Consider the following 288,358-nt stretch of genomic DNA (forward strand, 5'->3'; position numbering starts at 1 on the left):
CCACGTCCCATAGATATATTTATTAAAAAACCAAAACACAGATGATGCATGGAGTAAACTGTTCTGGTCTCATGATGGTTACAAAACAAATTCTACACAGGCACTGGGAAAATGCAATGGAACATTTCAAAGGTTATTAAAGGTAATAGTTTTGGCAGAGTTAATCTTGAAGTTGTTTTGGGCTCCATCCAATCTGGTGATGTCACACAGCTTCTGGTGGAGAAATAGGCATTCTTGCTCAAGATCATGATGGAATCAGATGTATTGTCTCTAGCTCCTGAAAGAATTAAGAAATTATATTTAACTAATCCATGCAAATTATACCTATTATGCAATAAACAGCCTTTAGCTATGCAAAACAAATGTGTCTCCTTATTAACATGCTGTACCACTGATAGAAAAGACAGGTCCTTAGACTCAGCATAGAAAGGAGGATTGGTGGCAGCACTATGCCTAACCACCTCGACCATAATATAATATGGTGATCAATGGGGTGCATTGTCATTGAAACATGTCAACGTAACAAGGGTGGAAAGAATCCATTTAGCCCAGACAAAAAAATTCTGAAGACAAGTGAGTTTACTACTTCAAATATGTTAGTGAAGATGTGGACAGTCAGTCAGCTTGTAAACAGTTGGAACTTGTAAACAGTTAGTCATAATCATGGGAACAGCAACAGTATGAAAGCAGCAGAAGTACACCCTCACCTCAGAACTATCAACAGGCACAAAGAAAATCATGTAGGTTAGTGTAATAATTTAGGAAACCCAACTAGAAAGGATCACCATTTATTGGTGAACATCAAAATAGAGACACCACTGATGGCTAGCCTCAGCCTGGGACAGACTGTTCTGGGTCTGCTTTATTATATTTCACTAATCAACTTGTTCAAGGATGCTATTACAAATCTCTGGCACAAACAGGACCTGAACTTAGGTGTCCTGGCTCAGAGCTAGGGACACTACCACTGTGCCACAAGAGCTCAGGGTCTGCTTTGTTTTCTTTTCTTTATATCTAGAAGAGTTATTACATGCAACCAAACGGCACAGTGCTTTTCCCACCATTAAATCACTGTGGCATTTTTGCCAACTACAGTACCCCAACAGTCACCCATATAGTCAATTAGGTATTTACAAGCAAATACCTTCTTCATTCCTGAAGAAGGGCTTATGCCCGAAATGTCAATTCTCCTGTTCCTTTGATGCTGCCTGACCTGCTGCGCTTTTCCAGCAACACATTTTTAAGCTCTGATCTCCAGCATCTGCATTCCTCACTTTCTCCTATTTACATGCAAAGCCTATTAAGGGAAATGTAAACCATCAGAAGTTAGGGAGGGATGGGGAGAATGGGAAGGAGTGCAGTCTGCTCATTAATGGAATTTGAAGATTTATTGGAAGAATATTTTACAATATTGGCATAAAACAGAACTTAAAAGCTTGGAAACACAAATATTACCGCAGCATTGTGGCATTACAAAAGCTTTCCATCTTTAAGACAACAGAATTATTTAACTCAAGACTACAAGCTAGAAGACTATTGCATAATCTGTCATATGCGAAGAAGGCAGAGTCTGAAGGGTAAATGTCAGCATGGTGGAGAAACAAAGCTGAATAGGCTCAGGCAATACCGAGCAATGACAAAATCATGTTATATCTTTAAAATTACAAGTCACTTCCAGAGAGTGCGAAGGAAGAAGACACAATTTCAAAGCAGCAAAAAGCCAAATACTAACTCATACAAAGAGACTGGCACCAATGGAAAGAGAATCCAGATTGGATGATGTACCTTCATTAGAAAAGATACATGAGGCAATCCTGGGGAAATCAATGATGTAGATGATTCAAGTTTCACAGGCCTGTTTATGGCAAAGGATATCCAACTAAGTTTAAGATTTATACAGGTGCAAGCATTGCTATCCTTTCAGACTAAATACCATGGATAAAGATAGAAAAGTTAAAATCAATTAAGATTCAGATTTGCATGAACAAAATGACAAAGAGATATATACTACATTATGAAAGCCAAACTAATATGCATACATTCAGGACATAGGCAAGAAAAATAAATTACCCTGGCCTGAAAAATCAAGGATACAATAAAAAGAAAACACCTCTTTAAAACAAAAACTAATTGCCAGGTTGAGAAATTCAGGATATTGCAACAAAGAAATTACTCGTTTTAACAATGTGGCTTACTTCCATGATGTACTTTCACAAGATTAAAGGCATTCCAGGATGATATACTGAATCAATTAACTGATTTAGCAGGAAGCATTCTCTGTAAATGGAATTCAGGAAATTAAAGGTCCTCTGGATACATTAATGGCCTACCTACAAGATTAAACAGGAATGATATCTCCCATATGGAACAACCATGAAATTTTTTTTTAATTAATAGGATGAGGCCCATCCCTAATTGCCCAGAATGTAGTTAAGAGTCAACCACATTGCTGTGGGCTTGGAGTCACATGTAAGCAGAACAGCTAAGGATGGCAGTTACCTTTCTGAAGGACAACAGTGAACCAGATGGGTTGTTCTGAAATAATCAATTCATGGTCATCATGAGACTCTTAATTCCACATTTTTATTGAATTCAAATTCTACCACTTCCCATGACAGATTTGAACATGGGCCTTTGAATCAATAGTCCAGCGATAATGCCAATAGGCCATTACCTCCTCAAGGTGATTCTCGGTTCACAGTGCAAATGAGGTCAAGATCAGAATCAAGATTAACAGCTCTCAAGTAAAACCCTAGTCATCTTCTATGTTAGAAGCATTTATATTCTGGAAGAAATGTGAAACCTCTAGACCACCTTTATTTGTGAAGTCAAACAGTTGGGGGGGCATTTGGGTACTGGTAAATGTAAAGTAGTTATATAGATGAATGCATAAATATTAAGTGGAAACAACTTTTGGGGGAGGTTTTTTATAGGTTAATGTTTCTGAAAGAGTTAATGCTGAAGTTAGTTTGGGCTCCACCCATTCTGAAGATGTCACATGGAGGATTAGCTAATGTTGTGTGAGACCAACCTGGGAGTATATATCATCATTGGCTTCTGATAGTCTTAAGTCATTATGTATAACTAATCAATGTGACTTGTACCTATTACTGTCATGCAATAAAGTGCCTCCTGTTCAGTAAGACTCTTATTTATCTTCCACATTGGTCATCTTATATTACTGATATTAGACAGGCCCTTAGACTCAGCATACAAAGGATGAATGATGACAGCACAATACATTAAACACCCAGAAACCAACTCAGCAAATACCAGCACATTATAGATATTATAATTATGAGGAAAGACCAAATATACTAATACTCTTTTCTAGCAAAGAAAACACAGAGAGGGGATCTAACGCATGTCTTTAAAATCACAAAGCGATTCAATACAGTGGGGGGAGGAGTGAGTGGGATAGGAGGTTGTGTACCAAAATCAGGGACCATTAATTGTAATAGTCTGTAATAAATCCAATTGGGATTTCAGGAGAAACCTTTCTATTTGAATGATGGTGAGACTGGGATTCATTACCATAGGAGTGTTTAGAATCAATGTATTTCAGGAAATAATTTGGTAAAACCCTTACAGAGAATGGAATTTGCCCCCTCCCCCCCCAGGTTGAGATGAAGAGGGTGGGAGGAGGTTCATGTGGTTCACACCAGAATGAACTAGTTGGGCCAAATGGCTTGTTTATATTTTGTAAACACAATGTAATTATGAGGAGGAAGCGTATGGTGATAACTATGTTTCAGAGTTCCTGAGATTCCTCAGGATGTGACCTTGAAGTGATGCCAAGCTTCCTGCGTCCAGTGTTAATCCAGCCAGAGTTTGTGAGTCCATGGGAAAGCATATAACTTGCATGAGGCAGATGAATACTTACCTCATATGGGGGCATGAAAGTTATGGGAAAGGGGGCAGGTTCATTTAACCCCTATCAGGCTTTTCTTTGCCTCCATGTAAATATTATTTGTAAAATTTGAGAATATTTTTGGAGGTGTACATCTAATTCTTGATTCACTCAAGTTACCTGATCTCGAATGACTCACCACTGCAAAAAGTGCTTTCCTTAATGAACAATATGGGAGCAATGCAATAATTTATTTCCAAGTTAGCATGGTGAGTGGTTTGGAAGGAAACCCGCAGGTCGATGGTGGTCATCCCATGAATCTACCATCCTTTGTCCTTTTAGATGGTTGTGGCCATGGGTTTGGGAAGTGCTGTCCAAGAAGCCATTCTATCAATGTGTGGCAATTACATCAAATATAATAAATATTTGAAAAGTAAGAAACACCTCATGTTTATTGAGTTGCAACTGGTAATTTTTGAAATCTTACAAAACCTTGGGAAGACCTTCAGTATTTTTCATATTGAAAAGGTTTCTTGGTAGCAATTCTTATGAATTAAGTCGAGAAGAATATGAAAGCTAGCACTATTAGACACATAATGAAATATAAAAGAATTTTTTTTAGCTTTGCACAGGTCTCTTATTTATCCCTAATTTATTTATGTCTCCACTACAATTGTCTGCTTTGGTTGATAAATCCTTGAATCCACCTCTTTTATCCCCCAAGTTCTTGGGATGGTCTTCCTGGTTAGAATTAAGGGCCATGACATAGAATGACTTGTCATAACCTTCCTTATCAAATGGGCATCCATTTATGGAGAAAAGAATGGCAAATTTCATGATAGCTTTCTGACTTCCCTTTGTACTTTAGATTAGATTCCCTACAATGTGGAAACAGGCCCTTCGGCCCAACCAGTCCACACTGACCCTTCAAAGGGCAACCCACCCAGACCCATCTCCCCTTGACAAATGCACCTAACACTATGGGCAATTTAGCATGGCCAATTCACCTGGCTTGCATATCTTTGGATTGTGGGAGGAAACCCACACAGACACAGGGAGAATGTACAAACTCCACACAGTCACCCAAGGCTGGGATCGAACCTGGGACCCTGGTGCTGTGAGGCAGCCGTGTTAACCACTGAGCCACGATGCTGCCCAGTGTTGTACCCTTTGAGAAACATTTACATTCCAGGTTTCCACACAAATAATTCTGAGCGCAAGGCCATGTCCATTTAATATAAGCAGATGCCCAGGACAAATTAATATCATTTACACAGAAAAGGTAAATTTCAAATGGAATGCTTTCCACTTATTGAAAGCAAGTGAATAATGAAAGTGCACTGCTAATGTAGAGAAACACAGAGAAACATCGTAAATGTCAAGACAGAGAGTTCCACAAATTGAGAGCCTCTAAACGTGAAATTAAAAACAACAATGAAAGAACTGTCTTAATAGTTCTTACATGGATCAGTGAAAGAAAAGAGGGATTCACAAATTACTCAGACCAATAGTTAGCAGTGTAGCTTTTTTTAAGAGTGCAAAATTAAGATCTCATGATCAAAGGATACTTGTGATCAATTCTAAAATAGTCGTAGGCTTTCAAAAGCATTCATTTCTCCCAGTTGGGACAAAATTAATTGTAAGATCATTTAATCTTGGACAGAAGACAGTTCTGTGCCTTTAATCAGTTACTTAGAACTCAAGCTATTTGCCATTAATGACATCTGTCTTAGTAGTTCAAATTGTATTTTATTTCAAAATCATCTTTTATATAATATTCACGGCTGGATGTAGCAATGGGTCATTAGACAGTAGTTGATTATTCAGTTGGTTCATAGTAGAACTCCAGTTTGAATTTTATCTGAATGTGACAGCTGGCAAACGTAGCTGTATCACTAAGGTTTAGCAGAACTACTTTGATTGTATAATTCTTAATATACGCATAATTTTTTTTTTTAAAATCCATTTTTTTTAATGTAAAGCCAAGATCAGTTTTAAAGTGTTAGTTCTTAAGAAATCGTGACTGTCAAAATCAAGAGCGTGGGAGGACTAATAGCTAAGAAAAACAGCATTAGCATCTTTATCTTAACATGGTAAGGATTCTTATTGGATCCTAATCCTGCAGATTGGATTAGTGAAACAAGGTGACACTATTAGAAGGAAGCTGTTGTTTTTAAACATATCTTTTTCCTAATCAGCATTTTCAGAGATGCTCTGACTTGAACCCAGGCCTCCTAGCTCAGAGGTTGGGACACTAACACTGGACCACAAGAACCATTAGAGCTTTGACTGCTTATCAGATATATTTCACCTGACAGATGTGCACCAACCCATTAATCATATTCTTATTCTTCAAAGCAGGATGTGCAGGTCAAAGGAAGTGATATATGCAGCAATACGTTCTTTGGGGGATGCCATGAGAGATACGGAGGGAGGCCGCCACCTTATCCAAGAGCAAGTCAAATCTAGGAAATTAAGAGAAATGTAGGAAAACTGAACTGTTCCATAAAGTCAGGGTAGGGTTTTGAAGGGTAAAGTTTCTGAGAGGAAAGAAATTAAAGCAGACAAGATGACAGCAGAGGGAATTCCAGAAGGAGTAAAAAGGATAAAATGAAAATAGAGAGGAAGAAAAACTTGAACATAAAAGAAATGCACATGGATACAGAGCAACAATTAAAATGAGCACATGAATGGACCAAAGAAAACACAATCTTAATAGGCCTGACTACAGATCAATTCTTAGGATATAAATGTCCTGAGAGCAATTGTGAAATAGAGAGTACAAAACACAGAGGAGTGTAGAATCTAATTCAGAATTCCCATGGTGGGAATGAGCTGAGGCAGCTATGGTGGTAATGATATGGAACACTGACAAACTACTCTCCAAGTTTGAATACTGGTGTGGTGAATGAGTGAAGTCTAGAAGCTATTTGAAGAGAACATTTTATAGGCAGCATTAATGGAGACCTTTCCATAGGAATATAGATCACTGGGAAAAGGTAGGAAATATTAATTAAGGCAAACACTATCGCACAGTTTGTTTTGGTAGTTGTTTCTGTTTGACTTCTGCCTATTGTTACCAATTAGTTCAGATATGGACTTTAACTATAAGAAGAATCTAATGACAGCCAAAAAAAAGCTTCAAATTAAAAGCACAGTAATGGTTTTCCCACAAAAGTTGAACAATAATATCTAAATGGCATGATTTCAGGAAAACTGTGAAATATAATTCAGTGGTTGGATGGATTCCTGGTATCTGTGCGTGGGAAACCACATGAAATGTATCAAGTATTCACTTCAATAGAGCTCAAAATATGACCAATCCTAGAATGTGCACCAAAGTTTTTTATCTAGTGACTAGCTGAGCATAAGCTAGATATATAAAACTATCAAGTGATTTGTATCTTATTCAATTGAACTTTGAAAGTTTGGACTGATATAAAAACATTGCAATAGGGAATTGGAGCAGGACTAAGTTGTGCTTTTTCTGAGACCATGGCTCCCTCATTCTGGACTCTCTAGCCAGGACAAGGAAGTGTTCCACAACTACATTTGCAGCTGTACCAAATTGTGTAACTTTCAATGCAATCACTTTTCATTCTTCTGGCTGAGGGGCGATCTTATAGAGGTTTATAAAATCATGAGGGGCATGGATAGGGTAAACAGACAAGATATTTTTCCTGGGGCGGGGGAGTCCAGAACTAGAAGGCAGAGGTTTAGGGTGAGAGGGTAAAGATTGAAAAGTGGGACCTAAAGGGCAACATTTTCATGCAGAGGTGGTGCATGTAAGGAATGAGCTGCCAGAGGAAGTGGTAGAAACTGGTACAATTACAATATTAAAAAGGCATCTGGATGGGTATATGAATAGGAAGGGTTTAGAAGGGTATGCGCCATGTGCTGGCAAATAGGACTAGATTAATTTAGGATATCTGTTCGGCATGCACGAGTTGGACTGAAGGGTCTGTTTCTGTCCTGTATATCTCTATGACTCTTGGAAGTCTATATAGGTTCATTCTATTCAGTTCTCTTTAATGCATATTATGTTTATTTTAATTAATCTTCTCATCATCTGTTGTCTATATTAAGGCAGTAAATATTAAGAGAAGTTTCAGAAGTTCATCTCAAATCCGAAGCAAAAGTTTTGATGATACCACTTTTAGCTCCTGAATTCTGCCTACTTCACTGCCATAACTCTCTATCATTATGATGCAGATGATGCAAAGACATCCATCTGAACTAATTGCTTTGAGCTGATCATGTTGTTCTCTATTGGGAGGACCAACACAGCTAAATAGATTACTATCAAGAAATCAAAAGATTCATCATTTCCTTTTGGATTGAAGTGGTGAAAGTCAAAGGGAATTCCCTGAAATAAACAAAAAGATTTTTTTTTAGAAAAAGCAACACCCATCTGAAGATGGTAAATGCTACGTTGGAAATGAACATAATTCTTTATCCTTGGCTCGTGAAACTATGTATAATTCTTTAGCTCCAGGGATAAGAGATTAAGTAATTAGTAGAGTGGAGGTTGAAATGTTAAAAACTCAGCTTAAAGCAAAAATGGAATGAGTGCTGGAAGACAAATGTGATGACTCAATGAATGCAGGCAAAATAGCCAGGTGTTGAGTATCCCCAAAACGATGCAGAAGGGGGAAATTTAGGTTTATGTAGTTTACACAAAATTTATGAGCATCTTGCAGAGTCACTTTATCTTGGTCTTTTAATTTAGATTTCAGAATGACAGTAGGACCTGTGCTGTAGGAAACACTCTTGTCTCAAACCTAAAAGTTGAGGGTTCAAGCCGCAGAGGGACTTGTAAACATTCAGGTTACTACTTTAGTGCAGGACAGTCAGAGTGCTGCAGTGCCATCTTTTGGATACAAATTTAAACTGTGGCCCTGCCTGCATGCTCAGGCAGATGTTTGGGGCTGAATTTTACAAGGGGTATCAGGAACCTTATGTTGGGGTAAAATGTGGGTTCCAGGCAACCATGGGGCAGGCAACTCTGAAACCTCAACATTACAATCTGTAGAGGTGGTCACTGATGCTTCTGAGAAGTCAGTAAAAAATATTTTTTCCGTGGATAACCCAAAGCACCATAAGTTTCCAGGGAGGACTTCTCTTTAATTCACTTTACACAGGACCAAAGCCTCGAGTGAACTAGATTCATCAAGGAGATGCTAACAAAACTCTGGTGCCTCTTTCACAAGGACCTTCCTTTGACTCCACTGCAAGGCCTGACATCACTGCCAGTGGCCATTGCAGTCACAATCGCATCCTCACCCTTCCCCACCCTGGGAGTAAGTGATCTACCCAACATTACCCAGTATACCATCCACTATTCTTCCACAAAGTGACACTGCGGAGAGGTGATTCCATTATTCTCTAAGCAGGAATGAGTAAGATGAGAAGCTTGTGGATTTGTTGGGATGGTGGGATTCCCCATAGCGCAGGGGGTTCATCAACTGCACGCATATAGTTCTGCAGGTATCCTCCATGTCAAAGGGAGGGGTACAGGAATGCAAGGGCTACCATTCCATTGATGTGGATGGTGTGCCACCACACACAGACTGTTTTATAAGTGACTCTACAATCCCAAAAGCAGCCACTGCTTCCCTCCTTAGGCAGTCTGCCATTCCTGCTATCTTCAGAAACATGTGAAAATCTCCAGCCATAGCTGATGACAGCACTCCCCTCACCACCACACCCAGACACAAGTGTGTACCATGACAACCATGTAACATCACAAACAGCGTGGAACAGAATATCAGCATTAAGCTATGGTTCTGACATATGGATCACTCAAAATGAGCCCTACAACATTCTCTGTAGCCCTTCTCCAAGTTCTTGATGGTCTACTGTAGACATCTGCTGTAACTACTGATAAATCATTCTGTCAACATTGAAAACTTACAGTACAGAATACTAAACACTGCTGAGGCCACACCTGGAGTTTTGTGTGGTTCTGGTCTCTTTGACTAAGAATACCAAGCCTGGGGCCAGTAAAGGCTTTTTGGACTGGATCCGCAAATAATTGTCATATGAGGTGGTACTCACTGGAGCTTAGAAGAATGTGAGGTAATCTGAACAGAATATATAAAACTCTTAATGGGCTTACAGGGTCAGTGCTGAGAAAATTTCCCCTGTAGCTGGGGAGCATAGAATACAGGGTCACTGGTCTCAGGATAAGAGATCAGCCACTTCCAGCTGAGATAAGGAGACTGTTTTCAGCTAAAGGGTGTGCAAATCTTTGTAGAATTCATTAGCCCAGAAATCTGTAGGTGCTCAATTATTCAAAGCAGAGACCGATAGATTTTATGGGCACTAAGGGAGTCAAGGGATATAGAGAGGAAGGAGTTGAGGCACAAGATCAGCGATAATCTAACTGAATAGTTGAGGAAGTTCAAATAACTGAATGACCTAATCCTGTGCCCTTTTTTTAATCTTATCCTCCAAAACATTGCAATCATGAGGTGCAGCCATTGTCATTAGGCATTCAGAGGCCATTTTAGAAGAAGGAGGAGGAGGAGACAGAGAAGAGATATCCAGGACTGCTTTGATCCAGAGAATTTCTTGTGTAGCTAATTACACCCCACTTCCCATAGAACATCACTGCTTTACCACTAAAGCTCCCTGATTCCCCACTACTGTCCCCCAGACCATAGTATTCCCTATCACAATAACATCTTGGCCAAGATCCTGCAAAAACAGCCATCAAAGAAAGAGTTCCTTAAAATCGTCATCCAGCAACTCATCAGATTTTACAAACAAACCTGAACAATTCACCTTCATGCATTCTTTTCGACCCTGTCTTCTTTCTGCCTTCATGTGTCCTTGTGCTCCTGCACAGTGCAGCCCCAGTGCTTGCAGCAAGGCAGATGAAAAGCTGCATATTTTCATAGGAGGGAGACTGCAGGTGGTCTTGCAACACAACAGCAGCTCTGGGGTCTGATGATCTGGAGTCAGGTGGCACTACCTCAATAGGGTAGCAGCAGTCCAGGCTGAGAGGCTAATAATCACCAGTTAGGACGCTGACTGAGTGGCAGGGGTGGGTGTGCAAATGCTGTCATCCCCAGAAAATGGCATCATTGACGGTCTCCCAGCTGCATCTCAGCAATCCTACCAATCTATTTGAGAACGACTATATGGGACTGTGGTGAGAGTCAGCAAGCACCTTTGAACATTGAGAGCCACAGTTTATGGTGACAGTGGTCAGAGCCTGCACTGATCTCATGATCACAGACTGAGCTTCCATGGAGACATTGGGTGGCTTCTATCTGTGCCACAATGGAAGCTGAGACAATACCCACCAGACACTGTATCACAGCTTGTACTTTCATGAAGTTGCCTACCAGTTCAGCATTGGAAGGAATGGGCTCCAAACTCTGCATGATACCTTGAGTCAGATTGGCACCATACTCTTTCATACTCCTTAGCAGTTACCTGGCAAGCCAGTCAAGGCAGCAAGTAGCTCAGTATGTATCCTCATCGACGTTCTCTTGTAGGCAGCCCTCATCCGATCCTCCTATAAAAGAGCTTGTGCCAACTTGCTATCTGATGAAGCAAAGAGCCTACACACTTCAGCACAAATTTATTGGTGCATTGCAATATGTGTAGTCGTGGCTGAGTTGTTAAAGTAATTCATTAGAAATCCAGTAGGGTCACCCCCACGTAGGTTTGAATCTTGCCGAATATAGTCCACATTTCAGTCATTTAGGCAGGTCATAGTCTAGTGGTATTACCACTGGCCTATCAATCCAGAGACCCAGAAACTGTTCTTGAGCATTCAGGTTCAAATCTCACCATGGCAGGTTGTGGTATTCAATAAAAATATGGAATTAAGGGTCTAATGATGACATTAACCCATTGTCGATTGTCAGAAATACCCATCTAGTTCACTAATATCTTTTAGGGAAGGAAACTGCCATCCTTACTTGGTCCAGCCTACATTTGACTCCAGACTCACAAAAATGTAGTTGACACTTGATTGCCCTTTGGGCAAATAGAGATGGGTAGCAAATATTAGCCTAGTCAGTGATATACCCATCCCATGAATGAATAAAAGGAATCTCTTGTTGAAGAGCTTGGTCTCGGTGACTGCAGAAAGTGGGTTCAGCATGGACTTGTGATGATGGCAAGTGGGTTCAGTGTGGAATCGTGATGCTGGCGGAGGTGAGTTTGTGTCCAGTATAAGACTCAATAGCATTGGCAGGGAGGTGAGGTGGGCAACAGCTGATTCGAGTTTGAGCCAGTTTGCATTGTATCTGCATGGTGAGGTCCAGTGAGGACTCATCATGGCAAGGGTATTGGTGGTGGAGAGATGGCGCTGAGGGGTGCTGACTTTCATTCCAGCTGCAGTGCAGTGAAGGGGACTCATTCCTGGCCACCAAGCCCATAGCCCCTGATGGTGTTCTTAACAAGTAGGACTGTAAAGTTGAACACTTTTTTCTTTTTTTTTGCCTTTATAATCTATGTTTTGGTCTTTTTTTGTGTTTTAAGATGATGCCTGATAGTGAAGATACTACACAATACTTTTCACTGTATTTTGTATCAAAATACACGTGACAATAAATAAATCGAATCAAATCAAATCATAGCTGAATAGCTGGAAATATGGAGAGACAAGAGATGGGTATAAGGTTGTGAGGAAATGTGAAGGTGATGGGGAATAATTTGGGTGGCAAATCTGAGTCCTGAGTACTATTGTCATTATTAATGATGGGAATGTGGTTTATATGAGTTGGGTGGCATGATGGTTATGAAGTGCCATTCAGGATGCAATAACTGATCTTGAGCATCCACACAAAGTCACTGAACTTCTTATGACACTGCTGCCAAGTGTTTGGAGTTTAGTTGGCCTGACTGATGCTTAACTGTCCTCCAAAATGGCTGAGCAAACCATTTAGTTATATTAAAACACAACAGAAATCCATATTCAGAAAAACAGGCTACCCAGCATCAACCTTGGCATGAGATATGATGGAAGCACACTTGATTATGATAATAATGATGAATAGTCAGCTTTGATTTCAAAAAAATGAAACCTATTGAGTGACTTTAATTTTTTCTGAGGAGATACAGAGAAAGACAATGGTAATGCAATAGATTCAATTTATCAATTCTTTCAATAAGCTGACTGATAATAGACTAATGAATAAGGTCAATCAGTCAGGGTGCAACTGGCAAAATGAATTGCTAAAGAGAGGAAACAGGCAGTGGACATGAATGTAATTAGTCACATGGCAGAATGTGGCAAGGGGTGTGCCACAAGGTTCACATGCTGGGACCAATGCTGTTTACAATTTACATTAATGATTTGGACTTTGGAATCAAAAATATAACTCTTAAATTTGTAGATGATACCAAACTAGCATGAGAAATTGTTAATAATGAGGAGGACAAACTTGGTGAATGGGCAAAAAATTGACATATTAAGTTCAACATAATAAATACCAGTTACAATGCTGTGGATCTTGAGCCACCTTTAGGCCATATCAGGAAAGGATGGCAGATTTCCTTTCCTGAAAGACCATAAGACCATAAGACTATAAGACATAGGAGCAGAAATCAGGCCATTCGACCCATTGAGTCTGGCTGATAGGTTTCTCAACCCCATTTTCTCGCTTTCTCCCCATAACCTTTGAGCCCTTTAACAAGAACTTTCTATCTCTGTTTTAAATATACTCAATGGCCTGTCCTCCATAGTCTTCTGTGACAATGAAGTCCACAGGTTCACCACTCTTTGGCTAAAGAAGTTTCTCTTTATGTATGTTTTAAATGGTCTTCCCTTTACTCTTAGGCTGTGCTCTTGGGTCCTCATGTCCTGTCAATGGAAACATCTCCCAATGTCCACTTTGTCCAGGCTGTTCAGTATTGTGTAAGTTTCATTCAGAAACCTCCTCATACTTCTAAACTCTGTTGAGTATACTCCCAGAGTCCTCAAACGTTGTTCATATGTTAAACCTTTCATTCCTGGGATCATTCTCATCAAACACCTCTGCAATCATTCCAGGGCCAATATGTTCTTACTGAAATATGGGAACCAAAATTGCACACAATACTCTAAATGTGGTCTGACTAGAGCCTTATAAAGCCTCAGAAGTACATTCCTGCTTTTATATTCTATTCTTCTCAAGATGAATGACAACATTGTATTTACCTTCATAACTACTGACTCATCCTGCTAGTTTACCATAAGAGAAACCTGGAATAGGACTCCCGAATCCTTTGTAATTCAGATTTCCAAACTTTCTCCCAGTTAGAAACAGTCCAAGCCTCTATTTTTTCTATCAAAGTGCATGATCTCACACTTTCCCACACTGTATTTCATCTGCTACTTCTTTGCCCACTCTCCTTACCTGTCTAAATCTTTCTGCAACTTCCCTTCCTCCTATATACTACCTGCCCCTCCACCTATCTTTGTATTATCTGCAAATTTAACAAGAAGGTCCTCTGTTCCTTCATCGAGATCATTAAGATATAAAGTGAAACCAGATGGATTTTTAATGACAATCAACAATGGCTACATAGTCGCCACTAGATCAACTTTTGATTCCAGATTTTTACTAAATTCAAATCTCACCACCTGCCATTGTGGGATTTCTACCCATGTTCCCAAGGACATTAGTTTTGGGTTCTGGACTACTTGCCCAGTAACGTTACCTCGATGTTACTTCAGTACATAATCTATATCCCCCGTAACTTGAGCAGATAATCCAGGTTGACTCTTCAGTGCTGACTCTCCGGTTTTCTTTGTCAAGTGACAAACTAAATTGCAGTCCAAAGTATTCTCTAAGGTGCATGTAAAACTCATATGGTACTATTTTGAAGAAGAGTGGGAGATTCTGCCAGAGTTCTGGATAGTATTTATTTCTTAAATAGCATCACTAAAAGATCTGAAAGCAAACTTCTGCAGATGCTGGAATCTGTACTGAAAATATCCGATGTTAGATATCACATTTGGTCAGACACCATCCGTGGAGACAGAACAAACTAATGTTTTGAGTCTAGATGACTCTCGAAACATTAGCTTGCTCTTTCTCCATAAATGTTGTCTGACCCACTGTGATCTCCAGTATTGATTGCTGTCATCACTAAAATATATTTCCTGATCGTTATCACGGTACTGCTTATTAGAGCTATCTGTGTGTAAATTGGCTGCCAGGTTATCAGCATTATAACAATGACTGCACTTCACTGTGAATCACTTTGGAACAATCCTGAGATCATGAAAGGCACAAATGCAAAGCTTCCTTTAGGCAAAAAATGTAATCCTATCAGAGACCAGAATTGGATTTGAAATTCCTTGTAAACACTTGCAAAAAACACTTGGTGATTTGACTTGTAATTTGTGCAAACTCTTTCAGTTAATTCAAAATCTTTCCAAACAATGACTCATTAGATGAGTTTTTTGGGGGCATGCATAAACAGACAATGCATATGTAATTAACTAGATGACTGCCTGTTTCTCTTGTGGTGAGCCAGCCTATCTCTACATGATAGTCCATTTATTAGTTATAACATGTGGAATTTCCAATACACGAAAGTAAATGATTTTTAAAAGTCATTGTTCTTGGCACATTGGAAAGGTTGTTTAATGCTGAACATAAAGAAACAATGACTGTATCAAAATTATATCTAAGGTCTCTATAATTTATAAACTGAGTCCAAGAGGAATTTGGATTTTGTAGACCATATTTAATGATACTCTGAAGGAAGTCGATGTTCCATAAATAGTTCAATCCCTAATAAAGGATCTGACACCATGTGCCTGTGCAACAGGCAAAGAATCTTTGTTTAGTTCATAAGTGTGAACCTGAGATTCCGTCTCCACCTTACTCCTACACTGTTAAATGAAGCTGAACCTTAGCTGTTGCTTAGGTACTTCCAGACTCAGCATTAAATTCAACAATTCAGGTTATAATCTGTATTCCCTTTACTTTTGGATGGCAGCCACTTTTGTTAAGTCTACCCTAAGACTTGAGATGCATCTTTTGTTTCTTTATGTGCTCTATTACCATCTCCATTTGCCTTGTTCCGTCAGTCCTTTTGACATTTAATCTTTCCTGCCTTCCACCAGTACACATTTACCCCTTTGATGTTTTTCCTCCCCTCTCCTTTTGCATGCCTGGCATAAAACGTGTAACATTTCTAATTTTTCCGAGACCTAATGACAAATCATGCTCATGAAACATTAACTCTCTCGTGCTCTCCACAGATGCTGCCAGACATGCTGAGCTTTACCAGACATTGTTTTAATTTCAGATTTCCAGAATCTGCATACTTGGCTCCCACAGTCAAAAATTCTTATTCAGCAACAACATTAAGGAATACATAACCAATGCAGACAGTTGGATTTAAATCAAAGGTTAGTATTGATTTAGCTCATTGAGAAGAAGACTCAAGGGGCTGAATGGCCTTTACTTGCCCAAAGTAACTAGTAGCCTGTAATGTAATAACAAATATTAGATTTTCTTTAAATGTTAGGAAGAGTGTTAGAATTGCAGATTAATTCATGTGTGCTTTCAGCTCTCACTGTGTATTGTTAACCTCATTCCCATATCTTCAAACTCAATTTATTCTCAATCATGATAGATAGGGCAAATGTGAGCTGTTGTTATAGATCTGAACATCATTCATAAATAAGCCATTTAAACTTTAATGCTGGGCATTTTGTATGGATTGGAAGTGTTAAAAAAAGCCTTATTGTGAGCTTATACATATATAAGTGTTTTATATATTATATATAGTTACATTTACATTAGGTTTATCTTCTACTTTTCTGAATCTTCTTTTCTACCTACTTATCATGCCTTATGTGAGTGAAATTAGATTCACCAATGTACAATTGGAGCCAAGACACTTGAATTGACACAATTGTTTTAATTCAGATCAATTTGGCATGAGAATATGCCTACTCAATCATCAATCCCTTTAATTGCTGAACATTCTTCCAACACTATCTAATGTCTTATAGCAGTGTCTAAGCATGGTTAAACTTCTTGATGGTGAATTGGATTTTGTCCTTGATCATTGCGGCTGTACAGGATATTAGTTAGGCCACTTCTGGAATACTGCGTGCAATTCTGGCCTCCCTGGTACAGGAAGGATGTTGTGAAACTTGAAATGATTCAGAAAAGATTTACAAGGATGTTGCCAGGGTTGGAGGGTTAGGGAGAGACTGAATAGAGTGGGGCTATCTTCTCTGGAATATCAGAGGCCGAGGGGTGACGTTATAGCGATTTATAAAGTCATGAGGGACATGGATAGGGTAAATAGACAAGGTCTTTTCCCCAGGGCAGGGAGTCCAAAACTAAAAGTCATAGGTTTAAGATGAGGGGAAAGATTTCAAAGGAACCTAAGGGGCAACCTTTTCTTGTAGTGGGTGGTGCATGCATGGAATGAGTTGTGACAGGAAGTGGAGGCTGGTACAATTACAACATTTAAAAGGCATCTGGATAGATGTATGATTAAGAAGGGGTTCGAGGGATTTGGGCCAAATGCAGGCATATGGGACTAGATTTATTTAGGATAACTGGTTGGCTTGGATGAGTTGGACTGAAAGGTCTGTTTCCGTGCTGTACATCTCGATGACTCTCTGACTCTAATCTAATGATTTAGTCGATTTGCCTTGAGTCTTGCAAATTGATTTCCATAAGTCAGACAGTGGACAGGTCAAACTGTTAATGTTTCATATACCCATTAAAGATTTTATTATGGAGAACTCCAAAAATTGTATAAATTGCAATTGCAATTTATAATTTTTGTGAGATAATCTCTCACAATAGCTGAGAATGTTATAGTTCAAAGCTATCATTTATCCACACTTCCATTAAGTCCAATAAATTGCACTGAGACACATGTAATTGTATGCAATGTTCCCTCTTACACTGCGTCTGTGTGCCTGTAAGCCAACAGGGAAGTCTTCTCTACACATCAGAATGATGGAATCTAGATACATCTTATAATAACCTCGACCTTCATATTCATAACAAATTGTGAGGTTTTGTCTGGACAACCACAAATCAGAGGAGTTCATTGATCACTCATTTTGCAAAGATAAGAGAAAAGGAGCTGACTGACACCCAGTTCCAGTAGATGCTAGCTGAGGGCAACTGCCCATCATGGAATGTCAAGATCATGATGCACCATTTGGCTTTCACTGTGGTGGCAAACAGCAGCCTGCATTATGTTTTGTTGAATCAGCATGTGTTGTTCATTTGACTTTCCAAAATGCATGTAAATCAGTAGGCTGAACCCTAGGATTTCTTTGGCTATTTTAGATTAGATTCCCTTCAGCCCAACAAGTCCACACTGACCCTCCGAAGAGTAACCCACCCAGACCCTCTGACTAATGCACCTAACACTATGAGCAATTTAGCTTGGCCAATTCACCTGACCTGCACATCTTTTTTGGATTGTGGGAGGAAACCAGAACACGAGGAGGAAACCTACGCAGACACGGGGAGAATGTGCAAACTCCACACAGACAGTTGCCTGAGGCTGGAATTGAACCTGGGTCCCTGGCACTGTGAGGCAGCAGTGCTAACCACTGAGCCACCATGCCGCCCATTCTTAGCTTATCGTTCCAAAAACACTTCATATGCAATCCTATCCCTGTCTTCCCAAGTGCCATTCCCAGAACGGCTTACCACACAACAGATATCCACTGAAAGATTGGCATTCAATGTGTCTGCACCATCTTTGAAAGGCCACAAGGCACCCAGATAAGCATTGATAATCTGGTGCTGCTGTGCACTGGCAGCATATTGGCACAATGGCCACAATGGCCACAAAGGCACACTGCCCAGGAACATTCCCTCGAACATACAACCCTCTTCTCTCATGCTGTTTCACAACCATGCCACACCGTTTACTAGTCCTTAGCTACTTCCCATCCAACTGCCCACTCTAGGACAAGCTACTCAGGCCCCAAGGCCCACCTGCACCATCATTGTCCATGAGGGGACCATCACATACAGGGAAGCAATTAGGCAATTCCAAACATGAGCTTTTATTTGCAGCTAGCAAAAGGGAACGCAAAGGAAACAAAAGCTGGCTGCTGTTTGCTTCCATAATCCAAGCCAAATGGTGCATCATGAGCTTGACATTCCATGATGAGCAGCTGCCCTCAGCTACTGGAACTGGGTGTCAGTCAGTTCCTTTTCACTTATCTTTGCACAATGAGTGATCAATGAACTTCTCTGACTTGCTGTACAGGCAAAACTTCAGCATTCTTTATGAATGTGAAGCTAGAGGATATTGTAAGATTTATTTAGATTCCATCCTATTGGGTTGAGTATGGTAGAGAAAACTGCCTGTTTTTCTAACAAGGAGAGGCTCCTGCCTTAAACAGGCTATAGGTAATTGCATGAAGGCATTCTGGTACAAATTACATTGGTATTGATAGACATTCTTACTGAGACTATGAAAGAGACTCCAATATTAGGCCTTGTTCCTTTGAATCCTAAGCTGTCTTCCTGTCCAAGTCAATGTGTTATCATCATAATGAGTTGTGCTTAATGCATTTTCATTATTAACTACTTCAGATTCTTTATATAACATTAACAACCATGTAGACTAGCAGCCTACACAAGATAATTAATATAGGTCATAACATGGTTCATTTACGCATGCTAGAAGTGACATACATTTATACGCAAAGACCCATTCTCTGCAAACAAGAAGAATTAGTTTAAGTAGTTAAATAGTGACTGGAACCCTTCTTGTGTGGTAGCAGTAGAGACCTATAGGGATTAATTCCCCTGGAAAGAAGCTGCTAAAAGTGATGAAGAGGTCAGAGAGAAAAATATAAAGAGAAGCAGCTTGGACTCTAATGTTTTTGCAACAACAATGCCTCAGTCAATCAGTCAATTTACTAACCAATCAACAGCCTTTTCTCCTGTAGTATAAATTTATCTGCCCATTTGAAATTTGATATTCTTGCATTTTTCCTGATGAACAAAGGATGAAAAACTTTGGTTACATTCTCTCCTTCCAGCAATAATCAAGTTTTGTACACTCACCTCTACTAATATTGGGGAGACTGTATTCAGCTGTCCAGGTCCTAAGATTTCATAATAAGTTTGGTCACCAGCATTAGCATTCCCTTATATAGTTCGATGTGAAACTTTGTCTGATTACACTCTTGTGAAGTGCCTTTTATGACTGAAGGTGCTATATAAATGAAAGATGTTAGATTAGATCCTCTACAGTGTGGAAACAGGCCCTACGGCCCAACAAGTCCACACTGACCCTCCGAAGAGCAACCCACCCAGACACATTTCCCTCTGACTAATGCACCGAACATTATGGGGAATTTAACATGGGCAATCTACCTGATCTGCACATCTTTGTGATTATTTACCTTCAATAATCTTATTCCAGTTTTTCATGGAAAGCCCCAATGAAATAAATAGCCGAGGAGAAATCTGTAACTTCCCACTTATTGATAAGTAATCTTTCAGTTATTTCTCTTGGGTTTGGCAGAAGGGAAGGGATAACTCTCTGTTGTTCACAGTATCCAGAATAAAACTTTCTCCCATTTCTATCTAGCAGCTCGGTATGGTAAGCACAACCATGAATTAATAAATGATGTGGAGTCCAACATTCCTCTTATTTGCTGCAGGTCAGAGATGGTGCAGGTATTAAATATTCAAATAGAATATAACTGGTTTCATATTCAATCTTAGCCATTGAGCTGGCCCATGGACTAACTTGTAATTCTTGCCTATAATTGATGGCTTTCTTGGAATACTTGGTGATTAGCTGTATGGAAATGTTCTTTTGAACAAGGTAGTAAAAAAATGTAATCAATTGTTTTTGAATCATGTTTTGTTTAGTTTTTCTTTGTCCATGAGTTTATGCAGTAATTGGCCAAGTTGCTTCCCTTTATTTATTTCTCTGACCTCTTCACAACTTTTATCAGCTTCTTTATTGAAGGAATTAACTCCTATAGGTCCTTACAGCTACCACACAACAAGGGTCCCAGTTGCTCTTTAACTACTGCACTAGGTATTGTTACAAGTCTGCCTTCATTTCCTTCCAGGCAACCTGTGCTGCTGAACTATGGGAGAGAAGTTAAGAACAATGACATGCATTTAGCCAGCATTCCTAGGCACTACTGTGCAGGAGCAATTCAGATTCAACTTGTTGAAGACAGAGTTCCTGATTTCCATTGCCTTTTCTGCTTTTGGCATCACTCCTGAGCAGCAAAGTTCTCTCTGAAATGTGTAGGTGTATGGCCATACAGCAGTCTGCAATGTAGCATGTAGAGAATAACTAGTCCAATATAAAATAAAAGTTTTTTTAAAGATGGCTGCATGTACAACTGCATTGCAATCCTAAAGGGACGAAGCAATGGAACAAGCCTGGTTGTTAAAAAGGTAACATTGCTGAACAGCCTGATTCTAATTTAAAGTTATGTTCTTTTATTCTGGATTCTTCCAGCGGAGGAAATAGATTGTCTGTCTAATCTATCAATTTCCTCTTTCATGTTAAAAACCTCAATTAGCTGACATCTTAAATATAGGAACATGTGAACATGGGAACAGGAGTTGGCTATTTGGACCCTCAAGCCTAACCCACCATTCAATGAGATCATGACTGATCTGTGGCCTAACTCCATACAACTGCCTTTGGCTCATATTCCTTAATACCTTTCTTTAACAAAAAAAATCTATCTCAGATTTAAAATTAACAGCAGATCCAGTATCCTTTGCCATTTGTGGAAGAGAGTTCGTAACACTTACCACCCTTTGTGTTTAGAAGTGCTTCCTCATATCCACCCCAAATAGTCTGGCACTCATTTTCAAACTATGGCCCCAATTCTAGAATACCTGATCAATGGAAATAGTTTGTTTTTATTGACCCTGTCTTCCTGTAAATATCTTGAATTCTGCGATTAGATCACCCCATGACTTGCTAAATTCTAGAGAAAACAGGCTTAAATTGTATAATCTCTTCTCATAACTTAATCCCTGAAGTCCAGGTTCCATCATTGAAAACCAACGTTGTACTGCCTTCAAGATCTTCTGAAAGTGTGGTGCTCACATCTGCTTAAATGTGTTGACTTGATGTAGTGGCTGTTATTTTGAACTGACACCATGGATTGATCTATTTCCATGGGTACAGTACTATGCTGTTCTACCCGCATGGATTCTGTTTTCCATGTGACTTGGATGCAGGATTCAGTTGTGCACTGTAAAGGCTGCTCATTTAGACAAGACTGTCCCTCCTCTGTGTTGGCTGCACCTCTGTCCCTCTGCTAGGATTGACTACTGTCTGACTCTGGTGTTCCATTAAACGGTAAATATATGAATATTTACATTCTATGACACAGAATACAACTTTCCAGAATAGAATTTCCCTCCTGTCTTCTCAGAGTCTCAATAGCATGTGACTGCTGATGTCAGAGATACATCATCATTTCATTGACATATGCACTCATTATCCAGTAGTACAACCATGACGCTGTTCTGGTGGTGCAGTAGTAATGTTCCTATCTGTAGGCCAGATAAGCTTAGACTCACTTGTTCCTGTGATATGTTGTAATTGCCTGAAAAGGTTGACTAAAAATATTTACTATGATTGTTAAAGGTTTTGAGGTGATTGAGTTGGAATTAATTTATATTTTGTCCTTTTTTCCTTTTTCATAATGCAATTTTAGTTCTTCCTTCTTTCTTTTCTTTGTTAATAAATTAAGATAGAATAGCTTGGGACTATTTACAACATGGAAACATGCCAATCAGCCCAACAGATCCACAGTGGATATTTGATACTGGATAGATTGTTACAGGCATGTCTTGCCTTATATCAGCTAATTCCTGGATATCTGTCTTTGACTAACTGTCTGAAATCTCTTCATTACCTGGTGGTAATGAAGAAGCACCAGAGGCACCCCACTGATCTCTGCTGCTTGTGAAAACTCTGTGGGTAAATACCAGTGAGGTGAACAGTGAGTATTGCTCCCTTGTCACTGACCACAGAAGCTCCTGGAGAGAAAGGGTGCAACTCAAAACAGAGCCATTTTGGAAAGATTGGAAGCAAGTGTTTTTTTTAATGGAAAGGATACGCTCTAATGAAGTTAATTTATTTGCTCTGATAAAGACAGAACCAACATTGGGATGCATTATATGACTTGTCATGTTTCTAATAAGTCAGAAGGTGTTGAAAGAACTAGTTAGTGTTAAATGTTGAAGAAGTAAAGTTTTTAAGAGAAAGAGATAAACAAAGTATTTCTATTGCAGCTTTTATGACTATACATAATCTCAATGTACTTTACTGCCTCTAAAATACTTTTAAGGGACAGCTGCTGTTGTAATATAGGAAACATAGCAACCAATCTACACAGTGCTTTAACAACCAGATAATCAGTTTTTAGCAATTTTTTTTGGAGGAATAATCGTTGAGCAGGGAAAAATTCCCCGTTGTTCCTTTGAAATAAATAATGTCTGTGGGATTTTTTTTACCTGATGAGAGAAAAAGAAATTCTGAAAATCAGCACACCACAAGCCGTACTATATTCTGGGAATGTCAGCCAAGATTAAGTTCAATTCTCTGGTGTGGTAGCTGAACCCACAATCCTCTGACTCAAAAAGCATGAGTGTAACCAACCCAGCCACAGTTGACATGTACTGCCCTGGATGTTAAACTGCTGAAGTGAAGTCTTTCTTCTCATTCACTGGGCCATACATTGCACAGCACTGTTAGCTTATTCATCTCAATTTTAAGCCTTGTGTGATCTGAAAGTTGAATAGAATCCAAAATCAATAATTTCCATTAAATAGTGTACAGCATCAGTGGAACTGATCAATATGAATGGCAATCCTAATCTTTCCTCTGAATGGTTTGGCAAGTAGGTTTTTACTCCAACAGCTGCAGCATGTGTAGAATGAATGTGATTGCTATGACCAGCACTTGTAAATATGCAGGTAGTTTAAAGAAAAGCTGCTTGTTATTTCCATCCTTCGGAACTGAGCTCAAAAATATCTTAATGCATTTGTTTCAAGCCTAATTTGTTAATGGATTATTGATATTGATATTAGACCACCACTGTGTCCCTAAACTCCGCAACATGGCTGCAGCTTACACTTAAATGAAAAAGGAACATTGAAAGCTAATATGAAACCTGCTTTTTAGGATTTCAAATGGGACATCCCATTGTCAACCATGGAAACGTGCTTTTCCTTATCCAGAAATCAAGAAGTCATGGCCTGCTCCTTACTGGGTTAGCCATGTCAGCCATGGTTCAGTTTGAGTTGCACTCAGTCATTATCCTCTAACAGAAGAAATTCCTCTTCATCTCCGTTTGATATGGGCCACACTTATTTTGACATTATGCCCTCTGATTCTAGACTTTCCCACAAAGAAAAACAACCTTTCAACATCTACCCTGTCAAGTCCCCTAATAATCTTGTAATTTTGCTTCTCATTCTTCTAAGTTCCAGGGAGTACAGATACAAGTTATATGACGACCTCGCCATATCTGAAATCAACCAAATGAACTTCCTTTGAACTAGCTGGGGAAGTTTTGGTATTTCTACCCTGACTCACTGGATGGGAAATCCATGAGATCACGTGGAATGCTGACTTTGATATCCCATAACTATACAATGAATTCCATTTGAAAGGAAACAGCTTTAATTGTCGAGCCTTCCTTCCACATTTCACTGGAAAGTCAGTCTGGTGTATGTTCTCAAAGTGTCTGGATCCAAGTTTGAACCCACAACCTTTCTGAATTGAAGATGATATTACAACTCATTGAACTACAGCCAATACCTACTCATATTTTCCTGGTCAGATGAAAATGATGAGAGCTGCAGATGTGACTGGCACCGTCTTGGACAATGAGACTAGTCAGGCAACATGGATGATCTTGTAAGTGCCAATGAAAGCAGAATATTCTCTGATTGAAATGCTGCAGTGGGAACTGGCATTTGAATTAATCAGGCATCCATGTTTCCCTGTTAATTTTGCCCTTCCAGCATCCTTAGGAAATAAAGGCACAAATCACTTTGCAAAGTAGCATTTGGTTACCTCTATCTCTAAATACATCAAGGTGAGCACAGAGACCTTTGAGTGGATCTAACCTCCTATATCTTCTGCTCTTTAACTCCCACATGCCTTTCTCATTATTGAATCTGAGTCAAAAACAATAAGGCAAAAGCTGTAGAATTTGTTTGAATAATAAATCAGAACAAAGGTAATGAAATGCATTTAAACAGGAGATTGAATTCACTTGCACTGCAGATTCCATCTCTGGTAATACATTGAATGTTTAAAGTTTGCCATCCACAACTAGACCATCAATAAAAGGTAGCCATGAAAAAAAATCCATTAGGGTACTCAAGAGAAACCTCTTTACCCAGAAAGTGGTGAGAATATGGAGTTCAATTTGACAGGGCGTGGTTGAGGTGAGGAGTGATCTTTGTTGCAAGGGGAATGGAAACTAAAGTTGCAAACCCCTGCTACAATTGTGCAGGTTACTGGTGTAACAGCACCTGGCATTTTGGGTGCTAGTTAGGCAAGATTGTAAATGATGGTCCCTTTAAGAATGAGCCAAGACATGCTTCAGAGATAGAAAACATTAGATGCTCATTGGACCAAATATTTTAGTGCTTGCTAATGGGGTTCTTGTAGCGCAGTGGTTTTGATCCTATCTCTGGCCCAGGAATCCTGGGTTCAAGTCCTGTCTACTCCAGAGGCTTATCGTGATGTCTTTGGACACGTTGATTAGAATATATCTAATGTTTGTTGATTGTTCCTTTATTTAGTAACATGGATGATGTTGTGGTAGTCAAAAAAATCTCCTGAAATGTGTAATAGAATTTCTGAAAAGGAGAAAAAAAGGGGTGGTTTTCATGTGGGCAGGTGGAGGCAAGTACACATTATCTTCCTCCTACTTCCAATTCCTCCTCTACAAACTCCATGCTATTTTGATTTTGTCCCTTTCTCTTTCCATATCCATCTGCTATTTTTTGTTGCTGATGTACTACTCCTAGTAGGCAGTGCCTGTTATTCGTTAATTGTTTAACTAGTTAAATGGGTATTTTGATGGTGGTTATCAACAATGAAAATAAAGAACCTGTTTTCCACAGTATGGGGAGTTGATAAGGAGTGGGAGAAAGCAGACTGAAATTTATGTTGAACTATGAAATGCAAATGAACATAGAGTCATAAAGTCATACAGCACAGAAACAGAGCCTTTGGTCCAATCAGTCCATGTCGACCATAATCCCAAGCTTAACTAGTCCCATCTGCCTGCACTTAGCCAAATCCTTCCAAACGTTTCTTATTCATGTTCTTGTCTAAATGTCTTTTAAACATTGTAACTACACTCACATCCACCACTTCCTCTGGAAGTTCATTCCGCACACGAACCACTCTCGGTGTAAAAACAATTCGTATGGAAGGTAGAATGACTCCTGATTTGTTAAATTGATATTAAGCATGACAATTTAGTTTTGGTCACCTTAATTCATAAGGGATATGGCTGCGTTGGAAACATTTCAGAGAAAGTTGACTCTTGAGATGAAAGATGGAGTTTCGAAGAATGAGAGGTGATCTTTCTGAAATATTCTCAGTTGATTTGAGAGAGTAGAAGCTGAGAAAATGTTCACCATTTGGGGGAATCTAGAAATAGATGGTACACATTTAAAACAATATTGTGATCTGTTAGTGCCTTTGATGGTGCTGAAGTGTAATTCAGATGTTAATCCTTAGCCACTTCTCTTCTGTGTTGTTGATACTTTTCATCAGTTAGTGCCACAAACAAGTCAGAAGTGAAATCACTGTCAGGATAGAAAACCCACAGGGAATGTGCAGAGAGAGTTTGCCTTGACCATATGTTGCAAAACATGAACAACGATAACCAGGAATAGACCCATTGATCCTTCCAGCCTGTCCCCATGCAATATAGTGATATCCTGTAAATCACAATAAATACACTGTCCATCCCACCCAGAAGGATGGGACTTCCTGGGAACAATAGTTAAAAACTATTAACAATTTAGCAGGGGGGAAAATCTGGATAATTTCTCTCTAACCCATTTGAGCCCCCTTAAAACTAGCCCATCAGACCATTCGAGCCATGAATTCTTCCCTGTACCTTCTCTTTTGTAGGAGGTGATATCTGCCATTGGCCAAGAACAGTTCCAGATCTTGCCAGGAGGAATTCAGTTAATAGGTGCTCACTACTGTGGCCATCTATTGCAGCTTCTGTACAAAATGATATAGCTAATTCCAGAGGTCGACCTTTTGATACCCAACCTGGATTTAGCCTCTGAAAGCGTATGTGTGTTTCTCCTTGTTCTTTTTCTCCCATTTTAATTGGAGTAGATCAGCAACTTGAGATCTCTCAGTCTTTATTCCAATTCATCACACAAAACACTTCCAGGCTTTGCTGAGCACCCAAAGGAAAATGCATCTCTTCAAAATATATTGCTTTCAATATATAATACAATTATCCTTGAAATCCTTGCAATCACAATTATCTTGATTTTAATTTGCTTCAAGTACCACCATAAAACACATTCACCAACTCTAATGCCTGTGAGTTGGACAGGGCGATTTTACTCACTAATACAGTAGTTAATACTCAGATTACATAGTTTAAAACCAGTTGAAGCCCATATAAAAATTAATGATAAGACACTGGTATCATTTGAAATCACCAAAAGCAAATAATAAACAGATCAAAATACTCATGTAATCAAACTAAATATTAGAGGCTTGAACATCTTACATATTTTCTGTCACATAAAGTACATTTAGAGCTGGGAAATCAATCACTTGATAGAGCTCTCTGAGAATACTCATATTTTTGTTGAGTTAGTGTCATCAAAGGAATGGGGGGGTGGGATGGGTGGACAGATGTAATGCACCAGCTCAAGGCATTCAATGCCTGCGTTGCACTCAGAAGACCATAAGCTTGTCCCAAAAGCTGCCTGACACTTGAACCAGCCTCTCTCGCTTGAGTGAGTAATGTCTTAGCTAGGCTGCAAGATAGATGCCACATGTAAGCAAGACATTCCATATGGAGGGAGGGGGAAGGGAATTGAGAATGATCATTATTCAACCGCCTCTGCTTGATTCATCTGCCCTGCCAAACAGCTGAGGAATATAAAGCTGAAAAGAAAGCCATAAGGCACACTACTACCATCTTCTCAATGAAAAAGGCTAGTTACTAGTGAGGGGCTATGCACAGAAGAAAGAAAAATATCTGCAATTATATTATGCCTGTCATGGCTTCAAAACATATCAAAGCATTTTACAAGGAAGTAATTTTGAAATATACTCAATACTGAAATGTGATCGCCAATCTCTCACAGCAAGGTCCAGCATTTTTAAAAATTTGATACAATCCTTAATTCTCTTATTTTGCAATGGATAATGCATCCTTCTGAAAGAATCATTATAACTGGGATAAATCTTTACTGAGATTTATCAAATATCTCCTTAAATGTCTTCCACTTGTCTGCTGTGGCTTAGTGAGTATAGCACTCTCATCTCTGATTCAGGACATTTAGGTCCCACAAAAGTAAAGTACTGTAGATGCTGGAGATCTGAAATAAAAATGTAATGTAATAATGTTTAGATAATCTGCTTTTTTGATATTGTTTCAGAGATGCGTACTGGCCAAGACACTGTGTAAGACTCTCCTGTGCTTTTTCAGTGGCATTAGATGATTTGCAGCCACATTATGGTATGCTCAGGGCCTTGGTTTAATATCCCATCTGAGAGACAACACCTCCAACAGTGCAATACTCCATCAGTGCCGCCCTCCTTTCAGACTGGATTGATTGCGCTAAAAACTCTGGAGTAAACATTTGAATTCAAGTTCTGAAGAGACTCATGTTGGACAAATCTTTAACTTGATTTCTCTCTCCACAGATATTGCCAGACCTGCTGAGATTATCTAGTATTTTCTGTTTTTTATTTCAGATCTCCAGCATCTACAGTACTTTACTTTTGTGGGACCTAAATGTCCTGAATCAGAGATGAGAGTGCGATACTCACTAAGCCACAGCTGACAAGTGGAAGACATTTCGGGAGATATTTGATAAATCTCAGTAAAGATTTATCCAGTTATAATGATTCTTTCAGAAGGATGCATTATCCATTGCAAAATAAGAGAATTAAGGATTGTATCAAATTTTTTAAAATGTTGGACAATTCTGCAAACTTTAGTGGTAAGTCAGAAATTTGGACAGATTTTGAAGGACCTACAAATTTCATGAGACAGGGGTAAGAAATTGGAGAATGAAAGATAACTAGCTGGAAATATAAAAACAGTTAGTAAAAGTTTCTGCATGTATTAAAATAAGAAAAATGTATCTAAAGCTAGTGTTGGTCCTCTACAAAGAGTTTGATAATAGAAAGCCTGGAAATGGCAGAGTCATTGAACAAACTTGTAATTTCCATTGCTACTCTCTGCCTTCTATGACTAAGCCAGTTCTGCATCCATCTAATCAGCTCACCGCAGATCCCATGTGATTTCACCTTCTGCATCAATCTGTTATGAGGGACCTTGTCAAAGGCCTTGATAAAGTCCATATTTACAACATTCATCACCCTGCCCTCATCAATCATCTTTGTAACTTCCTCAAAGCACTTGATCAAGTTTGTGAGACACAATCTTCCTCACACAAAGCCATGCTGCCTATTGTTAATAAGTCTCATTTTTTCCAAATATGAATAATACCTGTCCTCAAGTATGTTCTCTAATAATTTCCCTCCTACTGACATATGGCTCACCTGCCTGGATTACCCCTGTTGCCCTTGTTAAAGAAAGCAACAATATTGGCTATTCTCTAGTTCTCCGGAACCTTTCCTGTGGCAAAAGAGGTTACAAAGAATTTCCTCCTGTGCTCCCCTTGGTATTCTGGGATAGAATTCAATGAATTCCTGGAGTATATATCAGCTGTCTATCTGAAGTTGTATGTTGAGGAGCCAGCAAAGGATCAGGGTATGTTAGAATTGGGTTGCATAATAAGAAAGGGCTAAGTGATGGTCTTGCTATAAAAGGATCTTTGGGAATAGCAACCTTAATATGATGAATTTTATCTGAATGTTTAATGCAACATTGTTCATTCTGAAATTACTGGTCTTAAATCTGACCAAGTGTAACTATAAGGATAAGTTTGCATGAACGAATTGGAAAATATATCGAACAATTTGACAGCAGTTAGGCAATGGCCTCACCTACACATGACTCCAGACCACAGCAATGTAATTGATTCTCAACTGCCCTCTGAAATGGTTGACCAAGCCACTCAGTTGTATCAATCACTCTGAAATGTCAACAAAGAAATATTGACTGTCAATGTCCATTGATGTGCAGGTTAGGTGAATTAGCCATGCTAAATTGTCTATAGTGTTCAGGGATGTGTAGATTAGGTGCATTAGTCAGGGGTAAATGTAGAGTAATAGGGTAGGGGAATGAATCTGGGTGGGTTACTCTTTGAAGGGTCAGTGTGGACTTGTTGGACTGAAGGGCCTGTTTCCACATTGTAGGGATTCTATGAAATGAAACTAGGTAGACCACCTGGCATTGACCTAGGCACTGGAAAAGACAACAGGAGAATCAGCCTTGTCAACCCTGCAAAGCCCTCCTTACTAACATCTGGGAGTTTGGGCCAAAATTGGGAGAGCTATCTCACAAACTAATCAAGCAACACCCTGACAGAGTCCTACTCATGGAATCACACCTTACAGACAATGTCCCAGCCACTCCTACCACCAGCCCTGGATATTCCCTGTACCACCAGCAAGACAGACCCAGCAGAGATGGCGGCTCAGTGCTAGATAGTCAAGAGGGAGTTGCCCTGGGAGTCCTCAACATTGACTCTGGACCTCCTGAAGTCTCAATACTTCAGGTTAAATATGGGCATGGAAACCTCTTGCTGATTATCATCTCCCATCCTCCCTTGGCTGATGAATCAGCACTCCTCCATATTGAGCAACACTTGGAGTAAGCAGTGAGGGTAGAAAGGGCACAAAATGTACTCTGAGTAGGGGATTTCAATGTCTACCACTGAGAGTGGCTCAGCAGCAGCACTACTGATTGAGCGAGTTGCATTTGTCCATGACAGTAGGAATGACTACTGCACAGTCCTTGTAGTAACTCAGCCCCTGACTCCCTTAAAGTCTGTCCATGATCTACAAGGCACAGCTCCAACAACACTCAGCTTGACACCATCCAGCAGCTCATCAGCACCACATATGTAAGCATCCACTCTCCAATAGTGGTATATACTAGCTACAAGATGACTGCAGAAGTTCACCAAAGATCCTTAGACAGCACCTTCCAAACCTACAACTATTTCCGTTCAGAAACCAGCAGGTATATAGGAACACTACCATCTATAAGTTCCCCTCCAAACCACGCATCATCTTGACTTGGAAATTTATCGCCATTGCTTTGCTGTCACTGGGACAAATGCCTGGAATTGCATCCCGACGGGTATTGTGGGTTAACCTAACAGCACATGGTCTGCAGTAGTTCAAGAAGACTGTTCACCACAAACCTCTCAAGGGCAACTAGGGACAGGCAATAAATGTTGGCTGCCAGCAACTCCATCATCCTATAAGTGAATTTAAAAGAAGGCTGTTCTTAAAGAAATAGTGCAAGGTCTACAACAGAAATACATTTTTCCAAGGCAAGAACACACAAAGGAAATGTGAATAACAAAATGTGAACTTTGTGAGGATGTTACTTGTAGCCTAGACAGAGGAGAACTATTAGATATAGTGTTTTTGGATTTTCAAAAGGATTTTGTTAAGGCTCCACATAGGAGTATAGGAAATAAATTTAAAGAGCGTGGGATTGGGAGAGATTATCACTATAAATTGAGAGTTAGTGAAAAGAAGAAAGCAGAGACTAAAAACAAATGAAATTCTCTGACTGGCCTGCTGACACAGCAGGGATTAGTGCTAAACCCACAACTATTCACAGTTTATAGTTTTGAATTTGGGGCTCAATTGCAATGTTTTCAAATTTGTTCATGACATAAAACTGGGTGGAAACACAAGTTGTGAGCTGGGTACAAGAAGGCTTCAGGGGACTTGGACAGGCTATGTGAATGCAAAAGAACATGGCAAATGGAATATGATGCAAGTGGTTTGAAATTATTCACTTTGGTAGAAAAAAATGTAGAAAAGTAGAATATGTTTTAAATCATGAGCAGTTCAGATCTACAGGTATATTAAAGGATCTGGACATCCTTATCTATTCACTAAGAGCTGGCATACAAACAATTGGGAAGGCAAATGGTGCATTGGCATTCATTTCAAGGGGGTTCAAATATAGAAGTAAAGATGTCTTGCTGCAGTTGTACAGAGCCTTGGTGAGACTTCACCTGGAATATTGTACAATTTTGGTCTCTTCATCTAAGGAAGGATATATTTACCATGGAAGAAATGCAATGAAGATTTACCGGATTAATCCCTGGGACCAAAAGAGTGTTTTGTGAAGAGAGCTTGAGGAAACTATACCTGTATTCTCTGGAGTTTCAAAGAATGGGAGGTGATCTCTTTGAAACTTAAAAAATTCTTAACAGTGCATGACAGAGTGGATAGAGATAGGATGTTTCTCCTAGTTGGTCATTCTACAACCGAGGGTTGTGATCTGAGGATAAGTGGTGGGATATTTCATACTGAGATGAAGAGGAATTTCTTCACTCAGAGGGCAGTGAATGTTTGGAATTCTCCTATCCTGAGGGTTGTGAAATCTCAATCATTGAACTGGGTCAAGATAGAAATCAAAATATTTACTTCTCAATTAAGATCACTTAAAAGTTATTTGGTTATTTATGTCCATATGAGATTAGAGTGATTAAATTGCTTGTCATGTTTTGACATTACAATAGCAACTATTTTAAAAGATGTTTGTAGAATGCTTTGAGATATCCTATGTTTGAGGAAAAAATGCAATGTATGCAAATCTCTTTATTATAATTATTGAGAAGCACTTTTTTCTGGTGATCAGCACAACTCTTCTGATATACTTATTACAGGTATTGATGAAAAATAAATCTACAATACATAGATTGTATTAAAATTCCAAAGTACATCTCCCAATGCCAGTATCATTGCCTGCTACAGATGCTGTGGATTAGTGTCAACCCTGAGGTCACATGGTGCTGGTGTTAGGTAGACATGGCACATTGACCTAAAACAAAATGGAGGAAGGTGCCATTAACTGAGGACTGTTACGCAGCATGCTCATATACCCAGTTGTCTGACTGTACCAATTGCAAATACAAGGCACAATAGCCATGATGTGGAGATGCTGGTGTTGGACTGAGGTAGACAAAGTCAGAAGTCACATGACACCAGGTTACAGTGCAACAGGTTTATTTGAAATCACAAGCTTTCAGAGTGCTGCTTCTTCATCGGGTGACGTGCAAAGACATAGTAGGGGAAGGCAAGGCATACATGCTGTGGGCATGTAGATAGGCACCAGATGAATGAACGCTGAGAGGTCATTCCTGTCAGACAGTCTGGTGCACACCCTGTGCAGTTTGCTGTGTGGTACCTGCACCCAATGCAGCCATACACTGCCAGTTGCCAGTGTGTCCACTTAGAGCAGCTGGGTGAGGTGCCAGTGCATTGGAAGATGCCAGGATGAAAGCAATGACCAATGGAAAGGTACTTATGGCTAATGCAGGATGTAGTGCCCTACTCTGTAGTTTGTCCACAGGTAAGGCGAAGGTCTTTTGCAGCAAGCAGTGATTGGAATCTGTGAAAAATCTGATCAGGTTTCCATGGCAAGTTTCCTAATGGCTAATTTGGATGGTGAGTTTGGTGAGATCACAATTCATATCCTGTCGGGATGTTAACAAGTAACAATGAGTGTCAATTGGCAACTCACTGCTGACTAGCGCCAATCTTGTCACATGCTTCAAAAAAGCGAATAAGATGTGACAAGATGATTTAGACCTTGAGATCTGCCTCACCTGATTCCACCATTCATCCTGCCATAGCCCATGCTGCTCAGAACCTGGTAAGAAGATTCCATTCTTGTTTTTATTGGTATTCATGGTACAGTTACCACTTGTGACCAGAGACATTTACTGTGATTTTGTACTTTTAAAGGTCTGTAATGTTGGACTTTTTATTTCTTTTTCCTAAGAATTTGTACTCAAGAATCTGTACCTTTGTACCTAAGATTCTGCCTTAAGTGGTGACTTGTAAACTTTTCACTGTACTCATGTGAGTACATGTGACAATAAAGCTATTTCACTCAAACACTGGATGGGGTAAGATTGCACTGTCAGGAATGAGGCTCACTAGCCAGGCAGTTAAACAATTTTGTTTGAAAGTACAATGACAGATTGGGATCTGGTATTCTGCACAGCGCACTGAGGACAAAGGCTCGAGGTTTCCAGCCCTGTTTCCGACACTGGAAATGGCTTGGCAAAGGTATCAGTCATTATCTGGTTTGTTGTTCCAATTAAGAGGGCTATCCTGTTGTTGCCACAAACTGAACAGTGTTTACAGATCTGTCGTTTCTCGAACCCAGTTTAGACTTTAACACCCAGGGGATCACAGTTACAGAGGAGGGAAATCTAACAACAAAGGAATAGGAGGCATCCAGTTATCCTATTGAGACTCTTTTACCATCCAATTATTCATGACAGACCTATGACCAAATTCATTGTGGCTGCCTTTCCCCATTACATTTGGAATACAAAATCTATCCATTTTAGATTTAAAGTTAAGTATAGATCTAAAATCAAGTTCCATTTGCAAAGAGAATTTCTAACTTCTAACATTTGTATGCATAAGTGTATCCAAGTTTAACTCCTTAAAGCTTTGTCTCCAAACCCCGAGTCTTGGGCTCCTCAACCAGCAATGAGTTTCTTGAATATCTGACTGTTAGCTGTTTAATGCAGGGAAATTGCTTGCATCGAGGTTGATGATATTTCATACATTGAAAGGCAAAGATATTGTTCAATGAACCAAACCCAGTGCCAATTCTAAGTGAAACACAAGCTTGATGACCATATCTTCAGTTGTCAATGTTCAAAACTTTGGAATTCCTTTACTAAGCTTCTCCACCTATTTCCTTAAGATGTTCCTTAAAACTGACCTCTTTGATGATGAAGGCATTTTACAAATGCAGACGATTGTCATTGTCAAATTCTTCTTTGATATATCAAGTGGGGTTGTAACCTCTGTTCGAATCACAGACAAACTCCTTTGATTTGAAGACATGAAGCATCTGTATGCTAATGTTAATTCACAGGAATTCTCAGGATTATATAATATGTAATTTAGTCTTGGTCTTTGCCCTTTACAATTATACACCCTAGGGCATATATTTGATTGGAGTTTGGGTTGTATGGTGGAATTAGCTTCAGTGTGTGCTCACATTACGTGCATTTCTCTGCTAAGTTTCATTACATACTGAGTGTCAGCTGTGGCTCAGTAAGTAGCACTCCTGCCTCTCAGTTTGAGCGTTTTCAGTTATTTGGGGAGATTAAAAATCTAGGTCATGCAAGAATTGAAGGAGAACAGAAATCCCTGAGGTCTGTTAGATTGGAGGAGGTTATGGAGAAGGAAGTGATTTACAAATCTTCAGCAGGGGGATGGGAACTGAAATTGTAGTTCGAGTAGACAGGAGATTGAGAGTAGTGAGGTCAGAAATAAGGTTTCAAGGTCGCAAGTGGGCACCGCCTGCCAAAAGTTGGTTTGAAGTGTGTCTACTTCAACGGCAGGAGCATTTGGAATAAGATGGCTGAACTTGCAGCATGGGTTGGTACCTGGAATTTCGATGTTTGGCCATTTCGGAGACATAGGTCGAGTAGGGACAGGAATGATCGTTGCAGGTTCTGGGATTTAAATGATTCTGCAAGAACAGGCAAAATGGTAAAAGAGGAGGTGTTATGGCATTGTTAGTCAAGGACAATATTAGAGTGGCAGAAAGGACGTTTGAGGACTCGCCTACTGAGATAGTAAGGGCTGAGGTTAGAAACAGGAAAGAGAGGTCACCCTGTTGGGAGTTTTTTTGCATGCCTCCAAATTGTTCCAGAGATGTAGAGGATTGCATAGCAAAGATGATTCTGGAGAGGAAAGGATAGCAAAGATGATTCTCGATAGGAGCAAGAGTAACAATGTAGTTGTTATGGGGGCTTTAACTTTCCAAATATTGACTGGGAATACACTAGTTCAAGCACTTTAGATGGGTCAGTTTTTGTCCAATGTGTGCAGGAGAGTTTCCTGACACAAAATGTAGACAAACCAACAAAGTGCAAGGCCATATTGGATTTGGTACTAGGTAATGAATCCGGCCGGGTGTTAGGTTTGGAGGTAGGTGAGCACTTTGGTGTTAGTGACCACAATTCAGTTATGTTTACTGTAGCGATGCAAAGGGATAGGTATATACCGCAGGGCAAAAGCTACGGCTGGGGGAAAAGCAATTATGATGCGATTAGGCAAGATTTAGAATGCATAGGATAGGGAAGGAAACTGCAGGGGATGGGCACAATTGAAATGTGGAGTTTATTCAAGGAACAGCTACAGCGTGTCCTTGATAAGTATGTACCAGTCATGCAGGGAGGAAGTTGTTGAGAGCGGGAACCGTATTTTACTTAGGAAGTTGAATCTTTTGTCAAGAGGAAGAAGAAGGCTCAGTTAGGGCAATTGAGTTACAAATTAGCCAAGAAAGACCTAAAGAGAGAGCTAAGAAGAGCCAGGAGGGGTCATGAGAAGTCATTGGCGGATAGAATCAAGGAAAACTCTAAGGCTTTCTCTAGGTACATCAGGAATAAAAGAATGACTAGAGTAAGGTTAGGGCCAATCAAGGATTGTAGTGGAAAGCTGTGCATGGAGTCAGAGGAGATAGGGGAAATGCTAAATTAATATTTTTCATCAATATTCACACTAGAAAATGACAATGTTGTCGAGGAGAATACTGATGTACAGACTATTAGACAAGATAGGATGGAGGTTCACTGATGTACAGACTATTAGACAAGATAGGATGGAGGTTCACAAGGAGGAGGTGTTACAACTCTGGAATGTGTGAAAATAGATAAGTTCCCTGGGCCTGATGGGATTCATCCTAGGATTCTCTGGAAAGCCAGGGAGGAGATTGCCAAGCCTTTGGCTTTGATCTTTATGCCATCATTGTCTACAGAAATAGTGTCAGAAGACTGGAGGATAGCAAATGTGGTTCCCTTGTTCAAGCAGGGAAGTAGCATCAACTCTGGCAATTATAGATCCGTATACCTTACTTTGGTTGTGGGTAAAGTGTTGGAAAAGGTTGTAAGAAATAGGAGTTATAATTACCTCGAAAGGAATAAGTTGATTAGGGATAGTCAACACGGTTTTGTGAAGGGTATGTCGTGTCTCACAAACCTTATTGAGTTCTTTGAGAAGGTGACCAAACTGTCGATGAGGGTAAAGCGGTTGATGTGGTGTATATGGATTTCAGTATGTTGTTTGATAAGGTTCCCCACAGTAGATTATTGCGCAAAATAAGAAGGCATGGGGTTGAGAGTAATTTTAGAGGTTTGGATCAGAAATTGGCTAGCTGAAAGAAGACAGAGGGTGATGGTTGTTGGGAAATGTTCATCGTGGAGTTCAGTTACTACTGGTGTACCGCAGGGATCTGTTTTGAGTCCACTGCTGTTTGTCATTTTTATAAATGACCTGGATGAGGGCACAGAAGGATGGATTAGTAAATTTGTGGATGACACTAAGGTCGGTAGAGTTGTGGACAGTGCCAAACGATGTTGTAAGTTACAGAGGGACATAGACAAGCTGCAGAACTGGACTGAGAGGTGGCAAATGGAGTTTAATGTGGATACGTGTGAGGTGATACACTTTGGAAAGAGTAACAGGAATGCAGAGTACTGGGCTAATGGTAAGATTCTTGGTAGTGTAGACGAGCAGAGAGATCTCGATGTCCATGTACATAGATCCCTGAAAGTTGCCACCCAGGTTGATAGGGTTATTAAGAAGGCATGCGGTGTCTTAGTTTTTATTAGTAGAGGGATGGAGTTTCAGAACCATGAGGTCATGCTGAAGCTGTACAAAACTCTGGTGTGGCCACACTTGGAGTATTGTGCATAGTTCTGGTCACTGCATTATTGGAAGGATGTGGAAGCTTTGGAAAGGGTTGAGAGGAGATTTAACAGGATATTGCCTGGTATGGAAGGAAGGTCTTTTGAAGAAAGGCTGATGGACTTGAGGCTGTTTTCACTAGAGAGAAGAAGGTTGAGAGGTGACTTAATTGAGACATATAAGATAATCAGAGGGCTAGATAGAGTGGACAATGAGAGCCTTTTTCCTCGGACAGTGATGGGTAGCATAAGGGTGCATGGTTTTAATTGAGGAGTGATAGATATAGGGCATATATCAGAGGTAGTTTCTTTACCCAAAGAGTAGTAGGGGTGTGGAACACACTGTCTGCAACAATAGTAGACTCTCCAACTTTAAGGCATTTAAATGGTCATTGGATAGACATATAGACAAAATGGAATAGTGTAGGATAGATGGGCTTTGGATTGGTTTCACAGGTCGGCGCAACAAAGAGGGCTGAAGTGCCTGTACTGATGTTCTCTGTTCTAAACTAGGAAATGATTTTTAAATTGAGGTATTGCTAGACCAGGAGTCAGTGTAAGTCAGTGAACACTGGGAAAATAGGTGAAGGTAACTCAGTGCCAGTTGGGTTGTGGGTAGAAAACTTTGGATGAGCTCAACAGAAAGGGAAAGTGGGAATGCAATATAACTGCATTCTTCATGTAAACTGCAATATTACCCACAGTTAATTCCACATTGATATCTTGCAGAATGCATTAAAAGTGATACATTCTCCCTTAGTCCCCTTGGCACCTTTCCCCACTGCTTTTTTGGACAGGAGCAACACACTGTAATTTTCAGATCACAATCATGTCTATTTCCAGAGTCAAAGGTCAAGACGTTGGTTCTTAAACCCCATCATTTCAGTAAATGACCTTAAATTTGAAGCCATTCACCATAGTCAGCAGCCAGGCTTATGGACCAAGACTAAGATTCCTTATAACTCAATCAACTTCTCTGTTTATTCACACACTTTCCATGCCTTTGTGTTTGTCTAAATCCATTATTTAGAATGGTGGAAAGGTTATAGCCTGGAAAGAAGCCTTTCAGCCCTACAAGGTCATGCTAGCATTTTTCATGCGAAAACAAGTTGCAGTTTCCATTGAAATGATAAACATTATTAGAGGTTTTGAGGAGGACCTGGATGGTAGGAGAAAGTGAGCGCTGCAGATGCTGATGTTCAGAGTCAAAAAATGTGGTGCTGGAAAAGCACAGCAGGTCAGGCATCATCTGAGGAGCAGGAGAATCAAGGTTTCGGGCATAAGCCTTTCAGCCCTTCCTGATGAAGAGCTTATGCCCAAAATGTCAACTGTCCTGCTTCTCAGATGCTGCCTGACCTGCTGTGTTTGTCCAGCACCACACTATCATTTCAATCAAATCTGTAACTTTTTTTTAGCATGCAGTAAATCTTCTTGTTCGAATCTGGATGGTTGGTCTTACTTCTCTAAGATCGCAAAATGTTCTGCCCATGTATCCATATGACATCATCAAAAGGGGTGCTACTTATGGCATGTCTCAGCATTAATCCTTTCAGACCGGTTTGCAAAAATTAATGTATAAAAAACTGCAACAAATGCACAGATTATTTTAGGCAGTTAGGTTTCAGTGTTGCAATTCTGCCTGCCCCACATTCCTACCCCTTTCCTACAGCCCTGCAAATAGTTTTCACTCTCTAATGAAAGATCATTGACCTGAAACATTAACTTTGTTTCTCTCTCCACAGCTGCTGCCAGCCCTTTTGAGCATTTCCAGCATTTTCTGGCTTTATTGAACCTAATTGTTTTGCTGAAATCAGCATCAATGAAACCCACTTACTGCAGGCGAGACATATGGCCAATCTCCACAAGTGAATGTGTTAGCAGGCTGACGCAAGGAGGAAAACATAAGCACATGCAGAAAATCCTTACAGTGAGCAGCTGTCAACCAAAGGGCTAAACCTCTGCAGAACCAGAACATAGTGGCACTGTTGGATGTGCAACTAAATCAAGTAATAGGTTTGCTGTCACAATCCTCTTTATGCGCAGGGATCCATGGGACCTGCTTAGCCTAGTGTGGTGGCAGAAGACCACCTTCTTATCTAACTAGAAAAGTTAGAAGAGGCTCTTGAACTGAACAAGAAGAAGCTTATTGCATGCTAGAACAAGTTACAGATTTCATTGAAATGATAGACACTGTTAGAGAGATTACGAGTAGGACCTGGATGGTAGGTCTCACTCCAAGATTGCAAACTGTTCTGCCCATGTGTCCATATGACATCATAGGGGGTGCTGTTTATGGCATGCCTCAGCATAAACCCTTTCAGACCTGTTTGCAACAAACAATTTATAAAACAAAACTGCAATAAATGCACAGGTTATTTCAAGTAGTTAGATTTCAGTGGTGCAATTATAAGCATTGCATCACAAAGTAATAGAACTTTGGGTTATAATGCAGCAGTAATAGAATGGGAGAGGTGATGGCTTAGTTGGGTTATTGCTGAACTATTAATCCAGAGACCCATGCAATGCTTTATGGACCCAAGTTCAAATCCTGTCATGGTAGAATGTAAGTTCAATATAACTCTGGATCTAATAGTGACCATGAATTTGTTGTTGATTGTCAGGAAAATAAAACTCATCTGACTCACTAATGTCCTTTAGAGAAGAAAACTACTGCCATCCTTACCAACTCTGGCCTACATGTCACTTTGGACCCACAGCAATATGGTTGACTCTTAACTGCCCTCTGGACAATTAGGGATGGGCAATAAGTGCTTGTCTAGCTACTAACACTCTCAACCTGTGAATGAATTTTTAAAATGCTTAGATTGAATAATTTTGGTACAAATATTGACAGAGCATATGAAGAGAAACAAATTATTGATTTAAGATAATTGAGAAAAGAACCGAAGTACATTTTTTTCTCATAGCAAGTTGTGATCTAGAATGCACTGGTTGAAAGGGCAAGGGAAGCAGATTCAATAGTACTTTTCAAAAAGGAATTGGATAAATACCTGAAATAGAACTTTTTTATAGGAAAGAGAAGAATGCATTATTGAATAAGAGCCAGCACTGACAAAAAATGGGCTGATTGGCCTCCTTCCTCCTAAGATTCTATGGGCTAAAAATTCATCTGTGCCATTAATTGGAACAGGAGTTGTAATTCAAGATCAGCTGTGTCCACTAGCTGCTGCTGGCTTGCTATACTCACACCAGTGGATCAAAGAGCATGGGTACTGGCAATGTTTCAGATAGCTTCCAGCCTTTAATGCAGTATGCCCTTCTTAAAAGGAAGTTGCACTGAAACACTCAATTCTAAATGGTTAAAGCAAAAGTAGTCAACATCAAGAAAAAACATGCACCAGTCCAGGAACAGGACTCGATGCACTTGTAATGGAGTGAAATCGAAGAAAAGAAGCCAAGATCCTAAGGGAACAGGCAAATCCACTGAAGGCAGTGAGAGTAGCTGACCAGGGAAGTCAATGTCTAGAGGCTGGCTCTAATGAGCTGGCAGTCGGCAGAAAAAGTTCAACAATTTTTAATGCACAAAGTCAGTGAATGCATCTTCACATGATATTTCCTACCTACCATTACATTCAACTTTGTCACCGCTCAAAGCATCACACTGTCTCCACTCATTCAGCAGCACCCTTTAGCGTTCTCTAACATCCAGATGCTCCACCTCTACTGATGCTACTAGTCAAACACACCCATAGGTTTGGCTTCTGTGGTTTGTGACCAAATATGGCTGACTCCACAAAGATCCAGCTATTCACCTTGAGCAGGCACATCACTCAAATGCAGTTTCACACAGTCACTCACATTCAGCCCTCTCTCCTTGCTACAGAAGGGCATCCATTAAAAGAGGTAGCGTCAGAGGACCAGCAGGGTGTTTGGAATTTGAAGTGGGAGCACCACAACTCCATTCATTCGGCCCAATGGAGAAAATTATGCTCGGGCTTATGGGCCACCCCTAGCATTTGCTGTTACCTAGAACATTAAGGCCCTGAGATCTTGTTATGTGCAAATTGGCTGTCTCATTTCCTGCATTAAAACAGTGAGCACTCTTCAAAGAGTATGTCAATGGTTGCAAAGCAATTCTGCAAAGTACAGGGGACAACCTAAATCAGTGAAAAGTTCCAGAGATTTGCAAGTTCTACCTTTCTTTGCTGTGGTGGTCAAAATGAGCTAAAATAAGAACACTATAGAAAGTAGACAACAGATGTTATACAGTCATAAAGTCATACAGCATGGAAACAGATTGTTCAGTCCAACTCATCCATGCCAACCAGGGTTCCCAAACTAAACCAGTCCCATTTACCTGCATTTGTCCATATCTCTCTAAATGTTTCCTATTCATGTACCTATCCAAATGTCTTTTAAATGTTGTATCTCCACCTGCATCTACCACCTCCTGTATTTACAAATCCTGACTGAACTGAATCTGAACATTTAGGATAGAAAACCTAATGAATCAGTTCATGTGATATCTAAGTTTGTAAGCATGTTCTCATTGTTCTCTTGAGGACACTGCTCCTCTCCATATTTGTGTGGTTTACTTATTACAACGCTATAGGTTTCTTTAATTTTTTTTGCTTTACATCATCTATTAGCAACAAAAGTATTCAGCATCTATTATAGTGAACCTTTGCCCTAAGGGTTGTAGACTAGACAGGGAATGTATCTTGTGACTCTATTCATTAAGGCACATCAGTGATCAATTCTGAAATCCCTGGTATTAAAATTTTAGCATATTATAGATTGCAAACAGCAAACAGGTTTATTATTCTCTTGGGTTAAATAAAAAACACAAAGAGCTTGACATTGTCTTGGTAAGTGTTATGACACAAGGTAAACCCCTCTGCTAATTTAAACTTAACACACAGAAAAGCTCACCTTGCGCCCTAATCTGTTAAATTTCAAGAGGCAAAGAACTATCTCAGAGGTCACTATTTGAAGTAAAAATTAACAATTTTATTCTTTAAAACCAAAAGAGAACATTCGGCAACTATTTACAACTCCTTTCTCTTAAAACTGTCTTGTACATCCCACTCTACAATACTAGTCTGATTTTAAAAGCTGATTAAGATTTACCAAAAAAAAACACATTTCAAAACCAGTCAGCTTTGTCGATTCTCCTTTGTAAATTTTCCTCTGCAGGTTTTTCTCTATCATCTTTTCAGTATTCTGCTTCACAGGCCTTTTATATGAACAGGGACCTTTCTGTTCATATAAAACTGATTGGCTGGATTTGAATTTGCTTTGTGTCATTGCAACTCAGTTGCACTATTGGTTTCACAGTCAAATGTTACATTTTAAATTCTTTCAGCACATTTGGTGCCTCTCTAAGTCCATGCCAACTTCCTGTCTCTCTTAAAGGTACAGTACACACCTACACCTTCATAACAATGTTGAAAGGCCAGTACCAAACTCAAGAGTTCTTTTTCGCGATCATGGAGTATTTGCTCTGGTGGATGCTGAGTTTCTTTGAAAAGTAACTAACTGACAGTTCAATCCCATCATCATTTTTCCGTAGCAGTACAGCTCCAACCCCTATGTCACTAGCATTGAGGGCAACTTTGAAAGATTTTGAAAAGTTTGGTGTAGCTAAAACTGGTGTGGTGGTTAATATTGCTCTCAATGGTCGAATCACTCCTGGCATTGTTCTGTCCACCAAAATTTTGTGTTCTTCTTCAGCAGTTTGGCTAATGGTGCCACTACACTGCTGAAGTTTGGAACAAGCTTCCAAAGAATCCGCTTAGTCCCAAAAATTGAAGCACCCCTTTCTTCAAGGTTGGTTGTGGAATCTCCTCGATGGCCTTCGTCTTTGCGTTCTGTGGGGTCAACCGATATTATGGCCCAAGAATGTCACCTCTGCTTTCACAAATTCAGTTTTATTTAAGTTTCTGACCAGTTTTGCTTCTCGTAATTGTTTAAAACTCTGCCAACTGTATCATGTGAGCTTTCCAGGACTGACTGAAGTTTTCTACATCATCCAAATAGACTGCACAGTTTGTTAACCCATCCACAACTCTGTTCATGAGTCTTTGGAATGTGGTGGGTGCATTCTTCATTCCCAAAAACATCACTTTGAATTGATATAGCCCATTTGGGTTACGAATGCAGAAATTTCTTTCACCATCTCTGATAAAGGTACCTGTCAGTAACCATGCGGTAAGTCCAACTTGCTGATGTGACTGGCTTGTCCAAATTTCTCAATACAGTCCTCCAATCTCAGTATTGGATATGAGTCTGATTTTGTAACGTTGTTGGCCTTCCGATAATCCACGCAAAATCATTGAGTCACGTCCGGTTTGGGAATTATGACAATCTGTGACCTCCACTCGCTCTGGCTCAATTCGATGATATCCTTGTTGAGTATGGCCTCCACCTCCTTCTGGATCTGTCTGGCTTTTAAAGGATTAAGTCTATAGGGGTGTTATTTTATTGGAACAGCGTTGCCTATGTCTACTTCATGTACAATAGCATTAGTCCTCCCCATCTGATTCAGACATGTGTCCTCAGACTGTAGTAACAAATCTTTCAACTGCATTCTATGCTTCTGAGACAGATAGTTTACTAACTTATCCCACTCCTGAAGGACTTCTTCATTTTTTAACATATTTTGAGGCACATCAAAATCCACAACATCTGAATTTGATTCCTCACTCTGCAGGGCAGTAACTAATACCAGTTTCTCCAGTTCTTTCTCTCTAGTATAATACGGTTTCAACATATTCACCTGACATACCCGATACAGTATTTTCTATCTGGCATCTTCACTAGATAGTTCACCTGACTCAACTTTTTCTCAATTTGATAGGGACACATAACCTGGCTTTGAAGGGATCTCCTATAACACATCATCCCCTTTGGATCTGGGTCTCAAGAGTTTTATCTGTCACCTGCTTCATTCTATACTGTGCCCTCTTTAAGTGCTGTTTAGCTTACTTACCTACTCTATTTAATCTCTCCCTCACTTCCGATACATAATCTAAAGTGTGAGATCTCCAGCTTTGGATCTGTCAATTTCTCTTTAATTAATATCAAAGGGACTCTCACGTCATGCCTGAATATTAATGAACTGAGTAGATTCATTTGGGACATCTCTAATAGCAAACAATACAAATGGGATACCTTTATCCCAATCATTCAGGTAATCCTGACAGTATGCTCTCAATTTGGTCTTCAAGATCTGATGCCAAATTTCTAAAGTTCCCTGGGATTCAGGATGATATGCATTTGATTTAAAGTGCTGTATATCTAAGCTGTCCATAGCCTCCTTAATCAGCCTAGCAGTAAAATTAGACCCTTGGTCTGACTGAGTCTCTCTTGGTAGCCCATACTGTGTGAAGAAAGCTCCTAACTTCTCTACCACTCTTTTTGCCTTGATACTCCATAATGGAATTGCCTCCAGAAATCTGGTAGACACATCCATTATGGTTAACAAGTACTGATTCCCATTTTTAGTTCTCGGGAGGGGACCGACACAATCAATTATAACCCGTGTGAAAGATTCTTCAAATTGGCAACAAAGTTGCTGGTTTTATTACTGCCTGTGGCTTACCTACCAATTGGCACATGGATCGAAGGGTCTGTTTCCATGCTGTATATCTCTATGACTCTGTGTATGACATGTACAGCAAACATTAAGCACATCCAGGCCAATAAGAATATTTTTGTACTTCGCCTGAGTCTTTCATATCCCCGGGTGACCTCCTACAGATAGTTCATGTGCTACCCTTACACTTCCTGTCTGTATGCAACCAGCAACATAATCTGGTGCATTTCAGTCCAGTTCTCCGCTGCACTAACCTGCCATCATCTCCATTTCTGTCTTAGGATTCTATCTTTCACATAATAGCCCTCAGGAATATTCTCTGCATTCTTTTCGGAGTACGCATCCATATCTTTTATCATCTTGCCTTTCTGTTGCAAGTCCCTTCGCTTTTCAAGACTAAACACTTCTGTCTGACCCTCTGTCTGTGCAGGTCTTTCCTGCACCATTACATCAAACAAGGTATCTGCTAACTGAACCTCAACTCCTTCATCTTTCTCTTTGTTTTTTGTTTTGTGCTGTGACTTATGATAGTGGGATCTGGTTCCCACACAGACTGGGAAAATACCAGGATATTTCTGTTCTAACTCCTCAGTTTCTTGGTCTTTCTTGGGATTTTCCACAACAAGGAGTGTCACTCCCACCCTGGATCATGCTAAACCATTCCCGAGAACAAACTGGATTCCTGGAACTGACACACTGTCAATCACTCCCAATGTTACTTTCCTGTTCTTGAGTTGGCACTCCAACCTGATCTTACATAGGGAAATGCTAAATTTCTGTCCATCTATCCCACAAATTACCACACTCTTGACTAATAGATCAGAAAGAGTGCAAATTCGCTCACCACTTACTATTGGAGACTGGTTAGGTACTGTATCTCTCAAAATTATAACTTCTTGTTCTTCTCCCCCTGTTCTTTTTGAGTAAATTCTCAGTAAATTTTACCCACAGAGGCAAGTTCTTTATAGAGATCAGGTATTAACTCCATATCCAGCCCCTGCCAAGGCTGCGCAGCCTCCTGCATCTCCTTGGCTCTTCCTGGGATTTCCTTTACTACTTTCACTAATGCCACTGGCTTAGCTTCTTCTCTCTCATCTTTTCCCATAGTGCCTTTCTTTCATGACCAGCACTGTGACTTTACGTGTCCCACCTTCTGGCAGTTAAACACCTTTTCCCAGTGCTCTTTTGAAACCACCAGCACCATAATTTTCTGTGTCCCACTCCATTACAGTGAAAACTGAGGCCTTTCACCTCCTTTCCACCCTCTTGGGCTTCTTTAACCTGGTAAACTCTTACCAGAGTTCTCTACTCTTTGTTTTGTAGTGTAGGATCTCCCCTTCTCCCAACACAGCTCCTTAAAAGTGGGGTTGCAGGTAGGTAGGATAGTGAAGAAGGCGTTTGGTATGCTTTCATTTATTGGTCAGAGTATTGAGCACATGGGTTGGGAGGTCATGTTGCGGCTGTACAGGACATTGGTTAGGTCACTTTGGAATATTGCATGCAATTCTGGTCTCTTTCCTATCGGAATGATGTTGTGAAACTTGAAAGGGTTCAGAAAAGGTTTATAAGGATGTTCCAGGGTTGGAGGTTTTGAGCCATAGGGAGAGGTTGAACTGGCTGGGGCTGTTTTCCTTGGAGCATCGGAGGTTGAGGGGTGACCTTATAGAGGTTTACAAAATTATGACGGACATGGATAGGGTAAATAGACAAAGTCTTTTTCCTGGGGTTGGGGAGTCCAGAACCAGAAGGCATAGGTTTAGACTGAGAGAGGAAAGATATAAAAGAGACCTAAGTGGCAACTTTTTCACGCAGAGGGTGGTTGTATATGGAATGAGCTGCCAGAGGAAGTGGTGGAAGCTGGTACAATTGCAACATTTAAGAGGCATTTGGATGGGTATGGGAATAGGAAGGGTTTGGAGGGACATGGGCGGGGTGCTGGCAGGTGGGACTAGATTGGGTTGGGATATGTGGTCGGCATGGACGGGTTGGACCAAAGGGTCTGTTCCGTGCTCTATGACTCTACGACTCTAACTTCTATCCCTCACAGGATGAAATTCTGGCTGGAAGCTTGTCTTATGTACCAACATGTATTCATCTGCTAATTCTGCTGCCCTTCTCACTTCCCAAACTTTCCGTTCATCCACGTGAATTCTTCCCATCTCTGGATGTGAAATTTTAAACTCCTCCAGCAGAATAATCTCTCATAGAGCCTCATAGGTCTTGTCTATCTTTAAGGCCTGCACCCATCGACCAAAGTGACTAAGTTTAATTCTTTCGAACTCAACATAAATCTGACTTGGTTCCTTCTATATGTTTCTGAACCATTGTCTATATGCTTCTGGTACCAATTCATAAGCTCTTAAAGTAGCCTGTTTAACCTCTTCATAATCTTTTGACCTGTCAACTGACAGCACGGCAACTACCTCACTGGCTCTGCCTACCAGTTTAGTCTGGACTAGCATTACCCATAAATCCTCGGATCACTCCATCCATCTAGCCAATTTTTCAAATGAAATAAAGAAGGCTTCGACATCTTTCTCATCAAAACGTAGCAGAGTTTTGACATAATGGTATATCACTACCTTCTCTTTTAATCTCCATCCTGTTAACTTGACTTTGCTGACTGAGTCGCAACTTCTCAAGTTCAAATCCTCTCTCTTTTTGCCCAGCTAAGGACCTTCTCTCTCTTTCTGTTTCCACTATCTCTCTCTCTCTCTCTCTCTCTTTCTTCTCTCTCTCTTTGCTTAGCTAAGAACCTTCTCTCTCTTTTTCCCCTCTCTGGCTTCTCTCTCTCTCGTTCTCTTTTTCTTCTCTCTTTTTCTCTCTTTCTTCTCTCTCTTTATTTATTTTCTAACTCCGTTTTTCTCAGTTTTAATTTATGTATTTCTAACTCCACTGCACTTGTCTGTTTCTCTGACACCCTTAAGCATTTGAATAATTTCTTTATAATTTCAGCTTTGTTTTTGTCCTTAGTTTAACGCAAATCTAAATTATTTGCTAATTCTAAACGTATGGCCTTTTTCTTTCCTTCTAAACTTTCTTGCCAAATTTGAGAATCATCTTCAAATCCCAGAACCTCTTTAGCAATTTTAAGAACCACTTCTCTCACTTTTAATTTGGCCAACCACAAGTCACTGGAAGTAAACAAATTGTCTCACCTACATTTTATTTAGAGATCTAGGACATTAACCTGTACCCCAAATCTATTCAAACCTGTCCAAATCTCAGACTGGATCTGTCTAATCCTGTTCAAATTGCAGGCGAGCTCCCAAACTGTTCTGACACGGAGTAAACCACTCTGCTAATTTTAACCTGATACACAGAAAAGCTCACCTCGCACCATAATCTGTTAAATTTCAAGAGACAAAGAACTATGCCAGAGGTCACTATTTAAAGTAAAAATTAACAATTTTATTCTTTAAAGCCAAAAGAGAACATTCGGCAACTATTTACAACTCATTTCTCTTAAGCCCATCTTTTACCTCCCACTCTCCAAACTGGTCTGATAAAAACCCCGATTAAGATTTACCAAAAAAAAAATCATGTTTCAAAACCAGTCAGCTTTGTCGATTCTCCTTTGTAGATTTTCGTCTGTAGGTTTTTCTCTTTCATCTTTTCTTCAGTATTCTGCTTCACAGGTCTTTCATATAAACAGGGACCTTTCAGAGAGTTCTTCAGCTCACAGTCTATTCTTGTTGGTGTTCTTGGCAGTTCTCCTCCTAACTGTTCAAAATGTCTGGTTTTATATCCCAAAACATCGGATCATTTCATTGGTCTGATGTTGTCAAAATATTAAATTCAAATTTGATTGGATTTTGGTATCTGGAGCATAATTTAAACTGATTGGCCGAATTTGAATTTGTTTTTGTATCACAGCATTTTGTCTGCACCATTGGTATCACAGTCAAATGTTACATTTTAACTTCTTTCAGCACACTCGGTGCCTCTCTAAGTCTGTGTCAGCTTCTGGTCTCTCTTAAAGATACAGTACACACCTTCACCTTCATAACGTAAGCAGTCATACAACATCAGCTGTACAGCATTAGCAGGTCTTCTGATTTTCTCTTCATTCCTTATTAAGATATTTATTTATTTCTTATTTGGATCATTTCGATATTTATTTCTTATTTGGATCATTTGGAAATATATAACAGAGATATGTTTTTCCCCATATCCCTCTGAATGCAGCCAATTGTATTGCAAATTCTTACCTATATCGTTGACCTATTGAACAACATGGCATTTCCATTACCCATAGCTTTCGCATGTATCCTTGACGCAAGATGAAATTAACTTACATTTCTGTATTACCTTCCATGTCCTTAGGATGTACCAAAGCACTTTACAGATGATTAGGTATTTGCAAAGTATGGAAATTATTCTGCTCCCACTGTAAGTTCGGAATGAATTCCAAAATAGTTGGGTTGAGCTCGGATCAGATTTTAACATTTTTAAACATCAGAAACCCAACTCCCACCAACCTTGAGGCACTTGCAATGGGGAAGGGAATACAATAGCCAACCTGCTACCAGGAGGTGAGCTGTCACTATTAGTAACTTAATGGGTTTGGCAGCCTCGGATTTAACCTGTTTTACTGGTTTCACACTGACTGGCTGGGTTTCCCAAGCTGCAGGGAGATACCTTTCCAAGATAGCTTTGTGGAACTTTGTGCCTCACCCTGCTGCCTGCAGGCTCTTCAAATATCATCGCATCTTTACAAAAAGATCCAGAATTGGATAGAATCTTCATCAGGCCAAAGATTGGATATATTCCTCCTTGGGTTCTGTTAGCTCTGGGAGAGAACTCTTGTGAAGTCACAATCTGGATCCATTTGAATCTGTGACCTGTCCCAGAGTCCTTTTACACAACAGGGGAAAAAAAACACATCCATCAGATGACTTCTGGGTGTGGCAGCTGACAATACTAAAATGTAATGGAATTAAAACTCAACAACATACAGGAAAATCCTGCTTCATTATTTCCCATCTAAACCAAGACCCCATCCTGCCAACATAATCCACACTCTTTAGTATCTAGGTCATGGTCATTGTAATAATATGGGGAGGATGGCAGCTCATTTATACACACAGCAGTATTTCACAAACAGCAATTTTTATTTTATTATTTCGTGGGATATAGATATTGCTGTCAAGGTCAACATTTATTGCCCATCCCTAACTGCCCTGGAGAAGGTGGTGGTGAGCTGCCTGGACAAACGAGTGACCTCAAGAAAAGGGACGATTAGTACAGGACTAATCTGTTATATCTGAATGCATACAGTTTAAGGAATAAGGTAAATGAGCTTGTGGCGCAGATCAAAATTGGCAGGAATGACTTGGCTACAAAAGTATCAGGACTGGGAGCTGGATATTCAAGGGTGTACAACTTTTCAAAAAGACAGGCGGGTGGGCAAAGGGGATAGGGTTGCATTCTTAGTAAGAAATGAAATTAAATCAATAAATAGAAATGAACTAGGATCAGATGCTATAGAAACTGTGTGGGCAGAACTAAGGAACCACAAAGGTAAGAAAAAACCGTAGTTGGAGTTATGTACAGGCCTCCAAACAGTCGCCAGGAGCTGGGGCGCAAGATATGGGGCGGCACGGTGGCTCAGTGGTTAGCACTGCTACCTCACAGCACCAAGGACCCGGGTTCGATTCCAGCTTCGGGCGACTGTCTGTGTGGAGTTTGCACAGTCTCCCCTGGTGCTCCGGTTTCTTCCCGCAGTCACAAAGATGTGCAGGTTAGGTGAATTGGCCATAATTGACCATAGTGTTAGGTGCATTAGTTAGGGGGAATGGGTCTGGGTGGGTCACTCTTTGAAGGGTCAATGTGGACTTGTTGGGCCGAAGGGCCTGTTTCCATATTGTAGGGAATCTAATCATACTCCAGGAGATAGAAAAGATGTGTAGGAAAAGCATAGTTACATTGATCATGGGGGATTTCAATATGCAGGTAGACTGGGAAAATCGGGTTGCAAGAAAAGGAATTTGTGGAATGTCTGTGAGATGGCTTGTTGGAGCAGCTTGTGGTGGAGCCTGCTAGGAAACAGGCAATACTGAATGTAATGTTGTGCAATGAGGCAGACTTAATAAGGGAGCTTAAGGTGAAGGAACCCTCAGGAGGCAGTGATCGTAATATGATTGAATTTACTCTGCAATTTGAGAGGGAGGAGATAGGATCAGAGATAACAGCATTGCAGCTGAACAAAGGCAACTACAGAGGCATGATAGAGGAGTTGTGTAGAATTGACTGGGAGAAGAGCCTAGCAGGAAAGACAGTGGAACAGTAATGGCAAGAGTTTCTGAGAGTAATTCAGGATACACAGCAGAGATTCGTCCTGAGGAAAAAGAAGCATGCTACAGGGAGGATGAGACAATCATGGCTAATCAAGGAAGTCAGAGAAAACACAAAAGCAAAAGAGAAAGCATATAATGTGGCGAAGGGCAGTGGGAAACCAAAGGATTGGGAAACTTACAAAGACCAATAGAGGGCAACAATAAAAAAAAGAAGGGAGAAGATTAAATGTGAGGGTAAGCTAGCCAGTAATATAAAGAAAGATTTTAAGTGTTTATTTAGATATATAAAGAGCAATGGAGAGGCAAAAGTGGACATTGAGCCACTGGAAAATGACACTGGAGAGATACGAGTAGGGAATAAGGAAATGGCTGAGGAACTGAATAATGACTTCATGTCAGTCTTCAGGTTGGAAGACATGAATAATATCCCAAACATGCAAGAGAGTGAGGGGGCAGAGCTGAGTATCACCAAGGTCAAGGTGCTAGAATAGCTGAAGGGGGATAAATCACCTGGACCACATGGACTACACACCAGAGTTCTGAGGGAGACAGCACAGCCTTAGGATAAAGGGAAAACCCTTTAAAAGGGTGATGAGGAGAAACTTCTTCAGCCAGAGAGTGATGAATCTATGGAATTCATTGCCACAGAAGGTATTGAGTATATTTAAGAGTGAGATACACCAGTTCTTGAGTATCAAGGGGATCAAGGATTATGGGGAGAAAGCAGGAAAATGGAATTGAGAAACATGTAAGCCATGATTGAATGGTGGAGCAGACTTGATGGGCTGAATGGCTTAATTTTTGCTCTTATGTTATATGGTCTTATGTCCATCTTGAACCACTGCAGTTCCTGTGTTTTTAGTGATGTTAGTTATATCTTTATGTGTGACAAGAATAACTCCCAGGTTCTCTCTTCTTCCAAAACAACAGTGACTACAGGCAGAATCAATCTTGTTGAGGTGTTGGCAGTCTCACCAACCAGCGAGAGTGCTAAGGGGAACCCCCCCATTGCTTCTTCCGTAAGCATATTCTTAAGTCACTCAGTGTAACACAAATGAGATATAGTCTGTTCTGATATAACACGATAGTTCTTTCCCATGTGATCCAGCATTATAAGAAAATTGCGTAATGTGATCCTCCATTATAATTAAATTGCATAATAGGAGCATCATTTAAACTAATGGAGCCAGAATCGTGTTATAGCCAATACAGGTAAGGAAAGTTCATGTTCTACAAATAACAGTCTAAATTCTTCAATTGCATTGTAGCCAATTCATGTTGAAGAAATGCAAGGTCTAGTAGAACCGACTGTGTATAGATTTTGTTTACTTGGAGATCCCTTTTGGGTTTATTACAGTTAAACTCATATATACAGCATCTATTATCTTCCAGACAAAACCTGTGTCTCGAGTGCTGCAGTGCAGGCAGCTTGTGGTCATGTGATAACATACAGATATATGGTTCATTGGCACATTAAGCTCCTGGAAGATCATAGAGTCATAGACTGATAGACCACAGAAATATGCCCTTTGGCCCAACTCATCCATGCCAACCAGGTTTCCTAAACTGAATTTATCCCATTTGCCTGTGTTTAGCCCATATCACTCTGAACCTTTCTTATCCATGTACCTCTTCAAATGTCTTTTAAATGTTATAATTGTAACCACCTCTACTACTTCCTTTGGCATTTCATTTCATATATGCAACACTTTCTGTGTGAAAAAATGTGCCCCTCAGGTACCTCATAACCTCATGCGATTTATACCTTATTAACTAGTCTATCATATGGAGCCGTGTCAAAGGCCTTGATAAAGTCAATGTAGCCAACATCTTATGTTGTGCCTTCATCTATTTTCTTGCCAACCTCTTTAAAAAACTTTAAAATCCTCTCCAACAACTTATCCACCATGGATATTAAGTTCCTGGCTTTCCCACCCCTTCATTGGGATCCAATAACCCACTCTTCCTGGGACCCAATTTCCCACCCCTTTGGGGTCTGACACCTGCCTTATATCCCTCTGCCAGACCCAACATTCTTAACGTAAATACTGGACTGAACACACCTTCCTCTTCCATACCTAACACAGATCTCTTGGTGGGCCTGACATACCCCCTTGCCAGAACCAAAAACCCAAACCTTTTTGTCAGACGCCCCTTCTCCACAGACTGGACACTGCTTCCTACTTGATTCAAAGCCCACAACCACAGCCCCAAACATACCCCCAAAAGCCAGATCCATCACCCACTCGACACTCTATCCACCTGGCATGCCACCACAAGGCCACCTCCATACCTAGCACCCTGGCACCTGTCCACCTATTACCTTTTCAACCTAGCACCCTAACACCTTATTAACACCTTATTAAACTGCCACCCTAACCCCATGCTTACTTTATATATTGATCCTTTCACAGGTGCTTTCAAAGTGACTATCTGTGCTCCTGGACATTTAAGTCACAGGTTGTGGTATCTACTGCATGAAAAAGGCATTGTGCTTTGACTACCTTTCACTAACCCATACAACCAGGGAACTGTTGTATTACAAGTACACATTGGGATTGGCATTCCTGGCCAGCAAACCAGGCCTCAATCCTAAATGGAAAAAGGAGGAGTGAGTTGGCAATCTGACTGTGATTATCACTCCTCAGAATACCTGGATCCAAATTCCAATCAGGCAGTGGTGAAGGCACTCCGGGGTCTTCCATTGGAATCAAGACTCTGGGAGAGGGGATTCTGCTGAGCAAGGGCTCTTGTCCCATAAAAGCTGGCAGCTTTTGCAATCAGCCATGTCACGGAATCAGAAGAGTACCCTTGGACCCCCAGGATCGTGGAGGAGCCAAGACAAAGATAAATGATATGATTTGGCCAGGGTGGGTGGAGTTCATAGGTTGGAGGTCATGGGGGAAGGGAGACAGGGGAAAGGTTAACCATGAGCCTTCCCTCTCAGAACTTAATTCCAGTAGGGGTGGGAAGAGGGCTGAGTTGTTGGCCCTTAGATGTGGGATCAGATGGTTCCCCACCAGACTTCATAAGCATTGGATTAGTTGTAAAGAAACTTAGGGCATCCTGAAGTTATGAAAAGCACTCCATAGATCTAAGTATTTATTTTTTTTTCAATATAATGTCCATGGGCACTGAAAGCATAACTGAAAGGGTAACCAGGGCCTTAATTTTGCATTAAAATAAAGTAAATAACTGCAGATGCTGGAGATCTGAGACTAAAATAGAAACTGCTGGTGAACATTAGTAGGACTGGCAGCATTTGTGGGAAGAAAGCAGAGTTAGCATTTTGAGTCTGGTGTCTCAAAATGTTAACTTGGCTCTCTTATATACGTTGCCAGTCCTGCTGAGTTTCTCCATCAATATCTGTTGTTGCCTCAGTTTAATATCGCATCAAATGGTCAAGACCTCCAACACTCCAGACCCCCTCAGTGTAGATTTAGAAGTGCAAACTTGGATCATATGCTTGAGTCTCTGCAGTGGGTGGGGCATAAACTCATAATCTTCTGATTCAGAGGCAAAAGCACTCGCCACTGAACCAATGTTCACAAGGTTTAAATCTTCAGTCACAAAAGAATTAATCTTGACTTTTTTAAACAAGATCCGAGTTGCATAAAATGTTTTGGAGGATAGTTTTCTTCAAGACCAAGCAAAGTTTCTCATATATTTTATACTTTCGACTACCACAGCACTCCAAACAGATCCTTAGTGACAAGTAGCCTGTCTAATTGTTTCAACAAAAAAATGCATCCATATATTAGTACTAATAATCTTTAAGTTCTGACTGAATTGACAACAGTCTAACAGGCATAATATGGCAAGGAAAGATAAGGCGTGGATACTGTGAGCATGCAGGAAGGCACAAAGTGAGAGAGCTGTATGAGTGCAAACGAACAGCCCTGAGATACAGACTGACCCAGTCCGTGAGGTTAGTCCCCATCCCTATGTGCAGTGCCTTTGCAGCAGACCTTTAGTGCTAGTGCCTTGCAATACGAGTCCATGCTTTTTAAGCAGCCTGCAAGTAAATTGGAGAGGTGCCCTTTTGGCCTTTGGCAAATGTTGAATGTCAATGCTCAGAGATGAAGGGTGCGGCTGGTGCCCGTGGATCGTGCCTTGAAATGTGATGCTGAGCAACATAGGGGATCCTCACAGCCAGCAGTGAGCTGAGTTGCTAAGTGCCTGTTCTGACTTCTATCTCGGGATTTCTCGACATCTATCTTGTTCAGTGTGTTTGGTCAGATAGGAAGCTGAGTTAAGTGCACCTTTAAGAAGGCATTTAACAAGCCAGTGTCCCCTTTAGTTTGCAGCTTTGCCTAGCTTCATGAGAAACTTATCCACTGTTTGGCAAATGAAGGTGCAGTCAGTTGCTCCCAATGTCGAGACAGGCCAGTGTGCCCTGCTCAGACAATTCTGTCACAACTCTCATCATAGTCAACGGTGTTACCCTATAAGATTCTGCTAAAATTTACTTTCTCAGGGTGACCATATCACATTTACTACTTTGTAGACAGCTGCTTTCAAAATTTAACAGATATTTTCTGCCAACACTCCCAAAGATGTTTAATCACCAACCCCATCAAACTCCAAGTTTGGCATTCCCGCTTGACTTCCCTGCACAAATTAATTGGTACCAGTTTGCATGTATTCTATGTTATTCAGACCCCAATGTAACAATAATAGAATATTAATATTACACCCTCCAACAAAACCACTGTGTACACAAGTTAAACCAGTGGAGGCGAGTTCAGCCCTCCCCCAAGCTGTTCTACTATTCAATTAGGTCATGGCTGATACATATCTCAATTACATTTATCCTTCTTAGTTCCACATCTTATTTTTATGCTATTTGGATTAGGGTAAGTACACAAAACAAATTTCCTAACTTGGATTGACTGCAACACCAGGAAACATATGAATGTAACTTCCTTAATTTACACTAGAAGTTAGAAAAAAAGACTTTTTTTTGCTACAGTAATGAGTATATGAAACAGATTCATGGTAACTACAGTGAATTCCATGCTGCATAACATATTTAAAAAGAAACATATTGATGGTACTAGGGGTGAGGCACTTCAATGATGAGAAGCCACTGAAGAAGCTGAAAAAGGTAGGGAGAGATTTCAATGAGTCAAGATTAGTGGTGCTGGAAAAGCACAGCAAGTCAGGCAGCATCCGAGGAGCAGGAAAGTTGATGTTTTGTGCAAAAGCCCATCAATTCCTGATGAAGGGCTTTTGAACAAAATGTCAATTTTCCTTCCCCTCAGATGCTGCCTGACCTGCTGTGCTTTTCCAGCACCACTAATCTTGACTCCAGCATCTGCAGTCCTCACTTTCACCTAGAGATTTCAATGAGGCATTCCATTAATGGTGATAGGTTCTAACAGCGTAAATAAGAGAAAACTGTTTCCACTCGCTGCTGGACTGATTTCAGTTGATAAAAATCCTAATGTATGACTGAGTGTCAATGTTTGTTTAAAAATGCTCCTATAAAGAATTTTGGAATATTTTACTGTATTTACTGTATTATGTGCAAGTTATTGTTATGATATTTCCTAACCCTCATTCCTTTCTTATAATTGACGTGCCCTATCTTTTGTATTGACAACTGAACATTTATGGCCTTCTTATGATCTATTCTTTGAGCATTCAAAGTGTGGACCTGTCTAGTTTTGCAGAAGGCACAGTCCACGCAGTAAAACCCATGACTATTACATGAATAGCAACCTGCCAACATTTTCAGAAAGCCATTCTAAATCTATGTGCTAATTCTCAAAGGAATGGCTCACCCTCACCAACAGCTCTCATGTTTAGAAGACAGATCCCATAGTTCTTCCATCACACACTATTACTGTACAGCCATATGTACAAAAGGCATTGTTAGAAGGAAGGGAGAAACTGGTACAAGAGCATGCAATCAGTCATGAATTATATCAATGCATTAGAGTTCAAAATCTTTGCATGAATACCTTGGTTTATAAAAAGATGGTATGACACTGTGTCCACCCAGGATATGATTTTGCCACAAACAGCATTCCCTCTAACTATTGTTTTCTTCTACATTGTCCTCCAAAGTTCCTGAAGAAGGGCTTCTACCCGAAACATCAATTTTCCTGCTTCACAGATGCTGCCTGACCTGCTGTGCTTTTCCAGCACCATTCTAATCTTGACTCTAATCTCCAGCATCTGCAGTCCTCACTTTCACCTAGCTGATTTTAACCTTCCTGAGAATCCTCTCGCAAGGATGCCTATCTTGAAGAATTTCTTCTCTCTCTACAAAGATCTCAGTGAGACTCTCTCTCACTGCACCCCCCAGGTCATCTCCTCTGCCCTGAAGCTCTTAAACCATGTCCTGAAACAGACTCGCTACCACAGCCACATCTGTTTCTTCTGTGCCTGCCTCCGCAACCAACTGATCCCACATGGATTCCGGACTACATTCAGACCAGCAGATTCCTGATGAAGGGCTCCTGCCCAAAACGTCGATTTTCCTGCTCCTCGGATATTGCTTGACCTGCTGTATTTTTCCAGCACCACTCTAATCTTGACTCCAAAGTTCATGCGGAACAATGATCTCTGAAACCAGAGGTTAATGCTGCGATCCACATTGGCATGCTGATCGCCATGCATGAACATGCAGTTTAGAGGGAACAATGGTCACAAACACTAATCAAATCCTTTGAAACTATCAACACATCTGAGATGTACATGATCAACCATCTCTCATACAAGATGATCACTGTGATATTGAAAGTATCAGACCAGACAATAACTATACATCTATGATGCATGATACACTTCCATCTACAATGACAGACATGTAGCTATACAGCTGAGTTGTTAAAATTGTATAAGGACTAGATCTAGTCATAATATCAGTCAAAGTTTAATACATAAAAGTAATGTTCTTATGTGCATCCCTGTATATATTTATCAGAACAGGATTTCATTCCTAAAGAAAAAGAAGAGGATGTTGTTTTCAGGAAGACACTATACCTTTGACATAACTAAATGATATCATGATATGTGATGTTCTTGTATCAAAGATCTCCACCTTCCTCTCTGCGTAGCAGTCAGTTGGACATAGAGACAGTCAGTAACTCAGTCAATCAGCCAGTCAACCAGGTATATAATAGATTAATAATATAAGTGAGCATATAACTCAGACTTAGAGGACACTTGTGGTTCACTTGTAGCGTTTTGCCAATAGGTCAAAATGTCCAGGTTCAAGGACCAACTATGTTGGAAATGTCTAACAATGTATCCAAAGAGGTTGATGCAAAACACTTACAAGTTGTGGAATGACCAGAAGAAGTTTCTCTGGAGGTCAGTCAGAGGCAGTGCAACTTCTGATTTAAATTAGGGTTCTGGTGGTTCAGTGGTAGTAGGAAGCTAGGGTTCAGGTCCCATTGTTCCAGAGCCATGTCTTGATATGTTTAAACAGGTTGATTAAAAATATCTACAATCACAACTGCACCTGTAAATCTGAGATATTGTCTAAATGTACATAGTTGTTAATAAATTTCAAGATACCTGCCCCAAAAAGAACCAAAGGCTCTATGCTATATATTATACAGGGTATAGAAAGTGAATTCCTATTAAGTCACACCCCACTGGTGACCTCTTCCTTCCTGCCTTCATTCCTGTAGGTACTTAAAGGCAGCTTGCCCACTCTAACCTAGCTGCCCAGGCCAGCTGTAATTAGCATGAGCAGCGAATAACTTTCTTGATTTTCTTATGGTGGGTGCCTACTGATTTTTAGCACTTGCCCACCCTCTATTATTGGGTAAGTTAAATGTCCTTGCTTCTAAAGACACACCCAGCAGGGCATGTAATGCAAAGCCCATTGCCTTCAATCTTCACTGCAAACTCCATTACTAGCCTCCAACTCCCGCTTCTCTCTGCCAACTGTCAGAATCTGAACCAGACTGGTCATAACCTCAATGGCATATTTGACACAAAAATGAGCTTTAAAACCACATATTGGTTTGTCACTAAGACTGGAGAAAGTGAGGACTACAGATGCTGGAGATCAGAGCTGAAAATGTGTTGCTGGAAAAGCGCAGCAGGTCAGGCAGCATCCAAGGAACAGGAGAATCTTTTGCCCGAAACGTCGATTCTCCTGTTCCTTGGATGCTGCCTGACCTGCTGCACTTTTCCAGCAACACATTTTCAGCTTGTCACTAAGACTGCCTATTTTCACCTTAATTACATCAGCCCCTGCCTCAGCTCATGTGCTACTTCATTGATGTCTTTGTTTTCCAGAATTTATTACACCAACATGCTCCTCCATTCCTCCATAGTCCACCATTTCGACATGAGCTTGAGATCATCCTGCTCCTTGTGTTCTAACATATACCACGTCCTGTTCCAAGTCCTGTTCACCCGTCACAGTCTGTGCTTGTTGACCTATGTTGACTCCCAGTTCAGCAACAGTTCAATTTTAAAATTCTCATCCTTGTTTTCAAATCTCTCCATGGCCATGCCCCAGTTCATCTCTGTAAACTCTTCCAGCCTCACAATCCACCAAGATGTCTCTGCTCCCTCAATTCCAGCCTTTTGAGAAGCCCAGCTTTTAACCACTCCACCACTGATGTACCTTCTTCTGCCCTGGACACTAAGTTCTGGAATTCCCTCTATAGGTTTCATTGTCCTTCCTTCTTTAAAACACTCCTTAGAAATCCCCTCTTTGATTAAGCTTTTGGTTACTTGTCCTAATATCTTCCTATGTGGCTTTGTGTTAAATTTGGTTTTAAATTGCCTCTGTGCTGAGCCTTGGGACATTTTTTAAAGTCACTACATATATAAAAGTTGCTGTATGAATCTATATGGAAACAGTAAAATTAACTAACTTGGTCATTATGAAAATAAACAGTTCTTTTTCTCTCAAGGTTTCAAGGTCAGGCTTTCTGTATGAAATCAGCTCTGGCTACCTGATCTGGTAACTGATCAGTAAGGCAGCTACCAGCAGTTGTTTTTCTTGGCTTCAGCCCAGAAAGGAACTTCACTAAATGAAGTTCAGACTGGAGTTAGGATTCTTAATACACTTAGCCTGATTCTACAATCTAGCAGAAGTTGACTTCACTACTGTCCCACTCTAATGATTGTTGGCCGTATGGTGCAGAGTGGAAAAGGCATGTGGGGACCACCTCCTGGGTGTCGCTGAGCTGATCATTCACAGGTGCACTGTTTGGGCATGGTCTATCAAGAAAGTTTTACTTTAGCTGTCTGCTTCTGCTCTGTAATCTTGACCAGAACTTTATGATACTGGAGACATAATGCATTGTGTCCACTATTTTGTTCAACTGGTTTCTACAACCAATGGATATCAGAGGGTCAAACGGGTCCATAACTGCAATAATAGTTTTCCTATGTCTCCTGGTAATTAAGTCAGTATATCTTTAAGAGACATGTTCATATTACTGATGTATCATACTGTGATCTGGGGGTATAAAAATCTCAGACACCATCTTAACTTGGGATCATTTGGACTATAGCATGCTATTGAAAGCTTAACTTTAGCCCATTCATTGATGTCCTTGTGAATGTAATAAATGTATGTAATAGCTATATATAATGAACATCTGTTGAATCATTCAATATCACATTACCCACATCTAGGTTCTTATATTGTGACTTATAGCATAAGCATTGTCATATAAAGTAATATATCCTACTGGAGGCAAAACCCACATCAATAACAACTTGCATTTATATAGTGCTTTCAATGTCCAAGATATTTCAAAAGGAACAATTGTTTGCCATTGAAATACATGAGGAACGACTTGCTTGCCTAAAAAGCTATCTTTTAAAGAGCATTTTATGAAAATAAGAACAGACGAAATAGGAGATGGAGCACACCATTTGGACCTTTGAGCCTTCTCTGTCATTCAATAAGATTGTGACCTCCCTGCTGTATCTCCATATCCCTTTGGTGATCAAGAAGAAGAAACAGGCAAAAAGATTTTCAGAGAAGAAATTTCAGAGTTGAGGGCCCATTGAAAATAGTTGTACTGCTCATTAACTTACTGAAGTACTGCCTCTTTAATAACTGTGTGCATTAAAAAATGGAACAATTTGTGTCTGTGTTTGGTTGGCTGCTCCTGGAGCAACTCAATGTTTGTTCAGAGGTTTATTGAGATAAGACAACACAGGATCAGGAGCTGGCAAAATGAGCATGGATTCTTTTTTTGACAGGGTACAGCAGGTACATCCTGTGTCTGACTTTACAGTTCACACTATGGCTGGCACTGGGTGTCATTCCTCATTACTATGTATGTAACTATTGTGCCTCTTGATCTGCTCTTGATTGATGCTTTAGCAGTCTCAAGCTACCTGACCCCAGGATTAAATATGACAAACCTGACTCTGCTTCTTCTAGTTCACTTGGAAACAGTCCTTCTGAGCGAGTAGGAAAGGAACCTTTAGCACTTGGAAGTACATTTTGATTCATCAAACCTCAGTCCAGTGTGTACTGAAAGGTAGCAAGAATCCTAAAACAAATTCAGAGGTTAATCTTTTTAAGCAGTTTAATGTACAAGTGTAAATTAAGTAGTTAAGTGGGCATTACAGTAGGAGGCCCGTAATTTACATTAACGGGTGATAAATTGACAATCTCACCTCATCGTATCTTTAAGGATATTGGGATATGGTGATATTGAGACAACAAGCTGACTGTAATGGTGGCATTCTAAATGCAATGGTTGGACTCAGAAAGCAATGGTGACCACCTTGATCGTGCTGGTGACCCTGCTACCGTTCTTTCACATTGCAGATTGTTTTGGAACAAGTGATTGACTTTTATAAGAATAATATAATAAAATTTGAATCTATGAAACACTGTATCACCGTATGTGGGCATTTCAGAGAATGAATTACTTTGAAGTGCAGTGACATTTGTCGTTAGGCAATTATTACTCTCCTGGTTTGTTTTTCTACCTTAATTACACTGTAGAGTTTCAAAGGCGCTTCTTAGCGGGAACACAATAGAAATGACAAGTGTAGAGTTTTGAATCTTTTTGTAACTGCTCAGGGTGTTTGGGTCCTCAGGTGTCATACAGAAGGCAAATGGCTTTTTAGGTAATACAACCCATTCTACTGGTTTCAATCAGCTGATGAGAGAACAGAGATATTTTCCAGATGAAACTTTTCACTTATTGTCCCTGTACTTTTGTCTCTTTCCCCCTTTTCTCAGGACACTAGAAGACAGTCGGGTAACAGGGAAAGAGGAGAGATTTGGGTTCAGGTGGCAAAAAAGAGATGGGGTGGTAGTATTGTGTTTAGTCTGGACTGATCTTTTCATGCCTTTGAATGTTCTTATCTTATACTGGTTAAAAAGTTATATTTATTTTATACTTCAGTGCCATCACGATTTTGGTGATGTTAACATCTTCAAAGCTTTCTACTATGATGCCGGCTGCTGTGCCAAGAGCAGCACTGGTACCATGGATTCCTTTAATATCATCATAGGAATATTGCAAAACTGCATAGTCTCCAATTTATCTTTCTCTTATTGATTTCATATTAACATAGAACCATAGAAATTAGATGTGCAAGTCAGGTGAATTGACCATGCTAAATTGCCTATTGTGTTAGGGGCATTAGTCAGAGGGGAAATGGGTCTGGGTGGGTTACTCTTTGGAGGGTCAGTGTGGACTGGTTGGGCCGAAGGGCCTGTTCCCACTCTGTAGGGAATCTAATCACAAAACAAAATACGGCCTGAAATCACTAGGATTTGGAAAAATAAGACAGACCTGACTGAAGCCATATAAAATTCTAACAGACTGGATGCAAGGAGGATGTTTTGCTTGTTTAGGGAATCTACAACTGCCTTCACAGATTTAGGATATCAGGTAGGTCATTTAGGACTGAGACAAGGGAACATTTCTTCATGAAAAGGGTTGTAAATCTGTGGAATTGTTTTCTACAGAAGGCTGTGGCAGCAAAGTCATTAAATATGTTCAAGAAAGGATTAGATACATTTATAGATTTTAAAGGCATCGAAGGATACATGGAGTAAACAGAAATGTGCTATTGAGATAGAGGATTAGTAATGATCATATTGAATGGTACAGCAGACTCAGAGGACTGAATGGCCTAATTTCTATGGTTCTATGTTAATATGAAATAAATAAGAGAAAGATAAATGGGAGACTATGCAGCTTTGCAATATTCCTATGATGATATTAAAGGAATCCATGGTACCAGTGCTGGTCTTGGCACAGCACCTGGCATCATAGTAGAAAGCTTTGAAGATGTTAACATTGTGCTTTAATATGCCATATAGTCTTCCCATCCACAGGGTTACTGCCAATGGAAGTTACTGAAAGCCATCTTGAAATTAATGATGTTGACAACAAGTTATATTTGCATACTCTAGGTTCAGTTCTATAATGTTCCTAAGCATAAAGACCAGCTTGCTTCACAATCCGCCATCTTGAAAACTGCCTGTTCTTCATGAAGGGTACTGTCTACTTCTATCTTCAACCTGCTGTGGAGCATTATGCTGAAGACTTGCAAACTATGGCAGCTTTAATGATAGTCGTAAATATGGACTATTGAAACTCCCTCATCTGATTGTTATATCTGAGAGCTGTCATGGACAAAAATGTCTTTTTAAAAATGAAGAAATACGGACCTAAAACAGATGCATTGGTCACCTGACCATAGATTCAAGACAGCTTTCTGAGACCCCTGTGGTATTATGAAAACCCATCTGCACTTAAAGTACTATTTTTAACTAGACATTGAAACTAAAGTCAGCATCAAGAAATTTGCCTATGCAGTTTAATTCACATATATATATATATATATATATATATGTGATAATTTCGCATATTAGGAAATGAAAGGCTCACCTGAAAATTAATTTGGAAATTCAATTGAGTGAGACTTCAGAATAATCAATGAACCATATTTTAGCAGATGCCTTTGAACAACAGGGCAGAGAGAAGAGCATGGATTCTTAAAAGTAAAAATGGAAAAGTTTGCTGTTTTTCTCTCCTTGCCCCCATTCTCACAATACCTCAGAAAACAATAGCCATCAGAAAGACGTTTTCACAGTTTTCAAACAAGTTTTCATAGATACGTATATATCTTGCTATTGCTGTGAATACAAACCACCAATTAATCAATTGTGCCCTCACACCTGAAATACTTCAGACTTGAGCAACTCTACGGACTTTTCAATTGCATACGTTCATTTTTCTCCATCTGTACTGGATATTCTTTCTTTTAAACTCAATTTCCCTATTTGTGTGTACGCGTGTGTAGTTGATTTTGCACTTTATTTTTTCTTGGTGTTGATAGATACAAAAGTAATCCTTATTATTTTACTCAAGAAAAGCTTGGTGTGGACTTGTTGGGCCAAAGGGCCTATTTCCACGCTGTAAGTAATCTAATCTAATCTTATTGGCTCCTTCGTTTTCTAGAAAATTACATTTTAATTGAAGAGTAATAGCTGCATGTAAACAAAAAATAAAAACATTAATTGCAGCCAGCTGAGAGGTAGTTAAAAAGAAGGGAGCCAATTGCCAACTTCACCTGGTCAGAACACAAGAATAGCAACTTGCAGTTGCTACAGTCACCAAGTTTCCCCTTCTTTGGCAGCTTGATAATTACTTCTCATCCTTGGGCATGCAGGACATCCTCTGCAAGCCTGGTCTTGCTTGATAGATCTGTGAGTTCTGGTAAGATTGTATTCTTGTCATGTTTCAACAACCCTTCGTGTACCTCATTGATCCCAGTATCTTGTTATTTTTCAGGTCCTTGATGTTTCTTTAGACCTCTGATCTGGCAACTTCTCCCAGGCTGATGTTCATCAGTGAGGTACGGTGCTATCATCAACATCAAACGTGCAGTTAGGTTAGCCTCAACTCTTTGATGTCAGTCCAATGATTGTTTGGAAAAGGAGGAAAATTGAGGGTGTGGTTAGCATCCTTATACTGTAAAAAACTGATCACTGCAGACAGTGAGAGGTAGCCATACATTAATATTGTACCTTTAAAAACCTTAGGACACATTAAAGTATTTTATAGCCAAAGGAGGAATTTTATATTGCCATAATGTAGGAAATATGACACCTAATTTGGACACAATACATTTCCACAAATAATAACATTAGCAAAGACCAATTGATCTGTTCTCCTGTGATGTTAATTGAAGGATAAACATAGTCAGCACACTGGGAGAACTCTTCTTTGAAACAGTGCTATGGGATCTGTCTGAGAGAACAGTCAGGACTTTGTTTTAACATTTCATCTGAATGACGGGCCATCTGGCTGTACTGTACAACACTCCCTTAATCCTGCCCAGGGAGTGTCAGCGTAGGTTTTTACACTCATGCATCTGGAGTAAGACATGAAGCCACAGTCTCGTAAATCGGAGACAGAAGTGTTACCCACTGAGCCATAAACTGACATGCCTCAGAACTTAAATGAGATCCTCAGTAACAGATTGGTGCTGCCAGTGGACAAAGTAACTTCTGTGCATAACCTACTTTTCACATTACTAGGATAGCTCAAACTACTTTGCCTGCAATTAATTAATTGAAGAAAAACAGTTACTTTTGGGATACCTCATTTATGCATGTCCCGCAAATAATCATTATGATAAATAGCTGAATACTCTATTTTGTCGCATCGGCCTGTTGGCTGAGGCATTCACTACCAAAATCCAAGGGACGCCACTTCTTTCTGTCACATATGGTTTTGGGATACTCTATCCAATTTATTTCCTTGCTGAGCCTCTTGTCAGTTTTGCTCCTATAGAGTCTCACTCCATGACAAATCTGCAGCAGACAGATGTGACTAGCTTTCAGCTCACATTGGCTTCTGTTTTATTTCTTTCATTAGTATGTGAGCATCACGAGCTGGACCAACTTCTAATGACCATTTCTAATTGTCCTCAGAAAAGTGGTGGTGAGCTGCCTCTTGAACCACTGCAGTCCATTTGGACCAGGTAGGTGCACAATGCCATGCGGAAGGAAGTTCCAGGATTTTGATGCAGTGCCGCATTCCCAGTCAGGACAGTGAATGGCTTGGAAGAGAACCTATAGGTTCTAGAGTTTCCATGTATCAGCTTCTCTTGTCCTTGTAGATAGCAGTGATCATGTGTTTTGAAGGTGCTGTCTCAGAAGCCTTAGTGAATTTCTGCAGTGCATCTTGCAAATAGTACACACTGCTGCTACTGAGCTCGTTGGTGTAGGGAGTGAATGTTTATGGATGTAGTGCCAATCAGACAGGCTGCTTTGACCTGGATGGTGTCAAGATTCTTGAGTGTTGTTGGAGCTGCACTCATCCAAGCAAGTGGGGAATATTGCATCACACTTCTGACTTATGTCTTGTAGGTGTTAGATAGGGGTTTGGGAGTCATGAAGTAAGATATTTGCTGCAGGATTCCTAGGCTGTGACCTATTCTACTAGTCACTGTATTTATATGACTAATTCAGTTCAGTGTCCGGTGAATAGTAGCTCTGGATATTAACAATAGGAGATTCGGTCATGGTGAAGTCATTGAATTCTCAGATAGCGATGGTTAGATTCTTTTTTTTTGGATATGGTTGTTGTCTGGCATCTGTGTGTCATGAATGTTAATTGCCACTTGTCAGCCCAAATCTGGATATTATCCAGATCTTGCTACATTTGGTCATGGACTGCTTTAGTATCTGAGGAGTTCCAAATGGTGTTGAACATTGTGCAATCATCAGCAAACATCCCTACTTCTGACTTTATGATGAAAGGAAATTTCTTGATAAAACAGCTGAAGATTCTTTGCATCAAGTACGGTCCCCTAGTGAACAGAGATGTCCAGGAATAGAGATGACTATCCTTTAATAGTCATAATTAACTTCCTTTGTGCTAGACATGACCAGCAGAGTGTTTTCCCCCTGATTTCCATTGACTCCTTTTTATTTAGGGCTCTTTAATGTCTAATTTACTCAAATGTGGACTTGATGTTAAGGCAGTACGGGCAGGGGTTGCTTGATAGCAGTTTTAATAGCACCTTCAATCATTTTTGAACAAGAATACACTAATGGGGCAGTAATTGGCTGAACTTTATGTGAGGGTACTGCTTCCTTTGTACAGGACTTCTGGAGGAGGCCGAGATAGTTGCTTGTTACTAAGTCATAGAGTCATAGAGATGTACAACACGGAAACAGACTCTTTGGTCCAACTCGTCTATGACCTCTGAAGTAAAAGGAAATGTTGCTTCTGCCTTGTTGACTTTCCATATGATGTTTTCTGCAGGCTGTTTCACTTTTCAGTTTAGATTAGATTAGATTCCCCACAATGTGGAAACAGGCCTTTGGGCCAACCAGTGCACACCAACCCTCTGAAGAGTAACCCACCCAGACCCATTTCCCTCTGACTAATTGACCTAACACTATGGGGCAATTTAGCATGGCCACTTCACCTGATCTGCACATCTTTCGACTGTGGGAGGAAACCGGAGCACCCTGAGGAAACCCACGCAGATACAGGGAGAATGTGCAAACTCCACACAGACAGTCACTCGAGGCTGGAATCGAACCAGGTACCCTGGTGCTGTGAGGCAGCAGTAAATATTTTGTTGAAGCAGTTACTGATCAGTTAAATGAGTAATTCATAGAGTCAAAGAGACTTTGAAACATGCAGTACTGCTCCTAAATCTAAAAGAATTAATTGCTTTTCAGATCGTTGGAATTCTCAGTGACATTTTGCAGAATCTCCTTTGGCGTTAACTTGTGGCGTTAAGCAATGATGCCCACTGCTGAAACCATGTCATATTTGTTTGGGATACCAACAACTGGCAGCTTGTGATTGGGATAATTTACTGCCACCAACTGAACCTTAACACTGGGAGGCTTTATTTTAAACAAGATGTTTAATTTTTTAAACAAGATGGTTTTATTGCATAATGGCAATTAGGTACAATTACATTTGTGAGATAAGCATTGTCACTAAGACTATGTGAATAAATGTCTTCACTCTCAGGGATCCTAAGATATTCTGCGTGAACCCAACCCAAGCCAGTATGACATCATCAGATTGGATGCAACTTAATGTCCAACATTTAGCTTTTTGGTACTATTACCTAATACAATATTTACCATTTGGCACAGACTGTGATGAAAAATTAACGCCTAGTTTAGTCTGGCAGATTATTTCACATTATGCACATAAAAGTTTCTTCTACAGCAACAGCTGGCAGCTATGCAGTGCCTTTAATGGTCCACATCACCTTGTAGAAACTGAGCCACTTTGAGCCACACATTAGGACAATTGACCAAAATCTTAGTTAAAAAGGTATGACTTAATAAGTATCTTAAAAGAGAGATGGTAGCGAGGGGGAGAATCTAGGGCTTCAACAAACAAAGACTGCCAATAAGATGGTGATTTAAATTGAAGCTGCTCGAGAGGCCAGATTTGGAAGGGTGCAGTGATCTCCGAATGTTGATAAAATGAAGCAGATTACAGAGATTGAAAGGGGATGAGACGATAGAGAGATTTGGACTCCAGGATGAAAATGTTAAGTAAAGGGTTCTAACAGAATCTTAGAAGGATAAAGAACAGGAGGATATTTGGCCTGTTGTGATTATACTAATTCTTAACAAGTGTCATCTCATTAGCTCTTTTCAGATATTTATCCAATTGCCTTTGAAAGTTGATACTAAACCTGTTTCCATTGCCTTTTCAGGCATTATCTTCCAAATCATAATTCATTGCATTAAAAAAATCCCCATGTTCTTCTGGTAATTATCTGAAATCTGTGTTGAGCCACTCTCTTGCCATTTCTATTTACTTATTCCATCAAAACCTGACATGAGTTTGAACACCTTTGTCAAATCATTAACATTCACTGCTCAAAAAGGATCACTCCAAGTTTCTCTAGTCTCTCCGTATATCTTTAATTCATGATACTATTTGAGTAAATATTTCCTGCAGGCTCTCCCGCACATTGTGACGCTTCCTAAAGCACTTGCCTCTTGCTCAGTGGAACATGTTGGACTATGAATCAAGGTTTGATAAAGCTGTTACTAAGCTTTTCATACATTAGTACAATTCTCCAGGAAGTTAAAGTACCTCTGTGTAACATTAGTAAAAAACACAGCTATACATTTGGATGGAATTCTTTTCTCTGTTTGTTCAGTGAAACCCAGGTATTAGCTTTAATGGTTTAATTTCTTTATCAAAACAGCTGAGGAATTTCTTACCAATGTGTTTGATACTCATAGCACACAGTGCTTTTCAATCTAGGAACCTTTCCATCCTCGAAAGAAGCATCAGAGCCAAATCTGTGGGACATCTGACCTTGTTTTAATTGACTTTGGTTGCATCCTGTTATATCATCTAATATTAAAAGAGGGAAAGCTGCCATCTGCTCAGACATCTGTCACCTGGACCCATATGAAGTTGCAAAAGGTTTCAATGAGAAGATTCCAAAGAGATGTGCAGCTAAGTTTAAGCCAATTGTGTGATTGTATTGCAAACATTGAATTGATATACTTCTCAAGATCTGGTACAGAAATTCAGGATCTTGTCATCCTGTCAGGAAATGGATCCATTACCCATTTTTCACATGAATGGAGAGGCTTTGAATGCAAAAGTCAGCTTCTGGAAAGAAGATTTTGAAGTACATCCTAATCTCCATGGAATTGTCTTTTTTTATCTTCTCCTAAGGACTTGTTTTCCTCTTTATAATGCCATTGATCTCCTCAACTCGTCAGAACTATCAATTCTGCACCTTAAAAAAAAGTTTTTAGAGATTTGTTTCATCATCAATATATTGAGGTTATTTGAATCCATATTTGTTTCTGAAGCAACTCCAATCTATTTAATGACTTCTGCTTTTCTCTCCAATGAGATTTCCATTTGACTCTTTTTCATTGTAAATTGTACTTTGTAACATCTGTTCTGATGCGAGGTCAGTGACCTGAAATTTTTACTCTGCATACTGCTAGATTAGAATCATTGACTGGCTATATCACTAAAGGCCATTCAGCTCGTTGTGTCTATGCCGGCTGTCTGCAAGACCAACACACTTAGTGCCGCTCCTCTGCCTTTTCATCATGGCACTGATTATTGTTTTGCTTCAGATAATTATTTAATTCTGGATTTTAGAATAATGGTAGGGTGGGGGAGGGTGTTGTGGTGTGGGTATCTCATAGAGACCTATACAATTCTAACAAGGCTAGACAGGAATACACAGAGGTCATTCCCGATGACCAAGGGGTGCAGAATTGGGATCACCAGTGGATAGGCCCTTTAGGTCTGAGATGGGATGAAATTTCTTCACTCAGACAGTAGTGAGCCTGTATACATCTCTGCCACAGAACATGGTTAGGGCAAAAACATTAAATGCTTCAAGAAGGAGATAGAGTACTTTGGGTTAAAGGGAGCAAAGCACATTGGCAAAATTGGGAACATGTACTGAATTGGATGATCAGCCAGGAAAGGCAAAACAGGTTCAACTACTCCAATATGATGTACTGACCTTTTTAAACTTCTCGATATTTCTAATTCCCATTTAAAAGCCATGATTGAATCTGCTTCCACCACACTCTCAGGAAGTGCATTCCAGATCCTATTCACTCACAAGTATGCAAGGTATTTCCTCATGTCACTATTGCTTATTTTACAATCGTCTTAAATTGGTGTCCTCTCGCTCTCAATCCTTACACTGTTAGGAACAGTTTCTTCATATCTATTCTGTCTAAGCACCTCGTGATTTTGACCATCTTTATCAACTGTCTCTGAGCTTTCTCTTCTCCAAGCAAAACTGCCACAATCTCTGCAATCTATCACATAACTGGAGTTCCTCCTCACTGGAATAATTCTCATAAATCTTTTTTGCACTCCCTATAGTACCTTTCTTAATGTGTGGTGACCAGAACTGGACCCAACATTTCAGTAGAAATTGAAACGTAGTTCTAAACAGGCTAATGGTATCTTCCTTACTTTTGTACTCATGCCTTTTTGGAACTATACCCTTTATTATGTTTTGTATTTCTCTAACAATACTTCCAAAATGAATCAATTATGAGGGCTTGGTTCCAGTAGATGGGAGCTGGGTGCAGCAGACCATCATGGAAGGTGAAATAATCATCGGTTATGAAGCAAGCATTTACTTATCGCTGTGTAAGCTAACTTTATTTTGTTTGTGTTCACATTTCATGGCTGCAGATTGCTGTTTGTATGTGATATATCCATTCTGGATAATGATGACCCCTGCATCTTCAATGGGCACTGGGGACAGATAGAGCTGACATGGAGAGGATATTTAGATGGGATGTAGCTATGAACAGGTAACTTCTGTGGCCTGGTGGTTAAACTGCAACAAGATGATGGATTTTTGTAAGAGAGTAATAACTTCTCCGACTATATGTTGTGAGCAGTGTAACTTTGCGGCTGTTGTACCATTACATGAGGGGCAACGTCAGATTTCCAACACTTGTCTGGGTGCACAGCGGCCTTTTAAAGATAGCACGAGTACAAACAATGTCAATCTTTCAGCAGAAATCCATCGAGTGGTGAGTTATTTCAGGAGTGATGGTAAGATGGGCCTAGAAATAGACAAGAGGAACACCATAGGTAGATAGCTAATGAAGCAATTTTGGGAACATATGGTGAGAAATCCCACAGTGAGAAACACTCTTAAAAAGTCTGACGCAACTCACACTTCACCAAAAAGAATAAGGTTCAGTTCCAGGTTGCTCCTGTCCCTTTTGTTCCACAGTCTCTAAATTTGCTCACTGGGCTATTATGTGGCACTTTATCAGTCCAGAGAGTTTAATGTAAAGATCCTTTATAGACAGAAAAAGCGTAAGATCAGGGCATGGAGTCACTATGGGACCCAGATATGGAAAGCCAGTGCAGAGGGCTGGAGCAAAGGGGTCACTATAGAACCAAGTGAAGGGAGTCAGTGAGAGGAGTCAGCATGGGAGTCAATGCAGAGAGAAGGTGCAGAGATTCACTCCAGGGATCAAGGAATGGAGTTATTACAGGGGTCAGATGCAGAGAGCTTTTTGAGGAGCCATTGAGGATTGTCTACTAGAGGAGCCAATACAGGGAACTAGTGCTTTCACATATTGCTGTTTTTTGGCTGCAAGCTGATTTTTTTTTCGTTTAACATGGATTCAAATCAGCTTTTCTACCAGCTGATTACAATTGCCCTAGTCAGCTATCAGAGAGATTCCACTGCACACTCTCTTCTAGTTTCATCTAGAAAATCTGTTTTACATGAAATCGCATCAGGTCTACAGCACAGAAACAGGCCATTCATCTCAACTGGTCTATGCTGGTGCTCTTGTTCCATAAAAGGCTCCTCCCCTCTTCTAGTCATCTTTGAAACATATCTTTCCATTCCTTTCTCACTTCCATGTTTATCCAACTGCCCATAAGGTGCATCTATTCTGTTGAGCTCTTCATATGGCAGCGACTTCCACTTTCTCACCACTTTGTGTAGAAAGATTTAACTCGTGAATTCCTTTTTGGATTTATTTGTGACTACTTTTCATTTCTACCCACCCCATGATCTTTGTCTCACCAATAAGTGAAGGTTCTTCTCGACGTCATGTCTACTGAACACTTTCATAAATTTAATGATCTCTGCCAGGTCACCTCTTCGTAGAGAAAAGAGCCTCCAGCCTCTTTAGTGTTTTCTGATCCTTAAACTATTTCAATTGTTACATCATCCTCGTTCTATAATGTAAGAAAGCTGACCAACAGAGAAATAAAGCCATAACACAAAGTATCATTCATAACTGAGAACAGGAATCATTTGATGAGAATGAAAATTTCTTGATGTAGGAGAATGATTAAAACCTTGGACAAACCAAACATAGCTTGTCTACTGTCACAACTCAAACATCCAAATAGATAAGATAAAGCTAGGCCATTTTAGTAACTGACATTCAGATCATTTTAACCCTGGTTGAAGTCCAACCCTGGGGAAATGGGGATATTTGTTTCATTCACAGCTCAAGGTGGCAAATGTGAAGTTGAACAGTATTGATCTTAATTAAATGCACCATTAGCACCAACAGTTTAACATTTCACACCTAACTATGCAGAATTTTCAGAAAGCTTTATCTTTGTAATATATTCCTGCAGCAAGTGTGATTATTGTGATTCAGATATATCGTTAGGATAAATGAAGGAAAGATAACTATGAGTTGAAGATAAGGATGATTAAACGTTTGAGATATAATTGGATTTTAATGCAGATACAACCAATCATTTAGCAGAAACAATCAGACCTTCAAATCCTTATGTTGCTGGAGGACAAGAATATAAAAACTTACAATTCATGCTTTGAAAAAAGACAAGAGAACATATGCACAGTTTTATTAGTAGTATCTTTATACAGAATGGGCTCAGCAAAGAGATGGTGATTAAATGCATTGATGAAGAAAGGTCGTGTAGAAACCTTTGCTTGCACTCTGGAGATAAGGTACAACAGGGTGAGGACAATATGCCATGTTGCTAACTGTGCTCTTGTTAGGCCTAATGTTGTGAGGGAGGTGAACTTATTTGAAATTAACGTTACATCTGATGCTGAACCTATTCAGCAATCTTGATATTTATATCAAATAACAAAATGCGAAGGTTGCTAGAAATCGGAAATAAAAGCAGAAAATACTGGAAACACTCAGCAGGTCAGATTGTGGTGAGATAGATAAGCAAAATTAATGTCTATTGATAGTAACATTACCCCCACATTACGTTCCCCTGCTCCCCACTCCCCCCCACCCCCTCACTTCCCCATACACACCCGCACTCCCTCAGACCTCTACAGACACACACATTGACAAACAGAAGTGGTATGTGTGTGTGTATAGTCTGAGGGAGTGATTTAAATGCTCAGATATATGGGAAATGTGTTCACAGGTTACGGTAAGTGCCAACTGATCTTTCTGGCCAATGAAGACTCTGAATCTCAGACAGGCTGAGACATCACTACACATCAGGTTTCTGCACTGTTAATGGGAGCACAACTTAAGTTTAACAGCTGCTGCCTGGATGCCACAGAGCTTGGGAAAACAGGCAGTGACAGGGAGATGAGAGTTGCTAACTCCAGAAGGTAAGTGCCTTTTACACCCTCTGGGCGGGGGGGGTGTGGGGCGGTGGGGAGTGGGGGGGGGGGGGTGGGAGGCAGGAGGAACAGGATGAAAGATTATGGTCTGTCTGTATGTCTCTCTCCCAATTGCTGTGATCAGAAAAGAGCTGGAGATAACTGATTTTGTTTTCCCCTTAATAAGAAACATAGAAATAGGAGTAGACCATTCAGCCCATCAAGTCTGCTCTATCATTTATTACGATCATGATTGCTTGAATACTTCAATGCTTTTTAGTCACATTATCCCATAACCCTTCATGCCATCCATAATCAGAAATCTACCAACTTCCACTTTACATATACCCAAACACTGAGTTTCCACTGGTGTAGAGATTTCCAATGATTGACGACTCATTGAATAAAAGAATATCTCCTAATCTTAGTCCTAAATGGGATCCCTTAATTTTAAATTATGTCCCTGTTCTAGATTTCTTAACCAGGGGAAACATCTTCCCTGTATTCACCTTGCCTATCCCTTTAAGTATTTTGTAGCTTTTAATGAGATCACCTCTCATTCTTCAAAACTCTAGAGAACACAGGCCCAGTTTCTCTATCACTCTTTATAGGACAATCCTGTCATCCTGGGAAAAATATCTGGCAAACCTTTTACACAAGAGAGACAAAGGCAGCGAGCACATGATCAGCGAGGGAAAGGGAGAAAGAAACCTACACTGCTAACTGACACAACAGTCAATCTGCGCAGCTACTGCCTTTGCTGTTTGAATTCATGTATCACTGGACATTGCATCCAGGAAAAATGAACAAGCAGCGAAATTCACAACTGATCTTGGAGGAACCTGTGTGGGAGAGCTCACAACACAGGAACGGATAAGTGCATACTTTTTAACGTGCAACCTTGCTGCAAGTCTAAAATAGTAAGTAGAGTGGGTTCTTCCTTGATTATATGTTTTGCTGAAATCTGTCTCCTGATTAAATTTAAAAATATAAACCATTAATACTAAGTTAGCCTGGAGCACCATTTTTTTTAAATAGAGCAAAACCATGGTGTTATTTTCTGGGTCTGTAGATTGTGAAGGAGCAAAGATGACCTTTAGTAGAGAGATATGCTCTTCCTGTCAGATGTGGAAGTTCAGGGAGAGTTTCCATGTTACTGAGGATTATGTCTGCAGGAAGTGCCTTTGGTTGCAAGTCCTATCAGATTGAATGGATCAGTTGGAGCGACGGTTAGAGGCAATGAGGAATTTATAAGAGCTATGGGATGTGATGGATGGCAGTTATAGGAAGGGGGAAAAGCGGCAGATGCAGTCAGATAGATGGGTTAATTCCAGGAAAGCTAAGAGAGGTAGGCAGGTAGTACAGAAGTCTTCTGTGGCTATCCCCATTTCAAACAAGTCTGCTCTTTTGGAAAAGGTAGGGGGTGATGGATTCTCAGGGGAATGTAGCACGAACAGCGAAGTTTCTGGTATCGAGACTGGCTCTAATGCAATGAAGGGTACATCAGGTTCCAAGCGATCTATTTTGATAGGGGACTCTCTAGTCAGAGGTGCAGATAGACTTTTTTTTTGGCCAGCAGCAAAAAATCATAATGATGTGTTGCCTCCCTGGTTCCAGGATCAAGGATGTCTCAGAGATGGTGCAGAATGTTCTCGAAGGGGAGAGGGACCAGCTGGAGGTCATTGTCCACACTGGAACCAAAGACATAGGAAGAAAAAAGGATGGGATTCTGATGGGAAGATATAGAAAGTTAGGCAGGAATTTAAAAAAGGAGGTCCTTGAGGATAGTAATATCTGGATTACTCCAGGTGCTACGAGCTAGTGAGGGTAGGAATAGAAGGATAGGGCAGATGAATGTGTGGCTGAGGAGGTGGTGCATGGGAGAAGGGTTCACATTTTTGGATCATTGGAATCTCTTCTGGGCTAGAAGTGACCTGTACAAGAAGAACAGATTGCACCTGAATTGGAAGGGGAAAAATATAGTCGCAGGCAGTTGTTCAGGAGGATTTAAACTGATAAGATGGGGGGGAGGAGCTGGTGGGACCTAGGAAAACAGTGACCAAATAGATCAACCTGAGGCTGGTAAAGTTGGGAAAGTGAATGAGTCAAACAGTCAGGGCAGGAAGGAACAAAGCAGAGAACAAGGGAGGACCGATAAATTAAACTGCATTTACTTCAATGAAAGAAGCCTAACAGGGAAGGCAGATGAACTTGGGACATGGTTAGGAACATGGGGATGGGATATCACAGCAATTACAGAAAAGTGGCTCAGGGATGGACAAGACTGACAGCTTAATGTTCCAGGATCCAAATGCTATAGGAAGGATGGAGGTGTGGGGAGGGCATTGCAAGAGAGGAGGAGAAGTGGCATTTTTGAGAAGGGATAGCATTACTGCTGTACTGGGGGAGGATATTCCTGGGAATACATCTAGTGAAATTATTTGGGTGACATGAGAAATAAGAAAGGGATGATCACCTTGTTGGAATTGTATTATAGACCCCCTAATAGTCAGTGGGAAATTGAGAAACAAATTTTCAGGAGATTTCAGTTACCTGTAAAAATAGTAGGGTGGTTATGGTAGGGAATTTTAACTTTCCAAACATAGACTGAGACTGCCATAATGCTAAGGGTTTAGATGGAAGGGAATTTGTTAAGTGTGTACAAGAAAACTTTCTGATTCAGTATGTGGAATACCTACTACAGAAGGTGCAACACTTGACCAAGTCTTGGGAAATAAAGCAGGACAGGTGTGTGAGGTGTCAATGGGGGAGCACTTTCAGGCCAGCGACCATCATTCTGTTAGTTTTAAAATTAGAGAGAAAAGGATAGACTGGATCTAAAAGTTGAAGTTGTAAGTTGGAGGAAGGCTAATTTATGACAGTATTAGGCAAGAACTTTCAAAAGGTCATTAGGGGCAGATGTTTGCAGGTAAAGGGATGGCTGGAAAATGGGAAGCCTTCAAAAATGAGATAATGAGAGTCCAGAGACCATATATACCTGTTAGGGTGAAAGGAAAACAAAAAGAAGGAAGAGGGAAATCAGGAGGGCAAAAAGGGGACATGAATAGCTTTGGCAAATGGAGTTATGGAGAATCCAAAGAGTTTTTAAAAATACATTAAGGACAAAAGAGTAACTAGGGACATAATAGGGCCCCTCAAAGATCAGCAAGGCAGTCTATTTGTGGAGCTGCAGAAGATGGGGAGATACTAAATGAGTATTTTGCATCAGTGTTTACTGTGGAGAAGGACATGGAAGACATAGAATGTGGGGAAATAGATGGTGACATCTTGAAAAATGTCCATATTGCAGAGGAGGAGGTGTTGGAAATCTTGAAATGAATAAAAGTGGATAAATCTCCAGGACTTGATCAGGTATACCCTAGAACTCTGTGGGAAGCTAGGGAAGTGATTGCTGGGGCACTTGCTGAGATATTTGTATTATTGATAGTCACAGGTTAGATGCCAGAAGACTGGAGGTTGGTAACGTGGTGCCACTGTTTAAATAAGGGAACTATAAACCAGTGAGCCCAACATTAATGGTGAGCAAGTTGTTGGAGGGAATCTTGGGGGACAGAATTTACAATGATTTGGAAAGGCAAGAACTGATTAGGGATAGCTGGCATGACTTTGTGTGTGGGAAATAATGTCTCACAAACTTGATTGAGTTTTTTGAAGAAGTAGTAAAGAAGATTAATGAGGGCAGAGTGGTGGATGTGATCAATATGGACTTCAGTAAGGCGTTTGACAAGTTTCCCCATGGGAGACTGGTTAGCAAGGTTAGATCTCATGGAATACAGGGAGAACTAGCCATTTGGATATAGAACTGGCTAAAAGGTAGAAGACAGAGGGTGGTGATGGAGGATTGATTTTCAGACTAGTGATGCGCCACAAGGATCGGTGCTGGGTCCACTACTTTTCATCGTTTATATAAATGATTTGGATGCAAGCATAAGAGGAACAGCTAGTAAGTTTGCAGATGAACCAAAATTGGAGGTGTAGTGGACAATGAAGGTTCCCCAAGTGTACAACAGGATCTTGATCAGATGGCCCAATGGGCTGAGGAATGGCAGATAGAGTTTAATTTAGATAAATGAGAAGTGCTGCATTTTGGAAAGGCAAATCAGAGCATGACTTATACACTTAATGGTAAGGTCCTAGGGAGTGTTGCTGAACAATGAGACCTTGGAGTGCAGGTTTGTAGTTCCTTGAAAGTAGAGTCGCAGGTAGATAGAATAGTGAAGAAAGCACTTGGTACACTTTCCTTTTTTGGTCAGGCATTGATTATAGGAGTTGGGAGGTCATGCTGTGGTTGTACACAACATTGGTTAGCCATTTTTGGAATATTGTGAGCAATTCTGGTCTCCTTCCTATTGGAAGGATGTTGTGAAACTTGAAAGAGATCAGAAAGGATTTACAAGGATGTTGCCAGGGTTGGAGGATTTGAGCTATAGAGAGAGGCTGAATAGGCTGTGGCTGTTTTCCCTGGAGTGTCAGAGGCTGAGGGGTGATCTTATAGAGGTTTATAAAATCATGAGGAGCATGGATAGGATAAATAGACAAAGTGTATTCCCTGGGATGGGGGAGTCCGGAACTAAAGGGCATAGGTTTAGGGTGAGAGGGGAAAGATATAAAATGGAACTAAGGGGTAACGTTTTCACACAGAGGGTGGTGCATGTATGGAATGAGGAACAAGGCCAGAGATAGTGGTAGAGGCTGGTACAATTACAGCATTTAAAAGGCATCTGGATGGTAATATGAATAGGAAGGGTTTAGAGGGATATGGGCCAACTGCTGGCAAATGGGACGAGATTAAGAATCACACAACCAGGCTATAGTCCAATAGGTTTATTTGGAAGCACTAACTTTCAGAGCACTACTCCTTCATCAGGTGGTTGTGGTTGATCAGGTGACAACTACCTGATGAAGGAACAGCACTCCAAAAGCTAGTGCCAAATAAACCTGTTGGACTATAACCTGGTGTTGTGTGATTTTTAACTTTGTATACCCCAGTCCAACATTGGGACTAGATTAAGTTGGGATGTTTGGTTGGCATGGATGCGTTGGACCAAAAGGTCTGTTTCCGAGCTGTACATCTCTATGACTCTGTCTACACTTTCCAACCTCTTACCATTTAAGAAATAAGGTGAGGTCAGAGTAATAGACCTTGGGATCAAGGCTACACTCGACCAAGAGTGGCACCAAGGAGGCCTAGCAACATTAGAATCAATGGGTATTGGGGGCAAACTCTCCAGTGGTTGGAGTCATACCTGGCATGTAGTAAAATTGTCTTTTTTTTTGGAGATCAATCATCTCAGTTCCAGAATATCTCTGCAGGACTTCTCCAACCATCTTCAAGCTTCTTCATCAATGATCTTCCCTCTACCATAAGGTCAGAGGTGGGCAGATTTGCCTATGATTGCACCATTTTAAGCATCATTTCTGACTCCTCAGATATCTCACAGTACCTTCTGAATCCATCCCACTTCCACTTAGAAGGACAAGGGTGGCATGCACATGGGAACATCACCACCTGTAAGTTCCCCTCCAAGCCTGACTTGGAAATATACCATTGTACCTTCACTGTACCTCCCTGGGTCAAAATGCTGGAATTTCCTCCCTAAGGACATTGTGGGTCAACTTACAGCACATGGACTGCAGTAGTTCAAGAAACAGCTCACCACCACCTTCTGAAGGGTAACTGGAGACAGGCAAAGAATCCTGGCCAACCAGCTATTTCCGCATCTCACAAATGAATAAAAAATAAAATGCAGATCTGTTCCTGCTACGAAGTGAATAACCTCACATTTTGCCCAAATTATCTTCCATTTTCCACGCTCTTGCCACCCAATAAGCCTGCCCAAATCCTCCTGAAACCACTTTACACCTTCCTCATAAGACATATTCCCCTGCTTAGCAGTACATCAGCTGCAAATTTGGAAATATTACATTTGGTCCCCATGTCAAAATCATGATGTACATTGTGAACAGCTAGCACCCAAGTACTGATCTTTGTAGTACCGCACTGCTGTTGAAAACGTTTTTAATATAACTTTAAGAACTTAAATTGTAACAACATTCTGTAGAATAATCTTTCTTTGCAGCTGCCTTTCTCATTGCTACCAGCACATTACTGAATTTTTCTCTGTTCCTCTTCACATGGACATGAGAACTAACTCTCTTATTGATGAATTTGAGTGCACACTTATCTTTGGAGACTTTCAGAAATTCCATTAGACACATTTGATAGGGAGGAAAATCATAGTCCTCAGGAATCCTAATAAACTTAGTGTGCTTGCTTTGGTGCCCTTTTCTACTGTCTTGGGCTAGTCTGTTTCTTGGTGTCAGGGTGCCCCTTATGCAGGTCAATTGCCATAGGACATCGGATTGCCATTTTTACAGCTCACAGCCTGCCAATGAGAATGACCCATTTGTTTCTACTCTCCATTCTCTGTTAGCCAATCCTTAATCCATATCAGTACATTATCCCACATACTTTAGTTTTGTCCTAACCCTCTCCCTCTAAGCCTTTTGAAAATTCAAATATACTGCATGCTTTCATTTCCCTTTATTGATATTTTTAGTGACATCCTCAAAAATATCTCCAGCAATTTAATCAAACATGCAAAAATCTATGCTTACGTTGCCCGATCAGATCATTTTTAAAAATCCAACTGTCCACTTATCATGTACTTTTGATACATTCTAGTATTTTCCCTTTTACAGGTATTGACTTAAGTCTGACGGGTCTGTTGTTCTTTGGTTTCTCTCTTGCTCTATTCTTAAATAATGGAGTGACATTTACTAGCTTCCAATCTGCAGGAATCATTTCAGAATCAATGGAATTTTAGATCGTCAATGAATTGACTATCTCCACGGCCACCTCCTTCAACACTCTGGAACATAGATGATCAAGTCATGGGACTTAACAGCTTTCAACCCCATTAAATTCTCTCTTACAATCTAATTACTAATTCTAACTTCCTTCAATTCTCATTCTTCCTAACATTACCAGGTATCATCCCAAAGGACCCACTGCCTTGGCTTTCCTTTTTGTCAATATGTCCACTGCCATAGTCAAAGAAAGAAAAAGTGACAAGGTCCACATACTCTCCTGTGGCCCTTCCCAGTTTCTTTACTGTTTATACCCTTTCCTCTTCCAACCTCCTGTACCTCTTCCTCTCCCTATGGTTTTCCTCATTCTCCTATGATTCCCCCATTCCCTCTCCTTCCACTATTCTGTACGCTCTCTCTCTCCCTTTCCTTTCTCACTGCTGCCCCATCCTTGCCTGTATTTTCCTTGCTATTTTCTTCTCTCATGCCTTCAGCTGCCTGGTCCTTAAAGTCTGGATTCCCTCCCTCTCCACTTCTCTGCCTTTTTTTCTTCCTTAAGGTGTTCCTAAAAATCTAACTGTTTGACTAAGCTTTTGATCCCTTGCGTTTATGGCTCAGAGACAATTTTGTTTAATAACACTACTGTCAAGTGCCTTTGATCATTTCACGATATTAATGATGCTAATGATATACAAGTTGTAGAATTGAGAAATGAATAAAGTTAAAATAGGATCAAACTTTTCCTTGTAACTTGAGTAGACTTCAGAAAAGCCTTGTTCAAAATGGCAAAGCTGTTTGGGCCACAGGAATACAATGGGGTCATTCAGCCCCTCAAAACTGTTCCACCATTCTATTAGTTTGTGATTTATATCTATGTCAACCCCACTTATCCTCTTGAGCCAAACCCCTCAATATCCTTACTCAACAAAAATCTATTGAAGAGGAGAAAATGAGGACTGCAGACATTGGAGATCAGATTCAAACAGTGTGGTGCTGGAAAATCACAGCAGGTCAGGCAGCATCTGTGGAGCTGGAGAGTTGACGTTTCAGGCATAGCTCTTCATCATGTTGTGTTTTTTTCAGTGCCACACTTTTTGAAAAATCTATTGATCTCAATTTTGAAAATTTAAATTGACATCCAGCTTCCACAGTGGGAGAGTTCTAGATTTCCAATGCCTTTTCTGCGAGAAAAAGCTTCCTGTCACAACTCTAAATTGTCTTGCTCTACTTTTTCCTTGTTTGGATTTCCCCACCAGAGGACATAATATATCTGTATCTACAGTAATATGACTCTTCAGCAATTTAACATCAGACTACCCACAATCCTTTCAAACTTAAAAGATCCCAAGCCTAGTCTACATGACCTGTCCTCAGAAACTGTCTCATTGCATCTTAGTATTCATCTGGTGAATCTACACTACTTTCAAAATATCTTTCCTGAGTTTTGGTAACTGGAAGTGAACACAATTCTCCATGTAGTATCTAACCATGTCTTTGTGGAACACAATAAGCATTTTGAATTATAATTGCATTAAGGTACATTTCAATACTTCATTGATGCATTTCATTTTTTAAACCTGGTGTCAAAGTAATCAGTAGCACCAATGTTTTATTGTTGGTGTGTAAAAGAAAGTTTGAGAAAAGTGTATGAGATGGTTTGTGAAAGTGTGTGAGAGAGAATGAGTATACAAAAGTGCATGTGCTTGAGCCTATGTCTCTGTGTGTGGGAGTTTATGAATGGATGACTGGGTGCCATTGAATGATTGTGAATTAGTAAAAGTGAGTCAAATGGACATTGACAAATTTGTGCAATGGATGGAGAAGTGGCAGATGAGGTTCAAATGCAGAGAGGTGTGAGGTGATGCAAATTAGTCAGAACAATTTTGAAAGACAATACAAAATAGAAGATATAATTCTAAAGAGGCTGCAGGAGCAGAGGAACTTGGTGTGCAAGTGTACAGATCATTGGCAGGACAGGTGGAAATCACAGTTAATAAAGCATATGGTGTTTTCAGTTTTATTAATTGGAGCATAGAGTACAAGAGTAGGGAGGTGATGTTGATCTTGTATAGAATTGTTAGACCTCAGCTGGAGTATTGTGAATGGTTGTGGGCACCACATTATAGGAAAGATGCGAATGCATTGGAGAGAGTAAAGAAGGGACTTGCAGGAATGGTTCCAGGATGAAAAACTTCAGTTGAGGATAGATTAAGGAAGTTGGGACTGTTGTCCTTGGAGATGAGAAGGGTGAGAGGAGATTTGATAGAGATGTCAAAATCATGAGTGAGCTGGATGGAAAGGGAGAAGGTAAGCCTGCTGACAAAAGAAAAAAAAAGAGGACAAAGATTTAGAGTGATGTGCAAAAGAAGCAAGAATGATGTGAGGAAAAAAACCTTTTCACACAGTGGGCAATTATGGTTTGGAGTGGACCATCTGGAAATGTGGTGGAGACAGTTTCAACTGAAAGATTCAAGCAGGCATTGGATAATTATTTGTATAGAAATAGTGTGCATGAAAATGGGGTAAAGACAGGACATTAGAACTATGTAAAAGAACAGGTGCAGGTATGATGGGCAGAATGGCCTCTTTCTGCAAATCTATGCTTCTGAGTGAATTGCGAGGATAAATGAGTGTGAATGTGTGCGCTTCAGTGTATGTTAGTTTGAGTGTGTCTGAATATGTGTGAATTTGAAATGAGTGTGTGAATTCAAGCGTGTGTGAATGTGATTGAGTGAATGCCAGTGCGTGAACATGTCTTGGTGCAAATGTGTGCGGATGAGTGCATGTAAAGGGAGCGGGGCCACACCTCTTTTCATCTTTGAGGGTATATTAAATACCTTGATATTTTTGTCTCAGATATGGATCTCCTCATCCAGCACCAAATCTAAATCTGGAGAAAAACCACAACCTTAGCACTTTTTTTCAGTCAGGTGGAAGAAAGAAAAAATGAAACACCAGGGAGAAATTGAGCTCTGAAGAATTGCTACGATTGTCAGATGGAATTTTTCTTATGCACCATTTGAAGACATTGTCTTGTGTTCTTTCGTCCAGTAATCTCAGATTCATCTCATGTGCATAGCTTCAAAGCTCCCAAAGCCTTTCTTGCATTCCCCCGCCCGCTCCCAACCCCCAGCCTGAACCTAGTATTTAGATCACAAGCTGCCTTAAGGTCAGTTGCTTTACAACTTAGCAGCCGCAGCAGATTAGATCCCAGCAGCGTCTGGCTCTGCCGCTGCTGCTGCCGCCGCCGTACAATACAACCTCTTCCCTTGTTTACTCGCTAAGATTAATGCTCTCAAGCTTCTCTCTCCCCTACAAAGCAGTGTTTTTATCTGCTATCCAGACAGGGCAGTGAAGGGGAAGGAAGGTTGAAAGGTGGATTGCAGCTTAACGTCCAAGGCATTTTTAGCCAGGAAAATACCAAGAGTTGGAGCAGGACCTACTCAATTTATCTCTCTGGGCAGCGCCTTACGTCACAGACTAGTTCACTTTTCAAGGAGGGAAGGGAAATTAAAGAGTATCTCTGTAGAAGTTTCATTTTAAAGAGGTGAAATGTCGCCTTTGGACATGCGAGGGACTTTCCCCGGACCATGTTAATTTAACAAAATACAAAGGTGACCGAGGATCTTCCCAATTTAGAACAATCCTAGAACTTTGCAGCTTTGTGCTATCAAAGCAATTATGCATGCGGGAGATACAGAACTTTATATTTTCCTTCCCAATAATTAATGTGTGTTAACCCCTCCTCACTCCTTTCCTCCCAAATTGGGTTCAAGTGATTGTCCCTGGCACCTGTTAGATTGGCACTCTGCCCGGGGAAGCCTTCTTCTTCTCTCCCCCCTGTGGCTGGTCTGCTCAACTCTCAACCTCCCCCACACCAGCGCTTTGTCATCAACTTTTTTTTTCAATCCCTCTCTCTCTCTGTCTGCCTTCTCTCTTTTTTTCTCTCTCCCTTTCCTGCTAAAGTGCCCGTCACAGATCAGGTCATCTGCAGTTTTAGCAGCAAAAGAGGTGCTGGGGGGTGGAGGGGATAAAAAAGGGAGCTGGAGCGGTTGGTCGTGGTGGTGGTGGGGGAGGAGGACGAGGAATGAGAGAGATGGCGATCCTGTAAGATCCCTGCAGACAAACCCATGAAGGAGGAACTTTCAACACAAGAGCAGAGAGCGAGAAAAGAGAAAGAGACGAGGAGCTTTGGGCTCGCAACCGGAGAAGGACATCTTGCTCCTTGTTTGTAAGTGAATGCTGCCGGGATAAGACTGCTCCTCCAAGTTGCCAGTGCTTATTAATGAGAGCCGGGCTTGCATTGCATGTCTCTGTGTTGTATTAATGTGTGACTCTGCCTTTCTCCAGTGGTGGGGGTGGCTAGTGCTTGCGAGGGAAGGCAGCTCTGGAGGACTAGGAGCGCAGCCAGAGCCACATCTTTTCAACATTTCTCAACATTCCCTCTTCCCCTTGCATGGATCTTGTGCTTTCCTGGAAGAAGGAGGGTCCCTCAAGACATTGTGGCCGTGCAAGAGGTGAGTGGTCTCTTTGTTCCTTTGTTTTTTTGAATGTTTCTCGTGGCTCCCCTTTGAGTTGAGAAGAGAAAGTGCTTCACTCTCTCTCTCTCTCTCTGAGCTAGCGCAGAAGCCATTACATCGGGAGCTTTTGCTTTATTTGGCTGGTGTGTTTTTTTTTTGAAGAGCAGCCTGAAAACATGCTAGCGTTCTCTCCATGAAAGCCCCAGAGCTGCTGTGCAGCTGGTCTCAGGTCTAGACACAAAGGCAGCGACAGCAGCAGTCAGGGCTGCAAACCATTGCACTTCCTCATAGGCCACCTCCCCCACTCCCTCCTGCTCTTAGTCTCTTTCCTCTTCTAAATGTGCCTCAGACATGCATGACTTCCTCTCCTCTTGAAGGTCTATCTCGTTTTAGCTTGAATTACAAGGTTTCTTTTGTTGTTGAATGTGTCGTGGAGATCTCCCTTCCTCGCCATGAGGGTCCATAGGAATGACTCCTCCTCTAGCCTGATGTGAAGCCATTTTTTTTTGAAATCAGCTCCAGGGAGTGAGTTGTGTGTGAAGGAAGAACGACTGCTTAGTCTTTAGATGTTACTGCCACTGGAAGCGCCAGAGATCCCTCTTGCATTCAGGTAGGCCCATAGCATTGTCCTTCACAGAGAGAGAGAAAAAAACAGAAAATGGTGGAGAAAGAAACTGTTCTGAGCCCTGCAATCTGGAGGAGACCTTGGTAAGGGAGAGATTATTTTACAAAGTGCTCTCCAATTTGATTTAGTTGTCACACCAAGTTCTGTTCTGTTTCTGTGACCATGCTAAATCTTTTAAAGCATTTTATTTTGGATTATTTTGGAAATGTGCAATTCATTCTTCTTTGAAGGCAGATCTTTGCAGAGATAAGATGGACTAAAAGAGGAAGTGCAGTGTGTGGTGGTCCTTGCATGTATCTTCTGAAATCTCAAGGATACAGAATTGAAACACATCTGGAATTAGACAGTGCATTTCTGAGAACCTCATTTATTGGACAGATTAATTTTTTAGCTTTGTATTCAACTACAATTGAGCAATGTTCTTTAGACATTTGAAGATGTTGCTTCCATGATTTGGTGAATTTAAAGTTTTTGTTTAAAGTACTATAGTCCGAATTGAATGAGATTTTTGTTTTACATATGGCTAGGCTAGAAGCAATGTGTCCTTGTATTAGAAATTAAATTATGAGATCATAGATAATCATTAAATAAATGATCTTGTACCCTGTCTCAGTGGGGAAAAATGTATATTTCAAAATGATTTGCAGAAAAAAAATTGAGATTATTTTATTACTTGACAAAAATGTATTAAGAAGCAACGATGCCAAAACATGAATGCCTATACGTTGACAGTCATGTTGTGGTGTCCTTTTAACATAACTGTAGGGAGGTTGCTTATGATCTGGGATTTTCTTTGTAAGTAGCTTAATTCTTCTTTCTGGTGTTTTGAGGGGACACTTGTTAATAGAATGGGGAATTGGGAGATGTGGTCCTACTCTTGTATCTGATTAGTTCCTTTTTCCTATGTTATTATGGTTGCTTAGATCTTGAAATACAGTAGTCACATCAGAATAGTAGTAAGCTTCTGGCATCTCCTTCTCTTCAGTTGATTGAAGATTCTGTGGGTGATTTCCCAAGGCAAGTTGAGCTTAATTGTCCATAGTACCTTCCTATGTAAAATTAGTATAACGAGATTGTGAAACTGTTGGTTTTTCTCATTGGATCCTCCTTCAAGGTAGCCATTGTGTAGAGATTTTGCCAGTTTCAGTGTGACGACTGTGTGATTTCCAGTAGAAATGTGAGTACTTTCTGTGGTGGTGTCATTCAGAAAGAAGACCTGATTTAATTGAAGAGTCAAAAATTCTGCAGGGTTTTTACAAATTATCTTAAGAATTTGAGTAAATGTTTGGTTAGCAATTTTTTGAGTAAATGCCACCCAATTATGTTGTTTCTTTCAAATTGTCTTAATTTCCAACACTGCTTAGTTAAGAGATTAAATAAAAATTGTTTTTTATGACTTGATTGTTTCAAAAGACTATGTAGGAAGGCCTACAATAGATAAGGTAGTTCTCTCCCCTTTGCAAAATCTAGTTCTGCTTTTAGGCATCAAATTGAGTGTGCTGACCTGTCTCTTGGAACACTGATTTCTGGACTACCGTTGAGTTTACTAGTTAGAAATGTTTTGGTGCAAGCTAAATCTTTGTTTTGCTGAAACAGTGTAGAACATCCAGACTAGTTAATTATATACCTGATTTCTGTGCAGTTGCATGTGGGGGTAGACTTTTACATGTATGTTCTTGAAGGATAGGGACAGTTTTCAGAATGATGACTAGCATTTTAAGATGTCTTCTGGAAACAGTGGAGACCTGGCTGTCAGAGGCTTGGCATTATTTTGCAGGACATGAACGCTGAAGGGTTTCATTTGAAGATTGGGTGTGCATTAAAACTTCCAGAGCCTTGAACATTACAGGTGCTGTTGATCTATAATATCCTTGTAATTTAAAGATGCACAAGTAATATTGGTAACAATAGAATACATTCTGATATACTTTTGCAACATTTGTGCAACTTCCATCTTTTTGCACAGGAACCTGAAGTTTGGAAGCACCTTGAAGATAGGAAATTTTAACTAAACTAAGTGACAGGATAGACTTTATCTAAGAGATGTTTGGACATCATTCATCTTTATTTTAGCACAAAACTAAAGTTTGGGACATTTTGTAAGCAATAAGGTTTTTGAGTAGCTCCAATTTTGCAACTTTTCTGTCAAACTCCATTTTATTCTGAAACACATGTCCTGTCTTGTGAACAAAGGCAGTCATGAGATCTGACTTCAATGGAGTATTGCTCACTTCTGAAGTGCAGTGGTCATTTCCTTCTGAGTTTTTAGGATTTTCCACATTTTGCTCTTTGAATGTTGGCCATTGCATTGCTTTCAGTTTGCAAACATGTATATGTGGGTCACAGATACTTTTTGAAAAGCAGTTGCTCTTAAAAGGCTTAATCTAACTCTCAATTGAGGTAACTGAGATAGTACGAAAAATTCCAAATAGACAAGATGTAACTGACTATGTTATTAGTGATGCCAACCTGTTTTGTTTTCTAAAAGTGTTTTTTGTTTGTTGTTTAGTGCAAGTGCAAACAACAATGCCCATAGCTTTTCACATTGCTTGGAATCCTCTCTGTATCATTTAATTTGCTTTTTACAATTTTGACTCTGCACCTACTTGAGATTCTCAGCACTTGAGTTTAAATATATATAAGTTAGAATTATGTTATAATGGAGGGCAACCCTGTTAATCTCTACCAAATGCCACTTTTGTGTAGTAATCAAGAGATATTCAGGAACATCTGTCTTGGAAGAGGTGAACTTTCAAAGTTTATCCATCTTCAATAGACAGTTTTAGGAATTCTAACAGTGGTAGTGGTGGATGGCAAGAAAAATGTAAAACTTGTTTATCTGAACACAGAAGGGGAAAGGTTCTACGCGGAGGATCTGGTGAAACAGGGATACAATATGTAGGTCCCAGTGGGGTCTTGAGTCATTTGATTGATTGTTGTATCCATGCGCTTGGACTGTTTAACAATGAGTTACTCTTCATTCCATGAATTAATGTTTTGGGTGCGTTCCAATGAACTTAGCACAAGATGGTGGCTGAGGCTGTCTTCAAATGTAGCCTTTTGAGATCTGTAATGGCTGTCACCTTATTGTGCTTCCTTAGTGCCCCTGCATATATAGGCAATGGTCTCATTCTGCTTACTGGGACTGTCAGTAGAATGTCTGTTATGCTCGGCTAGTGAAATGCCTCAATGTTAGATTAAATTGATGTAAAGAAAGATGTGTCTTCAAGTTGTGTGCAAGCTGGCTAAAGTATTACAATATGTTTCTCGTGAAATAATGGACATGGGTTATTTTTATGCAACTAGAGATTTTAATAGTTTTTAGGATTAGAGGTCATCAGATTTTGGTTCTATTTGGAGATGAAGGCTTAGTCAAAATTGCAGAATGCTGAATCAGCCAATGTGGTCAATGTTTTGACGGTTGAAAGGTTGTTGTGGGAGTTGCAGAATGTCAAGCGTATATTGTTTAATTTGCCATTGTTATCAAAAATACTCATCATCTAGGCAGATGCTTTTGTCAGAAAAACAGTGAAAAATTGTAATTCACAGCCTTTGTTTTTGGCACTGCACTTTGCAAAGAGTTTGGCTTTGTTGTCAGACCTCAAAGAATGTTTGCTATTTTGCTTTTATTTCACCTTACAAAATGTTGCTGTGCACTCTAACATTTTGAGATTCATTCCTTCCTAATTTAAATGAACAGTAGTTGGTAGTTATTCTGTCACTTGAATGGTGCACAGAAATGTTTAATTCCAGCTGTCTTTTACAGTCAAAATAATTAATGGAAAATAAAACACATTGAGAGAATTTCCAGGTGACCAGATGGACTTTTCTTTTTGGTATATTCCTGGTTTTATTTAAGATTCGAGATGATGGGTTTGTAGGCGAGCATTGAATTCCCTTTGATAATTAACCCCTTTCCTATATTTGATCTACATTTTCTCATTAATAATAAGCACCAATGCAAGCAACTCTTAGGAAAAGATAATGCTCAGAAAGGGTTAAAAATGTGGAAAGAGTCATGATTAGGGAATTCCATTATGGTGTATGACTGCTTTTTCCTATTATACGCCTGGGCTAATCTGAGAGGGAACTGTTCTTTAGATAACGATTGTTGATTAGAGAGACCAGCAGAAGATTAAATAATGGTGCAGCTCACGTTTATAAAAGGTTTGCCCTGTAGAGAAGAGTTCCAGGTAAACATGACATCATTTGCTTTTTGAAAAAAAAGCTCCATGTTGTGTGGCAGCTCAAATAATGTTCCAGTAAATAGAAGCTGGTATCCTTTCCAAAATTAGAGGCTTGGAGTTCTACAGGAACAACATCCAGGAATTAAATAATCTTGATCTGAGAAAGTATATTTATTCAAAGTAAACATCTCATATCAAATGTGGATGCTCCTAGAATTCAAGTTTCTGAGAGAGTTGGTGCAAATGTGGAGTTAATGTTCTTGCTAAATTCAGTCAGGATTGTGCAGACTGTAACCTGATGTACATATGTGGTATTGTGCAAACTTCTGAAGTGCGGGAGCAAAAATGAGGAGCAACCAAATCTTGTCAAACTGGATTCCAAATATTTGGAGGTCTGCCAATAGGAATCTTGTTTTGTTTCATAGAAGCAGAAAATGGCGATTGAGACTTAACTAGAAAGCTGCACTCTTCCATGGAGGGATTGAGTCTGTTAAGTACAAACCTAGCTGTATTTTAGATCTCCACTTGTCCTTATTTGTGTATCAGAAGATAAAATGTGAAGCAATCTGCTTTCATCTGCAAGTCCACATGACGAGCTTTACATGACCTGCCCCTTTAAAGGAAATAATGGGATTGATGATTGATGTCACTTGCTGAGAGAGCACCCAGTGGATATTGACTCTGAAAGAAGATAGCGTCTGGGTAATCTATGCTGTCCTACATTTTACTCAAGGTTGCAAAAAAAAATTGCTTTGCATTTTGACTTTCCAAAGTGGATAGGGCAGGCATACTGAGATTTTGATAAAGAACTCGTGGGATCTAACATGTGCATTGTGGTCGTGTTCAATGCCTTTCTTTTAAAAAAGAGATCTGCATCTGGAGAGTTGCAAAATGGGGCCTCTGATCTGCAAAGCTAGCAAGCCTGCTGCCAGAGTTGTGACGCAGAAGATAAAACTGTTGGGCAGCAGCAGCTGGGGGGTGGGTCCACATAGAAGGATGTAGTGTCTACATGAAGAACTTGGCTTGGCAGAAAGCAGGCAGCCATTTCATCTCAGCAGATTATAATTTTGGTTGCTAAGGGAGTTTGAAGCTAGCACCAAAAGGAAAATGTAGAATGAGGTTAGCTTTAGAACCTTCAAGAATCTTTTTAAAAAAAAAACACCTGGTAAAACTGTCCAAATTTGATGGTTTTTTTTCTGAGAGAAAAAAAATCCCCTCATGAAAGAGCCATTTCATTTAGTCACCCTTTTTCCCCCTCCTCTCTCTGAACCATTTCCTTTCTTTGCACTGACTTAGGACTAATAAAACTACAGAGTTTTAATAAGAAATATATCCACTGGGGGAATAGCCACAGTAGCAGTTGTGTTTTTTGAAAGATCTGATCTGTTGGTGCATTATTGTCCAGTTAACCCTTAATTTGTTTGTCCCCAACTTACTAAACCTAAGTAAGATCCAGTCAATAAGTAAGATCCTGGTGGGCCACTTCTGTAATATTGAGATCGATGTGTGAAGTATTCCTCGGATCAACTTTTTTTAAAAACAAAGCTGGGATGAGCAAACAATGGTGAGCAGTTTGTGCAAAATGTGGTTTAACCTAATTTGAGGAAGTATCTTCCTGAAACAGTAGTAGGGAGTGGAATACAATTAGAGAACAGTTGAGAAAGAATAATTAAAGCTCTTATCTTCAGATCCCATATTTTATCTAGCGAATGTGCTGGTGGAATTGTTCAAAGTTCAGGTGCTGGCTGGTGATTTGCATGCAGCATAGTAAATGTGTTCAGCTTCACAGACTTGCTTGAAATGTGAAGTGCATGCGGAATAGTTATTGAGTCGCACTGCCTAGCTTGTAGATGGAGCTCTGGATAGAATATTTTATCTGTCAGTGAAAAGGAGCTGGATGGGTGCTATCAAACCATTTCAGTATTAATCTACCTGATGGAAGGCAATGTTTGCTTAACCTTAACTGCATTTACTTTTATTATCATTATTGGGAATTGTAAAAGGTTGGGGGTAGATGTGTAATTTTAGGAAACGCTGATATTGGTGATTTCTATCCTTTGTATTATTTAACTGTAGATCTTAAACCACGTTGTCAAAAGTGTCAGATTAGTGACCCAGAGGCACCAGATTTGACACAATCATTAATGTAATTAGCATTTACTTGTGGAAATATAAATACTTGTCTATAGGTGTAAAAAGTGTCACCCAGGTAAATGCATTGCATTGAAGATAAGGCTAGAAGGTTGGGCTTAAAGTGGGACAGGGAGAGGAGGAGGAAGAAGAGGAGTGAAATGTTCTTTGTTCTGACATTGGATCTGCATTGGCAGAGCAAGTCATGATCCCAGCTATCCTGCGCTTTGTTCCAACTTGCTCACTGTTCTCACTTTTTTATTAGTTAACCTTTGATTAGTGCAAGACCTTTTATCTGTAGATGTTGATGCGTCAGACAGGACTAAACGGATAAACGTATGGGGAATATTTTTGATCAGTTTGGAGAGTTTATTTAAAAATAGAGCTGCATGAGATCGCTCTAAAAACCCTGCGATTGATGCAAAGAGGGACCAGTTTCCTGAGAAGTGCTCAAGAAAACATATCAAAACCTTTTTAAGAAAATATTTCATACAGGCTCAGTTTACAGAACAGTGGCTGCCTTATGCTTATTTTGCAATATGTTTGGAAGATTCTGTACCTAGAGAACAGAACAGGTTTCTCCGAGTGCTAGTTTTAAGAGTTGAAAAGTTCCTCTTTGCCTGAAATCTTAGAACCTAACTTCTTGCCTGGGGACCTTCAGTTTATAGCATATCTGTCAGGGCAAGCAAGCGTTCTTCTCTTTTCTGTACTGACCGTTTTCAAATTGGCTGCAACACTGAAGGGAATCTTCCAGTGTCAGACAAGTACAGATGTAAGCCATTTGGCTCTTCGTTTCTGTATTGGCTCTTTGAGCAAGCTATCTAATTGGTCTCATTCCCACTGCCCATTCCCCATGGTCCTGCAAATATTCTTCCTTGCAAATATTTAAAATAAGAAGGGTTTTGAATATTTCTGTGTGTGAATGTATTAAAATGAATTTTCTGAAAATGCTTTACATTTTATGTGGAAAATGCAGAGAGAGTTGTTTAAAATTTGCTTTTACCTTTGATCTGTCAGGGTTTCCAAAGGAAACAGTGCCTATGAAATTCAGAAGAATGCTTGTGGAACTGTTCTTGTTTGGCAGTGAGCATGGTAGATGTTTGGTACACAAGTGTTGGTTGTTTTAAAGATCATTGTCCTTATTAAATTGTCAGAATGACGTGTACATGAGCAGCATTATTGCTGTAATGTGAAGCACAGCGATAAATTCCATCTCATTCTGGACAAAGGGAGACTATTGTGAATTGCTAATGCATTATTAAAAATTTGTCATGTGGGCTATGATTCACTCCGTTGAAGTGCTCAAGTATTAGGGATCATGGTTTAAAATTATGGGCACGTGTAAAGGGGAAGTGAAGTGGAAAGTTTGTACCCACAACACCATCGTTCGAGTGAGTGAACAGGAGACCTTTTGTCAGGGAGCGCCATTTTGAGAGTTGCATGTGTTCATGGAGATGGGGATTGAGCAAGTTAGAGGGACATGAGTGTGTGAGGGAGATTGAGGGATATACTGAGAAGATATGTGGATGGGATTGATTGGTTAAAATTATTCTGCTTTGTCATATCCTCATCGACATAGTTTAAAGATGAGCTTTGTGCAGATGGAACAGCACCCTTTTTTGAATTTAATCTCTCCCTGTGACATGAGAATAGGGAGAGGTTAGTATGTGGCCTGGAACTCTTCCACATGGGGATGTTGCAAGATGATTTAAGGCTTGGTGATCAGTCTGCTTTGTAGAGAGAGTTTGATATCATTTCTAAATGAAACTGTGTCAAGACCTGCCTCATAAGAGTGCTCCTTAGCTTGAAGCTAATGTTGAACTTGATAAATGGACACTTGCTTTGTGAAGTGTGTAGCGTTGCAAAAATTTCATAGTTTTAGTTTTTTTAAACAAGGTCTTACATGTTTTTAAAATACTGTTTTTTTTTTCAAATGGATCAAATTGTGCAAAAAGAAATCCATGCATTTATTGATGATTTGTGGAGGTTAGAATTGTTATCTTTAAAGTATGTGAAGATTTAATCAAGATGTTGGTGGTGTAAGTAGAGGAGAAATGGTTTCAAGTGGGAGGAAGGTTAGGTAACCATTGAACACTGGAGCAGGCAATTTCTTTTTGTGCAATGAGTCGTAATCTGTGAACAAACAGCAGAGAATGGGGCTCATCTTGGATGGGCTTAATGTCCTCTTGCTGCACTTTGTGATTATCTCAATTCAGAAACTGTGTACAGAACAGCCATTTCCAAACCACTGGTCACGACCCCTAATGGGGTGAGGAGCCTTGAGTCACCAATGAGGAGCATGGTGAGGATATATCTTACAACATGGTGACAAACAGTCCAGACTCCATTTGGCTGCCTCCTACAGACAGGAGGTCGGAACATTCTACAGGCTCAGCCTTGAGATGGCTGCTTCAACAAACAGTCAGCACCTGAAGGAGCTGAGCATTTGAGAGCCCTAGAGAAGAGAAACTGGTGTAAAGTTTGAACAAAGCAGGATCTCATGTTGATGGGATTCCTGACCTGAGATGTGCAGCAGCAAGAGTGAGCTCGGAACATCATGGAGCTGAAAAATTGGTCTCTCCAAGGAAGTTACAGATTGCATTGGGTGCTGATGGTCTGTAGGAGCGGTTTAGCCGGACGGCAAACAGATATCAGAGGATCTGCAAGTAAAGTTGAAATCTACGCTGGGGGAATGGGAAAGCTTTGAAAAATGAAGAAGTTTCAAGGACTGAGCAAACTAGGAGTAAGGAAAGTATCTCAGGTTCAATGCTAGTACCATTGCAATCAAAGGTAGAGAAACAGGAGACTGGAAGAACACAGCAAGCCAGGCAGCACCAGGAGGTGGAGAAGTCAACATTTCGGGTGTAACTGCAATCGAGCATCAAGAGACATAGAATTTAAAAAGACAATAAAGGATATTGGTGAGGACACTTTGAGTACTGTATGCAATCTGGTCGCCCAGTTGTAGGAAGGATATTATTAAATTGGAAAGGGTGCAGAAAAGACTTACAAAGATGTTACCAGAACTGGAAGGTTTGAGTTATAAGGAGAGGTTGGATAGGCTGGGATGTTTTTCACTACAGCGTAGTAGGCTGAGGGGTGATCTTACAGAGGTTTACAAAATCATGAAGGGCACAGGTAAGGTGAATAGCAAAGGTCTTTTTCCTAGGGTGGGGAAGTTCAAAACGAGAGGGCATATTTTTAAAGTGAGGAGAAAGGTTTAAGAGGAACCTGAGGGGTGATGTTTACACGCAGAGGGTGGTGCTTATATGGAAGGAAGTGGTAGCTGAAGGTAAAGTTATAACATTAAAAATACATTTGGAGAGGTATATGAATAAGAAAGGTTTGGAGGGATATGGGCCAAATGCAAACAATTGGGACCCATTGAGTTTGGGAAACCTGGTCAGCATGAAAAAGTTGGACCAAAGAGTCTGTTTTCATGTTGTATGACTGACTCAATGATGTAACAGACCTGAGAATGTCACAAATCTGTAATGAAAGGACAACTTAGATTCTGGGTTTGCTTAGTCTTCTAAGAAACAAATTAGGAGACTATTTTGGTGACCAGGCAGGAGGTCCCATTAATTAAAAACCACAGTAAAGTGGAGATGGATTTATTTAAATAGCCCACATTGGGATGTATCCATGAAAAACTAGTGAAAGCAATGGGAATTAGAATTTTGATCTGCAGTCAGCAGGATGCATCAAGGGAAACATTGGAAGGAACGGGAGTCATCATAGAGGTGTGAAGAGCGAATTCATTTGGTAAAGTTGTTAACAAACAATTCCCATTCACTTAAAGCTGTTAAGGAAATGGAATTGTTTTAGGTTGCAAGTAGCAGGGTTCATTTAGAGAACTTGCAAAAAGACAGGATTCCTCCATTTCTCTCTCTCTCTCTCTCTCTCAAACACAGGAAAACCTTAAAGTATAACAATAGATAACAGAATTGCTGTAATGGTAAAGTCACCATTGTTACAGAGGATCATAGGACTGCTCTCTTGCTGGAGAGAAATGATTGGTGAGTTTAACCTGAGCTTCACCAAGTGAGAATGAGGTTGACTAAGTTGGACCTTTATGGTCACCTCAGCAAATACAGGAATTGAACCCATCGTGTGCTGTCATTCTGCATTGAAAACCTGCCATCCAGCAAGCTAAGCTAATCAAACCCCCAACTGCAAAATTAAAAGCACTTAACCCAGGAAGACAATCAGTTGAGATAGACATGATAGCAGGGATGATTTTAATTTCAAAATTGAGTCACATAGAACACAGAATCGGACATTGGAGAAAACAATGTTTAATATGCAGAATTGGTTCCAACTAGATACAGAATCAAAAGCTGAACAAGTAAACCATCTTTTATGTATAGTTGAGTAAAGCTGACGGCATTATGGCTTGCCAAAGTGTTTATTAAAAAAAAGCGACTGATACTTTGAAGTCCTGAAAGCCTTCAACCATTACTGAAACAAATAAAATTACTGAAACATCTCACTTCCAGAAAACATGCTGAAATAGTACACAGGCGAAAGTGAGGACTGCAGATGCTGGAGATTAGAGTTGAGAGTGTGGTGCTGGAAAAACACAGCAGGTCAGGCAGTATTCGAGGAACAGGAAAATCGATGTTTCAGGCAAAAGCGATTCATCAGGGCTTTTGCCCGATACGTCGATTTTCCTGCTCCTCTGATGCTGCCTGATCTGTGCTTTTCCAGCACCACGCTCTCGACTCTGAAGTAGTACACAGTCACAGCACAGAAGAACCGTAAGAATTACAACAGGCTACTAAAGAAGAAAAGCAGAAGTAGTCCAATGTGAAATAGGTGATTGAGATCCAGCTTTTTGACAAGATGATATTTAATGTCAATAGTTGACTTGCTGATTTTAAGCTTGATTCCAGTGTGAAGTCATTATATTATTAGTGTGTCATGTTTGAAGAAACATTGTTTGTTTGCATCCTGCAGCATTGCAACTGCATGGTCTTGAAGGTGTAGCACTTAAGTTTAAAAATACTCTGCATCACAAGTTCATCAAATTGAGACATATGTATAAGTTCTTTGCTGTCATAAATGTGTTTTTGGACCTGGGCCTTCCTGAAATGGCAAAAGGAGTCATGTTAGCTGAAGTCATGGAGTGACTGGTCAAGGACTTTGTTACTAAACAGTCAGTCACTGAACAACTGGTCAAAGGACGACTGGACAAGATGTGATAGGGCTTCTTAGACTCCTGGTGGAACTCAAACCTAAGGAAAAATCCATTGACTTTTTTTTTCATCCTGTCAGCAAGTTGTAGACCTGTGACTATTCTGGATTGGCGGGTATGTTTTCCATCGCAATCAACTCAAGGGAGTTTGGGTTTCAAGAATCAAAGTTTCTGAAAACTCCTAAGCAATCAGATAGCAAATGAATAGTAAAGTTGAACTGAGATAACTGAGTGCAACACAGCTTGGATGAACAAATGTCGGTGACAGATTTCAGTGTGATATCTGATGCCGAAGTAATTTGGAAGTCACAACTTCAAACCGGGAATTCAACCTTTTTTCTTAAATTCTCTCAGATACAAATCCTGCCACCTGGCAGATGGTGGAATTTAAATTCAATAAAAATCTGACATTAAGAGTCTGACCATGAAACCATTGTTGGGAAAACCCATCTGGTTCACTGATGCCCTTCAGGGAAGGAAATTAGGATTAGGATCCCCACAGTGTGGAAACAGGCCCTTCAGCCCAGCAAGTCCACACCGACCCTCTGAAGAGTAACCCATCCTGACCCATTCCCCTATCACTCGACATTTCCCCCTGAGTAATGCACCTAACCTACACTGTCCTGAATACTATAGGCAATTTTAGCATGACCAAATCACCTCACCTGCACATCTTTGGACTGTGGGAGGAAACCGGAGCATGTGGAGGAAACCCACACAGATATGGGGAGAATGTGCAAACTCCAGACAGACAGTTGCCCAAGCGTACAATCCAGCCCGGGTCGCTGGTGCTGCAAGGCAGCAGAGCTAACCACTGAGCCTCCGTGCCGCCCAAAATCTGCCATTTTTACCTGGACTGGCCTACGTGTGACCCAGACACACAACAAAATGGTTGACTCTCAGCTGCCCTCGGGAAAGTAAATGCTGGCCCAGTCAGTGGGCATCTATGTCCTATGAACGAATAAAAGAATAAGAATAACAATTTGCTCGTACAGATTGAAGATGTGACACACACAACTCCATGGAAACCATTGGTGAGAGAGGGCGGCCCCATCTCCACTAATTCTAAGACAGTCAAAAAAGAAAATTGCCCAGTTCAGAGATCAACGATAATATGGCGGGGAGAAAACAGTTGCCTGTTTCAACTGGGGCAGCTGTCCTCTGAAGAAAATCCAAGAGATTGAAAGTGGTAAATGAATTACATACACAAATGTGTATAGCCATAATGGGGGAAATAAAGGTTGGGGAGGAGATGTTGTACAATGATGAAAGAATTATTGCAGAGGAGTATTTTAAATGCCACCCACAATGAGACCACATAATGACTTGGAGAGAATTAGCTGAGGGTCTTGAAGAGTAAGATTTACCAGCTGGTTCTTTAACAAAGTCTTTTAACAATGCATATTAATGCAACTACACTGTTATTCTTGGCATTGATGACATGTCAAATCTTAACCCATAACGTTTAGACTGATTCAGGTGAGAGTGCTACTCATTGATGTACCACTAGTGTATTTTTTTTTGGAAAAGGGCAGTACGGTGCTTCAGTGGTTAGGACTGCTGTCTCAGTGTCAGGGACCCAGTTTGATTCCAACTTCGGGCAACTCTGTATGGAGTTTGCACATTCTCCCCGTGTCTGCGTGGGTTTCCTCCGGGTGCTCTGGTTTCCTGCCACAGTCCAAAGATGTGCAGGTTAGGTGAATTGACCAATCCAGATTGCCCAGAGTGTCCAGAGATGTATAGGTAAAGTGGGTTAACTGTTTTAAGTGCAGGGTTATGAGGATAGGGATTAGGGCTGGGTGGGTGTTTTTTGGAGGGTTGGTGCGGACTCGATGGGCCAAATGACCTGTTTCTGCAATTTGGAGGTTCTGTGATCACGATTGCCTTACTTAGAATCAATGTACTTGCAGAACTCATTCTTCTAACGTCATCTGCATTGTTATGAAGAATGGACTGCATTATTCTCCTGCAAAAAGTGGTGTAGCACTGTCCCCTCTGTGCCCTAACGTTTTAGGTTGAGGTTCCACCTGAACACAATTATCAGTTCAATGCTAACCGTTCATTCCTGAAAGAATACTCTCTTGTCCGGGGCTGACTTTCAGATTGGGTATCTAGCAGAGACTCTGTTTGCACTCTCTTATGTGGGTGTAACAGATGAAACAAAGGAATATTGCACTTGGAAGAGAGAATATGCCGTTTAGCCCTCTGAGCCTGCTCTGCCATTTGGTAAAATCATGGCTGATCTGGTGATAGTCTCTACTCTTTAAATTCTTGTCTGTCCCCCCCCCCCCTCCCAGGAAGCGTTACTCATTTGTCGATCAAAATTCAATCTCAATCAACCTTGCATAACTTCAGTGACACAGCCCTGTTGTTTTCTGTGGAAGCGAATTCCACAGACTAACCATTCTGAAGAAAAAAAATTATCTTAATCTCACCCTTAAAAGGGAGTTGCCTTCCATCCTATTATTTTTAAACTGTCACCTGCTTCTTGTCAGATGACATGCCACTATTTCCATGGAGATCAGGAGAGTACTCCTTAATGTCTTGGTCAATATTTATCCCTCAACCAACATCTCGAAATCATTTTGAAATCTGCAATTGGCAAATTGACTGCCACGTTTCCTGTATTATAACCATGATTATACTTCAACAGTGAAGGGCTTTGAGATGTTCTGAAGTGCAAGGTGCTACAGAAATGTACATTTTAGGATATGAATGTTTTAAATGAAAATGACTAAGCTATCTCTCTAACAACGCGACCACCTTCTCTCCGTTATTTCTGTAGTCAAAAATATGCTTTTTTTTTCACGTGGGCCATCTCAATGTGACACTTTGCAAATTAAAATCTGATGGGTTCAGATCAGCTGTCTCATCTTAGTGACAAGAAATTGGCATTTTGGTTCAAATTGGCTTCACCAAAATGGCTCTTTTTTTTTTCCCAGTGCAGTCTGTAGCCCACACTCTGTTCTGTTTGAGGGATGTACTGTATGCAGTAGGAATGAGAGCACTCTGAGGAAGTGCATTGCAATACAGTGCCTTTGTTTCCAGGAGTGCTCCCAAGTAATGGTAGTTATTTGCATTCCACATAGTGCGGTGTCTCACTGCCTCTCATCTGTATGCTGCTCCCGTCACACAGCATCTCGAGCCTGTGAACACAGACAATGCGCCATCACATTGTGCCATTTGAAGCTCTTTAAACCCTCGATGCATGTGAAGGTCCATTGTTGTGTTGTACCAGCTGACTCTGCACCTCGCAAACAGCACTGATGCTTTGTACCATCAGTTTCTATGGGAAGGGATCTTTGCATGATATTCTTCTGGCAAACGCCATGTTCTTTAGAGTGTGAAGCACACTGATGAACTACTGATCCATTTCTCTGCATATATCTGCTCACTACTGTTATTTAAAATATTTAGTGTGAAGGTGTCAGACATGTGCTAACATGATGCATTGAATTTTTTATCTTAGCTGTGCTTGTTGTTGAGACTTTTTGCTATAGATCATTTCACTTATCCAGTCCAAAAGAACCAAGGGCTATTTTCCCCCCAAAAAACTGCTTTATGTAGTGAGTGGTTCAGATCCGGAATGCACTATCTGAGAGTGTGGTGGAAGCCAATTCAGTTGTAGCTTTCAGAAGATATTTAGATATTCACTTGAAATGAAGCATTTGCAAAGTTACAGGGAAAAGGTGGGTGTGCGGGGCGAGCAGAATCACTCCTGCAGAGAGCCATGACAGGCTGAATGGCTTCCAACTATACTATATGATTATACTGTTAATTCAGACCTCCAGCTTGTAAAGCAAAATTGCAGAACCATCTTGTGTTTTAACTGAGAGGATGAAACCTATTGAAATCAAGTGAAAATCTGACTATTGAACAATTCATATAGGACATTGTCAGGCAGGAACCCTATAGTAAGCTGAAAGGGTATATAATTTACAAATATATTTAAGTGGGAACAAAAATTCCTTTAGCAGCAAATTGCAAAATGAACCTTTTCAAACATTTTGGTTTCTGAGGGAAGTGGGCACTGGGGTTTAAAGAGGGTGGTCTCTGCTTGGCAAAGTGCTTGTGCAAATTGGGGAAAGTGCTCCATGGTTTTACATGCTTTGCATGTGCCTATGTCAAGGTTTACAGGTGTAGCTATGTGTGGGCTGCAAGCATGCCCCACCGAATGTTCTTCTGAGATTTGAGCATATGTTTTATAATTTTTGCCTGAAAGAGAAATGTACAGTCTGGTCTGGAGAAATGCAACAAAAAAATCATCTTAGTTTTTCAGTAGTCCGCTTTTGTTGTTGTTCTCAATGTGTTGCACTGGTGCATTCTGAAAGATTCATAGTTTGTTATTAAAATATCACAGTAAATAGAGAAAACTAGGACATCAATCTAAAGCAAAAAATTACATGTTTGTGGAAGAATGGAACTGTGGGATGACAATCCCAAGATTTATTATAATCTGTAAATAACCAAAGGATGAGAAAAGAGCCTGGCAAAAGTATTGTTTTATATAAAGTTTGGTAGCACAGTATCTAGGTTTGTAGCAGAAACTGTGATTGTTGAGATTGATTGAAAAACCAACATCATTATCAGATTTCCCACAGTGTGAATTACATAATTTAGTGGTCGGAGGAGAGGTGCTAGCCCAGTATAAAAACCAGTCCTTAGTTTCACTTACCCATAGTGGGCTTCTATGTATAGAATAAAATAAAAGATTAAAATCAACTTTCTTTTTTTACTTAAAAAAACAGCTTAACTTAGATTCTATTGCTGAGGAGGTGTAGTAGGACAGAGGTGGTGCACAGCAAATTTAATGTTGAATTTTAGTTTTTTTCTTCAACCATCTTGCCTTCCAGTGACTTGCCCCATTTAATTGCCAGTGTCTGAACTTTCACCAAATCACATTTCTCCATCTGCCCAATGCTCACTGATCTGCAATGGTTCCTGCTGCAACAACCTCTGGATTAGTGGGTTGCACAGTGGTTAGCACTGCTGCCACACAGCGCCAGAGACCCGGGTTCAATCCCCGCCTCAGGTGACTGACTGACTGTGTGGAGTTTGCACATTCTCCCCGTGTCTGCGTGGGTTTCCTCCCGGTGCTCCGGTTTCCTCCCACAGTTCAAAAATGTGCAGGTCAGGTGAATTGGCCATGCTAAATTGTCCATAGTGTTAGGTAAGGGGTAAACGCAGGGATGGGGGTGGTTTGCGCTTCGGCGGGTCGGTGTGGACTTGTTGGGCTGAAGGGCCTGTTTCCACACTGTAAAGTAATCTAATCTAATTGGATTTAAAAACAAAACCCTCATCCTTGCTTTCAAATCCCTCCTGAGGTGTTCTGTTTCCCCTTTTCTCTCTTTCACCACACTTCCAGTATTACAACTCTCTCATCTCTGTGATACTCCAATTCAGGCCACTTGAGCATCTCCGATTTTAATCTTTCTACCAAAGTTTGTGCGAAGATTTGTAGCTCGGGTGCTCGTTGTTGTGGTTCTGTTGGCCGAGCTGGGAATTTGTGTTGCAGACGTTTCTGCCCCTGTCTAGGTGACATCCTCAGTGCTTGGGAGCTTCCTGTGAAGCGCTTCTGTGATCTTTCCTCCGCCATTGGCAGTGGTTTGAATCTGCCGCTTCCGGTTGTCACAAATTCCCAGCTCGGCAAACAGAACCACAACAATGAACACCCGAGCTACAAATCCTCTCACAAACTTTGAACACCTACGGGCGAGAGACGCTAAGACAAGCCAGGAAATGGGAATCCTGTGCCAACTGACTAAGCGCCGCATACGATGACAACCGGAGGCTCCCAGCACTGAGGATGTTACCTAGACAGGGGACGAAACGTCTGCAACACAAATTCCCAGCTCGGCGAACAGAACCACAATAATCTTTCTACCATTGGTGCCCTAGCCTTCAGCTGCCTGAGCTATAAGTCTGGAATTTCCAGCCTAAACCTCTCCGCCTAAATCTCTTTCTTTAAGGTGCTTCTTAAAACCTAACTCTTTGACCAAGATATTGATCACCAATCCCTAATATTTCCTTATGGTTCAATGGCAAGGTTTGTCCAGTTATGTTGCTCTGAACAGCTTCAGATGTTTTATATTTGAAGGTACATTATTACTGTTGAAATCAATCACAAAGAGTTTCTTTAACAAAGAAGTGTCGGGCAAATTGTATTTTTGGAAGGTGCAGGTAGATAAATTCTTAATGTGAATTTTAAACCATTATTTAAGGATTGAATTAGGGAAAATAATTTCCTTCAAAGCTCTCATCTTCCAATAATTGGAATTGCTGTAAATGCTTCTGATTCTGTCTTATCTCAAACATTCCCCCGGCTGGCGTAGTCTGTATCTTGTTCCTGCCATTTGGCTTCCATTTCTTGGTGGGTTCCTGTGGTTATTTTGCACATTCTGCACCTGTTTAAACAACATTTTGATTTGTAGCTAACAGATTCAGGAGTTCTGTACTGGAGCCCACAACTAAGCTGTTTTCTTCTATTTACATTACACTGTTAACGGCAAGGTGCTTGCAGAAATTCCAACTTTTCCCGATCCCAAATTCATTCACAAAAGAAAAATTGGGACGCGTTACTGACCATTGTCTCCGATCTTAGGTCTAAAGTTCTGTGTGGGCCTCACTGAAGGAACCCAACAACAATAGCCTATCTCTTAGTGTCTTGAGTATTTAACATGCTATCCCTGCACCTGTGGAAAACACCAGTCACTTCCTGTTCTCTGCTCAGTGACTGAGTCTCCAGTCATGCCTCTAATGAATGACCAGAGTTACAATAGAACACATGGTATGCAGTGCACTAAGGTTATTTATTTATTACATCAACTGCCTTAAAACTGGATAACTGTAATTTTGTTTCAAAAGCACTTTCATCTGACTCTTGATGCAGGTTTGCAGAATGAGCAGATGAGTAGATTAGATCACAGCCATAAAATCTGAAGGAACGACATCATATTTTGTTGATTCTTCACGATAACATGCAATTCATACTGCGGGGGGAGTACATGTTCCTCCCAGAGGAACCATGACACATCAGGAATAGGGAGGAACAACCTGCAGATGGAATTATTTTGGAAAAAGCATTAAATGTTTTGGAGACTCATCTAGTTTTTTTTCCAACCTATATAAACACAATAATGATTCTTATAAAATATTGGAATTTGAAATGTAGATGTTTTATTTTGTTGTGGATTCGGGTACACTGATCAAGATTACCTAGTAATGTATCCCATCTTCATAGTGTCAAAAAAATGGCTAATATAAACAACACTTAAATGCTAGCCCTATCTTTTAAGTGTTTAATGTCCAACTGTACAGAAAGCCAAATCGTAAGGAACTAACATTTATATAATAACTTAATGTTTTATTCGTTAAACATTGAAATCCAATGATTTATGAAAGAGGTGTTATTAATATAATCTCCAAGAAGGGATCCATGTTTGGGAAGGCATTTCAAATTGCATGAAGTAATTCATTCCTAATGACTGCATTGTGGTGTGCTCTATATGGTGTTCAGAACCAAGGAACATGCCTCTTTCCATTGTGCATAGTCATCGATTTGTTGGTTTTAGCAGATTTCATATTGTTCAAATCATCTGACCTCATCAGTATTGCCCTTGTGTGCTCATAGTTTGTTACCTACAGACTCAACTATTCCATTGCTCTCCTGCCTTAGTAAATTGGAGCTAAATCAAATTCTTGCTGGCTCTGTGCTTACTGATCAAAATTGGCTTCTGTTTAGCATATGCTTTAACGTTAACATTTTCACCCATGTCATCAAATCTGTCCTAGTCCTGCCACTCCGAAGTCTGTAATCACCTCCAATTCTAAAACCCTCTGAGGCATTTGTTCTCAAATTCTGGTCCCCTGCATATTCCAGATTTCTATTGTCACATCATTGGTTCTCAAGCCTTCAGCAGCAGGTGCCCTAATCTTTGGAATTCTCTCAATAAATTTTTCCACCTCTCTCAGTTCCTTTAAGATACAGTATTTAGAATAGCACAACAGGCTCGAGGGGCTGAATGGCCTAATACTGGTGCTATATTAAAGGCAACCTCTTCGATAAAGCTTTTGATTCTTGTTTCTAAAATCTCCATATTAGAATTTTAAAAGTCCTGTGTTGTGCCTTCACTTGTTTTTACTGTTTTAAAGTCAGTGTATAAATACAAGTTGTAATACCAAGGAACAATGTTTGCAAGATAGGTGGTTCACCTGAGAGTTTTGATTTTTTTTTTAATGAAAAGCTGCAGTCACTTCAAGCCATTCTCCTGAACAGAAGCAGTTCTATCCCTGGAATCAATTTCATTGTCCATTTATCACATGTAAGGATGTAATGCATTTTGAGAATGTACATGTGCTAGCAACTGAGATGATTCCTGGAATCAGCTTGATTCTGAATATCAGGAACTTTAAGTAGAGATTGAAAAGTTGGGCAAGATTGTCCTTAGAGGAAAGGAGTCTTGATTATTAATATGTGCTGGGAATTAAATATACAAACTTGTATCTTGGCAGAGTGGTCATTTGTTAACAGGCAATAATCTAAGATTTGAAAGCTAGATTTTATGAAGAAAACTTATTGTGTAGTAAAAATTCCCAAGTAGTTAATTGGAATTTTGATTCTAAAAGTACTGTTGCCTTTGCTGTTCGATGCTTTATTCCTGATGAAGGGCTTTTGCCCGAAACGTCGATTTCGCTGCTCCTTGGATGCTGCCTGAACTGCTGTGCTCTTCCAGCACCACTAATCGAGTATTTGCTATTCTGTGGTCCAGTCTCATAGAACATAGAACATTACAGTTCAGTACAGGCCCATCGGCTCTCAATGTTGTGCTGACCTGTGGAACCAATCTGAAGTCCATTTCGCCTACACTATTCCATTCTTGTCCATATGCCTATCCAATGACCATTTTAAGTGCCCTTAAAATTGGTGAGTCTACGACACTTGCGGGGAGTGCATTTCCATTCCCTACTATTGAATATAGATTTGTTCAAATCACATCAGCTGCTGAGGCATTTAAATTCAATGAGTTAATTATTCAGGAATAAAAGCCAGTCTCGTTAATAATCATGACTAGATTTTTCTGAAGGAAGAAAAGCCTACCTTGTTGTCTGATTCCTTTCAAGGAAGGAAATCTGCCATCCTTACTCGGTCTAGCCTATATGTAACTCCCAGATCTATGACAAAGTAGTTTACTCTCAACTGTCCTTCGAGGTATCCAGAGAGGCATCTGGTTGAAGTGACACACCAACATTTTCTGAAGGACTTCTGGAGGGTAGTAAATGCTGGTCTTGCTAGCAATATCCATAACTAATGGAAAAAAATAAGAGAAAGTGAGGACTGCAGATGCTGGAGATCAAAGTCAAAAAGTGTGGGGCTGGAAAAGCACAGCCAGTCAGGCAGCATCTGAGGAGCAGGAGAGACAATGTTTCAGGCAGAAGCACTTCATCAGGTTTGTTAAAATTAAGGTTGTTCCCAACTCCCAAAGACCCCTGAAGTATGTTAGCGGTTGGAAGATCTTAAATAATTGTTCACTTTTTCAATCCTGTATTCAGATAGTCTTCAATAAAAAATATGCAGTCTAATTAAATACCTTAACTCCGTAGAAAAAACATCATTTTACTGTTGTCTCATTGGAATGGGGTTGTGGGATAGGTGTTCTTGAATGCTTCTACATTTGTCTGTCTTTTAAACATCCAGTGAATGGGTTTGCAGGCAGTTTTTTTTTCTCTGGAGGATAAGTTCCTTGCTTTCAAAGTTCCAATGTTCTGATAATTTCCAAAGAGGAGTGGTGATTATGATTGCTTGTTTAATGCTGTCAAGCTCAGCCAGTCAGAGTGCCATAATGTAGACTCATAATACTACAACAACTTGCATTTGATTAACACCTTTAACGCTGCAAAATGTTCCAAGTGGTACACAGGAATGTAATCAGATAGAAGTTGGCACCAAGCCCCATAATGAAACAAGATGACCAGATGCTCAGTAAAAGAAGTAGATTTTAACGAGTATCCTCAAGAGGTGACCAGGTTTAGTAAGAGCATTTCAGACGATAGAGAGCAAAGTTCTACTGCCAGTCATGAAACGATCAAAATTGGAAGTGCAGAGATCTCTGAGGGCCGGATGGGGACTGCATTTTAATAGAAGCTTTTAACTATTGTATTATCCTCTCATTTTAGATGGTGTAAGGAAAACTGTTAGAAGGAATCACTTTCTTTAAACTTATGGGAAAACACTTCTTGTTTGTTTGCTTGCTCCTGAAGTGACCAGGCTTCCTTTTGAATTTACTTTTTAAAAGGGTTGTGACTTGCTTTGCATGGTTCAGCATTTGCAGGATTCCATTTGCTGAGCTGCCTTTTGTTGAATGCTCATGCACTGAACCTTTTGCATGTGAGCGTTGCAGAGGGATTTCAGCCTGGCATTCTCAGAACACGCTGCATGACTTTGGTGAAGGTCATGCACTGAGGAGATTAAAATCCTTGTGTAGGGTGTATGCAGTTGGACTTCCTCTTGCTTGGTTAATGGTTGACCTAGTTCTGTTACCATATGCTTCCTGCAGTACTTTGTGTTTTAGTAGCTGTGCTGAGTTCAAGAGTAGGAAAATGGAGTCAAGCATGCAGCATTCCAAAATGAGAACAGTGTGAAGTTGAGAGCAATTCTTGAGATGAAACATTCCTGTCAAGGAGGTTACTAAATTAACCCATTCTGTACTGCATTGGCACTGCAACGATTTTTTTTCTAACCATTGCTCCTCATAGAAGTTTTATGAAACATACCTTTTTTGATGTGCAAACTTTTCAGCATTAACTTGGTAGCTTCAAAGAAGTTTCATTTGATCTTGAGGCATTTGTTAGGCCTTCAAGCTGTGTCAGTTCAATGAACTGTTTTAACACAAGCATGCTGTCAATTTCAGTGTTTGTCTGGGCATTTGGCCCATTTCCTATACATTCTACTGTTTGCTTAATTGAAACAAGTGGATAGATTTGCTTACTGTGGGTGGGGCGAAAACATGTCCTATGTCATTCTAGATTTAACAGCATTCCACACAGAATTAAGGATCCTTGAGGTTGATTTGTTGCCTGCCTTTAGCTTGAAACAGGAAACCAAAATCATGAAGGGCGCGCAACAACTGGGCTGTAAATGATCCATTTTCTTGCAACCCAGGTTTTTTTTCCCCACCCATTTTATTCATAGAAACCTTACTCAGTGGAAGCAGGTCATTCGGCCCATCAAGTTCAAACCAACACAATGAAGAGACCCACCCGTCTATACTATCCCTGTAACCCTGTATTTCTTATGGCCAGTCCATCCAGCCTGCCCACCCCTGAACACTATATGGGCAATTTAGCATGGCCAATCCAACTAACGTGCACATGTTTGGACTGTATGGGAGGAAACTGGAGTAACCAGACGAAACCCACGCAGACACAGGAAGACAGTGCAAACTCCACACAGACGGTCAAACCGGATGCCTGATGTTGAGAGGCAGATGTGCTAGCACTGGGCCACCGTGCCGCCCCTTCATTCTCCCTTTTGTTGATTTAACTGACCCCTACCTGTGATACTACCCTAAGTGCACAGCATGGAAACAGGCCATTCAGCTCAACTTTCTCATGCAGTAGTTATGCCCCATGTGAAGCTCCTCCCGCCCAATCAGCATGTTCTTCTCTCTTCTTGCCACCAGTTTGTCCAGTTCCCCTTTTAAGCATCTGTTATTTGCTTCAACTACTCCATGTATTACTTTCTGTGTTCTAATTGCTCTTTACAGAAATACTTCACTGAATTTCCTTTTGGACTTGATTAGCAATTGTATCTTTTGTAATGGTGGCTATTATTGATCTCTTCCAAATCCCGAAACGTCGATACTCCTGCTCCTCGGATGCTGCCTTACCTGCTGTGTTTTTCCAGAGCCACAATTTTTGACTCTGATCTGCACCGTCTGCAGTCCTCACCTTTTTCCTCCTCCCAAATCTGGCAGGTTTTCTATATCTACCAATTTCAAATTTTTTGATCATGTTGAAGACTGCTGTCAAGCTATTCCTCAAATTTCTTCTCTAAAGAAAAGAGCCTCCGGCCTAATTAATCTTCCCTGAAAGTTATAATTTTCCAATCCTTCTAAATCTTTGGTTCATTAGCTGAAGTCCACTCTCCAGTTTATTTTTCTGTGGTCTAGTCGTGGATGATTGTCGACAGTATTCCGTTTAGTTTTGTTGCTCATTTAGATTTCTCATCTCACTATTATTTTGATGTGTGCCTCCAGGAGGGAGAACTGCTCACTGATGAGGAAGGAGAATCCTGGCTGGTGATTCTGCTGCCTTGTCCAGGAGTGCTGATGCCATTTATAATGCCCTGTAGGTTTTCCAGAGGCATTGCCAACTCAATATAGAATACAGTACAACTTGCTCCACAGATGTGAGCAGCGAATGTTGAGGTTTCAATACAATATGTGTAACGCATGTAAAAGCTGTGGGCAGCACTCATAACAATGTCGAGTTCAGTGTTATTATTCCTGGCATAATCAGGAACATAAGACTGGAGGAGGCTGTTCAACCCTTGTTTGCTATTCGATTTGATCCAGACTGATCTGTATTGTGACCCCCATATTCCGTCATAATCCTTAATGTGTCGATCAATTGACTCCCAGGCTCAACAGCTTTTTGAGGGCGAGGGTTTCTAGATTTCAACTAATCTCTGTGTGAAGAAGTGTTTCTTGACCTCGCTGCTAATTGGCCTAGCTCAAGTTGCCTCTTGTTCTGGACTTGCCTGCACCAGAGGAAGTAGATGCTGAATTCAGCCCACCAAATTGCTTCATTATTTTCAGTACCTCAACGTCTGTGTTTATGATCATTCTTAATAGGTCTGATGTTCTGATTTGTTTACCTTGATATTTAAAGAGGAATTAGTCTGTTCTAGAAGATGGTGAATTAAGATATATCTGCATTCATTGTACTTTCAGTGGAAAGGTTTCAGGAGAACCTCAGCAAGATAACTTTATCCATATCCTAGGGGTTCTGTGGTACACAACTAGTTCGGTTTCTAACAACGCGAATTACTTAGGATTTATAGTTCAGAGGCAGTAATTGTGCACTACGAAGATAGTATATAGGGAACACCTACACCCTCCTCCCACTGTCCTTCATATTGCTTTATCAACATATCCTTTTATTCCTTTTTCTCTTCGGCACTTCTTTTAACTTTCTGTAAATTGCATCTCCGCCATCTACCTCCAACTCCTTCATTTGATAATGAGATCCACATTTTCATCTCTTTCTTGGTAGAAATGCTTCCCTGAATTTCTTTTTTGGGCTTATTAGGCATTGTATTATATTTACAGTCTGTAGTTGTTGACTGTTCCACATATATTCTTGTGATAGCTAGTGTTTGTCTGTTTCTTGGTGTTCCCTTCTAGAATTTGATTTCTCATTTTCCTACTGTGTTTCTCATCCAATTGTTTGTTTAGTTTTCACACTTTTGATATTTGATTCTACGTATTGAAATAGTTTGAAAATAAATGAAACGTTGTACGGAGAAAATGATATCGAGGAAAATGACTGTATTATCACTGGACTTTGGACAGGTTGACCATGTAATAAAACTAGACTTTATTTGCAATAGACTTCATGAGTGAAAGTATTAAAGAAAGATTGCATTGTCAAATTTGGAGTCTCTTGTTCAAATATCTTTGTTGCTCCGGCACCACACTACCTTTGCATTATGTCTTGAAAATACAACTTTAAGAATTTAATGTATTCAGTTTTCAAAGTAAAATCAAGCCAATGTATTTTCCTTTTAAGAAAAAAAATTGCTGCTGCATGAATCAGTTTAACATACATTCAACAAACAGCACCAGTGAAGGATCTACCACTGTATTTTAATTATTTTCAATTTTATGACTGTAAGTGAGCTTATAAACACACTTGAGTTTGTGGTACCTTCTGATGCTAAGCATGTGCCTTACATTGTAGTGTAAATAAGGTGTGGCACTTCTTTGTTGTGAAATTGCCAAATTGTTAGTATTTGGAGTTTTCTCCTGTGTGGTTCTGAAATTGATTTCACAAGCTCAGAAGACCAAATATTTTCCAGGTTTGGTCAGTGAGATGCTGGGATTTTCTCAGATTGTGTATTTGAGGCAGTATGAGGGCTAAAATTAGTCTCTGCATGCCTCAATTTTTTTTTCCCCACTCTTGGTTATCATGCTGGAAAGGTTAGATGTGGTGGGAGAGTCAAATCAATCCCCAGTCAGTTGGCAAAGTATGAAGCCAGAATCTAATACTTCTGTGATAATGGGTTTAATCTTAGAATAAGTGGCATTCCTTATGTCTACTTTCTTCCTACTAATCCAGTGAACCAGCAGTCTCTTTATTTCTTAATTGACCTGTTCGGATATGCTATAACACACTTCTGGGACAGTTAGGTGTTGAATGTGAGCCTTCTAGACTGGAAGTTGGGACACAATTATCACTGCAACAAAAGCCCATACCATTCCTCTCTATCCTGTTCCGATTAAACCAAATCAAACGAATTTTTCTGAACAGATGACTGCGCCCTACAAGAACACTGTAGCAAAACAAAATCCCAACAGAAAACGTACCAGTTTAAACAGCAGTCTCTGTATGTGCTCTAAGTACTTAATTAAACAATACCCTTCACTGGTGTATCTTGATATAGTTAACATATTAATAGGGAGGACAGCATGTGTCATGGGTCTGCAGTTACTGGTCACAGTTCTGTAAGCACTTCAATCTTGCATGTGGAATAACCAGCTCAAGAATTGACACCTTCAAGAAAGGCGCAGGTAAGGGAGTGTAGGGTAGAATTGGCACAGAGAAAATGCATACAACATCAATGTAATATAGGGCAGTTAAACAGTAGCTTATGCCTGTGAAACATTTAATAGAAAAAGTCCCAAAGTGCTTCATGGAAATGATTATCAGGTAAAATTTGACATTAAGACATATAAGGAGAAAGTAGGACAGATGAGCAAAAGCTTAGTTGGTCAAAGAGGACGTTTAAGGAATATCTTAAATGAGGAATGTCAGGCAAAGATTTTAGGGAATTCCAGAACTTATGATGTAAGCAATAAAAGGCACAGCCACCAATGATAGAAGAATGAAAATTGGGGTTGCTCAAGAGGCCACAGTTGGAAGAATGCAAAGATCTCCAAGAGCTGCAGAACTGGAGGAGATTAGAGAAAGGAAAAGGTGTGACTGGTGACATCTGTGAATAGGATTTTCAATGGAAATGTTTTGGCATTGGTAGTGCTAGATATTCATGTTATACCATACAGTTCAATGGATGTCTTTTTAGATGACACAGATTGAAGTGAAGGGCCAAACAAGGTTTGCAATGCAAGAAACCTATGAAAAAGAATAGAGGGTTTAGCAAATTGTGGGACCAATATTTAGTTTTTAGTGGCATGATTATTTTAGATGATACCTGAAAGCAGAGTTCCCCAGGTTTGTGGTGAGCTGCATTTGGGGATAATATGCATGAGTCATGATCTCAACAGAGAATAGGGGTTTTAGTTACTCACAATCCAGTGAGTAATGCAAGAGAAACATCTTTGCCCAGTAAGTGGTCAGATGTGGAACTCGCTATGACGAGAAATGGGTATAGTGAATGCTAGAAGAAATTAGATAAACACGAGGGAGAAAGGAATAAAGAGAAATGATAAGAGGAGGCTCAAATGAAACAGTAAGACCAATATTGAGCAGTTGGGTCAAATGGCCTGTTTATGTGCTATAAGCTCTTTGTAATGTATAAAATAACCGTTTGTCAATTTCTAAGAATGAACATGATTTCAAACATCACTGACCACGGTAGAATTGATACGCTAAGGAAAGCGATGGGAGAGGGTAGGTAAAAGTATTTAGTTATTTACTAAGCTTTTCATAAACTCCAGTTAGCATAAGAACTAGGCAACTGTGCCCTATTTGTGTGGTTGAAAAGTTAAAACCTATCTGGCCTTGATGTGACCAAACAGCGGTGAGGGAGACCACATTCTGTAAGCAGCAAAGACTTTCGTGAAATAATACCAGAGGATACAGGAAATCGAGCACTGATCGGGACTGTTGTGCACGGCACAAAATTGTAAACCTGGGCTGCAGATCTAAAGAGCAATTTGGAGGGATTTCAGCTGTATCCTGGCAAGGCTGGTTTTGGCTTCATCTTTTACAGGGGCTCTGGGTTCAGTGGCATGGGATGTAGACGAGGAGGAGTCACTTGCCTAGAACTGAAAACATGCTGACTGAATGCACCATGTCATTAGACTGCAACCTGCATCTTGAGGTTTTTATAGTTTGTTAATGGTGGTTTTATTATAAAACCGTTCAAAATTTTGAGAGGTGTGGAATACATAATTTATTAAATGTCTGAACTTTGCACATATCTATGCAGTGTACATACCAGGATTGCATATCATACTTCATGACAGTAAAGATCAAGTTTTATCAATGTGCCTTTTGCCCTCTAGCCTGAGAAACTGCAGGGAATATATTGGGTATTCTTCTTCCAACAATAGAGAAAGGTAAAGTTTTCTATTTATCTTCAAGTTTGTAAAAATGTGATCGTTTTCTGTGAAGCCTGGTGACCTAGTGCAAATTGAAGATCTGTTTGATATCAGGGACAATAGTATAAATCCATATTTTTGGGGCAAATGATGTGACTTCTTTCAGACATACGGAATGGTATGGTAAAAGTTGCGCGGAGAATTGTTTTACAACCTTATTTTGCACAGGCTCCCCTTAAAATGTTGGATTTTGAGGGGTTTTTTTTTTGGGCACTATCCTTATCAGAAGCAAATTTGTTTAAACAGTTTGTTCTCTGTGAAGAGAAACTGCCATTGGTGCAAATCGCTGCCCGATAACTGGCCCATTCTTCATGTTATTAGCAGTTCTTCATTAATTTCTATTATCTAATAGCAAAAACATTCCAATGCAGAATTGCATTGGAACCGAGGACCTTGACTGGATTTTCCTGTTATTGTTTGTAAACTGTTGCCCTTGGGTTAAGGTGGTGGGAAAACTTACTGGGTTTTTGTACCTTTTATGTTGCTCCATTCTGTGCATTGTTATGGTCAATCTAACCTCGTTACAGCATGGTTCCAGAAATCCCAGGTAAAGTTCTCCTTAGGCCTTTGACTGTATCAGTTAATGCTTATTATTTTAAATATTTAAATATGCTTATTTCTCATTTTTAATGTTTCTAATGAGGGCTTGGAATTCTTGTTGGAAGTATGCACCAAAATGTTAAAATGGAACAGTGAGGCGTCCTGGACGCACGCATTCAGGAATCCTGCAGAGGATCAATTTGAGCTACTGCAAGATCAGTTATTTGTATTAAAGTACTTCAGTTGTTTGCCCTCTCTTGTTTGAAGAAATGTTGCTAAGCCAGGTCAACCATGCTTTGTTTAAAAAAATACACTCCATTTAATTCACTAGAAATTGCATTGATGGTGTTTGAGATGACTGTGTAGGCTTTTTCTTGAGTGGTTTATTACTGTAATGCTTTGGCGGTGCAGCAATGCAAACTGTCAGCATCTCTGTCCGATAAACATCGAGGCATCTGTGGATGGAATAAGAATGTTTTCCAAAACAAGGAAGGGAGGAAAAGAAATGGGAATTAAAAAGCAAGTATTGCATAATAAAAGACTGGTTAATGTGACAAAGGACTGGAAGTGGATCTGCTGACCCCTTGTGTTTTCATTCTCGCTGATTAGCAGTCCTTCTTGAACAGTGAGCTTTTTATCCAGACTGTTGAGTGATCTCTTGAAGGCATCTTGTAGATGCTGTGCTTTAACCCATTGTGCACTGTACCACTGATGTGTTGGGTGAGGGGCTGGGGAGGGAGGGGGGGTGGCGCTGGGTGGGAGGGGGAGTACATTAGCAGCCAGTTTTAGTTTTTCTAATCTGGAGAGAGGAGATCACCAGCACTGATGTGAAACTCATGTCATTTTCTATGTGCATGCTGTTGTCTATTTGATAAAGGACCTTCTTGAACCAGGGCAGCTGCAGCTGTGTGTGTGTGTATGTATGTATACGTGCTGAGGGAGGGAGGGTGCGAGCGTTGGAAGAGTTTGTTGATTTGTAGACAGCCTGGCTGGTGATTAACAAAGGTCAGTACTGTAAACTTTGGAGCCTCCTGAGCCAGACTTAGATGGGTTTTCTCTCTCTCTCTTTCTTTCTCTCTCTCTCTCTCTCTCTCTCTCTCCTCGTGAGAGCCATTGAAAGTCTCTAGGGTGGTGTAGGCATTGTGGAATGCTTGTGTCTACTTGCTGCTACCAACAAATCAATAAGATCAGCCTGGTTTGGAAGGGTGAGGGGGTGGTGAAGAGAAAGAGTTTCCTTCTGTTAAAACGATTCTCTCCAACTTGTTTCATGTAAGCAACTGTTACTGTCTCTCTTGGGGTAATTTGCTCATTTCAAGGGGAAAAGAGTTGTGTGTTTTTTTTTGCAGAATGTGACAAATTCTAATAGCTTCAGAGAGGAAGGAGAATATATATTTTTTTTAAATCTCCCCAGACAATTACATCCCTTTCAGCAAGGTATTGGCAAGAGGAGCTAGCTGGAATTTGAACAGCATTTTTACATTGCCTCAGCTGCTTCTGATGAGTGGTAGATAAGTGGGGCCATGTTGTGTTGCTGGCTGGAGGCTCTGCTACTGAGAGCTGGTGGAGCGTCTGGAGGTAAAATGGCTGCTCCTGGAGCTGGTAGGACTAGGCAGCTTTATTGTGTGTGTCTTAAAGCTGCAGTGATGAGGCAGCAGATACCGTGTGCTTCTCTCTCTCTCTCTCTCTCTCTTTCTCAACATCTGATGGTTGCTCGAAGCTGGTCTCATTTGAGCTGGAGAGAACAAGGGGTGGGTGCGTGGGGAAGTGAAGACTTGAATGATCTGCTAATTCTCTAAGTGCAGGAGCCACATACAGAGCGCGCGAGCGAGAGAGAGAGAGCGAGAGACAGAGCCTTGAGATTTGTTCAGTGATGTGCTGGTCTGCCCTGAAGAAGAATGGGGTGGGGCCTGTCCTTTTTCTGTGCTGTAATTTGATCCAGATCTCAGTTGGAAACAGCTTTCTCTCTTTCTTTCTCTCCAGTCTCTCTTTATTTTGTAGATACAGGTCTGGAATAAACCTTCAGCTCTGTAGGTGTTTATGCAGCTTTTTCCTTTGTTTTCTTTGTTATGAGCAATGTCAGATCATCTTGTATAAAATGGTACAATGTGCATTTCTCTCAAGTGGAGCTACATAAGATTTAGCCTCCTTGTTTTAACACCATTATAGAAGATGGAGGAGGGTGAATGAAGATGAAGGGGAAATGGAGCTGAATTTCAACAGTAAGTAAAGCTAACGTGGTTACAAATTAGCAGGAATTGTCGTTCTTTGACAACACCCCTGCTGTGCTGCTGGATTTTAATGTGCAGGGGATCACCAGTGTGGGATTTTACAGATGATCTGAAGCAGAAAAGCATCTTGTCTTTTTTTTAGCCTTTCCCACACCTTGGCTCGCAGAAGCAGGTTCTTGAGAAGATGTAAGATGACCCTGTGTTTCTGACTGTGCTGTAATTCCATGCGTTATATTGCAGCCAGGTCCAGTGCTCTACTCTAACCCTCTGCACATCATGACCCCTGGTTCTGGGGTGGAGGGGAGGTGATGCGGGGGAGCATGGAACAAATTGCCTTGACTTCAGGAGATGATGCTGAATTATAGTAGATGATTGCAACTTTCAGCCACGGTTATTACCACTTTGAGATGCACTTAATTAAAAAAAATGCTTTTCCACCAATAAAATAGATGAACTGGACTAAAAGGACAAATTTCTCCCTTCCTTGTTTATTCAATAGACTGCAATGATTTTTAAAAAAAACTCATTAGTTTTTTTACATTTTTATTTATTGTAAACTGCAAAAAGACCATCAGAAACCCGAGCACAAAACTGTTCAAATGCAGTTGTTTCTCAGTTCTGTATATCACTGTTCAGGACATTGTTGTTTTGTTCTGAGACTCTTGGCTTTTTTTTTTCCTCTTGAATGGGTGCTCTGAGCACAGAACCTGGTACACAAAACTGAGGAGTCAGAACAATATGTAGATGCTTAATTTATAATTTGCTGGAATGTGTTTTCTGCTTATCCAAAACAGGGTGTCTGCTCTGGAGATTTCAGGTACCATTTCTCTGTGAGGGCACCCACTCACTGTGTCTACCGTAAAATACAAAGAAGAAAATATTTCTGCTTCCGTCATCCTCTTCAAACCTCCACTGCATCCCAATCATTGTTCTAGGCCATCTCCTGACAGATTTGTTTTCACTTTCTATCATCAGATAACCTTGTGGCATCTCTGTGAGACTCTGCCAGTTTAATTCTTGTGGGAGTTTGATGTATTTGGATGCTCAGTATTTGCAGGGAGGCTGTCCAAGATCATTTCATACATCCTTGCACCTTGGGCAGAGAGTTGTGTCTAAATGAGATCCAGAGGTGAAGGCACGGTGTCCAAAACCCTCTGTACTTTCGAAGTTCTAAATGTTCTCTCATTTGTAACAAAGTTTAAACCGTTGTTAGGGGAGAAGCTGTCTGTTTATTATGGAAGGAGTGAAAAAATCTGTTACTTTGATGTTGGATTAATGCAACACTAGTTGAATGGAGAGGTCAATCATGAAAGCCGTGTCTGTATCTTGCTTACTAACTGTTGTCTTCTGGTTTCCATAAGTTCGAAATAACCACATTTTGGACTCTGAATGCTATACCTACATCTAGCATTTTTTACTTGCTGCTGTCCAATATTGTTGGACTGAGCGTGATACATTGTCACTCAGCACATGACAGCAGTCTGACAGTAAATGTGGCACCCTATGACATACATTGATATGCATTGGTTCCTATTTCTCTACAAATGATGTCATAATGTAGCATTTCTGTTATCTTCTAAAAAAGATATATATTACCATATCTAATGGATTTATCAATATCTATTCCAATCGCTAACATTTTTTCTAAAGCTTTAACAATTGACTTTTACAAAACCAAATGTTTTCTTTTCAAGGAAAAACATAATTCGTTGCATTGTTTAGATGGTAAGATGTGCCACCATCTTGTTGATTTGGCATTTATTCCTCTCTTAGTTGGCATAGATAACGCTATGTGTGTCGCTTTGATGGTGTAGGAGTTTGATCTTGCTAATGTTGTCACTTGCTGGTGGTGATGTTGATGGGTCCACCATTAGCTGATAATGCTGTTGATATTCTTTGGTTTTGATGATCATTTCTGTTTTTCCGGTTTGAGTATAGGTCAAACATGGACTCTGTTTCTTCTCATTTGCTTACCAGTTTTGGACTCAATGGTGTTTAACCGTGGAGTCCCTGCATCATCAGAAACTCTTTTTGGCGTCCAAGTTTCCATGTTTGGATACACTGTGTGCAGACACATTGCCCTTTTAATAGGGAGGGATTTAGTATGCTTGTTGAAGTGTTGACCATCTACCTGTGACTCAATGAGTCATAGAGTATACAGCACAAAAACAGACCCTTCGGTCCAACCAGTCTATGCTGAACATAATCCCAAGTTAAATTGGCCCCCCTGCCTGCTCCTGGCTCATATACCTGTAAACCTTTCCTATTTATGTACTTATCCAGGTGTCTTTTTAAATGTTGTAATTGTGCCCAGATTAATCATCACCTCAAGAGGTTTATTCCACAAATGAACCACCCTCTGTTTTAAAATTTTTATCCTTAAAAGTACATCCCCTAGACTTGAAATCCAGATCCTAGGGACCTTCTATTAACCCTATCTATACCCTTCATGATTTTATAAACCTCTATATTTTCCGCCCCCCCGCCCAATGAAATATTTTTTGCCAGAAGGAGTCTGTTCAGCCCATTATGTCTACACCTTTCTCCATATGAAAGTTATTATTGAGAGCCATTTCCCACCTTTTCTGTAACACTGTCCATTGTTCCTAATGAAATAATCATCCAATGTTTTTGATTACCTCAATTGAACTCACCTTCATCAAACTTGCCTTTGTCATGATGTGTAACTATTCACTATGTTAAAATGTTCTCCTATCGCACTCTCTCTCTTCTTTTGAAAATTAGCTTGCATCGGTGCACTCTCATTCTTGATCTTTGTGTTAGAAGGGGCAGTTTCTCCCTACCCATTCTGTCCTGTCCCCTCATGACTTTGAAAACTTCAATCAAATCTGCTCTTTGCCTTCCACTGTGCAAGATAACTAGTTCCAATTTCTCCAATCTATTTTCATAACTGAAGTTCCTCATCTATGGAACCATTTCTGTAAATCTCTTCTCCACTCCCTCCAACGTGTTTCCATCCTTCCTAAAGCAAGCTGCCCAGACCTGTACACCATATACTCCAGCTGAGGTCTTGCACAAGTTCAACATTCTCTCCTTGCTCTTGCACTTTATGCCTCTGTTAATAAAGCACAGTATCCTAGGCTTTATCAACTGCTCACTGTCCATGTTCTGCCATCTTTAGATTCATGCACATAATTATTCTGGTTGCCCTGCTCCTGTGTACCCTTTGTGTCCATTTAATTTAAGTTCTTTTGTCATCTTCTTTCAAAATGTGTCCCCTCACATTTCTTCTTTAATTTGCCAATATCCTTCAGTAAATTTTGCACTATCCTCCTCCCAGTTGAAGTTTTTTTGTGTAATTTACAAACTTGTGCATGGGGACAGTTTCCAAGAGCTCGGTCATTAAAATATGTCAGGAAAAGCAGTGATCCCAAAACCAACGTGTGGAAAACTCGACCACAAACTTCCTCCATCCAAAATGTATCCTTGAACTATTACACTTTGTTTCCAGTCATTTTGCCCAAGTTCTATCTGTGCAACTACTATCTCTTTTTTTCCTCCATGAATTACAACTTTTTCTAAGTCCATTCTATGGCACTGTATTGAACACCTTTTGGAAATCCATGTACACCACATCAATAGCATTGCCCTCATCAACATGCTCTGTTTAGTCTTCAGATATCTCCAGATTAGTTAAACATGTATTGCTGTTGAATGTTCTCCTGAACACAGTCTCCAAACACTTGTCCCTCCCTGCTTTTAGACCACCACTGACTCAGTCTAAATTTAGGTAAAGTCCCCCATTATAACTATTAAGCTTACCTCTTTGAGGAAGTTACAAGAAGATTTGTTCCTCTACATTCTTTCCACTATGCACTACACTGAGCGATTTTTATTTCTGCCTTTTCCTCAGTTTTAGCCAAATTGACTACTGTCCTTGAACCCCCTAAAACAACCTCTTTTTGCAGGACATCTATGTTGTTTATTTTTCCTTCCTTATCTTTTCAGAGCACCTTGTATCCAGAAATATTTAACCCCCAATCCTGCCTTTCCTTGTGCCATGCCCCCCTCATATTCTCAACATCATATTTGACATGGCAATCTGCATCTGTAAATCCACAGTGTTAGTTACAATCCTCTGTGCTTTCAAATAGCATATTTATGCTCATATTTCATGAGTATTCTCTTCACTGTCTGGACTTGATTTTCTGTAAAACCATTTCCCCCTGGGTAATGTGGTGATAAGGTTGAGTCTGTACTGTTCAGGTAATTCTTTGAAGGTGAATTGGGTTCCATTGTCACATACTATTCAAAAAGGAATCTCTTGCTCAGTGAACAGAGCTTGTACTGCTGAGATGATTGCAGTAGCTCTCAAATCTTTCTTGTTACGGATAAAAGTGAACTTATGACTGGTAGTTTGTTCCTTAAATGCACCATTCTCGGGTGAAATAGCAACAAAAGAATGGACATCAGACAGAAAGATGGGCAAGAGATGTGAATGAGATGTGAACAAGATAAATCAGCTCCCACAATATGCCATGGTCTGGCTGGTAAATCAGTGGGTATCATCTTTTCCTGCTGTGTTTGTTTTATTTCAGCATACCTTCCGTGTAGACATTATTTCTTCAATGTCCTTATACATGCCTATTAGGTTCACAGTGGGTTTGACTATGAGCTTAAATTTCTATATTCACACAAGCCCTTCTCAGGAAATTGTTCCTGCATTGATTCAAGTACAATCTGGATCTGGCGAGCAAAAGACCATCTTCTACTGAGATCTCATTCCTGGTAGACCAAAGCTGCTGTACTGCTGGCTGTGCTGCTGTTTCTTACCAAATCACTGCTGGATCACTTTCTAAGCAAGCATCTGTAACTCTACAACTCTGTTAGTTTCATTGTAATTTGCTTTGGTTTTGGTGGTGTTACGTTCATGAAGTGATTTTATATTTTGATCTTTTACCCCCTTGCTTTACTGAGATTCGCTGCAGATTCACACTGCTCAATCCCAGAATAGCAGGACCATCTGTTTCAGTGACGTAGAACGTACTGTTAATATCTTTCCTTTTTTTTGAGTCTCTCTCTGAATTGGGTTATTGCTAGCTGTTGAATCATCGGTTTCCTTTGCACGCTCAGTTCAAAATTCTTTCCTTGGGTAACCATTATTAAAATTTTCAGGAAAGGTCATCTGATATTGTCCATGCTGGCTGAGCTTACTCTGTGTTCCACAATCGGTCTTCAGCTTCTGATTTGTTGTAGCGGCTTTGTTTCTAATCCTTTCCTTTTTCTGAATAGTTGTGTGAACTGGAAAGTGGCATGTCTCCAGCCGTTCCATGAAGTTATGTGGTTCCCATGCCTCTTGTGTCCTGATTCATTATTCTCTTCCAGATTGTAGATGTCTTGAGTCCTTTTTACTTCTGATACACCCTATCACATTATTCTAATTTGTCTCACTGTTTTCTTTCTTTGCTCTGCAAATCTCTTCCCAGTGTTTTGACTTTCCAAAAGTTTGCAGTTTGATCCAACTGTGGGACAATACCTGTAAATAATCTGTGAGCCCATGGTCATTCACATCTCTTGCCCATCTTTTTCTCTCTGCTGTCCATTCTTTTGTTGCTATTTCACTGCATCAAACCCCATGCCTTACTCGTGACTTAACTGAAAATGAGCTGTTTGGAAAGTCATTGCCTTTCAACTTCCCATTTCATGTGATCTGAGAGTGTCTGCAGCCTGCAATATTCTGAATCTGACCTTTTTCAGGTTAGATCTCTTTTTAACTTAAGGTATGCAGAACCCTAGATGAGTTGATTTAACAGCTATTCCATGTATGTTCTTAAATTTACATTTTATGGGTCTCTTTTTAAGTCTTTTTAGGAAATTGTCGACAGGCTCATTTGCTTCCTGCCTCAGGCTTTGAATATCAAATTGGTAGATCCAACATTTTGATTTTGGGCTTAAAATGTTCAATTTTGCAAGGGTTTTTGCTTATCCCAATTCATCATGGGTTGGAACTGTACGTTTAGTTTACTGCGCTGGTCAATGTATTCTTGCGCATTCCTCTCTGGCATTAATTTGTTTTAATTTTTCAGTTTAATTCTGCTTTAAATTTTGTTTTTACACTCAAACGACCCGCTGCCATGCTATGTTTTCTGAATGCCATACATTAGAAATAATCAAACTTTCGACTTCATGCTGGAGTTTTGGGTGTTTTTCTTGCAGGTCTCCATGTGGCTGGTGAACTGATACTGTCACTTGGTGCAATATTGTAGTGCAGCAGTAGTGCAGCAGTAAAACATGGCACACCAGGATATAGAGTAAGGTAACAACTGGTTCTGAGCTCTTTATGAATTACATAACAGCATAATATTATCTAAAGCCATTTGGGAGAGATGATGCTTTTCAAATCAGAATATTGGTTTGTTACTTAACCACTGACATTGCTCCAAAATGTTAACTTAATGACACCGCTTGAGATCTTGCAATTGAGGGGTAAAAGCAAGTTTATTTTTGACATTGAAGGCATTATGAAGAAATACATTGTGTTGGGGTGTAATACAGAGGGTGTTAATACAAATGATCTTGTGATTTTGCAGCATGCTGTGAAACTTGACAACCGAAATGTTCCACAGAAAACACTGAAAAAGCAAACTATGTCAGCTTCTGAAGAGGAAGAGTCATTCTAGGAATGGGAGGATAGCCCTTTGACAGACTGTAGAATTGTACTTTAAGTAGCCCATTGAACTTTCCACCCACACAATTAAGTATAGTGACCCTCCATCGCCTTTAGTATTGACACTGTTCACCTGTGTTATTGTCTTTAGTCTGGATTTTTGAAGAGAGAAGGGCAAAAAATAATTTTTGGACATTTTTGATTAACTTAACTTGTCCCAGGTTGCCCAGTAAATCATATGACAGAAAATGATTATGTTATTTCCAGATCTAGCAATGTCTGTTATATTGCCAACTGTCGATTTATTGAAATGGAAAGCCTGGCGATTTATAGAGTCATAGTCATAGAGATGTACAGCACGGAAACAGGCCCTTCGGGCTAACCCGTCCATGCCAACCAGATATCCCAACCCAATCTAGTCCCACCTGCCAGCATCTAGCCCATATCCCTCCAAATCCTTCCTATTCATATACCCATCCAAATGCCTTTTTAAATATTGCAATTGTACCAGCCTCCACCGCTTCCTCTGGCAGCTCATTCCAAACACGTATCACCCTCTACGTGAAAAAGTTGGCCCTTAGTTCTTATCTTTCCCCTCTCACCCTAAACCTATGCCCTCTAATTCTGGACTCCCTGACCCCAGGGAAAAGACTTTGTCTGTTTACCCTATCCATGCCCCTCATAATTTTGTAAACCTCTGTAAGGTCACCCCTCAGCCTCCGCTGCTCCTGCTGGCTGTTACTTTCACAAAAATGTTTTGAATCAATAATTATCAATAGTGGAGCTTAAACCCTCAAAGTTTATTCTTTCCATGTTCAATTGTTCACTTGTCCAAAACCATGAAAATTTGAGCGGGTGTTGATGTTTATGCAAAACTTGTATTTATGTAAAGCCTTTCACTTGGTAAAAGATTGCAAGTAGCTTTATGGTAACAGTTAGCAGACAAAATGGTTAGACCAAGCCAATATGAGGTGATATTAGGGTAAATGACCAAAGGGTGGTCAGAGAAGTGTAGTGCAATGTGAAATAGGCTCACTCTGCTGAAACTCAACAAAGCATTTGTCATGTTACTTTTAACTAATTATCGCTGTTCCTCTTGAGCAAGTTGTGCATAACTGACAGAACTCTGTGGTAATATGATGGTCAAACCTATCTGAGAAACTTAATATATACTTTAGTTACACAATCTTCTGAAGACTTGTAAGAGAGTTGTCTGTCTTCTCATCCTTTATTTTTATTCGGACGCATTCTGTAAATTTGCCAAAATAGCCAATTTAGATTAGATTAGATTACATTACAGTGTGGAAACAGGCCCTTCGGCCCAACAGGTTCACACCGACCCGCCGAAGCGCAACCAGCCCCTACCCCTACATTTACCCCTTACCTAACACTACGGGCAATTTAGCATGGCCAATTCACCTAACCTGCACATCTTTGGACTGTGGGAGGAAACCGGAGCACCCGGAGGAAACCCACGCAGACACGGGGAGAACGTGCAAACTCCACACAGTCAGTCGCCTGAGGTGGGAAATGAATCCAGGTCTCTGGCGCTGTGAGGCAGCAGTGCTAACCACTGTATCACTGTGCCACCCACAACAGGCTCCCATTGGACATTAGTGACATAAATGAGCAGCTGAACTTCCTTTCAGTGATGCTGGTTGAAGGATGACTGTTGCCTGGGACACGTGATAGCAATGCCCCTGCTTGTCTCGGAATTACTGCAATGGATCTTATCCATTAAATATACATTTATACATCCACCTCCAAAAGACAACAACCCTGTCGCACTGGCCCTCTGATTTTGCATTGTCCCCTTGCTACTGTCAGCTAGGATTGTGGGAGTCCATTCTTCGGAGTACGACTTGAAACCACAAACCTTCCGATTCAGGCGCAGGTGCTCCTCACTGAGAGACAACTGATGACTGGCCCTTTTATGCTGGGTTACATATAAAAAAAAGAGACAACATTGCTGTCCTTGTCGTTGTTAAAGTTAATGCAATCAGTCCATACTAACCAATAACTCCTTTATTGTATTGCATACGTTGGATGTTGCACCTTTTCACTGTTACAATGTCGGGTGTCACGTGTACATTCTGGATCTTCACCACCACCCCTCAACCTCTTGAATTCCTCTGATTTTTTTTCCCCATCAATTTCATATGTTAGCAACGTTGGCAAGGCTGGCATTTCTATCCCATCCTTCACTGCCGTTGAGAAGGTGATGGCGCGCTACTGCGTTGAACCCTTCGATTCTGTGTAGTTTAGACATCCTAACAGTGCTGTTGGGAAGGAGCTTGAGGTATACAGGATCCATAATCAATGACGAACCCATTCCAAGTCACGATGGCATGTGGCTTGGGGTGAACTTGCTGGTGGTGTTACCATGCATCTGTCCTTCTCAATGGTAGTGGTTGTACTTTTGGAAAATGCTATCAAACCAGAAGAAATAAATTAAAAACAATGTGACTGGCGAATGAGACATATTCTGGTTTGACTTATACACTTCAAAGAGTTTCAGTGCAACCAGTACATTCAGCTTCCATGCTTTGCTGGTTCTTTCCTCTGGGAAAGCAGTCTTGGTGAGCTGCTGCAGTGTGTTTTATAAATGCTGATGCCGCTGTGCACCAGTGGTGAAGGGAGTGCGTGTTGAAGTTGGTGGGTGGAGCATCAGTCCAGCGGACTGTTTTGTTTCGAGCTTCTGAAGTGCGGTTGAAGCTACTCTCGTTCAGGCAAGAAGGGAGTATTCCATCACAATTCTGAATTCTGCCTTGGGCGGAGTGCTTTTGGAGAGTTGGGGGGTGGTCTGCTTTCAGAATTACATGTGCAAAATTGTCTTTGGTTCCCAAAACAATCCATTCTGTCTGTGGTTGGAGAAGACTTCTGTTGACCTTGGTATCCTGTGTAAGCTGTAATCGTTTCATTGATATTTTGGCATCAATCTGTTTAAGTCATGTTAATTCACACATCGGGAGTCAGTGGGACTTGAACTAGGGCTCAGAGATAGGGATACTACAACTGTACAAAATCCCCAATTAAAGTTGTTTTATATGGTCAGGATCATCGCACCGTATTCCTTAAGTATACCATTCTGCTGCAGAAAATGCAGCTGTGTGCAACATTAGTTGTGTCCCTTTAAGATTACAAGGTGTAATTACTGTCTTCCTGCCTCAATTAGAGGCTAATTGTACTTGGCAGATAGTCAGGTCAATTAGAGGTCAGGCTTAACTTTTTTTGACATATTTTTGAGGCTCAAATTCAATTACAAGAGTTTATTGCTATGTTGGCAGGGTTGGGGAAAGCAGAAGAACATTTTCTTTAAATTGTAAATGGTGTAGATTTTTCTTTAAGAATTTTTTTTAACACGGGTGACAAAAATTTGAAATTGCATCCCCAAACCAAATCTGTGCCAACTGCCTGTGTCTTCAGTCAGGTTCAGTCGGAGGGGGAACCTTGTGGAGAAAGTGTGATTGAAACCCATGGTCCCTGGGCCACGTGAGACTCTTTAATCTCATTTATAGCGGCCAACATTTTCCGTGTTGATCACATTAATGTAAGGAAAAGTCAAGAAACGTGAGAATACCGTCTTTTTATTGTAGGATTAGAAATATTCATCTAATGGGTGGAATGGTGGCCCAGTGATTAGCACTGCTTCACAGTACTAGGGATCCAGATTTGATTCCACCCTCCGGTGACTATCCTATGTGGAATTTGCAGGTTCTCCCTGTATCTGCAAGGTGTAATGAGTGCTGTGGTTTCCTCCCATAGTTCAAAGGTGTGCAGGTAAGATGGATTGGCCATGCTAAATTGCCCATAGTGTATAGGGATGTGTAGGGTAGCTGGGTTAGCCATGTGAAATGCAAGGTTGCAGGTGTGACGGGGAGGGTGGGTGTTGGTGGGATGCTCTTTGGAGGGTTAGTTTGGGCATGATGGGCCAAATGGTCTGTTTCCACACTGTAAAGATTCGATGATTCTAAGAATCAAGTGACATATGTGCTTGAGCTAGACATAAAAAGATATCAAAGGAGCCACAAGTATCAAAGTGAAAATTCCGAGATGGGTTGTTAATTTGTTTTTCTTTAATGCGTATCAGTCCACATATTATGTCAGTAAAATATGCATACTACCAGAGACACACAAACCTTTGCCTTGTTTTTGGTTTAGAAGCACCAAATTTTCATCTTGCAGTTCCCAATAAATTTTATTTAGGCATTTATTTTTAGTAAAGAAGGCTCTTCAGTGTGTAAGACTGCCGGACGAGGGCGTTTCCACTTTTGGCGCAACAGGAAAATTGTACACAAAACTCACTTCAAAAGCACTGCTTAGATTACTTTCCCATAAAACTGATTGGGTTGACCACAAATGTGTAATCTTCCAATAATCAGTGCAGTCATAGAATATAATTGTCTCTGTACTATTCATAAATGCATCAGGGAATGCATATAAGTATAACGTGATGCAGTTTTATTAATACAGCGGGAAATGGGTTTCAACACCGGGAAGGTATCTAGTTGTCCACCTGTAAGTAATTCAATTTAAACACTGATTTAAAAACTATTTTGAATAATTTTTAGTTTCAATTAGTGTACACTTGTCAGTTTTCTGAGTAAATTAAAACTTCTTTGATTCAGAAAGACTTTAGAAGTTCGCCTTATAGCATCTGTGAGCTTGTACAGAAAATAAATTCTGAGCGTAATTTGATCACTATTTCTTTTTTTCCCATTCACTATGGGATGTGGACATTTCTGTATGGGCCTGCGTACAGATCATCCTCATGGTATCTGTAACAATGTCTAGTATTTTAAGCAGACTTGTACATAGTCACTAACATGCAAAAACCTACATCCTGCTTAAGGCAGTAGTCTTGTTTTCATTATTTACAAAGTGGCCTTCCTCTACCACACTAGATCAAGCAGACCCTGTAGATCTCTACACTTAGAGGATGATTGCAGCAAGTCTGTGTCATGGTGAACAATAACATACAACATGATGAGCAGTGTTACAGAAGGCTCACCACAATCCGAATCACTACACTACTCTCCCACATCCTTCCTGCACCTCCGGCTGCCCCAGCACCATTAACTTGTCGAAGAACAGCTTGTTCCTCAAGTTGCTGTGCAGAACCTGAAATGGCAGTTATTACTCTTTCCTTACACCAATGATCAAAGCAGATTCATATCAATTATAAACACTTGTGAATGTACTTCCCGTCCGTAACACATCATATGACAGAGTCCAATGTAGATGTGACACATTGTGGTATGGGCAAGTCATCTGAACAGAACAATCACTTCGTAGGAACTCACCCAGCTGTTATTGATCTTTCACACTTGCACTTTAGCAGCATAATGCTACACCAGGATCAGGTTTCCACTGGTTACCCAGGTCTGCTTCTGTACTGTGTGACTCTATGACTCCATGATTCTCTGAGTCACAGGTAGTCGATGGTCAACATTTCAACAGGAATGCTAAATCCCTCTATTGATAAGTATAATGTGTCTGTACGCAGAGGATGCAAACAAGGAAACCCGGAAGCCAGTAAGAGTTTCTGATGAAGCTGGGTCTTCTCAAGGTTAAACACAATTAATCATAGAGTCATACAGCATGGAAACAGACCCTTCGGTCTAACCAATCCATGCCGACCATACTAAATCCCAAACTAAACTAGTCCCACTTGTCTCCTCCTGACCCATATCCCTCCAAACCTTTTCCTACTCATGTATTTATTCAAATTTTTGTAAACCTTGTATCAGTGCCTGTATCCACCACTACCTCGGGAAATTAATTCCACTTGCAAACCACCCTCTGTGTTTAAAAAAAAATGCCCCTTATTTCTTTTTAAAATCTCTCTCCTCTCTCCTTCAAAATGTTCCCCCAGTCTTGAAATCCCCCATTCTAGGGAGGACACCTATCATTAACCCCTCATGATTTTATAAACCTCTAAGGTCACTTCTGAACCTCCAACGCTTCCTAATAAAGCAGTTATGCTGCTGCACTAATATTCTAGAAAGCAGGCATTCAAAGTCTACCAGGGCTCCCTGTCAAAGAGTCCTCGAGCACAAAGACAGGCCCTTTGGCCAAACTGGTCCCATGCCGACCAAAATGTCCATCCATGCTAACCCCATTTCCCTGCACTTGGCCCATATCCTTCTAAACCTTTCCTACTCCTGTATTTGTCCAAATGCCTTTTAAATGTTGTTGAAGTGCCTGCCTCAACCACTTTCACTGGCAGCTCATTTCACATGTGTACCACCCTCTGCGTAAAAATGTTTACCCCTCAAGTTCCCATTTATTCTTTCCCCTCTTACCTTTAAACTGATTCCCTCTAGTCCTCCATTCCTCAATCGGGGGAAAAAGACTGAATGCATTCCCCCTATTCATGTCTCTTGTACACTTATATAAGATTTCCCCCCACCCTCCCTCAGTCTCATAACACTCTTAAAAGGTCCTAGCTTGTCCACCCTCTCCCTATAACTCTTGAGTCCTAGCAACTTCCTTGTAATTTTCTTCTGCACTCTTTGCAGTTTAACAGCATCCAGAACTGATCACAATACCCCAAGTGTAGCCTCACCAACATCCTGTACAACAGCAACATAACTTCCAAACTTCTATACTCCATGCCCTGACTGAAGACCAGTGTGCCAACAGCCTTCCTCTCTGCTGTGTCTACCTGTGACCCCACTTTCAGAGAACCTTGCATCTGAACTCCAAAATCCCTTTGTTCCACTACATTCCTTAAGGCCCTACCATTCACCATGAAACTCCTACATTGATTTGACTTTCCAAAATGCAAGATCTTCCACTTATCTATATTAAACTCCATTTGCCACTTCTTGGCCCACAAGATCCTGCTACAATTTCTGATAATCTTCCTCACTGTCCACGATGCTGCCTACTTTAGTGTCATCTGCGAACTTACTAATCATACCTGGTACATTGTCATTCAAATCATTGATATAGATGACAAACAGCAGTGGGCCTAGCACCGAGTCCTGAGGTACACCACTAATCACAGGCCTCCAGTCCAACAAGCATCCTTCCACTATTACCCTCTGCTTCCTACCATCAAGCCAATTGTGTAACCAATTTGCCAGCTGTCCCTGGATTCCATGTGATCTAACCTTCCAGACCAGCCTACCATGGGGAATGTTATCAGTGGCCTTACTGAAATCCATGTACACTATGCATACTGCCCTGCCCTCATTAACCTTCCTGGTCACTTCATCAAAGAACTCCCATGCTGACTACTTATAATCACACCCTGTCTTTCCAAATGCATGTATATCATCCTTATATATCATCCTTCAGAATCTTCTAGAGTAACTTAGCTACCACAGACGTTAGGTTTACTGATATGTAGTTCCCAAGTTTTATTTGCAGCCCTTCTTGAATAATGTCACAACATTTGCTACCCTCCATCTTCCCAGACCTCACCCGTGGCTAATGATTTAAATATATCAGCCAGGGCTCCTGCAATTTCTTCTCTAGCGTCTTGCAGGGTTATTGGATATATCTAGTCACGACCAGGGGGTTTATCCAACTTCATATATTCTCTAATACATCCAACATCACCTCTACTGTGATATGAACTGTCCCCGCGATATCACCACTAACTTCCCCAAGTTGCCAAGTCATCTTGTATTTTTCCATGGTAAACAGAGGAAAGATAATCATTGAGGATTATCCCCCATCTCATGCAGCTTCACATATACATGTCCACTTTGGTCCTTGAGGAGTCCTTCTCTCTCTCTCTCTCTCTCTCTCTCTCTCTCTCTCTCTCTCTCTCTCTCTCTCTCTCTCTCTCTCTCATTATTCTTTTTCCATTAATATACTTAAATCTTCTCAGCCAAAGCTATCTCGTGTTCCTTTCAACGTCCTGATTTTCTTCTTCAGTAAACTCCTGTATCCCCTATATACCTTTTTAGAGCTTCCCTTGATCCAAGGGCTGTACCTGAGCCATGCCTCCTTTTTGTTTTCTGGTCAAAGCCTCAATATCCAAGAGTTCCCTACTCCTGCCAACCTTGCCTGTCACCCTCTCAGGAACATATAGACCTTGAACTCTAGCTAATACAGTTTTAACGGCCCCCCGTTTGCTGGACATCACTTTGCCTGCAAACAAATTACTCCAATCAACCACTGCAAGCTCCTGTCTAATTCTGTCAAAATTCCCCTTGCCCCAGTTTAGAACTTGAACCAGTGGACCAGTTTCCTCCCTCTCCATAACTATTACGTGGAGGTGCCGGTGTTAGACTGGGATGGACAAGTTAAAATTCACACAACGTCAGGTTATAGCGCAATAGGTTTATTTAGAAGTATTAGCTTTCGGAGCTATGTGATGAAGGAGCAGGGCTTGAAAGCTAGTAATTCTAAACAAACCTATTGGAATATAACCTGGTGGTATGCGATTTTCAGCTTTGTCCATAACTATTCTCATAGAACTATGGTCATTGGTTCCAAAGTGCTCTTCCACTGTCACCTCAGTCACCTGTCCAGCCTTATTTCCTAAGAGTAGGTCAAGATTTGCCTCTTCCCAAGTAGGACACTGCATATACTGCTTGAGGAAACTTTCTTGAACACGCTTAACAAATTCCACCCCATCTGAGCCCTTAATGCTATGGCAGTCCCAGTCTACGTTAGAAAAATTAAAATCCCCTACTATGCCAACTCTATTGCTCCTGCAGGTCTCCCCAGACACATAAGGACAGAAGGACTAGGAGCAGGAGTAGGCCATCTGGCCCTTGGAACCTGCTCCACCATCCGATATGATCATGGCTGATCTTTTCATGGCCTCATTCCTGAAGAAGGGCTTATGCCCGAAACATCGATTCTCCTGCTCCTCAGATGCTGCCTGACCTGCTGTGTTTTTCCAGCACCACATTTTTCAACTCTGATACTCCAGCATCTGCAGTCCTCACTTTCTCCCAGTTGATCCTTTCATGGCCTCAGCTCCACTTACCTGCCCTCTCTCCATAACCATTAATTCCTTTACTGTTCCAAAAAGTATATATCTTTAAAACATTTACTGAGGAAACCTCAACTACTTCACTGGGCAAGCAATTCCATAGATTCACAACCCTCTGGGTTTAAAAAGTTCCTTCTCAATTCAGTCCTAAATCTGTTCCCCTTAAATTTGAGGATATGCCAGCTTGTTCTAGTTTCACCCACCAGTGGAAACATCTCTACCTCTAACTTATCTATTTCCTTCATAATTTTATGTTTCTGTAAGATCCCCATTTCCTCCTCCGCCCCGCCAATTCTTTGAAATTCTAATGAACATTATCCCAGTCTACTCAGCCTTTTCATAAGCCAACTCTCTTAACTCCGGAATCAAACTCGTGTACCTGTTCTGCATCCCTGCTCGTGCCAGTACATCTTTTCTCACGTAAGGAGACCAAAACTGCATTCAGTACTCCACGTGTGGCCTCTCCAGCACCCTCTCTGGCTGCAATATAACTTCCCTGTTTTTAAATTCAATCCCCTTAGCAATGAAGGACAAAATTTCATTTGCCTCCTTAATTACCTGTTATACCTGCAGACCAACCTTCTGTGATTCATGTACAAGGACACCCAGGCCCCTCTGCACAGCAGCATGCTGTAATTTTTCTTTTATCATTCAAATAATAATCCTTTTTACTGTTGTTCCGACCAAAATGGACGGCCAAATGACTTTCTTGGCATATTCCCATTGACTGTTTGGGGGCCTACAGTACAACCTCAGTAATGTCACCATCTCCTCCTTATTTCTTTGCTCCACACAAAGCCTCACTGGATGATGTCTCAGTTATTACATCTTCGATTACTGCCGTGATACTCCCCTTAATCAAAATGCAACTCCCCCTTCTCTCTTTCCTCCTGTTGTATCCTGCCAAAAGCACCTGTACCCTGGCACATTAAGCTGCCAGTCCTGTCCCTCCCTTAGCCATGGCTATAATATCCCAGTCTCACATACCAACCCACATCCTGACGTCATCGGCCTTACCTGTAAGCCCATGGCATTGAAATAGATGCAACTTAATCCACTAAGCATTCCTCGATCCCTGTCATGTTCCAGCCTGACCTGTCTCTTCACCTTGCTATTTTCTGATTACAGTATCTCTTTCCAGCCTCTCATTTGCCTCCCTGCTGTTGAGAATCACAACCCCCTTGCAAGTTATAACCTGAAGGCTGTTGTGTTGTCATTTAAACTTACTTGTATATTCTATTATGGATGAAACCTGCTGTCCTTGTCTGGCCAATATTGACTCCAGACCTGCAGCAATGTGATTGATTCTGATGTTTTAACTGCCTCTGCGTGACAGTGTTTCCACAATCTGGATGAGTGGGAAGACACTACCAGTGATATCGATGCTCATCCTGAGAATTAATTTTAAAAATACACTAGTGGAATGAGCATATAAGTGGCTGGTGATGTTGAACATTTTTAAGGGAGCCAAAAGCAGAAGTTGCTGAAAAATGCTCAGCAGGTCTGACAGTATCTGCAGGGAGAAGTCAGAGTTAACGTTTTGGGTCCACAAAAAAGACCCTGAGCTTCCAGTTGCTTGCCACTTCAGTACCCCACCCTGCTCCCTGATCAACGTCTCTGTCTCAGGCTTGCTTCAGTCAGTACCCTAGCAAAGCTCAGTGCAAGCTGGAAGAACAGCATCTCATTTTCCGCTTGAGGACCCTGCAGCCTTCTGGACTCAATATTGAGTTCAATAAGTTTCAGGCTTGAGCTCTCCCATGTCCTTACCCCAACTTGTTATCATAGTCTGCTATTACACACAACTCATTGGTAGCCACTAACAGTCCCCATTAATACCTATTCACCCATCTCGCCAGATCATTGTCCACTCTTTTATCTGTGCAACTGTTCCTCTCTCTTGGGGCTCTGTCTCTGCCTATCGTTTGATCCTTACCCTCTTTTCCCCCACCCTATCTCTGCATATATACTGACATTTTCCTAGCTACCATAATTTTTGAGGAAGGGTGACTTGACCTGAAATGTTAACTCTGATTTCTCTCCACCGATGCTGAAGACCTGCTGTTTCCAACAATTTCTGTTTCTGTGAACTGAATTCACAGTTCTTTCAGTTTTTATGTTTTAAGGGAGGGCTGGGGTCACTGCTCCAAAGTTAGATGGCATCCAAAATGTTTGTTGAGTGCAGTACCTTGGGTTGCTCTTAGAGCAGAGAGGGTTAAGGGGAGATTTAAGAGAAAGGTTCAAAAGCATGAAGGCTTTTATTAGAGTGAATGACAGGAAACATTCCTGTTTCAGGGGGTTGATAACCAGAGGGCACAGTTTGAAGGTAACTGAAAAAGCTGTAGGGAAAATGAGTGCACTTCTTAATGCAGTGAGTTGTTGTGATCAGAAACACACTGCCTGAAAGAATGGTGCAAGTAGACTTGGTTTCTAAAGGGAATTTAACACAACCTGAAAGGGGGAAATGTACAGGGTAATTGGGTAGAGTAGAGCAGAACTAATTAGGTAACTCTTTCAAAAAGTCAGCCAAGACATGATGGACCAAATGGCCTCTTTCTAATTTTTAAAAAAGAAATTCCACACACGCTCACTCAAAGTTAAAAGCATCATTTTAGAATTCAGTTTCAAGTTTTAACAAAATCATGGCTTGCTAAAGCCCGTAATAAATGTTAATGTAGAGTGAATTTACAAAAATAAGAGAACCTAGTGCAGAATTCTTGATTTGTTGTATTTGCATATATAAGTAGTAATAAACCTGTCATGGTTGCTCAATTATCAGAGGAGAGATGCATGGGTTGAACTGTTGTTCCAAACGATGCAGTGTAGAGTATTTTTGAAATTTCAATTACTGCAGTGATTTGAATAAGAGGAGGGTAGGAGTGGAGAAGAGGTAAATTGCATATTTGTAACCTTCTAAACGCCAGATTCAGTTAGAGGTGGCCTCAAGTGGTTCGAGCATCCCTTTTCCCTCTTTCCCTATTGGCAGCTGGGCCTTCATCTGCTTGGATTCTAAGCACCAGAATTCCACTTCTAATTCTCCACCTTTTCTGCTCCCTTAGGGCACTCCTTAAAAAATGCTACTTTAGCCAAGCTGTTGGGCAGTATTGGGAGTACATACATATTTTTATCGAATATGCCGAGAATGGGATTGTATAGAATTGTTTAAACACTCTCTGGATTAAAAAGCTTTTTTAAAACCAAGAGTTGGAAGGAAGCCCTTGTGGTTTCATTGAAAATGAGGTCAATGCTTTAATATGGGCTATGATCCACCTGCTCATTACGGAAAGTCAAATGACCTTGGGGAAGTAGTCAAGCAAGGCTTTTAGGAAGGTGAGAGATAGGGTTTTTTGCCTTTTAATTGCAGAAAAACCTGGCTTTGGAAGAGCCAGTGGGAGTGGGGGGGCGGGGGCCTCCCATTTTGACTTATCACAGAATCCTTCTTGAGTTAATTTTTTTTCCCTTTTTTCACAAATCTAGAGAATTGAAGAAGGGGGGAAAAAAATCTCCAAACTAGAGTGATTGCAAGATTATCTCTCCTCCTCTTGTATGAATTATTTGGGAACCTGACAACATGTCTTCATTTCATAAAATCCCTACAGTGTGGAAGCAGGCCATTTGACCCACTAAGTTCACACCAACCCTCATCACACCTAGATGCAACTCCTACCCTATCCCTGTAAACCTGCATTTTCTATGGCTATCCCATCTAGCCTGCACATTCATAGACACTGTGGGGCAATTTAACCTTGGCAGTTTATCTAACTGGCACATATTTGGACTGTGGAAGGAAACTGGAACACCCGGAGGAAACCCACACAGATACATGGGAGAGAATGTACAAAATCCACACAGTCATCTGAGGCTGGAATCAAACCCAAGTCCCTGGCGATGTGAGGCCACCATGTCTTCCCAGCAAAATATTTCTGTATTTTGATTACGTTGAACAGTGGTAGGGTCTGAGGTGCAATTTTCCAGATAAGAGAGAGCACTGATTTATTGTCACATGTACCAAGATACAGTGAAAAGCTTTGTTTATGGGCAGTACACCAGATCATAGCTAGCAAGGGTGTACAGATCAAAAAGACTTAGAGGCATACAGATTACATTGCACAGGGCATGCGATAGACGAGATCAGCGTTAGCCAGGTCAGCATTATTTGAGGCTAGAGAGTCCATTCATCAGTCTAATAACAGCCAGGAAGAAGCTGTTGGTGCACATGTTCAGGCTTCTGTATCTTCTGCCTGACGGAAATGGTTATAGCAGATCATTAGCAGGGTGCAATGGTCTTTGATGATAGCAGTATTTCCTCAGCAGCAAGCTGTGTAAATGGAATCCATGGATGGAAGATTGTCTTTTGTGATGGTCTGGGCTGTGCACACCAACTTCTGTAGTTTCTTACCGTCCTGGACAGAGCTGCTGCCATACCAGGCCATTATGTTCCTAGATAGTATGCTCTCATTGGTGCATCTGTAGAAGTTGGTGAGGGTCCTTATGGACATGGCAAATTTCCTGAGCTGACTGAGAAAGAAGAGGTGTTTCTGTTCCTTCTTGATCATTGCATCTACGTGGGAAGTCCAGGACCGGTTGTCGTCACTCTGAAGGACTTGATGCTCTCCACCCTCTGAACCTCCATTGATGTAGATGGGAGCATATTCTAAGGTCACCAGTCAGCTCTTTAATTTTGCCGACGTTGAGAGAGAGTTTGTTCTCATAGAAAGCTTGGTGACATGGTGCTATCTCCTCTCTGTATCTTGACACGTCATTGTTAGATATCCATCCCACAACGGTGGTATCACCAGCGAACTTGTAGATGGCGTTCATTTGGAATCGGTGGACTGGTGTGTGTTCAACTATTCAGCAGAAAACCTAGATGAGTACTCCACCAGTGTCACAGACTCTATCATCAGATGCATGGAGGACTGCATACCAAAGAAGTCAATCTGAGTTTTCCCCAAATGTAAACCTTGGATGAACTAGGAAATCCACTCCCTACTGAAGACCAGACGTGCAGCATTCAAGTCGGATGACCCGGACCAATACAGGAAATCCAGATAGGACCTCCACAAAGCCATCAGAGATGCCAGAAGGCAGTACCAGACCAGGTTAGTGCCCCAAACCTACTATTAAGACTGCTACCACCTTTTGGAAAGGCCTTAGGCCACTGAGAAGTACTTTTCCAGGGTCTTGTGGTGCAGTGACTTTTTTTTTGAAGGACTTTTTTTCCAGTCTATTTGTGGGATCTGGGCACCGCTGGCTGGCCAGCATTTATTGCCTGTCCCTAGTTGTCCTTAACAAGGTGGTAGAGAATCAAGTAACTCCATAGAGCCAGCTCTGAATGAGTAGAACATCTGGTACTTTATATCTTTCAGCCAGCGTTCCCTGACTGGACCAGGTTAACAGGCCCAATCAGGAAACTGGTATTCTATGAGGTCCACCTGGCCAACCTCAATACAATCACAACAACGAGCTGCTTTCTTGAACTGCTGCAGTCCACCTGTTGTGGGTTGACCCACAATGCCTTTGGAGGGAATTTCAGGGTTTGAACCAGCGACCTTGAAGGAACGGAGATGCATTTCCATGTCTGGCAGCTTGGAGGGGAGCTTGAAGGTTGTGGTGTTCCCATGCATCTACTGCCCTTGTCCTTTTGATGAAAATGTTTTATGTTGTGAGGCTGTGTCTGTTTTGGGATTAAAGCAGATATATTTCTAATTCCAGGTTATACCTTAGATGTTAACCAGATTTGCCACTTGTTTTATTTAATCAAAAACGGGTTGTTCTGTTTTGATTTAAAGAAACCTAATGAAAGTCCCTAATTGGATAGCAGGACCAAAAGGAAACAATTGGCCATTTGGAAGATTGAATCAAAGCATTTAATCTTTTTTCTTTTGTGAGGATACAGGTATTACTGGCAAGGCCAGCAGTTGTCACCCATCTGTAATGACCCTTGAACTGAGTGGCTTGCTAGGCCATTTCTGATGGTGGATAAGAGTCAACCATGTTGCTGTGGGTCTGGAGTCACATGTAGGCCAGAACAAGTAAGGATAGCCAATTTCCTTTCCTGAAGACAATTTAGTGAACCAGATGGGTTTTATGATAATCATCATTAGGGATACTAGGTTTATATTCAAGATTTATGGATTGTATTTAAATTTCATAACTTCTGTGGCGGAGGGATTTGAACCCATATACCCCGCAGCATATCAGCTTGAGCCTCTGGAGGTTACTACTCTAGTGACTTTACCACAACACAAATCCTTCTCCCTATAGTAATTAATACTAGTGGTGTGACTGGTGGAATGGAGATTGGGGGAGGGCTTGATTACCAGCATCATCTTCTCATCAGATCCTAACAGCCACCTGCCCTAATATCACCTGATGCAATCTGGTGTGAGCTTCTTTTGATAAAGCACCAATGAAGTAACTGGGAACATTTCCTATGTTAAAATGCTTTATGAATGCAAAGTTTTAAAGGTAACTTAGGATAGCCAGGATCCGAATTTCTATTACAGTAAAGGTGTTCCCTGTGTGAATAGGTGATATGTTCCAAGGCCTACTGCAGATGCCCAAAACTATGGAGAGTAGCAAACCCTATTATTTAAATGGGAAATTTACCTGCCCAGCAGCCCCCTTTAATTGTTTCTGGAATGTTCCATATTTTTGGGTGTCGGGAAACCGCGGAAACCGAATCTGCGGAAGCAGGGGATATACTGTATGTATTTGAAAAAGGTTCCAGACCTGTAGAGCCATGCATATGTATTCCTGAATAAATGGGATTTCACACACTCTGCTGCGCTGTAGTTAGTGCACCAAATTAACAATGTATCATTCACACAGCATATGGTGAGATCTGCAAACTGCGTTCCAGGTCAGCTCCAGTAATTGTCTAAGAGTGTGACGATTTTCAACTTTCTGGGAACCACAGCGTAACACTGGTTCTGCAAATGAGCAGTGTAATGTTGCACTTTTAAAAATAACAGTGTGAAAGATGATGCCTTTAAAAAAACAATTGATCACTTTTGTGGATTGAAAGTTGGAAGGTTCGAAGCAAGAAGGCCAAAGGAAACGCTACAGATTGGAACAGTTGAATGGACAGATGCACAGCAACATGTTTTGTCACATGACTGACAGGCATAAAAGCTGCATTGCCATAGTCCTTTCATCATCTCAGCAATAACCCCTGCTGCTTCAGTCCGTTAAGTACTTTTTAAGTATAGTCACTCTTGCTGATGAAGTAGACATGATTTTGAAGCACTCATTGGGACAGATGCATGAATGTCGAATTTTAAAAGGAACAACATAAAATAAATTGCAGGTATAAGTTGTTGCCCATTTGTTCTGATAACTGCAAGACATAAAAAAAACCTGAAACGGCTTTTCTTTTTAATGAAGCATTGCTCAAGTTCTGTAATATGAAGTAACTACTTCTGATTACTTGAGATTTAGGAAGTGCCATACTAAAGAAGCTCATTGAACAGCGATGATTCATTTTTGCTATTGATTTAAGCAATTGTGAACCTCTGCGTACAAAGTGCTAAAGAAATAACTGCAAGTTGGTTTATTCAAATCCATAGTGATGCTCTTAAAAGAAAAACTTGTATTTATTCAGCACTTTTCATAACCTCAGGATAGTCTAAAGCCCTTTAAAGGCAATTATGTACTTTGAAGTGTAACTGGTGTTGTAATGTAGGAAGTGTAAAACCAATCTGTGCTCCATATCGACTAGTTACTTGAGAGAGTTTGTTTGTAGTATATGTGTATATACTCTCTCAAATAACTAGTCAGTAACGACCAGATAATCTCTTTGTGTGATGTTGATTAGGTGATAAATATAGACTTGAGACTCTGCAGAAATTTTCCTGCTTTTTTTTAAATGATGGTGATCAAAAGGTCTTTGAAAACCATCTGAAGGGGCAGACAAGGTCCCACTTTAATGTCCCATTTGAAAGTCGGCACCTCAATTTTCTGGTGTGAAATTTGACTTTTTGCATGGTTTCAGTCAATAACTAAGTTGCTAATTTCATTATGTTCCAGATCCCTTTAATTGAAAGGTTTTGAAAGTAATGGAGGCACTGCAGTGCGATGGATGTGATTACCGAGCAGAAACGTATGATGATCTTAAAGCTCACATCCAGGACGTTCACACTGTGTTTTTGCCCCATGTGGAAGCTACTGAGGAAGATGATAATCAACCTCGATCTGTTACACCAATCCAAGATTCTGAAGCTGATGTGAGCCTTTCTGCTGTGAAGACTGAACTTGGTTCTCCAGTGGAAGCATCGAGTGAGTTTGTTTTTGTTTTAATTGAAAGCACACCAAAGAGACAGTAACTTTATTTCCCTGTAATAACATATTGGTGAATTATTTCCAACTGCAGCAGGTGCCTTGCATTGTTTGTGTTCAGTGTACTTTAGACCTGCAGAACTGGCAGCCAAAATGGTTGGTATTTGCCAGTTCTGGTTAGAATTTCACTACGCTCTAGTTCTCAGTTTTGCATTTTAGATTAGATTACTTAGTGTGGAAACAGGCCCTTCGGCCCCACAAGTCCACACAGATCCGCAACCCACCCAGACCCATTTCCCCTACACCTAACACTACGGGCACTTTAGCACGGCCAATTTGCCTAACCAGCACTTTTTTGGATTGTGGGAGGAAGCCGGAGCACCCGGAGGAAACCCACGCAGACACGGGGAGAATGTGCAAACTCCACACAGTCAGTCGCCTGAGGCAGGAATTGAACCCGGGTCTCTGGTGCTGTGAGGCAACAGTGCTAACCACTGTGCCACCGTGCTGCCCTGAATTTGGATGGTAGCCTTTTGAAGGACAAACTGGAATTCCAGCATGGCTACCTGGAACCAGCATACAATTGTAAAAGATTGTGCATCTAAAGTTTCTTTGTAATTTAAGTGCTTCTGTCTGTTATTGCTGTGAACCATGTAAACTGTTTTTGAGAAACAACTATTGCATGTACTCATCGCCAACACCTTCTCACGTAGTTGGCTTATCTGATGACCCTTATCTTGTAAGGAATTATCTTTTGTGAGTTTTCCTTAATTGAGCCATAGAATGGTTACAGCATAGAGGTAGGCCATATGGCCTTTCATGTCTGTGCAAGTTTTCTGTAAGAGCAATGCTCTGTGACCGAACACCCTGTCCCTCTGGGATTTAGCATTCTGCTTGGGACCCTTTAGGCCCTTGTTCTTATACCAACCTGGCTCATTGACCTCCCAGGGATCTATTGCCAACCAAATTTCTCCCTCTACATACAAAGTGACTGCCATGCACCACTATCTGCCCTGAATGTTGCCTTGCTCACCTAGCCCTTCTCTCTCATTGTGTCCTTGCTGCCCCAACCCCCCCCGCAAACTGGTACACTACTGCTACCTACCCATTTGGCACCTTACCATTCCCAGTACCCTAATCTCTCTCTCTGTCTCATGTTATTTGTTTATCCTTTTCACACGTGCAGTTAAAATGGCTGCCTATGATGCTAGACGTTTAAATAAGCAAGTGCAGGAACTGATTGTGGTGAAATGGTGGGCTTGGTTTGCCTTCCTCTGACTATTCCACGCTATGAGGGACCTGTCAGAATTCAAGTACACCTCCCCATTTCTGAGGTATCCCGGATCGGATTCTCCTATCACAAACATGGAGGTCTGCCTTAACATAAAGGAGTGGAATGGCAATCTGAGTGTGACTGATAGTTTTTGGAAACTGCAACCCATTATGTTCTCTCTTTTAGATACACGGTGTAAATAGATATTTGGTCAGCTGCATCCAAGGAGCAGGAGAATCGACGTTTCGGGCATGAGCCCTTCTTCAGGAACGTCGATTCTCCTGCTCCTTGGATGCTGCCTGACCTGCTGCGCTTTTCTAGCAACACATTTTCAGCTCTGATCTCCAGCATCTGCAGTCCTCACTTTCTCCTGTAAATAGATATTATCAATTTCGTTCACTAGAATAGATGCTGTCCCTTGTTTTGTATTCTCAAATAATGTGCTGTTTGAGTGATCTACCAGTAATTTGTATGATACTATAGCATTACATGTGTCATGGTATAGCTGATCTCCATGTTGAATTTTTCTAGTTAATTAATTATTACAAAGAGGTAAAAATGCTGTCACTGAGTCAGGCTGATGGGCAAAAGCACCCTGCTTAACTAGCAAGGGATGTGAAAGAAATTGCAGATATCCAGTGATGGTTGTGTATTCGGGGATGTTAGGTGGTCAACATCCCAAACATAGCATTTAAGAATGTGTCATTGAAGTTACATGCCAATGGTTCATAGGTTCCCTGCAAAGTGGAAGCAGGCCATTCGGTCTACTCTAGCTCTCTGAAGAGCACCCTACTGAGACCTATCCCCTACCATATCCCGTAGTCCTGCATTTTCCATGGCTAATTCACCTAACCTGCACAAGTTTGGACTGCGGGAGGTAACTGGATCATCCAGTAGAAACCCATACAGACAGGGAGCGAATGTGCAAACTGCACACAGACGGTTACCTGCAAGTGAAATAGAACCTGGGTCCCTGGCGCTGAGGCACCAGCGCTAACTACTGAGTGACAGTGATGCCTCATTGTGACCAACTGCATACGCAAAGGTTTTGTAAAAAGACCGGCACAAAAGGAACTCCGCTTCCTCACCTTAAAAATTGTTCAAGGGATGAAAGTGTACCTGGCTAGGACAGCATTTCTTACCCATTGCCTTTTGGGAAAGTAATGCTTGAACAACTGGACTCCATGTGGTATGGGTACAACCACATACTTTTTTCTATAGCAGCTTTGTACAACTGAAAGGCTTACTCTATCATTCAGAGGGCAGTGAAGAGTCAATCCTGTTAATTTGGGTCTTGAGACACTTCAGAGGGGAGGCGGTGGTATCATTGTAATGTCATTGGATTTCAATCTCGAGTCTCATTCTGGGAACATGGCTTTGAAGCCCACTGCATGTGCCAAAACTTGAATTCAGTTAAACTTTGGAATAAAAGGTTGGCTAATGGCAACCATGACACATTTTGTTCACTAATGCCCTTCAGGTAAGGAAATCTGCCATCTTTACTTGTTTTGGTCGGCATGTGACTCCAGACCCATGACAATGTGCTTGACTTGTAGCTGCCCTCTGGACCATTAGGGATGGCCAGTCATCACTGATCTGGACATTCATATTGCTGTGAATGAAGAAAAAAAGGTAGTCTGGGTAAAGATGACAAATTGTGCCCCATTTCATTTAATCCTATAAATGTATGAGTGAGTTTTCTGGAATTAATTTAAAGCCAGAAGACTTTTATAATATAAAGGCGGGTTTTATTTTTCACATCTCTAATTGAGCGATTTACCTGCAGTAAAATTCTTGCTGTAGAATCATTCTGATCCAGTCTGAACTACTTGAAGGGATGGATGAACCAGAATTGCTAATTCCCAAAAGGAAATTTGAGAAATACATACATTTTGTTTTTAAAAAAAAACTTTCAAGGACAGCAGTGGGAGTGGAATTAAATGGGCTACTCTTTCAAAGTGTCGACCCAGTTTTAAAAAAAAGGGCTGAGTGGCCTTCACTTCATGCTTTGTTTAAAAAAAACAAAGTGCAAGCAAACTCTCTTGTTCAGCAAAACTCATTAAGAACGTTCTCTGGAATTGTCATAAGCACTGCTACCATTCACGATTAAACCCTGAGTAACAAAGGAATGGAGGTAAAAATAGCAGTTATTGTTATCTCTGGTTTACCATGTGCCAGAATGTGCATTAAATTTTGATAATGTCTCCTTTTCTTTTAAAGCCCAAAATTCCTTTCATCCTGGCTCTTCCAATTTCGTCAGTAACAGCTCATCAGTTCTATTCAGTCATCATGTTGACCAACAGTCGAGACCTGCCAACAAGTTTTTCCAGTGCAAGTACTGTGTCCGCTACTTTCGGTCCAGGAATCTTCTCAGTGAACATACAAGGAAGATCCATGGTCAGGTTGAAGGGTCGTCGTTTGGTGGAGAGACGTCAGACATGGCCCCACCTCCTCCTCCTTCCAGTTACCATGTGCTCTTGCACGAAGGTTTCGGCAAAGTCTTTGCCTGCAGGTATTGCACCTACAAGAGTCCCCGACGGGCACGGATCATCAAGCACCAGAAGCTGTGTCACAGGTCTGCCACTAAGGTGCAGGAGACAGTGGGCGATGTGCCAATGGATGCGGTGGAGCGCAGCATCCTAGAAGCACAGGTGAAGCCCTTAACCAAATCGAGGGGCAGCTTTTGTTGTGAATGGTGTGGCTACCACACCTCCCGGAGAGAACGTTGGTGTGACCATTTGATGAAGAAACATCGAAACCTTTTGGCCCAGGGTTTGGTAAAGATAATTTCGTCCCTGAGGCAGCAGCAGTCTGGTTCCAGTGGAAGTCCCACGAAACCCCAACAAAAGGATGTTCAGCAGGCGTCTCCTAATTCTAATTATCTGTCGATGAAGATGCCAGAGAGAGAAATGCAGCTTTCTCAGTACCCTGCTCTGGAAGCCTCCGTGGGAGGTTCTGCTTTGAAGCCAGCTTCTGCTGCCGTACCTAGGTTTGCTCCCATAAAAATAAAGTTTCCCTTTCCTAAAATGAAGCCCAAAGCTAGTCCTGATCCTGGTGAAGCTGGAGTAACTGGGAGATCCTCCTTCGGAATGGGAGACCTGAATGTGGTTAATTCTGGTTTGGACTCCAGTTTGTTAAGTGACGACAGGAGCAGTTCTGAAGAGGATGAGCAACAGGACATCGATGAGATGGACTCTCTGGCGTCCCAGAGCTCCGAAGGCTCTGGGAAGAAACTGTTGACCATTGGCAACACAAAGCTACTGGAAACCAAGGGAATTCCCTTCCGGAAGTACATGAACAGGTTCCAGTGTCCCTTCTGCTCGTTCCTTACAATGCACCGTCGCAGTATCTCACGTCATATCGAGAACATTCATCTATCAGGCCGGACCATCGTCCATAAGTGTAACCTTTGCCCTTTCACTTGCACCACTGCCCAGAAACTGGTGACCCATAAGCAATCCCATTCCTCAGAGTGGGACACAGTGAGCTTGCAGAATAGTACCGCAGCTCCATTGAATGACAGCTTAGTCACTGTGGATGCGAATCAGAGCCAAGTGGTCAACGGAGAAAAACCAGCCCTGATAGGGGATTCAAAACAGCAATATCCTTACAAATGTACCATGTGTAACTATTCTACAGTCACCCTGAAGGGGCTGCGAGTACACCAGCAGCATAAGCACTCATTCTGTGACAATGCCTTGCTGTCAGCTAACGAGGAGGCAACTGATACATTACAGGATTCAGAAACATCACAATTTGAAGCTCTTCCATCGCCAGGTATTGTGAAAACTCAGACCTCAATCCTCGGATCAACATCCAAAAATTCTTTTCTGTTTAAGAAAGGCAAGAGGTTGGTGACAGACAGTCCACTGGACCTGTCTCCGGCAAAGAAGCGCACAAGGATCGATGAGATAGCAAACAATTTACAGAGTAAAATCAGCCAGGCCAACCAGCAAGCTAGTGAGGTGGAATCAGTGATTGGAGTTGAGGAGGAGGAGGATGAAGAGGAGGATGAGGAGGAGGAGGAAGAGGAGGAGGAAGAAGATGTGGAAGTGGAATTGGATGTAGATGGCGATCTGGATGAGGAGCAAGGGAAGGCTGATCATTTGATGGAGATGCAAAATTACCCTTACAGTGGTCACCAGATGTGGGTTGAAGGAAATGATGGAATACGTGAAGAGGCTTCTTATGGGACTTTGGAGCAGGATTATTCAGTCAGCAACAGTGCCGAGATTGAATTGACTCTCTCTGATGATGAAGATTTTTATGGCAGTTCCAATTCAACAGGAAAGGGCGATGGAGTATCACGCAAGCATGTTGGGAATGCAGCTTACAAAAAAACGAACTCGGAAAATAGAGATACTGTTCAGGAAAATTCAGAGGCAGCTGAAGACTCCGGTAAGATTTACTATTGCAAGCATTGCAACTTCAGCAACAAAGTGGCACGCAGTGTGAGCACTCATTATCAGCGCATGCATCCTTACATTAAATATAGCTTCAGGTACATTGAAGATCCAACAGATCACAGTGCAGTCTACCGTTGCCTTGAATGTTTTGTAGAGTATGCAGAATTTGAAGATTTGCGGCAGCATTACGCTCAGTTTCACCCCGAAGCTCAGAATATCCTAAACTTTCATCAAGCCAATTTGACCTACAGATGTCGCTTCTGTTCTTATACCAGCCCAAACGTCCGCAGTCTCATGCCTCACTACCAAAGAATGCATCCAACCGTGAAGATTAACAACTCCATGATATTCTCCAGTTACGTGGTCCAGCAAACCAATGAGATCAGTGCAGAGTCTCAGACCCTGAGAGAAATCCTCAACTCTGGTGTGAAGAATATCGGGACGTCCACTCCGCTATCTCAGCGTGCTGCTCCCTCCAGCCCTTCAAACATGAACTCCCCCAAGAGTGTGAGCCCAAAGCAGGGTGAAGCTTCCATGATCAGCGCTGTCGTATACAGTTGTGATGTCTGTTCGTTTTCAAGCCCAAACATGCATTCAGTCCTGGTCCATTATCAGAGAAAACACCCGGAGGAAAAGGCATCCTATTTTCGAATTCAGAAGACAATGCGTGTGGTTTCTGTCCAGAATCCTGCACTCAGCACTCCTAACATTGAGATGCCCCCTACATCGTTGGTAAACGACCCTCCAGTCACTCCTCAGCCAGTCGAATATGAACAGTTGTATTACTGCAAGCATTGTGTGTATAGTAATCGCTCAGTTGTTGGTGTCCTTGTCCATTACCAGAAAAGGCATCCAGAGGTTAAGGTAACGGCAAAGTATATCAAGCATGCACCTCCGACTCCAGCCCTGAAGAAGACGATGGAAGAGCTGCAGATTACACCAGCAAGACCACTGATGGCAAAGCCGCCGAGCCAAGGCAACAAAAGCAGTTTTGATTCAGGGGAACTAGGTTCCAAGTTGGCAGATAAGGGCGAGGGAGAGCTGATGTTCTTCTGCCAGCACTGCAACTATGGGAATCGCACAGTTAAGGGGGTGGTCATTCACTACCGGAAGAAGCACCGTGACATCAAGGCGACGGCTGAGCTGGTCCGCCAGCACACGGCAGCAGTGAGAAGCCAGCGGGAACGGGCGACCAACAACCAGGCAGGTGTCAGTGTGCCAACGGTCAGCACGCAGCAAGAGACGGATGGTGAGCAGCTTCGCTTCTTCAAATGCCGGCACTGCTCCTACACCGCCCATTACCTGTACGCCGTGAAGAAACACCTGAGGAAGCAGCATCCAAGTGTGAAGGCTACTGTCACCACCATTCTGCGGTGGGCATTTCAGGATGGGGTGGTGAGTGCTGGCTATCACTGTGAATGGTGTATTTACTCACATCAGGAACCCAGTGGGTTGTTAATACACTACCAGAAAAGGCATCCGGAACACCCTGTCGATTACACTTACATTTCCAGCAAACTTTGGGCCGGCCCGGATCCTTCAGCCAACCCGTCTCAGATTGCTCTCATTGACCTCAAGCACTACAAATGCAGAGACTGCGTATTTGAAGCTGCCTCCATCTGGGACATTACAAACCACTATCAGGCCTTGCATCCCTGGGCTGTGAGTGGGGATGAATCCGTGTTGCTCGACATTATCCTGGGGAAAGACGCGTCAGAGCAAAACAACCCGACTGCACATGATTACTCTGCCCTGGATTCCTCCAGCATTCCCGAATCCAATCCTGTTGAGGATGAGATGCCCTCAAAAGGCTCCGTTTCTTCTTTGATTAATCCTCCCCCCAGTGCGCCTCCAAATGTTGCCCCCACCACATCTCCATACCAATGTAAGATTTGTAAATCTGAGTACAACAATTTGCATGGTCTTTTAACCCACTATGGGAAAAAGCACCCGGGTGTAAAGGTGAAGGCAGCTGAGTTTGCCCTGGAAAAAGATGAGAAGCCCAGCACTCTGTATAAATGCAGACATTGTCCATATGTTAACACACGAATCCATGGCGTCCTGACACACTACCAGAAGCGACACCCTTCTATAAAGGTCACTGCTGATGACTTCATGAATGAGGCTGAGAAGCTCCCAGATGGACAGAACAATGATTTGGAAGAGATGACTAAAGTCCCAAAGCAAGGATTTGGTGCCTACCGATGTAAGCTGTGTTCGTACGCACATGGCTCCTTGGAAAAACTTAAAGTTCACTATGAGAAGTACCATAGGCAGCCAGCCATCGACATGTTCACTGATTCCGTGACTGAGGCGGTTGAGCCTGAGGAACCAAATACCTCTGAAGAATATAAAGGTGATTGTCAAAACATAACTGAAGGGAGCGACTCTCCTCCAGGGATTTCTCCTTTTTTAAGTGGCTGCTCAGATCTAAGTACTTTATTTAAATGTCAACTGTGCAAATATTTCTGCTCCTCCAGAAAGGGCATTGCCAGACACTACCGTAATAAGCACAACAATGTCCGAGCCCAACCAGAAGGCAAGAACAATATCTTCAGATGTGCCTTGTGTGCGTACACTCACCCGCTCCGCAAAGGGCTGGCTGCTCACTACCAAAAACGCCACGATATTGATTCATACTACACTCATTGCCTAGCTGCCTCTAAAACAATGATCAACAAGAAACCAGAAAAGCTCATCCTTCCCATCGAGTCCAAGCCAGAGTCTCCGCCCCTGAGTGAGGAGCTCAGGAGGGCAGTGGAGAAGAAAAAGTGTTCACTCTGCTCATTTCAAACATACACGAAAAAGGGTCTGGTGTCCCATTACATGAAGCGACACCCTGGAGTCTACCCACGCAAACAGTACGTGAGCAAATATAATGGTTATTTCACTGTTGTGTATTCTGATGATAAGGAAGAGTGTGATGTAAAGAACGAGGTTCCTGCTATTGAGGCTATTGGAATGACTAATGGACGTGAGAGTGAATGGCTCCCCTTCAAATGTGTGAAGTGCTTCAAACTCTCTTTTAACACACCAGAGCTTCTTTGCATGCATTACACAGACCATCACAGTCGGGACCTGAAACTGGACTTCACATTACTTCCTGGCAGTACTCGTTCGCACAGTCCCACCTATGAGTGCAACCACTGCTCCAATAAGATCCTCAGCACATTTGAACTGAGTGTTCATCTCACTGAGCACAATGAATGCTTCAGCAGACGAGCAAAGCTGCACCGTGAAAAGATGAAGATGCTTGGGCAAGAGCAACCTGAAGGAAATCCGCCTGAAGGGGAAAATCACCCTGAAGGTGACCTTCCCAAAGGCAACAAATACCCTGAAGGAGATCCATTTAAAGGGAACGACCATTCTGAAGAAGACACATCCAAAGAGAATGATTTATTTAAAGAAGAAGATAACGCTAAGGAAAATGTACTTAAAGAAGATTTGCTGAAAGAGGAAGATCTCCCAAAAGAAGATCCACTTGAAGGGGAAAGCCACCCTGAAGAGGATACTCATCTTAAAGAGGACCAGCACCCAGAAGAGGAAGAAAATGCTAAAGAGGAGACACTAAAAGAGGAAAAACCAGAATCTACTGAAGTAGACAATGACAAGAATCAGGTGTGTTGGGTACTGAACATTTGCATGCAATGTTTGTATAATACATGACACCAATGTCACTTTCTACAAACTTTTTCATAAGATAACACTTCTTTTAAATGCAGAGGCACATAAGATAGCAACATAACTGATCATTCTAACTTGATATTTGCAACCATCCAAACTATTGCAGTGGGAGAAGTTCAAAAGGAAAATGTATTGAGTGAAGCTATGACTGTTTAATTCTCAATATGTCAGGACAGAGGGAGAACTCTGTGCATATTAGACTTCATTATCTGCAGTATATACCTGTGGGCAATATATTGTAATCTTATTTACACTATCAATATTGGATAATGGTGTCATCTCAACCTGTTGGTATTAACCCAATGCATATGAATGTGTTTTTCACACCCATCCTTTAGACAGTTGAACTTTGTCCCAAAGATGGCTACATTTCTTGTTGGGAGTTTCACTCTGACAGTCCTACCTATGTCATAAAACCTCTTGGCTGCTGCACCATCCTCCCATTTCTTTACTCAGTTACTTTCTTTAAATGTATTTGCTCTTTTCCCAGTTTCCAGATGTCCATCAGGGCCCAAAGTCATGAGGGTTGCCTTTAGTGGATTGCACCTTAAGTAAACCATTGAGTGATGTTGAGACTAAATTACAGAACAAGCTATTTGGTACAACTATCATTTTCTTTTTTATTATGCTCGAATGATGTATCTTCCACTCCCCTTCATTTCAGCCCATTATCATACTCTTCTATTCTTTTCTTTCCCTCTCTTAACTATCTTATGTGTCTGCAGTATTTGCTCAACAATACCCTGTGGTAGTGAGTTCCACATTCTCATCATTCCTTAGTTGGAGGTTTTCTCTGAATTCCCTCTCGGATATCTTGGTATATTTACAACCCCACAAATGGGTCTGTATATCTATCCTGTCAAACTAGTCTATAACCCAGATGTCCTCTCACAATCTCAGTTTGGTTGTGTTTCCATCTGCTTGTTGAGCCTTGAGAAAGCTGTCCTATTGCAAAAAAAATCAGCTTGGTCATAGTGCACCTGCGTTTAAGAGATGCTGCAGTCTGTTATGTGCATCTACTACATGAGCCATGAGTCAAAATATTCAGAACCTGTCCCAGCCCTGAAGATGTGCAGAGCTGTTTATTTTCTTTGGGGAAGAAAGAAACATGCATCACATAAACATATTCTGAAGTGCTTTAGAGCTTTTGATGCATTTTTGAAGTGTAGTCATTGTTGTATTCTAGGAAACTTGGCAGCCAACCCCTCCAAAGCTGCAGTCCAGGAACCATCATGATCCTGATAACCTATATTAGTTGAGGGATAAATGTTGGCTTAGAACACTGGGGCAAACACCCTCTGTTCTTCATTTTTATAATGGTGCCACGGGATCATTTTACATCCAGCTGAGAGGGCAGGTGACAGCAGAGGAAGTTTAGTATCTCCCTGGGAATGATTTTGTGACCTTGTACTCAGGTATCTAGAATGGTTTTGAACCCAGATCTGTGCTACAACCACTGAGCCATAGTTGACGCATTAGTCTGTCACATTTGTGCCAAGTCTCCTTAACTTTATACACTTATTGAAAGTGGGGTAGACACAGTTAAGGCAGAAATCAGCCATGATTTGGTGCAACTTGCTGCAAGGGCTTGAGTGGATGCTATCTGTCACATGGTTTTTCTTTCTCATTTACATTGCGTATTATCTCATCATCGTTCACCCACTTTTCCAATTTTCACTTGGCCCCAAATTGACATTCCACCTGCTCTCTCAGTTTCTGGGGGCCTCCTGGATTCAATGTCACCTCACCTTTTCACATTAATTTGTTAGCTCGATCACTTCTCATCCTGGCCATTTTTTAAAAATAGCATTTTTTCGCAACTGTTCACCAAACAGAATTGGGTTCAAGAACTGTTGAAATTGCTGAAGTCCTCCGTTACCCTTGATCTCTTTATCATATTTGCTGATCAAGAAGACCGTCTTCTAGAACTTGTTTCCAAATTCTGTTGTTTGCCTCTTAACCCTCTGTTAACCAGCCATATCTGGTTTGGCACAACAAGTGTTGAAGAATCCTTTGCTTCCATAAGACCAGTTGCTGCTTTCACTCTTCTGGCTCTCCTGATCCTGATACTTCAGCTGGCCTAAGAGGAGTCTTTCATTGCTCCTTTTCCCCCTTCCTCCCCTCCCCCCACCCCCCTCCCTTCAACTTCAGTCAGATTTGATGCAAATTCCATCTGAAGTAACCTGCACCATTCGTTCGTTCTTTCTCTAAAGACTTGGCCTTTCATTTTGTACCTGACTGTCTGATTGGCCTGAAGTGTCCTGAGTCAAATTTTATTTATTGCCAATACACTTATTAACATCACAAGCATAACTTGCATCAAAACGATGATCGAGTTTCTGTCTTCTTTGGCCCTCTGAGCAGCTGCTCCTTCTGGGGTTTTGCCAGAGCTGTCATTCCAAAGCCAGTCTTCCTTAACCTTCCTTTTTATTTAATCTTTTCAGTTGCGAGCATTTTTGGTTTGGTCCAATTTAGTATGGTCATTTTCCCCCTCCTTTTCTGACGACCTTGTGGAAGATCTATCCATTGTCACTTTTTATTTTTTCTTTCTCATTGAACAACATCAGTTTCTATTCCTGCCATGTAGGTTGCATGTTGCACGCTGTTTGGATTCCACACTCTGAATTCCTCTAAGCGCTTGATGTGAGCCTTCAAACTTACCCCTGACCTAGATCGCTTTTTTTTCTCTACTTCAGTCTCTTGTTCTGAATCCACTAATGCCCCAGGCCTGGCAGCCTTCAGTTGACCCCCTCTTCTGTTGATCCTTTTGAGGGAGAGCATTCCAGTCTTCTGGCTTTTGTGTGAAGGAGTGCTTCCAGATATTACCCATAAATACTGTGCTATAATCTTTAATGCATTATCCTGATCATTTTTGCCTCTGCTCCCCAATCAAAGGAAATGCTTATCTACATAATCCACCAATTCCTTTTGGTCAATTTAAACACAGCAGCCTTCCGTTGCACTACTCAAAATCACAAACCAGTTTAAGCAAACTGTTCTTGTGATGTTGCCAATTCATCCCCTGGTATAGTTCTTGTGAAACAGCATGGCATTTCCCTTCCAACGCCATAATATCTTTCCTGAGAGTTAGGGAAGGCACTGGTGTAGTGGTAATGTCACTGGACTGGAATATCCAGAGCACCACCTCCAAACCTGGCAGTAGGCTAAAATTCTGCGGCATGGGTTTGAATCCCACCATGGTAGGTGCTGAAATGTGAATTCACTAAATATCTGGAACTAAGGCACACTAAATCACATGTATACAACTTCTGATTGCTGTAAAAACCTATCTAGTCCACTAATGCTGTTCAGGGAAGAAAAGCTGCCATCCTTATTTGGTCTGTTGCCTCTTATCTGCCCTATGAAGTGACCCGAGCCAGCCATTTGGGTTCAAGAGCAATTAGAAATGGACAAGAAGTGCTGACCTTGCCCATGATAACTGCATCTGGAACAAAAAAAAAATCAATTTTATAACTAATACTGTCCCTGTTTTGCTCTGCTTTTGCAGGACACTGGAGCGTTGTCATCTTTTCTTGCTTTCCTTTTGTGTGAACAAATTGTTCTTTTTTTTTTGCAGCTTTCTGATTGTTTCTAATTCTTTCTTAACAACATTGCATCTTAAAATATCTGCTCAATCACAGTACTGATGCAAGCAACAGGAGGCTGAATAGAAGTAACTTCACCAACATATTTGAAGGGAATGAGTTTGTAGGGCTATGGGGAAAAGAACAGGGAAGTGAGACTATTAGCTCTTTCAAAGAACTGGCACAGGTACAGTGGATTGAATGGACTCCTGGGCTATATCGTTCTGTTTTAGGATGTGCATTAAATTGAAAATTGTCCAGGGAATAGTCAAATCTGAGAAAGTACTCATTGTGATAAGTAAGAAAAGTGCAAATAATTTTTTAATCTTGTTGGATACAAAGCCAAAGAACAAACAGGTTCGTTGCAGGATTCAGTGGAGACTTTAGTGCTGAGAAGATCAGTGTAGAGCTTTTGAATTCTTTTCTCTCCATTAATCACATGAAAAATATGTGGCAATATGCCAGACCTTGTAATCTGGTCTCTTGAGGCATCAACATACAGTAGCATCTATTGAAAGTCAAGGAAACGGAGAAAGTGCTTATTTGGAGATGAGACCTTTTGAAACTGTGAAGTATTGGGTTCCACTGACAGGCGTGGCAAAAAAATGCAGGATGAAACAGGAAAATTTGAAAAGGCAGGGAGGAAGATGTAGAGATCTTGGAGGGACTAGAATAAAGCAAGTGTTACACCATTTGTGAGCATAAGCCAGAGGGGAAAATAATTCAAATACCAATTGACATAACCTATCAGGCTTGCCCTTAGACTTGATGGCTGGACAATCCTATCGAAACCCTTTTATTTTCCCCATTTCCTCTTCCTGCACACCCCTACCGCCATATAAACCAGTCCCCTCTAGAAAGAAGCAGTAAGGGAAGAAACAGTGCCAGTAATAGAAAAAGAGACTCTATAAAATTCCTCATTGACTCCCTGAGAAGACCTCAGCAGTTCAGGTAGCATCCAAGGAGCTTCGAAATCGACGTTTCGGGCAAAAGCCCTTCATCAGGAATAAAGGCAGTGAGCCTGAAGCGTGGAGAGATAAGCTAGAGGAGGGTGGGGATGGGGAGAAAGTAGCATAGAGTACAATGGGTGAGTGGGGGAGGGGATGAAGGTGATAGGTCAAGGAGGAGAGGGTGGAGTGGATAGGTGGAAAAGGAAATAGGCAGGTAGGACAAGTCTGGACAAGTCATGGGGAGAGTGCTGAGCTGGAAGTTTGGAACTAGGGTGGGGTGGGGGAAGGGGAAATGAGGAAACTTTTGAAGTCCACATTGATACCCTGGAATTGAAGTGTTCTGAGACGGAAGATGAGGTTTTCTTCCTCCAGGTGTCTGGTGGTGAGGGAGCGGCGGTGAAGGAGACCCAGGACTTTGGATGTGGAAGGCCCCTTTAGGGCCTTGGATAGAGGTGAGGGAGGAGGTGTAGGCGCAGGTTTTACAGTTCCTGCGATGGCAGGGGAAAGTGCCAGGATGGGAGGGTGGGTTGTAGGGGGCGTGGACCTGGTCTCCTGATCCACCCCTTTCTTTATTTTGTGGAGCAACTCTTAAGTCGACACTGTTGTATGAATGCAGCTAGAATGTTTGGTCTATCTAAAGTTCTTTTAAGCTAGGAATCATTCTTTGTAGATCTCCTCTAGATCATTTCCAAGATCACTTGACAAGTCACCATTTGAAAGTGCTAAGTCTGGTCTCCGTATTACACTTACAGTCTGATCACCAAGGTGAGGTGCATTGTAAAGATAACTAAACCCACATGATTTGGCCAAGAGCAATATAAATGCCAGCATTTTGAATGTAATTGTGATAGTGTTTATTGGTTCGACTTTCTAGTTTGAGGGTGAATCCCAGTCACTGTAGAAAGTACCTGAGACTTGTTATCATCGGAACTAGAATGGTGTGGCAATGGCACAAGCGCAATCCTGCAGTCGTTTGATTCTTAAACTTTTTAAAATTTAATAGTGTGTCTGCGTCACTGATTGGGCCAGTAATTATTGCCCATCTCTTCTTCCCCTTGAGAAGGTGATGGTGAGCTGCCTTCCTGAATTGGTGTGGTCCTTGACGTGTAGTTACATCACAGTGCTGTTAGAGAGGGACCATCAGGATTTTGGCCTAGCGACAGTGGAGGAACATTGATACGGTTGGTGGATAACTTGGAGGGGAATTTAAAAGTAGTGGATTTCCTATGCATTTGCCTGAATCTCTGGTTGTGTGAGGATGAGGGTTGGAGGTGAAGGAGTATGACAGAGAAGCCTTTGGCCTTTAGGTCATGTTTTATTTGCTTAGCCACTGGTGGCCTCCCATCACTACACCAGTCTTTTACCCTGGAGTTCACTCACAGTTTGGGGAATGAGGAAACAGAAGATGTCAGTGGGCTTGTAAGAACACAAATTCAGTCAAATTAAGGGGTAACATGGTGGCTCAGTGGTTAGCACTGTTGCCTCACAGCACTAGGGACCTGGGTTTGATTCCATCCCCAGGCAGTTGTCTGTGTGAAGTTTGCATGCTGTTGTCATGTCTGCGTGGGTTTCTGCTCGGTGCTCCGGTTTCCTCCCACAGTCCAAAGATGTGCAGGTTCGGTGGATTGGCCATGCTAAATTACTCATAGTGTTCAGTGTTCTGTAGGTGTGTTAGCCATGGGAAATGCAGGGTTACAGGGATATAGTAGGGGGATAGATTTGGGTGGGAAGCTCTTTGGGGAGTCAGTGCGGACTCATTGGGTCGAATGGCCTGTCTCCACTCTGGAGGGACTCTATGGACAAAGTTTGATTTTTAAATCATCCTCTACCTAATGGTTTTTTAAGTCAAGGATTACTTTCAGTTCTTGACTTTTTAATATTGTGATTAGCTTCAGCCACTTGGATGAGGTGAGAGCCAACTCTGGTTTTTGGGAGCACTCCACCTTAGCAATAAAAGTTTGTGCCTTCACTAAATCTAGACCTGAAGAAGGATTGTACTCGAAATGTCATCGTCTTCAACTCCTGATGCTGCCTGGCTTGCTGTGTTCTTCTAGCCTTCTGCCTGTCTACTTTGGATTCCAGCATCTGCAGTTTTTTTTTTCATCTCTTCACTGAATCAAGGCTGACCCTTTTGGTAAAATGCTGAGAGACTACTGCCCTTCCAGAGGTGCTGGCTTTCAGATGAGAACTTAAAGCGAGGCTGTCTTCCCTTGCTGGTGGATGTAACAGATCCTACCAAGGCTATGTTGAAGAAGAGCAGAAAAGTCTTCACTGGTTTTTAGGTATTGGCTGAGCGATCATTGGAATTATCTAGCCATCCTTGTTTACAGGATCTTGCTGCGTGCAAATTGTGTGGCATATTAGATTGTGTTGAGGCAAAGCTTATTCAAAGGAATTTACACTTATGCAAGGATGAATATCTAATGTAGATATTGTGTAAGGTAATGTACATTGATATGAAGACAATAGATATAACTTGATATAAGTGTAAAGGAGATAACAGTTGGAGGTTTTCTTTCGGCACGGTGAAATTATTGACCAATTGTTACTAACTGACAAAGCGATTATGATCAAGTAGGTGAATGGCATGTGATTCTAGTGATGGAGCAATTATGCTTTAAAAGAAATTTTTATGCACAACATTGAATCCCATGCTTCACCACATGCACAACATTGAATCCCATTCTTCTATGGTAATTTGCAGATTGACCCTCAAACTATCGAGGAAGGTGTAGAAACTGGGAACTGATAATGGGAGGGCATTATGAAACCTGGATAAATATCTTTTGAGATTAGTTGGGAGAAAGTGGTGATTAAATCTTTGTGTTCCGAGGTGTTTTTTTAAGAGCAGTGTGACAGAATTGCTGCATTAGTAATAAAGTGAAAATGCCTATTTTTGAATGTTAATGAAGTGGCAGTTTTATTTTTGGATCCACGTACCTGCTGAGCAGATTGCACCTCCAGGCGTGACAGTAGAACAGAAATAAAAAGTCCAGGTTAATGAGAAGTTAGAAATGATTCTCAAAAATATTTGTTCACGATGCAAATCCTAAAGAATTGAGAGCGATATCGGAGATGAATTCTTTGCTTTTCCAAACAAAACTTATTAAAAGATTCATTCACAGGAGAAGGGCATCATTGGCTAGGCCAGCAGTTATTGCCCATCCCAAGTTGCCCAGAGGGCAGTCAAGAGCAACCAGACAAGATGGCCATGTAATAAGGTGGCAAGGATGGCAGTATCATTTCTTAGAAGACTTTAGTGAACCAGATAGGTTTTTCATGACAATCAAGAATGGATTCATAGTCACGGTTAGACTTTTAATTCCAGATTTTTGCTTTGATTGAATTCAAATTCCACCATCTGTTGTGGCAGGTTTAAACCTGGGTTCTAAGAACACTATCTGTGTCTCAGCATTGACAGTCCAGTGATAATACCACTAGGGCATCGCCTCCTCCTGTAACTTTCTTTGCAAATTAAAATACATTCAGCAAATAAACAAATTCAATGTCCTTCCCTGAATAAATGAGACCCCTTAGAACTTTGCATTGTTTTTTTTTAAGCTGTCAGTTTTGCTCAACATGATGATCTTCTGACGGAGCTCTAAGATAATATATTCCTCCTGTTCTGGTGTTTTTTGTTCCAACATTGGTGACTATGCCTCCAGCTCCCTGGGCTTTTAAACTATTCAATTGCCTGCCTAAACCTCCTGCTCACTCACTCACTCTCACTCTCTCACTCACTCTCATTCTCTCTCTCTCTCTCTCTCTCTCTCTCTCTCTCTCTCTCTGTGTCTGTCTGTCTCTCTCTCTCTCTCTCTCTCTCTCTCTCTCTCTCTGTCTCTGTCTCTGTCTCTCTCTCTCTCTCTCTCTCTCTCTCTCTGTCTCTGTCTCTGTCTCTGTCTCTCTCTCTCACTCTCTTTCTCCCCCCCCCCACACATACTCACTCTGTGTCTGTCTGGCTCTCTCTCTCTCTCTCTCTCTCACTCCCCACTGTTAAGATGCCCCAAAGAACCACCTTGCTTGCTGTACAACTACTTCCTGGTCTGTTGTCAAGTCTTGTTTGTTAATGACTACTCTGACATGTCTTGCAACACTTTACTAGGTTAAATTTAGTAGATAGATGCAAGTTGTTAACATGGAAGTTTTAACAATGGCTTATAAGATGATATTTTATAATAAAGACAGTTCCCTTCTTCAAGTGAAATGTTCATTTCAGGAATTGAAATTTGGGTGATTTGGCTGGAAGGCCAAAACAAAAAATGCAGTTGAATAAACCCAAAATATATCAAATATCTGTTCAATAGAATTGGTACATCTGATGTTTATGCTTGCAAATATTTCATAACTGAGAAGTAAAGACTTTAGTTTCTCTAGCACCTTTCATGACTTCAAGTCATCCCAGACCATGCCTTACACCTGTTTAAGCATTTTTTGAAATATAGAGAACACGGTGGCCAATTTTGGTCCCATGACCATTCTAATGACCATAAAGTCTGTTCTCGTGATGTTAATTGAAGCATTGATATTGACTGGAACAATAAAGAGAACTCCCTGATACTGTTTTGAAGTTTGGACATGGGACGTTTTTACAGTTCATCTCTGAGTGCATATAAGGCTTCTTTTTCATGTTTCATCTGAAGGAGGATCCCTTTGGTGCAATTCTTCTGCCGTATGATTATTGCTCAGGTTCTGGAGTTGGATTTGATCCCACAACCTTTTGACTCAGTGAAAGTGCTATACGCTGAGCGACACCTGACACAAAATAAGAAAATGAAAGCCATTCCACACTTTGACAGATGCAGAGGATCAAAGAAATTAAAAACAATGTAAATGTGTAACTGTTCAATATTCATTTTCCTTCTCACGACTGCAGCTGAATGCTGTCCAGACAACAAGCTCTGTGTCATTAGTTAAAGAGCGGAATGTGGTGGGGTACAGGTGCAGTTTCTGCTTCGAAGTCCATCCGACACCCAGAGCTATATCAAACCACCTTCGCAAGCACGTTGCCTTTGGCGAAACAATAGATACTGCTCGGAGTGGTGAAGAGGTGAGTGTTACTACTTGTATACTTATTTGTTTCACTTGGGCCATTTATATGCTTCCGGATCTGAAATATGGAACGCTGTTGTGTGAAGTATGGTAAAGTTGTGCAATGTATAGAATTGACAATTTTATTTACTGTTTCTGTTTTGATGCAATGTAGTTATCATGACTAAAATGATCATTATTAGTCTGGTCAGTCAACAGAAAGCTGTATTCAACTAGGCCTGACCATCTGTCCTGTAGTGTAGGCTCTCCTCTAACTCCCCTTGGCTATGCTATCTTCAAACAAAGGCTCATGTGACTGATTGTTGATCCAAAGAAGTTATCCCATAAATCAACTGAATGATAGACAAGGCCTGCTTTGGGGCACGCATTGAGAGGCACTAGATTGACTTTCCAAACTGAAAATTTTGTTCTACGTCGCTAGTCTTTCCTGTGAATTAGCTTCCTTATTTAGACAAAGAAAGCTGTGCATGTTACTTGTTTTTGGGTTTTTGTGCAGAATTAGAACAGGAGAAAGCTATTTAGACTCTCAAACCTGTTCACCATTCATTGAAATCATGTGACATCTGTGACTTAACTCAATGTACCTGCCTTTACCCATGCCCCTTGATTCATTTAGATGACAAAAATCTCAGTTACAGATTAAAATTAACAATTGATCCCAGTTCAGTTGCCATGTGTGGAGCAGAGCTCCAAACTTTGACCAGCTTTGTGCAGACGTGCTTTCAAAGTTCACTCCTGAAAGGTCTAATTCTGATTTTAAAACAATGGTTCAAAATCAGTTATTCCCTTCCTAACAGCATGACGGACTTTACCTGCACTATGTGGACTTCAGTAGCTCAAGAAAATGCTCACCACAAGGGAGAGGCAATGCGTACTAACCTAGTCAGTGACACTAACTTTAGTTTTCCACCCGCCGAACAGTAGAAATAGTTTCTCCTTATCAGTTCCTGTTACTATAATGGAAACTTTGATCAGGTTGCTCTTCAACCTTGTATAATAGCAGGGAATAAAACATGCACTAACCTTTATTGATCAATTTTTTTTCATGCAGGTTCTCATGTCCTTTGTCATAATTCTAAGTTGTACTTCAACAGTTTGACTAATGTTCAAGTTGTCAGACTTGTGGACATTACTTCTGACTTTACTTGGGCTGGATTCAATTCAAAGTTATGAACATTGAAGGGAGCTTTGTATAAACATTTTCCAAAAATTGACCACAAATAATAATAAGGCTAAACCGTGTCAACTTGTATGAGTTATAGCAGCTGACTCATAATGATAGACAGACGGGAGTACTTGGAAACTGTTGACCTTGGAGAAGGTTTTCCACAGAAGTCAGTCCATCTTTGTGACTTGGTTTCCCTTTTCTCAATGTTGATTTGAACCTGACATGGTGTCAAAGGGATGACCAGACATCCAGCAACTGTGATGACGGTAAAGTAGGTAAGCCGCTACTCTCACCTGAAGTAAACTCAGCTTGCCAGGATGATATGAACACTGATTGTTATTCAATTTGTTCTCATTTTACATAGTCTAATTTATTTATTTTGCTATGCAAGGGATTAGGTTAGAAGCTTAAACATATTTTTAAATTTGTGGAATTTTTATCATCATGCAAAAATTTGACTTTTTCAGTTTAGGTCTACGCGCAGTACTTTTATGAAGGGGGCTCCAAGAGTTAGACCTAATGACAATGAAGGAATTTATATTTCCAACTCAGGATGGTGAAGAGCTTGGAGGGGAACAAATAGGTGGTTTTACGAAAACACAGAAATTGTTGGAGAAACTCAGCAGGTCTGGCAGTATCTGTGGGAAGAAAACAGAGTTAAAGTTTCAGGTCCAGTGATTCGTCATCAAAATTGTTAGCAGCAGGGAAACAGTGGTGTTTACGCTGAAGTGTTTACGTTTGTTGTTTGGGTGGTAGAGGTGAGTGGATAGGTGGAGATGGAGCCCAGAGAAAGCGAGAGAGAGGCCATGACCCCACCGACGAACGTCAGGCCATTGTGTTTGTTTGTGACTGTCATCAACCTCTTCTCCCCTGGAGATTTCCAGATCATTGTCGTCATCCCCCATCCCCACACAACCCACTCGTACTTTCTTCGCAAAATCCACGAACGCGACTGGCCAGACAGACCCATTATTTTTGTCTATTTCTGCCTCACAAAGCCCATTTTTTTTCCTTCCTCGACTCAAATTTCTTCTCCCCTTTCCCAGTCTTTTCTCCCGGATTCCTCTGACACTTTACGTCAACTTCAGGATTTCCAGTTTGTGGGCTCCAGCTGCCTCCTCTTCACCATTCACATTTACACCATGGTCACTCCCTTTACATAGCCATCCCTCTGTCAGGATTGTCTCAGGGCTCTCCACTTCTCCCCAGGGACAAAAGGCCTGAACTGTCCACATCCTCCACTACCCTCCTCTGCCTGACTGAACACGATCTCACTTTGAGCAACTTTTCTTTTAACTTCTCTCACTTTGTTCAGATGGAAGGGTGGGCATGGGTATTTCCATGGGCCCCAGTTATGCCTGTCTGTTTGTGGGTACATGGAATATTCCTTGTTCCACTTCTACTCTGGCTCCCACTCACAGCTCTTTATCTAGCACATTGACAATGTAATCTGTGCTACTTTCCCTTTCTACTTGTGAACTGGAAAAATTTATCAATTTCGCTTTCAATTTCCACCCTGCCCTCGCCTTCACCTGACCCATCTTTGACTTCCCCCTTCTCTTCCTCGACACCTCTGTTTCCGTTTCTCGGGATAAACTGGCCACCTTTTTATCCATTACAAATCCATTGACTCCCACAGTTACCTGAACTATACATCCTCACATCCTGCTTCCTTTAAGGACTCCATCCCATTGTCCCAGTGTCTTTGTCACATCTGACCTGATGATGCCACCTTCCTCAGGCTGAGAATTTCGTGCCATCTTGGTTAACAGAACTCTCAGTCGTGTTTGACTATCTACTGCATCTGCCCCCTTCCCTTCCCTCCCACGATGATGATGATGGGGTCCCTATAATTCTCACTTACCACCCTACCTGCCTTTGCATTGAAAGGACTGTAAATTGTCATTTCCATTACTTCCAGTGGGATGCCACGACCAGATACACATTCCCTTTTCTTCACTTGTCAATATTCTGCAGGGACCGTTCCCTCCGGGACACCTTGATCCACTCCCAACACCTCCCTGTAATTCCATGACACCTTTCCATGCAATTGCAGAAAGGGTAACGCCTGCCTATTTATGTCCTCGTTCCTTACTATCCAACTTCCCAGACATCATGTTCAGGTGATCAACGATTTACCTGTACCTCATTCAATCTAGTCTGCTGTCTTCGCTGTTGACAATGTGTTTTCCTGAATACTGGGGTGACAGAAAGCGGACTGGGTGACCACTTTGTCGAACACCTATGTTCTTCTGCAAAAATGACACTCAGCTTTCAGTTCTCTGCCATTTCAGCGCACCACAATGTTCCCTGGCCAGCATCTCTGTCTGAGGCCTGTTAGTGTTCCACTGAACCTCAGCATAAACTTGAAGAACAACATCTTATTTTCCACTTGGGGAACCTGCAGTCTCCAGGAGTCAACATTGAGTTCAATAATTTAGAGCCTGATTTCATCCTTGCATGTTTTTTAACCACCCCACACCTGGTTCTGTTGTGACATGCATTGCTTTTAGTACAGTCACCTATTCTCACCTACACCGAGACCCATTATCACATTGTATAGGTTTCATTCAGTACAGTTCACCCATTTTTTCTCATTGTTTTATCAGCTTTTCTTTTTGCTCTCACGCTCTCTCTCGCACTCGCACGCTCTCTCTCTCTCTCTCTCACTCTCACTCTCACACACACACACACACACACACACACACACACACACACACACACACTCTCTCGCTCTCTCTCTCGCGCTCTCTTGCGCGCGCTCTCTCTCTCTCGCGCTCTCTCTCTCTCGCGCTCTCTCTCTCTCGCGCTCTCTCTCTCTCGCGCTCTCTCTCTCTCGCGCTCTCTCTCGCACACACTCTCTCTGTCTTTATTGTCCTGGATGTAACTGGTCATGGGTTTGAAAGGTGCTGCCAAAAAAGACTCAGTGATATTTTTGCAGTGCATCTTATAGCAATTGCACGCGTTTGCTCCCGGATGTTATAGGATAGAAACCATAGAAATCATGCAGTACACAGGGTGCCATTTGGCCCATCTTATCCATACCAGCCCAAAGACACCTGGATGGCCTTTCTAATCCCAACTGTCTGCACACTGCCCATAGTCCTGCTTACAGCACTTTAGGTACAGATCCAGGAGCCTTTTAAAAGGATTTGTGTGGAAGTGGTGCCAGTCAAGCAGGCTGGCTTGTTGTGGATGGTGTCAAGCTTCTTGAGTGTTGTTGGAGCTACACTCCTACCTGCAAGTGGGGAGTATTCCATCATACTCCTGACCTGTGCTTTGTAGCTGGTGGGCAGGCTTTTGGGGAGTCAGGAGGTGAGTCACTTATACTTAATTCCTAGCCTCTATCTGTTCTTTTAGCTACTGCATTTATATGGCCAGTCTAGTTCAGTGTCTGGTTGATGGTAACCTACAGGATGTTGATAATAGGGGATTAAGTGATGCTAATGCCCCTGCATGTCGGGGTAATGATTTTAGTCTCTCATAACGGCGATGGTCATTACCTGGTACTTTTTTGGCACAAATGTTAGTTGCCACTTGTCAGCTCAAGCCCCGATGTCCTCTATGTTTTTGGTGCATGGCTTCTTTTGTCTGTGACAGATCATGAATTCAACAAGATGTAATTTTTTCAAGGCCTTTTAAGGCAGACAGCATTGGGACTTCAAATTCTCATCAATCTATTTCTCAATAATTGCAGCCTGCAGAGACTTCAGGTGCCCCTCAAGAAGAGGTGGGATCACTGACAGCAACTTGTGCATTTAACTGCACGTGTGCACTCTGCAGACATTGTCAGTTTCGGTAGTATCATGAACACGAACACTGATTTCTGCTGCAAAATCTGGGCATCTACCTATTAGCAATCAGTTACGTATAAAGACTGGAGAAGCTAGGATTGTACGTTTTCAGGCAGAGATTATTCACGAATTTGAAAATTGAGGGACTCAGTTGAGTAACTGTGGAGAAAACACTTGCTTCCTGTGGCAAGTGGGTCTGTCCATGAAAGTCATGGATTGACTGTAATTTACAGAAGAATCAGAGGAAAACATGAGACATATCTTTAGAGAGTGTTTTTACTAACACATGAGCTGTGGGTGTTGCTGGCCATCCCGAATTCCCAGAGGGCAGTTAAAAATCAGCCACAGTGCTATGGATCTAGAGTCACATGTAGGCCAGACCAGCTAAGGACAGTAGATTTCCTTCCCTAAAGAACACTAAATGATTTTGTTTCTGAAAATCGACCAGAGTTTTGTGGCCGTCCTTAGACTCCTGATTCCAGATTTTTATGGAATTCAAATTCCACCATCTGCCATGGTGGGATTCGAGCCTGGGTCCCCAGAATATTAACTCGTTGTTAAGATCTTAAACAAATTGCCTGAAAGCATGGTCAAGTCAGCCGTCACAAGAAGTTGTTGTTCTTTTTTTTTCCCTCAGCTATTTAAATTCATGTGCTGGAGAGGTAGGGTGACTTGTTCATTGTTTGGCTGTGCAGTTCAGGTCTTAAATTGCACTATTATACAGTTTAGCCACACATGCACAGTTAATCGTTTATATACGTCATTAATCTCTAGAGAGTTTGGACGATCCTGAATAAATGTAATGGGTACAAGAATAAGTCAACCTTTATGTCAGATGTGGAATGCATGTGGAATACTTCTGCCAGTAAGCAGCTCTCTCCATTATACACTGCGCTGTTTAAACACAGGAAGACAGCGAATAAGATGTGTTTGTTTGTCGTGGAGTTCTCTAACACCTGTGACTAAAAGGGCTGTGTAAGAGATGTTTTTTAAGCCCTCTGTGTACCCTGGAGTGAACTGCTTGTTGGTGCAGCTTGAGGTTGCAAATCAAATGGCATAATTAGCACTAATATATCTGACTTGAGGTACGCACTGATTCTCAGCAATGTTTTTTAAGATTGGAATAATCGTTATTGCAGCCGATAAGTTTTGATGCCATTCATTACATTCACTGAATAATTTGCATTAACTGACCTTTCAATGCTATTTCAAAACCAAATCACCAATGAGACCCAAACAATCAGTAGTAAATTATAAGGCGACAAAAGGAAACTTTTTCATTAGAGAAATCTTTGTCCATGGTGTTGATCAAGTTCTCCTGTCCCTCTGGTGCCCACTGGTGGTAGGAGGCCTCAGTTTGAATCTACAGACTCTCTTTGCAGTAAACAGGACGCGCAGGCAGGTACAGAAGGGAGGGAGGCTGTCAGTCTGAATAACCACCTCCCCAAAGGCTTCCCATTACTGGATCTGTTGGCAGTATCTTGGACAGATCCAGGAAAAGATCCTCCCATGTTATATCTACCCTCCTCACCAAGTGGCCAAAGATTCAGAGCAGTGAGATAGAAGCACAGGCTGAAATAGAGGGACTGTCCCTACAAATCTGCATTACAGCTGTTAATATGCCTTACCTCCTGCTCCCTTTCCTCTTTATAAATTTATACAGTTCTCTTTAATGAAATTAATTGACTGTGCTCCCAGAACCCTTTCAGGCAGCACTTTTCCAAGTGACATCAATTCACCGCATCTTTTGAAAAGGAAATTTACGTCATCTCTTCCCTGCATAGTGTGTTTCTTTCTTTGCCAAATAAGTATGTTTCTCTAGTTATTGACCCTCCCTGTTACCAGAAATGGTTTCTCCCCATCCACTGTACCAAGGTGCCTCGCAGTTTTGAACGCATTGATTAAATCTTCCCATAACTATTCCAGCTTCTTTGGTCTTCCTAATTAACTGAGTTCCCTCATTGTTTCATTCACAAATGTTTGTACTTGAACAGAAACGTATCATTCGTTGGCCTTTTGAACATCTTCCTGAGGTCAACTATCTAAGACTGAGGAAAGGCTTCTCCATATGGAGATATGTGAGAATTCTCTTCTTTCCATCCCATTGGGCTGTGTATCTCCACCAATGACTATATCCAAGAGTGAAATGTTTTTTTGAACCCTTAAAGGAAGAAAGGTATTTGGGGATAGTATGCGAAGGTGAAGTTGATGGAAAAGACCAGCTTTGAGTTTGCTCAAAGGGGCTGAATGTTTCTACTTATGTTTCTGTTCCTTTCCCAACAGGATAAAGATGGAGATAACAATTCGATATCTTCGGCTGAAAAATCATTGGAGATGTTACCAGAGCAGCAGAGTTTGGAGGGAGAGGAAGATGCCCCTGGGGTGGATGCTACCATCGGAGGCTACCCCTGCACTCAGTGTGATCGGATTCTAATGTCCCTGCAAGGCTTGCGTTCCCATGAAAGGAGTCACACGGCTTCTGCACTGTTTAGTCGTGAAGGCAAACATCACTGCCAGTACTGTTTGTTTGTCACTGCTTTCCGGCAGAAGTAAGTGAATGGTAGAGGTCATATTTCACTACGACTGTACAGTAAGGATGTGAACCATCAGGCCCCATGGTGTTAATGCTCCTACTGAGCGTCCGCACAACCAGTGGAACTGCCTGAACTAGGGATGGAATGTGGTAGGATGATTTTCACTAGGCGAGCCAAAAATACCACAGCTGCTACACAGTTAGACTGAAGTGGGCTCTGACGTATTTACTTTTAGCTTTTGTAATGTGAATCGATTTATTGAGTGAAAGTTGTTAACTTCGTCCATCAGTATTTACGCAATTCATCATTTATCAATAATATATAAAAACTCTGCTTTAACAATCCTACAATCCTGACTTTGGGTACCTCTACCTTTTTAACAGGCCAGCAGTTTCCATTTATGTACCACCGTAATAAAATACAATAAGAACATTTGACACTTAACCATCTGAGCAGTATATTAGGGCAGATCACCAAAAGGTTGTTCAAAGGAATGTTTTTTTTCAGGGGCATCTTAAAGAAAGGGAAAGGATGAGATTTCAAGAGGGAACTCCTGAACTTTTGACAGTCAAACTACCAATTATCAAGGAACTAAGTTTCTGATAATAGTCTACATGTTTTTGTTTTGCATTACTAGCTGACATTGAATGAGGCTGGGCTTCAAGTCCTTGTGTCAACATTGAGGGCCCTATCATTTTCTCTCTATCCTGTAGCATAACAGGTAACCTGCTAGTTGACTTTTGCTTGCACAGGTATAAATGATCCATTTCATCAAGGGAAGGGAAAATCTATCAAAGATTTGTCAGCGGGTAGCTCTATCCTTGATGCTTCTCTTAGACCCATTTCTAATTCAAAGTGACAAATATATATTGATGTGATTCCTTAAGTTGTCAACTCTATGGTATGTGGTTTTGTCACTTTCAGAACTCTCAGATCATCTATTTCACAATAGCTTGGCTTTCACACAACACTTCCCATAATACTGTGGCTGAGAGCATGAACTGTTTGGTGATATAGTAGGCTAATTGATTGATCCCATCTTTATTTTTCTGTCGGAGAGAGTGACTCTGTTACCTCTTAGTACGTGAAAGATATATCCATATTCAGCAAAAGTGAATCACAATGAAAGAAAGCTGTGTCCAGCATCAGTAAGACTTGAGCTAACCAAAACGAAAATGGGAGGATGATTCAACAAATATTTGGTTGTTTGATCAACTCCAACTTGTCACCAAGAGACGAAAGGCCCTCTATGTCAAAACAATTATCTAATTTTCTTTTATAACTTCAATTACTAAAGCTTACTTATAATACTGGTCAATTAATAACCTGTAATTTTAATTACCTAATTGTTTATTTTATTTTTAATACTTGTAGATTTCTGTTGTCCTTATTGACTGTAGCTTCAGCCCTCTGCATTGGTTCTACATTGGCACTCATATTCCACTCATTGCATTTGCTTTTGGCCCAGAGCTTTTATGACTGACTTGGCTGTTTTATAATCACATTCATTATGTTAGCTACTTACAAAGTGCTAGGGAAAGGAGTTTTAGGGCGAGGAGAATTGATAATGAACACTACTCTACATGTCGACTTTGGCATTTTATTGTTTGAATTCCCACAAGGCTATGCTTCAGTGACAGTTGACCTCACACACAATTTTTACATTAATTAAAATTAGTACCTGATTCTGTTCCTCAGTTCTATTGTAGACTAGCAGGAGGCTGAACGAACGCAGCAATCCAAGCGGCATCAGGCAGTGGGGAAGTTGATGTTTCAGATATAACCCTTCTTCAGGAATACCTAAAACATTGACTTCTGCAACTTCTGATGCTGCGTGGCTCGCTGTGTTCCTCCAGCCTCCTGTTTATCTACTTTGGATTCTAGCATCTGCAATTTTTTTTGTCTCTAACCTCAGTTTATTGTCCTTTTTAATGGGTTTTACTGCTCTGTGCATGTAAGATGATGATGGTCTCACTCCAAGGAGTAGCTTAATGCATGCAGACCATCCACCACTTCATGCATCATAGAGTGGTCACAGTACAGGAAGTGAGGCCACTTGACCCATCATATCTGTGCAGGCTGTTTGGAAAGCAAGTCAGCTAGCCTCATTGGCCTTTCCTTGTGGCGTGACAAGTTTGCTTTCGCTTTCAGTTATTATCCATTTCTTTTTTGAAGCCTTTGCTACCTTGAGCATGCTTTCAGGCCGATGCCTTCCATGGAAAGATCCTGTTCTCTCACTCAGTGAAGACGTTTTCCATCATGTCTGCACTGCTTCTTAAATACGTGCCCTCTAATTCTCAATTGCTTAACCAACAGAACAGTGTCTTCGTTAAAACCCCTCATGATCTTAAATATCTCTATCAGATCCCCTCAATCCTTTTTCACCAAAGTGAAAGCCTCAACCTTTCCATCTTATCCATTTAACTGAAGTTCATTGTCCCTGAAGCAATTCTTGGGAATCTTTTCTGCCCTTTCTCTAATGCCTTTACATCCTTTCTTCCTAAATTGGACCTGCTACTCCAGTTGAAGCTGAAGCGAACATTTTAACAGGTTTACTCGAACATTCCTGTCTTTTTTTGATATTGTGTCTCATTTGATTTTTGACCTTGTCCACCCTCCCTGTCCAACTCCAGCATCTACACACCCTATTTTAATATTGTAACTAACCTGTGATTGTCTTTCTAAGCTAGGAATCTCAAGTTGCCATCTATGGTCATTACTGTTTTTCTCCAATTGAATCGTGTCTCTTTTTTTTAATTTCCCAGCTTGGAACGCCACATGCAGAACCAACACGGGCACCAAAAACCATTCAGATGCAAACTTTGCTCATTTAAGACTGCCTTTATTAGTGGCCTCAAGAGCCACATACAGAGAGCTCATGCTGGTAAGATTGCTTTTTAATACACAATATATATTGTACATATATATGTTGTTGAGATGTGTTCAGTGGGAGATTAGTAACAGATTCAAGTAAGCAGATAATTTGCATCCATTTAAAAGTAATTAGATTTTACAACAGAATACTGTCAGGGTAAGGGTGGTGAATGATATGTAAGCGTCTGTACAGTGAGCAAATGCAATGCTGTATTGTATGAAACATCTAATGTATTTTTATAGCAGTTATGTATTTACATTTTTGCATGTATCTAAGTAGCAGCAGTAAATATTCAGTCCCATTTTAATGTGTATTTGAATGGAATACAAAGTTAAAAATCATGCAATGCCAGGTTATTGTCCAACTGGTTTATTTGGAAGCACTACCTTTCAGAGTGCTGATGAAGGAGCAGCGCTCCGAAAGCTAGTGCTTCCAAATAAACCTGTTGGACAATAACCTGGTGTTGTGTGATTTTTGACTTTGTACACCCTAGTCCAACACCGGCACCTCCAAATCTTGATTGGAATACTTCACTGAAGATTCATTCTTTTAATTCCAGTCTCTTAAACTGATAGTAGAAGTAAAACTTTTGTTGTGATCTTCTAATTTGTGTAGAGTTTTAAATATCAGTGAAGCTTGCAGCCATTGTTCAGTTAATATTTTATAAAAGGAATTTGACAAGATTTATGACTTGGTGTGATGGCCTGACAGCAAAACAGTTTCAGGAATTAGGACCTTGTAAGCTTTTCATCTGGCATAATAGCTTCCAGTTTCCGTATACCTGGGGCACGGCATTTAATATACATTAAATGCGCAAGTGTTTCAGTGCTTAACCAAGTTGGTAAGACTGCAATCAGTACATTTTGTTGGTTTTAAATAAATTCTAAACCCTGAAATTTACTCCCAACCTCTCGCCTCCTTTAAGACACTCCTTTAAACTGAGCATTTTGACAAAGTTTTAGGTTAGCTGCCTTAATATCTAGTGGCTCCTTCACAAATTTTGTTTTATGCTGATCCAGTGTTTTTTAAAATTATAATGAAAGGTCACTTCCTTTTGTTTCTCAACTAAAAGTTAATAATCGTGTTCACATTTCCTATGTCCCTGACCAATTTCTTTGCTAACCAACCTATTCAGAGATGTTATAATTCACCTCTGGAGCTGATTGGACGAACCTATGTCTCTCAGTTCAGGGATAGGGATACTACCACTGTCTTTTAAGGACCTTTTACTGTCTCCTTAAATGACACACACAAAGTCAGCCTATCATGCCAATGTTGCCTCTTTTAAAGAATTATCCAGCTGGTTGCACTTACTCCTGTTCCTTCTCCTCCTAGCCCTGAAAATTGATTCAATTTCCTTTTGAGTGTTGTTGAATTTGCTTCAACATTTCAGATTCTTATAGTGCATCAGCATTTTAAACACCAGAATGTCTCCTAGTCTCCCTATGACTCTTTTTCCAATTAGGAATATGGTGGTCTACTGGTTATGTTTTAGATTAATAATCCCGAAGGCTGATGTAATGAACCAAAGACAACAGTTCAAATCCCATCGCAGAAAGTGTGAAATTTAAATTCAATTAGCAAAATAAATCTGCAGGGAATAATGAAATGAGTGGATTCTCTTCAAATTCATCTATTCACTGTTCATCATGGAACAAAGTCTCTTGTTCTTACCTGGTCTGTCTTACATGTGACTTCAGATGCAAGCAATGTGATTCACTCTTAATTGGCCTCAAAGAGCCTGGCAAACTGTTCAGTTGTAGCAAACTGCATTTTCTTGCAATAGTTCAAGAAAGCAGTTCACTGTCACTTCCTCGAGGGCATGAAGGGATAAGCAAATTAATGCTTCTGTTGTCCGCATCATTCTCATCCCATCTAATGTCAAATAGATATATTTGAAAATGCAAACTTATAATTTTCTATTTGTTTGAAACATTTTCCTAATGTCTGCTTCAAAATGATTAGAACCCCGAGTCAATTGACCTTGTTTTAATGAATTCTCTAGTGACTGATTGATTTGCTCGTGACTAGCCTGTTTGGACCAACTACTAGAATTATTAATTTTAATCACAATGTGGTTTTTTCTTTCACTGATCTAGCCCCTTCCCCCTCTTTTACACCATTTCTGCAGATCTCGGGCACCATGTTTGACAAGCAAATAGTGCTGATTACATCTGTCACCATAGCCCTGATTGCCATTGTGCCACTGTTGGCAGACATGTCTACTGCTGCCCTTGCCCTAGACTCTGGCATTCACTCCCTGAACATTTCTCTCTCTCTCTCTCTCTCTCTCTCTCTCTCTCTCTCTCTCTCTCTCTCTCTCTCTCTCTCTCTCTCTCTCTCTCTCTCTCTCTCTCTCTCTCTCTCTCTCTCTCTCTCTCTCTCTCTCTCTCTCTCTCTCTCTCTCTCTCTCTCTCTCTCTCTCTCTCTCTCTCTCTCTCTCTCTCTCTCTCTCTCTCTCTCTCTCTCTCTCTCTCTCTATATATCTTGTTTAATTGCTTGTTAAAGCTCATTTCTTTGCCTATGGTTTTAGTCACCTGTTCTAAATTTGTCTGTGTCCAAAGTTAATGCGTCTACGGAAGCACCTTTGAAATTTTGCAAGAGCTGCTACGTGAATGCAGGCTGTGGTTCAGCTTGCTTAAACGGTATTAAGCACGTTTTGAGAAATTTTAAACAGCTGTTCAAACAGCACGTTTACCCACCATTAAATTTATACTACCACAACCCAGTCAGACTCCAGAGCTCATGTCACTTGTACAGTCTTTCTGGCTGAGTCAAAGCAGTGACCACTTTCTGACTTTTTGTGTTAATGTGATCACTGTAGTCTGATTACCTCTTACAGATCCAGATATTTTTCCCCTCTACTATTATTTTTGGAAAGGGAAGAGTATTAGATATCTTGTCATCCTGTGCACCTAAAATAGGGATTCAGTGACCCCTGCTTATTTATGCCTGTTCAGATATGTTTGAACAGTGCACGAAGTAAAACTCAACTCTGAGGCAGTCAGGGAGTTATCACCTAAAATTAACAGTCTTCAGAGTGTAAATTCAGAGTACAAAAGCCAAGTATTGTGGATGTTGGAAATCTGAAACAAAAACAGAAAATGCTGGCGCAAGCAGGTTAGACTGCACCCCTGGAGAGAGAGAAAATATAGCATTTTCGGGTTTGTGACTTCTTGAGTTGAATTCTGAAGAGAAGACACAGATCTAAAACACCTCCTCTCTTTCCACCACCACAGATATTGGCAGATCTGCTGAATATTTCCAGCATTTCTTTTTTCATTGCTTAGGAATACAGTATTGAGATAGCTAAGAATAATTGAATCTACACAAAGCAATTTCAAGGATATTGTTACACTTCTGTCTGATATAGTACCCAGGGACTACCTGGTTCAGACACTGAAAATTATGAATGGCTGGAAACTCCTATTAGTTTAAAACTATCCACTATAAACACCAGGAACAATAAATCTCAAATTAAGAGACATGATTCTGTTGGGAGGATGATTGAGAGAAGAAGAGATTCTATTATACGACTTGGAGCAGTAATTACCGGCTGAAAGTTTAAAAAACAGATTTATGCTGACTGGCTATTCAAAATAGGATGAAGCCTGAACGTCTCATGCATTTCTGGAGCTGGGTGAAATTTATATTGAGATTGAACACCATTTTGCATTTGAACAAAACAATGAAGTCTTCGATTCACCAAGGATCACTGTGTCTGTCTTGTAAAAAAAAGACTTGGAAGTGTAGCAGTAGCATTTATTTTTTCCCAATTTGCTTAGCAATTACAACCACCGTTTTTACATGCTGAAACAGTTGTTTTTAACATTCCCTTAAACAGTTTTTTCAAGACAATAGATGTTCCAGTTTGGCATCTCACAGCAGTGGATTAATGAGCTCGCTCAGTCTCCAACTGTAATAGAACCACATTACAAAGGAACATCGTGCCCATTAAACCCATCATTTTATCACCGCGTTACCCAATTAATTCTTCATGTGCCGCCCAACCACTATTATGTAGTGTTTTGTAATTTGTTTCATATTTCAACTTGATGGCCTGCAATTCCTGAACTTAATTTGTGGTGAGATTTGGTGGTAAAATTTTTAATTTTTTATTAGATCTGCATATGATCGGAGACTGTGCTCTGCTCAATTGTACAGCGTGATCCTTGATTATCCCTTTTCATTTATGTGCTCATGCTTAACACACACTTGAATTTGTTAGCCACTAGTTTTAGATTATGTGCAAGTTGGATAAATCAACATGAATTGTAAATAGAATGTGCAAGTTAGATTAACATTAATGTCTTTTTCGAAAATAATTCTTAAACTTTATGACTTAAATATTTAATATTATTAGCACAATCTGTGTTGCATATAAAATCATCTAAAGGTTCTTAACTGGAGTCAAAAATCTCTCTCCCAGCACAGAGTGGGGGGAAAATCTGAAAAGACACCTGAAAGACTGTCATAAATTTGTGCATATTATCAATTGGTGGCGAATAATCAATCCAGACAAGGACTGACATAAAATACAGGAAGACTTTAATTTCCAATTATTTATCCTTTCTGCAAGTTAATTAAGTTCAACAGATAAAAATGAGGGAATAAGGTAGGGTTGTAAGAATAGGGAAGTCACTTATTACTTTGAAGGTGCATGTCCAGGTAGGATGGCATTAAAGATTAGAAGCCATTTTTAAAAATAAGCACAAAAAGTAGCAAGTTTTATTTCTGGAGAAATAGAATTGAAAACTAGGGAGTTAATTGAAATTCATGCAGTTTGATTGACAATTTAACAAGGGTATCACCCTAGACAGGATGCAGCGAAGACTTACAAAGGTGATATCAGAAATGTGTGAATACTACCAGGAAAAGATTGACAGGTTGGGTTCCTTTTGCCCTGGGGTTTAAAAAAAAGGAAGTCTCCGGGAGTGATCTAATAGAGATCCTTTAAATGATGAAAAGTTTTTATTGTGGATGCAGATGTTGTTTCTTTTTGGCAGGAAAGAGTGTAACCAGAAGTAATTAATATAAGATTGTCATCATGAAGCCCAACAGGAAACTTAAAAGAATTTTTTTTTACCAAGAGAATGATGTAAATATGCAACTCACTGCCATAGGGAGTGGTCAAAGTAAATTGTAAAGATGTATTTGAGATGAAACTGAGCAAGTATGAGGGACAAATGAATAGATGATAATGGTGGTAGATTTTGGTAAGAGGATGGTAGGAGGCTTGAATAGACCATAAAAATTCTGATGTTTTGGTTAGACCAAGTGGTCTGCTTCTCTGTCACACATATTTAAGCTATTAATATTTATTTGTAATATACCCTTCACTATTGTAAATCTAAACAGCTATGATCTCCAATAACCTTTAGATTGCAGTGTGCAAACAGTCATTGTCAGTTCTTTAAAAAGATTGTTTTCTCTTAATTGAGTTGAATAACTGAGGGACTGCTTCATTTACTGTGCTTTTGAACTGGTATCAGAATCTAATGTCAGTTTCTGGCTTGTTAGTGAGCTTAGCTTATGTGCACCTTGGGGCTATTTTTCAAACTAGGATTTTCTCCAAATGTTGCTGCTGTGACATCAAGAAAAGCAATCTTTATCTAATATTTTCTTAAAAATTAAGAGAATATTTAGTCTGCAGTGGAAGGGGTGTGTGTGAAGTACAGCACCACACAAAGATGGTTAGAGGTAGAAGAATTTATAGGGTCATTTAATGTATAATGTTTGAGGTGCTTCAGAAACACCTCAAACATGTTTGAGACATAATATGATAATATGTTTTGACATAATATGATTCTTGAACATGTGACCTTCATAAATCATGATGCCAGAATTTAAGCCAGACCAGTTGAAAACAAACCAGCTGGGTTCCACCCAGAGATTAGGTTTTTTGATCTGGTATTCTGAGATTTATTAATAAAGACCATATCATTTTACAACTTCTTCTCAAATTGTCCTGCCACCTTTTTGTACTATTTTTCTGCAAATGATTCCAGTCCTCTTTGTTCCTGTATCACTTTTAAAATGTTCCCATTTGGTTAGTGTTGCCAATTTTTGCACCTTCACAAGTGCCTCTGTCAGACTGGCTCAAAGTATACAAACCAGTGGGATTATTGTATAGCAGCATTCAATCACATTTGACACCTCTTTAATTATTATTAACTAGTTGTCAAGCTTTCACACTCTCCGTTCTAATGATTAATTGGCATTAAAGGAAATTAGAAGCTTGCTCTAAATCGATCACTACCCTGTCAACAATGTTTGGTTCAGTCAGAAACTCGTGACTAGCAGCAACCGATGCTATTGTGAATTCTTTCATCATTTCAAAAAGTCCTGATCCATTTTAGTAAGGTTTTGCTGGTCTGAAGAGAGGAATTAGGGTTACTCCCCTTCAAGCACAGAGATTTAGAGGAGATTCGTGAGAGGTGTTCACAATTGTGTTCTGATTTGATAAATTGATTAAGGAGAGATTGCCCCCATGCATGGGAAGGTGGGCAAACTGAGGAGACTGATTTAAGGCAGTTGGCAAAAAGCTCCTGGGATGAATGAGAACGTTAGCTGATGAGTTGTTATCCTCTGAATGCACTCTCTGTAAAAGCAATGGAAGGAAGTTCAACAGTAACTTTCAAAAGGAGATTAGATAAACACTTGGAAGGAACCATTTTACAGGAATGTGAAAAAGGAACAGAGGAGTGCGCTTAATTGGCAAACATTATCTCCAAATGTCCTCCATCTGTGCCGCATAAATAATACTAGATCTAAGAGGCATAGCTATCCGGAGGAATTGTACAGGCTTAGGGCTCCATTCTCTAGAGGTGACCTGATGCTTTTAAATTTAAAGAAGATTTCAGTAGGATAGATGTTTTCACTCATAGGAGAAATGAAAATCACCAGACATCAATATAAGATAGTCACTGCCAATGCAATGTGGAATTCAGTGAAGCATTTTTACCCAGTGTTCAAAATGTGGAACTCATTAGCAAAGGGAGTGGTTGAGGTGAATAGTTGCAGGTGCAATTACAGGAGAATTGAATAGATTCATAAGGGAGAAAGAAATAGAAAGCTATGTTGATGAAATGTGACTAACAGAGTTGAGAGGATGCTTATGGGTTATGAACCCTGGCATGGACCAGGTGGGCTTGCTTATATGCTGAATATTCTATATACCTGAAGGAATATGACTTGTGTGATGTCTGTAAGAAAGGACACGTAAACCTCCATTCATCAAAGACAGAAACTAGAGAATAATTTCTATATATTTGTGAATCTGTAAGTGATTAATGAGTGGGGATACAGTAGATAAACCTTGGAAATCTTTTGCACTCTCTATTGATTTTTATTTTTTTCTTCCACCTTTAGCCAATTGTCTAAGACTGAGCATTGGTCAACATATGCTTGTATTTCTGTATCAACTTTACTACAATAAATATCCCAGGATGCTTATTGGAGGCATTATAAAATAAAACAACACTGAGATGCGTGTGGAGATGTCAGGGCAGATTACTCAACGCTTGGTCAGTGAGGTAGTTTTTCAGGAGTGTGTCAAATGGGGAAAAGAGAAGATACTTGCGTTTAAAATTGGGAAAATGTAAGGAGTGAGAATAAGAGAGATTCCTGGAGGGTTAAAACTTAGAGATTTAAGGTGATGGGGTACTGGGAGCCCATGTCAGACAATGAGCATAGATGATACGTACACAGAAGTTGGTGCAAGCAGGGATACGAACAGCTGATTTTTTTTTTTGAAAAAATCAAGTTAGATAGGTATCCAAATTGTGAAAAGTAATTCATTGTACTTTGCACATAAAGAGAACATTTCCCAAAACAGCCAAAACCATGTGGTTCACTAATGTCCTTTAGGGAATGAAATCTGTCATCCTTACCTGGTCTGGTCTACATGTGACTCCAGACCCACAGCATTATGCTTGTTTCTCAAATGCCCTCTGGGCAATTAAGACTGGGCAATAAATGCTGCCTGAGCCAGAGATGTCCACATCCTGTGAGTGAATAAAAAAAGCATTACAAATGCATGATATAAAGTCAAAGGTAAAGGATCTAGCACATTAATTTAGCTATTTACTAATGTGCAAAAGCTCTGTTTGTTTGCTCTTGGCTTTGGCGCTGGGAGTATATGCTTCCCTGAGCGAATTGTTTAACTGAAAATGTGCCCTGGGAGCAGAGGGCATATTCTATTGTTTAGATAAAGATTCACGTGTGTGGGTGTGTGTTTATATCTATCACTACTATATTCTACAATATAATTAAGCAATGAATTTATGATGACATAAAGACATTTAAAGTGACCTGAGCTGTGTTTTGCCAGTTGAAAGCCAACTTACAGTTTTACATACCATTTGCCCATAGCTACTTCAAAATTACATAATGATCTGAATGGTTAGGGGAGCCCAAAGCAGCATTTTGTTTCTCAAAAAAAGCATTTGCATTTTGTTGTGTCTTGCCAGTGGAGTGCACGTACAGCTGTTCCTACTGCTCCTTTTCCACACTGATGGTAAATCAGCTGAAACAACATGCACTGAAAGTGCACGGCCACGTACTGACCGTGTCCAAACTCCACACTGACCTTCCAGCAGCCTTCACTTCTGCCGAAAGCCCAACACAGACTCAGTCCCAGGCTGAGGGAGTAGCAGAATCAGATGGTAAGCTGCTCATGGCTATCTCTGATGTATGCAAGTCTTAAATTGAAGTTATTTTAAATGCCTTCAAACTGTTCATGAACAGAAGCAAGGCGCATGTGATTTTTTTTTTGAAAAAGAATTCCATCTTATGTATTATAACTGTGCATGAATTTGCGTTCAAATTCTGCCACATTCCCCTCCCACCCCCACCCCAACCATAAGACACAACATTCTTGGTTTTAAAGAGTTAAAAAGGTTAGGAGAATGTTTCAGTGAACGTTGTATAGCTCAAAACTTATGGGGAAAGCAATTACTGCTGTTGATGTATTTTTAGTTTTCTTTGGTTAAGAATTGTTTCTAGCTCATTTTAGAAGAGCATTTTCGGAAATCGTGTAAGACCCAGTTATTACTCTGTGTCCTTATTCCAGACCCCACCTTCTTAAAATTTCCCTTCGTCAGAAACAAAGGTAGGAGATGGTCAACGTTCTGTTTTGCGCTTTCTTTATCTGTCAACAATCCCTTATTGGCCATGTACAATTGTACAAAATTCAGTATTAATATTAATAAATAATGAAATTATGGTCTGCTCTTCCAAATTGCTTCTGCAGCCTAACAAATCCAATTGTCTGCACTGCTTTGTCCTGTAAGCAATTTTTAGATTGAAATTGATAACTGTTTCAAATCCTTAAAGTATGCTGCCCCTCTGAACACTCTTCACCTGAGTAATGGCTGGAATTTCTCTGATGTCCATTGGGGACAGGGAAATTCTTCCCAGTTTTGTTTGATTCTGCTTCCTTGTTCTGCCTTGCTTTTCCTGCAACTCCCAAAGGGTTTCAGATGCTGTACTTGCTTTCCCAAGGCTTTCTGTTGCAAATGTTTCATACTGGCCATTATTGGTTTGATAATGGGATTGTCTGGGGCCTTGGTTGTTGTGCTTCAAGCTTTTATCCACAATCCGCAAGTGGTGAGGGAAGGCTGGAAATTGCTTGTGGACAGCTTTTGGATTTTACACAGTTTATGTGCACCAACTCTTCATGTACAGATTCTTCATACTCTGAGCCACCAGATGTCCAACAACAGCTTAACCATTACCAAACGGCTGCGATGGCAAGAAACAGATCCAGTCCCATCCCGGTGCCATCTCCAACCACTTCCTGTGAACAGACAACCAAGGGCTATTTCAGTTGTGAGTTTTGCCAGTTTAATTCTGAATACATCCAAAGTATGAGACGCCACTATCGAGACAGACATTGCGGCAAGAAACTCTACAAATGCAAGGATTGCCCATTCTTCACTGGGTTCAGGTAAGAAAATAAGATGGCAAGTAGTGAAAAGGACAACACGTGTTTTAAATTTTGTATGGTGTTTATAATAAAAGGCAGCAGTCCTTTCAGTCCTTGAGCCTGCTGGACCATTCATTGAGACCATATGTGATGTTTATTACAGCTAGTTTTATTCTATACTATCTCTACTCAACGGAAATCTCTTTTACCAAATCCCTATTCAGTACTACAACTCTCCCTTCATATTCCTAAGATTTTGCTGATAAATCTGCCAGATTTTAGGTTTTGTTGATATTTTTGAGAATAACGCTATCCAAAATCACAGTAATTTTGCAGAGGGGAAGTTATATAAAGATGGAATATGTGTGCTTCTTCCAAACACAAACTTTTTATTATGGACATCAAATTAAATCAATAATTTTGTGCCCATTTGTAATTTGATTTACATTTTAGCTGTAAGAAGAGATCGGCTAGGTTGGGGTTATTTTCTTTGGTACAAGGGTGCTGAGGGGTATAAAATTGTGAGGGACTGAAATGGCATCTTATTAATTCTATTCTCCATTAGTAGAGATATCAATAACCAGGAGGCACAAAATGAAACATAATTGGTGGAGAGGATAAGAGGGGAGTTGAGAATTAATTTTTCTCAGTGTGGTGGCAGTCTGGAACCTGCTACCTGAAAGTGGGACTTGCTAGAGGTGGAAACCCTCATCACATTTAAAACACTTGGAGATGTTGTAAACCTACAGGGCTATGGACCAAGAGCTGGAGAGTTGGCTTAGCTTTGATGGCTGTCTTTTGGGCTGGCGCAGACAGGATGGGCCAAGTGCTCTCCTTCGGTAGCACCAATTTTCTATATTCCAGCCCACTGTTTAAACTGTGTATTCTATTTATGAACTGTTGGTGAGTAACTTCACCGCCAATGACTAAATCCTGCTGTGCATACATGTTCTGTACTATCAGCCTGACATCCAGGAGCAAAGTAATTCATCTATGAGAAGTAATATGGGATTCTTTACTGCAGGGGGCTGTTGAGGCTGGCTCATTTGAAGGATATTTAGGACCAAGTTAGACTGATTCTCTTAATCAGTCAGGGAATTGAGGGTGATGGGGTAAAAGCAGAAACGTGATCAGCCGTGATCTCGTTGAATGGTGGAGCAGACACGATGGACTTAATGGCCTCCTTCTGAGCCTACGTCTTATGCTAAGGCTCTGGAGGGTGAACTGTGCTGCTAAGATCATATTCTTTCTCTCTTTTGTTTCACCTACAGCCACATTGAGATTAAATAGAGGTGTTCTCAGTTCTGAAGGGTTCTAATAAAGTAAATAGTGACAACTGTTTTCAATGGTAGGAAGATCATTATCCAAGAGGATTTAAGATAAGAAAGAACAGTGCAGAGATAGGGCAGGAATTTGGAGTTAAGATGGAAGGAGAGTAATGACATTGAGGTGCTGTATGATCTACAGTTGCTAATTTCTTGTGTTCTTTTGTAGAACCGAGATAAATGAGGAATTTTTTACTTTACGCTGTGTTACGATCTGGAATGCACTGCCTCAGAGTGGTGGAAACAGATTCAGTAACTAAGCTCAAATATTTATCCAATTCTCTTTTGAAAGGAGAAATTTTCAGGACTGTGTAAAGACCGGGGAGTGGGAGTAATTGAATAGCTCTATCAGAAGGGTACGAAGAGCCAAATGGCCTCCATTGTGTTGTATAAGTATATTTTAAGATGCCAAGTGCAAAATGAAGTGGTGATGTTTTATGTTTGTGTTACAGGTCTACATTTTCTATGCATGTTGAGGGGAGCCACACCGCTCCTCCTGTTGAGGGTCCTAAGGACCTGCGTTGTCCTCTCTGTCTGTACCACACGAAATACAAAAGCAGCATGATTGATCATATCGTCCTTCACAGAGGTGAGGTTCCTTTTGTGCGAGGGCACGTGGGACGTGAGATACATCAAGTCAGAGCTTTAATGGAATGGGAAAGGGTGGGTAATTGGTTGTCAGTGTTCCAGAGCATCTGTAACACTTTATCTTTTCTGAATTTTGAAATATTTTCACACTGGTTGCATCTCTCTTGACAAAACTTTGTAGTTGTAAAGTCTGATGACAATAACCCTTTCAACCAAATGTTTTGTCTCTGCTAGCAATAGACCATTTACAGCTCATCATACTACACTCCGAAATATGCCAATATATTCTTGTCTTGGGGAAACTGAATTCTCATGTCATTGATTTTAATAAGTATGTCTAATTGCTGGCCTCAAATTAATTGCAGACTTCAATCTTCATGTTATGCTTGCCTCCAGAGCATAATAATCTTAATCTTGAAAAATTAATGCGTTGCTTTTGTGTTCATTTGTGAGCAGCATTTCATCCTTTCGGGTCTAAAGGTGGCAATTTGTGAGGCTTGTCATGACATATGTTCTTTCATCTTGTATCTTTCAACAGAGGAGAGAGTTGTGCCCATTGAAGTCCGTCGTTCAAAGCTGTCCAGACACTTGCAAGGAATTGTTTTTCGTTGTGATAAGTGTACCTTCACCTGCTCCAGTGACGAAACTCTGCAACAGCATATGGAAAAACACAAGGAAATGAAACCATACAAGTGCCAACTGTGTTATTATGAGAGCAGAATAAATGATGATTTGGAGAACCATCTTCAGGAAGAGCACAAAGTAACTTTGATTATTATTATGGATTGTGTCTTCCTCCTGGTCTATATTTTAGTAATTAAACCACCCCATTAACAATCTCCAGTTAAGTATTTTCCTACCATTAAGCACAGCGTTGAACTCTTCAAGTTACCTCCACCCTACTAATTCAGATTAATTGTTGACACAATTATGTAGCTTTAACTAGTGAATGATGACTTCACAAATTTACTTTGAACATACGAAAAGAAACTGGTCAGTGCCAGTGTTAACACTCCACATGAGCCCCCATGCATCCCAAAGCTATTCCTTTCTCTGTTGTGTTTATCTAGCTCTTTCTCAAATGCATTTTGCTGTTTCTCTCAACTCAATGTGTTAATGAGTTTCACAATCTTGAAACGATCTTGAGTAAAGAAGTTTCTCCTGAAATGGCCCTTTGACTTAGTAGTGACTAATTTGTAATGGTGTCACCTAAACTTATGAGCCTATTATCCAAACATCATATGTCACTTTCAGCAGCCTTTTCATTTGACTACAGTGTGGTAATATAGTTAGTTATTATGTATACCTTATAGGAGAAAGTGAGGACTGCAGATGCTGGAGATCAGAGCTGAAAATGTGTTGCTGGAAAAGCGCAGCAGGTCAGGCAGCATCCAAGGAGCAGGAGAATCGACGTTTCAGGCATGCCCGAAGCATGTATACCTTATACCCAAATAAGTTATGTGCTACAACTGTAGAGATAAAGGAATAACTTACCTAGATAAATACTCCAAACTTTAGATCGTGGCATTTAAAAATTGGGTCTGGAAGCACCTAATGTGTAGTATCTTTATGTTCAGTAACTGCATTATTGATAGGGGAAAAATGCATACTGTGGTTGATGGGAAAAGCTACAAATAATGCAAATTAATGCCCTGATGTCTGAAAATTACATACCTTTACAGTTGCCTTGTGAATGGCCAGTGCAGTTCAAATCCAGTTCAAGGATTTACTGACTCCATGCTCAGAAAGTGATATCAGAAGAAGTCAGCCAAAATTGCACCTAAAATTATAGTATTAGTATTGTTCATTCAGGAAGATGGAGGGAAAGTAGCAGAAGTTACATGCTTGTCCTTGAGAAGCGAAGGCAGTATTTTGCTTTTCATGGCCCCTTGGCATGATAGGATCATGGACTGATTCATCACTGAAAGAAGTCTCTCAGTCCATTGTTCCTCTGTTTGTTTGAAAGAACTGCCCAATTAGTCCCATTCCCCTGCCCTTACCAGCAACAAATGTCAGGTAGTGACTTGTTGCATCAACTCCCATCTGGAACTTTTGTCAGTTAGTTTAAATCTGGTCTGTATGATTTGAATCAAGAACCTTTAATATATTCTTGTTATGTTTTTGATTCTGTCTGATAACTAAAGCTGGGAAAACTAATGATTGACCAGCCTTTAAACAAAATGGGTAATGAAATGTGTGTTATGGGGTTTAAACTCTGCAGGTTAAGTTGGTTGTTCAGTCAATTTGTGCCATTGATGCAACTTGGGCTAATATCCACGGTTAGGATCCAATCTTTTGAGTTTTAGAGAACAGTGTTGTCTTGGAAGACCTGTCCAGAGTGATGAATATTTTGGCATTGTTCAGCTCAATGTTGAGTCAGAGATTACCACTTAAAATAAACTGGTAAAACTGAATTATTACTTATAAACTCTTACAAAAGAAGCAGAGTCAGGTAAGTCTTTTTTTTAATGCAGTGTTTTTTGCTGTGATCTAGAATGCATTGCTTGAAGGGAGAGTAGAAGCAGTTGCTACAGCAACTTCTAAAGGTGGGTGAGATAGATTTTCAGAGCTGTGGGGAAATTGGCAAGGAGTGGGACTAACTGGCTATGCCTTTCAAAGCAAAAGCACTAGTGTGAACGGCTGATTGGCCGCCTCCTAGTCTTATCATGAAGAAAGCTGCTTTGAAAAGGAATGATGCAGCGTTGCAGTTTTCTTGTTTTCCAATTGAACCGTGGTTGAAGAAACATTTCAACTAAATCACCCCTTAAAACATTGGAAATGCTTTCTTTTCAAGTATATACCTAATTTCTCTTCTGAAAGTTACAATTGAATCAGTTTCCATCACCCTTTCAGACAGTGTATTCCACGTTATAGCAATACATATTAGAAGATTCTCATCACCTTTCTGTGCCTTTTACCAACTATTTTACCATATTAAAACCCTTCATAATTTTGAACACCTCTGTTAAATATCTCATTAATTTTCTCTCCTTTCAGGGGAACAGTCTTTCCATGTAACAGAAGTCCCTCATTGCTGCTATCACTTTGTAAATCTCCTCAGCACCTTCTCAAATGTGTTGACATTCCTCGTACAATGTACTGCCCACAATTGAACACAATGCTCCAGCTAAAACCTAACCAGTTATTTACAAAGGTTTGGCATAACTTCCTTGCCTATGGCATTTTGTTTGGATGCACAAATATAGAGACAATGTTTGTGTGTTTATTTTATGCTGGCAACCTTTCCATTTCTATATTTAGGATTTTTTTCTGATAAGAAAACAAAAATGAGAGAGCGCACAATGGAAAAGTAATTGATGTGATGGCACTTAGTGCTATAATTCTGCCAATCAGTGTTTTCTAATCTGCATTGGAAAACCTCCCAGAATTAATTGCTACATTTTCACATGTAATAGTCTTATATATGTAGAAACATAGAAACAGGAGTAGGTCATTTGACTCATAATGCTTGCTCAGCCATTCAATATGATCATGGTTGATCATCAAGCTCAAAACCCTAATCCTGCGCACCCCCACCACCAATACTCCTTGATCCCTTCAGCCCAATAAGAGCTACATCCTCCTCCTTCAAAATGTGCAATGTTTCTACTGCACCCACTTTCTGTGGTAGTGAATTCGACAGACTTCACACTCTTTTTGGGTGAAGAATTTTTTCCTCAATCTCAACCTTAATAGGTTAACCCCATATTCCTTAAACTGTGACCCCTGGTTCTGCACAGCCCCAACCATTAGGAACATCCTCCCTGACTAGTCCTATTAGAATTTTAATAGCATTCTGAGATTCCTCCCCTCATTCTTCTAAATTCCAGTGAATACAATCCTATCTGACTCAGCCCTGCTGTCCCAAAAATTAATTTAGTTAATCTTCGCTGCACTCTCTCTAAAACAAAAACACTCTTCTTCAGATAAGGAGAACAAAACTGCACACAGTGTTTCAAGTGTGACCTCACCAATGCTGTGTATAGTTGCAGAAAGACATCCTTATTCATGTACTTGAATCCTCTCTCTCTCTGAAGACCAAGATATGGTTTGCTTTCTTTACTGCCTGCTGTACCTCCACACTTACCTTCAGCAACTGGTACACAAGGACATTCATGTCTTGCTGAGTATTTCCTTCTCTCAGTTTACAGCTATTCAAATAATAATTGACCTTCCTGTTTTTGCTACCAAAGTGGATAACCTCCTATTCATCCACATTATTTTACATCTGCCATGCATTTTCCCACTCAACCCGTCCAAATCACACTGCAACTTCTCTGCATCCTCCTTACAGTTCACTTTTCTTCAGCTTTGTATCATCTGCAAATTTTGCAGTATTACATTTAGTTTCCTCATTTAAATCATTAATATATGTTGTGAATAGCCTCGTTTCCTAGTTGCTGTCTGCTAGTCAGGAAAAGTCTGTTAACCAATTTTCTGTCCATCTCATTGCACCACCCCCAATCCCATCCTTTTAATTTTGCAGATTAATCTATTATGTGGGACTTTTTCAAAAGCCTACCTAAAATCCAAATAAACTACATTCACTGGCTCCCTCAATCAACTTCACTCGTTACAACCTCAATGAATTCCAGTAGGTTTGTCAAACATGATTTCCCTTTTCTAAATCCATGCTGACTGTTGATTCTATCTTTGTTTCAAAGTGCTCTGCTATAAAATCGTTGATAATCTACTCTAGTATCTTCTCTAATACTAATGTCAGATTCACTGGCCTATAATATTGTGTTTTCTCTCTATCTCCCTTTTTAAATTGCGGTGTTACACATGAGCTACCCTCCAATCTGTACGATTTAGTCTAGAGTCTAAAGAATCTTGAAAGGTGACCACCAATGCATCCACCACTTCCTTACGTACGCTGGTTGTAGGTTATCAGGCCCTGGGGATTTATCAGCCTTTGATCCCATCAATTTTCTGTGCACCATTTCTTTACTAACGCAGTTTTACTTTAGTTCTTCATCTCGCTAAAACCCTGTGTTCCCTATCATTTCTGGGAAAATATTTGTGTCCTGCTTTGTGAAGACTGAAGTGAAGTATAAACACCGTTCATCAGCCATTTCTTTGCTCCCCAATATAGATTCATAGAGTTATAGAGATGTACAGTACGGAAACAGACCCTTCAGTCCAACTCATCCATGCTGTCCAGATATCCCAACCCAACCTAGTCCCACCTGCCAGCACCCGGCCCATATCCCTCGAAACCCTTCCTATTCATATACCCATCCAGATGCCTCTTAAATGTTGCAATTGTACCAGCCTCCACCACTTCCTCTGGCAGCTCATTCCATTCACGTACCACCCTCTGCATGAAAGAGTTGCCCCTTAGGTCTCTTTGATATCTTTCCCCTCTCACCCTAAACCTATGCCCTCTAGTTCTGGACTCCCCCACCCCAGGGAAAAGATTTTGTCCATGCAGCTCCACACAAAGGCCGCCTTGCTGATCTTTGCGGGGGCCCTATTCTCTCCCTAGTTACCCCTTTGTCCTTAATGTATTTGTAAAAATCCTTTGGATTCTCCTTAACTATATTTGCCAAAGCTATCTCATGTCCCCTTTTTGCCCTCCTGATTCCTCTCTTAACTATATTCCTACTGCCTTTATACTCTTCTAAGGATTCACGCGATCTATCCTGTCTATACCTGACATTTGCTTCCTTTTTCTTAACCAAACTCTCAATTTGTTTAGTCATTCAGCATTCCCTATACCTAGCATCCTTTCCTTTCCGTACTCCTGTTTCTGACTTTAAGGGATTGACATGAGTTTTCAATAATCTTTTTCTCTTTACATACCTGTAGAAGTTTTTATTGTCAGTTTTTGTGTTCCACGCAGGATTACTCTCATACTCTATTTTCCTGTTCTAAATCAATCCCTTGGCCCTCCTTTGCTGACTTCTAAACTGTTCTCAATCATCAGGTCTATTGTACTCTCTTGCCAATTTGTATGTGTTTTTTTTTGCCTCTGATACTATTTCCACCTTCCCTTGTAAGGCATAGTTCGGCCACTGTTCTCTTTGCATCTTTCCGCCAAACGGAAATAACCAATTTTTTAGCTCGGCCATTTGCTCTTTGAATGTTTACCATTGCCCATCCACTGTCTTTCCTTTCAGTAACATTTCCCAATCTGTCATAGCCAACTCTTGCCTCATGCCATTGTAGTTTCCCTAATTAAGACTCCACAAACGACTTGGGGTTTGCATACCTGATGTTGGTACTGTGTGGTAATGCTAAAAGCATAAGGCAGGGATTAGAATTCCTTTCACTTTGGAAACTTTGAACACCATTTCCAGGCTTTTACTCCTAGTATGGTACTGAGGGAGTGCTGCCAATGTCCTGATTACCCCCTTGGGTGTATCATTGTTTTGAAGAGGACCGTGAGAGTTCTCCATTTCCAGATCAATATCTATCTGTTAACCCACATGACAAAATTAATTATCTTGTCATTAATTGCACCGATTCTTTGTTTTTTTGGGGGCAGGTGCTTGCATTGCACAAATTTGACTGCCACATTATCTTACGTTATAATAGACGCTACATTTCAAAAAGCATTTCCACGGTTGTAAAGGGCTTTTAGATGTCCTGTGGTCAAGAAAGGTACTGTATAAATACATGCTTTTTTGTCACATCTGTAATGTTGATGCATTTTTAGAGTTTTGAGAATCTTAAAACATTTGTCACATTGGATGAAATGGAGGAATATGAGAGGACACACAAACTCCAGTGCAGACCAGTTCAGCTGAACGACCTGTTACTTTGCTGTAAACTCCATTCAAGCTGTTGAATGTTCAGTAGGCTCTCCTTTTCTCTATTTTCAGGTGGTTCGCAACTTTGAATTGGTAGGTCGTGTAAACTTGGACCAGTTGGATTCTAAAGATAAGGACTGGCTCAGTAGTGAAGAAGAGGCTAGAGAGGAGGAAAAGGGCAACATCGTTGAACAAAGGGGTTCGTACTTTCAAGAATTTATTTTTAAAATAAATTTACGCTGTCATTCTGGTCTTGTATTCCCACTGAATATGTTGTCTCAAGGTGTTTTGTAAATACAGAGAAGGTGAGAAGGAAACAGATCCAAATATATCATTGTCTGCCTAGCACCCATAGGAAAGTGCATATTTTTTGGCAGTGACCAATCTGCCAGTCACTGGCTTCAACGAAAACTGGGATACCCTGCAAGACTTGTCGCAAAGAGTGTGCTTTCCAGAGAGCAAAGTGAACCACATCTATTTGCATTGTCTACTTCAAATGAATTGCTAGGGACAATTCTAAGCACAAATGGTCTGCGTTAAATCAATCTTGGTCACTTCCAGAGGTGGCCAACAGATGGGGGTAGCCCAGCGTTTCCACTGTTGTGCTGCCACTGTATGCAGACATTGTTAAGCTGACAGAGTGGCAGATGGTGGTAAAGGGTATCCTGTCTGGGGACTGAAAGTGCTCCACTGCTCCTGAGGCAGTGCATTACCATATCCGATTTGGAAGCCAGGCTATTTTTGGTAGTGATTCAGAGTATTCATTCTTGTTAACAGAAATGTTAGGATAAATTATCTGTTAATTTGTGTAGCTAATTACAATTTCCCTCTCATATCTGTAATCAATATCAGAATTCAACGCATCTTGCAACAAGCTTTAGTCTACTAAATTGGAAACACTGAATCCTGGTTTCATTTCAGTGTGATTGTGCAGAACCCATTTTTAGTATATTTAACCCCTAAATGAATATTGAAGGACTGTTAATACCATATATTTTTAAAGCAAACAACCCCTTCCTCAGCTAATAGTGTCCCAATTGCCAGTTGTACCTGAGTAGGAAGCAGTCTGGGAGTAAAAGTCATGGGTTCAAATCCCAATCCAGGGAGACACAAACACGATTCTGGGTGACCCACTTTTTCAGAGATGTTCCGTCTGGACCCTGGGTGGATGTAACAGATCATGTGGTGCTATTTTGAAGAATAGAGAAGTTCTATTAAATATTCCATTTAATAGTTATCCTTCATCCAACACCATTAAAACAGATTGTATTTATAAATGTTTTTTTAGTGTAATAAAATAGACCAAGCTCCTTCCACATCATTATTGAATGAATTTTGGCATTTTGCGGTGCTCTAAGACGATATTAGGATACATCATCAAAGATTTGGTCAAGGTACAAAAACAGTGCTAGAGAAACTCAGCAGGTCTGGCTGCACAGTGGCTCAGTGGATAGCACTGCTGCCTTACAGTACCAAGGTCCCAGGTTCGATTCCAGCCTCAGGTGACTGTCTGTGTGCAGTTTGCACATTCTCCATGGGTTTCCTCCCACAGTCCAAAGATGTGCAGGTCAGGTGAATTGGCCATGCTAAATTGCCCCATAGTGTTAGGTCATCAGTCAGAGGGGAATGGGTCTGGGTGGGTTACTCTTTGGAGGATCGGTGGGGACTGGTTGGGCCGAAGGGCCTGTTTCCGCACTGTAGGGAACCTAATCTAATCTCACTATTTGCAGAATTTTCTGAATGCAAATTGACTGCTGCGTTTTTTCACATTAGAACAGAGGCCCTTTCGGATGTCCTGAATATAAAAATAGAAAATGTGCAAAGTGACTGGACACCTTTTTCTGTTAGCATTTCCTTGTGCAGCATGACTTGTATTAAAAACTGGGTGTCTACATCCCATCCAGTAAGAACAAAAAAATCTGTTAACGAACAAATGACAAAGCCATTGTTTGAACAAGATTTGTGGCATTTTAAAAAAATGCACACAAATGGTTTATGTGGAAACTTCATTAAACCTGCTTTTAATTCAAAAGATCATTTGTACCACTCCATTCCAACCATCCCTCCAAACTTTGGGTAATCTATGCATCATTGCATTTGTTCAAAAACAAATTTAATTGTTAATTATGAGATCATTTGTATTACAGGGATTGAAACATGCCCAGGAAGTGGCACACGTATTTACAATGAGAAAAGATTCCCATGCGAATTCTGTGGACGAACATTTGCTCGTGGTTTTGATTGGGAACGTCATATTCAACGACACGAAATGTAAGAACTTAAACTTGTCTCACAACATGCTCAAGGAATGCACGGTTTAAGCAGACATATGTATTGAATGGCTTTTTAACTTACCTGTGATATCTCCTTCACATTATTATTTTGTCTTCTTTTTTAAACCAGGGCTCTAAGTGAGAGCAACCATCAAAAAACTGAAAACAGTCTAGTAACAGAGAATACCAGTGAAGAGAATAACACTACACCTTCAGGAGTGACAGAGCTTTTAGACTCGGCTGACAATTTACAGACAGAAGTTTCTTACCAGGACATGCCATCCTGTCCAATTTCTATAGCATCAATAAAGGAGAACTCCCAGGATCTAGATACTGAGACCAAAAACAAAAAGTCTGAGCTATGTTAGTATTCTTGACGCATTGTGCAAGTTCATTCTTCCCTTCTAATTTCCCCCTCCCCACCCCGTGTTCTCCACTCCTTATCTAAAATGGTTGTTCATGTTGGCGCAAAGTTCATGGATCCATACGACCTATCGGTACCTCATGGAAGTGTCTGCTCTTCCTGTGTGAGGCTGAGTGGTAAGTACTGGTCGACTATCAGGTGAAAGCACAGTGCAGCCCAGTCCTGCCATCTGCCATGTCTCCACACACGGGCACTGGAGTGTGATCGAGATCGAGAAACTCTGCTAATCGTTACCTCTTCCTTGTCTGAGACTAACTGTAGAACCTTCTGCTGCCTCCTAGGCGAAATCAGTTAACTCAGAGGGGAAAATAAGCTTTTTGAACACTTCAGGACAGTGTAGCTCTGGGTCATATACCATGTGGTGTTCACCTACTGAGCCATCTGTGGAGGGCTATTCCTGTCTTCCCCCTCCGCTCTCTAAACATCCTCGCTCTAGCCCTCACCCACGAATCCCCACACACCACCTCCTTCAACTCCCCATTCTGCCTTTGCTCCTTCACATCCCCCCACCACCTCTCTGCTGTCCAGTCCTCCACATCCCTCTGCTCTCCTTCCCTTCTGCCTTCTCCCTCCCTCCACCCTTCTCTCCTAACTTCTCAGCTTTTGTTTCTCAGGTTTTCCCTTGCCTACCTTCCTGTGCCAGCCCCTTCTCATTCTCTTCCCCCTCCCACCATGGTTCCAGCCCCCACCTACTCCACTCTTCTCCCCTTCCTATCCTGTTCTTTTCTTTTCCAAGTAAATTGTGTAAAAGAAAAAAATAATATTGGGCACTGCCTCATTAATATAGTGAGTTGTGTTTTTTTTGAAAAGAACTTAGTATGGTCTTGTGGGAATGTCATTACTTCACTAGCAATTGTGACATTCATTGAAGTAATCTTTCATATTGCTCTTTTTTTAAAAAAAAATCAAAATATCAAACGTGTGCATTGAGAACCAAATAAACCCCCAAATTTTGACTTTGATACAGCAATTAATCCATTGATGCATATCCACTGGGTCCTGGAAATTGATCAATCAAGCATCTGTGATTCAGTGAGTTTTATGTTATAATAGGACATTCTTTCCAGCTGCTATATTGTAGCCTACAACTGGTCAAGTACAAGATTCTTGTTTGATTCATGTCCAAAGCACCATTCTTAACTGATTATTTCGATTCTCCATTGATCGTACCGTGCAGGCTGTAACTGCTCAAACTCTTGCCCAGCCATGCACCCAGTTAGAGATAATAAACTGTACCTCACGAGTTAAAGGGACACTTGCGAAATGGAAACATCACCTGTGTTGTTTTCTCTTCCTGTTTGGTTTACGATGATAAGAGGAGAATTATAAGTGTCTCTTCAAACTGGTGTTAACATGGAGTGATGGAGACATTTCCAAATCGTGAATGAAGGACCAGGTTGGATGCAGTTGCTATAATTTGGCAGATACTGAGCCCAGGTCACTCAAAGCACCAACATATATTTAAGTTTTGCTTAACACAAAATCAAACAAACCTTACCATACTAAGAGTACATTGTTTTCTTGCACTAATGCATCTGGTTAATTTTTTTTATCGGTTATCGATTATTTAAAAAAAACTTGTTTGTATAGCAGAAATGGTCCTAACGATTACTGTTAATGTAGGAAAAGTTGGTGCAAAAAGTGATATGATTTGCAGTACCTCAGCATTAATCTTTACTGAATGTTCATTCTGTACCAGTAATAACTGTTCATAAACTGTGTAGATTTCCTTTTCTTTTTCCTGACACATCTGTATGGAGATGTGTGTTACAATGTTGTAGTGAGACTACTTTACGTGAATAAGAATTCCATAGGTTAGATTTTGTTTGCCAAGTTTACAGTTTATTCTACTCCTGTTTTATATAAAACACTTTAATTAAATCACTATATGGGTTATGAAAGCTCATTGCTCATTAAATGATCTTTTCAGTTTAGCACACTTGTTTAGAGCTCAGTTTGGATCCAGGTGTTTGCATTTTCAAATGAAATATTATTGTGATCAAGGTATATTTGAAATGATGCTTTCAGAGAACAGCAGCAAATACCCTGTTCCTTGAAGCAATTCATTAAACATCACCTATTTTCATGTTGAAAACAGGGGGCAAAATGGGAGCAGTTTCTGTGAAAAAGACAGGGATATTGCAGATTACCATGTATATTGTGTTCTTTCTGTTGTCTACATTGTAGTTTAGGAAACTTTTAAATATTTTTGTTATCTAAGATACTTTCGAAGTTGACTGTTTAGGATGTACATTGGAAGCCTGTTGTAATTTTAAAACAACTGTAAGGGTTGAGGAAATGAACTCTTGTAAACATTACCAAAATTGATTGGCCTTCCTCTGTATTTTGATAGTGCAGCTTCTCAGCGATGCTGCTTTAGTTTCTAGAATGATCTGTAAATACTGTACTTCCTGGTATTTTGTTTTGCTGACTTGATAAATAAAAAGTGATGACTCCTTTTTAATTTTGTAACTTTCTTAGGAGATTTGTTTCTTTCCCAGTTGAGCACTACACCAACAAGCTAGCTGAGAAATTGTATGTTCTTAACTGTTAGTTGTCATATGTTTTGAGACTGAGGTCAATTAAATCGAACACCATGCCCAGATGTTGGCCATTGGTATCTTGAAGTAGAACCCTTAGAAAAGGATTCTTGGTTAAGGCCCACCCAATATCATGTTAAATTCTATAATCTTGGGAGCTTTGTGTGCTTCCCTTTAATAATAGACAGCAGTTTCCTTCATGATGATAAGAGTTACAAGAAACTACAAAGATGTCATTTGTGCAGATGAAATATAATGAGACATTTTGGGGCGGCATGGTGGTTTACTGGTTAGCAGTGCTGCCTCACAGCGCCAGGGAGCCAGGTTCGATTCCAGTCTTGGGCGACTGTGTGGAGTTTGCACATTCTCCTCGTCTGCTTGGGTTTCCTCCGGGTGCTCCGGTTTCCTCCCACAGTCCAAAGATGTGCAGGTTCAGTGAATTGGCCATGCTAAATTGCCCATAGTGTTAGGTGCATTAGTCAGCAGGAAATACGTGTGGGTGGGTTACTGTTCCGAGGGTTAGTGTGGACTTGTTGGGCCGAAGGGCCTGTTTCCACACTCTAGGGAATCTAATTGATCTGTTCACAAACATATTCAATATAGAAAGATGGGAAATTCAGTTTTAATGAACTGAGCTCACCAACGTGAAACAACCTTAAGAATTTTTCAACTGTAGGTAATTAATGATGAGTTTGATTTTAAACACACAAGCTGCTATTTGGGGTACAATTATCTTTGGTTAAATAAAGCCATAATGTGTATATTGACCCACTGACCACTGGAAAAGGGATAGTAGGTTTGCATGAAAGTAACCAAATTATAGTTTTCTAATTTTCTATGTGATGTTAAAACAAACATGATGTCATAGGGCAGGAGTACAGTTTGAGTGCTTCTGTAAGGTTCTACATTCACTGTTGCGCAAACGATTCCAAGTGTGTTTTTGTATTTCATGTCAATTGGCATTCAGCTCTAAAGTCCAATATCAAACGTGCAGTTTTGAAACCTATGGATAAATCTATGTGGATGACAAAATCCTGTCTTTTTAATATTACACTGCTTGGAATGAGAAAAGGCTATTAGATCCATTCTTTCCACCTTCCCGAATCCTGGATCATTGGTGCAGGAGAGACCATTCAGCCCCTCGAACATGTCCTCCATTCTGTCCTCTTATTGGGCAGAATTCTGTGAAGGCCTGAATGATAATGGTGGGATTTGTGGCAGAATCGCACAAGATTCGATGAAGTCTATTTCAAATGCAGTATTCCAATTAGTAAATGCCGAACGTCAAGGCAGGATTCTCCCTCGGCAGCTGAGAGTTGCCTATCGAGGGGGATTATTGCTTGTTAATGACCTCATCAATATGCAGCTTCCCATCTCCCCAAACAAACCTGACACTGAGCATTCATTTTGTGGAAGTTGGAGCAGATACTGACTGGTGTCTGTTGATGGCAAGGCGTTTCCACACTGCTCAACACCAAACAACATCTTGGGCATACTTCTATGGGCACTGGCCGTATGTATTCACCTGATGTGCCAGCCTTTAAGAACCCTTGTGGAACATCTCCGAACCATTTAAATGTTTGCACTTCACCACTGTGCTACAGGGGCCAAGGGCAACCCATCAATGTAATGCTGCCGCAAGGACTTTTTGTGCTCCGTGTCATGCACCAGTTTCTGGACTGGGCAGTACCTCAAGCTTGTTAACTTGTTCTTCTAGTGCTCACACATTTTGAGCTGGCCTGAATTCTTGCAGCACCCCTGCCTTGCCTTATCTTGATGCTTTGCACCTTGGTCCTCAACCAGAGTTACCAGATTATCCCAGTACTGCAGCATTGCTGTGGCTTTTAGTGCAGCCACAAAGCTGGGCATCTTGCCATAGTTATCAGCAGCTCTCAGCCAAGTCAAGGGTGATGGTCTCCGGTCAGTTCTCCTACCACAGTAAGTCAAGGGCATCCTCAAATACCTGCCCAGGGGCTTGGAAATGGTCAGAGAGCCACTTGGATCAGTTGTAATCTAGATCTGTAGATGGGGAGGTGTCATGAGTGAGTCAGCAACAACAGAAGACCATGCGGTTAGTGGTGTTGGTGGTTGGGGTAGGTGAAAGCAAGGCATGGCAAATATGGACAATATTGAGAGCAGTAGAGCATGAGTCATGGTGGGAGTTGGGTACAGTGGCAGAGTAAGTGTGAAGTTTCTGAGAGAAGGTGGCAATTATCCTACTGGAATGGAAAAGTTGGGTTCTCCCTCGATAGCACAGCTGGAAGAGTGGAGGACTAGTGTGCCACAAATCTTGTCATCCTGAGGTCATTGGTTCAAGACAGGTAGTGAGGAAAGAGATCAGTCTGAGACTGGTGCAGTTGGGGAAAGGAGCAAGTCAAACAATCAGGGCGGGCAGGAACAAAGCTGCGAATGAGATAGGACTGATAAACTATTTCAATGCAAGAGGCCGAACAGACAAGGCAGATGAACTCGGGATATGGTTGGGAACATGGGACTGGGATATCATAGCGATTACAGAGACGTGGCACATGGATGGTTATTCAAGGTTTTCAAATATGCGATGCCCAGAACTCTACAAAATGTGGTCTAACTAGAAATTTGCTTATGTCTATAACAAAACATCATACAATTTTTGTTCTACATGTTCATCGCTTAAGATTTATATAGAAACAATAAACATTCCATTAGCCTTTTTGATTATACTCCATTTGACAATGATCTGGAAGATGTGTCTGCCCAATTTGTAATTGGTTCTAAAACAATAGGAAATTTATCTTGCTGAAAATAAGTGAACCAATAGGATTAAACAGATTCCTCTTTGAGAGAAACCATTCAGACTCAATAGGTCACATGGCCTGATTTTGTGTTGTGTTGTTCTGAAGTCGTGTCCAAATCTTTAGCTCAAACACAAGACTTTGAAAAAAACTGGATTTTAGTTTAAAGGCAATTAAGAGGTCTTTCTGTTAAGAGGAGTCTGAGCTAAAGGGGTGTAGAAAAGGCTGTTCCACAAACTCACTCCATTTGAAATTGACAAAGCACAAGAATTCAAATTATAAATAAAAGACTAATGTCAGAAGGTTCTAATTCATATGAAGTGGTTGACACAAGATGGATTTTTAAGCAGTATGGGAAAGCGAAATGTTTCAGAACTACTCAAGAAACACTTTAATGCATTGGAAGGGGATTTGGTGAATTAAGATGGGTCGAAAGGCTTCCTCATAAATATTGCATGAACTTTCGAAAAGGGCTGTTTTAAATTGTGTAATTAAAATCTTCCTGACAACACCTTATAGTTTTTTCCATCTATTGTAAATTGTTCCCAAGGAAGCTATTGACAGGAAGTGGCATTGCAGTTTTATATCAGTATCACTGTACTGTGGGATTAGAGGAAGCTTTATTTTTACAAAAAAAGGTCTTAACCATTCTCTACAAGGTTTGACAACTGCCAGCAGCATATTTGTGAGGTTTAAGCTGGTGGTGACAGCTTTTCTGTAGCTCAACTACACTAAGAAAGAGGATTGACGTTTTGGGCAAAAGCCCTTCACCAGGAATGAAGGCAGGGAGCTTCCAGGGTGGAGAGATAAATGGGAGTGGGGTGGGGCTTGGGAGAAGGTAGCAAAGAGTATAATAGGTGGGATGGAGGTGGGGATGAAAGTGATAGGTCAGAGAGGAGGGTGGAGCAGAGATAGGTGGGAATCTTCCTTCTGCTCCTCTGATGCTACCTGACCTGCTGTGCTTTTCCAGCACCACTCTAATCTGGACTCTGATTTCCAGCATCTGCGGTCCTCACTTTTGCCTACACTAAGAAAGAACACAGCTTTGGGATAACATGATTAAAATATTTGAAATGTGCAAAAGAGTTCTGATAAGTTGAAGATAGAGATGTTTCCATTTGTAGGGGACATCAAAAACTAAAAATGCATGATAGTTACGAATAATTCCAACAGGGGAGTCAGGATACACCTTTACAATGATTGGCCTGAATGCAGAATATGCCGTGATTGAGACAAAGCACACATACTTATATAGGGAGAAGCTGAATAAGCACAAGGGAGCAACAAATAGAAGGGCGTGTTAATAGGTTGAGATGAAATGTGGAAGGAGACTCATGAAGCAAAGATATCAGCATCAAATGTTTGGGCTGAACAGCCTATTTCTGCTGTTTTGATGGTATTCCTGATTGGACAAGAAAATCTTCCACCTTTACAGGTAATAACAGTATTCGGAAGAGAAAATCTCAACACATTACTCCTGACGAAGGAGTGATCATATGCCCCCATTGATAATATTTTGATTCTACATCTTAAAAGTCTGCATTTACCAAGCTTGTCATTAATGCCATTTTGTTGTTCTTAGCAAATTGTACTTTTTTTTAAAGAACATCAAGATACTCCATTGTCAGTCAAGTCTCGATACACCATCAGTTTTGGTGAGATGTTAAACTGAAGACTTCTGCTTCTCAGGAGGAAGCAAGCAGTGCCATTGAATTCCTAAAGAAAATCTGGGCAGTTCTTCCCAGTGTCTTGGACAATATTTATCCCTCATCAAAGGTCACCAATGCAGACTATTTAGTGAATATTACATTGCTTCTTCTGGGGCCTTTCTGTGTTCAAAGCGGCTGCAGTGTTCTCTTTGTTGCCATGGCTACACTTAAGTATTTCAAGAGCTGTGAAGTAAATTGAAATTTCTACCAATACAAAAGCTAAATAATGCACGTACTGTAAATCTGAATTAAGAAGACTAGACTCATGAAATACTTTATACTGGATTAGTGGTGCTGGAAGAGCACAGCAGTTCAGGCAGCATCCAAGTGCAGCGAAATCGACGTTTCGGGCAAAAGCCGATGAAGGGCTTTTGCCCGAAACGTCGATTTCGCTGCTCCTTGGATGCTGCCTGAACTGCTGTGCTCTTCCAGCACCACTAATCCAGTATTTGGTTTCCAGCATCTGCAGTTATTGTTTTTACCTCATGAAATACTTTGATCAGCCAGTGTCTTTAGAATGAAACAGAATTAACATCTCACGTTGATGACCCAGTTTCTCCACACACATAATGCTTGACCAGTTGTGTATTCCTAGCATTTCATTTTTATTTTTGTTTGAAACAGATATCTGCTTTACTCTCAAATTCTCCAGAGAAACCCAGTGCCCTGACCACATAAAATTTCAAAGTTCTGATTCACTGTAACTCAAATAGACTCTTGTGGTTTCAGTGGGAATTCTCTGGAATCTTGGGTGGGAAGGAGCAGATGAGGTCTCTAAGTATCTGAGTTCCTCCATCCCTGATGCTCTATGGGACCTGACATAGGATGAATGTAGATGGACACTTTTGTTCCTGTTGTTTATCAAAGAGATTTACATCATGGTATCAGAGGGTTGCCTGTTTGCAGGGTCCTGAGGCGGAAGATGAGGTGTTTTTTATCAGTGCGACGGGTGGCTAGAGTTTGGCGGTGGAGAAGGTCCAGGACTTGCATGTTCTTGATGGAGTAGGAGGGGGATTTAAAATGTTCGGCCACAGAGCAGTGGGGTTGTTTAATGCGTGAACCGGAGATGTTCTCTGAAACGTTCTGCAAGTTGATATCCTGTCACCCCAATGTAGAGGAGACTACATCGAGTTCAACGGACACAATAGATGACGTGTGTGGAAGTACAGGTAAATTTCTGTCAGATGTGGAGGGATCCTTTGGGATCTTGGGGGGAGGTGTGGGCACAGGTTTTGCACTTCTTGCAGTGGCAGGGAAGGTGCCAGGTGTTGTTGGTGGGGTGTGTGGGCCTAACAAGGGAGTCTCTCCAGAATGCAGATAGAGGTGAGGAGGGAAATATATCCCTGGTGGTGGGGTCTGTTTGGAGGTGGCAGAAATGGCGGAGGATGATGCAATGAATCTAGAGGTTGATGTGATGGAAGGTGAGGACCGGGGTTGGGGGGGGGGGGGTGTTCTGTCCTTGTTGCAATTGGACGGGTGGAGTTCAAGGGTGGATGTGCGGCAAGTGGACAAGATGCACTGGAGGGATACATGCACTAAACAACCCACTGCCCTGTCGCCAACCACTTCAACTCCCTCTCCCACTCTGCCAAGGACATGCAAGTCCTGGGCATCTTCCACCGTCAAACCCTAACCAACTGACACCTGGAGGAAGAACACCTCATCTTTTACCTTGGACCCTCCAATCACACGGGATCAATGTGGATTTCACCAGTTTCCCCATTTCCCCTCCCCCACCTTATCCCAGATCCAACCTTTCAACTCAGTACCGCCCTTATGACCTGTCCTACCTGTCCATCTTCCTTCCCATCTATCCGCTCTACCCCCTTCTTCAACCTATCACCATCACCCCCACCTTCATCTACCTATCACTTCCCCAGCTATCTTCCCCCCAACCCCACTCCCCTCCCATTTATTTCTCAGTGTCCTTGGGACGCCACTCTTCCCCCCCCCCCCCCCAATCCCACCCCTTCCTGATGAAGAACTTACGCTCGAAATGTCGAATCTCTTGCACTTCAGATGCTATCTGACTGGCTGTGCTTTTCCAGCACCACACTCTTCAGCTCTGATATCAGGATCTGCATCCTCACTTTCTCCTAGTCTTTACACCATGCCACTAAGCTGTCTGTTTCCTATACTGTGTCTTGTCATTGTTTGAGGTCCGACTCACTACGGTGGTGTCATCGGCAAATTTGTAAATGGAGTTAAAGTTGAATTTGGCCATACATTCATGAGTGTATAAGGAGTATAGTAATAGGCTGAGTATGCATCCTGGATTAATGGTGCTGGAAGAGCACAGCAGTTCAGGCAGCATCCAACGAGCAGCGAAATCGACGTTTCGGGCAAAAGTTCCTTGCAGGGGAGCCCCAGTGCTGAGGATAATTGTGGAGGACGTGTTGTTACCTATCCTTCCTGATTGCAGTCTGTGGGTCAGGAAGTTGAGGATCCAGTTGCAGAGTGGGGAGTAGAGTCCTAGGTCTTGGAGGTTGGAGGTGAGCTTTGTTGGCATTATTATGATGAAGGCGGAACTAAAGTCAATAAATAGGAGTCTGTTAGGAGTCAATAAATAGGAGCCTAAGGTAACAACCGATATTAATTCTGAATACCATTATTTAATACAATTTCTCCCACCCACCCAAGCTTTTTCTAACCACAGAGTTAATTTTTAAGTATTCAGTTTTGTGACTACTTTTACATTTACCAGTACTCTACCTTCCTCCCTGCCATTCCCAAGTCTTTGACTTCTAAATCCAAACAGTCCGAAGGTTTTTCAGTTCTCCTTTAACGTGTTCTCTTCAGGGATGATTAGTAGTTGTTTGGCCTGAGAACTGTTAACCCTGATTCGGATCTTGCCCTTTATTGATCTGTAAACCATTGCCTTCATAACATTCCCCATTGGGTTTGTCCTAAATAAACGTTAATGGATGGTTGTTCTGCAATGAGATAAAGTTCTTATAGTTCTTCCATACATCACCCTCAACTGTCAGGGCAATATACTTTTGCTAATGTTAAATTGACTCTTGGACTATTCATGCTCTTTGCCCTTGACTCAAGTGTGGCAACTGTATAGACAGTGGTGTCTATAAGAGTCAGTAGCCTGGCTATTAAAATCATTTTTTATTGTTCCATGTGGCTTCAGTTTCTGTGGTTGAGTATGGAGTTGAGTCTTCAATTTTCTCTCCAGCAGCAATCCAGATGGTGTTCAGTCATACTGCAGTGCAGCGGACTTGGAATCCAACAAGATTGTATAAAAGTGAGTTCTGATAAAACGTCACTGGACACGAAACATTGACTCTGTTTTCTCCCCACAGATGCTGCCAGACCTGCTGAAGTTCCCCAGCAGTTTCTGTTTTTGTAAAAATTAGCATTTTTGTTCATCTAGATCTCTCCACCCTGGAGGCTCCCTGCCTTCATTCCTGATGAAGGGCTTTTGCCTGAAACATCGATTGTTTTGCTCCTCGGATTCTGCCTGACCTGCTGTGCTTTTCCAGCACCACTCTAATCTAGACTCTGATTTCCAGCGATCGACAAGGTTCCCCATGGGCGACTGGGTGGCAAGGTTAGATCTCACGGAATAAAAGGAGAACTAGCCATTTGGATACAAAACTGCCTCAAAGATAGAAGACAGAGTGTGGTAGTGAAGGGTTGTTTTTCAGACTGGAGGCCTGTGACCAGTGGAGTGCCACAAGGATCAGTGCTGGGCCCACTACTTTTTGTCATTTACGTAAATGATTTGGATATGAGCATAAGAGGTACAGTTAGTAAGTTTGCAGATGACACCAAAATTGGAGGTATAGTGGACAGCAAAGAGGGTTACCTCAGATTACAACAGGATCTTGACCAGATGGGCCAATGGGCTGAGAAGTGGCAGATGGAGTTTAATTCAGATAAATGCGTGGTGTTGCATTTTGGGAAAACAAATCTTAGCAGGACTTATGCACTTAATGGTAAGGTCCTAGGGAGTGTTGCTGAACAAAGAGATCTTGGAGTGCAGGTTCATTGCTCCTTGAAAGTGGAGTCACAGGTAGATAGGATAGTGAAGAAGGCATTTGGTATGCTTTCCTTTATTGGTCAGAGTATTGAGTACAGGAGTCGGGAGGTCATGTTGCGGCTGTACAGGACATTGGTTAGGCCACTGTTGAAATATTGCATGCACTTCTGGCCTCCTTCCTATCGGAAAGATGTTGTGAAACTTGAAAGGGTTCAGAAAAGATTTACAAGGATGTTGCCAGGATTGGAGGATTTGAGCTACAGGGAGAGGCTGAACAGGCTGGGCTATTTTCCCTGGAACGTCGGAGGATGAGGGGTGACCTTATAGAAGTTTACAAAATTATGAGGGACATGGATAGGATAAATAGGCAAAGTCTTTTCCCTGGGGTCGGGGAGTCCAGAATTAGAGGGCATAGGTTTAGGGTGAGAGGGGAAAGATATAAAAGAGACCTAAGGGGCAACTTTTTCACACAGAGGGTGGTACGTGTATGGAATGAGCTGCCAGAGGAAGTGGGGGAGGCTGGTATAATTGCAACATTTAAGAGGCATTTGGATGGGTATATGAATAGGAAGGGTTTGGAGGGATAAAGGTCGGGTGCTGGGACTAGATTGGGTTGAGATATCTGGTCGGCATGGATGGGTTGGACCAAAGGGTCTGTTTCCATGCTGTGCATCTCTATGACCCTATGACTGTATGGTCACATGGATGTGTAGATGTTTTGACTATGGGCAATTTAGCATGATCAGTGCACCTAACCTGCACATCTTTGGACTGTAGCAGGAAACCAATGCAGATATGGGGAGAATGTGTAAACATCAATCGCCTAAGGATAGAATCGAACCAGGTCCCTTATGCTGTGAAGCAGCAGTGCTAACTATTCAGCCAGCTTGTCATCCTGATGTAAGTCCCAGCACCATCCCTGTATCTTCTTGAGGTCTTTCCTCAGTCTTTGTTCAGTCTCTGTGCCAAATGAGGCAAAGATTTCACCAAGTGTTTCATCAGGCCTAGAAATCTTTGCAGGTCATGAACTGATTTCAAAGTGAAGATATTTTTAACAGACTTCATGTTCTGTGGGTCTTATCCCATCTTTGCCAATAATATGTCCCAAGAAGTGAACAGATTTCTTGGAAAATTCACACTTTTTGTTGCTGATAAGCTCTTCGCTGTGAAATGTACTGAAAAGTGTAAATGAAATGCGAGGTACAGATCTGAAAGACTGGTTTCAGTCATTTTGGTGGTACGTCAATTTCAGTTCAAACTGGGGGTTTGTTCATTGTTGGTTCTGTGAACTTGGTTCAACCTGGTCAGGTAATCGCCATTGCTATCTTTAATCAGTGATTTTCTCTTTTATTGAAAAGATCATATTAGTCCATGAATGTTCCCAGGCACTAAAATCAAATGATAGAAGATGGAACTAGGTAGACCATTTTTACAAATACCATGATTGGTAATAATAACTAATGTTATAAGAACTTATGTAATAATATCTAATGTTATAAAAACTAAAGATGAAAATCTGTCACCATTGGGACCTTGTGTTAGATTCCTTGGTTTTCTATTTGTGACTGTGTGACGTCATCAGATTGGGTAGAGCCTAAGACCAAATTCATTGTTAACTCAGTTAGAGCCATTTACTTACTTACAACATTGACTTACTCTTGTAGTAGCTGTAGCTATGTGGCTGGGTCAGTTAATCTTCTCCTCAAAGGTAACTCCCCACGATGTTGGTGATGGGGAATTCAATGAGAGTAATTCCATTGAATGTCATTGAGACATGATCAGATTGTCTCTTGTCAGACATTGTAATTTTCTGGTACTTAAGTGGCATGAATGATACCTCTATTGAACAGGCAGATTGGATCCTTCTTTGATACCTTTTCAAAAATCCAGCACAGACACAATGGAACGAATGGCCTTCTTTGTGCTGAATGATACTGTAACTCTGTCAGGAGCTTGCTCACTATAACTCACCCAGAGACTGATTCAGGAGAGAGAGCACATCCAAAATCAACAAGAGATTTATTGCAGGAGCGCACAGAACTAATGCAGCTGCGGCAGCCGAGGTCTGGTTATGAGTCTACAGAGTATTTGCTCAAATAAATCGCATTCTGATTTCCTCACTTGCAGAGAGCTTTGTGCCAGTTTCAATTTGAGCTGTGGGGTTTGCAGCCCAGTTGTAATTACTTTTGATGAAATGCACAGGGCTGACTTTGGCTTGATCCATCTTCCATTTTTATTTTGGGCAGGACACTTGATGTCACTCATGACAATGGGTTAGACTGCAGTGGATCAACGAATGACAGCTCCCCAGAGCCACAACACTGTAGCTTCATTTTATAACAGGCTTTGCATGTATGATATGAAAGTATTTACAATATATTTTTGGCATGAGCTGTCTCTCTGCTGGTGTTGCCTTTCTCCCCAAGTTAAGGAGGTTATGCATTTGAATCAAATCAAATCGTACTCAGGGATTTGAGCATTACGCCTCCGCTGTTACGCTGACTGCAGGAATATTGCAGTATTGGTTGTGTTTGTTTGTATGAAATGTGTAGATAAAAGTCCCCTCTGCCATTCAAATGGATGTAAAAGCACCAGTGGTCACCATTTCAAAAGAGAATGGGTGAGTTCTCTCCGAAACATATTTACCTAGCAACCAAAATCACCAAAACATTATCAGATCACTATTTCATTCCTTTTTGATGGAACTTGTGCAAAGGTTGGCAACTGTATTTCTCACACTATAACAATGACTACACTTGGAAAAAAAGTACTGCACTGGCTCTGAAGCAACTTAGGACATCTGATATTGTGAAAGATGAAATAGAAATAAAAAGTTTTTAAAAATATATTCTTTGTAACTTTAGGGAAACAAGTGAAAATTCATGATATCGCCTACAATATATTTCAATCTGAGTATAAGGTATCATTAAATACGCAATGCACCTGATGTTGAAAGAATCCAAAGGAATCCATTCAAGATGTCTCCTAACATCCTCCCATCTCTACAGCCCTCCCTATCTCTGGAGCCTCCTCCATTCACTAGAACCTTCTCTATCTCTGTAATTATATTTCAAGTCACAGGCAGGGATATGAGTGTTGCTGACTGGACCAGCATTTATTGCCCATACTTAGTTGCCTTGAGAAGGTGATGGTGAGCTGTATTCTTGAACCACTGTTGTCCGTGGACTGTAGGTTGACCAACAATGCTGTTAAGGAGGAATTCCAGGACTTTGACCCGGTGTCACTGAAGGAACGGTGAGATATTTCCAAGTCAGGATGGTGAGTAGCTTGGAGGAGACCCTGCAGGTGGTGGTGTCTCTTGGCCCTAGAGTCCTTGCTATTTATGGAACCTGTACTGGTCCCTACAACTCTTCTTGTTCCTGTAACCTCTGTAAGTCTACATCCCTCCCTATCGCTGTAACTTCCTGATCTCTGGAACCTCCTCTTGCCCCTGCAGTACTTTCTATCCCTGTAATTTCATCTCACCTTACAAACTTTGCCATATCTGAACTTGCTTCTAATCCCTACAATTGTCTTAGTTATCTACAATCTCAATAGCGTCATCTTGTATGTGATTTTGTGCAGTCCCACATTGGTAACTATGCCATCAGCTTCCTGAATAAGAATCTTTGGAATTTCCTTTCTAATTATTTTGACCTCATATAAGGTTATCTTTAAAAAAACAGCTTTTGGTCACTAGACCAGATATATTTGTATGTGGATCAGTGTCAAATTTTGTTTGTTAATGTTCTTACGAAGCACCTTGGGATGTTTTGCTACATTAACAGTGCTGCATAAATCCGAATTGCTGTTACTGGTAATTTCTAGGTTACCAGGTTGGAATTCATATTGACATTGCCAGACTCAGACTTTGGATTAAATCATTTGAAACTTCTCAATAATAGGAATGTGGAAATTATTTTCTATAATACATTGACCAGAAGGCCTTGTACTTTTTAAAAGCTTTCCGATATCTCAGAAATATCTTAACACATTCACTTGACAATGAGGTGCTTTGAGAGACAGAAACTTTACATGCAAGTAACCCTAAAATGACAATCTAACCATGTTTCACTTCTTCATACTTTCTGTGTAACAACAGCATTAAGTTACCCAAACCCATTGATGGAGTGTGTAACAAATCTGCAAAACTCTTCTAAAAGAATATTTAGTTAACAGTCCTTGCAGATTTATTGTTCCAAGTTTTCAGTCATTTCAAATTGTGTTTTTAATTCCTTGTTAACTAGTAGCAGTGACTCTTATAGTGATCAATTTTGATGTAATTAACAATATCTATTCACAAAATGTTCGAATCATTGCCCGAGTGTATGATTCATTACTGTGTGGTTTATTAAGGACATCTACACTGTTACTGTTGGTCCATGCAGAAATTGGTCTTCTGACACCACTGCTACATCGAAGCACACACAATTCCGCACTGAGAAATTAAACATCAGGGAAGCTGGTGTAATAGTTGTACAGGAGTCCCAGTCTAATAATCACATACATTTCTAGGCACCAGATCACAGTAACCTGGGGACGCAGTGTAAGCAGGGGATTGAGAGTAAGTGAAGTAGTGTCAGTTGGAGAAACTACACTATGTCAGTGAGGCAAAACGACAAATGCGGCTGTATTAACAATGTTGCTGGATAACTAAGCTTAGCTTGCAGAATAAATCTTTCAAATATGGGAATCATTGTGTGAGAAACAAACAGAATATACAGAAGAGCAGAAGTGATGGAAAAAAGCTTCTTGCAACATTAGTTTAATTTGCATGACTAATTTGACTCAAATAGTTAATTTAATTTGGGATAATTTAGATTATTTGGTAATCAATTGCTCTGTCAACTGTGGCTTTGTGGGTATTTCTTTTACCTCTGGTTAAGAAGGATTGAAAAGATTTGAACATTTACTCCGAAGCTTGACTGGGAAGTACTGTGGGAGTGCCTGTTTTTTAGATGACATGTTAAATGATGTCCACTCCCCACTCTAGCTCTCTCATGTAAATATAAAACGTCCCATGGTACCTTTTTTGAGCAGAGAAGGGGAGTTCTCTCCTGTGTCCTGATGAATAGTTCTCTCTCAATTAACATCACAAGAAGAAAAGAGCAAATTATCTGTTCACTATCATGTTGCCATTTGCTGGACAGCTGGTTTGCAATTCAGAGTGATATCGAGAGTGTTGGTTCAATTCCTACACTGGCTGATGTTACCAGGAAAGACTCTTCTTCTCAATCTTTCCCCTCACCTGAGGTGTGGTGACTGTTGGGTTAAATCACCATCAGTTGTCTCTGTCTAATGAGAGAACAGCACTCTGGTCCAGTAGGACCATGGCTATTTATGAGATCTTACTGTAAGTAAATTGGCTACCCCCATTTCCCATATGAGTAAAGCAACTACACCGAAAATGTTTCAATGGCTATGTAGGTCAGCCGGTCTGGCATCATCTGTTGACAGAAAACTAAGCTAACGTTTTGAGTCCAGTGATTCTTCTTAGTCTTTGTTGCAAAATGTTGGCTACTTAGACCAGCTATGTCAGTCAACACCCTGTCAAAAAAAAATGCAGGACGAATTGACTGGAAGGCAATGCTGGAAATTTGTTAAGGTCTCTTGTGGTATTGTGATAGTGTGATAATCTCTGGCCTGGAAGACCTAGGTTCAAGTCTCACCTCCTCCAGTGGTGTGTCATACCACACCTAAATGGGGTGATTAAAAATATCATAAAACCTTGATTGCAATGAATTTTTCCAGCCCTTGAATGACATGAACAATGGCAAGTCAGTCAGGAAAATATGGTGAGGTCAGGAACACAAGATGTTTGACAGTGACGATACAAAGTCCTAATCGGGAACCAGGTTTTGCATGGGAAGATGACAGTCTCGCTATTGAGCTGCGAGAGGCCTATTGCATGCATTTACATACCATTAGCACCTGATCTCACCTCATTTGATATGCGGTTTCCTATTCTCCCATCTGCTTGACACAAACTAAACAGCAACTATTCCTGACATGAGAGTCAAAGTGGGAGTCTTTATCAATTTAAAGCCTTCCTCTCCATAAATATACAAATTATTTGAGATAGATTAGTAGCACATCTTATGCGTCTGTGCTAGGAGCATGTGGACTGTAGCAATTCAAGAAGGCAGCTAGGGATGGGCAATAAATGCTGGCCAGCCAGCGATGCCTATGTTCCATGGGTGAATAAATTTTTAAAAAATCCCTGTGAGTGGACAAGATGTCTACATTCTTAAGAACACTGATGTTCTTGCTTCATTTAAAGGGTAGATGGATGCCTTACATGGATGGTTACTGTGAGATAAGGACTACTCTCTATGACCATGGCTGGTGATTCTGTTATTCAACCCCCAAAGTGAGACCGAGTGTAGATACGTTGCAGTCCACTCAACTACCAGGGTAATGGTGGAGCAGACAATAGACCTCCTGAAGATGACTGGTTTGGTCTGGGAAGATCTTGCAGTACATAGCAGACTGAGAGTGCTGTATAACCCTAGCATTCTGTGATCGGCACAGTTGGAGCAGGTAAAGAGGGATGTGATATACTCTGAAAAGCTGGGAGAGTAGCAGTAATTTTCCCAGGATGAAAATGTGGTTATTGACCAGAAGAATGTCACCTTCAGCTTGAGATAGCATTGCAGTGTCAGGTGTAATAAATCAGACAGGACCTAGTGGACAGCCATTTCCAACAGATATGAGCTGGGTACAGTGAGCACTCATTGTCTATAAATATGTTGTTGCTCGAAATGCAAGCAGACCCTGTCTACTCCCAGAAGCTAATGCAGCTACTCACTGACTAAAGTTTGGCCTTCAACACTATTATCCCCTCGAGACTGATTACTAAACTTAGTGATCTCGGACTAAGCCCCACTCTCTGCAACTGGATCTTCAGTTTCCTGACCCACAGGCCACAATCAGTGAAGACTGGGGACAATATTTCATCCTCACTAACACTCAACACTGGAATGTACTCAGCCCCCTACTGTACTCACTGCATACCCATGACTGTGACACCAATACCAGATTAATGCCATTCACAAGTTCACTGATGACACCACCATAGTCAGTTGAATCGCAGATGGCAACAAAACAGACTACAGATGGGAGGTGGAAGACCTGGAAAAATGGTGTACTGAGAACAACCTAGCTCTCAATGCCAGCAAAACCAAGGAACTCATTATTGACTTTCGGCGGGATGTTACTCATGCCCTCCTACACATTAACAGCACAGAGGTGGAACGAGTGGAGAGTGTCAAGCTCCTGGGTGTGGTCATCCACAACAAGCTTTCTTGTACTGTTCGTGCGGACACACTGGTTACAAAGGCCCAATAACGTCTTCTTCATTAGGCAACTGAGGAAATTTGGCATGATGGCGAATACCCTTGCCAACGTTTATAGGTGCGTCATCGAGAGCATTCTGTCTGGATGTATCACTATCTGGTATGGCAACTGTATCACTAAGAGTGGTGAACTTGGCCTGGACAATCACAAAGCCCAATCTCCTATCTATAGAATCCATCTACCAGGCTTGCTGTCAAGGAAAGGCCACCAGCATTCTCAAAGATCCATCCTACCCTGGCAATGTTTTTCTCCAACCTCTACCATCGGGGAGAAGGTATAAAAGCCTGAACCCACACACCAGCCGGTTTCATAACAGTTTCTACCCTACTGTTGTTAGAATACTGAATGGCCTCACAAACTCTTAACATGCACCTGTACCTGTGTTTTTGTTTTTGCTGATGTTTACCTATTTTTTACTTATCTATGCTACGTAACTCTGTGATCTGCCTGTATTGTTCACAAGACAAAGCTTTTCACTGTGCCTCGGTACACGTGATAATAAATTCAATTTAATTCAATTCATCCAGGGTATTCTTCACTTCTGCCTGGGGTGGGATGTAGACTGCTGTCAGGGTGACAGAGGTGAACTCAGGTGGCAGATAGTAAGGATGGCATTTCATTGTAAGGTATTCTAGGTCTGGGGAGCAGTGACTCACCAGGGTCACCATTTCTGAACACCATGAGGTGTAGATTAGGAGACAGTCTCCACCGCCCTTTGCCTTATCCAAGGACACCATGTGGTCCATCCGATATATGGAGAACCCCTCAGCTTGCAAGGCACAGTCACTATGGCAGGAGTGAGCCAGGAGGGATTCAAGATGGCACTGACACTGGGCGACTCCCTGTGAGCTCCCTACAACAGATCTTACTCTAAAATTTCTTATAACACTTTTAAACCTAAATTCGAAGTCTGTAAAAATTACAAATAATGTTCTTTTAAGCCTACTTACAGGTCTGAGGACCCGACAGGCTCCAGACCTGAGTTCTATCAACACTGGATTCACAGAAGAGTCATCTGTGCTCATATATTTCCTCAAAGGCATTTATTTTTCATTCCCCTTGAGAGGTCCCAGCAGATGCGACTGGGTTGACATCGAAGCTTACATAATGAAGCAAGTTGTGGAAAATGCAATGAGAACTTGCTAAAGCTCAGAGGGAGATATAAAATCATAAGAATTGGGAAAAGTAGGAATAGATAATTAAGCCCTTCAAGCTGTTCCACCATTTAACATGATCATGGCTGATCTTATTTTAGTTGGTCTCTACTTTCCCGCCTATTTCCATAATCCTTTAACTATTTGCCAAGTAGAAAACTGCCTACTTCTTCTTATTGTGTTGGTGTACACCATGTGCTGCGGTAATAAGTTCTGCAGATTCACAACCCTTTGAGAGAAGTAATTCCCCCTTATCTCTGTTTTAAATCTACCACTCCTTAGCCTAAAACGATGACTTCACTCTCGCTTGCCACAGAAGGGGAAATGTTCTCTCTACCTTACATTGTCTATCCCCATTAGCACCTAATATACCACAGCTTCTTATTCTTCTAAACTCCAGCTTATATAGCCCTAAACTGCCCAATCTCTTCTCTTAAACCAAGCCTTTCATCTCTGGAATTAATCAAATGAAACTTTTCTAAACTGCCCCCAATACAGTTATTTCTTTCCTCAAGTAAGGGGACCAAATACGGTATGCTGCACTGCAGATCAGGTCTCACCAATGTCTTGTACAGTTGCAAATAACATTTCCCTATTTTTATATTCCATTCCTTTAGCAATGAGTGGCAAAATTCCATTTGCCCTCATCCTCATCTTTCATAAAACACTCTGAAATTGACATATGGCTGTTTTTTGGTAAAATTCTGTCCATTGTAACTTAAACATTGTGATATATCAACATCCACTTTTATTTTTACTATACCCTTAATATTGTACATCATCCTGACGTGCTTATGAGTGGGGCTTTCAGACAAAATTTGACACAGCTACCCATGAAGATATAAACAAAGGAACTAAATATTTTGGGGAAAAAGTGCACCATTAGGCTCCTTGAAACTGGTTGTCTTTCAATAAGTTCATTACTAATGTAATTACTCTTCATTAGTACCTTTCCTGATAGCCTCTCATCTCTTTTCTTAGCACACAATGAGGTATTGGACAGGTGATCAAGCATGAGTCTTCTAGAATACTTCAAAATTATAGACATTATATCACAAAGGAATCAAAAAATGCTTCTGGATAAACACAGATCAAACACATGAACAAACCCTTTAAACAGATATAATAAGAACAGTAGCATATATGGGGTGGCATGGTGGCTTCACAGCGCCAGAGATCCAGGTTCGATCCCAGCCTTGGGTGACTGTCTGTATGGAGTTTCCATGTTCTCCCCGTGTCTGTGTGGGTTTCCTCCAGGCGCTCCACTGTCCAAAGATGTGCAGGTCAGGTGAATTGGCCAAGCTAAATTGTTTATAGTGTTAGGTGCATTAGTCAGAGGGAAATGAGTCTTGGTGGGTTACTCTTTGGAGGGTCGGTGTGGACTGGTTGAGCCAAAGGGCCTGTTCCCCCACTGTAGGGAATCTTATAGTAGATACTGGGAATCTGAAATAAAACAACAAAAAATGCAAATATGCTAAGTAGGTTTGGCAGCATTTGCATGGAGAGAGAGAAATAGAATTAACAAAACATACTGAGTTTCCTCTTCCAGCATTTCTGTTTTTAATAAAGAAAATGAAATTTACTCGTTCAGTTACCTTGTTGTAGCACTTGCCTGTTGAAGCTTGTTCATGGCTGTTTTCAGTTGTGTATTGTAATTTCCACCTTGTGTTAACCTTGTGGGACTGCTTTGAAACTGTTCATCTGCATTTCTCAATTTTCAGGTTAGCATACGTGGAACATTTAAAGTACTCCAATCAAGCGAGCCAAAATCTTGTTTTGTGATGGTTTACATTCATGTGTTGGTTGGGTTTTACCTACACTTGATGCGTTTTAATGTGATCTTAAGCAGTGATTTTCCAAATAAGCTGTCATATATTGATTCATCCTGTTCAAAACGATTGGGCTAAAATTCTTGTTAAAAGTGAAACAATTATCAGTTGATATTATGCATTTGGCACGTCAGGGAGAATAATATTTTGGTCATTGCACAACTCTGGCAGCTTGAGGGAATCAGAAACCTTATGTTGATCTACACTATCAAATTAAATGATGGCAACCATCCCTACATGGAACAGTATTGATGGGAAGCTATCAATGGGCATGAGATATATTGAGGTCCAATTTCATTTCTGGATTAATGAATGAAGGACTTTAATTCCATGGAGACACTGCAGAAGCAGGTAATATTCTTTTGAGACCAGAGGGGAGATTTGACTGACATGTTCAAAATCATGTAAACTTTTGATGGACTCAATGAAGAACTGTATCCAGAGGACACAGGCCATATAATAAGAACTAATTTACTCAGCATTTTATTGTGATTTGAAATCAGAGTATGAAAGGGCATTGGAAGCAGGTTCAAAAGGTATTGGATAAGTAGTTAAATGGCACTCAAATGTCATCCAAGTGAGATTACAGAGATTGAGATTACAGTATGTGCCTGTGGATGTTGCAAACTCATACACCATTATGCTTCTAACTAGCTTCCTAATCAGAACAAGGAAGCTGTTGCCCACTGAAATAACTGCACAGAGACCAGTATCCCATCACCAACTCGCTCCTTATTTACACATGGTGAGTACTTGACACTGATCCAGCTCCTTCAGAGCCAGGTCTCAGAGCGAACAGAACCTTCAACACTCCTGTTCTTTTTTTTTCCTCTTTTTTTTTCTTTTCTTTTTTTAAATTTAACCCCCACACTACCGCCTAACTGCGGTAGTGCTTATTTTTTTTCCCCAGCACCCATGGTGTGCGTGTGCAGGTGTGAAACACAGTGAAAGACACAAAGTGCACGAATCTTTATTCAATTTCCTCCACCAGGAAAATATGAAAAACACCCGAGTGGCCAGTGACAAGCACTGCCCTTCACATCAAAGGGCAATGCTGTGTGATCAAAAACAGAGAAGGGGAGGGTAACACTCCTGTTCTTATCTGTCAGCCAGGGCTCCCTGATTGGACCAGGTTAACAGCCCCAGTCAGGGAATTCATATTCATCTTTCATCCTTCCAAACACTACACCCCTCCCCTTCTGGGTCCGAGGACAGAAGCCAGTTCTAATTTTTGTAGCTCCTCCTGGGGTGTGATAGCACCGGGTCAGGTTCCTCCAACTCTGCCTTTGATATTAGGTAGAGTGTGATGCACAGTAGCTCGCATATTGTGCCCAGAGTGTCTCAAAAGAAATTCATTCTCTTCTTCAGATGGCAAAGATGTTGAGACAGCGACATTTGCCGTGTTCATCTCAGATTCCGAAGTATCTTCAATGATTGGCAGAGATGGAGAGCTCATGGGTTTGAGAATAGTCAGAAAAGCAGTCGAGGAGCTGGGCGCATTTCGTTGCTACACCATTTGCGAGTTTTCAGCTTTCACATAATCTACATGCTTGTTCAGAACCATCACACCTATCGGAACTTTATACATCACTGGACCTGAGCCTGCATCGAGCACGTCTCTTACCTATGCACGACCATTCCCACGCTTCCTACACGAAACTTCATCACCTGAAGAAAACTGTTTCTCTCACTTAGCAGAGCCTTGTGTCAGGCATTGGTGCTCATGATGCCATTTCACTGTCCTCCCAGGTCTGGGGAGATCAGACTTAACCTGGTGCAGAGTCTTCTCCCTACTTGTCTCTCTGCTGGAGCTATCCTTGTGGGATGGTATAAAAGTAAATAGGAACTGGGACAGTTTGGTATCTAGATACATTGTAGGCTGTTTCTTCAAGCCTGCCTTCAAAGTTTGGATTTCTCTTTCTGCCATTCCATTGGATCATGGATGGTATGGAGCTGTGATTATATGTTGAATACCATTCAACTTTAGGAAATACTCAAATTTCCTGCTGGTTAATGATTGCCTGCCAATATTTCCAGGAGTCTGTGTGTTGCAAAGGATGTGCACAGTTTTTCTATTTTCATCCTCGTGTTTGATAAATTAACTCTATGCATGTCCAGCCATTTTGAGTGGGCATCCACAATAAGTAAGGACTTTGAGCCCATGAAAGGACCTGCATTATCAATGTGTCACTGATTCCAGGGTTTACCCTGCCATTCCCATGAATGTGGGGGAGCTGTGGGTGGTAAGTTTTGTCCTTGTTGGCACTCTGGACATTGTCCCACCAACACAGCTATGTTTGCGTCCATTCCTGGCCACCAAACATAACTGTTTGCCAACATCTTCATCTTGGAAAACCCTGGATGATCCTGGTAGAGTACAGTCAGTATCTGGCAGCGACCTTTGCTCAGGGCAATCACTTTTGCTCCCCATAATAAAAACTGTCCTCTACCTTGATCTGGTCTCTGGGTCCAAAAGAGTTTCAGCTCTGGTTGTGAAGGCTCTTTGGTTTCCCTTATCACCACCAACTGTTTCAGTTTTGCCAGGACCAGATCTTTCAAAGTCCACAGTCTAATGTTATCATCTGGACCCATGTCCAGAAAATTTAAAACTATTATGGACTCTTCCAGTGGCAATATCATGAAACTGGACATGAGTGATGTGTCTGCCAGTGGGGGGCAACTCAATGCATCTGCATTTGCTACTTGGCCTCTGGACAGTGTTCCTACTTGTAATTATATGCACTTAGTATTCAACCCCATCGCTGGATTGGACCTGCCTTATCCTCTAAGTAGACCGAGCAGGGGTTTAAGGACTGTTGTTATCACAGACTTACGTTCATCAAGGTATTGGTGGAACTTCTTTCTCTATCTGGGCCTATTTACACTCTGCATTAACCAAAGTCCTGAATGCCTATGCTACTGCGCATTCCTCTCCATTGGGCCACCTATGAGTTAATATTACCTGATGCCATACAGGGAGGCATCATGTGACAATACCAAATCTTGTTTGGGATTATAGTATGCCAATACCTTAAAGGATGAAAGCTGTTTCTTCACTTCCTTGCAAGCTATGGCTTGGCTGTGTGATCATTTCCAAGGCTGACAATTTTTTAAAAGAGTTGTTGAAAGGTTGATTGAGGCAGGTCATGTCTGAATTTGTTGTAATAATTCACCAACCGAGGAAAGACCTGTGCTCCAGTTCTGATGTGGGAACTGGGGCACCTTTGATTGCCCTTACTTTATCTTCCAATAGGTGTAACCCAGTCACTTGGGACGCTGGAACATATATTTTTCCCTTCTAAGGCATGTGCCTGCCTTTGCAAAACATTAAAGGACGAGGTCCAATTTGTCTAAATGCTCCTTCTTTGTCTTCCATTCTGAGCACAACACTGAGATAAATGACGATCTGGGTAAATCTTGTAAAATGTTGTCCGTCGTCCACTGGAAAATGGCACAGGCTGACGATACCCCAAATGGCAGTCTCGTACATCAGTACAAACCCTTACGGGTATGAATTGTAACATACTTCTGGGAATCATCATCTAACCATAATTGCCAGTACACATGGCTCACGTCCAGCTTCATGAAGGACAGCCCCCTTGCCAGCATTGAGGCATTGGGTATTTATCAGGCTGTGAAAAGCAGTTTACTGTTTGTTTAAAATCTCCACAAAGACTAACTGACCTGTCGGGTTCCACAATACGTACGCCCGATGCTGCTCATTCCAGAAACTGGACTAGTTGATGATTCTTTCGCTTTCTAGTCTTCTGATCTCTGCCCGCAAGGCAAATGGTACTAGGCAGACGGTACAAAATCGTGGAATTGCTTCCTGGTCAACATGCAAGGTGCCTTGGCTCTTTTGATAGACCCCGGACTTCTCTGAAAAAGATCGAGAGATTTAATTTGGACTTCACTCAGGCAGCCATTTTCTAATCGAAAAATGTTGAGCCAATCGGGGTGAATCTTTCTCAACCCATTTCACCTCATTAAGCTTGGGCCTGAGCCTTTTACTACAATCGCTGATAATTGAACCAACTGCTTATCATATGAGACCAAAATTGAAGTTGTACCCTTAATCTATAAAAGTTCCCCAGTATAGGTTCTCAGTCTATCCAATTCATAGAGTCTTAGAGTCATAGTAATAGAGATGTACAGCACAGAAACAGATCCTTCGGTCCAACTTGTCCACGCTGACCAGATATACTAACTTAATCTATTAACAAGTGGATGTAGGACCTGGAGAGTGCATTGACTGAAGGTCTGAAAACAATAGCCAAACTTAAGCGATGCAATCCAGAGGGAATTTTGTTAAAGATTGGTTCTGCAATTACTGAAACAGCCATGCCAGTATCGACTTCTATTAGAACTAGGTGACCATTTAACCAGATGTTTATTTTGATTGATTCTGATTTGAATGTTGCTAAGCAATTTAACTGTTCGAAACCAGATGCAGTTTGCATCAGCAGCACAGTGGCTCAATGGTTAGCACTGCTGCCACACAGCACCAGGGTCCCAGGTTTGATTCTGGCCTCGGGTGACTATCTGCATGGAGTTTGCACATTCTCCCTGTGTCTGCATGGGTGTGCTCCGGTTTCTTCCCACAGTCCAAAGATGTGCAGGTCAGGTGAACTGGCCATGCTAAATTGCCCATAGTGTTAGGTGCATTGGTTAGAGTGAAATGGGTCTGGGTGGGTTACTCTTCAGAGGGTCGGGTTGGGCTGAAGGGCATGTCTCCACACTGTAGGGAATCTAATCTAATCAGTTTGTTTTTCCAAGGTGTCCACTCTCCTGGATACTGGCCTATGAATTCTCTTACTTAATTTAGATCTAGTGGACTCTTTTGCTGTCTCGAGTTCACATACCAGCAGCAACTACATGGCTTTCTGGACTGGATCCTGAAGAACATTTTAACCATTTGGCCGAGGCTTGGCTTTGTTTTTGGTGTTTTGCTGTGGGCTGACCTCGAGTCCCTCTGTTCAGGATATGTTTTGAGTGAGACTATGCAATTGCCTTCACTCAATTGGTGCTCCCCAAGCTCAGTCAGACTGAAGAGGGTGTCCACTTTCATTGGAATACCCTGCAACTCATATGCTCCGCTTGCCACATTTTCCAATGATCAAGCCAGTTGTAATGTCTGTTTGAAGTCCATTTGGGCTTCAGCTAGTAGGCCTTTTGCGTGGTTACATCATTAATCGCACATACCAAACAGACTATCAGCGTTTCATTAAGGGTTAAATCAAAGTCACATACCAATTGTCTTAAACTAGTCAAAATTCTGATGTGGATTCCTATGGTTTGCAAATTGCTGAGTAAAACTGATAGAACCCCAGAATTCGAGGAGGCTTGGGATTGCAATAATCTTAAACTAAATCCGTCAACTCTGAAAAGGTTTTAGTATCTGGTGCCTCAGGTAAAGTAAGGCTCCTAATACCTGAAAAAGCTGTGGGTCCACAAGGTGGCAATAGAATTGCTCATTGCTTTTCATCCACCCCAGTGTCATTTGCCTGGAAAAAGTAACACATTCTTTCTACACAGTGGGCCCAGTCTTCGATGGCAGGATCAAATGAGTCAAACTTCCCAAATAACAGCATGATGCCAGAAATTCTTTCCCCAAGTCAAAAGCGACTGTTGTGAGTGAAGCACTTCAGGATCATGCTTTTTTCTCATCACCACTGAAATAACTCCATGGGGGCAGCTGTACTGTTACCATGCCACCCTTTATCTACATGTGGAGAGTCTTTGACACCGATTCAGCTCCCTCAGAGCCAGCTCTCAGAGTGAACAGGATGTCTTTTTCATCTATCAGCCAGAGCTCCCTGATTAGACCACATTAACAGTCTCAATCAGGGAACGCACTTTCTACGATGTCTACCTGCTGACCTTGTTACAATTACTACAACCACACCATTGAACTTTGACTTGTAAACACATAACCGTGCAGTATGACCTCCTGATCTCTTGGGAACATAGAAGTAGGAAGAGGTAATTTAGCACTTTGAGCCTGTTCTGCTACTCATTTGGGTCATGGTTGATCTGTGACTTAACTTAGACCGAAATCCCTGAATGCCTTTAGTGAGCAAATGTATATCAGTCTCAGTTTGAGAATCACTAATTGTCATCCACTGCCATTTGCAGAAGAAAGTTCCAAAGTTCTACTACCCTTGTGTGAAGATCTATTGTAGCCTTATCCATTCCTGAAAGGTCTGACACCTTTTTTGACGACACACCTACTGTTAGATTCCCCAATCCGCAGAAATGGATTCTGTCTGTCCAATCTGTTCTCCTTAATACCTTGAAAATTACACAGGAATTGTACTGTTGAAAAATCCCACAAGAAAATAGATTCAAACAAAATTTTCAAGAAGTTTATTAAGTTTTTATAAGTCTGGGTACTGTGCATAGTTCTGGCCTCCACATTTAAAGGGGAATATTGGTAACTAATAGATTATTAGATTTACCCTCAAGTTGGTATGAGAATTAAGAGGTCATAAGTATCAGGCCATATTAAATGGGCTAGAAATGAAAAAGCTGAAGCAGGAGTCACACAGTCATTCTGTCATTTAGCCCATTGACTTCATACTAGCTCTTGTTGAAGAAACCTAATTCGTTCCATTCTTCTACTGCAGTCCTGCAAGTTTATTTTCTTTGAAAGGGTTCGATTGGCAAGATGTTGGGTAGCTGTTTCCACTTGTAGGAGAGACTAAAATTAGATATTTTGAATGTAAGATCATTACTACTAATTCCAGTCGGGATTTCAGAAAATATTTCTTTACCAGAGAATGGAGATCACTATTATAAGGGATGATAGTTGACTCTGATTGTTTTTGAACACTATTTTTAAGGTGCAATTGGAGAATATGTGACATGGAAATGTGTAATGTATGGAAATTTCATTGGAAATATGCATATTAGGTGCTTATATTGAAAACAAAATGCCTCTCTTAGTCTATGCATTTGAAATAAAACAAAATTGTAGGTACAGAAAATGACAGAACTAAGGTCTTTGTTTGGCTGATGTGAGCACAAAGGAGGGAAAAATGAGCACTGCAGATGCTTGAGATCAGAGTCGAGAGTGTGGTGCTGGAAAAGCACAGCAGGTCAGTCAGCATCCAAGGAGCAAGAGAATCAACATTTCGGGCAAAAACCCTTCATCAGGAGAATTAATAGTGCAATCAAACAGCATCTGATCAATGATGCTCAATTTGGGTTTTGCCAGGGCTACTCAGTGCCTGACCCATTGCAGCCTTGGTTCAAACATCGACAAAAGAGCTGAATTCCAAAGGTGAAGTGAGACTGACAGCCCTTGATATCAATTCTCCCTTCATCAGAAGAATACTGAATGGACTCACAAACTCTTAGCTTATGCCTGTACCTGTGTTTTGGTTTTTGCCGCTGTATACCTATTATTTAATTATCTATGTTATTTAACTATGTGATCTGCCTGTTTTGCTCGCAAGTCAAAGCTTTTCAGTGTGCCTCAGTACACGTGACAATAAATTCAATAAACATCGATTCTCCTGCTCCTCGGATGCTGCCTGACCTGCTGTGCTTTTCTAGCACTACAGTCTTGACTCTGATGTGAGCACCAAGTTGAACTGCTTTAGACCCCAACATCTCAAACTGTGCACTATCAAAGGAAGGCCATTACATCAGGTTCCTCTTTAAGATAGACAGCATAAATGAGCTGGACAACCCTGTAATCACTTCATGAATACTTTACAGCCCCACCTACTGCTATTTGCCATTGAGTACAAAAGTGAGGAAGTTGAACTAAACGTTACATGTCAGGCATGGCACTGTGGGTATAGCACAGAGTCAGGAGGTTGTAGATTGAAGGCTCACTCCAGGAATTGGAATGCATAATCCAGGCTGATGCCTTGGTCCATTACTGAGGAAGTGCTGCACCTTTGGAAGTCAATGCCTCCAATGAGATGTAAACTTCATCCCTTTCTGTTATCCCTGGTGGAGATAAAATATCTTGTGTATAGTTAGTTCTGCTATAACATGGTCGTTCAGTTCTCATGCAATCTCGTGTTATAAGAAAATTGCATAATAGCAGCACCATCTAAACTAAAGGGGCTGGAAATATATAACCAACGCACACTATAAAAGTTTGCAATTTAGAAACAGTGTCTCCATTCCGTGAATTGTGTTATAGCAAATTTGTGTTAATGAAATATGCGTTATAGCAAAACAACCTGTAATTATTTTGACCAGCAGCAGTAATTTATTTGCTGGTAATATTTATCAGTATTATTCAATAAACATAAAGAAAAATAAATTATTTGGTTATTATCATAGTTTTAAATCATGGGATCTTGATGTGTACAATATGACTATGTTTCCTACATTGTAACATTGACCACACTTCAAAAAGTAATTCATTGGCTGTGAATTGCTTTGGGCTGTTCTAAGATTGTGAAAGGAGGTAAAGAAATGTAAGTCCTTCTTTTGGATCCAGCAGAAAGAATTATAGTAATCTAATACCATCTACTCTTAGCCTCTCAATTCTATACATAGAGTCATAGGTCAGAGAGCTGAAGCATGGAAACAGACTCTTTGGTCCAACTCATTCATACCAATCATAAATTAATCTAATCCCATTTGCCAACATTTGGCCTATATCCATCTGAACCCTTCCTATTCATATACCCATCCAGTTGCCTTTTAAATGTTGTAATTGTACCGGACTCCATCACTTCCTCTGGCAGTTCATTCCATAAACACGGTTAGAGACAAAAAAGACTGCAGATGCTGAAATCTAGAGTAGACAGACAGGAGGCTGAAAGAACACAACAGGCCAGGCAGCATCAGGAAGTGGAAAAGTGAACGTTTTGGGTATAATCCTTCTTCTGGTTACACCCAAAACCTCAACTTCTTCAAGAACCCACCAAGCCAGAAAGCATCAGGAGGTGGAGAAGTCGACATTCCAGGTGTAACCTGAAGACGTGTTACACCCAAAACGTCGACTTCTCCACCTCCTGATGCTGCCTGGCTTGCTGGGTTCTTCCATCCCCTTGCCTGTCTACTTTGCATAAATGCACCATCCTCTGCATGAAAGCATTGCTGCTCAGATCCCTTTTAAATCTTTCCCCTCTCACCTTAAACCTTTGCTCTCTAGTTTTGGGAAAAAAAGACCTTGGTTATTCACCCTATCCATGCCCCTGATGATTTATGAACTTCTATATGGTCATCCCTCAGCTTCACCCGCTCTGGGGAAAGTAGCCCCAGCCTCTCCCTGTAGCTCAAACCCTTTAACCTTGGCAACTTTCTTGTAAATCTTTTCTGAACTCTTTCAAGTTTAGCAACATCTTTCCTATAGCAGAAAAAACAGCATTAAGCACAACATTCCAAAAGTGGCCTCATCAATGTTCTGTACAGCTGTAACGTGGCTTCCTAACTCCTCTACTCAATGCACTAACCAATAAAGGCAAGTGTACCAAACACCATCTTCACTACCTTGTCAATCTGTGACTCCACCTTCAAAGAACTATGAACCTGCACCTCAAAGTCTCTTCGTTCAGTGACACTCCCCAGCACCATACTATTAAATGTATAAGTCCTGCCCTGATTTGCCTTTGCAAATGCACCTCACATACAGCTATATGTAGCTATGTCCATATTCCAAGAACAAATAAGGAAAGTTAGTAGATTCCACAACAAAATGTCTTCTGTACAGAGCCTGTCGGACCTTTGGCACAAGTAGTTTGCCTGGTGTTATATAATATTACGAAAAGGATTGTCCCATAGGAAAAGAACATAGTTCTCTGCAAGTTGCATTTATAAATATTAGTATCATACCGTCTTTATTGAATTTACTTATTCCAACATTCTCTACTTGGAGTCCTCACTTTAGGTGATCTTCCACTACTATACAATGTAAATGGAATTACATTGAATTCGCAGCACAGAAACAGGCCATTCAACTCTACAGGCTCATACCAAAGTTTGTACTCCACATCTTCTTCCCCCTACTCCATTTTCTCCTACCCTATGAACATATTTCTTTATTCTATTGGCCCATATTCTGGCAGACTAAGCTTATCATTCTTCCAGTTTCAAAGAATGAGATGATCGATTCAAAACACAAAATCCTTAAGATGTTTAACAAGATAGATTCTGACAAATTGTTTCCATTGGCTGGCCAGGAACCTAGTGCATGGGACTAAAGTCTAATTGGTTGGCAGTTTTGAACTGAGAAAAGGAGAAATTTGTCCTCCCAAAGAGATTTGAATATTTGGAATTCCCTACCTCAGACATCTGTGGATTACCAGTTACTGATTATCTTTAAGACAGAACTTGATAGATTATTGGATTATACATACTAAGGGACATGGGAATAGTGCAGAAGAGTCGGGTTGAGGTAGAACATCAGCCATAGATCTTGTTGAATGGTGGAGGAGGCTCCAATTGAGCTAAGTGGCCTAGTTCAAGTAATCTTCCATTCTCTCTTGTGTTTACTTAGCTTCTCCTTAAAAGTATATTCATATATTCACCTCCAAAATGATGACATCCAAATGATTCACTGGGCAAAGAAGTTTTTCCTGAATTAAAACTGACTATATCATGCACTGAGGGGTAGGTATTATTCAGAATGAAACAAAACCTGTTTTAATTCATGATTCTGTTGGCAGTAATCAACAAAGTACAGCTGCACTGCCATCCAGTGGCAAATGTGTGTTCAGCAGCAAAATGTTGAACAGATTCTCACGGTGGACAACCACCTGATGATGGAGTGGCGCTCTGAAAGCTAGTGCCTCCAATTAAACCTGTTGGACTATAACCTGGTGTTGTGCGATTTTTAACTTTGTACACCACCCCCCCCGTCCAACACCGGCATCTCCAAATCAGATTCTCATTGACCAGCTTCGAGTGTTCACCAATCACATGCCCACAAGAGTCTTTCAAGCAACAGCAGTGAAGTGAATTTCTACAATGAGAAAAGAATCAGACTCAGTCAGGCTTTAAAAGACAAGTTGATCTTGAAATCTCAAACATCTCTGTGGTTAATTAGAATGTCCTGAGGTTTACAGAAAATTGGGCTTTATGAATGTGAAGTAAACCTCACTTATTGGATCAATAATACAGCTCTCCAAGTGTGGCCGAACCAAAATCCAACCCAAGTTTCATGTAACTTCTCTTTCAGTTCTATCCCTTTAGAAATGAACTCTTGAACTTTGTTAAATCAAAGCAGAATAAGTCTGCAGAAACTCAACTGACATGGCAGCTTTCATGGAGACAGAAATATGGTTAACATTTTAAGCCAAATATGACTCTTCTTTTAAAATAATGATATTTACTATCTGCTAAAAAGAATAGATTAGTTTTCAAACTGAGGGAGGTTCAACTCCCATTCAGATGATCTGGAGTGGTTTATTTGGATGAGAAAGATGATTTGTTTGGCTGGCTGGAAGTCTCAGTTCCCCAAGGATGAGTGCTGAGACCTCTGTTGTTTGTAATACATTTAAATGTTTTGGATGAAAATTTCAGTGGTCTGATTAGTAAGTTCGCAAATGACATAAAATTGGTGGCGTTGTGAATAGTGAGGGAGGATATCAAAGGATGCGACAGGATATAGATCAACTGGAAAGTTGGCAGAGAAACGGCAGATGGGGTTTAATCCAGACATGAGTGAAGGGAAGCATTTTGGAAGTCAGCTGAAGAGCATGTTCCTGTGCTGTACTGTTCTGTGTTCTATAGTCTACAGGGATGATGTCCTACATGACAGAAGACATCAGTTGGGAGCAGGGAAGAAGAACTCTTCCTCCTCTTGGTCCACAAGCAGTGCTGTAAAGGGACTTCACTTTTCCCCTGACATTGTCCTCACTATCCTTTAGTTGCTGCTTTTTCTGAAGTCAAGGATTCTTCTTCCTCTTATGGAAGTTATTTCTGAGGCACGTCCAAACTATTTCTTCATCTTGGCTCAGCGTCTGCTGCCGTCTCCCACAATGGTTAAAACCAGAAGTGGGCAGCTTGGAGATGGGCTGGAGTCATATTTGAGATTTTATCAAGTTTTATATCATTCTTAACATAAATCCAATTGTTTTGTGGATTAAAATTAATCCTGACATTTCAGATCAATGCCTCTTCATCACATCTGCCACTTATTGTGAAAAGCATTCCTGGGAAGAAAAATAATAGGCAATATTTTGTAGCCAAATTAACTGAGTTCAATAGCATCTGTCATTATCGATGAGAAAATCATCCAGCAACTTCTAACAATGTAGACATTCCCATGGATTGTGAACCATTACAAGTTGCTGAACAGTGTGGCTTCATTATTAATCTTTGCAAAAAAATATTTTTGCTTCATCCTTCCTGTGATGTTCAAGCAATTGCATTAATTACTCAGAACTCTGCCACAAAAAAGTTAGCTATCTGTAGCTCAAATTTCCTCTCTCTCTAAAGTGGCAAGAGAGGCAGTGAGAAAGGAATAATGAAGCAAGTTGGCCTTGGGGAGAAACTCAACCTCTCATTACCTCACTGTTTAAATTCTGGGTGAGAAAGTGCATGGGTGACCTTCTCAACTCATCACTAATTAATGCCCTTTACTAGTCAATTAATGGCTACTTAAGGGCCACAATAAGCCACCTCCCAGGTCACCCACATCCCTAGTGGGTGAGGAAGATGTTTAGGTTCCCGAGTGAGAAACATGCAGTCTGGCTGCCAGGTTGGAAGGATGACCTGCAATTACCTCAGCCTGGAACAATTGGAGGCAAGAGTGTGGTCGCAGAGAGACATCTACTGCCTTTGTTTCTGACCTCCTTGTTACCCCTCTTCTTGTGATTCTTACCCCACAATCCCACCAACTCACTGTGCTAAATGTATTTGACCTGAAGGTGTGAGATATCCCATTCTGGGAAAATCCAGGTCATTAAGTAACAACCATTCAAGTTGTACTGTACATGAAATGGGAGAAAATATTTATACCACACTCACTTTAAGTGAGAGGAACTTACCCACTGGAGCAACTTCACTGATTTGTTTTACTAATCAATTTATTCATTTATTTAGAAGGTGCTGTTCTTTACTGTGACTTAACAATTGATGTCCAGCTAGATTATTGTACTAGCAGCATTGGCATGAAATAGCCATTGAACACATTGAGTAACTTATACAGTCAGGAGGAGAAAGTGAGGACTGCAGATGCTGGAGATCGAAGCTGAAAATGTGTTGCTGGAAAAGCGCAGCAGGTCAGGCAGCATCCAAGGAACAGGAGAATCGACGTTTCAGGCATGAGCCCTCCTGAAGAAGGGCTCTTGCCCGAAACGTCGATTCTCCTGCTCCTTGGATGCTGCCTGACCTGCTGCGCTTTTCAAGCAACACATTTTCAGCTAACTTATACAGTCATCCAATCAGAAGCATCCCTGGGCAATATTGAGGGTCTGTCGAATGTGTTGAATTTTGTATGAGATGTTAACCAACTTGTCCTCTACACTTTCGCATAAAAGTAAACAATATCCTAGTTCTACTTCAAAAAGAGGACAGTAGTTCTCAGCAATGTATCAGGTTAATATTTATCTTGGCCTTTTTTAAATCACTTGATCATTATCACTAAAAATTTGATTATGTAGTTATTAGCATATTTTCTGTTTTTTGAAGTTTGATGTGCGTAGGTTTGTTGCCCTGCTTCTTATACTACGACAATAGTTATGTTCCCTCAGTACTTCATTGGCTGAATCATGCTTTGAGTTGGTGAAGAACATTTAATGAGAATTGGATTGGAAAGTAGAGTTGAAGAGCCATCATGATTTATTGAATACCAGAACAGTCTTGAGAGGTTGTACATCTGACTTATATTGTTAACTGCATTTCTTTTATTGAAATCTCTGGCACAGAAGTTAGCAAACGAGACCGCAGAAATAAATGTAAGTGATTACTCAAAGTGATTCTATGTGAAGATAAGCCAGGTTTTTGAGTAATAACTAAAAGCTATGAATTTGTTATGTTTACTAGCTTGCTATTGACCATCAAGATAACAAGATATGATTGATTAGCATCACTGTTGCTACAAAATCTTGCAAGCTCTGGTGCCAAACAGCTTCATCCTATTACTAATATCATTTCAGATCTTAGTGGTTTCTGATGATTCCATACCATTTTTTAGATCAGGAAGTACATTTCTTTGTAACTATGTCAGAAACCCAATAATTTTGCTGAGCTCAGGGCGCCATCTGGGGTTTATTGAAGCATCTGCTGATTATAAATCTGATGATTCATGGAGTTACAAAATTACAGAGTCATACAGCACAGAAACAGACCTTTCCCGGACATCCCAATCTGACCTAGTCCCACTTGCCAGCCTCTGGCCCATATGCCTCCAACCCTAGCTATTCATATAACCATCCAGTTGTCTTTTAAATGTTGGAATGGTATGACCTCCACCAAATTCCTGTAGCACTCATTCCATACATGCACTATGGTCTACGTGAAAAACTTACCACTCAGGTCCTTTATCGATCCTTCCCCTCTCACCTTAAATATATGCTCTCTAGTTTTGGACTCCTCCACCCTAGGAGAAACACTCTGGCTATTCACCCTTTGTCACTTCTCAGCCTACATTGCTCCAGGAAAAAATGCCCCAGTCTAGTCAGCCTCTCCCTATAGCTCAAACATTCCAACCCTGACAACATCCTTGTAAATCTTCTCTGCACCCTCTCAAGTTTAACAACATCTTTCTTTTAGAAGGGTGACCAGAATTGTATGCAGTGTTCTAAAAGTGGTCTAACCAATGTCCCATACATCCATGATAGGCAATCTCCTATACTCAAAGTTCTGACCAATGAAGGCAAAAGCGCCAAATACCTTCTTCACTACTGTCTATCTGTGACTTCACTTTCAAGGAAATATGTACATGCATCCCTAGGTCTCTGTTTTACAACACTCCCCAGGCCCCTACCATTAACTATGTAAGTCCTGCCCTGGTTTCTTTTGCCAAAATGCAACACCTCACATTTATCTAAATTAAACTCCATTCGTCTCTCCTTGCTCCATTGGTCCATATGATCAAGTTCCAATTGTACTTTGAGATAATCTTCTTCACTGTCACGACATGAACTATTTGGTGTCATCTGCAAACATTAACCAGACCTCCTATATTCACATCCTAATTCTTTATGTAAATGATGAAAAGCAGTGGACCCAGTACTAATCATTGTAGCACACCAGTGATCATAGGTCTCCAGGCCAAAAAGCAACTCTGTACTGCCACACTTTGTCTCCAACATTCAAGCCAATTTTGTATCCAATTGGCCTGCTCCCCCGAATTCCTACTAGTCCACCATGTCTTGCTGAACATTTTGCTGAAGTCCATATAGGCATGTCTACCACTCTACCTTATGAACCTTCTTCGTCACCTCTTCAAAGAACTCAATCAAATTAGTAACATTTGCTATTTTGTTTTGAAACATGGAGGCCAAACCAATTAGTCTCTCTTCCCCACTGGTTTTTCCCTACAATGCTCAAAAACCTATGTCTTGAATAGATTCAAAAGTTGAGCATCCACAGCTCTTTGAGGTATAGAATTTTAAATACTCACAATCCTTTGGGTAAAGAAATTTCTCTTCATCCCTGCTCTAAATGACTTATCCCTTATTTTGATACTGTGATCCCATGATCTGGATAACATGATGAAAGGAGACAATTTCTCAGCATCTGTCTTTGTCAGCCTTTTTCAGGATTTTATGCTTCAATTACATCATCTCTCATTCTCTTCAACTCCAAGGAATGCAGACCTAGCATAGATAGTCTTTCTGAATCAGTTTGGTGAACTTTCACTAGAATCCCTTCAGGACAACTGTGCCTTTTCTTAGGTGAGGAGACCACTGTGTGCATAGTGCTCTGACTGTAGTTTTGCCAATACCCTGTTTAACTGTTATTGAATTCAGTGTCAAAAACTAGCTTAGCAGTTGCTTTCCTAATTGCTTGTTGAACCTACATTTCACTTTTTATTAATTCATGGATGAAGACTCCCATGTCCCTCTGAATGCAAACACTTGAAGGCACCGGACATGGGTGAGCATTAAATTTATATTACCAAGGAAGCAGATGTCACTCAAGCCGTGGTGTCATAGCAGGAGCTTCAATCACCAGAAGGGCTTGAGATTGATTAGAAAGAAGTGTTGGATAAGCTGTTGGTACTTAAAGTTGACACAACAGAGAGACTAGCTGAGCTGCCTCCAAGAATATTGATGGAAATGAAAGTGGAAATTACATAATCCTTTGGTCTTGCCTGGACTCAGAAGTGGACCCAAAAGAGTGGAGAATTGTAACCAATACACACCCAAGTTCAAAAAGTTTGTCAGGATATGCCCTGCAATTGCATACCAGTCATTTTAACTTTGGAAGTGGGGGAACTTCTAGAAACAATATTTTGGAAGGAACTAATAATAACTCAGACAACTATGGGTTAATTAGGAAGAATCAACATGGACCTCTTCAGGGAAAATCATGTTTAACTAACTTGATGAATTTATTTGATGAGATAACAGGGGCGGCACAGTGGCTCAGTGGTTAGCAATGCTGCCTCACAGCACCAGGGTCCCAGGTTCAATTCTCAGCCTTGGGTGACTGTCAGTGTGGAATTTGCACATTCTCCCTGTGTCTGCAAGGGTTTCCTCCGGGTGCTCCGGTTTCCTCCCACAGTCCAAAGATGTGTGGATCAGGTGAACTGGCCATGCTAAGTTGCCCATAGTGTTAGGTGCATTAGTCAGAGAGAAATGGGTCTGGGTGGGTTACTCTCGTGTGGACTGGTTGGGACGAAGGGCCTGTTTCACAGTGTAGGGTATCTAATCTTAAAAAAAACAGGAATGGTTGATGTGGTGTACATGGACTCCCAATTCACATTTGAATCTGCTACATAACAGACTTATGAACATACAAAATACCTCTTGATTCTGTTGCTCAACAAGAATCTATCGGTCTTTGTTTTCGAAAATATTGATTGACCCTGCCTCTACTGTCTTCTGTGGCAGAGAATACCACAGTCGCACAACCCTCAGAGAATGTGTTTTCTTTATTTCTGTCTTGTTGAAAGGATGATTTCTAATTTTTAAACAGTGTCTCTTAGTTCTGGATAGACATAGTAGAGGAATCATGCTTTCTGCATCCACCTTGTCAAGATTTTCTGCACTTCGTTCAAGTCATCCGTCTCTCTTTGAAACTCAAGTGGAAACAGCAAAGCCTGCCCCACCACTCTTCATAAGACAGCCCCCATTCCAGGTTTTAATCTAATAAACTTCCTTTGAACTGCCTCCAATGAATTTACATCCCACCTTTAGTAAGGAAACCAAAACTGCAAAAAGTTGAGATGGGGAGTGATGCCAAACAAAGAGACCTTGGTGTTCAGGTTTAAGGTTCCGTGAAGGGGTATTCACAGGTAGACAGGTTGATAAAGAAGGTGTTCAGTATGTTTGCCTTTATTGGTCAGTGCATTGAGTTTAGGAGTTGGAATGTCATATTACAGATGTACAGAGCATTGATTCGGCCACTTTTGGAATACTGTATTCAAATCTAGTGTCCCTGCTATAAGAAGAATGCTGTGAAATTGAAAAGGGTTCAGATTTACAAGGATGTTGCCAGGATTGGAGGACTGGAGCTACAGGGAGAGGCTGAATAGGCTGGGGCTATTTTCCCTGGAGTAGATAAATGTGAGGCTATCCACTTTGGTCACAAAAACAGGAAGGCAGATTATTATCTGAATGGTGACAGTTTAGGAAAAGGGGAAGTGTAACGAAGCCTCATTGTCATGGTGGAACAGTCACTGAAGGTTGGCAGCAGGTGCAGTGGGCAGTGAAGAAAGGTAATGGCATGCTCTCCTTCATAGCGAGAGGATTTGAGTTTTGATGAAGGGCTTGTGCCCGAAATGTTGACTCTCCTGCTCCTTGAATGCTGTCTGACCTGCTGTGCTTTTCCAGCGTCACACTTTTCCAAGTTGAGTATCAGTGCAAGGATGTCTTGCTGCAGTTATATAGGGCCTTGGCGTGACCACACCTTGACTGTTGTGGGCCGTTTTGGTCTCCTTTCTGAAGAAGGACATTGTTGTGATTGAGGGAGTCCAGCAAACGTTCACCAGACTGATTCACGGATGGCAGAACTAACACTTGAGGAAAGATTGAATCAATTGGGCTTGTATTTGTTGGAATTTAGACTAATGAGGGAGAATTTCATAGGTACTTATAAAATCCTGATGACACTGACAGACTAGAAGCGGAAAGGATGTTTCCAATGTTGAGCAAGTCCAGAAAAAGGGGTCACAGTCTAGGAACAAGGGTAAGGCCATTTAGGACAGAGATGAGGAAGAATTTCTTCACTCAGAGAGTTGAGAACCTACAGAATTCTCTCCTGTAGGAAGCTGTTGGGGCCAGTTCATTAGATATATTTAAGAGGGAGTTGGACGTGGCCCTTGCAGGTAAAGTGATCAAAGGGTATTGGGAGGGGCCAGGAATGGGATACTGAAATTGTGTGATCAGCCAGGATCATATTGTATGGTAGTGCAGGCTTGAAGGGCCAAATGGCCTACTTCTGCACCTATTTTCTATGTAAATGCTGGCAAGTGAGACTAGATTAATTGAGGATATCTGGTCAGCATGGACGAATTGGACTGAAGAGTCTATCTCTGTGCTGTACAACTTTATGACTCTATGTGGGCAGAATCTTCTAGGGATCTGTGTGAATTGGGCTATGATGAGGTTTGTGGCAAAATCAGGCAAGAAGTGTGGTGAGTCCTATCTCAATGTCAAGAATCTCACGCTGCATCCTTTATGCTTTTGCTGAGCAGCAAGGCGAGTTTTCTGCTAGGCAGTAAATTCTGATATGGAATATTGTGCAGGGTTAGGGGGAAAGATTCACAGTGTGACGACGCTCATTTGGAGATCTAGTGCAGAAACAACCAGCCGATTAGTTTCCTTAAGCACTGTAACAATTCTGTGATTCGAAGATCACCTGTTCTCTCATCATTCATAAAATATTTCACTTATTTATCTGATCATCGTGGATAACTTTACATGTCACTGCATTATATTCCATATGCCTTGTCCATGTCTACTCACTCAACTTGACTGTAGTCTCACTGTGACATTATGTCTTTTTCAGCAGACCTAGATACATTACACTCAGTTCCCTCATCCACGTTATTGATACAGATTGTAAATAGGGGAGGTCCAAACCTTCTCCATACAACTGAATATCTCCAATTCCATACCAATCTGATATATCTCTTGGCTTCTGTTGTGAACTGAATGATTCAAGCTATGATTTGCTGTCCTTTGTGACCGTTATAAAGGCAAATTATCCTTTCTCAATCTTCCTGACTTGTCTGCTGCCTTTGACACAGTTGATTACATTATCCATCCCCAATGTTTCTCCACCATATCCATCTGCAAGTGACTCATCTCGTCCCAGCCTTAGTTATGTAATCATTGCCATAGAATCAGCAACAATGGCTTCTGTTCTTTTCCTGCGGTGATATCTCTGTATACCAGAGATATGTTCCAAGGATTTAACCTCTTATTTCTCATCAATATGTTGCCTTTTGGTCAACTATTCTGGAAAAACAATGTCAGTTTCCACCAATTCATTGGTAACATACAGCCCTACCTTGCCACCTCTCAACTCTCTACTCTGCTAAATTATCAGACTACTTTTCTATAACCATTTGTGCAAGAGAACTTTTCTCCAATTAGTTTTTAGGAAGTTTGGTATTGTTGTCTTCTGTCACTCCTTCTGGCAATAGTCTGAGGATGAACCAATCAGTTAAGAAGATTGGTTTCATATTTGAGTTTACCCACAAATCTTGCTCATCACTCATCTAACGTTTCCTCCCTCAGTTCTTCCACTGTTGAAAGTTTCATTCATTCCTCTGTTAACTCTAGATTTGACCATTCCAAAGCACTCCAAGGAACCCTGCCACTTTCAACACTTGAAACTTGAAGTCATTCCAAATTCTGCAGCCCAGAGTCCTAGTTCACATGAAACCCTGTTTACACATCACTCTTATGCTCACTGATCTATACTGGCTCTTCGTTAAGAAATTTCAAATCCCTTTAAGGACTTGCCCTACCTCAACCCTCCATCTCTACTTTCTCCTGTGGCCCTACAAACCCTCCAAAATCTCATCTAATTCTGAACTTTTGAGCATCTTTAATTGTCCCAATATTGACATGCATTCAACTGCCTGGGTCCTAAATTGTGGAATTCCTTCCCAATCTTTTCAGATTTTTCTAACCTTCTGTCCTGTTCAAAAATACTCCTCAAAACCTACCTCAATGACCAAGCTTTTAATCATCTGTCGTATTATCCACTTACCTTATTTTCATATCGCCTTTTGTTTTATGATGCTGTTTTGAAGTGTCTGTCAAAGGCTATCTGCAATCAGTGTTATATAAAGGTACATTGCTAATGTTATTGTTATTGATGTCTAAGTTTAGCATGAAGCTGACTTGTTTATAACAGTACATGTAGTGGAAAGGATAGGAAATCATAGACCCATTCCATTGGGGAGTCAGAAACCAAATTCAAATTTAACAATCAAATGCAGCCAAATTACTCCAAAGTAAACCAGAGAAAGACTTCCTTATATTGATTGCTACTGAGAATCTCGTTTTCCCATTGTGTGCTTACCTGAATTGAGTTGTTTCAACTCATGCAAGATTAACGATGTGAAAAATGCTTCAGAAGACTTCGAAAAACTAAGACAAATTTAATTGATTCTATTTTACCTGAAATTTGGATGCTATTCGGAACATAGCTGTTTTTGCCACAATCTATGGTACCAGCCTTGATTCAGTGATTGACATGTCACTCTGTATTCAAATGGCTTGTGTTCAAGATCTACTCCAGTGATTTGAACATAAAAGCTAAGCTGACAGTTGCAGGGGGTGTGACAAACGGAGAAACGTTTATCCAATTGCGTGTCAGAAAGTTATTATTAAATCTGCATCCAACACCTTTTCAACCAGCGCATTCTAGATCACAGCACCTCATTGTTCAAATACATTCTCTTCATCTTCCCCTCTGTCCTTCTGGAGTAAATCCCAATTGAATGTGTTCTCTGGTCAGCAGCTTGCCTACCACTGGAAACACTTTCTCCAATTTGATTCATTAAAGCCTTAAATTGTTTTGATCACATTTCCTAAATAGTCTCTCGAACTTCCTCACTGTCAAGATAAAAAAACATTTCTCCAGTCTCTCTGCTAAACACCAAAGTACTGTTCTAGTAAACTCTACACCAATTCAAGGCCTTGACACCTTCCCTCATATTGGCTGCAATATCTCAGCTGGAGTCTGTAAATGCAGTGTAATCTCTATGCTTTTGTGAGCAATGCCTCTATCAATAATATTCCCAAACCTACCTTGTTGAGGGCCATCACATCCAATCTCAGACCGGCAACTGAAGTTTGGGCTGTCTCAGTCTACATCGTTCCATACTATTGCCTTCTCTGACTAAGACAGAAGAAAACAGTGTGCATGCATTCTTACAAAATGATGCTGATGTGAATGACAGTTTACTCTAATTGGATGGGAGTTCTCAATCTAAAATTTAGTTGGAGTTGGCAGTTTCTTATCCTTGCAGAGCAAGCAATGTTTTAGTATCAGTTTGGATTAATCATCTCCTCCGAGAGCATTGCTGTTTTAGAATTGTATGTGTTCTCAATACAGTCTGAATTTTTTGCAAGGAAACAAGTTAGGAAGAGCATATCTTCCTTCAGGCATTTAGTAATTGATTTCAGGCCTCGCTTTATTCTGGCATGTCCTTGAGAGGGATAGTCCAGGTGTCACTTTTAATAAGCAAAAATAACTTGCAGTAACTTCTTTCCTCAACACATATGTTTAGGAAGTTTGGAGAAGTGCGAGTCAGGGGGTGGTTTAGAATGGTATAGAATGAAGGGGTTACTATGGCACAGCAATACTCTGACCAGAGGGCTAGCCTATGGGCTTGCAGTGAGCAGCTGTGATCAGTTGCGTCAGTCCGACAAACTAAATAGCCTGGGCTATGGCAGCATTAGAGAGGAAATCATTTCCTGGAGAGTTCAGGGGCTGGGAGAATTGTGCTCTTGCTATTCAGTGGCATGTGGAGATCATACAGGGTCACCTTAGACTGCCAGGGTGAGAACTGTTATGAAAGCACGAGAAGTAACATTATCACAGGGATTCATTCATCTGATGGTCATGACTTCCGTTTAGATGAGATTGTCAGAAATCATGGCAAAATGGCATAAACCACCATTCACACCTTTTGTCCCCAGCTTTCGCTGTTCTTCCAACAGAAGAGTACGGAATCTCCCAACACCTCGATCTCCCTCAAGGGAAATTCAGCCTCAAGATCTGATAATGTTGGAAAGCAGTCAGCACCTGAGAGCGCCGGTCGTTAGAAAGAGTTATATTTAGCAACATTCACAACCTCATGGTGTCCATAGCCACTTCAAAACCAATGAAGCACCTTTTGGATTGTAATCATTGTTGGCAGACTTGCAGTCAGTTTCTTCGTACAGTAAGATCTTGCAAACAGCAATGTGACAAGCTGTTTTCGAGTTATTGACTGAGGGGTAAAAATGTTGGCCAGGACATCATGGAGAGTTCCCCTGATCTTTGTCAAAATAGCGTCATGCCGTTATTTATGTACACCTGAGAGGATAGACAGCATTTAGATTAGATTAGATTTCTTACAGTGTGGAAACAGGATCTTCGGCCCAACCAGTCCACACCGAACAGTAACCCACCCAGACCCATTTCCCTCTGACTAATGCATCTAACACTAGGTTAATTTAGCATGGCCAATTCACCTGACCTGCACATCTTTGGATTGTGGGAGGAAACCAGCGCACCCAGAGGAAACCTACGCACACTCTGGGAGAATGTGCAAACTCCACACAGACAGTTGCCCGAGGCTAGAATCAAACCTGAGGCCCTGCTGTTGTGAGGGCAGCAGTGCTAACCACTGATCCATATTTTATCTAAAAGATGGTACTGCTTGATAGTGGAGCACACACTTAGGAATGCATTGGATGAGTTCGCCTAAGTTTTGAGCTTAAGGTTCTGGAGTGCATGGGACTGAACCTATGAAATTCTGGCTTAGAGGTGACAATGCCAATGCATTGAACCATAGCTGACATTGAAGATGCTAGGGTCCAAAATCTAGCAGAGTTTGGGTGGAACTGTCAACATTGTACAGGGTTGGAATCTGACAGAGTTGAGGAGGATCATTGGGTCAGAAAAACAAGACAGTCTTAGTTCCAAACTTGAAGTCAGTTTTACATGTAAGTGCTCAATAACGTTGTTGCTGACTGCTCAGTTATTATAACCATTGCAGCTGTAAGAGATTAGAATGTTCAGAATCGGATAACATGGGTGTTGCATTTAGCTTCTCAAACTCCAAACTGAAATATAAGTGATATAATTAGCCCTCTCTGGTTAAATGCAGAGCTTTCAAAATCCAATTCCTTTGTATTACACTAAACAAAATAAACGTCAAAAATAACATGGGGGAGAAAGACATATTTTACACTGACATGATTAACTCTCTCTTTGTTTCTGCAAATAGCTGAGACATCTGTTCCCCCTCTGTCTGTCTCTGTCTCTTCCTCCCTTTTTCCCTTTGCCTACCTCTCTCACTTTCTCTCTGTTTTGCTAACTCCGGCTGTCTCTGCGGCACGTGGTCTCTCAGACTCCGGGTTGTGTTGCCCCAATGACAACAGCAACAGGTGGCATGGTGGCTCAGTGGTTAGCATTGGTGCCTCACAGTGCCAGAGATCTGGGTTTGGTTCTACCATTGGGTGACTGTCTGCAGTTTGCACAGTTTCTGTGTGTCTGTGTGGGTTTCCTCCCACAACCCAAAGGTGTGCAGCTCAGGTGGATTGGCCATACTAAAGTTCCTAGGAATGTGCAGGTTAGGTGGGTTAGTCATTGGAAATGCAGGGATAGGGTTGGTGTGGGTCTGGCTGGGGTGTTCTTTGGAGTGTTGGTGTGAAATGGATGGGCTGAATGGCCTGCTTCGACACTGTAGGGAGTCTATGATGAACTTGACAATTTGTATTTAGTTACCATCCTGAGGGTAGTAAAATGTTTAAATTTTCTTCACAGGAGCTTTGCCAGATAAATATTTGACATTGGGGTCACATGAAATGATATTACAGGCAGGTGATCGAGATCTTGGTCAAGTGAAGATTTTAATGGGCTTCTTAAAGGAAGAGAGAAGGAGGTGGAGAGGTTAATGGGGGGGGGGGGGGGGGGGGGGTGCGGTTTCCAGAACTGAGGCTACAGGGCTACAGGTAACTGAAAGCAAGGCCAGCAATGGTAGAGGTAAAATCAGGGATTTGCAAGAGAGCTAAAACTGGAAGATTGTAGAGAAGAAAAACTTGTAGATCTAGAGAAAATCTAAGAAGGAGAAAGAGAGTTAGAAACAGTGAGAAAGTCTCTCCCTTGATGTACACAATTTTCCCCACTTGTCTGGGATCTTTTAGAAGAATTTATGGTGCATGTTAAATGAGCAGGAGTCAAAATTTCATTTTCCTAACTGGAGGGATAAGTTTGCTATTCAAATTTTGGAGCGTTTCAGTTGGGCCCGGTTTCTTGACCATATTTCTGTTCAGGCTCCTGTTTTGCATTAATTAGCATGTTATGAATACTCATTAGCAGTTACACTCACAGTGGAATCTAGTTCACTAAAAAACGTATCTGTTCACAAACTTGATCACACATATGAGTTTTGAACCTGGCAAAGTGGATTCATCCTCCAAGCTTTGATGGGTGTAAGTGTGCTTACTAACTTGGATCCCTCAGAAAAATACTGGTTTTTTTGCCACAGACGTTTACAATATTAGGGTTGAAGCCTGTTTATGTTGATCAGTATCACTCTAGTGCCATCAGTACTACACTGGCCAGCACAATGAAGTGGCAAACATTGATTGACATGAAGCAGCTGTTGGAGATGTCTGACCCCCAATTTTGTGTGTGGCAGCCTTACTCGTGGTAACCTTACAATGCAAATTCACATTCATAGGAGCATGAAGCATTGGGTAGACAGTGGTACAAATTGTGACTGTGTGCAGCAGATGATATCCTTTAGGGGCACTGAAGCCAGGTTCTCCTAAACGTTGACCTCCCCAGCTACCTCTGTACTGCTGACTTTATCAGTTAGGATGGCCTTGATTCCGTTGCCATCCGCAGGGAGAAGAACTTCCCTTTTGCCTTAGAAAACCTTCAGGAGAAGGTCAAAGGAGACACTGATAAAGTATGGTGGTGTTTTCCAACTGGTCTCTGTTATGTCCCAGTTGGGTGAAAGTTGAAAGAAGACTCCTGATGTGAAGTGCAACTGCCTTTTAAATATGACACAAGACAACTGGAACATGGAAAGTACACACACACACACACACACACACACACACACACAGACACAGACACACACGGATACGTGCATACAAACGCACACATAGACACAATCACGCACACGGATATGTGCGTATACACACACACACACAGACACAAACACGCACACAGATATGGACGGACACACACACACACACACACACACACACACATGCACACATTGTCTTGTATTTCCACCAGCCTCCACAGAGTCTAAAACAAATCAAATTCGACCCATTGATTCCCTCCCTTTTCCTCACCTTCTCTCGCTCTGGATGTTTCTCTCACTTTTTCTGTCTCTGCTTCATCCACTCTTTAAGTTGGAGGCCTGATTCAAGTAAACAAATGAAACATTCAATTCTCTTTTGTCATTTTTAAGATTTTTCTGAATTTAGAATTTCCAAGGTAGTTTTAAACAAAAAGCTAATATAGAAACATTGGGCTGTTTATTTTACTGGCACCACTTGCAAATTATTTTAGCAGTTTTAAGAATTGGGGTAGAGGGTGGCAGTGAGTCTGAAGAATTGCTTACAAATATCTCTATCATGTCTTCCTTTGACTGTCTGTTCTAACTCCCACTCCCAGGGGCTGGAAATGGCTGCTGTGCTTGCTTAAGCAATCACCCAGTGAACAAGACCAAAAGAAATACTCCATCCAGTTCACAGGCAGAAATGATGCAGCCAAGATACTTAATGCAACCTTGTCTAGCTCTACAACCTTCCAGAATCTCCACATTACTCCAGTTTTGCTCTTTTGCCACATCCTTGATCTTATCTCCACCATCACTAGTTGCACCTTCAGCTGCTTGTGCCCTTAGCTCAGGAATTCCTTCTACAAATCTTTCTATCTCTTCCTCTCTTCCTTTAAAACACTCATTTAAATTAACCCTGTGACCAAGCTTCTGACAAATTCCTCTTAATAGCTTTGTATGTAACTCAAATGTGTCTGCTCCTGTGAAGCACCTTGGAACATTTTACTACAGCCATTCTAATTGAATGCAACTCTTGCTTTTGAATGGAGCAACAGTAGTCAGTGAAGCTACTGTTCTTGTTTCTATAGGATTGAAAAATATACTGATGGTAATCCCGGTGCTTGATAGCATACCTCCTGGTTGTCTGCAGACATCACCAATAGCAGCCCGATAACTAACCTGAGTGGCAAAGTTCCAGGTTTCAAACTTTCATGGCAAATTTGGACAATCCTGAATTGCTGAGATCGGGCCAAGGAAGATGTGGCCACAAGCTGAGAACAAGGAACAGCTCAAATTGTAAATGTAACTGTCCAAGTCAGGCCATCACCAACCCACTGCCTCCTGTGGTATCACAGGCCTTATGCCATCGAATGGATTATATAACCTTGGTTTAGTACAATAACTCCTTCCCCTGCCATACGTATATATCTAGTAGAGGCAGGGGGCCAATTCCAATATTCCAATTATTGGCTGTTCAATCATCAGCAAAACAAAACAAAACAAAACTTGACAAAAACAATGTGCCCTGTGATTGAAGTGGGGAAGCCTAGGCCATTGTTTACAAAGTCCAGGTATAAAATTATTCATGCATGATAGAAGCTCAATAAAATCCAAATATTCAACTTTTTAATCAAAATGGTTGATTTCCCTGTGTTCTTCCCAACCCAGGATGTTACCAGGGTTCTGGACCTGAGATTACAATAAAATACTGCACTAATCAGGTTTGTATTCCCTGGAATTTGGAGGTTGATGAGCAATTTGATTGAGAATTTTAGGATTTATAAAATTTGAAAGGTTAAACAGAGAAAAATATTTCCACCGGTTAGGGAATCTAGGATCAGGAGATACCACCTTAAATTCTGGTCAAGGCCAGTCTGGAGAGAAGTTTGGAAAGATTTCTTTGGACAAAGGTTGATGTGTTAAATGCTTTTCCACAAAAAAAAAGCAGTCGATATTTTTGCTCGACTAGAGTATTTAGAGAGATAGAATCAAGACAGATGGATTGAGCTAAGGTACAGATTTGACATAATCTCACTGAATAGAGGAACAGGCTGCAAGGGCTGAATGGCCACCTCTTGTTCCATCTTCCTCAAGTCAGAAGTCATCTGACACCAGGTTATAGTCCAACAGGTTTATTTGGAATCACAAGCTTTCTGAGCTCTGTTCTTTCATCACAATGAGGAGATTGTGCTTGACATGTTCAGGCAGCTTGCCCAAGTGACAGTACAAGATATGCACAACTAAGGACTTGCTTGCCTGTATAGCACACCACCTATCTATTGACTCAAAATACTTTCACCTACCAATGTCCTCCATCGCTGTTAATGTCATAGAGTCATAGAGATGAACAGCATGGAAACAGACCCTTCGGTCCAACACGTCCATGCCGACCAAATATCCCAACCCAATTTAGTCCCACCTGCCAGCACCCGGCCCATATCCCTCCAAACCCTTCCTATTCATATCCCCATCATCTTCTCATATAATCGTTAAATAACACACCACAGAGAGATCTATTCAGCCCATTGTTCTGGATCTTTGAAAGAGCCATCCAGTTAGTATATTCATGTATCCTTCCCCCACACACTTGTGAACTTTTGTTTTTCAAGGATATGTTTAATTTTCTTTTTGTAAGTCACTATTGAGTCTGCTTTCACTCCCCTATTAGGCAGCACATACCAGATAACAATAGCTCACTGAGTAAAAGAAAGTTCACGTCTCTTTCCTGGTTCTTTGGCAATCACTATAAGTCTGTGTGCTCTGCTTACAGACCCTCTTGCCACTGGAAATAAGCTCTCCTCATTTATTCTCCCAAGATTATTTATGGTTTTGAACACCTTGATTAAATCTCCCATTTACCTTTTCTGTTCTGAGGAGAGCAATCAAAGCTTTTCCATAAATGTGAAGACCCTCATATCTGGTGTCTTGATATTATCTTCCACTATTCCCTACAATCACAATACATTCACAATGGAATGTACAACTCTAATATATTGGATTTATTGAATATGTTCAGAGTGACCTTTGTATATTCCACTGTCTTAATTCTAACTGTCATCCATGATTCCAATGTACAGTTACATAAATCTGTTCAGAGTCTGATGAGTAAGCAAACATCTGACTCTTATATCTGTGGATCACTTTGCATTCATTTGGAGTTCATTGCTTTGGATTTTGAAAATATTACTTTTTTATCCAAGAATAAAGTTTGATTCCTCAGATCAACTCCCTCGACCTTGTTGAATGAAGTTGCTTAGTTTCCAACTTAAACAAGGAGACCCATGGGTCACAATAACACATCAAATAGAAACAAAATTTGTATCATTGTTCTTGCCTGAACATGAAGATCCAATCACACATTTCCTCTTCAGCATAAACATTTCCAAATATTTTATATCCTTGATTGAAGATTAATGGAATATGTTTCTGATCTGATCACACTCCTTGGATTTGAATGTTTTTTTTACGCTGTTGGATCATATTATGATTTATTTCTTTAGATCCACAGAATAATATAATACTGAAGGAGGTTTTTTGGCGCATCATAACTGCGCTGTCCAAATTGTCTCATACTTATGTCTTTTCCTATAGACTTGAAACTTTTTTTCAGTGCTCATTCAATTGCCTTATAATGGTAAAGAATCTAATTATTATGTACTTTCATCCTCATATTTTCATTGCAATGGTAGATTCACCTTTCTGTGAGTTAGTCTATTTAAGTAATGTAACAGGCTTGCCAATGGAGAACCTGTAAAAAAGAGAGAAGATTTATAAAGTCATCACTGAAGTTGTTTTTGCACAGGAAAGTCATTTATGGAAATTTCTGATTGCTGTTTTGTTTCAGTTTTAAAGCAAGATTATTTAACTACTGTGATTTACATTCTATAATGGAGGAAAATATTAGCATAATGGTAATATTGCTGAGTCAGCAATTCAGAAGCTCAAGCTAATGCTGTGGAAAAGAGTTTCACTTCCATGGTGAAATTTTAATTCAATTAATAAATGTAGAATATTAAAGCAAACATGAAAACCATCATTATTTGTCATGAAAATCCATTAGTGAAGAAAATATCCTATCCTAACTTTCCTCCAGAGACCACAGCAATGTGGTTGATTTTTAATGACCTCTGAAATAATAAGCCATCCTATTCAGAAGGCATTGAGGATGGGAAACAAAGGCTAGTCCGCTTAGTGCTACTCATGTACCATGAAGGAATAAAGAGAAAACATTGCTGTCAGTACAAAACAAAATTCAGGAAAAGATGACAAGGGTTTCAACAATCAAAATTCAACAACTGAATTCAACAATCCTAATCCACCATTGCAGTCCAGCAAGCAGTTTGACATTAATACTTGTTTTCTGACTCTCAGCAACAGTGATTTGTACTTAACTGTAGACAGCTTAATTCAGTGATCACTGTTCTATACACATTCATGCTTTAATAAAGGCATTTGCAAAGCAACACTGTAAAAATCAATTTCTGACTGTCAAATGAAATGTTAAATCTTTTTATTTCAGAGATCATTGTCTGATCAACTTTTAAACAGAAATTTAAAATTTCAGAAATGACTTGATTTCCCCCATTTCAATTAAAATAAAACTAAGTCAAAGCTGTAAGTTCTAGTTCTTCTACAAACTTAAGATTCCATTCCAGACTTTCAAACTGAAATTTCAGCACTGGAATCACTTTTTATTCTTTTTTTTCATTCTCATTAAGTTTTATTAAAATGTCCTGTGGTATGATGTGACTACATAAATTATCAATAAGTTGTTTCAGGAAAAACAAGTTGGAAACACAAATTAAATCTGCTTGAAAGTTATTTCCGTCAGCAAAGTAAATATTGTAAAAACCTATTATGTTAAAGATACATCTCAAGGCCCAAACGTGCTGATTTTGGTTGGTCCCTACATCTGATACAGATTAGGCAAACAGTTGCTTAGTTTTGTCTGATTGTTCTGGGTTCATCTTCTGATGTAGGTGCTTTCATAATGGACACAGTGCAACAATCCTCTAATGGAGTAGCATGGAGAATCATCATGGAAGCCATGAACCTTTTTATGGTCCTCGTTGCTGTACTCCCATAAGTAAACACAGTTTAATAGTGCCAAAGAAATGACCGAGATTAAGTAAATACATAAGGGAAGTGGGCAAGGGAGTAGGTGACAGGTTGATGGGTGAGGGGTTAGGGTGGCAGTTGGGTTGGTGTGTAGGGTATCAGCAGGGTGGTGGGGAATATAGTACTGGCAGGTAGGTGAGTGGGTAGGGTGGAAAAATTACACGGGGCTAGGATGGCAGGTGAGAGGTTTGTGTGGCTGATGCATAAGGAGATGGGCAGAAAAGTACACAGGGTGAGGAGGTAGGGTAATAGTAATTAAGGAGGTAAGTCCAGTAGGTGGTTAGTTGGTCAAATCAGAGGGATGAATCGAGTAGTCGGTGTCAGGGGAGTTGGAAGATGGGGAGTATAGCCCAGGTGGATTGGGTCAAGGGCAAGGGTACTTGGTTCATAGTGAGGGAATTGAGTTCAACATGAGATATTCAGGTTGGGTTGGATTGGGTAAGATTGTGCCTGGGTCCAGTGAGAGTGAGCAGGTTGGATTGGATAGGGTTGGATCAGGATGTGTTACCTAGAGGGGTCGACAAGAGGTCAGGTCTGGTCAGTTTCAGGCAGTGATCGGTTGCAGTTTGATGTCAGGAGTGCAGTCAGGGAGCCAGTCGAGAGTAATGGTTTAGTTGTATTGTTAACCAGAATTAGAACTAGTTTTTATCTACCTAACATTTCCTGGATAACTTTCAGGTGAGTGAGAATCTTCCAAAGTCAGAGTCTGAGACTTTCAAAAGATTCCAAATGCTGGAGAAATGTAAACTGCCCACGCAATTCGCTCATAGTGAGTATGTCAGGACTTCCAAGGATTCCTGACCTGCATCTTTGGGGGTACGCCCAGTCTCCATATCTGGGCCAAGATTTTAATTTGTTTATTCAAATTTGCCAAAGGCCCTGTTCCTGTGCTGTACAGTTATATATTCTGTGTTCATAATTTAATTGTGTTGTTGGTTCTTTAGCCGACTCAAAGATAGTGTTAGCATGATTCCGAATTAAGTTCAACTGCAGTGATCTTCATGTGCAGTTCTTTGGTTCTCAGAATATACACGTTTGATTGAAGTTTCTAATTGAATGCATTTACTGAACAGATATCTTCATGGTGGCAGTTCTGTGAATATCATCTGCAACATGTGAAGGTCAGCATTCGGAGAAGCTGTACCGTCAGATGAGTGGTTACTGAAGGAGTGCTTCTTGACTGAAATATCAAACTAATTCTGATCTTGGTTATTTGTAAAGGATCACATGAGGGCTTATTCCTAATGAAGGGCTTATGATTGAACACTAATTCTCCTGCTCCTCAGATGCTGCCTGACCTGCTGTGCTTTTCAAGCATCACACTCTCAACTCTGATCTCCAGCATCTGCAGTCCTCACTGTCTCCTAAATGATTACATGATGCAATCTCCAAGAAGAACAGGGAAGGTCTCCCTGGCATCCTGGGGTCAGTACTTTATTTGGGGTAAATACTTTATCCCTTAATCAACATCACTGTCATTGTTACCTCAGTAGTTGATCATGGTTCTCCAAACTTTTTGATCATAGCAACAGTAAATGATCTTGCCAGTCTTTAACCAACATCGCTAAAACAAATATGTTGTCATTCCACTTTGTTGATCTTGCGTGTAAATTGGCTGCCATGTTATAGCATTAACCAATCTTTATAAGTACATTGTTACGTATTACTTGCCTTGGGACACCCTAATGTCATTATGTTCATATTTGGAAGCTCCAGCTTAATCTTGAGTGTGACTCCCAGGTCAAGAGATTAGGATCATTTAAGAAACCGTTAGATGTGATGATGGAGAGGATGCTTTTTGTTTCTGGGTGGAGAAACAAAAATCAAACGAGTGCGCAACCTCATCGATAAAAGCCTTACAGTGAATATACCTTTGTATGGAACAGTGTATTGCTTTCTCTGTCAACTGTGGCTCAGTAGGTAACATTCATGCCCATGAAATCTATAACATCTTTTGTAAATCAAGACATTTAAGTGCATTTTAATCAAGGTTAGCACTTCCAAAGCGGTGATAAAGAGGTGCTGTATTTTCAGAGGTCTTGGCTTATGGATGCAACATTAAATCCATCTGTGCTCTCAGGCAGATGGAAAAGATCCATATGGCATGGTCTTGTACTGTCTCCATGTCCTGGAGATTTATCTTCTCAGTCAACTTGACTGAAAAGAGGTTATCAGGTCAATGTCACAGTGCTGTTTGCAGGAGCTGGCTCCAGGCAGACTGGCTGCTGTAGATGCCTACATTACAACGATGACAACACTTTCAAGCAGTGGTTCTTAAGCTACAATACATTTGGGACATCCTGTGGGTGCACTTGCTGGGTATCAGGAAGATAGCTCAGAATCTCAAACTATTGTGGACATTTGTTAACATATAATTCCAAGATGTATTTTTTTTAAAAAGAGGTCTCCTATAGACAAAGAAGGACTGTAGATCTCATCTCTGTGCTACCTGGCAATGTCCTGTGAGGGACCTATGGAATGTTGCATCTGTGCAGTGAAAGGCAAACTTCAGAGAGAGAGAGAGAAAAACAGAGAGAGATTATAGGAAGGGATAATGATGGATAATGACTATTACTCCCACTCTCAGCAAAAAGCCCCTGCTTAAAGGCATGTTTTATGCTTTGTCCTTACAGGAAGTAACAAACCAGGAGTTACAAGCCAAATGCAATCCCGGTCTGTATGTGCTTTAGGAAAGGTGCAAGTAAACCGAGGTTTTCGTGTGGTACCCTATGTTTGAGCTTCAGTGTCCGTGAAAGTCACAGTCAAGGAATTGCCTGCTAGTCACGCCTATGTTGTAGGCAAAAAGATTCTCTCACTTTAAGTATTGGAAGCCAAATAGCCAGAAAGCCAATCAGAAGGAAACAGAGAATCTTGCTCGGAATGTTGCCAGTCAACCACTATTAAAAGGGAGCATGACAATAAGATTTCAACTAGCTGCAAAGTTAAGAGTCCCGAAATTGACTGCTCAACCATCAACCTTCCACCATATTAACTTTATGAATGACCCAGAGGTTCAGACTCACTTCTTATTTCTAATCTGTGTGTGTATGCTACATCTTCACATTTAGTAACTAATAAACTCACCCTTTTGTTCGCTCAGAAAATGCTGATTAAATTTGTTCCTTTTAAATTGGAAGGAATCCTTGCTAAATTAGCCTGATTTCAAAGAACTGAGGAGGTTGGTGAATAAAGAAAGGGAGGCAGTTCATTCCCTCCTCACCCAGATTTTAATGATTTGTGATCTGGAACCTTAATACCTTGGGGAACCTTGTCTGGGGTCTGGTCATAACACTGAGTCAAAACTCAGCATATATAATGATCTATATAACCACTCTCTGCGTGAAAAAATTGTCCCTTAGGATTCTTTACATCTTTCCCATCCAGCCTAAGACTATGCCTCCAGCTCTGGACTCCCCTATCCCAGGGAAGCGACTTTGTCTATTTATCCTATCCATGCCCCCCATAATTTTATAAATCTCTATCAGGTCACCCCTCAGCCTCCGAAGCTCCAAGGAAAACAGCCCTAGCCTATTCGACCTCTCCCTATAGTTCAAATCCTCCAACCCCGGCAACACCCTTGTAAATCTTTTCTGAACCCTTCCAAGTTTCACAACATCTTTCCGATAGGAAGGAGACCAGAATTGCATGCAGTAAGCCAACAGTGGCCTAACCAACGTGCTGTACAGCCGCAACATGACCTCACAACTCCTGTACTCAATACTCTGACCAGTAAAGGAAAACATACCAACGCCTTCTTCATTATCCTATCTACCTGCGACTCCACTTTCAAGGAATTATGAACCTGCACTCCAAGGTCTCTTTGTTCAGCAACACTCCCGAGGACCTTATCATTAAGTGTATATGTCCTGCTGAGATTTGCTTTCCCAAAATGTAGCATCTCCCATTTATCTAAATTAAACTACATACACCACTTCTCAGCCCGTTGGCCCATCTGGTCAAGATCCCATTGTAATCTGCGGTAACCTTCTTTGCTGTCCACGATACCTCCAATTTTGGTGTCATCTGCAAACTTACTAACTGTACCTCTTCTGCTCACACCCAAACCATTTATATAAATGATGAAAAGTAGTGGACCCAACATCGAGCCTTGTGACACTCCACTGGTTACAGGCCTCCAATCTGAAAAAAACAACCCTCTACCACCACCCTTTGTCTTCTAACTTTGAGCCAGTTCTCCCTGTATTCCATGAGATCTAATCTTGCTAACAGTTTCCCATGGGGAACCTGTCGAACGTCTTACTGAAGTCCATATACTGCTCTGCCCTCATCAAACCTCTTTGTTACTTCTTCAAAAAACTCAATCAAGTTTGTGAGACATGATTTCCCATGCACAAAGCCATGTTGACTGTCCCTAGTCAGTCTTTGCCTTTCCAAATACATGTACATCCTGTCCCTCAGGATTCCCTCTAACAACTTGCCCACCACTGATGTCAGGCTCACTGGTCTATAGTTCCCTGGCTTGTCTTTACCACCTTTCTTAAACAATGGTTCTTTGAACTTTTCTGCCATTACCTTAGTCTCATCATAATTTCTTCTGTCTTAGTGTCTAAAGGATACACATTTATTTTCACTAATCTCTTTCCTTGTTCATACATGTAAAACCTTTCAAATCGGACTTTTTTTTGCTGCTTTATTCTACTTTCTGTCTCTTGATTCATTTTTTTGCCTACCTTTGTTTGATTTTTGAAACCCTCCCAGTCCTTGGGCTTACTATTCTTCTTGGCAACACTTTAAGATTCTTCTTTTAATTTAATCCTATCCTTAATTTATCGAGTTAGCCCAGGCTGTACCACTTTTCCAGTGGAGCTTTTATTCCCCAAGGGGAATGTGAATTATTAATTATTTCTTCAAAGATTTTCCAATGCTTGTGTGTTGTAATATGATATTTTCAAGCGTGCCTTTCTTTCATCGTGAGTGGCAATCTTGAAAAATTGGCAACAGGAACACAGTTATAAAAAATAGATTTTTTAAAAGAAATTGGTTTACAGAATGTTCTAAGAAGGGACAGTGGAATATGTTTGCATGACATAATTCATTGGAGCTCTTCAAGAGCATTAGTACCATGTAACACAATCCCAGACATTCATTATTCTGCACATATAATGAAAAACATCATAGCATAGATGAAGCTTTCCTCCTCTGCACCATGAAATGTCAATTGTTAAAATTTCCGATTACACAAGGTGAAATGGAGGTGCAGTTTAGTCATGCTTAAACTTATTAAATTGCTGCATAAAGTGTAGCTTAGTATGAAGAACAGAACATCTTGCATTTATACTGCAACTTTTATCCACTGGACACATGCTGATAGAAAGCTTGAGAGAAAAACTATGGGGCATTAAAGAAAGGTGTTTTGTTCCAATGTCTTTCAAAATTTTTATTAATTACAGAAAGATTGAAGATGAGGTAAACCTTTTCTTTGATTAGGGAGAATTGACAATGGAAATAAATAAGGCTTCCAAACAGCGTTGCAATCCTTAACCTAGAATGATACTCCATTGACCACACACAACAAATGGCACCACTGAGTATTCTTTTCCTCTTAAAGTTTAAGTTAGACAATTCTTAAAAAGAAAAGCAAGGTCAGAAGTAAAACAACACAAGGCTATAGTCCAACAGGCTTATTTGAAATCGCAAGCTTTCAGAATGCTTCCCCTTTGTCAGGTGAAGTGAAGAGAGGTACCCAGGCACAGAATTTATAATCAGAGAGATCAAAAGATCATACAAATGGTGTGAGTGAAGTGTCAGCAGGTTGACTAATAGGGTCTCTGCAGGTGATAAAGAGTGTCAGACTGTTTGATTCACAGCTGAATCACAAATGAAGGGAATACCTATAATCTGATTAATTGAGACAGAGAGATAGCTACAAAAAATCAAAACTAAGGTGGTGCTGGAGACAAACCAAACGATTGGAATAACATGATAGATATAAGGGTCACATGCTGAGGGTCTAACCAAAGTAACAATCAATCCAATACTGTACAAACTAATTAAGGTAGAGAGATCATAACAAGTTATCAAGGTGATGGTGTCAAAACAGGACAGGACCTGGTATCTGGTCTCTTCTGACCTTGTGCGCCCCAGTCCAACACCAGCACATCCACATCTTGGCTACCATTCAAAAAATCATTCATGGGATGTGAGAATCTCTGGCTGGGCCACCATTTATTCCCCATCCCTAATTTCCTGTGCTGAGCTGCCTTCTTGAACAAGTCCATATGCTGTAGGTAGACCCATATTCCATTAGGAAGGCATTTCCAGGATTTTGACCCAACAAAACTGAAGGAATGGTGATATAGTTCCAAGTCAGGATGGTGAGTGGTGATAGAAACTTTGAGGTATTGATATTCCCATACATCTGCTGCCCTTGTCTTTCTAAGTGGAAGCAGGTTGTGGGTGTGGAAGATGCTGTACAAGGAGCCTTGGAGAATTTCTGTAGTGCATCTTGTAGAGGGTAAACACTGCTGCTACTGATTATAGTATTGGAGGGAGTGGATGTTTGTGAATGCAGTGGTAACCAAGTGACTGCTTTGTCCTGGATGATGTTAAGTGTCTTGTGTGTTGTTAGAATTGTACCCATTCAGGTAAGTGGGGAATATTTCATCACACTCTTGATTTGTGCCTTATAAATAATGGACATGCTTTGGGAAGTGAGAATGTGAGTTACTTGCTGCAAGATGTCTGGACTCTGACCTGTTCTTGAGCCACCATACTTATATGGCTCATCCAGTTCAGTTTCTAATGAAGGGCTTTTGCCCGAAACATCGATTCTCCTGCTTCTCCAATGCTGCCTGACCTGCTGTGCTTTTCCAGCATCACACTCTCGAATTTGATCTCCAGCATCTTCAGTCCTCACTTTCTCCCAGTTCAGTTTCTAGACAATGGTAATCCCCAGGATGTTGAAAGAGGAGGATTCAGTGGTGGTGATGATTAAGAGGTGATGATTATATTCTCTCTTATTAGAAATGGTCATTGCCTGGCATTTGTGTACCATAGTGGCTCAGTGGTTAGCACTGCTGCTTCACAGCATCAAGGACCCAGTTTGATTCCTGCCTTGGGCGGTTGTCTGTGTGGAGTCTGCATATTCTCCCAGTGTCTATGTGGGTTTCTATCGGATGCTCTGGTTTCCTCCACAATTCAAAGATGTGCAGGTTAGGTGAATTGGCCATGCTAAATTGCCCATAGCGTTAGTTGCATTAGTCAGAGGGGAATGGGTCTGAGTGGGTTACTCTTTGGAGGGTTGCTGTGGTTTTATTGGGCCGAATGGCCTGTTTCCTGATTAGATAGTCTAATCTAATAACCAACAGCCTTTGCTATATCCAGTGTTTCTAACCATTTCTTGATATCATTGGATTGAATCAAATTAGCCAAAGACTGACATCTGTGGAGCTGGGCATCTTTGGAGAAGGCTAGAATGATTTCCTGACAATGGTCACAAAAGGAAGATTTAAAGCTGATTGTTGACTGATACGACTATTTGGTCACAAAGCCAGTCATCTTTGCTTGGACTCCTGGGATTGCATTGTGACTGAAAAGAATAAGGGAGGTTCTAAGAGGCAATGGGGCACAGCAGCCACTCCCTAGTACCTCACGTCACCAGTGCTGCTCATACTCCCTGGTCCCCTTCATGCCACATACAGACTGGGGGATGCTTTGTAATCATGGTGCAGGAGCACATGCTTGCATCTTCCTTCCTCATCCTCCTTGTGATGCCGAGGACAGCTCGCTGCTGCCTTCACTGTGAGAGGAACTTCACCAACAAGTTCAACTACTACAGGAAGCATCTGTGGGGTCGGTCGTCCTGGGCAGGAGATATGATTTTTTGCCAGAATTTCATTGATTCATGGATGAACGAGATTAAAGAATGCAAGGTTGCCATTCGTGAGTAACAGGACTGATCTCACTGCTTCGATAAAAGATACTTTAGACAGCATTAAGACAGGGTTGAAGGTTAATAATATGCATTGAGTTTGCTGTTAATGCATTGTGAAGAAAAGATCATGGAGCAGTTTGACACAGAGATATTTAAACTCTGAATTCTGCTCTTTTGATCTCCTGTCATGATTCCTGAAACTTACTTGCTTATTATACTAAATGGAACAATTAGTCTTGACCAACCCCAGCACCCTCCTTTCTTTCTTTCACCTTTTCTGCTCTGATTTCCAAGCCAGTCTGCTTCATTTTTTTTTGTTTGTATCTTGAATTTGTAATTCCTGCAGCTAAAGGGAACCTTGTCTTAATCGCAGAAGACATTTACGGCCAGATGGATCTGCAGTACAAACTATCGAACACAGGCATTGGTAAGGAAAAAGAGTTGCTTTGAATGATGGGTGGGTGTGCTTCATATATGGGCAGTGCAGATAGCAGAGGTGGGCCTGAAAAGCCAGTCTTTGGGGAATTAGCAAAAGAAGACACACTTCTGCAGTTCCAGGCAAGGCATTAGGTTTTGAACAACATTCTACAAAACATTTTGAAATGTGGTCGCTATTATAATGTAGATATTGCAACAACCAATATGCACAATCCCATCCACAGCAAAACGATAATGACCATTTGTAGCGATGCTAGTTGCAGGATATTTATTTGCCAAACTACTGTAAATAGCTCTCCAGCTCTTTTATTAAAATAATGCCAGAAGATCCATTGTCTTCGTCAGAGAAGGTGAAACAGGGACTTGGCTTTAATGACTCACCAAACAGGCAGCACCTACCAACTGAGCAGCTCTTCTTCAATAATGCTCTGGTACAATTCTCTCAAGTTATTTATTTCATATATTTAGGATAGTGTGTGAACTTTGAACCTTCTAATGCAAAGAAGGAGGGCTACCCACCGAATCACAGCACATTAATGCTGGATATTGAATGGGAGTGGAACGATAATAAAATTAATGTCAGGAATTCATCTGAGTGATAAAAGGGCCTTGTGAGTTAAATTACAAGTGCCGGCTACATTGTTGAGGCTAGCATTTCCTTCAGTAGAACTTTGAGAGGTGACCTGATTATGGTGTTTAAGGTGGTTTAAGGAATCGATGATAACAGGTCCGGCAGCACCTGTGCAAAATAACACTTTTAATGTTTCAAGTTAATTATCTCTTATCAGCAGTGCAGTGAGTCCAGAAAAAAGGGGCATGATCTTAAAGTTTGGATGAGTTTGCTCTGTGATGATGGCAGAAAGATCCTGTTCACACAAAAGGAAAATCTGGAACTGTCTCCCTCAATAAGCTGTTAAACTTTTGAAACTGAAAGATTGATAGATTTTTGTTGAGAAAAGGGATTAAGAAAAATGGAATCAAGATCATTAGAGGGTGTTAAGTGGCCTTATTTTGCCTTATTGCCAAAACTCTTATTTCTCTATCTTTTCTGCTCTCCACTTTCACCTTTAGCAATGTAACCATAGAAATAGTTTGCTCCAGTCATAGCTAGGATGCCCCTCCTCAAAGTAAAGTTATATATTGTATAAAGAATTTTGATGTACATCTGAAGACTATGCGTGAGACTGTTCCCACCCTCCATCTCACCTTATCACCATATCCTTTTCATCCTTTACCTGCCACATATTGATCTGGCTCCCCATTAAATGTGTCTTTACTGTTGTCTGGTTCCCCTTTAAACAAGTTACAGACTACTCCGAACAGAATGTTATGAATGAGTTTGCCTAGATGTCCCACAATACCAAAGTGGTCAAATCAGTAAGAACACAAGCCGGTACCAAAACAAAACATCCACACTTTATTGGGAACAAAATTACAATAATAGTTAATACTAAACAGGCTACCCCAAACCTATTTGATCCTTTAAGGTTACAATACTTCCTGAGCTCTTGTAAATTTACACAGTTGCTCTCTCTCTGTGGTTCCATCTCGCTGGGTCTGCAAAGTTGCTTTCTTCCCCTCTCTTTCTGGATGTTCAGCTGGTCTCTGCCTTTTGCCATGCTGGTCTCCTTGGTAGGCCTCAGACAATTCCAGAGATTCCAGGAATGATTCCAACAGCGAGGGCTGCAGCCAAATCTTGTTTTCATAACATTTAGATGGTTTTCTGGAACTTTCTATGGTTGCAGAGTCAAAGAGTCATAGAGATGTACAGCACAGAAACATACTCTTCGGTCCAACTCGTCCATGCTGACCAGACATCCCAACTCAATCTAGTCCCAACTGCCAGAGCCTGGCCCATATCCCTCCAAACCTTTCCTATTCATATACCCATCCAGATGCCTTTTAAATGTTGCAATTAAAGTAGCCTCCACCACTTCCTCTGGCAACTCATTCCATACACGTACCACCCTCTGTGTGAAAAAGTTGCCCCTTAGGTCTATTTTATATCTTTCCCCTCTCACCCTTAACCTCTGCTCTAGTTCTGGACTCCCCCACCCCAGGGAAAAGACTTTGTCTATTTATCCTATCCATACCCCTCATAATTTTGTAAACCTCTATAAGGTCACCCTTCAGCCTCCAACACTCCAGGGAAAACTGCCCTAGCCTATTCAACCTCTCCCTATAGCTGAAATCCTCCAACATCTTTGTAAATCTTTTCTGAACTCTTTCAAATTTCAGATCATTCTTCCAATAGGAAGGGAACCAGAATTGTGCACAATATTCCAAAAAAGCTTAACCAATGTCCTGTACAGCTGCAACATGACCTCCCAACTCCTGTACTCAATACACTGACCAATAAAGGAAAGCATACCAAATGCCTTCTTCACTATCCTATCAACCTGCGACTACACTTTCAAGGAACTATAAACCTGCACTACAAGGTCTCTTTGTTCAGCAACACTCCCGAAGACCTTACATCTGCTGAGATTTGCTTTCCCAAAATGCAGCACCTTGCATTTATCTAAATTATAATCCATCTGTCACTTCTCAGCCCATTGGTCCATCTGATCAAGATCCCATTGTAACCTGAGGTAACCTTCTTCGCTGTCCACTACACCTTCAATTTTGGTGTCATCTGCAAATTTACTAACAATCCTCTTATGCTCACATTCAAATCATTTATATAAATGATGAAAAGTAGTGGACCCAGCACTGATCCTTGTAGCACTCCACTGGTCACAGGCCTCCAGTCTGAAAGCAACCCTCCACCACCACCCTCTGCCTTCTACCTTTGAGCCAGTTCTGTTGGTTCTCCTTGTATTCCATGATATCTAACCTTGCTAATCAGTCTCACGTGGGGAACCTTGTTGAACACCTTACTGAAGTCCATATAGATCACGTCCACTGCTTTGCCTTCATCAATCCTCTTTGTTACTTCTTCAAAAACTCAGTTGAGTTTGTGAGACATGATTTCCTGTGCACAAAGCAACGTTGACTATCCCTAATCAGTCCTTGCCTTTCCAAATACATGTAAATCCTGTCCCTCAGGATTCCCTCCACCACTGATGTCAGGCTCACCGGTCTGTTGTTCCCTGGCTTGTCCTTACAACCTTTGTTAAAAAGTGTCACCACATTAGCCATTAGTCTTCCAGCACCTCACCTGTGACTATTGATGATACAAATATCTCATCAAGGGGCCCAGCAATTACATCCCTAGCTTCCCGCAGAGTTCTAGGGTATACCTGGTCAGGTCCTCAAGATGTATCCACTTTTATGTGTTTCAAGACATCTAGCACTTCCTCCTCTGTTATATGGACATTTTTCAAGATGTCACCACATTCTATATCTTCCATGTCCTTTTCCACAGTAAACACTGATGCAAAATACTCATTTAATATCTCCCCCATCTCCTATGGTTCCACACAAAGTTTGCCTTGCTGATCTTTGAGGGGGTCACCTCTTTCTGGTCAATCAAGAAGATACATTTAACAGTTTGAAACAAGACTTAATCATTTAGACGGCATGCCACTGTTAGTTTCTTTGTGTAGTAGAACCTGGTGCCTTTCTGTCAGGGCTCTTCTTTGTTTAGTGGGTAAATTGTTGGGAATATGTCTGTCCAAAATAGCTGTTGCCTTTTACGCTATGCTAATATCATTAGCACCTGGCCACAGGATTTGCAGTGTGTCTGGTGTATGGGCTTTGCGATTTCAGAGTTTTACTTGGCCATTGTACCCAGCATCCCTTCCCGTTTGGTGAAGTTAGCAAACTATCTGTGTAGCCTCTGGCTGCTACATCAGTATTGTACTCGACACTTCCTCAGAGTGCAAGTGCCACATATAAATGTACAAGTTAGGAGCAGGAGATGCCCATTTGACCTCTCAAGCCTGCTCTGCCACTTAAATAAGGCATAGCTGATCTGCTTAGAAACTCAGTTTTCCTCCCTTGCCAACCAAGAATTTATCCAACTCTGCCTTAAAAAAAATTAAAGGCATTGCTTCCACTGCCTCTTGAGGAAGAGCATTCCAAAGACTCATTGCCCTCTGTGAGAAAATAATATATTCATCTCTGTCTTAAGTGGGACCCCTTATTTTAAAATGTGATCCCTGACTATAGATTCTCCTACTGATCTACATCTGGGTTAAAACTACAGAATTCTGTGCTGAATTTATTAGTGACAGTCTTATATTCATTGTTTCTTTGAAACTGAAGGTTAAATGTTATATTTTACTGCCTGGTGGGAAGCAGACAGTGTCATTTGGCCATTTGTTGAGTACACCTCCCTATTTTCCTCTTCTTCTGCATGGAGTATGCAATAAACCAACTCACAGGCATTTTCACACCTGGTGGTGAAAGTTCTACTTTGGAATGTTTCAGCACATTACTTAGGATATTAATGATTCATCATTTTGTTACTATATCTGTGGTACCATTTCAGGTTACTTCCCTAAAGCTTTACAACGAATAAAAAGATCTGAAGTTGAACAAATAAATGAAGCCATTAAGGAATGTAAGTACAGCTCTCAACTATCAGAATTAAGCAATAATTCCATTTTTGTTTGAGGTGTGTCAATTGTTCTCAAAGACAAGTCAAAGATTACCAGTGTGGAGCCAACCAAGTTTAAGAGGATTCCCAGACAATGCAGCTTATTGGTCTTGAGCATAAATATATTATTCAAGCATAATGTGAGATCCTGTAGCTTAATGGTAATAGATATCAGAGATTGAAAATATACAAGATAATAAAAGGCTCCTGCTCAAGCAAAGGCTCAGTCCAAATCAAAAGTGAAAACCGTAAAGGAGCTGTGTGTAGTGATTGTAATGAGGTCAGCCAGGTAGACCTCATAGAATTTGAGTTCCCTGATTGGGGCTGCTAATCCTGTCCAATTAGGGAGCCCTGCCTGACAGATGGGAACAGGAATGTCAAACATCCTGTTCCCGCTGAGGACTGGCTCTGAGGGAACTGGATCAGTGTCAAGGACCTTCCATGTGTAAATAAAGGGTGACTTGGTGACCAGATGCTGGCTTCTGTGGAGTTACTTCAGTGGTAGGAGAGAAGAGCATGCTCCTGAAGAAATGTGCTTGCAACAGTCATCTTTGAGTTGGGTTAAGCATTCCTGGCATCATGCCATTATTTGGGAAACTTGACTCATTCAATCCTGTCATCAAAGACTAGGCTCAGTATGTGGAAAGAATGCATTTTTTAAATCTCCAGGCAACTGATACTGAGGCAGATGAAAAGCAATGAGTAATTCACCTGACAGCTTGTAAACCTGCAGTTTCTTTTACATTTATTGGGAGCCTAACTTTCCCTGATGCACCAGATACAAACCCCTTTCAAGGGCTGATGGATTTATTTAAGAAATATTATGATCCCAAGTCTTCTCCAATTCTGAATAAAAATCAGTTTTACTCAGCAAGTCAAGAACTCAGGGAATCAGTATCGGGATTTTTAATGAGGTCAAGACGATGGACAGATGTTTATGACTTTGGTTTAATCTTTAATGAGATGCTGAGAGACCACTTGATATGTGGGCTTAATGATGTAACCATGCAAAAGTGCCCACTACCTAAAGCCCAGCTGGATTTCAAACGGGCACTACAACTGGCATTATCATTGAAAAATGCAGTAAGTGGAGCAAATGAATTTCAGGGTATTCCAATGGAAATGGAAATTCTCGCCACTCTGACTGAGCTTGGGGAACACCACCTGAGTGAAAACAATTGCATAGCCTCACTTAGCACATATTCTGAACAGAGGGACATTAGGTCAGCCGAAAGCAAAATCCCAAAGCAAAGCCAAATCTTGGCTAAATAGTTAACATTTTCTTCAGGAACTGAGTCCCACGAGACCTAGTTTAAGTAAGAGAACTCATAGGCTGGTATCCAGGAGCATGCACACCCTAGAAGATCCACCTATGTCTGGTTTAGAATAGTTAAACTGCTTAGCAAATTAAAACCAATCAAAATAAATGTCTGTTTACATGGTCACCTGGTTCCGATGGAGGTCGATAACTGCGTGGCCGTTTCAGTGAATGCAAAGCCAGTCTTTAACAAAATTCGCTCTGGACACCAACCCTTAAGTTTGCGCAAAACTTTGGCGAGGCTGAGAACCTATACCGGGAACCTTTACAGAAAAAGAGTATAACTTTGATTCTGATCTCTTATGTGAAGCAGCTGGTTCAGTTACCACTGATTATAGTAAAAGGCTCAGGCCCAAGCTTGGGGCAAAATTGGTTTGGAAAGATGCACCTAGTTGGCTCAACATTTTCCAATTAGAAAATGTCTGCCTCAGTGACGTCCTATTTAAAACCCAGAAGTTTGATAGGAAGGTCTAGGGACTATCAAAGGAGCCAAGGCCACCTTGCATGTCAACCAGGAGGCAATTCCACAATCTGCAAGGCCTGTCCAGTGCCATTTGCCTTTGGAACAAAATTATAGACAGAAATCAGAAGTTTGGAAAGTGAGAATCAACAAACCGGTCCAGTGTGTGGAATGGGCAGCACCAGCCACGCTGATTATGAAGCCCAATGGGTCAGTTTGCCTTTGTGATGATTTTAAACAAATGGTCATCTGCTTTTCACAGCTGGATAGATACCCAGTGCTTTGAGGATTTATATACAATGCTAGCAAGTGGCCTTCATGAAGCTGGACATGAGCCATGTGTACTTGCAATTGCAAATAGATGAGGATTCCCAGAAATATGTTACTATTAACACCCATAAGGGTTTGTACCAATATACAAGACTTCCATTTGGGATATTGTCAGTGTGCAATGTTTCAGCGGATGATGAAGAACATTTTACAAGATCTATCCATTTATCTAAACATTGTGCTAGTAACAGGGAAGACCAATAAGGAGCTTCAGAAAGCTTGACATTGTCCTTAGGTGTTTCTCCCAGGAAGGTAAGTGCTATCGAAGGACATATGCCTTAAAATGTGTGTTTCAGGCACCCAAGTGACCTACTTGGGCTACAGAGTCAACTAGACTGTGTTACATTTGTTGAAAAATAAAGTGCGGGTGACCAAATTTGTCCCAGCTCCCATGTCTGCACTGGAGTTAAGACCTTTCCTTGGGCTTGTGAATTAATACAGAAAGTTCATACGTAACCTGGTCTCCATCCAGGCATCTTTGCATCAGCTCTTAAAGAGCGGTCAGCGTTGTAAATAGTAAGTGCATATAATTATAAGTTGGAATACTGTCCAGAGGCCAAGTAGCAAATGTCGATACATTGAACCACCTCCCGTCAGCAGATACTCTGCTGGTGGTATCGCCATTGGAAGTGTCTGCAATGGTTTTACATTTTCTGGATACAGCTGATAATATCAGGCTTTGGATGTAGAAAAATCTTGGCCCTGGTAAAACTGAAACAGCTTGTGGTGATGGGGGAAACCAAAGGGCTGTGACAACCAGAACTGAAATCCTGTAGAGGATGGCACATTATTATGGGGAGCAAGAGTGATCATAGTGAGCAAAGATCGCTACCAGATACTGGCTGCACTCCACCATGGTCATCCAAGATGAAGATGTTAATTCGAAGTTATGTTTGGTGACCAGGATTAGATGCAGACATAGTTTGGTGGGGCAGTACCCAGAATGCCAACAAGGACAAACATTACTGCCAGCAGCTCCCCCACATTCATGAGAATGGGCGGGTATACCCCGAACTCAGTGACACCTTGACAATGCAGGTCCTTTTATAGGCTCAATATTCTTAGTCATTGTGGACACTCATTCAAACTGGCTGGATGTGCATAGGGTTCATTTGTCAAACACTGGGATGACGTTAGAAAGATTGTGCGCATCTTTTGCAAGATAAGACTCACAGAAGTGTTTGTCACAGATAATAGGAGTTGTTTACCAGCAGGGAATTTGAATATTTCCTAAAGTCAAATGGTATTTGACAGGACAGCTCCATACCATCCATCATTCAACGGTCTGGCAGAAAGAGCAGTCCAAAATTTAAAGGCAGGCTTGAAGAAAAAGACTACATCTTCATTACATAGCAAACTGTCCCGGTTACTATTTGATTGTAGGACCACCCCTCATGCAACTACAGGGATAGTTCCAGCAGAGCTGCTAATGGCGAGAAGATTTTGCACCAGGTTAAATCTGATTTTCCTGACCTGCAGCGCGGGGAGAGTGAAATGGCATCAGGAATGCCAATGCTGGTCACAAGACCCCGTTCAGCAAAAGAGACAGTTTACTTCAAGTGACCAAGTTTGGTGTGGGGAACATGAGAGTGGCCCTGCCTGGGTAAGAGAAATAATCGATACAAGGTCAAGTCTAGTGACATATAAAATTCCGTTAGCTGTGATGGTCCTGAACAAGCACATGACCATGTGAAAACTGCAAACTCACAAACGGTGTGGTAGAAAAACTTGATCCCACTCTGCTACTTCTTCCCAATGCGATTCTCCAACACTACCCCCCAAAACTTGCTGTAATTCCAACTGCTCTCCCCTCAATTTTTCTGGATGCACTTATTTTGCCTAGAACACCACTAAGTCTTCAATCCATGAAAGGTTATTCAGAAAACCAGCCCTCCAGTTCTACACTAACCATTACTCTTATTCTTCAGAAGTAAAAACACAATCCTTTCCATGATATTTAGTTTAGGGATTTCAAGTCATTGACAATGCACATGTTTCCAATTTCCATTTAACAGTTATGAAAGATTTTATTTTCAACACTCCTCCAAGTTCAACATTCCACTTCCTTCAAATCCTCCTTGTCATGGTAACCTTTCCCGTCATTTCTTTTGGTTCCACACTTAATTTGATTCTAGTTACTGAATAGTGAAAATAATTTTCACTAATTGCTTCACCACAAATCTTTTACATTTTATTCTTCAATCTGAGTGCAAAATGAAATGGAACAATATCCAAATGTCCCATATTGTTTGAAAGTTGAACTTAGCAGACATTTCAGATCATACTTTAGGTTTGGAAAAATGGTCCTTGTCTCAGTTTACATGAATTATGTGAAAGGCAAAACACTGAGTTGTTCTGAGTTATTGGAGCAGAAGTGGAAATTGCTTGACTTATAAGTGTTTCCTTTCTCTCCATCAGCTCTACGTGTCTGCTCTGAACACTGCGGTAAGTGCTTTCGCTATTAATTCATTTTGCACAGTCCAGTGGCATAGAAATAATCCATGCATAGGTTTGCCAGAAACATATGATGAGGGTTTTGGGGGCATTGTAGCACTGCTCATTGCTAAGTAATAGAAGACAGATCCACATTGCCCATGGGCTCTGCCATGATCTGGCCTTATGTTTAATTGGCTCTGTTGCTTGGGCAAGACAAGGCTTACCTGATGAAGAACTGCAATCAACAGACTGGAACTGAAGTTTTGCTTAAAAGAGGGACATATTGCTAAAACTTTTCATCTCAGACTCATCAAGACACATGAATGAATACAAAAGTTTGAATGACCATAACAATTTATTCTATAGGACAAAAGGGTGCTAATTGGCTCCTGATGCATACATTGTTTTGATTGTTTGAAATTTGGCATTCTTGCATTTGTCCTGATGCGTGCACAACAAAAGTTTCAACAAGATATCCTCCTTTTCAGCAATATTGAAATTCTGTACTGACAGGAAAAAAGCTCCAGATAACCCAAGATTAAGCTGATCCTACTTTCCCCAGTGGGCCTTGAAACTATTGGCCAGAACACGTCATCAAATAGGTCTGCATGAATGCATTCTGAGAAGATTCATCACCTCCAAATATCCCTCCACCAAAACTTCCACTGTGATGACTTAATGTGTTGGGCAAGTAGCCTTTTATTTCCCCATTTCCAATATTTTCATTACTAATAACTGAAAACATTTCTGAATCAACATGGACTTGGCTAGGTGGTCTCCTTTTGTGCTTTTATGACTCTAAGGCCCTATGACTTGCTTTAATGTCCTGATCTTTTGTTTTCTCCTTGGTGTTGTTTGCAGTAGAGTCTTGGAGAGCAATCTAATTCTATTTTAATCATTAATTCACTGTGTGCAAATTGGCTGTCACATTTCTTTATCTACCATATATGTTCCCCTTAATTTCTGGAGATGTCTACTATATCCCTTGTTACCTTTCTAAATTCCTGAGAATGCAATCTCATTTTGTATAATCTTTCCTTTGTAATTTAACTCATGAAATCCAGGTGTTATTCTTTCCAAACTAGACTTCATTCCCTCCAAAGTCATGAGCATTCTAAGTGAGTGTGCAATCTGTATGCAATTTAAATAGTTATTATTGTGGGGTTCTTTGCTGTTTTGAGACGCAATCAGACAAAGTTAAAATCTTTCAGTGACTCATTAAACGTATTTTCTAAATTTCTGGTTCCCCAGAGACAGAAATTAGATTTTTTTGGGCACACCAGTGTAAGGAAGTTGTTCAGCTGCAGTAAAGTCTATAATAGTTACTATATTACTGGGCTTATTTAAATTCATGGATGTTTGCAATGTGATGTGGTAGTACATAATATTATTCTCCCATAATCCACCGTAGAGAACAAAAGGGAAACAAGTTTGCAATTTTTGTTAACTTTGAAATATTAAGAAATTAAAAATATAGGACATTTATTTAGTTACAGTTTTTGTCTTTCAGGAACACACAAAATTGATTATATTGACTGTGCAAATTGTGAAACTAAAACTGTGGAATGTGGCAAAAAATGTTCAGGTAAAGTCCCATTCCTGTTTTGATAGATATGCTTTTATTCTCTCTTGTCAACATGGCCAATTGAGTTATTTCAAGAAAGAGCGAGAGTCTGTCTGAATTCCAATCTTGTGTCAAATTGGTTCTTTTTCCAAAGTAGGAACTTATAAAACATCATATCGATTGACTGCCTGCAGATTGTGTGCTTTCTGAGCAAAGTAGAATGTATCTGTAAATACAATTCTGCAATTGCAAATTCACCTCATAGAATTATATGTGTCTGTGTGTGCATGTGAGGGACAGTGTGACTGTGTGCATGTGTGTGTGTACGTGTGAGTGCGTGTGTGCTTGGTAGCGTGTATGTGTCTGTGAAGGAGTATAAGCCTGTGCGTGTGTATGAAAGAGGGCCTGCATGAGTGTGACTTGAAGGAAGCTCTGGGATTTACATATTAATAAATCAAAACCTGAAACCCATTCTAAAAGATGAAAGGCTTAACAGCAATCTAGGTTTGTTCAATATATTGTATCAGTTGCCTGACGCTATGATCTTTTGTAATAAATTCAGTGTCTTATGATCCTGTCTGTTTAGCAGCGCTCTGTAAGCTAGTACTTCCAAATAAACCTGTAGGACTATAACTTGGTGTTATGTGATTTTTAACTTCATCCACCCCAGTCCATCACTGGATCCTCCTCATCTGATGCTTTTATAGACTCAGACTCCAGGTCTATGTGTGTTTGGGTGGCGTGGTGGCTCAGTGGTTAGCACTGCTGCCTCACAGCAGCAGGGCCCCAGGTTTGATTCCGGCGTCGGGTGAGGATCTTTGGTGAATTTCTGCAGTGCATTTTGTGGACACTGCTGTTACTGAACATGGCTGGTGGAAGGAGTGGATTTTTGTGGATGGGGTGCCAATCAGGCAGACTGCTTTGTCCCGGATGATGTTAAGCTTCTCGAGTGTTGTTGGAGCCCTCTTGGAGATGATTTTGGATGCCTGGGCTTCCTTGTGGTCTGGTAGGAGTGGAGTGGGATGGCAGCTTCTTTATGAGCAAGAGAACCTCTGGAACCCTATAAGAAAGTAGTAGTGCTTAATCATATGTGAGGAAATAGTCTCTGGACCAGGATCCCTCACAAGTTCCTACAGCAAGTTCCTTGCAGTCTTCAGCAGGATGTTGATATGGTTTACTGCTCACTATATTTTTATGCCTTTTGTTAAAAGATCATCTTTATGTTGCATGCATCTCTGTTCTTAACATGGGCTTGCTTCACTACTATACTATCCTATAAATGTAAATGAAGATTTTTGTTCTCTCTCCAAGAATATCACCTTAAGCAAAAGCTTATCACTTCGTACTTCAGCTGAAAGCTTTTCACAGATAATAGTTCAGGTTGTTCTTGAGATTTTAACATTTCTGTGAAAGACAGATCTTTTCCTCACTAATGCATCTCTTTACTGTGTCAGTTGCATGGGTACATTGGCTATGTAGAGAATTTCAGAAAACGTGCTGTAGCCTGTTTTTTTCTCTCAGTACCTAAGACTTGATTGTGAAATGTAACTGCTAATAGCTGGGCTTTGAGCTCAGCAATGACTCTTTGAGCTAGTCAGATTGTTCCAGTTCTTCTTTAAGGTTGATCCACTCAAACTCTTTTCATGGTCAACTCCGATCTTTGCAAGACCTCCTGAGTTCTCAAGAAGTTTCCACAGTTTGGCTCACTTTGCCTTTGCTGAGAGAAAGTTTGAATGCTTTGAGAGATTGTACCAGGGATTCAGTTGGAAGCACTTATTTGGACAGAAACAATTTGTGAATGCTGAATACAGGCAAAATTCAAATTTCTTTTAGATATCTCCTTTGTCCTGAGTAGCTTTTTCTTAGCTTCTGTTGAACTGCCACTACTCTCAAGGAGAATGCATCTTCATCCTCAGTATCACCCTTTTCTTGGACGGATGCAGACTGAAATTGTCTGTTGGTAAACTTCCTTGTTCTCAGTTGAAATGTCCTGTTGGTGCTTCAGCAACCCATTAGGAAATGGTTTAACTTATAGCAAGTTTAGTATTCAGCATTAACAGGTTTGGCACGATGAGGAAACTTCCTACTGGTGGGGTTTCTTAGTGCGGTTGAACACATTCTGTTGCCTCACACACTTGCCATTGATTAATTTCCTGAGCACTCAGTTCTTTCTCATTCCAGTAAGTAGCTTTGATTTACTGTAACGTTTTGCCCACTTGGCCGATTGATTACCTCTTGCCTTGTTGATTGACATATACTATGCTGTGGACATTGTCTGATGATGTTCCTGTCTTTGCATGGCTTTCCCTCTCTAGCTCAGTACCCAGATGAGCCTTGATGTGTGTTGCTTGCTGCTTCCTGTTGCTGTTGAGCTTCACTTCAGGTATTTCCCCCATTTCTGGCAATGGATCTCTGGACTGATCTCACAATTTAGAATCATAGAGTCATAGAGATGTACAGCATGGAAACAGATTTTTTGATCCAACTCATCCGTGCCAACTGGATATCTTAAACTAATCTTGTCCCGTTTGACAACATTTGGCCTATATCCCTCTAAATCTTTCCTATTCATGTACCCATCCAGATGCCTTTTAAATATTCTAATTGCCTCCACCATTTGCTCTGACAGCTCATTCCATACACGTACCACCCTCTGCGTGAAAAAAAGTTGCCCCTTAGGTTTCTTTTACATCTTTTCCCTCCCCCTTTAAATCTATGGCCTCTAGTTTTGGACTACCCTGTGAAAAAGACCTTAGCTATCACCCTATCCATGCCCCTCATGATTTTACCTGTAACAGTGTCACTAGACTGCATTTCAGGATTTTAATAATGTTTGTCTCCAATTCTGTGGGTCTGGTACTGCAGCTATCATATAGTAATGTGATGCTTACATTCTTGTGAGAAACTTTCATTTAGTTTATTCAATGTAAGTATTTAGAAGGCATAGTTATAGAGACAGCATGCTGCTGAAGCTTTACAGACTTAGGCTCCAGTTCCCTATAACTGATCTGACCTATGACATTTCTCTTTTTGCACATGCTCAGTAGCTATTCTTGGACTCAAGGTATAATTAACCTATTCTTCTAAAATAAGTTACCAACTTAAGTGGGTCCTGCACAGTCCCGTCTCTGCAATTTCATCTCTCATTCAGAAGGTTGTGGGTTCAAACCCTTTTTCAGAGAATGGAGTCCATAAGACTAGACGAGCACTCTTAACATCTCTAAAGCAGCTGATTGCTGACATGTTAATGTTTTGTGGAGTGTTGTACAGATATTTTCATTTGTGTTGAAGTCAATAAAAGTTAGAATTTACCCTATGTGAGAAAGTAAAGGTGTACTGCTGTATTGCATCGAGTATTGTAATGTTATCTTAAGTGGAAGAAGATGGAAGATTCTAATCCATTTTATGCAGTTGTGTCATATAGGTGTTCATTTTAAATTGTAATATATGTACATTTATTATTTAAGAGTGTGAATCCGTAATGATTTCTGCCAGACTGTACTCATGAGTTCAAGTCTGCATCTGATCTATATACGCTGATAATGTGCAGCATGTTACAATTTGCATGGTTTCGCTTTAACATAATCTTTCATCCTTTCAGTAACTGCCACAGGTGGTGCATTTAATCCATGCATATGGGACACTTATCTCTGCATTAATCACAGACTTGAAATACCAAATTTTACTGTGAAGCTGCTAAAATTCTACCCTGTGGAATATATGCCCTGATATTTCCCCGGTCTTTGCTAAAATTAATATTAAAGGGGTCGTGCTCTGACCTTGAATCTCTGGCTGGGAACAATGCTCTGGGAATGTATGTCAGAAATCTGCACAAACGCTCTGCATAAATTACCAACTGTTTAAATTAATAGCCGGATTGTCATGCACAACACATTGCTGAATCTTTTGTTTTTCGCTCCAGGTGGGAGTCTCTTTCCAACTGGAGCACAAGGTCTGAAAATGACAGTGAATGTTTACTGCTGCTGCTGTGGATTTCATTACACAGAATTTAGTATGAGGAACGATAGACACACATTTGTATAGCACCTTTCACAACCGCAGGGCACTGAAGCACTTTATACCTAAATATGTAGTTTTGAAGTATGGTCATTGTTGGCATGCAGGAAACTGAATGACCAATTTGAGTATAGCAAGCTCCCACAAACAATAATATGATAATAATTGAGAGAGGTGAAGATCCAAAGTCAGGTGGTCAGTATCACCAAGAGGAATAGGAGTGGTGAGGACACCTATACAGGCAATCAGCATTGTTAAAAGACATGGAAGAGATGAAAGAGAAGCAGGCACACCAGTGGTGGAGTTGTGAAGGACTGGGAGGCAGCAGCAGTGTGGTGAAAAGGAACACTGTGTATGGAGAGGTCCGAGAAATTGACAAACCAGTGGTGCAGGTTTGTGGGGCTGGGGATTGGCAGCATTGAGGTGTAAATGAGCAATGTCTGTGGAGAGATTCCCAGAAACAAACAGACTAGTGCAAGAGATGTGTCAGGCTGGGGAGCAGCAGCAGTGGTGAACCGGCAATGGAGGTATTTGGGATTGGCAAGCAACAGCAGTGGTGAACTGGTGATGGGGATGAGTGGGACTGCAAAGCAACAGCAGTGTGGACTGGTGATGGGGGTGTGTGGGATTGGGGAGTGACAGCAGTGTGGACTGGTGATGGGGGTGAGTGGGATTGGGGGGTGACAGCAGTGTGGACTGGTGATGGGGGTGAGTGGAACTGGGGTGTGACAGCAGTGTGGACTGGTAATGGGGGTGAGTGAGACTGGGGAGTGACAGCAGTGTGGACTGGTGATGGGGGTGTGTGGGACTGGGGAGTGACAGCAGTGTGGACTGGTGATGGGGATGAGTGGGATTGGGGAGTGACAGCAGTGTGGACTGGTGATGGGGGTAAGTGGGATTGGGGAGTGACAGCAGTGTGGACTGGTGATAGGGGTGAGTGGAACTGGGGTGTGACAGCAGTGTGGACTGGTGATAGGGGTGAGTGGAACTGGGGTGTGACAACAGTGTGGACTGGTGATAGGAGTGAGTGGGATTGGGGAGTGACAGCAGTGTGGACTGGTGATGGGGGTGAGTGGGATTGGGGAGTGACAGCAGTGTGAACTGGTGATGGGAGTGAGTGGGATTGGGGAGTGACAGCAGTGTGGACTGGTGATAGGGGTGAGTGGAACTGGGGTGTGTCAGCAGTGTGGACTGGTAATGGGGGTGAGTGGGACTGGGGAGTGACAGCAGTGTGGACTGGTGATGGGGGTGTGTGGGACTGGGCAGTGACAGCAGTGTGGACTGGTGATGGGGGTGAGTGGGATTGGGGAGTGACAGCAGTGTGGACTGGTGATGGGGGTGAGTGGAACTGGGGTGTGACAGCAGTGTGGACTGGTAATGGGGGTGAGTGGGACTGGGGAGTGACAGCAGTGTGGACTGGTGATGGGGGTGAGTGGGACTGGGGAGTGACAGCAGTGTGGACTGGTGATGGGGGTGAGTGGGACTGGGGAGTGACAGCAGTGTGGACTGGTCATAGGGGGGATTGGGACTGAGGAGTGACAACAGTCTGGACTGATGATGGGGTGAGTGGGATTGGGAAGTGAAAGCAGTGGTAAGCCGGCAGTGGAGCTGCTTCCATAAAATCCAAGTGTGACATGACGGGGAAGTAGTTAAAGAATTGAAGGATCTTTCTCTCTCATCTCTTGTTTTAAATTAATGACATAAAACAGCCTAAAAACCTCACATAGATAATTAATATTTTAGAACTTCAAAACTACATTTCTTCACTCGCTAGAGTTGAGAGTTAGTAGTTGTTTGTCTGACATAATTAAGAATAAGACTTTTCTAGAATCTGCTTCAGTAAAATAAACTTTGTCCTCCGTGTCTCCTGTTTCATTTAGGGCTGAGATCAATATTTTTATATTTTGAGTCCCAGGGCATAACAAAGCTGGAGCGTTACAGGGTAATTTCCTAGGCCCAACTATCTTTAGCTATTTCATCAATGACCTTCCCTCCATCATATGTTCAGAAGTGGGGCTGTTTGCTGGTGATTGCACAATATTCAGCACCATTCACAGCTCCTTAGATATTGAAACACGTCCTTTTAATTCACAGCAAGAGGTGGACAATATTCAAAGATGGCTAATATTCATGCCACATTAGGCAATGATCATGTCCAACATGATAGAATCTCACCTCCTTACTCCCTAAAGTCTGACCACCCATTTATAGTGTATAAGTCAGGACCACAGTTCCAACAACAGTCAAGAAGCTTGACATCATCCAGGACAAAGCAGCTCCCTTGACTGGCACACTTCAACACTTACTCCCTCTACCACCAAAACATTGTGTCAGCAGTGTGCACCATCTACAAAATGCACAGTGGTAACTCACCAGAAAGAAGGCCTGTGACAGCACCTTCCTGCACTAACTAGAAAGACAGGGGCAGCAGATACATGAGAAAACAATTGCATACAGCAAGTTCTCTTCAAGCCATTCACCATCCTGACTTGGAAATATATCACTGTTCCTTCGCTATCGTTTTGTCAAAATTCTGGAATTGATTCCTAATAGAACTTTGGCTTTATCTAAATTCCAAGATGGCGGTTCACCATTACCTTTTCCAGGACAATTAGGGATTGGCAAAGAACACTGACCTTGTTAGCAATACCCACATCCTGTAACAAATTAAACAAAAAAGGAAGAGTTTAGATTAGATTACGTACAGTGTGGAAACAGGCCTTTTGGCCCAACAAGTCCACACTGACCCTCCAAAGAGTAACTCACCCAGACCCAGTCCCCCTATTTACCCCTGACTAATCCACCTAACACTATTGGCAATTTAGCATGAGTGAATGATGGAAAAAAATACACTTATTCTTCATACGCACTCTAAGTTTAATTGTTTCCTATGGGCTTTTACCAACAGAGTCCTTAATCTAAACCTGAAAGATTGGAAAATTCATGCCCCAAATATTCCAATCCTAGGTCAATGGGCAGCATTCTTAGCTCTTTATCTGAAGTTCCACTCTAGAAATGTAATTATATTATCTTAGCTGTACTCTCAATACCCAGTACAGTACTGGGGAATAGTGCACTGATAGAGGCGTTGTCTTTCAATGAGACATGTGGCATCTCAGGTAGACACAAGATCCCACAGCCACTTATTGTAACAAGAGCAGAACTGAGCAAGATTTATCCTTCAACTAAAATCTAAAAACAGGTTTCCTGATTATTATAACATTGCTCTTTGTGGGAGCTTGTATGTAATTTGACTTGTGTTTTCTGTGCTATACCAATGACAACATGTCTGAAAGCATTTTATTTACTGTCAACTGCTTTGGGTAGTCATAACACTGTATAAATTGTGAAATAAATGGAACTAATTTTCAATTTTATAGACTCAAAAGCAAGATTAAAAGTCACAACCTTGTCACATGGCTGGTTCCCCCAACCCATGTCCAGATTTCAAATATTTAGGGAGCTCACCATCCACTGCTTGTTACATGACTGTCTTAGTATTTATATCAATCTCTGAGGTTGCTCCGGTGTGAGTCGCTTTGCTCGCTGAATCAAACCATATCTGAAGACAGTAGAATTTCTTCAAATTAAACTGTGGAATTAATTAGGATGAATTACCTTTCAGAAGTTGGACATAGGAGAGCATCAAACCCAGTAAACAGCACTAGTGAAGGAAAAGGCCACCTAACAAGCAAAAGTGTAGCAATAATTCTAATTCCAATTATTATTGCCATCATTGCGTTCCTTGCTGCTTTTGGAGGCTTAGTGTAAGTATTGGATTCAAGCATTGCATTCATACCCTTAATCTAAGTTTTAAATACTTGATTATTTTCTCTAATTGAAGAAAAAAAACAATAATTGGGCAAGTTAATGAAAATGACATTGAGAATATTAATAATAATTCATTGGGTTTTATATTGTTATTTCCTAATTTGGATTATAGTTTAAGACCAATTTCATCATCAGAGTGCTAAGGAGTGACAGCAAAAAAGCTACGACTGAATATAATATTTTGTGCTGTGGCTTCTGCTGTCTGAACCATTACAATACAAGAGACATGTGTGAAACCAATGAGTTTGACATGTACTATCAAAGTCATTCCTTCAGTAATGTTGAAACCTAGTATCTTATTTGATGCTTTACATAAAATAACAGAGGATTGTGACTTTTGTTATTATGTAATGTTCAAAAGATATTACAAGAAAGGTTGATTAGACAGTGTTCCCTTTGGTTTCTTTGTTAAGGTATAGAGCTGTGGAGTTTATGGGGTGCTTTATGAGCATTGGTTGAAAACGCCATTTATCCACTTAAATGGACCTTTATTAATAAACAGTGGAAATACACTGAGAAAATTAAGCCCCTGTGGTATCCATTTTTAAGGAATGAATATTGCAGTTGATACTTTGACCAAAACTACACTGATATGTCAGAATGCTAGAAAATATCTGTTCGACTTCCTGACTGGGAAAACCATCTTATTGTTTGAAATAAATGGAGCTTTACAAATGAGGTTCATGAACTTCTGTTCAAGATTTAATGCATTCTTTGAACACAGTGGGTCCTGATAAGAGGCTGGAGACTGTAAAGAGACTCCAGGATTTTGTTGTTCTCTGATATTGGCCTATTGAGCAGTCCTGATTTTGATTGCTCCAGCATTGGCAACTGTATCTGCAGCTTCCTGGACCTTAAGCTCTGACATTCTCACCATTTATCTGCATATGAATTGTCTCCACGTATCTGAATACATCTGTCACCTTCTTCACCTCCCTCTCCTTTAAGAAGTTCTTCTAACATCTGCCTCTTTGATCCAGTGATCTGTCTTAATATCTCTTTTTGTAATTCAGTATCAAATTTGCTTGATAGTATTGCTTTATGACAGTGTATTATGCAGAGGTGCTACATAAATGCAAATTTGTGTCATTTCTTTTACTGGAAGGAGGAATTTGTTACTATTTTTCCTGTTTAAACTGCATGATAAATGAAAGTTGAAAAATAAATTTGCACTTGGTTTAGAAAAGTAGATGAAATTTTGAGTGGATCCAATTTCAGGTATATGACATTTTTTCAATTATTGCAATTTCACATAACTGCTGGAGTGAAAACAGTCTCTCTATTTGTGACTGAAAGAATTATACAGCTTGTAGAATTGTGTAGACTTGACTTTGCTTTTTCACATATTGAAATGTTTTCCGAAGGCTACAAACAGGGTAGTCTACAGGTGAAATTCTGTTTGCTTTCTTAATTGCTAAAGCACTCAAAGAAATTTGGTTTATTCAAACCAGACCCACTTGGATAGGCTTATTTCCCTTGCTCTGTCTCGTCCACATCGCTTCTCCAATGTAACCTTTTGTTAGTCATCAAATCCTTGATTCAGTGTGATGATATGAAAATTAAAAGTCAATTGTAACTTGACACAACAGATTATGATCTGGAATGTGCTGCCTGAATGGGCAGAGGAAAGCAGATTCAACAATAATTTTCAAAAGGGAATTGACAAATGCAGAGAGGAAAACAAAATTGCAGAGCTATGGAAAAAAGGCAGCGAGGAGTAATTGGATACCTCCTTCAAATAGCAAGCACAAGTACAATGGGCCAAATGGTCATGGATGACTGTGAAGCAAGGATGAGACTTTCAAAATTGAGGCACTGACGGATTTTAATGGGACCTTGAAACTGAAGCTAAAGTCAATCAAACATTTATTGTGACCTCAATGTGTATTTACAATTGTCTGAGGTCCCAAAAGATGTGTTTAAATGCTACTGTTAGTATATGTGTTACACATGGTTCAAACCCAAATACATTAGTTAAAACATCTCAGAATGCATATCATCCCAATGAACCAAACGATTACATGATGTGATTAAATTATAACTGGAGTCGCTTATCCTTCTCCACCATTGCATGACACAATGAATAAGACTACATATAATAAGTTAAACTATGAAAATTGCTGAACAATTATGACCCCTCAGAACCCTTTCTCCATCTATAAGGCACAAATCTGGGATTGTACCAACATACTGTCCATTTGCATACTGAACTAATAGATTAAATCGTATCTTATAGCAATGTCCCAGAGTCTTCCATCTGAGTATGTCCTGTTCCATTGTTAGGACAGATCCAGAAGAGGTGGCAACATAGTGATATAAAGTGAGGAGAGATTTGCTCTGGGTCAAATCTTCAACATTGCCTCCAGATTCTATGAAATCTCATGGCCTGAGGTTAAACATGAGCAATTAAACCTCCTGTTGATGAACATCTGCCACCCTGTATTAACTAATTAACCAGAACGCATCCACATTGAACATCACTTGGAAGAAGCATGTAAGGTAGCAATGGCACAGAATATACTCTGAGTGGGTGTCTTTAATTTCTATCACCAAGTGGTTCAGCACCACTTTTGAGTGAGCTAACTGAGACATACAGTACATGGCTGTCAGGTTGAGCCAGAAAGCAATGATGAGTCAGCCAAAATGAAGGGAAAAAGCTACTTGACTTCATCATCACTGATCTACCATGACAGCATTGGTAGGAGAGATCACTACACATACTTTATGGAGATGAAGTCCAATCTTTACATGAAAGATTCTGGCCATCATGCTATGTTGCACAAAGAGGAGACAGTGTGTAGCAATAATGTCATTGGAGTAATAATCCAAAATTCCAGAAAGAATGCTCCGGGGATATGGGATTGAATCCTGCCTTGATAGATGGTGAAATTCAAATTCAATAAAAATCTGGAATTAAAGGATAGTATAGTGATGACCATGGTGTAATACCCACTTGGTTCACTCCTGTCCTTTAGCGAAGTAAATCTGCTGGCCTTACCTGGTCTGGCTCATGTGAAATGGTTCGATGGCAATTGGGAGGACGATAAATGCTGGCCAAGCCAGCGATGGCTATATTCCATAAACAAAAGAAGAACATAACTACCATCTTGCTGAATTGGATGGATCAGAATTGATCTGTTCGCTCAAAGTTGGGGATTCACGAGATGCAGTGAGCCATTAGCAGCAGCAGAATTATATTCAACCATAGTATGTAACCCCTTGATCTGGTACATTGTCCACCCTATAATTACCACCAAGTCTGCTGATCAATCCTGTTCAATCTATGGGTGGCATGAAGTATTCCAAAAAATGAACTGTCACCTGATGAAGCTAAATCACAGCACAACATGCCTGATAACAACGGAAGCACGTGCAAATACTGGTCACTACAAAGGCTTTGGACCCTGACAATATGACGGCAATAATACTGAAGACCTATGCTCCAGAACCAGCCTCACCTCCAACAAACTATTCCAGTTTAACTACAACATTGGTCTCTGCTCACCAGTGTGAAATATTGCTCAGGAATGTCTTAGTGAGTTTTGAGAAGATTTGTAGCTCAGGTTGATGTTCTGATGTAGGTTTGCTCACTGAGCTGGAAGGTTCATTTCCAGACGTTTCATGACCCTACTAGGTAACATCTTCAGTTGGCCTCCAGGTGAAGCACTGCTGATAAGTCCTGCTTTCTATTTATATGTTTGGGTTTCTTTGGGTTGGTGATGTCATTTCTTGTGGTGATGTCATTTCCTGTTTTTTTTTCAGGGAGTGGTAGATGGGGGTCTAACTCGATGTGTTTGTTGATAGAGTTCTGGTTGGAATGCCATGCTTCTAGGAATTCTCATGCGTGTCTCTGTTTGGCTTGTCCTAAGATGGATGTGTGTCCCAGTCGAAGTGGTGTCCTTCCTCATCCGTATGTAAGGATACTAGTGAGAGAGGTCATTTTTTTTGTGTCAGGAATGTTTATCCACAAAAAGCAATCCAATCTGACCAATTACACCCTTTAATATTCCCTTTATTTCCAGCAAAGAGATGGATGGTATCTTTGACAGTGCTATCTTAAACAGCAAAAATCTTTCACTCATTCCTGAAGTTTTGTTCCAAAAAGTTTATTCAAATAACAATCTTTGTCCAAATATGGACAGAAGAGCTGAATTCCAGATGTGTGTTGATACCGATGACCCCTGACATAAAAGCAGTTTTGACTAAGTGTAGCATCAATCACCTGATGATGATGTTCCTTTAACAAGGTTATGCTGTCCTTGACAGTTTTTTTCAGACAGGTTGGAAAAGCAGCGATTCTGAAATGTCTGACTTGGATGGGCTTTACGGCCAATTTGACTACAGCTAACAGATACTGCCTCAGCAAAAGGCTTTCAAGTTAAAAAAAACACTTCTACAATGAAAGGGGAGTGGCCAGTTCTCTCAGCTCAGTTTTTCTCTGGTTTGGTTTGGTTTTTAGCAGTCTGGTTGTTCACTGAAGGCAGTCAGTTCAGTTTGAGGCTGCTGATCCAAGAATTGGTTATATGGAAGCGGGTGTTCCATGCTACCAGCTCTCTCTCTCTCTCTCCTGTAAGACCCTATGTTTGATTTTACCTTTTGTGCCAGGGGGTGTTTATTGGGATTGTTGCAGGAAATTGTAACAGATTAAATTAGGATAATCTGTTGGGTTTTCAGATAGGTTAAGTTATTCTGTATTCTGTTCTTTGTTGTTTGTGTTTAATTTGGTAATCTTGTAAATAAATTCTATTTTCTTTAAAACTAAGTGTTTTGACCAACTGCATCTCTCCTGGATATTGCACTATACATCTGCTTAAAACAATGAGCAAAGTTAGGGTCCGGGCTACTCTCTTGAAATGGTTTGAGGTGGTCTGGCTTGTCTATAACAATGGCAAAATTGAGGTTAATCAGAATTGAGAGAAAAATCCATCACTGGTTGGAGTCATTTGACACAAAGGAACGCAATTGTTGTCATTGTATCCCAGGGCTGATATTTTCATCTGCTTCATCAATGACAATTTCTCAGTAGCCATGGGGATGTTTGCAAATGATTGCACAGTGTTCAGTACCATTGGAAATTTCTCACATGATAAAGTATTCCATGACTGTGTCCAATGAGATCTGGAAACGTTAGAGATAATGTTTATAATAAATGGAGCCCCACAGCTAAAACTATGGTGCAACTCTCCCTCAGCTCGTACTCTACTAAGAGGTTGGAACCTGCACAGCGCAGAACATACTGCTGTGTAGCTAACCATATGCATAACCATATGCAGTCTGCTACTAAACATTATTTAAAAGTAACATGGAAGTCTGGCCTGAGCTGCTATGATGTTCCAAAAACCATGATAGAACATGATAGCAGCAGAGGAGATACCAGTCTAAGGTAGCCAATGATTTTCTCCAAGGAATCTGAAGGCCTAGAGGCAACATTGAAAGAGCACATGAAAAATATCCTGAGAAGATTTCCCAAGTGTATTGACTTGACGGATTACCCAAACAGGAGTTGGATGCTACAACTGGAGCTTTTCCGCTCTTTATGTTATTTCTCGTTTCCTTCTCTTTCTTTCCCCAATTTTTCACTATTTGCTTCCTTTATGGTGCTTTCCCTCTCTTGGTGTTCACTTGCCCTTTGGAAGGTCTCGGCCTGGTCTCTCGGTGATTCATGGTGGGCCCCAGCCTGGTCTCTCGGTGGCTCATGGTGGGCCCCAGCCTGGTCTCTCGGTGGTTCATGGTGGGCCCCAGCCTGGTCTCTTGGGGGCTCATAGTGGGTCCCAGCCTGGTTTCTCGGTGACTCATGGTGGGCCCCAGCCTGGTCTCTCTTAGAGAATCCTCGACGAGCACTCCCAGATCCCTTTGTGCTTTGGCTTTATTAATTTTCTCACCATTTAGAAAGTAGTCCATGCTTTTATTCTTTTTGCCAAAGTGCAAGACCTCGCACTTGCTCACATTAAATTCCATCAGCCATTTCCTGGACCACTCTCCCAACCTGTCTAGATCCTTCTGTAGCCTCCCCACTTCCTCAGTACTACCTGCCTGTCCACCTAACTTCGTATCATCGGCAAACTTCGCTAGAATGCCCCCGGTTCCCTCATCCAAATCATTAATATATGATGCGAACAGCTGTGGCCCCAGCACCGAGAGTCCAGGTTGGGGCCCACCACGAGTCTGTGATTAAGAAAGCGAATGCAATGTTGTCTCTTATCTCAAGAGGGTTGGAATATAAAAGCAGAGATGTACTACTAAGACTTTATAAAGCTCTGGTTAGGCCCCATTTGGAGTACTGTGTCCAGTTTTGGTCCCCACACCTCAGGAAGGACATACTAGCACTGGAACGTGTCCAGCGGAGATTCACACGGATGATCCCTGGAATGACAGGTCTAGCATATGAGGAACGGCTGAGGATACTGTGATTGTATTCGTTGGAGTTTAGAAGATTAAGGGGAGACTTAATAGAGACGTACAAAATAATACATGGCTTGGAAAAGGTGGATGCTAGGAAATTGTTTCCGTTAGACGAGGAGACTAGGACCCGTGGACACAGCCTTAGAATTAGAGGGGGTCATTTCAGAACAGAAATGCGGAGACATTTCTTCAGCCAGAGAGTGGTGGGCCTGTGGAATTCATTGCCACGGAGTGCAGTGGAAGCCGGGACGCTAAATGTCTTCAAGGCCGAGATTGATAGATTCTTGTTGTCTAGAGGAATTAAGGGCTATGGGGAGAACGCTGGTAAGTGGAGCTGAAATGCGCATCAGCCATGATTGAATGGCGGAGTGGACTCGATGGGCCGAATGGCCTTCCTTCCACTCCTATGTCTTATGGTCTTATGGTCTTATGGACTCGTGGTGGGTTCCAGCCTGGTCTCTCGGTGGCTCATGGTGGGTTCCAGCCTGGTCTCTCAGTGACTCATAGTGGGTCCCAGCCTGGTCTCTTGGTGACTCATGGTGGGCCCCAGCCTGGTCTCTTGGTGACTCATGGTGGGTTCCCGCCTGGTCTCTCGGTGACTTGTGGTGGGCCCCAGCCTGGTCTCTTGGTGAGTCGTGGTGGGCCCCTTTCTGATCTCTTGGTGACTCATGGTGGGTTCCAGCCTGGTCTCTTGGTGACACATGGTGGGCCTCAGCCTGGTCTCTCGGTGACTTGTGGTGGGTCCCAGCCTGGTGTCTTGGTGACTTGTGGTGGTCCCCAGCCTGGTCTCTCGGTGACTCATGGTGGGTTCCAGCCTGGTCTCTTGGTGACCCATGGTGGGCCCCAGCCTGGTCTCTCGGTGACTCATGGTGGGCCCCAGACTGGTCTCTCGGTGACTCATGGTGGGCCCCAGACTGGTCTCTTGGTGACTCATGTTGGGTTCCAGCCTCGTCTCTCGATGACTCGTGGTGGGTCCCAGCTTGGTCTCTCGGTGGCTCATGGTGGGTCCCAGCCTGATCTCTCGGTGACTCATTATGGGTCCCAGCCTGGTCTCTCGGTGACTCATGGTAGGCCCCAGCCTGGTCTCTCGGTGACTCGTAGTGGGCCCCAGCCTGGTCTCTCGGTGACTTGTGGTGGGTCCCAGCCTGGTCTCTCGGTGACTCATGGTGGGCCTCAGCCTGGTCTCTCGGTGGCTTGTGCTGGGTCCCAGCCTGGTCTCTCGGTGACTCATTGTGGGCCTCAGCCTGGTCTCTCGGTGACTCATGTTGGGTTCCAGCCTCATCTCTCGATGACTCGTGGTGGGTCCCAGCTTGGTCTCTCGGTGGCTCATGGTGGGTCCCAGCCTGATCTCTCGGTGACTCATTATGGGTCCCAGCCTTGTCTCTCGGTGACTCATGGTAGGCCCCAGCCTGGTCTCTCGGTGACTTGTAGTGGGCCCCAGCCTGGTCTCTCGGTGACTTGTGGTGGGTCCCAGCCTGGTCTCTCGGTGACTCATTGTGGGCCTCAGCCTGGTCTCTCGGTGGCTCATGGTGGGCCCTAGCTTGGTCTCTTGGTGACTTATGGTGGGTTCCAGCCTGGTCTTTCAGTGGCTTATGCTGGGTCCCAGCCTGGTCTCTTGGCGGTATGTTTGTTAGTATCTCAGCCTGGTCTCTCAGCCTGATCTCTCAGCCTGGTCCCTCAGCCTGGTGTCTTGGCAGCTCATGGCATTGTCTTGGCTCAGTGTGCGAGTGGATCCTACCTGGGCATGTTCCTGAGGCAGCAGGAGTGATCAGAGAGGTGGTTGCTCCAGCAGCAACAATGGTATCTGCAGCAGCGACATAGAGAACAGACAGCTGAGGTCTCCCCAGAGAGCAAGATAGGCAGATCACTCATCAAAGATTGTTAAACTTTTAACTTATTCTTTTATTTTCTTAGTTTAAACCAAGAGAGACTTTAATGCAAAATATTATCTATTTCTTTATTTTTCTACTTTTCTATGAAATAATGCTTAACTTTTTAACTCTTGTTTCTCTTACTAGTTTGTACCTAAGATTTTTTTGTACCTAGGTATCTTAGTATCTACGATGATGCCAGTTATGGCAACATTATACACTTTTCACTACACTCCTGTACTTCTGTACTTCAGTACATGTGATAATAAAATCTAAAATCTAAATCTAATCTGTGATATATTACTTGTAATCCACACCAGCTCAGCAATCCATGCCCTTTCCAAAGCCCTTCAGTACTGTCAAAGGACTGATAGGAGCACTTAGATACAAGTTGTGTAAGATGCAGATCCACAGGTACAGAACAACCTCAGTTCTCTAGCTGAGTGCTCCAAGTCAGTATTTTCTTACATGCAGATTCTTATTGGCAAGGTGTTGATGAACCTCAGCAGATTTTGATGTCAGTCCAGCACCATTCAATGCTATTTTAATTCTGAGTATCTCACTATTGAACACATGCAGTACAAACAAGGTCCCAGTAGCCAACAGTCATGGTATGTTCCATTAAAGATTTCTATAAAGTGATCATTTCATGCCGTGTTGAGGAGTGAGTTCATTCAAATTCTTGATGACATACTGCAGGTTGACAAATGTCTGATGGTAGAAAAGCTGATCGAAGTATGATGCTGGGAGAGAGGGTGGGGTAAAGGGTGATTCAATGCGGATCTGAGGTTCAGTTCAAGTCTGTAATTTGGGTAGACCCGACTATGTCTGACTTTGAAAACAAACCAGATAAACTTGAGGAAAAGGCAGGAACCTCCATTTTGAAGTGCTGGCATTGTGGAGCAGGGAATGTGTTGCAATGACAAAATCGTCTAGCAGATAATTGTCCAATGCCTTCACATTGGCAGATTTGCCAACCTCCAGCAGCTTTGCAATGTGAAATCACCTCTTAGAACTAAATCCAGTACAAAGGAGAACCCAGCAAATTTCAAGTGGGGATTGTTGACCCCTCAGTTGAAGAAAGACCAGCAATATTGGTCTGTAGCCTTGAAAGTCAAGATGTTTGTTACTTGTTTATTTCTTGATTTAGAAGAAACTATTGCTGTTTGCCTGAAAGCTTAGAATGGCTGCACACCATCAGCCTTTCACTATCAAAAGCCACTATCTAAGGATTCAGGAGGCCACATCCTTAAGTTAAAGTTGTTTTGAAGTGACAATGGTAAAGCTATTAATGAGCTTATTTATGTTTTAAAGAAGAAGAACAAATCCTTGTTGGGTTGGCAAGCAGTGTTCAACTCAGTTTTCTACAACAGCTACCAAATGTTTGAGCTCAGATATAAGACACGGTGCACACACGGTGGCACTGCTGCCTCACAGTGCGAGGGACCAGGATTCAATTCCAGTCTCGGGCAACTGTGTGGAGTTAGCACATTCTCCCTGCGTCTGTGTGGGGTTCCTCAGGGTGCTCCGGTTTCTTCCCATAATCCAAAGATGTGCAGGTCAGGTGAAATGACCATGCCAAATTGCCCTTGTGTTCAGGGATGTGTAGGTTAGGTGCATTAGTCAGGGGTAAATGTAGAGCAAGAGGGGAATGGGTCTGGGTGGGTTACTGTTTGGGGGGTCGATGTGGACTTCTTGGGCTGAAGGGCCATGTCCAGATGATGACTATATTCCACTCTATGAGGAATCATCACACCTTATGAGATTTGACAACTACATTCCATTTTACAGAGGTTTTCTCAGCCTCACCAGAAGAAATACTAATTTAGTCTGTTGAAGGTGTGATGGAAGCTCTACTACTTTCAGTTTTAAAACTTGATGATCATTCATTCAGCAGCAAACAGTCAGGGTGTGCCTGAGAATTTCCAAGTACATGAATATATTCAATTACACAAACATTCTTCAGCAGTATTGAAGCAGTACCAAATGATAGTCTACTTCTGTATGAAGAGCCCTGAAAATTCTTCATCTTCATTCAGTCAATCTGAATTTCCCCACATTGCATCTTTATCTTCAGAATGACTTCTAGTAAATTCAGATGCAATTATGACAGTCCTGATTGCAAATCTTGCAATACAGGCAGCAATTTCCAAAGCAATTTTAATGGAATATTTGCAGCATGTCTTCTGAAGAAGCGAATCTATACGATTCCCTCCCTTCTTCATCCTGAATTTGAAAATATGAATGAAGAACTCCAGTGTGGCAATATATGTTGTACAGTTGAATGATGGTACTCCTCAGCCCTTCTTAAATGGTGCAGATTGACCATGCATCAGGCTTTTGTTGTTTGATTTTCTTTCCAACAAACAAAGTAGTTCACTTGATCAGCAACGACCACGACCTTAAATATTCACTTCCTCTACCACCAGTGCACAGTGGCTGCAGTGTGTACCATATGCAAGAAAGATGCTAACCATGGCTTTATGGCACCTAATAAACTCATACCTTCTTCCCTGATGGACAAAGGTGCCAAATTCATAAGAACAATGACCAGCAAACCACCCCTCAAGCCACACAGCATTTTGATTTGGAAGTCTATCACTGTTTCTTCACTGTCCCTGGATCAAGTTCCTGGAACTTGCTTCCTAACCTATAACAAATGGACTGCAGCAGTTCATGAAGACAGTTCATCACCACTTGTAAATGGAGGCCTGACCACCCATTCCATGAACAAATAAAGTGAAGTGTCATGAGACAATGTAATGAGATATACTGAATTAAGAGTTGAAAAGTGTGGCACCGGAAAAGCACAGCAGGTCAGGCAGCATCCGCGGACCAGGTGAGTCACATTTCGGGCTTAGCCCCTTCATCAGGAATGTGGAGGAGGAAGGGGCATGAAAGATAAACAAGGTGATGGGGTGGGGATGGGTCTGGGGAGGGATGTTAGGTGGGAAGGTGGATGTAGGTAGGAGGTAATTGTAATAGGTCAGTGGGGAGGGTGGTGTGGATAGATGGGAAGAAAGATGGACAGCTTGGTTAGATCAAGAAGACGGTGCCAACTTGGAGAGTTGGATCTGGGATGAGGTGCGGGGAGGGGAGATTTGGAAATAAATGAAGTTGATCCTGTACCTACCTATTATCGATGATGGGCAAGTTGTTGGAGGGAATCCTGAGGGACAGGATTTACTTGGAATGGAAGGACTGATTAGGGATAGTCAACGTGGCTTTGTGCATGGGAAATCACATCTCACAGACATGATTGATATTCTTGCAGAAGTAATGAAGATGATTGATGATGACAAAGTGGTGGACATGATGTATATGGACCTCAGTCAGGTATTTGAGAAGGTTCTTCATGATAGACTGGTTAGCAAGGTTAGATCTCATGGAATACAGGCAGAACTAGCTTGGATGCAGAACTGGCTTGAAGATAGAAGATGGAAGATGCTGGTGGAGGGTTGCCTTTCAGACTGGAGGCCTGTGACCAGTAGTGTGCCACAAGAATTAGTACTGGGTCCAGAGAGGAGGTATAGTTCATAAGTTTGCAGATGACACAAAATTGAAGGTGTAGTGGACAGCGAAGAAGGTTACCTCAGAATGCAATGGGGTCTAGATCAGATGGGCCAATCGGCTGAGAAGTGGCAGATGGCGTTTAATTCAGATAAATTTTGGAAAGGGTTCAGAGGAGATTTACCAGGATGTTGCCTGCTATGGAGGGAAGGTCTTATGAGGAAAGGCTGAGGGACTTGAGGCTATTTTCATTGGAGAGAAGAAGGTTGAGATGTGACTTGATTGAGATATATAAGGTAATCAGAGGGTTAGATAGAGTGGACAGTGAGAGCCTTTTTTCCTCGGATGGTGATAGCTAGCACAAGGGGGCATAGCTTTAAATTGAGGGGTGTTAGATATAGAATAGGTGTCAGAGGTAGTTTCTTTACTCAGAGAGTAGTAGAAGCGTGGAACACACTGCCTGCAACAGTAGTAGACTCGCCAACTTTAAAAGGATATTTAAATGGTCATTGGATAGTCTTATGGATGAAAATGGAATTGTGTAGGTTAGTTGGGCTTCAGATTGGTTTCACATGTTGGCGCAACATTAAGGACCAAACGTCCTGTGCTGCACTGTAGTGTTCTATTCTATGCCTATGTTAAATGTGAGGGGCTCTTTTTGGAAAGGCAAATCAAAACAGAATTTATACCATAATGGTAAGGCCCTGGGGAGTGTTGCTGAACAAAGAAACCTGGGAGTGCAGGTTCATAGTTCCTTGGAAATGGTCACAGGTAGATAGGATAGCAAAGAAAGCATTTGGTATGCTTTCCTTTATTGGCCAGAGTATTGAGTACAGGAGTTAGGAGGTCATGTTGCGGCTGTACAGGACATTGGTTAGGCCACTTCTGGAATATTGTGTGCAATTCTGGTCTCCTTCCTATCGGAATGCTGTTATGAAACTTGAAAGGGATCAGAAAAGATTTGCAAGGATGTTGCCAGGGTTGGAGGATTTGAGCTATAGGGAGAGGCTGAATAGGCTGGGGCTGTTTTCCGTGGAGTGTTGGAGGCTGAGGGGTGACCTTATAGAGGTTTATAAAATCATTAGGGGCTTGGATAGGATAAATAGACAAGGTATTTTTCCTGAGTTGGGGGAGTCCAGAACTAGAGGGCATAGATTTAAGGTGAGAGGGGAAAAATTTAAAAGGGACCTAAGGGGCAACTTTTTCACGCAGATGGTGGTGTGTGTATGGAATGAGCTGCCCGAGGAAGCGGTGAGGCTTGTACAATTGCAACATTTAAGAGGCGTCTGGATGGGTATATGTATAGGAAGGGTTTAGAGGGTTGAGGGCCAAATGCTGGCAAATGGAACTAGATTAGGTTAGGATATCTGGTCAGCGTGGACAATTTGGATCAAAAGGTCTGTTTCCATGCTGTACATCTCTATGACTCCATGACTCTATTACCTTCCCACCTACCTTCCCCCCAGCCCCACCACCATACTCTATTTATCTCTCATCCCTCTTTCCCCTCCACATTCCTGATGAAGGGCTTATACCTGAAACGTTGATTCTCCTGCTCCTCTGATGCTGCCTGACCGGCTGTGCTGTTCCAGCGTCACCATTTTCAACTCTGGCGGTACGGTGGCTCAGTGGTTAGCACTGCTGCCTCACAGCACCAGGGGTCCCAGGTTTGATTCCAGCCTTGGACGACTGTCAGTGTGGAGTTTGTACATTCTCCCCGTGTCTGCGTGGGCTTCCTCTGGGTGCTCCGGTTTCCTCCCATGGTCCAAAGATGTGCAGGTTAGGTGAATTGGCCAGGGTGGATTGCCCATTGTGTTAGGTGCATTGGTCGGAGGGGGGTGGGTTACTCTTCGGAATGTCAGTGTGGACTGGTTGGGCTGAGGGGCCTGTTTCCACACTGTAGGGAGTCCAAGCTGACTCTGCAGTGCTCACTTCCTCCTATATTGAATTCAGGCCAAGGAATGAATATCACATTTGACATTAATTTTGCTTAGTTCAAGCTTTTTTATGCTTGACCTGTAAACCGTTAACCCTTTTTATCTCTGCATATATATCTTTGTGTAATATAAATAATTATTCGCGCCTCTCTACAGTTACTGCAGCAAAAGGACAAAAACAAAAAAGGGTGAGAAGAGGAGGAAAAGGTCAAAATCACGGGGACGACAATTGACCAGGAAGAGAACTCATAAATCCAGTCATAGAAAGAAATCGGAAAGGAGAAAAAGTAAAGTAAAACATAACACAAGTTACTCAACTGAATGATGTATCCTAGACGACTATTAAACACAAAGAATATCTAAAAATATATTAAACTGAAAATAGATTAACCAGTTTACCAACTTGGTAGAAAGTTTCAAACCTTTTATTAAAATATACCAAAACATCTTTAAATGGAAGCATTCCTTGTGTGTTCTTAGTTAAGTAGTTACTTAATTATACATGCTGGAATTTTAATAACATTCTGTGTACAATACAAGGAAAAGGAAAAATTGATTTGTTTTTTTCTATGCTAAAATAACATCCAATTTACTTCGAATAATAATAATGTTGCTCACAGTGTATCATTGCTTTGAAGTAATCGAGGTGTCTTTTCCTGCGGTGGTGGATTATTAGCCGAAGTCAGTCCAAAGTAGGCCTAAGGAAATTAAATCATCAATTTGTTTTCTATGCTATTAATTCACTTAAACTTCTCTTAAAATGTCGCAATTAGATAAATAATTGGAATCAGTAACAGAACAGGAATAGAAACAAACTTAGTGAACTGAAAATTGCAGTTGAACAACTTATGAACACTGATGGACAATGCCCTGACATCATATACTATCTTGAATGTGCCACGTGATTGCACATTTGATTTGATTTATTATTGTCATGTATACCGAGATACTGTGAAATGTATTGTTTTGTGTGCTGTCCAGACAAATTATACCATTCATAAGTACATCAGGATAAGGGAACAGAATGCAGAATATAGTGTTACAGCTACAGAGAAGGAGCAGAGAACGATCAACTCTAATATATGAGAGATCTATTTATAAGTCTGATAACAGCAGGGAAAAAGCTGTTCTTGAATCTGTTGGTATTTGTTTTCAATCTTCAAATTACCATTATTGTTTAGTACAGTCTTATATCAGCATATAAGGATCAGCCCCTTTCAGTAAACAAACTGTAAAGGTTAACTACAGTTTTGCTGATAGTACAGTTTATACTGTTGTACTTGCATTGATACAGACTATACAGAGTCAGCTGAATTGCACCTCCCTGAGAGCTTTGCAAAGCTTTCTTTAAACTATTGCACCATTTCTGATGTTAGTACTGAATACTATGCAATTTTTCAAAAGTAACCCAAACTTACATTTGATAGGAAACAGTCTGTTAGCCTGCAGTATGACTGCCAGCCCAGATGAGGGTCAGTCCTCAACCAACACAGAGTTAATATTGTGTTACAAATGGTGGAATTATGCCTTAGTTGTTAAGGAAATTAAAGTACACCTGGTATGTTTTTATAAAAGCTTGTGCTTTGACTACATTTATCTAAATTAAACTAGAATAATTGTTACTGCATAGAAATAAATTATTGGCTTATAGACAAAATGAGTATGCTTGCAATCAAATTGATTTATGCAGCAGTTATTTAAAATCGCATGTTCACTTAAAAGATATATCACAGCTTTCAGCCATCACTTTATAGAGAATAGAACTTTCTGACATCTTGGAATGAATCTGGTTTCGGGAAGATGATGTTTCAAAATGTCAGTCGTCATTATTTTTCTCATTAATGTAATTACTGCATTTGATTAAGGTTTAGTGTCACACCAGGTTTTGTCATGGCTGCACATTTCTAAATGTATTTGAATGTGTTTGTATATGTGTTCATCTTTGTGCATAAGACGATATGCACAAATACCTGTGCCTGTGTAAGACTGTATATGTATGTGCGTATGTACACGTGTGAGAGTAAGTGTGTGTGTCTGTGTCTGTGTGTGTGGGGGGCAGCGGAAGGGGGCTGTGGCGTGGGTGTCATCAGAGTGCATTTGTAAGTGTCTGTGAATATTTGTCTTAGTGAGTGAGAGTAGTCTGTAATTATGAGGTTGTTGACTTGCTTGCTGAGCTAGTGAGTTTGTTTGCAGACGTTTCATCACCATACTAGGTAACACCATCAGTGCGCCTCTGGTGAAGCATTGGTGTTCTGTCCCACTTGCTATTTATGTGTCCTGGTTTGCTGAGGTGGGTGGTATCATTTCCGGTTTTGTTTCTTAGGGTTGGTATATGGGATCTAACTCTACATGTTTGTTAACGGAATTCCGAGTTGAGTGCCAGGCCTCCAGGAATTCCGGTGCATGTCTTTGTTTGGCTTGTCCTAGGATAGATACGTGGTCCCAGTTGAATTGGTATGCTTCTTTGTCTATGCGTATGGACACAAGTGATAGTTGATCATGTCCCTTGATGGCTAGTTGGTGTACATGTACCCTGGTGGCTAGTTTTCTTCTGGTTTGCTCTATGTAATGTTAGTGGCAGTCTTTACATGGTTAAACACAATATACTAACCACTAAGAAACAAACCCGGAATGATACCATGCAGCTCAGCAAACCGGGACACATAAATAGCAAGCAGAACATCAACAGAACACAAATAGAACACCAATGCTTTGCTGGAGGTGCACTGATGAGGTTAGCAAATATGGTGACGAATATCTGCAAACAAACTTACCAGCTCAGCAAGCAAGTCAACAACTTCATCCACAACCTGAGCTAAACTCTTCACAAGAACTTTGAATGTGTTATAATGTACATGAGATTATGTGTATCATTGCACAAGGATATGTATTTGAGTGTGCACGAAAGTGTGTGAAAACGTGTGGGTGTGCTTGCAGCAACATGGTTCGTATCAATGGGTGCGAATGCACATGAGAGTATGTGTGAGTATATGTGAGTCTGTTTGAGAGACAATGTGTGTATCTGTGAGAGAGTGCAAGAGTGCGCATGTATTACTGTGCATTGTGTTATGTTGTATAGTCAGTATGTTAGTATATCTTTGACAGACATGCTCATGATATGATCACTGCACCATAGCTTTTGACACAGAATGGTCTTCTTCAAAGACAGAGAAGAATGACAGAGAAGAATGAGAAGCTAAAGAAGTATCAAACCAGCACACTAGGCAGAGTACAAGCTATAAATTCAAAACATTGGAAATACAAATACTTGGTTACAAGCAAAGATTTCTAGATGTAACTAGCTCAGATCATGTAAAGTCATTAAGAAACTGAAGCTAGCCATAACCAAATGTACAACGACATTGATGCACAAAAGAGTGAGAAGCAATTGAATTGAATTGAATTTATTGTCACGTGTACCGAGACACAGTGAAGAGCTTTGTCTTGTGAGCAATAAAGGCAGATCACATAGTTAAATAGCATAGATAAATAGATAAACAGCGGCAAAAACAAAAACATAGGTATAGGCAAATGTTAAGAGTTTGTGAGTCCATTCAGTATTCTAACAGCAGTAGGATAGAAACTGTTAAGAAACTGGCTGGTGCATGTGTTCAGGCTTCTGTACCTTCTCCCTGATGGTAGAGGTTGTAGAAAAACATTGCCAGGGTGGAATGGATCTTTGAGAATACTGGTGGCCTTTCCTTGACAGCGGGCTTGGAAGATGGATTCCATAGATGGGAGGTTGGCCTTTGTGATTGTCCGGGCCGAGTTCACCACTCTCTGTAACCGTCTCCGATCTTGAATGGTACAGTTGCCATACCAGGTAGTGATACATCCAGATAAAATGCTCTCGATGGCGCATCTACAAAAGTTGGCAAGGGTA

At 40.9% G+C, this 288,358-nt stretch overlaps 1 protein-coding gene and 1 pseudogene across 7 annotated transcripts; one reads left to right on the forward strand and one right to left on the reverse strand.

Annotated features, from left to right (window-relative positions):
• Window positions 1-80,877: 80,877 nt before the first annotated feature.
• LOC140492428 (large ribosomal subunit protein eL36-like) lies at window positions 80,878-81,217 on the reverse strand (annotated as a pseudogene).
• Window positions 81,218-85,221: 4,004 nt separating this feature from the next.
• znf462 (zinc finger protein 462) lies at window positions 85,222-194,592 on the forward strand. 7 transcript variants are annotated; one of them, XM_072588905.1, is made up of 15 exons: window positions 85,222-85,888; window positions 86,008-86,174; window positions 141,262-141,510; window positions 145,004-150,807; window positions 160,281-160,454; window positions 167,702-167,967; window positions 170,718-170,836; window positions 179,299-179,493; window positions 179,901-179,939; window positions 180,515-180,776; window positions 182,533-182,669; window positions 183,207-183,430; window positions 189,496-189,622; window positions 191,571-191,694; window positions 191,827-194,592. In XM_072588905.1, exons 3-15 carry the CDS (start codon window positions 141,291-141,293, stop codon window positions 192,062-192,064), a joined length of 7,929 nt encoding a protein of 2,642 aa, XP_072445006.1. In that variant the 5' UTR covers window positions 85,222-85,888; window positions 86,008-86,174; window positions 141,262-141,290; the 3' UTR covers window positions 192,065-194,592. The 7 variants fall into 7 exon arrangements, with proteins under 7 accessions (XP_072445006.1, XP_072445050.1, XP_072445041.1 ...); XM_072588949.1 differs by lacking the exon at window positions 179,299-179,493 and having other exon boundaries at window positions 85,225-85,888; XM_072588940.1 differs by lacking the exon at window positions 179,901-179,939 and having other exon boundaries at window positions 85,226-85,888.
• Window positions 194,593-288,358: the final 93,766 nt, after the last annotated feature.

The sequence above is a fragment of the Chiloscyllium punctatum genome, chromosome 2 (assembly GCF_047496795.1).
Source record: "Chiloscyllium punctatum isolate Juve2018m chromosome 2, sChiPun1.3, whole genome shotgun sequence".
Lineage (NCBI taxonomy): Eukaryota > Metazoa > Chordata > Chondrichthyes > Orectolobiformes > Hemiscylliidae > Chiloscyllium > Chiloscyllium punctatum.

What these genes read in the sequence shown, in the direction of transcription:
- znf462 (XM_072588905.1), top strand. Translation starts at nt 141,291, where the DNA reads ATGGAGGCACTGCAGTGCGATGGATGTGATTACCGAGCAGAAACGTAT. An exon ending in CATACAGAGAGCTCATGCTG is followed by an intron (nt 170,837 to 179,298) that starts GTAAGATTGCTT and finishes GTGTCTTGCCAG; the next exon opens with TGGAGTGCACGTACAGCTGT. An exon ending in ATCTTCAGGAAGAGCACAAA is followed by an intron (nt 183,431 to 189,495) that starts GTAACTTTGATT and finishes CTCTATTTTCAG; the next exon opens with GTGGTTCGCAACTTTGAATT.